At 56.9% G+C, this 282,094-nt stretch overlaps 3 protein-coding genes and 3 long non-coding RNA genes across 14 annotated transcripts; 3 read left to right on the forward strand and 3 right to left on the reverse strand.

The window, feature by feature from the left end:
• Positions 1-27,064: 27,064 nt before the first annotated feature.
• Positions 27,065-35,316, forward strand: LOC101331234 (ficolin-1). Of its 4 annotated transcripts, none has more exons than XM_033858980.2 (9): positions 27,065-27,212; positions 28,566-28,679; positions 30,150-30,212; positions 30,680-30,715; positions 31,491-31,523; positions 31,958-32,085; positions 32,602-32,731; positions 33,563-33,742; positions 34,839-35,316. In XM_033858980.2, the coding sequence occupies exons 1-9, from the start codon at positions 27,110-27,112 to the stop codon at positions 35,084-35,086; spliced, it is 1,035 nt and encodes a 344-aa protein (XP_033714871.1). In that variant the 5' UTR covers positions 27,065-27,109; the 3' UTR covers positions 35,087-35,316. The 4 variants fall into 4 exon arrangements, with proteins under 4 accessions (XP_033714871.1, XP_033714873.1, XP_033714872.1 ...); XM_033858982.2 differs by having other exon boundaries at positions 33,608-33,742; XM_033858981.2 differs by having other exon boundaries at positions 30,150-30,203.
• Positions 35,317-49,177: 13,861 nt separating this feature from the next.
• LOC117312815 (ficolin-1-like) lies at positions 49,178-56,024 on the reverse strand. 2 transcript variants are annotated; one of them, XM_073806764.1, is made up of 9 exons: positions 55,903-56,024; positions 55,304-55,417; positions 53,785-53,838; positions 53,273-53,308; positions 52,464-52,496; positions 51,898-52,025; positions 51,263-51,392; positions 50,252-50,386; positions 49,178-49,691 (listed from the first exon to the last, which is right to left on the reverse strand). In XM_073806764.1, exons 1-9 carry the CDS (start codon positions 55,994-55,996, stop codon positions 49,444-49,446), a joined length of 972 nt encoding a protein of 323 aa, XP_073662865.1. In that variant the 5' UTR covers positions 55,997-56,024; the 3' UTR covers positions 49,178-49,443. The 2 variants fall into 2 exon arrangements, with proteins under 2 accessions (XP_073662865.1, XP_073662864.1); XM_073806763.1 differs by having other exon boundaries at positions 49,182-49,691; positions 53,776-53,838; positions 55,903-56,020.
• On the forward strand, positions 52,022-52,994 carry LOC141279020 (uncharacterized). Its single transcript, XR_012332751.1, has 2 exons — positions 52,022-52,308; positions 52,415-52,994. It is a non-coding gene; the product is annotated as an uncharacterized lncRNA (long non-coding RNA).
• Positions 56,025-69,637: 13,613 nt separating the features above from the next.
• On the reverse strand, positions 69,638-226,173 carry COL5A1 (collagen type V alpha 1 chain). Of its 3 annotated transcripts, none has more exons than XM_033858985.2 (66): positions 225,697-226,173; positions 185,054-185,221; positions 178,813-179,026; positions 177,719-177,881; positions 158,039-158,170; positions 156,710-156,847; positions 155,785-156,036; positions 154,621-154,788; positions 154,435-154,488; positions 149,497-149,538; positions 149,242-149,304; positions 144,602-144,676; positions 143,655-143,747; positions 142,097-142,153; positions 141,206-141,259; positions 140,816-140,869; positions 138,372-138,425; positions 136,936-136,989; positions 135,668-135,721; positions 133,993-134,037; positions 132,553-132,606; positions 131,942-131,986; positions 131,300-131,353; positions 131,031-131,075; positions 130,080-130,133; positions 125,904-125,948; positions 125,513-125,566; positions 122,224-122,268; positions 121,471-121,524; positions 119,196-119,303; positions 118,472-118,525; positions 116,316-116,369; positions 112,018-112,062; positions 111,830-111,883; positions 110,494-110,538; positions 109,922-109,975; positions 108,836-108,889; positions 106,178-106,231; positions 105,301-105,408; positions 103,934-104,023; positions 103,784-103,837; positions 102,406-102,513; positions 100,149-100,256; positions 98,903-98,956; positions 97,787-97,840; positions 97,598-97,705; positions 96,713-96,766; positions 96,505-96,612; positions 95,234-95,287; positions 94,131-94,238; positions 93,471-93,524; positions 93,175-93,228; positions 92,256-92,309; positions 91,658-91,711; positions 90,777-90,884; positions 90,606-90,659; positions 90,461-90,514; positions 90,222-90,329; positions 89,022-89,075; positions 88,166-88,201; positions 87,735-87,788; positions 87,081-87,336; positions 86,060-86,172; positions 82,636-82,704; positions 78,960-79,193; positions 69,638-72,004 (listed from the first exon to the last, which is right to left on the reverse strand). In XM_033858985.2, the coding sequence occupies exons 1-66, from the start codon at positions 225,812-225,814 to the stop codon at positions 71,858-71,860; spliced, it is 5,535 nt and encodes a 1,844-aa protein (XP_033714876.1). In that variant the 5' UTR covers positions 225,815-226,173; the 3' UTR covers positions 69,638-71,857. The 3 variants fall into 3 exon arrangements, with proteins under 3 accessions (XP_033714876.1, XP_033714877.1, XP_033714875.1); XM_033858986.2 differs by lacking the exon at positions 82,636-82,704 and adding an exon at positions 82,766-82,834 and having other exon boundaries at positions 156,719-156,847; positions 225,697-226,172; XM_033858984.2 differs by lacking the exon at positions 82,636-82,704 and adding an exon at positions 82,766-82,834 and having other exon boundaries at positions 225,697-226,172.
• Positions 226,174-255,264: 29,091 nt separating this feature from the next.
• On the reverse strand, positions 255,265-259,147 carry LOC117312789 (uncharacterized). Of its 3 annotated transcripts, none has more exons than XR_004527234.2 (3): positions 257,940-259,143; positions 256,434-257,796; positions 255,265-255,783 (listed from the first exon to the last, which is right to left on the reverse strand). It is a non-coding gene; the product is annotated as an uncharacterized lncRNA (long non-coding RNA). The 3 variants fall into 3 exon arrangements; XR_012332753.1 differs by having other exon boundaries at positions 255,265-255,825; XR_004527235.2 differs by having other exon boundaries at positions 255,265-257,796; positions 257,940-259,147.
• Positions 259,148-265,080: 5,933 nt separating this feature from the next.
• LOC141278911 (uncharacterized) lies at positions 265,081-271,269 on the forward strand. The gene is made up of 3 exons (XR_012332315.1): positions 265,081-266,307; positions 270,306-270,433; positions 270,968-271,269. It is a non-coding gene; the product is annotated as an uncharacterized lncRNA (long non-coding RNA).
• The last annotated feature ends 10,825 nt before the right edge of the window (positions 271,270-282,094 follow it).

The following is a 282,094-nucleotide window of genomic DNA, read 5'->3' on the forward strand; positions in this document are numbered from 1 at the left end:
CTGATCCCCTTTTCTCCATATTCACGGCCTTACGTAACACCCTCTCCTCGAGCGAGGGCTCATGAGTGACTCACTTCCAACGAATGGATAGAATCTGGCAAAAGGGGTGGGTTGTCACTTTTGAGATTCCACTTACAAGAAGATGTGGCCTCCACCATTCTGGCCCCTCAGTCTCTTGGAGCCCTCGCTCCGAGGGATGCAAACTGCCCTTCGGAGAAGCTCATGTGGCAAGGACCTGACCACTCAAGGCAACAGCCATGCAGGTGCGCGTGGGAGCGTCACTGAGCAGGACCCTCTGGGCCCTTCCTGGAACACACCCCCTCCCCTCTATCCTCTGTTGCATCTCCTCTGAAGTACCCAGCCAATAATATCTGAGGCACATTTCCCGAGTTGTTTTACAGACGCTAAAGCCACACCAGATGGAAGAAATTAACGACCAGATGACCATGAGCACGTAGTCCCTACACTTACTGGGGCCTAAGGACTGATGATGTGAGCCCCTTTGACACCACCCTGTGACCTCACCATCAACTAATCGGGACTTGTGCACGAGCTTCTTCAGACACCCTGGGGCCCCCCTCCCTTACCTGTTCTTTAAAAATGCTTTGCTGAAACACTTCTGGGAACTCAGGGCTTTTGAGCACAAGCCACCCACTCTCCTTGTCTGGCACCTTGACGATAAATGCTGCACTTTCCTTTACCACAACCCAGTGTCAGTAGATTGGCTTTACTGCATATGCAGGCGAGTAGGGCCGAGTTTGTTTCGGTAACAGAAGACCCTCCCCCCGTCCAGCCTCCAGAGCAGACAGCACCTGCTGGCCGCTGACTGCAGCTCTGTGGGACCTTGGGTGGAGGCCCACAGCCAAGCCACCCCAGACTCCTGTCCTCAGGGGTATCGATGACGCCTCCAAGTTTCGGGGAATGTGTCACGCAGATATAGGCAAGTAATACACTCAGTGTTTAAGTCACAGGAGACAAAAGGGGCATGTGACTCAGTGGTATGAGGAATGAGCAGCCCCAGAGGGGACGAATGCACCCCTGTACCCACTCTAGGGCGAAGCTTAGTGAGTTTTCAATTTTACAGAGGTCGGTGGCATCACAAGAGATCGTCGGGATGGACCTTGCTGTCTATTCAGGCACTAAGTCTGTTTTGATGAACTTGGTACAGATGCCAGGTTGACAGGGTGGATGGCAGTGGATTTCTGCTGTGTCCCCTGCCTGAGCTGCGTTACTGCCCTTTTCTGCATGGCCATGGGTTGGTTTGATCCCTAAGAGCAGTCATGGCCAGGATCGGAAGGCTTCAGTGGAAGGTCGGCCCCAGGCATAGGCTGTCTGATCTGCTGGTGCACCTCGAGGGCGTGGGCGGTCAATTCAGCACCTGGCAACTCCTCCCCAGGCCCCGACTCCTGGGCCAGGTGTGTGTTCAGCTCCTGAGGAAGACCTCCAGCATCTCCCACAGGGCACCTGGCGTTGAAGCTGGAGGCCATGGCTGTGAGATCACCCTGGAGTTTCCCAGCAGTTTTCCAGGTGTCCTGCTTCTCCATCCAATGTCCATCGCTCCTTCCCAACAGGCTGCCTGCTGACCTCAGGTGCCACCAGTAGACACGGAAGCCAGAGCCCCCCGTAGACTGTGTCACCAGCTCCCACGACTGCATCAGGGCAAATTCTTATAATAAATCCTTTAAATACATCTCCCGGTGGCCCTGCCTCTTTGATCAAAGCCTCACACAGCCCTCATCCCTATACAGTGAAGCCCTATTCTTCTCGTCCCAAAGGAGAAGAAAGGTGCTCTCCGTGGTGTGCAGCCACCACCAGCACGATGGTGACAATGTCTGAGGTCAGCCAGACTTTCTGCTAAAAGAATCGCACGAGGACACCCCATGAAATTAATAGAAATTGGCTCTGACCTTTAGAATGCACAGACTAAGGCCCCTGAGCCAGGGGAGAAGATGCTCTGTGGTCGCTCTGCTCATCAAATCAAGACGGCAAGGGCTGGGCTTGGTGACTAGAGCAGACATGTGTGCAGGCACGCACACACACATGCATGAACACACACAGACGCACACATACAGAGACACACCAAGACACACACGTACATAAAGATAAAAAAGCTAACTGCAACCCCATTTAACCCAATGCCAGGAAAATCGCACCTCGAGGGGATCCCGGTGGACTCCTGTCACTCTTGTTGGTTTTCTGAGACTTCAGGAGGAGAAAAGGATCTCAGAAAATATTATTTCTTGCTGCCATTGACAGACAGTGAAGGTGAGACCAGAATGGGGGAGGTCTTAGTTGGGTGGTGTGTGCCACGTGCTGGAGTGTGGGGTTTCATGGGCACGCTCTTTCCTCCCGGGGCCCACAGCGTGGGCGCACACCTCCGGGGGCCCGTCTGGGTTGCCTTCTCTGCCCCCCAGCTTCCTGCCCAGGACATGGATGGATGCTCTAAACCACAATGGTACAGATGTCCCTGGCTTGGGCCATCACTCCATCCCAGCAGCTCCTTCCAGGGCACAGGCCACATGGAGACAAGGGAGGCTGGCCCAGAAGCATATGGTGGCCCCGTCTGGCTGGGCACGGCTGTCACATTTCAGCGGCCGGCTGGCCCAGGGGGATGGGGAGGTTGCAACACAGCACTGTGGCCGTGGCCATGGAGAGAGCACAAAGCCGGGATCCGGGATGTCCCGGGGTCGCCAGGGGTCATTCTGCAGGTGCCACACCTGTCAGTCAGCCCTGCTTCCCACGTGGGCCCTGGGCACCAGAAACCTCACTTATCAGCGCATCCAGAATCAATTTCACTCATCATTTATCAGCGTGCGTGCGCCTCCATTATCATGCTCCACGTGAAACCCTGCAGTTAGTACAGCATGAATCCGCAGGCTTGTTTAGAGCCCAGATGGACAGAGCAAAATACGTGTCTACAGTTAAGGAACGATGTTTAATCTTCACCTTCTTCTGACACCATCTCTTCCAGGTGACAGAGGCCGGAGCTTGGACCCATGGCTCTCGGCCCTCAGCTCTGGTGTCCACCAGCCTTTGTTCCAGCAAAGACCCCACTCCAGCCCCAGGTCCAGGGTCACGTCAGAGTGTAGATGAGACAGAGCATGGATCCTCCTGCCTTTCTTACTCTGCCAGCTACCCTTCCCAAGGTCAGTGTCCTGGGCACAGTAAGGCACAGGCACATAGCAGGTCCCTAGTAATGCAAGTCCTCTGGCAAACCTGACTCAGCTGGGAGAAGCCAGCCCTGCCTGGCCCAGATGACTAGTAGAGAAGGTGCTGCGTCCTCAGATAACAGGCCCTGACGGGGCCGATGGATGCAAATCTCCCAACCCACGAGGCTTATGTGCCAGAGGCAGGTCTTCTGTCCGTCTCCTTCACTCCTGTTTCCCCAGTGCCTGGCATGGGAGTGGTGTGTAATAGATATTCATTGAACAAATGAACTTGCATGAATTTTAATAAAAACTCTGCCAGAGTCAGTGTTGCTCCCAGATTCCGTTTCTCCTCCTGACACTTGATGGTGGTTCAGTCAGAACACATGCTCCACCATTTTTTCATCCGTCCGTCTAGCAACGCACTCCTGAAGGATTTATACAGCCCCAAGTCCAAAAGGAGGGGCCATCTGAATGCCTATTGTCGGTGTTTGTGTGCTGCTCTTTCGATCCCCCAAGGAGAACCCCAGTTAGTGGACTGGAGGTTCTTCTGCCTTGAGGACGTAGGCACTAAGCACTCAGGTTGGTCCTGAGGTCGTAACTAGCTGAAGGATTGAGAGCAATGTAGGAAGTAACTGGTGGGTTTCGTTTGAAATCTTGAGGAGGCAAGGACAGAGGAGGGTAGTGGGGGAGCGTGGGGAAGCACAGGAAGAACGAGGGGCTCTGGAGACTCGTGGTTGCTGAAAGATTTGTTGACAGAGTGAAGGAAGACTTTGTTTTGGCACCATTTAAAAATAACCACAGTGCCCACCCAGAAGATTATACTTAAAGCAGAAAGACTGGATGCTTTTTGCCTAAAATAAAGAACAAGACAAGGATGTCCACTCTCACCACTTCTATCCAGCATTGCACTGAAGGTTCTAGCCAAAGCGATTAGGTAAGAAAAAGAAATAAAAGTCATCCGGAAAGGAAAGGGAAAAGTAAACGATCTCTATTTGCAGATGACATGATCTTGTACGTAGAAAATCCCAAGGAACCCACTACTACAAAGACTGGTAGAACTAATAAGGAGCTCAGCAATGTGGCAGGATACCAGATCAATATATATCAATGATATTTCCATACACTTGTAATGAGCAATCCACAAGTGAAAATAATTCCATTTATAATAGCAGTAAAAGGGATAAAATACCTAGGGATAAATTTAGGAAAAGAAGTGCAAGACTTGTACCTTGAAAACCTTGTTGATGGAAGTTAAAATTAAATAAATGGAAAGACATTCCATGTTCTTGACATGAAAGACTTACTGTGGTTCAGATGACAGCACTCCTCAAGTTTACCCGCAGAGGCAAGGTAATCCCTATCGAAATCTTAGCTGGCTTTGTGTGTGTGTGTGGAAACAGACAACCTGATCCTAAAATTCATGTGGAAATGCAAGAGATGCGGAATAGCCAAAACAATCTTTAAAAAGAACCAAGTTTCAGGATTCACACATCCTGGTTTGAAAACCTCCCATAAAGCTACAATAAAGAGAGTGTGGTTCAGGCAGAAGGATAGACATATAGGTCAATGGAATAGAATGGAGAGTCTGGAGACAAACCCTCACGTTTGTGGTCAGTTGATTTTCTATCAAGGGTACCAAGGAAATTCAGTGGGAAAGAATAGTCTTTTCAACAAACGGCCCTGGGTATCCACATCTGTGTAAAAAATTATCCACACGTTAAAAATTATCTCAAAATGTACTGAGACCTAAATGTCTATGAAACTCTTGGAGGGAAGCATAGGCATACATCTTTGTCAGCTCAGACCAGGCAATAGTTCCTTTGACAGGACACCAAAAACACAAGGAACAAAAGGAAAAATACATAATTTGGACTTCAAATTAATAACTATTATACGTCAAAGGACCCAAGAAAGTGAAAAGACAACTGACAGAATGGGAGAAAATATTGGCAAATCATATATCTGAAAAGAGGCTTGTATCTAGAATATATAAATAACTCTTACTACCCAATAATAGTAAAAAAAAGAAATAAAAAATCCATTTCTTTTAAAGGGCAAAGGACATTTCTCTAAGGAATATATACAAATGGCCAATAAGCACATGAAAAGACACTCAGGATCGTCAGCTGTCAGGAAAATGCAAGTCAACACCACAGAGTGGTATCATGTGATCCCACAATCCCACCCGACAGATGTAAAAACATGTGTCTGCTGGGTCAGCACAGATGTGAGGGGCCCCAACCAAAGGCCCCAGGTCATGGACTCTGGGGTCACGGTTGGGGGGCTAGGAGTGGAGGGAGGGGTTTTGGTTCAGGGTCAGAGTGGGGCAGGGGGATGTGTTCAGGCTCCCCTTCCCGGATGGGGAAGTCTGGGCAGAGAGGCCTGAAGAGGACACCTGCCCAAGGCCTCAGATGACAGGACTAAAGACTAGGGTGTCAGGCTAGGGGCGCAGGTACGAGTGAGCAGGGTGACTGGGGGTCTGAGCCCCTGACGGCAGCTCCCCAGAGACTGCGGTTCATGGCCGTCACGAACTGTGGGACGGGGGGTGGTTCCCCTGTGGGACCCCCAGGCAGAGCCTCTGTAATCAGCCATGCTTGGGCTCCAAGAATCACACAGGAGGCTTTAAAGCAGGAGCTGAGGCCCTCAGTACAGCAGCAGTGTCCACAATTGCCGAAAAGTGGAAACAACTCAAATTCCATCAACAGACGGATAAACAAATGTGGTAAATGCATACAATGGAATATTATCCTGCAAGAAAAGGAACAAAGTACCGACACACACTGCAGTGATGGACCTTGAAACCTTTATGCTGAGTAGAAGACGCCAATCACAAACTCGCACGTTGTGTGACTCTGTGTATGTGGTGTGTCCAGAACAGGCAAATCTGTGGAGACAGTAAGCAGATGGGCCATTGCCTGGGGCTCGGGAATGATGGCCAAGGGTACAGGATTTCTTTCAGGGGTGATGAAAATGTTCTAAAACTAGATTGTGCTGACGGCCGCACCGCTCTGTGAATATAGAAAAACCATGGAATTGTACACTTTCAATGGGTGAATTTTATGGTATGTGAATTATATCTTAATAAAGCAGTTTTTAAATTTTTTTAATTTTTTTTTAATTTTTTTTATTTTTAGCTGCATTGGGTCTTCGTTGCTGCGCGCGGGCTTTCTCTAGCTGCGGCAAGTGGGGGCTACTCTTTGCTGTGGTGCGCAGGCCCCTCATTGCAGTGGCCTCTCCCGTTACAGAGCACCGGCTCCAGGCGCACGGGCTTCAGTAATTGTGGCACGTGGCCCCAGCAGCCGTGGCCCACAGGCTCCAGAGCACAGGCTACCGAGTCTCCCGTGAGGCTGCGCCCCTCCTCAGCGGGGCCTTTGGCTCCAGGGCTGTCTGCAGAAATGAGATTTTCCTTGTTGCTTCAGCCATCTTCCCATACAGTTTGGTGCAGGGCCTCCAAAAGGCACGCCACACACTGGGTGGATTTCTAGGGAATCCTGTCACCGCAGAACACGGTATCAGCCACAGTGGTAGTGGAGGGGGGAGGTAGGGTGGCCTCTGGTGATATCATTTGCTTCCCTTATTTACAGATGCTCTGAACACGTCGCCCTCACTCAAGGGCAAGGCCAGTGGCAGCTTCACGTGGCCGTGTGGAGTGGTGCGGGGACGCCCCTGGGCACCCACAGACAAAGTCAGACCCTGGTCTCACTCGCCCCACCCGAGCAGCCGCTCCTGGACTCGAGGAAGAAGCTTCCTCCCCAGGTGATGCCCACAGCTCACCCAGCGTTTACCATCCCCCGGGCCCCAGGTGGGGAAGGCCCCACATTCCGAGGTGTTAGAGCCCAGCCTCCAAAATCAGCAGAAGTTTCGGTCACAGCTCGACAGGTGGGACGTGACCTTGGACAAGGTGTCAAGGGTGAGCTCGGGTCTCTGCCCGTACAGAAGTGCTAATGGTCGGCCCTTGCAAGGGTACCCTCGACAACACAGGGGAGGGGTGGCAGGTGCGGGGCCCCGGGCGGCACCAGCTGCGCAGGGAAGCAGCAGGAGACGCAGTCTGTGCCAGAGCCTGGCCAAGGAGGAGAGGCTGGTTGGACGAAGGCTCTGCTCGGATGTTCTAGAACCGAGACAGCATGCTGGCAGCCACCAGGGGAATGAGGCTGGAAGGAGTGTGGGAACACTAACAGTGCTAGTTTCTGGGTAGTTCTAATTGTTTTCTTCGATTTTCCTGCATTTATCCAAACTTCCTATAAGGACCATGCATGGCTTATCGAAACAGAAAACTTTAAGGAAATCTCTGTGATCAAGCCATGGGCTTCAGAGAGGACCCCATCGAGATCTGCCTGGTGCCGGGCTGCTCTGGGTTCTGCATGTGTGACAGTGTCTATCCCTGTGCTCCATCGTACAGGGGAGGCGGGGCTCTGGTCAGGAATGCTGTTCCGTCACGCAGCTGGTCACTATTAACTTTTTTTTTATTTATAAATTTATTTATTTTTGGCCGCGTTAGGTCTTCGTTGCTGCGCGCGGGTTTCTCTAGTTGCAATGAGCAGGGGCTGCTCTTCGTTGCGGTGAGCCGTCTTCTCACTGTGGTGTCTTCTCTTGTGGAGCATGGGCTCTAGGCGCGCAGGCTTCAGTAGTTGTGGCTCACAGGCTCCAGAGCACAGGCTCAGTAGTTGTGGCTCACGGGCTTAGTTGCTCTGTGGCATGTGGGATCTTCCTGGACCAGGGCTCGAACCCGTGTCCCCTGCATTGGCAGGCAGATTCTTAACCACTGCGCCACCAGGGAAACCCCCACCATTAACTTTTAACGTGACCTTGGTGAACTGCACCTGGCTGCTTACAGGACCCCTCGGCCAGGACCGACCCTGTGCGTGGGCCCGAGTAGATTCAGAGGGTGAGCAGGACCCGGCAGGTGGATGCTGCCCTGGGAGATACCCTCCAGGGGGCCTGTCTGCGGTTGGTGATGGGCCCCTTGAGGTCCCAGGGCTCACAATGGGGACACCAAAGCAGGTGATGGAGGCGAGGAAGCCCTGAGGGGGCACTCGGGGCTAACATGTGACCCTCACAGCCACCTTCCTGGGGAGGGCTCAGGCCAGACGCGGCAGACAGGGCAGCCGACTGACCAGAGGCCACGCTGTGACTCCGTGGCCCCTGTCCATGGCCTTTGTGAGTGCCATGCTAGTTTTCCAACAGCTGCCCGAGAATGCAGGTCAGCTGCAGGTGTCAGTGTGGCAGGAAGAGTCTTCCAGCACATTCCAAGAAGTCAAAGCCCCTGCCCTGCTGAGCGTGCCCAGAGACTCCAGGTTCCGGGCGGGTCTCTGGCATCTGAATTGAAAAAATCTGCCGGGGATTCTGACCCATGCAGGCAGCTGACCGGCACTCCAAGCGCTGGCTCTCGGTCTGCGACCCCCAGCCTGCTTCCCCACAGGGCTGTTGGTGGGGGCGGGGGTGCCGCACGTGGTAGATCTTCCTGAAAGCTGCAGGCAGGTGGGTGGTTATCACCACAGGCCGCGCAGTCCACCCGCCCCCAGCGTCCTGGGAGACAGATGGCGGAGCCTGTGCTGAGTGAGGCGGGAGGCTCTCCATCCCGCCTGGAGCCCGGCCTCCGGGGGCCGCTGAGCCTGTGTCCCCACCAGCCACAGGCCGCTCCTGGGCACGTGGCAGTGCTGCGGGAAGGAGCCTGGGTCTGCCCGGCCTGGACAGGAGGCTGCTGCTAGTGCATGGGGCCCGGGCGTGTGGGTGTGTGTGAGCACGTGTGTCTGTGCCTGTGAGTGTGTGCGTGCAAGATGTCCCTCCAAGGAGGGTGGCAGGGTTGGCAGACGTGCACAGCCAGGTGTGAGGGCCCCCCCATCCCTGCTCCAGCCCTCGGGGTGCTGGTGCAGCCTTACCAGCCTTACCAGGGTGAGCTCTCCGAAGGGCCTCTCAGTTCAGGGCCGGAGCCAAGTTCATTTCCCTTTCTCACCCATCAGCACCCAGCACTTGCACTGCTGTTGAACTGGCAAAACCAAACCCAAGAGCTAGAGGCAGGAGTTCCAGACGGTCCTTTCGATCACCAAGGACGAATGCCAAAAACGTGGTGTTAGAACAAAGGGCTGTCTTAGGTCAGGTCAGGAAGGGCCCATCCTGCTGCAGACCTGGAGGAGGGTCCCGAGGACCGGCTGCCATTCGGGGGCCCCCGGGAGACCCTGGGGTGGGACGCGATGGTGACCCCAGCCCGACCCAGTGCTGGTTCCCAAGCCACGGCAGAAGTCAGACACCACAAGTCACCTCCCGCCTGCCCAGCCATGGCCACCAAACAGTGGCTCCTGTCCCCAGAAGTGGTCCAGCCACGCTTCACGGACCCCAGACCATGATGTTTGGGATGACTAAGCAGTGGGACCCCAGAAGTGCCCCCCAGTACCTCCCCTCAGGCCCCCAGCACGCGTCAGCGGCTCTGCCTCTCCCCAGACAGCGGTCCAGGCCGGGGTGGGCGTGAAGTTTTGCGCTGGGGCCTGAGGCAGGCCTGGAGGTCATGCCTCCTGCAGTGGCCTATTTGGGGAGCGGGGGACTCTGAGTGGAGAGAGGCAAGCAGAGGGGAGCCTGCACATGCGCCGGAACCCTCAACAGAGCCACGCCCCCTCCCATCCCACCAGGCGCCCACCTTCCAGCCACGAGGCCACATCTCCTGAACCCGGCTGCTTCTGAGGCATCTGTGACCCGGGCCCCAGGCCAGCCGGGCCTCTTGCAGCCCATGGAGGGGCGCTGGGGCAGAGAGGAGGAGAGGAGCTCCCCCGACCTGCGTCGTGCTCCCTTGGCCCTCGACAGCTTTCCCAGGAGCAGGCTCAGCCCCGCCCCCAGGCGGGGTGAATGGAGGGACTCCTGGCGGAAATCAGGAGCCCCTGCGTCCAGCCAGCTGCGCTGAGTCGATCCCTTTCTCCCCTGTGCCTCGGTTCCCCACTTTGTGGAATGAGGGTTTCCGTGCTCCCTGAGGTCCAGGATCAGATCTTACAAGTACGAGGGCAGGGCCAGGCCACCAGCACCAAAAGCTGGGCCAGGTGTGGCCTCCTTGACCTGCCCGGCTTTCAGGTTCCTCTCCCCCTTCCCAAGCCCCACCTCCCACTGCTGCCCGTGCCCACCCACCGCCTGCACAGCAGGCTCCCAGGCACCCCAGCGCCACCTGCCAGGCCGGGGGCCCGCGACACTCACACTCAGGTGGGGTCTGCCTCCTATGACGGGGGCTGGAAGGGCAGTGCTGGATCAGGGCTGGGGCCTGGCCCCACAGGAGCGTGCTGTGTGCCCACTGATGGCGGACAGGGCAGGGCAGCGAACAGAAGCAGGTGAGCTCGGCCTCGGGCCAGGTGTCCACCGAACATCTCTCAAGACTCTGGGCCTCAGTTTCCTCATCTCGGCCCACAGGGCTGTTGCATTGGGTGAGGTGAACAAGCCCACATATGTGTTCGTGTCTCTGTCCCATCCTTACCTGCGCACGGGGCCTGGGGCTGCGGACCTGGCATCCAGCACATTCCTCCAGAGAGCCGGGCAGAGGGTATGGGGGAACTCTGAAATGAATCCGTGCATCAGTCCCAGAGAGAGGCTGAGCCAGCAGTCCTGGGGACTCACTTCCGAAATCAAAGAGCCAGACGGCTCGTGGGCCTCTGGGCAAAGGCAGCGTGTGTGCCTGGGGGCGGCGGGCGGCCCGGTCCCACGCCAGCCTGCTTGCAGCTCTCCTCCCCTCTTTCCCCGTTCAGTCCCGCTAGCAGGGGAAGCAATGCTGGGGTCAGGCTGGGGCTGGGAGAGGCAGCGGCGGGGGCTGTGTCGGCGGGAGGCCAGGCTGAGCTCGCAGAGACAGGACGGCTCCAAAGGCAGAAGTCCTGCCACACCCTCGGTTTATTCCTTTTGTCAGAGTCCCGTCTCTCCGCATCCCTCCCCAGCGCTGCCACAGAAACAGGGTCTCCATGGGACATCTTATTCCCACCTCCCTCGGGAGGGGCTGTGGGCTGGGAGGGGAGTGGGGAGAGTCACAGCCCCAGGCCCAGCCCCTGGAGCCCCAGAGCCTCAAGTGATGAGAGCTCCGCTTCCCTGGCTCCCGCCCCGGCCTCAGCGAACCACAGAGCCTCACCAGTCCCAGCTCTTTTCTCATTGCGAAGGGTCGTCTGGGAGCCCAGGCCCAGGTAAGATCCCAGCAGGGGTCTCATTCCTTCTGGGTGGCAGGAGGAAGTGAGGACAGGACAGGTCCTCCACTCATCTGGCCATCGCCCCCCTGGGCAAGGCCAGGTCAGAAGACAGAGGCAGGACAGACCTGGGCGTGAGTCCCCTGCCAGCACTGCCCACTCGAAGGCCAAGGTCACTCCTCCCTGGGCCCCAGCTTCTCGATGGCCCCACGGGGACGATTTGGGACCATGACACAAGAAATGTCCCCCCAGGCCTGAGGTGGGGCTGGGCCCTCGACGCTGTCCGTGTCTTAGCTGCCTTCAACAGGTAGTTGTCCACTGGGTCAGCTGCCGCGGGAGCACGGGTGGCCGTCAGGCAGAGCTTCTCCCCCTCTGACGCGGCACACGCCGAGTACCTCGCTTACCTACCCCTGCGCCGCGGGCCTGGTGAGATCCGGCTGCTGTCATCCTCATTTCCAGGCCAGTTCCCACGCAGGGATGTGAGCCGGGCCAGTGGGGTCTGTCTACCCAGGATGCCCATGGCCTCCATTTCCTCCAGGAAGGGCCCGGGACCGCGGTGCTCCCACCTCCCTGAGCCATGCCCAGCACCCCCGGGAGAAACACTGCTTCCCAGGATCTGGGCGAGGCCGCCTGTGGGCTTGTCGGGTCGGATCCTGTGCAGATTGTGGTCGGAAACACTGTATTTGGAAAAGAAACTCCAGAAATCTGCTCTCCACTTCAGTCTCCCCCGTGTAAAAGGACCAGCTTGGGCCAACAACTTCTGAGCTCTGAGGATGAGCTCTTTCCTCTTGGAAGTTGCCCAGAAAAAACATCAACGAGAAGCCCTGATTCAGAGAGGACTTCCCCCCACCTGCACACTCAGAGCGCCCCCCACTCAGCCCAGCACTGGCTCTGGTCTGGTTCCTGTCCCGGCCTCCTCACGGGCCCCTTTCATTCACGGCAGGTGCAGGACCACGGCTTCATGCTCTACGCCAGCTGTGGGCAGGGGTGGGGAGTGTAAGAAATGTTTAATTTCTCCCTCCTTCCAAGAACTGGGGAAAAAAATATACTAATAATTCTGCCTTGAGCACTGAGAGAATAGTATTTACAGCCTCAGACTTTCACAACAGTTTGAATGCAAAGCCGGATGTGCTCTATTTACAGCAGTTTGTCCCAATTGGAAAGGAAGGCACTCGAGAGCAAAACAGTGCTTTCCTTTACACTGCTTGCTACGAAAATGGTAAGGCTGTCAGTGTTCCAAGGGAGGCTGCGAGCTGGAAATGCAGGTACCAGAGGAAAATAAGAACAGAGGCACATGCGAAGAAGCCTCGATGACAGCCGTGCGAGCAGAGCTGGGAGCTGGGTGGCTTTCTTTTTATGTAAAGCCGTGTCTGAATTGATTCCCACAGTCCTGCCCTGAATTGATTCCCACAGTCCTGCCCTGCCCCCAGAGCGTGGCCCCTTAGGGCTATTTCCACTGGGTACCCAGGGGGCGGGGTGGGCACGGCTGACTCAGTTCCCCTGCTCTCGGCAAGAGAACCAGCCTTTCTCTCCCCGGGGCTGAGATGATTAATGAACAGCAGAGGGGTGCTTTGAAGATGAAAAATACCTTCACCTTCCTGGGGATTAATCATCACATAATGCGTGTTCCGTAACTGTGTGGCGACTTAATTACCCGCAGTTGACGAAATGATTTTCCTTGTGTTCTCCTCTCCGGAGGGAAGCCTCCCACCGTGGAGCCTGCGGTACAGGTTCTCGGCAGAGAATCAAAGCTCTCTCTGCAGCCGCAGAAAAGCTCCAGGAGCCTTTTTCTACGATGCAGCCTCAGAGGGAAATGGGCCTCGAAGGCTCCGAGAGGGCAGACGGGGAAGAGGCAGGAATGGCTCTTCGTAGGTGATGAAAACAGGATTGATCCTGCGTCCTCCAGAGCCGGCTGCGGAGTATCCTTGGCCCCTCAGAGAGCCCGTCCCAGATCGGACGGCGGGGGTGTCAGCGTGCACGCCTCCAGATTTGTTCCCCGCGTCGAGTCCTAGTTAAATCCCTCCAGCTAGAAGGGTCCATCCTTCGTGGATATCCTTAACACCTGCTAACACTTCCAGGGACCTCTTTCCCTCTCCAAAGTGCCCTGTCCTCTAGTTTATTGAAAAGAGGCATTTGAACTCGTCTTAAGATCAGATGGGACTTGAGGACTTGAGACCAAGGGAAGCAAGAGGGCCCCGTGAAGGGCAGGTTACATAACCGGGCTCCAGCTCGGGGTCCAGGAGCCTGGCGGAGTCTCCATTTCTGATGGTGATGGGCAAGCAACCTCCCCCGACAGAGCCTCACTTTTGCCACCTGGAAAGTGGGAATAATCACAGGGTCCTCCTGACAGGTGAGCGATGCCCTCTGCAGGGAGCTCCCGAAGCGCCCCTTCTTCCTCCTCACGTGCCTGTGACAAGGCCCAGGGCCCAGTCCCGCCCTCTGTGAGCAGGACGAGGTCCCAAAGCCCTGAGAAGCCGCTGGGGCCTCAGTGGACCCGTGCAGACAGACGTCTGACAGCTGGAGAAGCCCAAGGGCTGGATTTGCAGCCAGGGAGCAGCGCAGGGAGATGCTGAACTGACCGGCATAGGAACCTCAGCTCGTCCCTGTCTGGTTCCCGATCCCACCACATCTGTCACTGTCAACTCCAGGGTAGCACGGTGCAGCCCACACTCCCACTGACAGCAGCCCGCCCTAGCGAGAGCGTGAGACCTCAGAGGGACCACACGCACCCCAAACCGGCTCTCTTTAGCGGAGGGGGCCCGACAACATTCCAGAACCCCAAATGTACCCTGCACACTGCTCTCCTCCAACCTGTGGGGTCGGGGAAGGTAGAAGGGGAGCGAGTATTGGCCTAGGGTCGGGGAGCTGCCCTGATTTAATCAGTTACCTCCCCAATTTGACTGTCTAGTTAGTGGTAGATGTATGCTCAAAGGGGGGGGGGCAACACCTCCCTGTAATGTTCCGCTTATCGTGGACAGCGTGGAGATGATTTTAATCGGGTAATCTTTGGGGTCCTTCCAACTAAGCTAAACCAGAGAGATTTGATTGGAAGCAGAACTAACCTGGAATCTGAGCCTCAAAGGATGCGAGTGACGGCAGGGCAGCAGGGAACAGCAGCTGCGTCCTGGAGAGGGTAAGACTCTTCCTCCGCGCAAAGCCACAGTTCAACGCCATGCAGCGCCCATCCTCTCCACCTCGGCTACCTCTGTGACCTCCACCAGGTTGCCTCTGGCTCCTCACATGTTGAATGCAGAATGAACTCCCCACCCCCTGCCAGGCTACAAAGATAAAGAACCACCATAGGGTCATTGGAGCCCTCCCAGCCAGCACACAACGAATGTCACCTACCATGGTGATGTCATCGTGGCTTTTCTTCACATCAAAGATGGTTGAAACGTGCCCATGGATAGTGCTACCAGCTGTGTGCCATCCACCCTGCAGGGCCCCTCTGTGTCCTCAGTGTGCCCAGGTGACCCGAGGTCCCAGGACCACTCCTGCCATCAGCGAGCTCACAGGGACCAGGGTGGCCCAAATGTCCTCTCCTTGCTGTCTGTGCAGGTCATGCAGTGATCAGGGGGCCACTCAGGCCTTGGTCCTCTCGCTTGAAGGAAACTTAAAATATCTAGATGTCTAGACTGTCCTGGGATCCAGGACCTTCTCCATCAGGAATGGGAGTTGTTATGACCATGTCAGTGACGTTTCTAGGTAGGGATGGAGGAAACTGTTGTGTCTGATACCCAGGTGTGACTGACCCCGAATGTTACCTGAGCAGCTCCAGGTTGGCAACTTTTGAGAGAGGAATCTGCCTCCCTGAGAGGCTGGGGATCAGCAGAGGATCCCAAACTGTGGTTTTGGTTTAACCACGAGATGGCACAGGGACTGACATTCTGCCAAACTAAAAATCGTGAGACCCACACTGACCTGGTTTCAGTTCTCATTTGTTGTCCCTTTTGAAACAATTTGTGGGGAAATTGCTCAAATAGAATGCTTGCAAAACAGGTTACAACACGCTCACAGAACTTGCTAATTGGGTTTGGAAATTTCTAGGTGGATTCCTGAGCTTAGAGTGACCTGTCGTCTGGCTTGCCCAGGACCAAAGTGTTTCTGGGACCTGGAACTTTCACTGCTGAAACTGGGATAGTCCTAGGCAGATGGGACGGGTTAGTCAAGGTTCCCTATGGTGGCCACAGCTGTCTGTGCCCAGAAGCTCCATCGTGATGATTGGTCAATGGCCAGCCAATCAGAGGCTTCCCTGGGATTCTTCGCTTGGAGTTGCTGGGTCATGCTTTCTCTTGCCTCCCTGGTCACAGGCTAGGATGGTGGTGACTTATTTGTGACTGTGGCCATGTTCTCTCTGCCTCTGGAGGAGGAGAGAAAGAGCCCAGGCAGAGACTATGTGGAGGTAGGTGTGCTCGTTTGAGTCTGCAAACCCACCCACCTGCCCACAGCCATCACTGACATGACTAGGATCAGGGATGCTGGGAGGATGTAAGGCAGAGTGGCTTGTCCAGGCCTAAGCCTGGGGCCGTGTGTTCCACTCCAGTGGGCAGAGAACTTGCTACCCGAGGTGACTGCATGGGAAGAGGGAAGCTGAGGAGACGGTGTTTACGTGCAATAAATGTTGAATTGCACCCAGTGCTTCTTCCATGGCAACGTGCATCCAGGATTAATTTCATCCATTTCACCCACATCTCAGTACCCTTCAGCAAGGTTAATCCTGTCCTAATGCAAGTTTAAACATTAAATCCACTGCGATGGACAAATGTCTTGGACAGCCTCATCACATTCTTATATGCAGAGTAAATACGTTTGCACAACGGCTCCGGGAACAGAGCTCCAGAGCAGGTAACGCATGCGCTCAACACGGCTTCAGGCTGCTCTTTTCATGCATTATAGATGACCATCCCCATCCATCTCACCAGCCTTCAAATCAAGAGCTAAGCAGATTGTGTTCTGGTTCCTGGAAACAGGGAGCCATGAAAGGATTTGGGATTTTAAGAATGAGTTTCACTTAGGTGAGAACCGGTCCCCAGAATTTTCTTGTCTTTTCACAAGCTTTAAAAATACCCGCAAGAAGTAAACAACAGCCACAAACAAACAAGACAAAACAACTCCTGCTTCCGGATTTGTTTCCTCTGAGCGTCCGGAAGGTGAAATTGACCTCTATCCCTTGCAGATCAGGAGGAGGATACTGCGAGGTTTGCCTTCCCCACAGTGTCCTCGGGCTTGTAGACTCAGTTAAGATATTAAACCGGACACGGGCGAGCGGGGGTCTCCCGTGGAGCTGCCTCTGCTGGCATCCTCAGCCAGCAGCGCGGTGCACACTCCTCCAATCCCGGGACGCTGAGGGTTCTCAGGGGATGCTCTGCCTTCTGAGATACAAATTCCAATTTACTCTGACATAAGTGATCACCCTGCAAACTCTGGTCATCCATCTTCAGGCTCCGGCGGAGTCTGGCTGGTGTTATTATCTCTGGGAAATTAAAACGCCCGAGGGTGAGGATTACTTCCTGCCAGAGCCTGGGCATCCTGTCTCTCCCGTCCAACCTCCAGGCGCTGGGAGTGGGCAGCTGAGCTCCTCGGGATCCTGGGTCACTGGAGGCGGGGCCCGTGGAAAGCCCAGTGTGGCTGTCAGGCTGGGGGGCAGGCAGAGAAGAGGCTGACGGAGCTGGAAGGGAGACAAGTAGAGAGAAGGGCAGCGGGGGATGGGTGAAGAGGCGCCTGTGCAGAGCAGAAGGCCAGGGTCTCTCCCCAGCCAGCCCCACTGGGCGGAAGGGTCCCCCCACCCCCGTCTAGGTCTTCAGGGCCCATCCCCCATGCTCAGGACCTATGTGCCAGTGTCCCCGCTCCATCCCTCACCTTCCTCCCAGAACTAACCCTTTTTATGTTTTAACAGCTTTATTGAGATCTAATTCACATCCCAAAACATTCACCCTTTTTTTTAAAAAATAAATTTATTTATTTATTTTTGGCTGCCTTGGGTCTTTGCCGCTGTGTGCGGGCTTTTTCTAATTGTGGCGAGTGGGGGCTACTCTTTGTTGCGATGCGTGGGCTTCTCATCGCAGTGGCTTCTCTTGTTGCGAAGCATGGGGTCTAGGCACGTGGGCTTCAGGAATTGTGGCTCGCGGGCTCTAGAGCGCAGGCTCAGTAGTTGCGGCGCCCGGGCTTAGTTGCTCTGCGGCATGCGGGATCTTCCCGGACCAGGGCTCGAACCCGTGTCCCCTGCATTGGCAGGCGGATTCTTAACCACTGCGCCACCAGGGAAGTCCCCATTCACCCATTTTAAGTGCACAATTCAACGCTTTCTGTGTACTTGCAGAGCTGTGCAACCTTCACCACGTTCCAGTTTTAGAATGTGGTGAGTATTCTATAGTCTAGAGTATTCTATAGTCTAGAATATTCTAGAATATTTTCATCACCTGCAGAGAAAACCTGTACCCCTTCGCTGTCTCCCCTCTGTGCCCCCCGCCCCCACCCCTGGCCACCCCTGGCCAGTGTCCACGGACTCGCCTCTTCCAGACACTTTGCATCAGTGGAGTCGGGTAATTTGCGGTTTTGTGACTCGCTTCTCCACTCAGTGTGTTTCGATGGCTCATCTGTGCTGTATCGAGTCAGCACCTCATCCCTCTCTCTGCTCAAATAACGTCCCGTTGCATGGCTAGACCACGACTTGTTTACTCACTTACCAACTGATGGACGTTCGGGCTCTCTCCACCCTTTGGCCATCGTGAGGAGGGCTGCTGTGGACAGCAGGGTCACGTTTTTGTGTGGACGTCCGTTGTCATTTCTCCTGGGACGCACCTGGGAGTGGAATCGCCGGGTCGTGTGGTGGCCCTGAGCTCTGGGAGCTGCGGGCGGTGTCCCCGGCGGCTGCCCCTCTTCCCATCCCGGCCTCCAGACCTTTGTCGTCCCACTTTGTCTCCCACCCTCATGGGGACGAGCCACCTGTGGGCTGGCCCCAATTCCTGCAGAATTTAGGATTTTTACCCCAAGCAGAGTCCACATACAGGAGCTGGGAGACTCCTGCCTGTTCCGTGAGGCTCGAGCAGTGAAAGTATAACTGGGAGAAGGGCTAGACCCAGCTGGAGGCAGTCCGGGGATGCTAGCAGCAGCCGGGGTGGGCCGGGGTGGGGGGCGGGTTCCAGCTTCAGCACAGAAGTGTCAGAAAGCACGTCCAGTCCAAACACCCCCTGGCAAACACGGAAACTGAGGTTCTGAGAGGGCGGGGGTGTCCCTGAGGCTACAGCCCAGCCTGAAGTCTCCTCGTCCTTTCCCGGACCAGGCTGCGTCGGACGCCACGGCCAGCAGGACCTGGGGTGGGAGCGTTCATCTGGCAGAGGGAGACCTGTCCTCCAGAGGCGTTTGCCGTCAGGGTCTTGCCTTTCATACTTGGTAGGTCCCCACCCTCGCCTCCCCAGGAGGAGAAACGAGGTGATGGCCGCTGAGGCTGGAAAAAAGTAAGGCAGAGTTTATTCCTTTGCTACCCTGACTCTTTGAACATGTGCTGCATTTCCCCAGCCAGAGCTGAGCTGCAGGTCAGGAGCCACCACCTGTGCGCCAGCAGGTGCCGCTGACAGAGCACGTGCCCCGGTGCCAAGCAGGACCCAGAGGACTCTGCAGGAGAGAAGAGGGATTGGCCATGTTTGCACGCGTGCCTGCATCTATGTGCACGTGTGTGCATGGGTATACATGTGCATGGTGTGTGTGCATGAGTGCATATGAGCAAGCGTGTGTGCCTGCATGCTTGTGTGCATGGAAGTATGTGTGTGTGTGAGAGAGAATGAGTTCTCATTCTAGAAACAAAGGGAACTGGTTCTTCTCAGCTCCATTTTTAGTGAGTCATTACAGTTCTTCCTCGTTAAATCATCTCTCTAGAAAAAAGCCAATAGAACCAGCAGTCGTATTGGGTATGCCTGCTGGACATACTGAAGCGACAAAAGTCAATAACGTCTATTTTCACCAGTAATGATCAATTAGAAAATATAATTTTTCCAAAGGTGCCATTCATACAATAGGAACAGAAACCATAAAGAATCTAGGAGTTAACCTAACCCAAACGTGAAACTCTGATAGGACCCTAATAAATAGAGAGACGCCGTGCCCTCTGATGGGAAGACCTAATGTTACAAAGATTCCAGCTCTCTCCGAATTCACCTGTAAATCCAATGCAACCCCAACCAAATTTTTTGTTTTTGCAGAACTCAAATGTGATCTAAGATTTATGTGGAGGTATTAAGGCCCACAGATAGCTACTCCAACTTCAAAAAAGAAGGGTAGAGTATGGACTGTCCTGTGAGACAGTAAGGCATCCTGCAAAGATGCAGGAATAAATGCCACGTGGTCTTGGCACAGAGCTGTGGACTGGAACCCAGAGTTCAGGGACACAGCCCACCAGCCGTGTGTGCGATCTTACTTCACCACAAAGGTGGCCCCGCAAATCCAATAGGAAAGGACGGTGGTTTGGTAGAAGGTTCCAGAAACTGGCCCATGAGATGGAGGATAATAATGAATCCCTGTGGGGGGTGGGGTGGGGGGAGGTTACCTAGAGATTAGGAGAACCACAGGGAATTAAGAGCCAGATGGGAGAAACAGGAGAATAAAGTTAGAAAATGAAATGCAGGAGATTATCTTTGGGACTTTTGGGGCGGGAAAGACTTCGTAAACCAAACTTTAAAAGCAAAAACGATAAGCTCGGAAAACTTAACAAGGTCAAAGCTACTTTGATGAGCTTCGCTAAGGGGAGTTGACGGAAAGGGAGCAGATATTTGCAGCGTCTTAAACCAACACGTGATTCATGTCTGGAAAGTACAATGAGAAGGCAGTAACCTCAAGGCTATGGAAGAGCAGGTTATGTAAGAGGAAAGCCTTGAAGGTAAAGCATCAGGACCGCAGGCAACCGTCAGAGCGCTGGGGAGTGCACAGGTGTGGGGATTGGAGTGGCCAGTGTGGCCCCCGCCGGGGGCACGTCCCTTCTGAAGAACGGTCCCGGGCTATGCGGTCGAATTAAGGCTCCACAGACCACAGGGCCTGAAAATCCCACTCTTGCTGTGAGCACAGGACCCTGGGAAATTGCACAGTGGCCTTGGTGGCAGTGGTGGAGGGCGGGCTCAGAGGTCACCTGGGTGATCGCCTTGGGAACGATCAGGCAGGTCCTGATGATGAACACTTGGCAGTTGAAAGCAGTGGACTAAGTGCAGATACATATATCAAGATGCGCGTTCCTGAAACTCGCACAAACACACACACGCACGCACACGCGATGCCCACGCAGCTGACGGGAGAAAGTAGAATTCGGAATGAGCCCCAGTGAATGCCCTTTACCAATGTTAAAAAATACACACACACAAATACGCTTTCCAAGAGCATCGTTTAAACCAAAAGATACCCCTGCTGGTACCTGAGGAGGAGAAGGGGGAAGGGGCGCGCGAAGGTACGCTCCTCGGGGGTTGGCCAAGAAATCAGGTCATCTTTAGGATTGGTGACACTGAAGAGGCGGTGATTCCAAAACTGTGGGGTCTGGGGTGATTCTCCCTCCTGCCCCTGAAGGTATGTTTGGCAGAAATGTCTGCTGACATCTCTAGTTGTAATGACTCAGGGAGGGGATGCTCTTGGCATCTAGCAGGTAAGAGGCCAGGATGCCATGCAAGGATGGTCCCCACGGCAAAACCGGTCTGAGCCAAAATGTCACTAATGCTGAGACTGAGTCAGCCTGCTGTAGGGGCCTTGTTCATGGTGTGGGAGGGGCTGTTTCCGGCCCGTGAGGGGTGGGAAAGAGAAAAACTTCCCTCCGACAGCTGACAGCCTGCCTGCAGTGCCAACTCCTCCCCAGGCCCAGCTTTTCAAGGGTGCTCCAGGAGTGTTCTCGGGAGGATCCCCCCTCTGGGGACCCTGGGCACTTCTGCCTTACCAGGCCCCTTCCTCCATAGAAAATATTAAAAATTATATTTTACAACGATGGAAGTTCAAAGATGAAGATAATCTGGGCCGAATTTTATTCATTTTTTTTTCTTCTGATTTTAAAGGAATTCAGAATCCTTTTCGTGAGCACCTAAAACTGTCAATGGGCTGTAGGCGCTGTGCGCAAACGCCCTCACGGACCAGTGGGGGCCGCGTGTCCACATAGCCCTGCCCACCTGAGGGGCACCGCCCTCCGGTCCTGGGTCTGTGCGCACAGCAGAGCGGGGGCCCCAGGGACACAGCTCCCTACACCCTCGACAGAGCATCCGTGGCCCAGCCCAGCTGCCGGAGGGGCAGGGAGGGAAACTGTGGGTGGGGAATAGAGGTTCCTCCAGCCACCAGCCAGCGGGCTCCACCTCCCAGGTTGTGAAACACCCACCGCAAACTGAGGCCTGGCACAGGCGGGGGCACAGGCGGGGGGTGGGGGGTGGGGTGGGCAGGCCCTGGAGGGCAGCCCTGGAGCAGGCAGAGACGCGGCTGGGAGGGAGTCACGGCCAGCTGCGTGGGGAAATGCAGGCAATGCCCACGCCCCCGGTCACTGACCCCTCGGTCCGTCCCAGACCCCACGCTGCTCACTTATTATCCTCACTCCACAAGGTCCTCAAACCCACCCTGCTATCCTGAGTCACGTGACAAAGAAGACTCAGCGAGGTCAAGTGACTGGCCCAAGGTCACACCACTTGGGTCAGGAGAACCCAGGCCTGTGTGGTACTGCCTGGGGCACAGTTCAAGGCAAGCCCTGCGTTCTCTTCCCCCCAAATAGAAAATCCCCAGGCAGGTCGGGAGGGTCCCTTTCCTGGGCTCTGGGCTGGACTGGGGTCGGCAAGCAGCCTCTCCCCCAGCTGAAGGTCCAGGTGTAGATGGCCCTCACAGCTAAACAAAGGTGCCTCAGGGGGATCTCAGGTGTACTGTGTGCAGGACCCCACCAGGTCCGGCCGGCATGTGGCCCCCTTTCCTGCAGCCCTCCAGACACGAGTCCTTCCAGAAGCAGAAAGGAAGGAGGACCAGCTGAGAGACAGGGGACAGCCCAGCTCGGGGAGCACGCCCTACTCCTGGGAGGGAGGGGCACACCCCGAGGCTGGCTCTGGTGGCCTGGAGTAGCCAGTTCTCTGCAGGGGCGGGGGGCGGTTTACACCTGTTCTCCCAGGTGCCCTGCTATTCCTGGAGACTCTTGCACAGAAAGATGGAACCTGCAAATGCTGTCGTTACTCATTGCATTTCCCCCAAAGACCTATCAACTCATCAATAGAAATCAGCAGTTTGATTGGACCCCCGTTGACTCAAAGTCCTTTCTCTGCTGCATCCACCAGTCCTAAACAATGAGGTGGCACCCCCTGTCCCAGGCCCCACTGGAAGACCCACCCTAAATCAGACCCACCCTTCCCGCTCTGGAGCTCCTGAAGCTCTGGCGGCTGGTGTGGTCCTTTACCCCCGAGCCAGGACCTGGGTGGAGAGAGAGTGTCACCGGGTGGGCTCTGACATCCTTCCTGCATCTGTGGAGTCACGTGCAAAGCCCTCAGGAGAGCTCCACTGTGCAGCCCCTGGTACCGGGATGGAGGGCAGGTGTGCGGGAGTCCCCGGCCCCCTAGGACCACCTCCCCCTAAATGCAGTGTAGCGAGCCACACCTGTGCGGTGACAGCTGGCATCCCAGGAGCTAGGCAGGACAAGGGGGTGCAAATCTCTGTGCTTCCTGGGGACGGCTGCACTGCTGCAGGAAGCAATACAGAATGATTGAGGCCTCTGCATGCTCCATTTCATTTTATTTAAACTTCCTTTCTGAAGTGGAAGATAACACCTCCTCACCAGAGCGCATGAAATGACCCAGATGAAGCCGGAGCCCAGCGCCAGCCTCCGAGCCCCTTCCCAATGCCAAGGCCCCCCTCCCGAGGGGGCTGCCATCCTGACTGGGGGCATACTTGCCCTTCTCTCCACATTCCACTCAGCAGGCACCCCCACTACGGCTGTGCAGAGTTGCCCGCTTTTGAAATTTACTTACAAATGCAATCAAACAATGTTTCTTCCCTTGTGTGGCTTCCTCTGCTCAGTGCCGTGTTCGTGAGTTTCCACGATGGTTCGAAGGAAGCAGAGATTTGTCCCGTTACCCTGTGCAGGTTTCTCCGGCTTGAACACCCCTCAGGCCAGGGGTCCATCCTGCTCTGGGTGGACATTTCGGTTGTTGTAGTTTGGAGTGGGACGTTGTTCTACATGTCTCCTGTGCCTGGACATGCACTGCCGTGGAGGAGGACTGAGCTCCAGGCTGTGGGTCGTCGAGCAGGTACACGCAGGCATTTCTCTGATTTCTAATAAAGTTGAGCACCATTTCACTTTTCTATCAGCCATTGAAATATTCTCTTTTGGAAGTGTCTGTATAAGGCACTTGGCCGCTTTCTGCAGAAGTATTGATTTACAGCAATTCCTTATTTATCCTGGATACAACATGTTGTCACTTCTGCGTGTTGCAAATACCTCCTCCCCCCGCCCCCGGCATGTCTTTTCACTCTCTTGGGGGTATCATTTGAGAGCCCAAAGTTCTTAATTTCAACGTCAATTTTCAGACTTTTCCATTATGTTTAGTGCTTTTCATTCCTACATTCACCAAGGTCATTTGATATCTTACAATGTGGTCTAAAACTATTCCCATTTGGGTCTATAATTCTGCCAACATTGATTTTTTTTTTATGATTAGGGTCAGGTTTCATTTCTGATTTTCCCACGTGAATACCCAGTAGCTCACAGTGTTTATTGAAAGTTTATTCAAGAAGCAGAGGGTTGGAGGAGGGATAGAGTGGGAGGTTGGTGTTAGCAGATGTAAGCTATTATATATAGAATGGATAAACAGCAAGGTTCTACCGTATGGCACAGAGAACCATATTCAATATCCTATGATAACCCTAATAGAAAAGAATTTCTAAAAGTATATATATATATATATATATATATATATATATATATATATATATATATAAAACCATATCACTTTGCTGTACAGCAGAAATTAACACAACATTGTAAATCAACTATATTTCAATTTTAAAAAGTTTATTGTTTCCCCATCGCTCTGCAGAGCCACCACTGTCACGCACCAAGGGTCCGTTTACGCCTGAATTTGTTTCTAGACCCTTTATTCAGTTCTGCTGGTTTAGTCTGGCTCCTGGAGCCGGTACCACACCATCTCAGTGACTATATCTTCGCGACAATTATTGACCTCAAGCAGAGCAAGTCATCCTTCCTTGTTCTAGTTCAAAACATCCTAATTATTGGCCTTTCAACTTTTAAACAAATTTCAAATTCACCCTGTCAAGTTTCCCAATAAAATGGGCATTTAATTGCTAATGCAGTGAATCTGCGTATCAAAGAGAGAGAAACTAAGATTTTTACAATATTGAGCATTTGAATCCATGAACGGAGAATATTCTTCCAATTGTCCTAATCTTTTTAAACATCACTCATTCCCATCTGACGGTTTTCTACTGCCAGATGGAGGACTAGCATGTATTTTGCTGGAATTATTCACAGTTACTTGATTTTGGTGTCACTATTGCAAATGTTTAAAATTTCATTTTGTAATTCTTTCTGGCTAGCTTTTAGGAACATAACTGGTTTTTACTAAGCTTATTCATTCTAAAAATTTTAATTTTAGATTCTCCTTAATTTTCTACCTAAATCATATCTTCTGAAAATAATAACGGCCTTGTACCTGCCTTTCCAATTCTTTTACATCGTATTTGTTTTTTCTGCCTTACTGCACTGCCAGTGACACAATGTTGACCAGAAGTGGTCAATCTCTGAGGATGCTTTTCAATTTTCACCATTAACTATGTTGTCGTTTCAGTATCTGTAGCTTCTGGGGATCTGTTTCTATACTCTGTTGTTTCTATTTGTTCTTGTACATGTTGTCTTTTATCCTCATGAACCTGGTTATCTTTTATTGTGTTCTAACATTTAATTTGGAAAATACATGTATTTGCAGAAATCATTTAAATCCTGGGGTCATACTGTTCTCCTTCTGACAAGATTTGTGTTGGTTTCAGCTCGGAGCAAGTGGATACTAGTGATCTAAGGAAGACCTTATTAGAATTTCAGGAGTTGAGTTTTTTTTCCTGGGACACCTAGATGTCTCAAAACCAGTTTGCAGTCCACATTAGGTCTGCCTATTGATGATTCATCCTTATTTCTAGGAAGAAATGCCTCTGGATCCCACCCCAAATCCACTCCTTTGACAGAACACAGACCCCAAACTTTGACCTTCAATGCTGCAAAATTGTCGAGGTAACTGACCAGCTTCTCAGCTACCTTTGGGGGATTGGCAAAAAGAGACCCCACATGCTGGTTTCCCCTCTCCAGATCTCTGTTGCTCTCAAGAACATAGCAAAGTAACCCATTCCTACGTGGTTCACTTGACTATGCCTTCAGGCAAATCTCTTTTTTAATGTTTTGTCTGTTTGTCTTTATGAGGATAGATGGCCCCAAATACCTAACCTGCCGTTGTCAGAAGTCAAATGACCTTGACTGATCCCGCTTTAAGATATCTGAACTTGGCAGAGTCCTGCATTCTTTTGTGTTCTTAGACCCACATACTCTTAGGAACATTAAAGTGACACCTGAGTGTGCTGGCAACATCTCACCTGCATCCGTTCTATTGGCAACGTGAAAAAGAGGAAGCACCCTAGGATCGGGGTGGGGGGTTGTCACTGGCAGATGGGGTTGAAGGACGAAGACCGGCTGCCTCTCTCCCTGTCCTGACTAAGGCCAGGTGAACAGCCCTGAACGGGCCCCTCTCCAACAGATGACATCCAGGCCCATGCTGGGGACAGGCTGCCCTGTCCAGGAGCTCAGGGAGGCTGAGCGGTGCCTGAGGCAATGCAATGCCTGAGGCAACACGACCTCTTTGTTCCCTCAGTCTCCGTGGACTGGGGCCACCTCACAAAAATTTGCAAAGTCGAGTGTCATTCCAGTGCCCATAGAGGTGGTTGGTAAACCTCTGGTCAGGCCATCCCCGGCTTCTTTCCTAGTTGGTGTGGTTGGGACACCAGCCCACGAACACTGGCCCGGAAAGATATCAAACCACAGAAGAGTTTCACGCTCAGCTCCTCCCCTCTTGTCCTCTTCCTACTCTCCTTAGTGACATTCTACACATCTGCAGAAGCCCTTTACGGAATGCCCACCACATGTCCCGGTCAAGGGCGATCATAGTACAGGATGTGGAGGATGGCCTCTGGGATGTGGGGGGAGATAAGACATAGCCTCGCCTTCCGGTGTAATGACCAGACCCAGTGGTCATTGGAGCATTAGACAGACTTGAGGTAACGTCAGGCTCTTACTGTGTGACTTCAGTTTCTCCACCTGTGACATTTAGATAATAGCGTCTTCCGAATGGGGCTGGCATAAGTAGTATTTGGCACACAAGAAGTGCTCGGAATTTTTTCTCTTCCGCTGTGTTAAGTGCTCAAAGACTGCCTCAGTCATTAGAATATTCTGGAAGTCAGGCGAGGGAAGGAGCATCTCTAGCCAACGCCTCCTTATACCCCAGTCAAGGTCTCAGAGTGTTGTTTGGGTGTAGTTGGGTAATGAGGAAGGAGTCTGGGGGACTGGGCTTTCCTTAAGCCACAAAGAAGGCAGACCCTTTCCAACAGAGGGGTCTTGGGAGCTCTCTCGACTGGGAACAGAGTATCCTGCCAGGGGAAGTGAGCCTGATTCAGCGGGCAGCATGGTGGGGCCCAGCAGGAAGGAAACACCCTTTGCCATCACTGGTACCTCCTGTTGGTGTAACCAAAGAGGCTGCAGGAAGTGGGTGTCCCCCACAGGCTCAGGCAAGGGCTGGCTTCCCCTGCTCACAAGAGCAAGGTCAGAGACCAGAGGACATGGAGCTGAGTGGAGTGGCCGTGGCCCTGGGGCCCGCCGGCCAGCTCCTTTTACTCCTGTGCTTCAGGACCCTGGCCGCCCAGACTGCAGACACCTGTCCAGGTGAGATGGACCTGAATTTCCAGTCCCTGAGAGCTGGTAACTACCCACTCATTGACCACAAATAGTATCTAGGGTTAAACCCTCCGTAGGCATCTTCTTCTGAAGACTCAACAGCTCAACTTCATCAGCAGACTAGGACACCACAGGCCCAAGGTCACACAGGTCAGAGCGGGGGGAGCAGGAATTTAATCCCAGGTCTGTCCAACTCTCAAGCCCGTGATTTTCCCCACAAGCTTCCCGGCCAAGTCTCAACGCTGCCACCTAGGAGGACCATGCCCATCACTTTCTCCGTCTTCTCCTGGACTTTTCAGAAAGATGTTGGAAGATGTTCTAATCCAAGGGCTCCCACGTTTACTTGGGGTTTGCTAGTGCAGATTTCTGGCTTTTACCCCAGAGAGTGCGATTCGGCAGATTTGGGTCTAAGAGGGGGTTGTGGTCTCCCTCCCGATCCCACGCAGGTGGATGGGGCCCACACCTGGCAAGAGGATGCCCCTGAGGACAGACCCGCCTCCCCCTGAGTGGAGGACGTATTTATGGGGGAAGCATAAGGTTGCCCCCGTGAGAGAGTCGCAGCTGGAGACAGACCCCGAAACGACAGTTGCCTGTGTCTCCGGTGAGAGCACAGCTGATTCCCACATCCTCTAAGTTGTCTCTCGTGACGATATTTCAGTTCTGAAATCAACAAAATTAACTATCTTTTTCTGAGAAGGAAATGAATCTCTGGTTCCAGTTCTTACTGGAGTTTGCTCTGTGTCCTTGGATCAAATGTGTCCCCTCTCCAGGGGACCTACACAGACCCCTTCCAGTTCAGGAATTCTATGGTCAAAAGTCCAAGGTCTGGGGGTGAAAACGTTACTTTGACCCAGATTCCCCAAGTCATTTAAATATTTATTGTTGTTACTTAGTGAAAGCACTCACTGTTTATGAGGTTCTTTTAAAATGCCATGAATTATACTAAGAAGTTTAAATTCTGCATTATCTAATCTAATCCTCCCCACAGCCCTATTCCTGTCTCCACTTGGGCACCGAAGGGACAGAGCTCAGAGGGGTTGAGTGACTAGGCCAAGGACACACAGCACTGAGGTTGTGGGGAGGCTGGCTCAGGCAGGGTGGACCACAAGGCCAGGGCTCTGCCCTGCATCACCTCCACACCTGACCAGTGCCCACCAGAAGCGGGAAACTCACTGCCAGGCTGACCCTTCATCTGAGACGGGTGACTCTGGCCACAGCCAAGGGCCCAGGTCAAGGTCGCCGCGTGGCAGATCCCCGTGGCTCGGGTGGCCTGTCGCCGGCTCTGCAGGGCTCTCAGGCCCAGGACGAGCGCCCTGACTGGCGCTCTGTGTCTCTCTGCAGAGGTGAAGCTGGTGGGTCTGGAGGGCTCCGACAAGCTCTCCATCCTCCGAGGCTGCCCGGGGCTGCCTGGACCCGCAGGGCCCAAAGGAGAGGCAGGCGCCAATGGACAGAAGGGTACGTGTTTGCGCTCGGGCGTGGGGGTCACTGAGCACCAGCTCTTCTCAAATTAGACCTCGGGTGAGCACTGCCCCCTGCGGGTCTCAGGTCGGGAGCTTGGGTCACGACCCTGCTCAGAGCTGGCGTCAGGAGCGAGCCCCGAGGCCCGCCGGGATCTGTCATTCCCTGAGGAGGGGGCTGGTCGCAGCTAGTCTATGAGCTCACATCGGGGTCCACTTCCATAGAACACCCGCTTCCCGGTCCTCGATCCAGCCCTGGCTTTACGTGACCGTGGGCCAGAGTTCCAAGCCACGCGTACCCCGGTATTCTCACCTGAAAACTGCGGCCCCAGCGTTTTCTGTCTGTACCGCAGATGAGAAAACTGGGGCTCAGAGCAGTCAGCCATCAGCAGGGAGGGTGGGGCTGGACCTTAACGCAGTAGAAAGGCCCCCGAGCGCTCCATAGCCTTCCCGTCGACGTGGCGGCCCCTTGTGGGGTTTCGGGCCCCGAGCCTGGTATGAAGGGCAGGGGTGCCCGCAGCTCAAGGGGTGAGTGCCCCCGACCTGTGTGTGAGTGGGTGCTCCAAGGGCTGCGGACACAGGGCCAGCTCGGAGGTCCCCAGCCTCTCACGTCCTGGGAGGCATCCAGCTCAGGGGCCGTGGGCACCCAGGGCAGCTCCTGGGGATGGGAGGGCTGCGTGTGCTCACCACGATGGGCTCCAGGCTGGGGGTCCTGCCGGGGGGACACCGGGAGGAGGGGCCGGGCTGGGGCGGCTGCCCACCAGTGGGTGTGGTTGGCCCGCCCCAAGCCGAGCCGCCGCCCCCTCGGACCCACCCCACACACCCACACTCCCTGGGGAGGGCAGCCTGCCGGCAGACGCTCCTGCTGCCTTGACTGAGCCTGGGGCCGCCTCTCCTGACCCTCCCCTCAGCGCTCAGGAGGAGGGGCAGGGCCCTGGGTGGTCCTACCCCCTGCTCACATCAGTAACGCAGACCTGGGAGGCCTCGTGGCGCCCGACCCCTCCTCTCTGGAGGTGGAGAGAGAACCACCCCAGAGGGAGGCATAATTGCGCCCGGCCGCCCCTGCGTCCAGGGCTGAGCACAGGGCAGGGCCCCGCCTCCCTCCCAGAGCCAAGGGGCCGGAGGGGCCTGTGTGACAGGGTCTCTGAGGATGTGCTCTTGGTCCCAGGCCCCCGGGGGGCTCTGTGACGGTGGCCTGGACCTGGGCTGCTACACTGAGCTGGTCGGGAGCCAGATGGCTGGTGGTTCCCTGGAGCCCGAGCTGGGTGCGCCGGCCGGTCGGCCCCAGGGGGCTGTGAGTGATTTGTCCTCGCCGCCTGCTGTCACCCTCTGCTGCGTCCCAGGGCGGTGATCCTGAGGATACCGCAGCTGGGATGGGAGGGTCGGAGCTGTATCCTTAGGGCAGAGACGCTCAAGTAGAATTCTGCAGGTTGCCTTTTCCTCAATGATGTATCTTTGGAATTTACAGGAGAGCGAGGTTCTCCCGGAGTCCCTGGGAAGGCAGGGCCGGCCGGGCCCAAAGGTACCAAAGGTGATGAAGAGCTAGGACCCCTGAGCAGGACCCCGGGGCCTGTCTACAGAGACATGAGAGATGGAGACAGACAGAGAGCGAGAGGGAGGAGGTGGAGAGAGAGATGGGAGAGAGACACAGAGAGGGAGGGGGCCAAGTGAGAGAGGCACCTGTCCTATTTCCTGTTTCCAAAGAGCTTCGAGACAGTGTGTGAACGGGGTCCCGGGTCCGGGGCCCCAGGTCCAGAGCAGCCTCTCATAACCCAGGGAAGAATCCAGGCCTCTGAGGCCCCGCCCCCTGCAACTCCCCCGGCTGAGACCCAGGCATTGGAAAAGTGTGGGCCGCGGAGCATGCGCGTGTGGTGTCCAGAGCCTCAGCCCCGCCCCCCACACCCCAGCTCCCGAGGAAGTGAGCACTTGGGTGGTTTCCAGAGCGGAGGGTCGACGTCCACTGACCAGACGTCCTGTGCATCTCCTGTCTCTCCCCAGGAGACCGAGGGGAAAAGGGCGCAGGCGGAGAGAAAGGTGAGCCCCTCCGCCTCCCTGGGGTCACTGAGCAGGCTTTGCAGGGGACTGGGGCATCCAGAGAGCTCGGTCACGGCTACCACCATCTGGGGGAGGAACTCAGACCACAGCCCTGGCCCTGGCCCTGCAGCGGATGGGTGTGGGAGGAGGGGCCCCTGAGCCCGGCCTGCTTTGTCAGCGGCCGGTGAGCGCTCAAAGCCCAGAGGCTCCGGAGTTGGACCCAGGTGACTGGCGATACCGCTTTGCTACATGATTTTGGACATTTTGCTTATAATGCTCTGATTTATGCTCATTTATTTAAAAATTTGTGAAAGCAAGAAAAGGCAAAACGCCAAGACACAGTCACATGCTCTGGCTACAAATACAAAGTGCGAGGTTGGGGCCCAGACCCACATCCCAAATGCTCCCCAGTACTTTCCACAAGCAGAGGCTGTGCTGGGGACATGGGCTGTGGAAAGCGATAGGCCTGGGGGCGCTGCACCTCCACCGCCGTGAGCCGTGAAGCCCAGGCGAGGTGGCCGGCACGGCGGTCCAGCCAGTGCCCCGTGGGACGGTGCTGGCCGCCAGCCCCCAGGCAGGCCGGATGCAGTGGGGGCCGAGCAAGCCCAGGGATGCTGAGTCTAGGAGCTGATCCGCAGGGCTGGAGGCTGAGAGTCCTGCAAAGAGCTGGATAATGGTTTCCTTTCTCCACGCTGTGTTCACGGAGCAACGGGGCTGAGGGGTGGGGGCGCTGTTTCCAGACGTGTGACGTGCATGTCCTCGCTCCCCACAACAGGAGAGCCGGGAGAGCTTCATTCCTGTGCCACAGGTGACTGCGCACACGCCGACCCCCGGACCTTCGCCTGGACCTGCTCCTGCTGGGGGTGGGGGAGGGGGGGGGTCGACCAGAAGGCCAGCTGCACAGACTCAGGTTCCACCTTCCAAGGACAAAGCCCTCTCTGCGCATATCTTACTCCCCACTTACCCGAGTGATAGGCAGCCATTGCCTGGTTAACTCGAGTATATTCCTGGAGGAGGCCAGGTGCCCAGGAGACTAGGCGGGGGCAGCCCTGGGAGGTGGGGATGGCCAGGTCGTCGGGGCCTGGCCGTCACAGCCGGGTGGCCTTGGGGGCCGCGTCTCTGTCCCAGGACTCAGAGCCCACCTCCCCCAGGCAGGTGTCCCTGCCTCTCCCTCCTGCCCCCTCCCCCCTGCCCTGCCCAGAGCTCCTGTCCTGGCGTCCATTCCCTGGCTTCCCTTCCCAGGACCTCGGACCTGTAAGGAGCTGCTCACCAGGGGACACTTTCTGAGCGGCTGGTACACCATCTACCTGCCCGACTGCCGGCCCCTGACCGTGCTGTGTGACATGGACGTGGACGGCGGGGGGTGGACCGTGAGTGGGGGGGACCCAGCGATGGCCGTGGGGTCACCCAGCGATGGCCGTGGGGTTCCTGGCAGGGGTGGGCGTGCCTGGGAGCCTCACCTGGTGGCAGAGCACTGTTTAGTGGCCTTTGTGAGGCCTTTGTGAGACCGTCCACTCCTTCCAGGCAGAGGCTGCCCCCGTCCTTTCACTGAGGTCGGGAGAATCAGAAATGTCGGGGGAGGGGGCTGTGGACCCACATGGGAAGGAGTCCCGTGGCTCAGGGCTGTGGGTTCAGGCCCAGAGGTGCCCACTCCTCTCCAGCCGTGTGGCGTTGGGCTTGTCGCCTGCCCTCTCTGAGCCTCCGTTTCCTCCTTGGTCCCATGTGGGTGTCCCTGACTGCCCCTGGGCTCTTGGATGAGACCCACGTTCTGGTCCTCAGCCTGTGATGCCTGTGAACTACCAGCGCTGCTCCCGCGTGTGGCCGGGGTGCTCTGTGGGGGGACGGCAGTGGGGCCCCGTCTCCCCAGCCCTCCCCATCGTGTGCAGGTTTTCCAGCGAAGGAGCGACGGCTCTGTGGACTTCTACCGGGACTGGGCCGCGTACAAGCAGGGCTTCGGCAGTCAGCTGGGAGAGTTCTGGCTGGGGAATGAAAACATCCACGCCCTGACCGCCCAGGGTAGGGCCGCGGCCGGGGGCTCTGTGGTGGGGTGCCTGAAATGCACATGCCCCTGACCTCAGCCCTGGGCCATGTGGGCCAGAGGACCCCGCTCCCCCTGGCCCCCGGGGTGGTCACGTGTGACAGCAGGAGGGGTTATTACTCTGAGAACCTAGGACGTGTATCCTCTTACACTGTCTGAGTGTTCAAATCGGAGGAGGTGGATTATTGGAGTGAAGACGGCTTCTGGTCTCGGGACCGATCGTGTCTAGAACCCGAGAGTCGGAAGTGAGGGGGAGGCCATCTGGATCGGGGTGGCCCTTCTCCCACTTCCAACGGTTGGTCCTTCCTTGAAACTGGGATCTTAGGCCCACGGAGCCCCTCCCTTGCCTCTCCCGCTCAGTGCATGTGGCGGTCCCCACGCAGGCCCCCTCACCCCACTTCTCCGTTCCACAGAATCAGCTTCACAGCTGGTCCTGAGTTCATTGGCAAACGTGTAAATCCTTTCTTACTCCTTCCACTCCCTCATGGCAACCTTGACGGTGTCCACTCATGTGCCTGAAATCCTTGCAGAAGAAACCACACATACAAAGGTTTCCTGCCGTGGCATTCACAGCTATTTGCAGGAGAATTTAGGGTTTCCCACTAGAGCAAGGCTTCATTCCGTCCAGGTCCACTGACTGTGGAATTTCAGGCATGGCTGATGGAGCAGCAGGGGAGCTATTTGAAAACAGGGAGGCATCCCTGAGGTCCTCCCACCAGCCCAGCCTCTCACACCTTCCCGGTGAATTGTCCCCGATGCCAACTTCAGACGTCCCCTAAAGCCCACATTCCCACCCCCCGTGCCTGTAGGCAGAGGGTCCCTTCTGCTGGGCCCTGAGCACCCACCTCCAACAGGAGGCAGCGAGCTGCGGGTAGACCTCGTGGACTTTGAGGGCAACCACCAATTTGCCAAGTACCAGTCATTCAAGATGGCGGGTGAGGCAGAGAAGTACAAGCTGGTCCTGGGAGCCTTTGTCGGGGGCAGTGCAGGTGAGAGTCCGCGCGGGGCACAGCAGTGGCCTGGGCTTCAACGCGGGGTTTGGGGAAGCAGAGAGGACCTGCTAGCATCCTGGCTCTGTCTCCCGTGAGTGACCCTGGGCTGGGGCTCCACGCCCTGGGTCCAGGTTCTCCGTCTTTGGATGCAGACACGAAGGTACCTGAGTCTCTTTGTAGCATGGGGACCAGTGACGCCATCAGTTACCGCTCCCAAGGCTGTGTCTGCAGAGCAGTGAGCTGTTCTGAGTGGGGCTTGAGGTCACTGACCCCTTTCCCTGCTAACACCTGGAAGAGGATGGTCATTTCACGTCAGCCCTTAGAGCCATATTCCCAAACTGGGCTCCACGGAACACAAACCCTGTGGGATGTTCTTTGCCAAAAAGACACCCCGGTCACAGGATGTGGGGAGGCATCTCTTATGGGGCACCCTCTTGAGAATTCCCAGTGTGCACTCTTTCAGGAAAGGTGCTAGGAGCCTGTCTGCTTGTGTTGAACCAGAGCTGCAGGGAGCAAGGTCCTCCCGGGGCGTGGGCGGGGGGGAATATTGCTAATGGGAGCCTTCAAGCACCCCTTTGCCACACCTGCCTCCTCTGAGCCTCCAGGGAAGGAGAAGGGCAGGGACCCTCCTCTCCATGCTGCAGGTGGTACAGCTGAGGGTCTGGCAGGGGTGAGAAGGGCAGTGGGGTGCTACAGGAACTGGGGTGAGTTGCACACCCAGGGCTGAAAATGGAGCAGGGAGCCCCGGGATGAGGCCGTGCTGTCCCTCTGGGATGACCACGCAACCCAGGGAGTGGGTATGAAGCCCAGAAAAGCGAGGCAGGCTCGGGGAAGGGAGGGCACCTCAGGGGAGAGGACGGCGCGGGTCCTGGTGGTCTTGGGGGAGCCGGGAGGAAACAGGTGAGGCTGGAGGAGGGAGGCATGCACCCTGGGGCCGAGCTCCTGGGCCAGGTGGCTCCATCTGCCCCAGGGTGAGGCAGGATCTTGACGCCCTGGGCGTCAGCTCACACGTCTCTAGAGGGAGGTGGCGCTGGGCAGGCGGCAGGGCAGGCTCCCTCTAGCCCGAGCAATACCCCCACTCCCTCCTGAGCAGGTGATTCCCTGACGCCCCACAAGGACGAGTTCTTCTCCACCAAAGACCAAGACAACGACAAGAGTTCCTCTAACTGTGCAGTGCAGTTCCAGGGGGCCTGGTGGTACAACAGTTGTCACTCGTCCAACCTGAACGGCCGCTACCTCGGGGGGCCGCACACGAGCTATGCCAACGGTGTCAACTGGAGGTCGTGGAGAGGGTACAACTACAGCTACAAGACAACCACGATGAAGGTGCGGCTCACCTAGGTGGGCGGGGCCCGCAGCCCGACCCCACGCCTCCCCGGGCCCCCTGCCTGCGGCCTCCCAAAACCCCACTCAGTCCCCAGCGAAGGCCAGCACACATGCTCCCCCGCCGCCCCTTTGCTGAACAAGACCTGCTTGCCCAGCCCCTTCTCTCTCATCAAAGTGTCCGAACCCTCGTGCCCCACAGCCTCACCAGAAGGATCACGTGTTAAAGCTGTTTGCTTTCTGGCAGATATCCTCCCAGGTTTCATTTGCGTCTTCGAACATCAGCTGTTCTGAGTATTTTTCCCAGAGCCCATCCACAGCAGGGGCTGTGGTCGAGTCAGGGAGAGTTAGGGAGCCCATTCAGCAGATGTAACCACTGATGTTCCTAGAGGGCAAGTGGCTGTTCCACAGAGCATCAGCCCCCAGCCTTAAGCTCCCACTTCATTTCATCGACGGGTTGGGGGGGATGTCCCCTCCCTCACCCAAAGTCACCTGCTTCTTCCTGATATTGGTCACAGCATCTTCATTCATCTTTAAACAGGTCACTCTGAGACTAGAAAACTCTCATTAAAAAGGGGGGGGAGGAGTTAAATAGGGACCTTCCCGCTTTCAATCAGTGCTCTGGGCCAGCTTCCCTGGAAAGCAGCTGAAACACCAAACACAGATCCACAGGGTGGGCTGCGTCCACCCAGCGGAGCAAGGGCAGCTGGCTGTCCACACACCATACAAAACCCCGAGGGGCCCGCCTCACGCCGCACAACCCTCGGCTTCGGGGCGATTGTAGACCTCAGTGGGCAAAGCGAACAGCCTGACGGGAGATGGTAAAGGAGAGTTTTCTCAGTCTCTCGGGCCGGGGAGAGGTTTCTTAACTGGGACTTCAGAAACACCAGGCATAAAGGAAAAGACTGATGGATTCAACCCCATTCAATCAAAAGCTTCTGTTTATCAAAGGACACCGTAGGAAATAAAAGGAGAGTCACAGAGGGATAGAATGCCTTGGTCACACGTAGGTTATTAGTTTTCTACTGCTGTCTCTACTCATTAACAACAATTTAGTGGCTTAAGAACAAAGGAAACGTGTTATCACAAAGTTCTGCCGGTTAGAAGTCCGACGTGGGTGTGACTGGGCTGGAAGCAAGCTGTCAGCAGTGCTGGTTCCTCCTGGAGGCTCCAGGGGAGGGTCTGTTTTCTGAACTTTTCCAGGTTCTGGAGGTCCCTGGCACATTCCTTGGTTCACGGCCCCTTCTCCATCTTCAAAGTAGCGACAGCACATCACTCCAACCCTGCTTTCATGGTCCCATCTCCCTCTGGGTATAGCCAGAACAGGTTCTCTGAAGGACTCACGTGATGCGACTGGGCCCACCTGGGTATCCCAGGACCATCTCCCCATCACAAGATCCTTCATTTAACCACACCCGCCAAGTCCCTTTTGCCACGTAAGGTGACATGCTCACCAGTTCTGGGGATTAGGGCAGGAAATCTTCAGCAGGGGAAACATTATTCTGCCTACCACAGCCTATTAAAAAATACCATGGTCTCATACCGAGAATATTTAAAGAACTCCTACCAATCAGTAAAAAATTTTAATAGCTCAGTAAGAAGTGGTTAAGAGATTTGAACAGACACTCCACAAAAAATGATATCCATAGGACCAATACATTTATAAAAAGCTTCTGTATTTTGTTGGTTCTCAGCAAAATGCAAATTATAACCAAAACGAGATGCTATGACACACTCATCGGGACGGCTAAAATGTGAAAAACTGACAACACTAAATGTCAGGGATGCTGCAGGGTAAGGGGGGTTTCATATGCTGCTGGTAGCAATGCGAATTGATGCCACTAACTTGGAAAAGTGTTTGACATCAACTGTTAGAGTAGAAGACACGCATTCCCATAACCCGGCAATTCTACTGCCTGACGTGGAAATAACTGTTGTGTGCCCCAGGGGCCCTGCCAAGAATATCTATAGCCAAGCTCTTCACAGCAGCCAAAACCTGTCATCCACCCAAAGGCCCGTCAGGAAGAAGGCAGATAGCAATGCAAAGATAGTCACGCACTAGAAAGCCACGCAGCAGTGCTAACTGGACAGCTACGGCCACACGCAGGACGGACAGAGCACGACGCAGCAGCTGGCGGAGAAAGCTGGATTCACGAGAGTATGTACTGTTGGCTCCACCTTGTACAAAACTGTTTTCTAAGCAAAAATGACCTGCCGTGTTTTGGATGCCTACTTAGGTGGTAAACGTATACCAGGAAAACAAGAAAGTGGTTGCCCTTGGAGTGGAATGGGGTGGTCACTGGGAAGGGACACAGATGGCCTTTGGGGTTCTGGGTGGTGATGACAAGCATGTGGGCCACACGATAATAAAAATACCTAGACTACGCTTTTCATTTTATAGACTTTTGTGTACATGTTCCGTTCACAATTTTATAACTACTTTTAAAGAGAGGGCACGCCCGTGATCCAGGGATGCGGGCAACGAGCACATCTTTTCCTGACGTCCACGGTCATTGACTCAGTAACTGAGGAGAGGTCCCTGCAGCCCACCTGGGATTGACCAGACCCCACCAGGTCCTGGCCACAGTCTCTCAACAGAAGTAAAGTCTGCTAGTTGAAACTGCCCTTTTCTTCCTCAGTAGGTAAGCATCTTATAAACCCAGGAAGATTATAAGTCTAGAAATGATTCATACACTAAAAGCCATAGAATTATGACTTTCTTATAAGAAATCTGGATAGGTTTGGTATCTCATAGTCTCATGATGTTTAAAGAAGTTGGCCTGTTGTAAAGAAAGTCTCATAAATCCAAAGTTAAATATGTCATTAACTCATTGACTTAGTCTTGTAATGTTATCTGGAAAGCCTGGTGCATTTATTCACAGTACTGGAATATGTAAGAAACTCCGGGCTCGTTGCATTTCTAAGTGAAATCATTAGATTTCTAAAAATTAATTAGTACTAAGAAGGTGTTGTCCACTAGGCTTTTGAAATGCCCAAGAAGGAATTGAATATATTACACTTATTATCACCATTCAAAGTTTTGAAAGTTTAATGAATTAGATTTGTCGTATTCAAAGACCCTTAAAAGCGACTGTTCAGATTTGCAGGTCTTGGGCTTCCCTGGTGGCGCAGTGGTTGAGAGTCCGCCTGCCGATGCAGGGGACACAGGTTCGTGCCCCGGTCCGGGAAGATCCCACATGCCACGGAGCGGCTGGGCCCGTGAGCCATGGCCACTGAGCCTGCGCGTCCAGAGCTTTCGCTCCGCAACGGGAGAGGCCACAGCAGTGAGAGGCCCGTGTACCACAAAAAAAAAAAAAAAAGGATTTGCAGGCCTTATGAATAGAAAAACAAGATCTGTATGCCAAACGTAAACTATTAGGCTAAGTTTTTGAATCTGTAGCTTTTGGAAACCAAACCTTAATTTTAAAAAGCAGAGTCTTTCCTAAACACAAATGCCTCTCAAACTCAAATCATCAAAACTCAGTGATGTTTCGAACAGCTCCGTGCTGGTACCTGGGGGAGGATCAAATAAGCGAAATCCCCCAAGTCTGGTTCCCAGCACCCTCTCCTGAGCAGGAGGGGAGGTGGGGCCCCACCAGCAAGGTTTCAGCACATGTGGGGTCATTCCCCCAGCCTTGTTCTCATCACCTTTTCTCTTATTAGTGAATATTTTTATTACCCAAACTTCCCCTCTACCAGCTTACGGTGTGGAGGCTCCTCCCTTACTCTTGTGGAGTCCGTGTTTGAGACGCCCTGTCCACCCCTGCCCTCTTACGGACCAAGACAAACGAGTCCCTCTACCACTGACCTGGAGGGTCTTTCAGCCCCGGTCAGCTCATTGCCCCTCCTGCCTCCTGTGTCACCGTGTCTGGCACACACTTTATCTCTTTATTTAACACCCCACCAGACGTTGCTCTTACAGGGTTGCACAGCCCATATTCCTCTTGACCTATCTGCATTCTCGCTTTTTTTTTTTGATTATATATAAATTTTTAATATTTATTTTTTAACTGAAGTATAGTTGATTTACAATGTTGTGTTAGTTTCAGGTGTACAGCAAGGTGATTCTCATATATATATTCTTTTTCAGATTCTTTTCCCTTATAGGTTATTACAAGATGCTTAGAGTTCCCTATGCTACACAGTGGGCCCTGTTGGTTATCTAGTCTATATATAGTAGTGTGTATCTGTTAATCCCAAACTCCTAAATTATCCCCCCCCCCACCCCCTTTCCCCTTTGGTAGCCATAAGTTTGTTTTCTATGTCTGTGAGTCTGTTTCTGTTTTGTAAATAAGTTCGTTTGTATCATTTTTTTAGGTGCCTCATATAAGCGATTTCATATATTTGTCTTTCTCTGTCTGACTTACTTCACTCAGTATGATAATCTCTAGGTCCGTCCATGTTGCTGCAAATGGCATTATTTCATTCCTTTTTATGGCCGAGTAATATTCCATTGATATATGTACCACATCTTCTTTATCCATTCATCTGTTGATGTACATTTGGGTGGTTTCCACGTCTAGGCCATTGTAAATAGTGCTGCTATAAACATTGGGGTGCATGGATCTTTTCGAATTAGAGTTTTGTCTGGATATATGCTCAGGAATGGGATTGCTGGATCATATGGTAGCTCTATTTTTAGTTTTTTAAGGAACCTCCATGCTCTTCTCCATAGTCACCCATTATGTAGCTCTTACCCCATCTTCCAACTCATTTTCAGTCTTTCTTGCTGTCCAACAAACCCCCTTTCATTTCATATATATATATTTTTTTGACATAGGTCTGCTGGTGATGAATTCTGTCCTTTTTTGTTTTCTGAAAACATCTTATTTTGCCTCACATTCAAAAAGTATTTTCACTGGGTGTAAAACCCTAAGTCGGCAGGTATTTTCTTCCAGCGCTTTAAACATGTATTTCCAGATTCCATTCTTTCTGCTGAAAGTCTGTTGCTCCTCTGAAGGGAACGTGACTTCTTTCCTCTGGCCCTTTACAAGGTTTTCCTTTTTGCCATGATGTGCCTGCGTGGGATTTTCTTTGAATGTGTCCATTCTCTCCACTCTTTCAAAGACTTCAGTTACACACATGAGCCTTTTTTTCCCCCGTGTTCCACGTCTCTCATGCTATTTTCTGTATTTTTATTCTTTTTTTCCCCTCCACATTCAGTCCGTATATCTTCTGTTGACCTCTATTCCAGTTCAATAATAAAACCCTTTCCTCTGCTAAGCTGTCAAAACACCTGCCCAGCCTCCCAGGATTGGCAAATGACCCCAGGCGAAGATACCCGCAAATACAGCCACCCGATTTCTATTTCCGCTAGACTTTATTCTGGGAATCCCTCGCAATTAGCCATCTTTAACGCTTAGGAAGAGTACCTCTGAACTTTGTCCAGCTTTTAATTTATTTTCAGAGGAAGCGTGGTGCTCATTATCTAATCCATCATTACTGGAAGTGAGAGCTGAATGTACAGTTTTATCTCCTGATGTGAGTTATTTTCTCCTGGCCCTAGAGTTTGCTTGTTTAGCATTTTTTAAATCGTCACTGAACATTCATTTGAGGAAATGGTCATCAGTCCTATGGTTGAATACTTCTATTCCAGCTGGTGTTTCGTGGCCACAATGTCGAATGAACACATCTATGTACACAGCTTTCTCTCATCTGTGGGGTTTTCTAGAAGTAAGTTCCTGGTGAGCGTACGGATTCAAAGTGTGTGCACTTTTCTTTAGGACGTGACACTGTATGTGAAAGACTAAGATCATCAACCACTTCACCATAAAATTATCTGTTTGGGCCGTGTTAAAAGTCACTGTAATAACTAGATCTTAATTCAGCATTTTTTGAGCCGTGTTAAAAGTCACTGTAATAACTAGATCTTAATTCAGCATTTTTTTTGGACCCTTGACTTCCCTTTTCATCTGGGTCACTCCTGCCCGTGCTCCGAGGATTGACTGAGAAACTGGGGACACGTGGCTCAAGGAGCCTGGACATGGTTTGGGGACACGCTTGGTTGTCACCTCTGTCCATTTGACATGCTGCCACGCAATTCCTACCATGGCTTATCTTCAGAATCAACAGGAAACCTCAAAAAATACAGGCTCCAGCCATCACCACTGAGATTTTGGTTTTGCAGGTCAGAGATGGGCCTCCTGAATCTGTATTTTTTAAAATTTATTTTATTGAAGTATAGTTGATTTACGATGTTGTATTAATTTCTGCTGTACAGCAAAGTGATTCACACACACACACACACACACACACACACACATACATTGTTTTTATGGTCTTTTCCAATATGGTTTATCACAGGATATTGAATATAGTTCCTTGTGCTGCACAGTGGGACCCTGTTGTTTATCCATTCTATATATAATAGTTTACATCTGCTAACCCCAAACTCCCACTCCATCCCTCCCCCAACCCTTGGCAACCACAAGTCTGTTCTCTATGTTCTGAGTCTGTTTCTGTTTCGTAGATCGGTTCATTTGTGTCATATTTTATTTTATTTATTTTTTTTATTATTATTTTTTTTGCGGTACGCGGGCCTCTCACTGTTGTGGCCTCTCCCGTTGCGGAGCACAGGCTCCGGACGCACAGGCTCAGCGGCCATGGCTCACGGGTCGAGCCGCTCCGCGGCATGTGGGATCTTCCCAGACCGGGGCACGAACCCGTGTCCCCTGCATCGGCAGGCGGACTCTCAACCACTGCGCCACTAGGGAAGCCCTGTGTCATATTTTAGATTCCACATATAAGCGATATATTTGCCTTTGTCTGACTTAACTTCACTTAGTATGACAATCTCTAGGTCCATCCATGTTGCTGCAAACGGCACTATTTCACTTTTTGCTGGCTGAGTAATATTCCATTGTATAAATATACCACACGTTCTTTATCTGTTCACCTGTTGATGGGCCTTGAGGCTGTTTCCATGTGTGAATCTGTATTTTAAGTGCCTCCCCAGGTAGCTCTGAGGGACAGCTGGGCTTAGGACCCACTGATATGCTAGTTTCAGGGCTGAAACTAGATAGTTTCAGGCTGTGCTATTGGATGATTTCAGGGCAAGCAAATGAAAGCCCTGGGCCGTCTGGCCCATCAGAGCAGAGCTTGTGTGAAAGGAGACAGTGGTGCTACAGGGCATCGGAGCTGAGCTAGTTAACAGGAAGACATTTGGGTTAGAATCCCAGGGACACAGGAGTGGTGGAGCCAGACAGGTTATCAGCTGAGCGACCGGGAGACGCCCCGGCCGCTCGCAGCACTCAAGCTTGTCAGACCCAGAAAGTCCTGCTTAGTTACTCGGCCGCTGCACCGAGAGCCTCCCAGCCTGCCGGACAGTCGTGGTTTTTGTTTTGTTTTCTGAAGATGCGCTCTGCCCTTGGTTCCCACGCCTCGGCCACCAGCTGATAAGGCCTTTCTGAGGTGGTGGGGAATCAACTTGGACGTCCTGCTGTCCAGGGCACCCAGCCCCCTCCAAGGAAGGGCTCTACGGAAAAGCAGGGCCAAATCCACAGGAGGAGGTGCTCCCGACGTCGCGACAGCTGCCCCTGGCCTCGCTGCACGAGTCGTCCAAGGCGACGGCAAGCTTCCCACACCCGCAGGTCTTTAGGGCAAGATGGAACGGGCACCCATCGGGGCTGCAGAGGAGCTGGTTCTCGCTCCATGTGAAAGCGTGGACCGGAGCAGCTGCGCCTCGCTTCCAGTGCCAAGATTTGGTGATTTCTATTCCCACCCCAATTCGAATTTAGGACACCCTTCTTGCAGGCACAGGACTCTGGGAGGGCCGTGTTCGCTCCCTTGGGACAGATGGACGTTCCCAGATGGTGCCTGGTTCTCCCAGCTTCCTGACCGGGACTTGTGCCACAGAGTGGGGTGGGCGGGTAGAACTTGCAGCCTCCCGGGAAGCTCCAGGAATCAGATAATTGGCCGCCCCCCACCCATATGGCTCATGAGTCACTGTGACAATGACAACCAAGTTGAGTAGCTCAAGGGTGGCGGAAGAAATGGATAGGAAATTGACGGGAGGCAAAGTCGGCTCAAAGCCCAGAGTGGGATTCAGGACGAGGATGAGATTGCGGGTTCCCCCCTCCCCTCCCTGCACCCCATCCCTCACCTAGGCCACCTCTTCGTAAAGGTAAGTGACAGCTGACTATTTAATACACAACTTCATATCTCAGGGCTGTAATGCAATACAAACTTGTCTTGGTCGCACAGGGTGTGGGGGGGCGGGTCAGCCCTGCAGCGATGCAGACACCCCCAGCCCCGGACTCCAGCTGCTCCTTCCTGAGGCACGTCTCAGGTTGCATTTCTTGCTGCTTCACCTCCACGCCTCCCTGTATCTCTCATCTTAGGGACGCTTGCTCAGAGCTTCCAGGCTTGGGCAGAAAGGCTCTCACTCCCGAGGCTGAGTAGCTCTATTCCAAAAAATATCTATATATACTTCACTGCTCGTTGGAACTCAAGGACTTTCAGAAAGTCCATCTCTTATTGTTTGAGGTCTAGAGCTGTTCGGGGATTTTCCAACTCAGTAATACCCTAAATTCCTGGACACTTTATTTTTTGCTGCTTGCAAATGGCTCGGGTCTTCCCTAAGCTCTTCTTTTTCTTGTAACGCCTCCTCAGACAGCCAACACAGAAACACACGCCGCTGAAATCCCGGATTTGCAGGATCTGTCCCCGGAGCCCCAGAGGACACGCCATGGGACTGCTTTCCAAGTTTTCAGAAGCAGCCCTTGAATCAAACAACGTTTTTCACCCTCGACGCCGCGCGCTGGCTGCCAGGCTACTGCCGCCCACTGAGACGTGGCTGCAGTCGCACTGCTCCTCGGGTGCAAATTCTGTTCAAGACTTCCGGGATGACAGCTGCTGTGACAAGCAGCCGTCACACCACAGTGCAGGGCACACGTGTGCGGGCTGAGGGCCTCGGGCTTCTCGACTGGGAGGCGGCCCGGGGGTCTCTAGGGCTGGTCCAGCAAGAGGCTGCATGACGTCTGTCAGCATTCCATCTGTAGCTGTTATGAATGTGGAAGCCCAGCCGGGCTGGGCAGGCAGTGAGGAGGTGACGGAAGTCTGACTCCTGTAAGGACTCAGAGCTTCAGGCTGGGCCTGGAAGAAAGAAACACAGACGTCCCTCGCGTGTCACCCACCGCCTGAGTCTTTAATTTTTGACGTTTGTAGGATGCCCCCTCTAGACCAGGAGCTCCTTCAGAGAGCAGATGGCCTCACCTGCCCGCCAAAGAGGGCTTTGCGGTCGCAGACGCCTCCTGAGGGATGGCGAGGTGGTGGCTGGATTTTGTCTTTCCTCATTAAGCAATTAGAACTGCTCTAGTGGAGCAAAGAGAAGGCCTTCCCTGGCCTTGAGGGAAGGGGGTCCAGGTTTGGGGGTTTTGCTCTGTTGCTAGTGGCTGGGCTGCAGTTTTAATGGCCACTGAGCCTCCTCTCAGGGTGACCAACCCTCCTGGTTTGTCCAGCTCTGAGGGGTTTCCCAGGATATGGGAAGTTCGGTCACCGGGAAGACCCAGGGTGACCAGGACAAGGTGGTCACCTCACTCTTCCTGATGGGAGGCTACAGGGAGAGGACAGAAGCCATAGGGCAAAGGGCACTTTGGGTGCAGGGGGAGGAAGGGATGGGAGAGGGGCCTGTGAGCCCCAGGGGTCCAGGGCAGTGATATTCCTCTGGGGATGGGGTCACGCTCCCACAATGCACAGCTCTTGCTTGGTGGCAGGCTGTCCTCTTCTCTGCCACTTTCAACCGTTTCTAAGAATGTCGTTCCCAGCTCTTTGATCCCATCCTAGGTGATACCCCCTCCTTGGTTGCTTTAAAGTGCAAAACTCAGACCCCAGGGCACAGGTGTGAACCAACCTGTGCAGGGAGGAGCACGGCTCTCTCCTCCCTGGTTCTAGGCTCTATGCCTTCATTAATGCAGCCCCAAACAACATCCCATCTGTGGTGAGCAGTATCGTGCTCCATCTGGACCCAGCCGAGCCTGAAACTGACCAGATGGCCCCTTCCAGGTCCTTTTCTGGTAAATAGCTCTTAAGGTGTGGGATTGTTGGAAAAACTTGTAACCTCAGGGGAAGGAAAGGCGAAGGGGCCCGAGACCAGTGGATTCCGGTGACCAGGGCAAGAGTGTCAGGCTGGTTTCGGGGTTTGGGGCCAGTCCCAGCTCCCAAAGTTCAGCTCTGCTGGAGGGAGGGGTGACGTTCCTGATGCCAGCAGAGAGGGGGAGGATTCTGATGGCAAAGAAGGTAGACAGCAAGGCTTCAGCTCTGACCCCGCAGAGCACACCCCGCGCGGGTGTGCGCAGAGGCCATACAAGGACAGAGCCTTTGCCAGAACCCCGCCCACCGACGGGCGCCGCCCTCCTGTCCTGGGTCTGTGCGCACAGCAGAGCGGGGGCCCCGGGGACACAGCTCCCGGCACCCTCGACGGAGCAGCTGCCAGCCCAGCTGCCGGAGGGACAGGGAGGGAAACTGTGGTTGGGGGGTGGAGGTTCCACCAGCCACCAGCCAGCGGGCTCCACCTCCCAGGTTGTGAAACACCCACCGCAAACTGAGGCCTGGCACAGGCGGGGGGTGGGGGGGGTGGGTGGGCGTGGTGGAGGGGGGGTGGAGGGTGTGGGGGGGTGGGCAGGCCCTGGAGGGCAGCCCTGGAGCAGGCAGAGACGCGGCTGGGAGGGAGTCACGGCCAGCTGCGTGGGGAAATGCAGGCGATGCCCACGCCCCTGGTCACTGACCCCTCGGTCCGTCCCAGACCCCACGCTGCTCACTTATTATCCTCACTCCACGAGGTCCTCAAACCCACCCTGCTATCCTGAGTCACGTGACAAAGAAGACTCAGAGGGGTCAAGTGACTGGCCCAAGGTCACACCGCCTGGACCTGGCAGAGCCCAGGGAGTCCAGGTCTGTGTGGACACAAAGGCCTTGCCCTTCACCAGCTGAAACAGAAACTTACCAGTTCTTGAGATTGGCCAGGTCCATTCTGGGACCCCTCACCTTGGGAGTCCCGAGCCCCAGAGCCCACAGACAGTACTGGGTGGCCAACACAGGCCCTATAAACCTGTGTTGACAGCTGGCCAGGGCAGGGAGCCCAAGGTGCTGGGTGGTCACCAGTGCCAAGGCCAGGGAGCCCTCAGAGCCCCAGGCTCGGCCCCCCAGCCTGGCCTGGACTGGAGGGGAAACTGGGTGGGGGCCAGACAAGAGCAACAATTGTGTCAAGAGCCCCAAAGCCACTGGGTGTGGGGATGGGGGTTCCTAAGGGTTCCATCCATAGGGCCACCCCCGCTGGACGGGAGAAGGGGCCTTCTTCCCATGGGGAGAGTGTAAGGTAGACAGAACCAGAAATCAGACTGGAGTCTGGGAGGAATTGTCAAGGGACAGAGCAGAAAGGGGAGGGGACAGGGGTGTGTGATGCTCTGGGGAATGGAAATCCAGGGGAGGGGGTGCGCCCTGTCCCGGAGGCGTTATCACTTCAAAGGAGGGGGGCGTCTCTTGGAGATGGAGGCCAGCCTTGCTCGCCTGCATCTGGACGACCGCCTCCCCGCTGCAGCCGGGATTTCTGGGTGGGCTGTCAGGACCTTCCAGATAAATGGTGTCTCGGTGAAGCGCATTTCTCTACCAATCATCAGGGGTCCCTGCCACCAGAGCAAGGCCCCCCCAGGCTGGGCCTGTGCCCTCCCAGACCACAGAGGTCATGGCCACAGTGAAGAATCTGAGGCCTTTGCTCAGGACCCCCCCAGTCCTACGCCTCCCTTTCTGCCAGCACAGACACCAAACCCTTGGAGAAGCAGGAGGGCAGGGCAGGGCCAGTAGACGGATGGGGAGAGCCCAGACCAGGGGACACGCCTGGCCCGAGCCCAGGCTCCAATCTTGCCCCAAACCCCTGCTTCTGGGGGGCAGCCTGCGGCCCTGAGACAGCTCTGGTTGGCCTGCAGGTGCCAGCTCTCACAGGGGGCCAGAGGAAGCAGGACCAGAAGCTTCTCTCCCCAGGGCCACCCAGAGCCGGCTGTCCTACAGCGACCTACGCAGCCTAGTTCCTCAGGTGCCCACCAGCCGGTTACACCTTCCCATGGCCCCACATGTCCAAGCACGCACTGTATACAGGTGGATGCACGTAAAATGCAAGTGAATTATTACATGAGGTCAGTTCCCTAAGCCCCTTGCTCCCCAAATCCCTCGGACCTCATTTTCATAAGTACTTAAAAAAAAAGTCTTAGCAAGTCCCCAAAGCAAGAGTGTTTGCAAATACATTACAGCAACAGTCACATTAAATGTTTCTAAAAATTGTCTTTTTTAACTCTTAGCCCATCTCTCAATTAAGCAGATTTTATACATAACACTTTAAAAAAATTTCTGGTTTGCCAAGCGAAGCCTGTTTCTGTATTTAATAGTTTTATTTTTACCTTCCGCAATAATGACGGGGCACTTAAGAAATTAAGCTTTTTCTCAAGAGGCATTTCTCAAGATTTAATTTCACAACATGAATTATAACTTCAAAGTTAGGACTTCCGGAAGGGAGGGTCCTTTCCAGGAAAATCTTGGTTCTAGGACCGAAAGGCTGAGACACAAGATCAAATTCCTGTCCTGCCTTTTCCAGTGGAGGCAGTGGGCACCTCTCCACTGTTGAAGGCTTAGTCCCTGTGAAACGCAGTTAGTAGGGGCAGGTCAAGGTGGAGGGTGCCTAGGAGAGACCCCAGCACCAGCTCACAATCCTGACCGTGGCTCCTGGGGCATGCGGGTGAGGTCTTTGCTGCTCTCGAAGATTGGGCAGCAAAGCCTGGGGCTGACGTATGAAGAGTTGCATTATGTGCTCCCTGGCAAAGAGACCGCACCCCTCCAGGAACTGTCATCCCGCCAAGACCTCAAGGAACCAGGTCTTCAAGAAAAGAAAGAGATGATTGGGTATCATTTTATAGCAGCGGAAGCCTGCATCTAACACTAACCATTGTGTTTTACGGTTTGACAGCTTCTGTCCTGGGGACCGATCGGGGCCCCTGGCTGAGCGGCTGTGGCCCCGTCCTCGGGCTCGGGGGAAGGAAGGGCCGCCCCCCTCTCCTGAGCCCACTCCCCAGGCTGTCCTGCACTGGCTCGTCTCAGGCCTCTGGGCCAGCGTGAGAAGCAAGAGTGGGGGTGCATTCCAGGAGCAGTGGCCCCTGACCCTCAGGACACGGCACCTTCCGGCAAGGCGAGACCACCATGGGCCCTCTCCCAGAAAAATCCCAGACATGCCACGTTCTATGTGGCCTTGCACGGTTCTTAGACCCTTGGGGGCAAGGACGGTAGTAACCACCTTGCACCTTCCTAGATTCTCTCCGAGTCGATGATGCTGCTGGAACAGACACAAGCGGGCTTATGAGGACCCAAATAGTCAGGCAAGGGTTAGGGAGAGGCCAGCGCCGGGACAGCCTGGCCACCTGAGGATGGGGGGGCTTCTTGGCGTCTGGCGGTGGAGACAGTGGGAGGAGAGAGCGGGACCCTCCTCAGCAGACACAAGTACAGGTGCAGAGGGCACTGGCGTGTCTCTCAGAGACGGCTGCCTGGAGAGCTGGAGTCTCCCCGCCTGCAGGTCTGTGCTGGCGCAGCTGCAGGGCGCTGTGCACTGAGATCACCCTCCCTTCTCCTGCAGCGCTCCGAGCAGCCCCAGCCGCTCCTCTTCCACTTCCTTCTTTGTTGGTGGCGAGGGATTCCCAGGCCGCCATCACCCTTTGTGGATAGTGGGGGCCCAGGAGCCTGGGCGGTGTGGACTAGCTGGGGCCGGGAGGCTGGGACTGCGCAGGCCACTTCACCTCTGAGCCTGGGGTCAGAGGACACTTTCTTGAAGGGCTGAGAGTAAAGACTTGAGGATGTGTGGTCACGTGGCTCGGCCTCTGGCCCTCTACTCAGCCTGAGCTCGAAAACTGCCTGGAGGCAGACAGCGGCCCGGCCGGCAGGGAGGGTGACTTGACTGGTACACAGCCCCACGTGCGGGCCCTGCTCTGTGACTCTGGCCTCAGACCGTCGGAAACACCTTCAGGCCAAAGGGCACCTGCAGAGCCAGGTCACGGGGACAGACGGACAGACAGGGGCACAGGTCAGAGCGTGGAAGTGACGAAGGAGTCCCGCGCCCGCTGTCGGGTAAGCAAGTGTCTTTATTGAGAACATGTACGTCTGGCAAGATCTGGATTAGCATTTTCTCTTATCCTCGTGAGTGGGACAGAAGGGTTGCAAGTCAGTGGAGGCACAGAGAGAGGGCCTCCTGCCCAGGGGACAGGATGCGGCTCTGCTGCTCCCGTGACGACAGTGACACGGAGGTCCGCGTCACCTTCCTGGGGAGGGCTCTGGACCGGCTGCCCCGCCGGGCTGTGTGCAGAGGGAGCTGCTCCCAGAGGCTCTGGCCGGCCAGCCCTGCCCTAGGTGGCCCGCACCTTCATCTCCGACACCTTGTAGCTGTAGTTGTACCCCTTCCCTGACCTCCAGTTGATGCCGTTTGCAAAGCTCTCGTGGGGCCCCCCAAGGTAGCGACCGTTCAGGTTTGACACATGACAATCCTTGTACCACCAGGCCCCCTGGTACTGCACGGCACAATTGGCAGTATTTCTGTCGCTGTCTTGATCTTTGGTGGAGAAGGCGTTGTCGTTGTGGGACGTCAGGGAATCACCTGCTCAGAAGGAAAGGTCGCCTAATTGGCACACAGGGCTAAGAGGTCCCCGACGCTGGTCCAGGTCAAAGCTGCTGTGTCCGGGTGTGCACTGTGCAACTCCAAGGGGTGCCCCTCACATGACCCCAGGGAGCATCCCTCTGCTGATGGAGAGGCCTCGGTATCCCCTCATCTGGTCTGCTCCTGCCAGCTAACAGGCATCCTCTCACTTAGGGCGAGAACTCTTTCACTCCTCAGGGGAGAATTCCAGTCACAAGAGTGGGAATGGAGCCTTCAGGGAAATGGGCTCAATTATCATCCTTCCCCGTTTTTCATCAGAAATGGTAGTTAATAATAATGCCACAGCTTTTTGGACTTTGTCATGGGTCACATCAGCCTTGTGGGTACACTTAGGTGTGCGTAGTATTACCTTACCGTGTGGATAAGAAACTGGTGAGGTTAAGTCCCCAAGAACATCACACACAGAAGAGGCAGAGCCAGGACGCTAAGCAGGTCCTCTCTGCTTCCCCAAACCCCGCGCTGAAGCCCAGGCCACTGCTGTGCCCCGCGCGGACTCTCACCTGCACTGCCCCCGACAAAGGCTCCCAGGACCAGCTTGTACTTCTCTGCCTCACCCGCCATCTTGAATGACTGGTACTTGGCAAATTGGTGGTTGCCCTCAAAGTCCACGAGGTCTACCCGCAGCTCGCTGCTTCCTGTTGGAGGTGGGTGCTCAGGGCCCAGCAGAAGGGACCCTCTGCCTACAGGCACGGGGGGTGGGAATGTGGGCTTTAGGGGACGTCTGAAGTTGGCATTGGGGACAATTCACCGGGAAGGTGTGAGAGGCTGGGCTGGTGGGAGGACCTCAGGGATGCCTCCCTGTTTTCAAATAGCTCCCCTGCTGCTCCATCAGCCATGCCTGAAATTCCACCATCAGTGGACCTGGACGGAATGAAGCCTCGCTCTAGTGGGAAACCCTAAATTCTCCTGCAAATAGCTGTGAATGCCACGGCAGGAAACCTTTGTATGTGTGGTTTCTTCTGCAAGGATTTCAGGCACATGAGTGGACACCGTCAAGGTTGCCATGAGGGAATGGAAGGAGTAAGAAAGGATTTACACGTTTGCGGATGAACTCAGGACCAGCTGTGAAGCTGATTCTGTGGAACGGAGAAGTGGGGTGAGGGGGCCTGCGTGGGGACCGCCACATGCACTGAGCGGGAGAGGCAAGGGAGGGGCTCCGTGGGCCTAAGATCCCAGTTTCAAGGAAGGACCAACCGTTGGAAGTGGGAGAAGGGCCACCCCGATCCAGATGGCCTCCCCCTCACTTCCGACTCTCGGGTTCTAGACACGATCGGTCCCGAGACCAGAAGCCGTCTTCACTCCAATAATCCACCTCCTCCGATTTGAACACTCAGACAGTGTAAGAGGATACACGTCCTAGGTTCTCAGAGTAATAACCCCTCCTGCTGTCACACGTGACCACCCCGGGGGCCAGGGGGAGCGGGGTCCTCTGGCCCACATGGCCCAGGGCTGAGGTCAGGGGCATGTGCATTTCAGGCACCCCACCACAGAGCCCCCGGCCGCGGCCCTACCCTGGGCGGTCAGGGCGTGGATGTTTTCATTCCCCAGCCAGAACTCTCCCAGCTGACTGCCGAAGCCCTGCTTGTACGCGGCCCAGTCCCGGTAGAAGTCCACAGAGCCGTCGCTCCTTCGCTGGAAAACCTGCACACGATGGGGAGGGCTGGGGAGACGGGGCCCCACTGCCGTCCCCCCACAGAGCACCCCGGCCACACGCGGGAGCAGCGCTGGTAGTTCACAGGCATCACAGGCTGAGGACCAGAACGTGGGTCTCATCCAAGAGCCCAGGGGCAGTCAGGGACACCCACATGGGACCAAGGAGGAAACGGAGGCTCAGAGAGGGCAGGCGACAAGCCCAACGCCACACGGCTGCAGAGGGGTGGGCACCTCTGGGCCTGAGCCCACAGCCCTGAGCCACGGGACTCCTTCCCATGTGGGTCCACAGCCCCCTCCCCCGACATTTCTGATTCTCCCGACCTCAGTGAAAGGACGGGGTCAGCCTCTGCCTGGAAGGAGTGGACGGTCACAAAGGCCACTAAACAGTGCTCTGCCACCAGGTGAGGCTCCCAGGCACGCCCACCCCTGCCCAGGAACCCCACGGCCATCGCTGGGTGAACCCCACGGCCATCGCTGGGTCCCCCCCACTCACGGTCCACCCCCCGCCGTCCACGTCCATGTCACACAGCACGGTCAGGGGCCGGCAGTCGGGCAGGTAGATGGTGTGCCAGCCGCTCAGAAAGTGTCCCCTGGTGAGCAGCTCCTTACAGGTCCGAGGTCCTGGGAAGGGAAGCCGGGGAATGGACGCCAGGACAGGAGCTCTGGGCGGGGCAGGGCGGAGGGGGAGGGGGAGGAGGGAGAGGCAGGGACACCTGCCTGGGGGAGGTGGGCTCTGAGTCCTGGGACAGAGACGCGGCCCCCAAGGCCACCCGGCTGTGACGGCCAGGCCCCGACGACCTGGCCATCCCCACCTCCCAGGGCTGCCCCCGCCTAGTCTCCTGGGCACCCGGCCTCCTCCAGGAATATACTCGAGTTATCCAGGCAATGGCTGCCTATCACTCGGGTAAGTGGGGAGTAAGATATGCGCAGAGAGGGCTTTGTCCTTGGAAGGTGGAACCTGAGTCTGTGCAGCTGGCCTTCTGGTCGACCCCCCCCTCCCCCACCCCCAGCAGGAGCAGGTCCAGGCGAAGGTCCGGGGGTCGGCGTGTGCGCAGTCACCTGTGGCACAGGAATGAAGCTGCCCCGGCTCTCCTGTTGCGGGGAGCGAGGACATGCACGTCACACGTCTGGAAACAGCGCCCCCACCCCTCAGCCCCGTTGCTCCGTGACCACAGCGTGGAGAAAGGAAACCATCATCCAGCTCTTTGCAGGACTCTCAGCCTCCAGCCCTGCGGATCAGCTCCTAGACTCAGCATCCCTGGGCTTGCTCGGCCCCCACTGCATCCGGCCTGCCTGGGGGCTGGCGGCCAGCACCGTCCCGCGGGGCAGTGGCTGGACCGCCGTGCCGGCCACCTCGCCTGGGCTTCACGGCTCACGGCGGTGGAGGTGCAGCGCCCCCAGACCTATCGCTTTCCACAGCCCATGTCCCCAGCACAGCCTCTGCTTGTGGAAAGTACTGGGGAGCATTTGGGATGTGGGTCTGGGCCCCAACCTCGCACTTTGTATTTGTAGCCAGAGCATGTGACTGTGTCTTGGCGTTTTGCCTTTTCTTGCTTTCACAAATTTTTAAATAAATGAGCATAAATCAGAGCATTATAAGCAAAATGTCCAAAACCACGTAGCAAAGCGGTATCGCCAGTCACCTGGGTCCAACTCCGGAGCCTCTGGGCTTTGAGCGCTCACCGGCCGCTGACAAAGCAGGCCGGGCTCAGGGGCCCCTCCTCCCGCACCCATCCGCTGCAGGGCCAGGGCCAGGGCTGTGGTCTGAGATCCTCTCCCACGTGGTGCTGGCCGTGACCGAGGCCTCTGGGAACCCCCAGCCCCCTGCAAAGCCTGCTCAGTGACCCCAGGGAGGCGGAGGGGCTCACCTTTCTCTCCGCCTGCGCCCTTTTCCCCTCGGTCTCCTGGGGAGAGACAGGAGATGCACAGGACGTCTGGTCAGTGGACGTCGACCCTCCGCTCTGGAAACCACCCAAGTGCTCACTTCCTCGGGAGCTGGGGCGTGGGGGGCGGGGCTGAGGCTCTGGGCACCACACACGCATGCTCCGCGGCCCACACTTTTCCAATGCCTGGGTCTCAGCCGGGGGAGTTGCGGGGGGCGGGGCTCAGAGGCCTGGATTCTTCCCTGGGTTATGAGAGGCTGCTCTGGACCTGGGGCCCCGGACCCGGGACCCCGTTCACACGCTGTCTCGAAGCTCTTTGGAAACAGGAAATAGGACAGGTGCCTCTGTCACTTGACCCCCCTCCCTCTCTCTGTCTCTCTCCCATCTCTCTCTCCACCTCCTCCCTCTCGCTCTCTGTCTGTCTCCATCTCTCATGTCTCTGTAGACAGGCCCCGGGGTCCTGCTCAGGGGTCCTAGCTCTTCATCACCTTTGGTACCTTTGGGCCCGGCCGGCCCTGCCTTCCCAGGGACTCCGGGAGAACCTCGCTCTCCTGTAAATTCCAAAGATACATCATTGAGGAAAAGGCAACCTGAAGAATTCTACTTGAGCGTCTCTGCCCTAAGGATACAGTTCCGACCCTCCCATCCCGGCTGCGGTATCCTCAGGATCACCGCCCTGGGACTCAGCACGAGGGGACAGCAGGCGGCGAGGACAAAGCGCTCACAGCCCCCCGGTGCCGACCGGCCGGCGCGCCCAGCTCGGGCTCCAGGGAACCAGCAGCGATCTGGCCCCCGACCAGCTCAGTGTAGCAGCCCAGGTCCAGGCCACCGTCACGGAGCCCCCCCGGGGGCCTGGGACCAAGAGCACGTCCTCAGAGACCCTGTCACACAGGCCCCTCCGGCCCCTTGGCTCTGGGAGGGAGGCGGGGCCCTGCCCTGTGCTCAGCCCTGGACGCAGGGGCGGCCGGGCGCAATTATGCCTCCCTCTGGGGTGGTTCTCTCTCCACCTCCAGAGAGGAGGGGTCGGGAGCCACGAGGCCTCCCAGGTCTGCGTTACTGATGTGAGCAGGGGGTAGGACCACCCAGGGCCCTGCCCCTCCTCCTGAGCGCTGAGGGGAGGGTCAGGAGAGGCGGCCCCAGGCTCAGTCAAGGCAGCAGGAGCGTCTGCCGGCAGGCTGCCCTCCCCGGGGAGTGTGGGTGTGTGGGGTGGGTCCGAGGGGGCGGCGGCTCGGCTTGGGGCGGGCCAGCCACACCCACTGGTGGGCAGCTGCCCCAGCCCGGCCCCTCCTCCCGGTGTCCCCCCGGCAGGACCCCCAGCCTGGAGCCCATCGTGGTGGGCACACACAGCCCTCCCATCCCCAGGAGCTGCCCTGGGTGCCCACGGCCCCTGAGCTGGATGCCTCCCAGGACGTGAGAGGCTGGGGACCTCCGAGCTGGCCCTGTGTCCGCAGCCCTTGGAGCACCCACTCACACACAGGTCCGGGGCACTCACCCCTCAGCTGCGTGCACACCTGCCCTTCATACCAGGCTCGGGGCCTGAAACCCCACAAGGGGGCCGCCACGTCGACGGGAGGGCTGTGGAGCGCTCGGGGGCCTTCCTACTGCGTTGAGGTCCAGCCCCACCCTCCCTGCTGATGGCTGACTGCTCTGAGCCCCAGTTTTCTCATCTGCGGTACAGACAGGAAACGCTGGGGCCGCAGTTTTCAGGTGAGAATACCGGGGTACGCGTGGCTTGGAATCTGGCCCACGGCCACGTAAAGCCAGGATCGAGGACCGGGAAGCGGGTGTTCTATGGAAGTGGACCCCGATGTGAGCTCATAGACTAGCTGCGACCAGCCCCCTCCTCAGGGAATGACAGATCCCGGTGGGCCTCAGGGGTCGCTCCTGACGCCAGCTCTGAGCAGGGTCGTGACCCAAGCTCCCGACCTGAGACCCGCAGGGGGCAGTGCCCACCCGGGCTCTAATTTGAGAAGAGCTGGTGCTCAGGCACCCCCACGCCCGAGCGCAAGCACGTACCCTTCTGTCCATTGGCGCCTGCCTCTCCTTTGGGCCCTGCGGGTCCAGGCAGCCCCGGGCAGCCTCGGAGGATGGAGAGCTTGTCGGAGCCCTCCAGACCCACCAGCTTCACCTCTGCAGAGAGACACAGAGCGCCAGTCAGGGAGCTCGTCCTGGGCCTGAGAGCCCTGCAGAGCCGGCGACAGGCCACCCGAGCCACGGGGATCTGCCACGTGGCGACCTCGGCCTGGGCCCTTGGCTGTGGCCCGAGTCACCCGTCTCAGATGAAGGGTCAGCCTGGCAGTGAGTTTCCCGCCTCTGGTGGGCACTGGTCAGGTGTGGAGGTGATGCAGGGCAGAGCCCTGGCCTTGTGGTCCACCCTGCCTGAGCCACCCTCCCCACAGCCTCAGTGCTGGAGGGTCAGCCGGGCAGTGAGGTGTTCAAAAACGTTTAGTCTCCGCTTTTGAGAAGTGATGATTGCAACTCACTGTCACGACGAATAAGGATATTGTCCAGAAGGGCTTAGCTCGGGGCCCAGCCCAGTTGGCTGTTAGCGCACGGGGCCTGCGGCTTTCAGACCCGATTGCTGTCAGGTCCTACTCACCTGGTGTCTGACTCACCTGGACAGGTGTCAGGGGCGGAGGTCATGGTGCACAGGAAGGTGGTGGCCAGCACTGCGGGCCCTATGGCCATGGCCACTCCACGCTGCTCCATCGCTCTGCTGTTGGCCGCCCGAGGAGCCCCGTGCTCTTATAGGGCTGTGGCCACGCACTGTCACCTCTGGCCCTGTTTCTCCTCCCGGTGGGGACAGCCAGTTCCTCCCCCGGCTTGTGGCGCCAGCTGGAGGTGGAAGCAGCCTCAGCTGGTTCTCTTCCAGGGCCCAGATCCTCCTTTCTGAGCATCTGACTTCCGTGCTCCCTGCGGACCAGCCCCACTTCCCCTCGGCAGGGACATTTCCCTCCAGCCACCAGGCCCCCTAGGCCCTGCATAGGGAAGGGCCAGCGCCGCCCCCCCCATCACCCAGCTCAGCCCAGGCCACACCTGAGGCCTTCTCGGGGGGCAGGGTTTGAGGAATTCATTTGCATTTTATGGGCTTCAAGTCTACAGAAATTTAGAAAGTTCTCCTGGGGTCTAGGGTGATTAGAGGGGAGGCGCGAGGAGGGCAGGATGTGTGCGGCAGAGATTTCCCCAGGCCGGTGTGCCGTGGGCTTCCAACTGCAGTGGACATGCAGCAGGAGAGAAGCAGGGGCGGCCAGGCCAGGAGCATCGCAAAGCGTGGCCCTGGGACCTTGACAGAGGCTGGACGTGAACCCGACTGCAGCAGTTGCAGCCTGGGGGGCGTGGAAGCGGGGCCCGGTGTGGGGTGGGGTGGGGGAGGGCATGAAATTGCTTGGGGGGGGGCATTCAGCACCCACCCCAGGAGGGACCAGGCTGCGTGCTTTTCCCACACCTCCCAGGGAAGGGCCACACGCTGAGGCTAGCTGTCACCGGGACTCCCGTTAGAGATGGAGGTGGCAAGTCTGTTCCCCCAACCCCGTCCCAACAGCCCCTGCCCAGGTGGGGTGTTGGGATCCTGACCCCAAGTCAGACAGACTCATGTGAGTATCAAGGGTCCATCGGAGACAATTTCAACGTCCATGGGGTGTGTGGCCTGAGTCTATGACCGCTGCTCAAAGACCTCCACTCTGCAGGGGAGAAAAAGTAACGTTCTCCCCACCCTCTGTGTTCTCAGCTGAGACCCCTGTAATGCAAGACAGAGTAACAAGAGAAAAGCACAGAGAAGGTTCTTAGCACAGGTACTCTGTCCATATGGGAGACACCCCGGGGAATGAGTAATTCCCCGAGGTGGCTTAGAATTCAGGACACAGTACTGTCTCAGTAGGGGAAGGGGGGGTGGGGAAGGCATCTTAGACAAGAGGAAATGGTTTTAGGAAAGGGGCCTGGGCCTTGCAGGGCAGGCGGAGGTCGGCTAGTTTGTGACAGTTTGAGTGTGGTGTCCACCTCTGGTGTCCTCTCCTGTAACGAATCAAGGGTCCATCTTCCTGGTTGATGACGCCCCCGGGAGGGGCTGACAGCGGAGTTTCTTGTGGAGGCTCTGTCTTTAGGCAGAAAGAGGGGGTGCACAGAAAGCTCCCCCTGTATTTGCTGGTTTTCAAGCACCCACAGCTCAAAATAATCAATACAGTGAAGTGTGTCATGCAGCGGATTGACGGGGGTGTGCGCTGCTGCTGGGATGTAAACTTCGCAAGAGCAGGGGATGCCAGACCCCATCCATCGTGGGGACAGACTCGGCCGGCAGAGGTGGGCTCCCTGGGGATGTGCAGACAGAATGCGAGAGAGGCCCCCCCGAGCTGGGGCTGGAACAAAGCCCCTTAGCACCTGTGCTATGTGGGTGAGGGTTGCCCTCCCGGCCGGGGCTGCGCTTCTCACTGAGTGTAGACGGGGCGAGAGGCTGACATTCACAGTGTTCATACTGTAGCGTCAGTAAACTGATGTCCATTTGGCATTTGGGGTGTTGGCTTCATTTAAGAGAACTTGGCCTGTTACAGTAACAGCCTGATAATCCAGTTGCAAGTGCGACCTTGAATGATGGAACGAGTTAGTGATTTTATGCGGAAATCTTGCTGTGCTTATAGTTGATAGTCGAGACCCCTAAATTCATCACGTTCATATGTTTACGTTAGCAGATTTCTAAAAATGAACTTCTACTCAGAAGGTTTTGTTAAAGGCAGACAACTGAAACCTGAAAGCACAAATGTGAATACATTCATTTTGAAAATGCAATTAAAACGTTGAAAGCTGTTAACTTAGTGCATTAATCATAGGCCCCTTAAAGGAAGTGATTCAGATGGGCCTGTTATATAGAGAATAAAGTTTATAAGTCCAACTTAAAAGCTTCAGGTATCACGGGACTTTTGAATTGATAATGTTAATATGTTAATTAATGTTAACATATTATAATGTTAACATAACATAATGTTAATATGTTAATGTTAATTGAACAAATTGCATTTGATTTAATTTAAAAAGACAGAAGCACACCGAGTAATCTTCTCTGTGCCAGAAAGGAAACAAAAGTTAGCGATGAAGCCCCACGGAGGAGAGAGAGCCCCACACGGCAAGCTCAGGCACTGCTCAGCTGCGGTGCCTCTGAGGGCATCTCCTGTTAGAGACGGGACACTGAGACGCAGAAAAGGAAGGATGCTGTCTGGGGACAACACAGCCTGCCAGTGGTGAGGCAAGATTAGAACTCTCTCCCCAGAGGTCCTGGGATGCTATGTCCTGCCCCCACCCCCTCCCATCCTCCTTCCCCGTCCTGACTCCCCAGCACCTGCCTGCCGGTGCACGTCTCCGCCCCCCACAGTGAAGGGTTTAGGAACCTGTGCTCAGGTTACTGGTCCAGGGCACCTTTTCCTGCTCAACCCTCATCTTTAATGGCCCCCGCACAGGAATTAGACATTCCCAGCATCCGTGCAAGGCTCCCTGCTGGAGCTGAAAGGCTGCTCACACGGCAAGTGAAGGATTAATCCAGGACGATCCGAAATGAAAGTCTGGTCATTGGCTGCCTTGCACTTGGGCTATTCCTGCTCCAGAATTTCCGAACTCGGATGCCGCTGGTGCCCCATGAGCATCCCCTGGGCCAGCGCACAGGGATTCGGTTTCCCGTTCAACTGGCCTCACCAGCAAGAGAGAAAGGGATGTTTAGTGAACACCTGCTATGTGCCCCGTGCTCCTCTGGGCCCCGTGACACAGGGGGAAACAGAGCAGACGGCCCCTGCACGCTTGGAGGGGACTGTGTGCTACTGAGGGGAGACAGAAAAGAATCAAAGAGACAAACAATTACATCATACGAATACAGTATGAACTGTGATGTAATTTGAAAGCAACGTGCGCTCCAAGGAAATACATGCAGGGCATCTCGTTAGGGGTTAATCAGACTGAAGCATAAAACCTGAAATCTCTGTGACCTCGCATACAGTGGTCCTAACAGCCCAACGAGTCGGGGGTGACTTCAAGACCCACGTTCCTCCGGCACATGTCTGCCACCTTCCAAAGACGGCTGCTGTCCTGAGGGCCATCATCATCCCAGCCAGCAGGGTGGGAAAGAACATGGAGCGCCCCACGGGGGCAACATCGGGCCTGGGGGGGGGCTCCTCCCTCCCACCTTCCTTCCTTCCGCTGGCTCCGGACCACGGCCCCATCTGGCCACCAGCGTCCTGGGGAAGCAGCCTGGTCGTGTGACCAGGGGGTCTCTTCCGGCGGGTGCTGCCAAGCACACAGGACAATGGACTGAGACTCCGGAGGGTGCATTTTTCAAGGTCACTGTTTGCTTAGTGTGTGTTTTTCATTCATCAGCTTCCGCCCTGCCGTCCCTGTGCGGTGCGTTTCCCGCCAGCAGTGCATCGCGGATTGGATTCTCATCTGCGCTCACGTGATTGACACTTAGCGTGATCGCTGACGTCCCTGTGTTGGGTGTACCCATGTCCTCTTCCATTTACATCCCGTCGTTTTTCCCTTGTGCTTTGCTTCCTTTGTGTTGGTCGAGCATTTTTAGTATTTCATTCCATATCTGCCTTGAATTCGGGGTTCTTCCTCTGTGTTACACTGAGCAGTTGCCCAGGAAATACATTATAAACGAATGCCGTCCCCCTCAAGGGGCTTCACCCATCACGTACCAACCCTTCCACAATCCTTTTTACTACTGTTGTTGTAGAATTTGTTTCTACCTATAGTTTAACCACACCGTGCGTTTTCATTATTTTGGTCTTAGAAATTCAATAGTCTTTTAACAACATTTTTAACTGAAAAAGAGAGTACTTTGCACCTATCCTCGTACTGACTTTCTGTCACCCTTTGCCTCTTCCTAAGAATTTGCTTTTTCAACTGGGATCCTCTCCCATCAGCCTGAAGAACTTGCTTCCTCGTTCCTGGTTACGTAAATCTGCTTGCAACAAATAACCTTTATTTTTTAAAAAATATTTTTTTGAAGTATAGTTGATTTACAATGTTGTATTAGTTTCTGGTGTACAGCAAAGTGATTCAGTTATGCGTAAATATTTTTTTTCTTATTCTTTTCCATTATAGGTTATTATAAGACATTGAATATAGTTCCCTGTGCTATACAGTGGGACCCTGTTGTTCATCTATTTTATATATAATAGTTTGTATCTGCTAATCCCAAACTCCTAATTTATCCCTCTCCCCGCTTCCCCTTTGGTAACCATAAGTTTGTTTTCTGTGTCTGTGAGTCTGTTTCTCTTTTGTAAATAAGTTCATTTGTATCATTTTTTTAGCTTCCACATATAAGTGATATCATGGTATTTGTTTTTCTCTGTCTGACTTACTTCACTTAGTATGATAATCTCTAGGTCCATCCACATTGCTGCAAATGGCATTATTTCATTCTTTTTTATGGCTGAGTAGTATTCCGTTGTATATATGTACCACATCTTCTTTATCCATTCATCTATCGATGGGCAGTTAGGTTGCTTCCATGTCTTGGCCATTGTAAATAGTGCTGCTATGAATATTGGGGTGCATGTATCTTTTCAAATTAGAGTTTTCTATAGATATATGCCCAAGAGTGGGATTGTTGGATCATATGGTAACTCTATTTTTAGTTTTTTGAGGAACCTCCATAGTGTTTTCCATAGTGGCTGCACTAATTTACATTCCCACCAACAGTGCAGGAGGGTTCCCTTCACTCCACACCCTCTCCAGCATTTATTATTTGTAGAGTTTTTGATGATGGCCATTCTGACCAGTGTGAGGTGATACCTCATTGTAGTTTTGATTTGCATTTCTCTAATGATTAGTGATGTTGAGCATCCTTTCATGTGCCTATTGGCCATCTGTATGTCTTCTTGATCCAATGAATTTTTCATTTCATATATTGCAATTTTTAGTTCTAATATTTACAACTGGTTCATTTTTTAGCTTTCTTCTCTCTCTTGAAACCCCCATTTCTTTACTCATTGTATCCATCTTTTCTCATATATTATTGAATATATTTATCCTACTTATTTTGAAGTCCTTTTCTGTAAATTCCAACATTTGAGGCCCCCATTCATTTGTTTCTATTGACTTCTCCCCTCTTGATTATGGGTCATGTTTTCCTTCCTTTGTGTGTCTAGTGAATCTTGATTCTGTGCCAGACATTGTGGATACTGTGTTACAGAGCCTCTGAATTCTGAGCTCCTCCTCAGAAGAGAGATGAACTTGGTGCTGGCAGGCAGGTGGGTGGGATCACTTTGAGCCTGGGGGTCTTGGCTCTAGGCTTGTTATAATGGCTCTATTTTGTCCTTAATCCCAGGGCAGAAACTTCAGCCCTGGGATACTGTCCTTCTACTTAAGGGTTGGGCTCCCTGGGGGAAAGCCTGAGGTGTTTATCAAATCCGTCCAAAAGGATGGGACTGGAACTCAAACTATACCCTGACGCTGGGCAGTGCTGCAATCCCCACTCAGCTGTGCTGGCCCCCCGGCCAGTTCCCCCAGTGCACCATGGGCATCTCACCTCACACGTGTTCAGATCCGCCATCAGCCAAGGACAGGAGAGGGTCTGTAGCAGATTTGGGGGCTTTCCTGACGTGGCTTCCTCTTTTTTAGGATTTCCACCCCACTCCTCACCCGGTAGCCTGGATCTCTTACCCAAGTCCCCCACCCAATGAGACAGCCTCCTCTGCTTGAATGATGCTACCCCTGCATCCCATGGACCGGGAGGGCCCTCAGGAGAAGGTCAGAGTAACTGTCGATCTTACCCCACATCCAGTTTCTATCTGCTTTTAGTCCCTCTCCATTGCCCTCTACTAGTTGTATTTTCATAGATACTCTAGACTTTATTGTTTAATCGGCAGGAGGGTTAATTCAATGTATGCCATCTTCCAGTGATTAGACCCTAGAAGTCTGGAGGGTAAGTTGTTTTAAGCTCTGAGTTCCACAAAGCCTCTCGGAAGAGGTGGCATTTGAGCAGGGAACTGAGACGCATGGGTCGGATATGCAACGTTTCAGGTGAGAGTCTTACAGCAAGAGGAAGAGATCTTGGTGGATTTGAGAAAAAGCAAGAAGGCTGGGGTGTCCGAGACAGTAAAGACGAGATGACTGGTAGGAGATGGCGCAGTAAGACCGACATCACCCCTGCCGCAAGCAGGACATTTGGTGCAGGGCACGGGCATCCCCTCCTTCAGTCACGTTCTTTCCTCCCCACTGCACTGCTGAAGGACCTTCAATCAGGCCTCCCTCCACACTGAAATATCAGGTCCACATCTCTTCCACTCAGCCCTGATCACGTCCATTTCCTGCTCCCCAAACCTTTCCCTGGACGTCCGTCCTTGACTCCAGAACAGACTGTCTGCCCCAGAAAGGGTTCAGAGCCCCCATCACATCTGGGCCAGGCCCGTATCCTTGTCATCTTCGTTATCCTTTTGTCCCCTGGCCAGCCTGGGGATGCTCTCTTCACGACACATGGCACATGTGTCCCTGTCCCATGACTCTTCTCACAGTGACTGCTCAGCTGCAGTGCCCCTTCCTCCCTCCCTCACCTGTAAACCTCTTCTCACTGGGTCATTTCATTCTCTTCCGCCTGAGCCCCATTCATGTCATCCCAGAGGGAACGTGAGGTCAACCCGGGTGGAACAAACACCATGTGCGGCCCTGATGCTCCCCACCCGTGGTCATGTCCACTGGGGTCTCAGGCAGGAGAGAAATACACCCTCGTCCCCTGACAAGCGGTTCAAGAGGTGAAATCGACCCCACACTGATCACCTCCACCCGTCAGAAGCGTCCTGCACCCTTTCCTTTCCTCCTTAAACTCTGTCTTTCTGCACCAAATTCCACTCTGAATCAGGCTGTCAAACTGATTTCTATCGAAGGATCACTGATGAGAAGAAACACCGCTCAAGTCTTTGAGAGACTTGCATTTTAAAGAGATGCACTTTATACAAAACGAACAAATTTCTTTACAGTGGTTTGGTTTTTTTTTTGCGGTACGCAGGCCTCCCACTGTTGTGGCCTCTCCTGTGGCGGAGCACAGGCTCCGGACGCGCAGGCTCAGCGGCCATGGCTCACGGGCCCAGCCGCTCCGCGGCATGTGGGATCTTCCCAGACTGGGGCACGAACCCGCGTCCCCCGCATCGGCAGGCGGACTCTCAGCCGCTGCGCCACGAGGGCAGCCCCACAGTGGAATTTTAGAATCAGGGGAGCCGGGGCTGGAGGGGATCTGGGTATGTGCTCGAGCCTTTGCAAAATCCAGCATGCAGGAGGCGCCTGCCTTTTCTGTGGCCAGACTGGCTTGGGGTCAAGACCGGAAGAGCTGCCGATGATACTAATGCTTGTGTGTTTCCAAGCAGCAGGAGGATACCTGGGAAATTTTGGGAACTACAAGTTCCAAGCACCAACCAGAGCTGCTGAATCACCAGGGGAGGGACGGCCCAGGAACCTAGGTTTTAACAAACCTTCCAGGTGACCTAGATGCGGGCTTCTGCCAGCACTTTCCAGCACCTTCCAGGCCCTGAGCTCTGAGTACACAGGCTTTCTGTGCACGTGACGAGGAAGCACCACCTCCCTCCCATGACAAACCTCTCTTCCTTCATTCTGAGGCTCTCGTATTGCCTGGTCCCAGAAGCCCCAGGCATGGAGCCCTGGATTGACACGGTCTGTGCCACCGGGACCCTGGCTATGGAGCCCTGACGGACAGTCCACTCCACTCCCAGCCAACTGTCACCAGAAGCAAAGCCTGGGCCAAGCTGAACTCTCGCTGATAATATTACCAGCCTCTGCCTCTCAAGAGTGTGCAGCCCGGGGTGATCCCAGCTCACTCACTGTACAGCCTTTGTGACGCGCCAGCCCCCACACTGAGCGATTCCAAGCCCATCGTGGGGGCCGGTGAGTAAGACTGCAGGACCTGACCCAGAGCCCCAGGCTGGGTGGGGGGAGACCTGCCTGGGGGAGCACGTGGTGGGATTCACGTGTTGCCCATGCAGAGATGAAGCGGCAGGATTCAGAGAAGCCTGAGCCCCAGGGCTCCAGGGGTGGAGTGGATGTGGTGGGGGTGAGCTGGGATATTTGCCAGCCACCCCAGCTGGCTCCGTGTACACTCCTCCAGGCCCAGGAAGCCCCTTGGAGGGAGGGTCCCAGCCCAGGCGGGGGCTTCCCCTGAACCGAGCTGGGACAGGCCGGATCACGGGAGTCAGATCTAACCCATCGTCCCGACCTGGCCCGAATCCTCTTCCCCATGAAGTCTCCTGAGGATGGGTGTGCGTGGGGACCCCACCCTTCTCCAGGCCTGGCCCTCTTTCCTCAGCTTGCTGGTGCCTTTCAGGCAGCGCAGCTCACGAGACGAGCAGTGAGCACCTGAGAGCCCCGCTTCCATGTGCACGTGGACCTCCGCCTGCATGGGGGCACCTGAGGTCAGGGCCTGCATCTCCTCCGCAGTCACAGCCCTGTGGCCTTTGCTGTGGGCCAAGGTGGCGGCTGGATCAAGGTGGACTGGCGGTATGCGCCCCAAGCCCCCCACACAGGCTGCTTTGGCTCCAGTGGTGGAAATGGGGTTCCTTCTGCCAAGCCATGGACCCTGCCTCTCTTCACTCTTCTCCCTCATCTTCCGGAATGTCAGCTGCAGAGGATCAGCTCCAGCATCCAGCCTTCAAGTGCAAAGGGCCCTCTCTATCGACAAGCATTCCAACCGTCTTTTGGCAGACAGACAGACAGACAGACATCCCAGAGGTACACACAAGGAATCCCAAAGGAATCTTCCGCACATCTCCAAATTCTACCCACTGTCCGAGGCTCGGTCACACCTCCTGCTCACGCCAGCCCGCTCTCAGCAGACCCACCCCTCAGCCTGTGGATCTGATCACCGCTGGATGTTTCTCCGGAGTGGCGGCCAGGAGTCTGGTGTCTTCAGATGCACTTAGGCTCATGGGAAGCAGGATGTCCTTCTCTTCCCTCGATCTGCTCCCTTGCCAGCCCAGGGCTGCAGGCCCCGCAGGCGCTGGGCACTTAGAGATTGGTCAGTGGTAAACGTCAGAGGCGTGGCGCCCTGTAACCGGAGAGCACTGGGCTTACGCACAGTGAGCGCACAGGTGGGGTGGGTGCTGGGGAAGCAGAGCTGTCACACGGCGTGGACACTGAGGCCCCGGGACAAAGCGCTTCCCGTGCATGGTCACATTTGACTCCACAGCCTGGCGCAGCATTTCACAGGTGAGGGAACCAGGCAGCTGGACACCTCACTTCTGACCTGTCCCCGTGCATCACGGTTTGAAAGATGCCTGAGGCCTCAACGTCGATGAGGAGCACGCCCGGGACGTGCACACACATCTCATGGGATCTTTCCCCGGTTGGGTCTCCAGATGAGACCTTAGTCATATGGTACCTTGCTTGTAGATTTGTTAGAAACCCTGACGTGAGGACCAGACAGCTATGTCCAGGTCCCTGACCCACAGAAACGTCAGACGATGCCTGTGTTTTATTTTCAGCTACGTTTGGGGGTAATTTGTTATGTGGCAATAAACGATACAAATGCTGAAAGTGGTGTCCCTAGTCCGTCTCCCACAATTAGAGTCCTTTAGATCGTCCTAACCATTGAGGTTTCTAGTTTTAAAATGAATTGGGGAAGGTCCCAAGTGAAGCAAAATTCTTGCACCATCAAACACGTCAGCTCCCAACAGAGGCCTGGGAATTGGACTTCTCCCAAACCTACGTGATCTCCACTTGTCAATTTGGAAAAATAAAAATACAAAAAGCAAGCAGGATGTTTTGGGCATGTAGCTTTTGTTGACGTCTTGACTCCTGGGGGATTACTGGGAAGTGGTTCTCTTCCTGGCTGAGGCACCAGCGGAGTCCTGCCTTCCCTTCTCCCTGGACCACTTCTCAGAGGAAATCCAGGCGGACGTGCACCACTTCCACGTGGGCACGCCTTCCTCCTGCATCGTCCCCAGGCGCTGGGTAGGCCTTGCACCCTGAGTCCTGACACAGCATCATCAGGCTCTGTTTCCCCTTGTTCTGTGTTTCCAGGTTACTGTGTTTTCAAGTCAGTATGTCTACACTGTATCCATCTGAGGTCCCTGTCACCCCTCTTTTGGGTACCAGTACCTGGCACAGAGCAGGCACTCAATAAAGCGGCACTGAATGAATGAATGAATGAATGTCTGGTAGCAGAACTTTTGGGGGTGGGAGGGGTAGGTCGGGGCAAGGAAGGCAGGTGGGCTGCACGCTTTCTGCAGGAGTCCTTCCCCGAGGGAAAGCACCGAGAGCTGAGGCTGCCCCTCCTCCCTCCCGCCTTTCCTCTAAGAAGATGTAGGCACTTTAGGCAAGGGGTAAGGAGCCGGCTCTCCCAGACTGATCAGCCGTCAGCCTATCCAGGACCCAGAAATCAGCAGGATCCCAGCCCTCCTAGGCCCCAGCCAGGCAGGTTGGCTGAGACAGACATCTCCACACCCATCTACCACGCAAATGGAGGCGCTGCCCGAGGCAGGCTCAGCTCTCGGAGGCCAAGAGCCTGGGCAGATACGAAAGGACGCGTGCCCCAAGATCCGGAACCCAGGAGCCCCAGCTCTGCAGCAGCAGAAGCCTCTTAGCAAAGCCCCCGCCCCCACGCCAGATGGGTGCGCACACACTCTCCTCCCTCCCTCCATCACTTCCTGCCACTCCAAGGGCACCCTAGGGCATGGGGCAGCAGTGCTAAGATAAGGGGCACTGAGGGCATCTTTTCCAACATGGGAAGCTTGGATTAATTCCAGCTCCAAACGGTGAACGATGGCCTGCTTGCTCCTTTGTGGGGACAGGTGTTTCCCCTCATCCAGCAAGAACTAACGCAGCCCCGTGGGAACGCTAAAGGCCAATGGCCAGCCGTTCCCTAGCTCCTGCGGGCGTTCGAGGCTCTCTCTCTCCAGGGCGCCTGAGACAGATGCTGTGAGCTGCAGATACGCAGCCGCTCTGAAGCCAAGACCCAGGTTGGCAGCCTCGTTTCCACCGAGCTCACCTCTCCCAAGACGGGGAGCAGAGTCCCGGTGTGAGGGCTCCATTCACGTCTCCAGAAGACCCAGCCCAGCTGCGGGTGGCTGCAGGGGCTTGATGAGCTCCTGCGGACCAGTTGCTGGGGCGTGATGGACGGTGCAGGGGCGGGGGGCGGGCCCTGGGGCTGGGAGAGCGGTACCCAAGTGAGTCCAGCTTCACTGCTCCCATCCCCGGGGATGCGCAAGGTGGGATTGCTCGCTGGTTTCTAGGCTCCAGCCATCCCAGCACCTGCAGGCTCTCCTCCTCTGGCCCAGCCTACGGGCAGGTGCCTTCACCTGCAAAGTCTCCAGGATGAGGAAGGAGGTGCAGAGAAATGGGGGCTCTGCAGGGCCTTGCCCCAGATGGGTCTCACTCAGGACGCTACGATCTTAAACGCTAAGCCTCCTCCCCCACCTCCCCGAGGCTCAGCCTGCTCACCTTTGAGCACCCGCCTCCAGTGAGGGGAGGCCGCCCCTGGTCTTCCCCAGGCCCCGTCACCCAGCCCCGCGGGGCACGTGTGGGCCAGCGCGACCCCTGGAGGCCTGCGGGTCACTCTAAGTCTCGGTCATGGACTCCTCAGGCCAGGCTGGCGGCTCTCCCTGCAGGACACCTCTCAACCAGGTCATCAGCTTCCGGCCCGTTGGATCTCACTGGCCTCCAAGGACCGGCGCGCAGGCCCACAGCTCCCACAACCCCCGCCTGCCCCACTCCCTGTGTTGACGTCAGTGCAGCAGCTTCCGACCTGTCTGGCTCTGACGGGAGCGCCACACCGTTTCCTGAGTCACTCATTAGGCGCCGCTGCAACCTAGGCCGAGGTTTCAAACAAGTGTGTTGCTCAGACCCGTGAGGAACGAGCTTTCACTGGTGTTTGTCCCACAGAGTGTTTCTCAGTTTCATCTTCAACCGTCGATGCTGAGAAACGGTTGCCTCTTCCAGCCCCGAAAACCCTCGAGTCTGCGGACTCTGTTTCCTCTCGTGCCAAGTGCAGTCGAGAGCAAGTGGCCTGCGTCACCATCCTCGTTCCGACCTCTTCCCAGGTCACGCGCTACTGCTCGTGATCGGCCTGTGAGCTCGCCCAGGTAGCAAAGAGCGATCTGACCTCACTTTCTGCCCCTGGAGACAGGGAGCCTTCCATCTTCTGACAATAGCTCCGCCTCCACTGTCTGGCAGGGGGACCCGCCGATTCGCATTGGTGTTTGTCAAAGCAATTGCCCACTCCTGGTCTCACTTTCCCATCGGCTCCGTTTTGTCCAGGCTGGTGGATCTCAAACCCGAGCCAACCCTAGAATCACCTGCGGGCCTTGTCAAAACACAGGTGACGGGGCCGCCCCCAATGTGTCTGAGTCAGCAGGTCTGCCGCAGGGCCCAGGAATCTGCATTCCTAACGAGGTGCTGATGCCCGTGCCGATGGTCCGTGGACCACGCTCTGAGAGCCACTGGGTCTAGGTTTTGCTGCAGTAACAACAATCCCTGACATCAGCGTTGGCTGAGAGCAACGTGGTTCTCGCTCATGCTGTAAGCCCACGGAGGGCTGGCCAGGGACTCCCTCCGGGAACCCACTCACTGGGGACGCAGCCACTCTGGGAACGTGGCTGGTGACACGCAAGAGGGAGCCAGTATGTCAGACTGGAAGAGCCACTTGCTACTTCTGCTCAGGGTCATTGGCCAGGACGAGCCAGGGGGCCGGGTACTATCATCCCGCTCTGTAGCTGGACAGCAGAGGGGGAGCCTGGGGACTTGCCACCTCCGCAGGGCGAGAGTGAGGCCCGCACACTGTCGAGGTCGGGATGCCCCAGGATTGTGGAAACTCCCCCAGGAAGCCTGGAGGGCTGGTGCCTGACCACAACCCAAGGGCACCCCAAGGCACAGCTCTGTCTCTGGACGCCCGCTGCCACTTCCTCCGAGGAAGGGCTCCCTTGGCGCATGGCTTGGGCAGTGGCTTCCTTCCACTTTCTGTGACCTTGGCCAGGATTTTGAGAGTTTCTCCTGTCCTGAGACTGGGGTCAAACACTGGTTTAATGCAGGGGAAGGCCCTGGTCACACTTAAGAAGACAGCCGATCACATCTGTTTACGGTGGAAACATTAATCTTGATTTATTGAAAAAGGATTACAATTATTCCTCTGTTACACAGGTTTAAAATACTTTAAAACACCCTTTCCTGGGCATTACAGTTAAAACGTATGAACACGTCTACTGGATTTTTAGGAAATGTACAATGTGTCACTCAACATTCTAGTTTTAAAGGGCCTAATGTCCTAGAATCTTTACCACAGGTTTCCTTTGAACCGTTTTCTTTTGCTTTTCGCCAACATGTGTCCAATTATGTAGATGAGGGGGAAAAAATAAAATTACGCCAGAAGAATTTCTGCAAATATAAGAAGTAATTTTATTGCAATATACCATAGCTAAGTGGTCTGGGGAAAACGGGACACATTTTGACTTCAGTACAAATTACAACAGCTCTGAAGGGTCCAATGGAGGAAAAGATCGACAGAATAAAAGGAGAACTCGGGCAGGATGAGAAATCAAAGTGGAATCACATGACCTAGACAAAACCCACAGGGCGCCCTAGGGCGATGCTCCGACATGGCTTTTCTTTTGACGAGATGAAGGAGAGGGTCGCTGGCAGACGCTGGCATCCTGGGTTCGGAAGAATCTCGAAGCCAGGCTTTTCTTTGGCAACAGCAAGACTCAGTTTCCAGAGGAATCCAGGAAATCCTCGTGGGCGGTGTGTTGTTATTCTTGGGTTGCTCCGCAGTGGTTTCCTCAGCCGGAACCACGGTCCAATGAGGCGGGGTGGGCGGAGAACAGCACCAGAGCTGGGACCTGTCACAGCTCCTCCCGAGGAGGCTGCAAGGGGCCCTGGGGCCTGTCTTGCTTCTCCCATTGTGGAAGGAAAGGGCATTGCACACGGGCAGCTTTTCACAGTAAAGGGATCGCCCTTCCTCGCTGGCCCTGCCAGCCCTCACCCTCGCTCAGGGAGGACCAGTATCAGATGAAGCCCGGCTGGCCCCGAGCGCCCGCGCGGCTGAAACCCGCACCCAGCGCGTTTGCGGATGGAAAAATCCACATCGCTTTCGTGGGGAAAAGGCACCGCTGGCAACCCCGGAGGGACTCCCAGAGTTCATTGCACATGTGTCTGTCTGCTGAGGCTGCAGCAAAGGCGGCCCAGCTGAGGCCACATGCTGCCGCTTCAATTCAGTTCTTGCAACAAACGCAGAAATTAGCACCACAAACGTTCGGCAACAGAATACAATCCGCCATCGTTACACCGTGGACCACGCGGTAAGCGACCATGTGGTGTGTGTGTGTGTGTGTGTGTGTGTGTGTGTGTGTGTGTGTGTTTTCAGATCACAGATGCACGGCCTAAGTTTGGTACCTGGCCTGGGGCGGCTTCACTGCAGTCTGGGAGGAGAACGGGGCCATGGGAGGGAAGGTGACCCGCATTTACCTTAATGTGCTTGGCAAAAACCTGGATGGTGGAGGCAATAGCCAGGATGGAGAAAGATGGGAGAACGAGGCATGGCAGCTACCCCCAGTGTCACCTTCAAGGAGATCTTAACAGATAGCACCACGAAAGAGAAGTGTAAAAATAAGCACCAATTTTCATTTAATTATCATCTACAGAAAATGTGGTTTCCCTGCCCTGGACATCCTCCCATCAGGCTCTGCAGGAAGAAACATGGAAAAAGGAAGCAATTAAAATTAACTTAAGCCTGCGTTTCCATCTAAGTGCATGTGGAGAAGGCAAAGTATAAAACCCTTTTTTTCTTTTTCTCCCTGTTAAAAAGTAAAACCCAGAGCTAATCAAAGACTTGTCTGAAAGGGGCACTGGCGCCTGCTTTGTAAATGGTGGGGTGAATTCTTGCTGCCCTTGGCAAACTTCTAATTTCTCACACGTCCTTGAGCGGGCGGGGGTGTGGACCGCATCCCACGATGGACACCCCACCTGTTTTCTCAATTCTCCCGGTGGGACCAAAGCGGGGTTTACAGGCACGATTGGAAGTCAGGGACACTGTACATTTGTGACAATACAATACAAATATTTACTTAAAACTCACAAAAACAAAAGCACCTTTAATCCATCGGAAAGGCACATGCAGGATGACATTGGGCCTGTGAATGGATCTTGTTAAAAACAGAGGCTCCCGAGGGTGAGGCGACCTTTACAAGGCTTGCCTCGGAACAATTTTTGAAGGTCGGGGGAAGTACACATCTTCAAGTTGAATTTTTTCCAAAAAAACAAAACATGATCTCCAAATACTGCAGCCACACCCGGGCCCCTGTGGACTCTCAGTGAACGAGATCCACGGGCTCGGGGGCGAGACGCGTGGGCCCCGTTCCCTTCCCTGGGGAGTGTGGTGTAGACGGAACGGAACTGGAGCAAAGCAGCGGCTGCGGGGCATCTAGGTCATGTGATTCGTCTCCGGGGCCGGGACTCCGGCTCTTTCCCTTTGCTCTCTCTGGGTGTGGAGTGGGCCCGGCGCGGTGGGGAGGGACGAGGGGCCTTCACCGTCCAGGACACCCGCGGGCGGTGCGCTGAGGTCACGAGGTTGCTCTTGGGGCCAGGCTCGCGCGGCTCCTAGCCCACGAAGCAAGCCGGCCCCACTTCAAAGCCGAATTTCTGTGACGCGTCACCAAAGTCGTTGAACATGATGTCCACGATGGGCACTTGCTCCACCTTGGGGGTGTTGATTTCCAGAACGGTCTTCTGATACCCTTTCTTTGTCTGGGGAAGGGGAGGGAGGGGGATGCGGGTCAGCGGGGGCTCCGAGATGAACCAGCCATCCACGCCCGCCACGGCTCCGAAAACCCACCCTCAGCAGGGCGAGCCGTGGGGAGCAGGCGGCGCACCCCAAGACGTCCGCCTCACCCCCCGTCCGGGAGGGGCACAGGAGCGCGCGTAAGGAGGCCGTGCAAGGGTCCGCAGCCCATTTGGACCCGTGTCCCCTCCCCGCCAGGTGGCACATCCACACCAGGGACTCCTTGTTCGAAGATGAGGAAGTCTGAGAATCCCAAGACCGCGACAGCGGATCGCAGGCCCTCCCTGGGGCCATCAGCGGGCTGGACCGCGCTCGGAAGTGAGAGGGATCCGCGTTCACAAGTTCGAGGACAGGGGCCTTACCCGCCCTCAGAGGAGTACTGGGTAAACTGAGGTATGGAGGGACCGGGCGAGCTTGGGGGAGGAGCATCTACTGGGATGAATCAGGCCCTCCCTTGCTCCGACCACCTGTTCCATCCCTGTGAGCATCTGAGTTCACGCTCAGCACCACCCTGGGGGACGTGAGCCCCACGTTTCCGATTAGGAGAGTGAGCCCCAGGAAAGGGACAGAACTGCTCCAGGAGTGGGGTCACCCCTCTGCCGCCCTCCACATCTCCCAGAATACAGGGGGTGAAGGTGCAGGTCCACCCTGGTCAGACAGCACCCACAGCCAACCCTGAGCATTAGGACACTTGTCAGGGAGGCACTGACCCCGTCCCCCATCAATTCCCCCAAGACGAGGGTCCCGGATCCTCGTAGACACGGTCTGCCCACCTGTCTGGGACCAGCAGCCTTCTCCACCTCGCACTGGACCAGGCACATCCTCAGCTGGATCTGGCCCCGGGGAGGCCCTCCCTCCCGTCTTTTCCCCAGCGAGGCATGTCCAGCTGAGGGAGAAGGCAGTGCCTCCCGGGGCCTTGTTCCCCTCCCGTGGGACAGCGTGGGTCCCTCCCTCTGGGGGAGGCCGTGACCATCACCTGTGTGACCACATAAAGCCCCTGGAGCCCTGCATGACCCTGGGGAGGCGCTCAGTAAGTCCAGCTGCTCTGAGGCGGCCTTCGCTCTCCGGGTGGCAGCTTCCACGACGGCCCCAGCCCCATATCCCCCACGGATCCCTCCCCGGGGGAGCCCACTTGGTGAGGAACAGCCCCTCACGAGGGCACCTTCATGTGACAGCAGCTCCGCAACCTCACGGCACCATTAGGGACAGACTGTGTGTGGCCCCCGGATCCAGGTGGGCGAGCCTTACTGTGACGGAGTTGGGAGGCAGAGCCGTTGGGAGCCAATTAGGTCCGAGTGGAGCCTCATGAATGGGACTCGTGCCCCTTTAAGACACAGCCAGAAAGCTAGCTCTTAACCCCGCGTGAAGGCGGCTGTCTGTAACCCGGGGGAGGGCCCTCACCAGAGCCGTCAGCCGGCGCCCGGCTCAGACATACAGCCTCCAGCACCGTGAGAGACAACTGCTTGTTCTCGACAAGTCCCTGCTCTGCAGTGATTTGTGGCGGCAGCTCACGCAGACGGGAGAGACGCTGGGCCACAGCCACGCAGCTGCGCTGCCCCCGAGTCCTGGCCCTCGGAAACTGAGTCAAATGACAGGTGTTTGTTTTTCTAGGTGCTACCTTTGGGAGGTAATTTGTTACAAGCCATGGATAAGTAATACGCTCTCTGCGGCTCATTTTTCTCCACTGGAACTCCAGGAGGTGACGAGGATGGAAGGAAGCCTCATGGGGGCAGGGCTCCCGGCCAGGCCTCCACGAAGGCGCCGAGCCTGGGAGAGACCTGCTCTGTGAGCTTCTAGACGTCGCCTCCTGAAGGGCCTCCCTGACCCCGCGAACCTGTCCTCCCCACAGCCCTGCCTTAAGGAGAGCGCTCACTCCTACCCGCAGCAGGCCAGGCTGGAAATGCTTTAAAGCCAGGACTCGCACTTACGAGCCGACGTGCGTCCCCTCGGGAGCTCGTTAGCACTACCGGCTCTGGTCCCTCCCAGAGATGGGATTCAGGAGGCCTAGGGTGGATGCAGCGTCTGCCTGGTTTAGACGCAGCTCGGGCAATTCGGACACACGTGGGTCACGGCCATCCCCTGAGCGACACTGTCTGAAGGACCTGCTCTGGCGGCCAGGAGCTCAAGGGCACAGATGCTACGAGCTTCCAACACGGGGTCCCCAGAGAGGATGCCCAGCCACGCCCCTGCAGGATGGAGCCCTGGGAGGAAGCTGAGCCCTCGCCCTCTCTTGGCCAGTCCAGCGAGGAGGGGCCAGAGTCCACCCTGCCTGCCCCAGCTCTACCCCCTCACTGGTCCGACAACCACCCAGCAGGGACTCAAGTGAGACGTCTGGGCTGGCCTCCCGTGAGCCGCTGCTGTCACGGGGAGCTGTGCGGCCTCGGCCACAGGCGGCCTGAGCCTCGGGCACCCGTGAGCTGGGCAGCCCAGCCTTCTCCTTCCCCACGGGGAGTGGGGCAAACAGCCCTTGGCAGGGCCGGCGCCCGTCTCTTCCGCCCACAAGGGACGGTGGCACGCGCTCAGCTGGCAGGGTGACTTCTCTCGGATTGATGGGCCCCAGAGCTCCGACGATCAGAGCGCTTAGCGGGGGCATCTGTAAGCTGTAAGCCGCCGTGCGCACACCGCTCCATTACCCCGTCGTTCCTGAGGCATTAATAACCATTACGGGCTGGCAATGGCCCCCGGGGGTGCGCAGAGCTGCACAGGCAAGGGGATTTATGTGGCATGGCTCCTTGGGCCTCCTGCCCGGTCATCTGTGCTCCTCCACAGGGCCGGCCCTGCTCAGTGGCCCACCCATCAGGCTACAGGGCCGCACCGTGCCAGCGTCCGAATCCCAGTGTCCTTGGCCCTTATTTTTTATTTTTTTTTAAATAGATTTATTTTATTTATTTATTTTTGGCCGCGTTGGGTCTTTGTTGCTGCGCACCGGCTTTTCTCTAGTTGCAGCGAGCAGGGGCTACTCTTCGTTGCGGTGCGCAGACTTCTAATTGCGGTGACTTCTCTTGTGGAGCGCGGGCTCTAGGCGCACAGGCTTCAGTAGTTGCACGTGGGCTCAGTAGTTGTGGCTCGCAGGCTCTAGAGCGTAGGCTCAGTAGTTGTGGCACACAGGCTTAGTTGCTCCGCGGCATGTGGGATCTTCCCGGACCAGGGCTCAAACCCGTGTCCTCTGTATTGGCAGCCGGATTCTTAACCACTGCGCCACCAGGGAAGCCCTGGCCCTTATCACCATGTGAATCAAGCAGGCCCCCCCCCCAACCCCCGCCCCGGGGGAGGCAGCTAGCACGCATTCCTTCAGGCCTCCTGCAGGATTACCTGGGAGGGATGTGACTTTTCAAACTGTGGCTGAACTTCCGGTGGGCAGCGGAGTTGGGTGGGGTGAGCAGGCGCTGACCGTTCCAGGCCGTTCTTCAGAAGTGCCCCTATGCCCCACCTCCATGCTCTGCTGGGCCCAACCCTCCCCGGAATCCTCTCCCCTGCCTGAAGGAACGTGGGCCCATGTCCTCCATCAACAGGATTATTCTGTCTAGAGTCATGATCTCTCCACCTCCTCAAAGGCAACATCTTTTCCAGAAGTAAAAACGTCAAGCGCCAAATCCAGATATTCCCATGATGCTAAGTCTTGCCTCTGCATTGGCGATGCCCAGAGGACCACTACAGAGCTCAGAAATGACTGCCAGGATTCCTGGCGTCGGGGCAGAAAATTGGATCGGTGCTGTTGATTTTCTCAAGGAGAAGCTCACGGTCGGGAGTCCCGTGGATCTCAGCTGCGGAGCTCCTGGGCAGCAGGGCTGACTTCTTTGGGTGGCGGCGAAGGAGCCCGGTCCTTCCAGCCTTCTGAGCGATCCCCAGATCTTTGACTGTCCTTCCTGTAGAACGGCAGTTTTGTTCCCCGGGGCGCATGTGGCCATGTCTGGAGGAACTTCTGGTTGTCACAGCCGAGTGGGTAGAGGATCTAGCTGGTCAAGTCCAGGAATTCTGCTCAATATCCTACAGTGCACAGGACCCTTCTACTCCCCTGCCACACCCACACACAGCAAAGAATCATCCGGCCCCAAAGGCTGAGAAACTCTGGTCTAGAACCAGCTTTTCTCTGCATGCCTTAAGGGAACAGAACAGGAATGACAGGTGGAAATAATGGGCAAACGGGTTCCAGCTCATTTCTCAGAAGAGCTTCCTAACACTGAGACTTCAGAACCGTGGCCTGGGCTGACTCAGGAGGTAGTGAGCTCCCCGTTGATGGAGGCATTCAAGGTGCAGCTATGCCAGGAAGGGACTGTGGTGGGAAGAATGCTGGGGTGGGAATTAGGAGACTCAGCTCTGCCACACCCTGAGGGTCTTGGCAGGTCACTCACAAAATAAAGCGAAGACCCTGATGAGTGGTTCTCACCCAGGAGTGGGGAGTGCTCCTCGTGCCCTGGGTGCATGGATGCTGGTGATGTCCTGAAAGGCCCAAGCAATGGGCAGCTGCCCCAGATGCTGACAGCACACCCACGTCATCAGGAGACGTTGGGCCAGAGGGAGAGGACTTTGGATTGTAGGATTAAGGAAGGTCCGAGCCTGCCCTGTACTGGGAACCTGCAGAGCCGGGAGGTCAGGTTCTGAGTTCGACAGCAGTACTGGAAACTTCTGGGCAGGGAGCTTCGAGAGGAAGAGGCATGGGGCACTTGAATCTTCCCAGGAAGCGCTCAAGAGTGCAGGAGGCTTCTGAGCTGCATTAGGGGGCCAGGGGCCTCTGCCTTTTCACCCCAGTCGGTTCTTCACAAGATACATTCTCCCAGCATCCCTTCCAGGGAACGGTCTCTCTTCCAGAAAACCAGTCTGCACGCTCTACCAGATGACACGTATGGGGCCACCCAGAGTGTTGCCCTTTCTGCCGTGGAAGCCAAGGAGCTCGAAGCCCCGTCCCAGGCTCTGCCTCTGCTCTACGAGAGTCCCTGTTTCTCCTCACACCTCCACCGTGACTGCCTTGTGCCTGTGAGCCCGTGTTGCCTAAAACAATCACAGGAACAGGGATTCTTCTGGGGCTCACGGCAGCTGAGCACGGCTCTGAGGTCGTTTTAGGCACGTTCCCCCTGGAACAGCCCTGTGACGCGGTGCTGTTATAACTTCTGTTTGTAGAAGACAGACGTGAGGGATGACTTCACCCGGTGCCTCATGGCCTTCTGGGAGCAGCTTGGCGTCTGCGTCAGGAACGTGAACACATGCTGGACGGCTGAGGCTTCCGGATGCTTCTGGATCTCTTTCCACAGGGAACTGCATCCCTATCTGACCTTAAACAGGGACCAGTTCTGCGCACTCCATGGGCAGGTCTGAAGGACTGACCGTCACCAGTGCCAGGGGCCAGGGCAGCGTGGAGGGGAGGCCGCCCTTCCGGGCACCCTGGCCTCACGCCTGCCCTGCACTCACCTCTAGCCCCAAGGAATCCCTTGGGGGTTATAACTGGATCCTTTTGTAGAGAGAAGGACTGGAGCTTCCCACAGCTGAAGGGTCCATCCCAGTCGCAGCGGGGCAGCCAGGGAGCAGGCGGGACGTGAACTTGGATCCACCCGAGTCCTGCCCTCAGCGGCTACTAGCGACCCAGTGGGTCAGCACTGCCCTCCCACTTTCCTGCCTTGCAGGGCCATCCAGACACTCTGTCTTGGCCAAGTAGCCAGACCACCTCAGCAGGCCTTAGGGAGAACCCTCAGATCCCACACACACGCCCCGAAAGCACAGGACAGGAACGCCCAGCGGGGAAGATGGACGCACAGGCAGGAGCACTGGCTGCTCACCAGCACGCAGAGGCAGCTCAGTGCCCGGGACACCTGTGACCAGCTCTGATACGTGTCCTGGCCACTCTGTACAACAAGGGTGTCGGAGCCAAGTGGTGAAACCTTCTGGAACCAGGAAGAACCAGAAGGGACTGCACGTGGTTCCCTCAATGTGGAAATCCACGGGAAGGGCCCTGACCGGAACTGGGGCCTGGGAATTAGCGAAGAGCTTTCCCGACCTCGAGACCAGAGGCACAGTGCCTTCCAGAGGAGGGTGTCCACAGGCGCCGGCACCGCGAAACTGGCCCTGGACACTAAGTGTCCCCCAAGGGAGCCAGGCTGGGTGGGGGGCCTCGGGCAGGGTCTCTGGGGAGCAGGTGGTGAGAGGCCGGGGGTCTGATGTCAGATGTGACACTAAGACCCGCAGAGGCGGTGCTTCCTGCTGACACCCCCATCTCCAGTCCTGGAAAGGCCACAGGAGGGACACGACCGAGGGTTTCACCAGGACTGGGCCCCGTGCACGGCCCAGGACAGGAGGATGCAGCTCGGACCCGGGCTGCCCAGGGCAGACGCAGCCCCGGGAGGCACAGTCGAGGGGCTGACCCTGGCAAGCGCAGGGGCCGGGGGCCAAAGAGCGAAGCAACCCCAGGCCTGACTGGCTTCTCGGGCCTGAGCAGAATGTCCTTCCCAGAGGGCGGCACAGGGTCCAGGGAGGTGACCCAGTGAGGGCCGGGGGTGTCACAAGGGCTGACACTGTCAATGCCCTCTGAGTCTGCAGGACACCTCCCAGCACGGCCACACTCCCAGGAGCAAACTCAGACTCAGCTCCGGACATTCCCCAAAAGTGGAGGCGTCTCAACTTCCGCATCGGACCAAGAACGCTCCACGTCACAGCAGGCACGGGATCAGGGACCCCGGTCGGCCTTTGCCATCAGGTCTCAGCGTGGCCTTCCCGACCCCAGCTCCGCGGGAAGGTCCCCACCGCTGGCCTGGGGATTCCACGTCCGCCAGCCACGGTCAGCGGCACCGTGCCTGGGCCCTCGCTGCGCACAGGGCCCGGCCCACGGTAGGTGCCCGGGAAGTTCGTGGTGACCGAATGAACTGCGTGAGGCACCGACGGACGCCGTCGCCCATCCCCCCCCCCCCAGGCAGGGCTGCGGGCGACACTCACAGCGCAGCCGTCCACCAGGGCGTGAATGTAGGGGCTGTTATCGTAGGACATCTCCTCATCGTTGGAGCCCAGGAAGCGCATGGCCTTGTCGTAGCTGCCCGTGGCGGCGTCCTGCCAGGCGACCGACTGGTAGCAGTTGTAGGTGATGTTCTGGTGGGCGGAGGCGCTGAGCAGCCGTAGGAAGGTCATCTGGACCACGCCCACGGGGTTGCCTTCCGTGTCCACGTAGGAGAGCTGCAGGGGCACAAGAAGGGGCGCTCAGCAGGGAGGGCACACAGGCTGCGCAGAGCCCCTCGTCCACACGGCCGGGGCTTCCAGAGCTTCAGCCACTCGCTGTCTCCTCTGGAGCGTGGGCTACGCCCAGAGCCCCGCCTGGAAACCTGCTGCACGCCCGGGCCCCGGGCCCCAGGCCAGCATGCACTGGGCTCTCTGGGGGGTTCCCTGGAACACTGTGAACCACGCCTCATTCCTTTCAGGGACCTAGATAACCCGCCCACTCTACTTTACCTGGTTGGTCCCTACTCAGCCTCCAGGGTTCAGCTCATGTGCCTCTGCCTCCAGGAAGCCTGCCAGGGTTAGGTGCCCTCACCCCCCTTGGCCCGGTTCAGTGTCCATCTTTCCTACTGGCTGTCAGGCCCTCCACACCAGCACTGGACTCCTGTGTCAGAGGCACCTGGGGCCTGGTCTGCAGCCCTCCCTGGACCATGAGTACCCTGAGGGCATGAGCTTGGCATGTACATCCCTGTCACTGTGCCCCGATGCCGGAGAAAAAACGGTGCTCGTTAGATCATGCTAATACATGAAAACCACTGGCTAATCTCTGTGACGTACAAGGACCTGGCTGGGGCCATGAGAATTGGAGACAGGAAGGGCAGGTGGCTTCGGGGAGGAAGGGGTCTGAGGCACGGGGTCTTGGCCAGCAGACAGGAAGGCTGGCCTGTGAGGGGGTCACAGGACATACGGCCAAGAGCCAGAAGCCTGGAGGGACCAGGCACCATCGTGGAGGCACAGGGGAGAGGCCCTTCTTGCCCCTGCCCGGGCATGGAATCCAGTGGAAAGCAGAGTGGGCCGTGCCGTGGCCTGGGGTGGTCAGCCCACACTGAGCGGGCAGCCCGGGGCGCTCTGGCGGCAGGAGCCTCGCTGAAAGCCCCGCTCTCTGCCAGCAAACCCAGGGAAGCACCGGGAGACAGTGTTGGTCCTCCAGTGGCTTCGCAGCATCGCAGGTCGGATGCACGCGGGGCTGAGAGCTCAGCCGGGCGCGGGCCAGTGCCAGGCGTCCGGAGAGACGGATCGGTTTCCGCGTCTTCTAAACTGCAGCTTTCTGAGCTGCTGGACACAGCAGGGGCGGGGGCGGCCCTTAGCCCCTGGGACGAGGCGGCTCTCTCCTCTCCCTGAAGGCCCTCAGCGTGAGAGGCCAGGCTCTCCTCACACACCCAGCAGGGCAGGGTGGCCCATCACGTCTCCCCGTGACGCACAGACGGACGTCAGCACAGACGACGCACAGACGGACGTCAGCATCTGAGACCCGCGTTTCTCTTCCCTGCTCTGTCTCGGACCCTAGCCCCCAGCCTACCCTAAGAGAGCCGTCCTGAACACACGAGCGAGAATTTAAGCCGATATTGTGAACGTATGTATAGAGACGTCTATACAGTTAGAGCTGAAGGCGGTGAGCCAGGCCTGGGGTCCTGCCCTTGCCGCCGGAGCGGGGGGAGCGCAGAGCTGCTGGCCAGCTCCCCACACAGCCACCAGACACCGACTTCCAGCCGGACCTTGAGGAGGGAGAGTGAATACCAACCGCAGTCTGGGCCATTGGCTGTTCCTCCTGGACGGAAGGCGACTGACTGTAGGAAGGACGCATGCGCAGAGAGAGGCGGGCAGTGCTGGACGCAGAAGGACCTGAAGCCCCCAGTGCCGGGCAGGTGGAGGACGACAGGCACGGCCAAGCCCCGCCCCACGATGGAGTCCCAGAGCCCCGTCATGAGGCCCCGCCCTCCCGGCGGGAAGCAGCTCTGCAGTATCACCTTCACGTGGGGCGCCCAGGGCAGCCGGCCCAGAAAAGCACCTCTTTCTTCAGGGAGGGACCTGTATTTATGCCCTGTCCGCTCTGATGGTCACAGGCTGCTAGAAATGATGCAGCAGGAAAATGCCAAAGATGCGGTGATGTTTCCCCTAGACTGTCCCTTCACCTCCATCCTTGGTCAACTGTCTGCGAAACAGGACCCAAGCAGCAGACAGGCTCTGGGCTGGTGGCTGAAAGTGGGTGTTCTCTACCTGCTTCCACAGAGCAACGGGGTGGGTGTGTGGGGCCCTGTCTGGAGAAGGCCACCAGCACGGCTGCAGAAAGGACCACGGCCCCGGCTCCTCCTGACTCCCGCGCCCCCCACCCCCCCACCTCTATCCACCCGGCTCAAGGGCCCCGGGCACTGCCTCCCCGAGTGGGCGTCCACTTCAGGTCCTTCTGCCTGCCAGTGGCTCCTTCCCGAGGATAGCACCGAGGAGGTGAAGGAGAGAAGAAACAGCAGGAGAAAAAGGGGGTGAGGGTGCCGGAGGTCCCCACACAGAGACGAGAGGAAGTCCCCAGACGTGGCAAGGTGAGCGCAAACCTTCAGTATCTGGAAAGAGCCGCAGTGGCTGGGAATCAGGGCTACGGGCCGTGAGATATTAATTGAGCACGAGTACCCCCGGGCCTAGGAACGGGGGGTCCCCAAGTGCAGCGGGCAGAGGCCGCTGGAAGGCCCTACTCTGAGTCCTGGGGGAACGTGGCCCTGGGACCCCCCGGGGAGCCAACTGAGGGCAGAGGGTCGGGCCCGCAAGTCGTGGACCCGAGAGCTGGCTTCTGAGTGAGAAGGACGTCCTTCAAGGATGGCCCAGGTGGGACACTAGCCGAAGAGTGAACGCAGGAAGCAAAGGGGGCTCTCGTGGCACCTGCAACGCGGCCACATCTGGAACCTAGTCCTTGAACTTGCCGGGAAGGGAGCATAGAACTCTGCACTTGATTCCGGAAACGGGCCCAAATCAAAACTCCCGAGATGCTCGGGGAAAACACCCTGCCGCGTGGCAGCAGTCGCCGGCCCCATAGGATCGGGTCCAAATGGCCTCGGCCTCTATACCGGCTAGAAAAGCATCACATCCAGAACTTTACAGGGATGCCAGTTGCCTTTCACCTCCAGGATGGCCTACTTAAGACTGGCTCCCCAGAAGTTAACACAGGGACCAGCACGTCGTGGGCGATGCAGCGGAGAAGCCCAGGGTCCCGTCGGCAACCGGAATGGCCCCTCGGCCCCCAGCCACAGCAGGGGCAGGGCACAAGTAGGACGGATCCTGGAAAGAACTGGATGGTTTAATGGTCCAGGACCCACTTCCTCCAAGCTGCCCGCTAGGACTTAGCAAAATAAACCCTCCACTCCTGGTGTCTCTGGTCTCAACTCCTGGCGGCACCCAGCGGGGGCTCTGAATGCCAGCTTCGTGTCCTCCACCCGAAGAGACAACCGTCCAGCTGCTCCCGGCTACAGTGAACCCTCGTCAGCGTGGCAGGAGGGGCCGGCCCGCGTCTGGCGGTCGTGGCCGTGGAGCAGTTTGGCCAGAGGGCGAGAGCAGGTGCGGCGCTGGGGGCGATTAGTCCCATGCAGAGCCGAGCCAGGCCGTGCCGCAAGCAGACAGCCCCGTGGCCACTTACCAGGGACCCTCGCTTGTACTGACTGTACCAGGTGGAGGGCTGCTCTTTGGGCCAGCGGGCCATTTTACTCTGCAAGATACGAAACGGGTGGGTTTAACGGACACTGCACACGAGTCGAAGGCCGTCTTACCAGTTTGCCACGCTTGAATTCACTGAACCAGGAACCCGGGTTTTCTTTGGGCCAAGAAGTGATTCTGGCCTAAACATCGAGGCGGGAGGTGGGGAGGGAGAGAAACAGAGAGAACGACAGTGTTACTTCTGCCTTCACGAGAAATGCTCCCACGTCCTGCACACACGCCTGCTCCCCGCCCAAGCGGGCCTGCGTCCTGCCCTCACGGAGATGCAAGATGGCCTCCTGGGAGAAGATCCCTTAGGTGCACCTAACTCCCCCAGAGCTGGGCACTCGCTCCAGCATGGACCCCTGACCGCGATGGGGACGGGGGAGCCCTGGTGCCTTCCAGGCGCGAGCACCTGCTTCACGTGCAGGGCCACGAGAGCCTGCATCTGACCCGTTCTGGGTATCCAGCACCTAGGACAGAGCCTGGCACCTCGTGACTGCAGAAAACTGCTCGTGGAGTGAACTAATGAAGGGGTGAACGGGCGGATCCTCACTCGTCTCGCCCAGAGACTATCATCTACTACTGATAGGCTGAGAGCAGACAGGTGGGCGTTCCCTGATTCGATCCCCTGATCTGGGGGCGTGGCTCCATCTCCAAGGCCTCTACCTGCGGACAGAGTGGGCAGGAGACCCTACTGAGGTCCGGCTGGGTGTGAGGCGTGCATGTGTGTTTCTGCATAGGATGTGGGCGTACATGGTGTGTGTGAGCGTGGTGTAAAATGGTGCGTGTGCAGCGTGTGTGCCGGGTGTGTGGTGGGGTTTTCTCTCTGGGGAGAGTGACCACAGGTCCAGCCTGTTCCCAGCTGTCCCTCCGGTGCTCTGCCTGGGCGCCAGGTCCCGTTCCCCATTCCCTGGCTTCTCCTCTGAGCTGGCCTCGTGCAGGGGATCCTGAGAAGTGGCCCCACTGGAGGAAGAGCAAGCCCAGCCTGCCCCCCGCCCCTCGGGACTCTCCCCTCTGGTTCCAAACCTGCTGCTGTCAGCACTGCGCCCGAAAAGCACGAAGGCCGCCTCCTCCCAGAGCAGGACCAGAGGCGTGGGCAGGTTGGCGCCTCGTCCAGACTTCTGCCCTCCATCCCCAGCCCTTCCGCCACCAAGGGGGCCCTGCAACCCGGGAGACTGGGCAGAATGCCTCAACCCGCCCGAGGCTCCCAGCCCGTGGGGCCCTGGCGGTCAGCACTGGTGCAGAGGACAGGCAAGGAGCAGCGGGCGTCACTCAGCGCCCCAAGCCCACCGTCCGCCTGGCTCCACCACCAGCAAGGGCTCCTGGGGGGCGTCCTACTGGCTCTCCAGCAGCGAGGCCGTTTGCAGAGGACAGACAGCAACAAAAGAATGAGCCAGCATTTTTCCACTTGATTTTCCTCCTGGGCCTCTGCCAGATGCAACGGTCCTGAGGTTTGAATTTCCTTGTGAACCACAGGGGTCTTGTTGCCAGGAGTGTGGGTTCCCAGGGATTTAAAATTCCAGGTAGGGAGAGCGTGAACATGAAACAGGGGTCCCCAAGACATCCACGTCAGTGCAGAGCCCCTGTTCCTGCCGGCCCACAGGAGTGCCGGAGCTCCCCTCGGTGACAGTGAGATTTAGGGAGAGGGCACCTCTCCCTCCAGAGGAAGTGGCTCTGGGCGCTGGGGCAGCCGGGAAGCCGAGGACCACAGGTTGCCCGGCTCCTGCCGTGCCCCACCCTGAACCTGCACGGGTACCATGGCTGCGGCTCCAGGAACCCACTGCCCTCGGCGTGCGGCACGGGATGGGGAGCCCTCTGGGAGGGACATTACGGAGGAGGGTCTGTCCAGGCAGATGCAAAGGGCACTGCGGCCAAAGTCTCCACCATCTTCCCAGGTAGAGACCTCGCCCCCCTTCCTCACCTGTCCTGGGCCACAGTGCGCCTGGCCTCCAACGCCTGCTTGAGAGAAAGCAGCACACGCCTGCCACACACGCCTGTCCCTGCACGCCATCCACACGCCACCCACCCGCCACCCACATGCCATCCACACGCCACCCACACGCCATCCACGTGCCATCCACACGCCACCCACGTGCCATCCACCAGCCATCCACACGCCATCCACCAGCCATCCACGTGCCATCCACACGCCACCCACACACCATCCACAAGCCACCCACACGCCATCCACGTGCCATCCACACGCCGCCCACCCACCACCCACGTGCCATCCACACGCCACCCACACGCCATCCACGTGCCATCCACACGCCACCCACGTGCCATCCACCAGCCATCCACGTGCCATCCACACGCCACCCACACACCATCCACAAGCCACCCACACGCCATCCACGTGCCATCCACACGCCACCCACCCGCCACCCACGTGCCATCCACCAACCATCCACGTGCCACCCACACGCAACCCACACACCATCCGCACACCATCCACCCGCCATCCACACACCATCTGCACGCCATCCACACACCATCTGCACGCCATCCACACGCCATCTGCACGCCATCCACCAACCATCCACGTGCCACCCACACGCAACCCACGCACCATCCGCACACCATCCACCCGCCATCCACCAGCCATCCACACGCCATCCACCAGCCATCCACGTGCCACCCACACGCAACCCACGCACCATCCGCACACCATCCACCCACCATCCACACACCATCTGCACGCCATCCACCCGCCATCCACACACCATCTGCACGCCATCCACCAGCCACCCACATGCCACCGCACACCACCTGCACACCCATCCACACACACTGGTTCACACCCTTCCGCACACACAGAGACCCCACCACAGAGGCGAGGACGCTGAAAGACCACAGAGGAGACTCAGATCGACACCCCACAAAACCTCCACGGATCAGAACCTCGCTGAACAGACTGTGAGGGACGCATGGCGCTCAGGAGCGACTACCCAGGAAGCTGACGCTAAGAATTTCAGCAAACGCCAGCTCCTAAAAGACGTATTTGGGTCACTTTCGCTCCCAAAAGTCCTTCCATGGGTTTCAGGTTGCTCTGAGATCAGAACTGTAGGGTCATTTTAGAAAGGATTTGACCAACCAGTGGCGGAAATCCCAGCCCCAGGCGTGGTAGGGGGAAGATAGCCACGAGCCAACCACCCCTTCAACTTCCACAAATGAGGCTGCACTAAGCCCGTCCCATTGCTGGAAATTTCTTCCTAAGGCAGATTCAAGTCTACTTGCGGAGGGACAGCCGTGAGTTTAGATCTGGCCCGTTTCTGGCTTTCATTCTTAAAGCTGCCCGCACGTGAAATGCCTGGAGCCCTGGCCCGGCCCCACCGGGAGAGGAGGCCACGGAGGCGGGTACTCACCCCCTCGGACTTCTTGTCGGGGAAGACGCACGTCGAGCCCCCGGCTGTGAAGTTGCAGTAGACTTTGAAGGAGTCCCTGGAGCAGCCTTGGTTCGGATCCACCCAGTATTCACCTGGATCGCAGGGTTAGGGGTGGGGTTAGGGAGGGAGGCGGGTCGGGAGAGCTGCTCCTTGGACAGTTCCAGAAGCAGCTGCCACATCTCAGTCCAGCAGGGCCAGCACACAGCCCGGGCATGTGCCGCAGCACAGCCCTTTCTGGGCTTTGCCCAATGGCATCCTGCTGGGCCCATGGAGTGACAGGGACAGACGCATCACCAAGAGCACAGCTGGAGCGTGAGGCCCACGGGGCCCAAGCTCTGCCTGCTGGCGGGTGGATGGGAACCCAGAGGTGCTCCAGGGAAACTAGAAGTTCACGTACTTAGGATCAGAGTCAACTGGAACCACAGGCACCCCTTAAATCTTGCAGAAGAGTTCATCCTTCCCAGAGCAAGCCAGTGGGATCTTATTTTCTAGCAGGTAGGTAGTGCTTGGCTAGTAATGGTGAGAATGGGACTGAAGTTCTGGAGTCTAAATAGTACTTTCCCAAGTACAACTTCAAATACCAGCACGAGGACTCCTGCTAACACTGACAGCAGCTGCGGCCAACACCACGTCAGGCCCAAAGCATTTCATACACTGTATACACGTCCTCTGATAGGCACGTGTTTTAATTCCCATTTTGTAGGTAGGGATCATGGGACTCCGGGTAGAGCAGGTTACCTGCCAGACAGTGGCTAAGATTAGACTAGACCCCGGCTCTGCGTGACCTCACAGACTTGACCTCTTTCCCCGGCCTCCCAGGACGGCTTCCCCTCCTACTATGATGCCTCGTCAGGTGACAAGGGGGACCTGCATCCCCACTGCACCAACGGGGACCTGAGGCCGAGCGAGGTGCGTGCCCGCCCAGGCCTGGGTCCCTCCCACCACACCGGCTGCTCAGCCCCGACCCCTCCGTTTGTCCCCGGGTCCACGGTCGCCTTACCGTCGGGGAAGTCAGGGTGGCAGAGCTGAAGGTCTTTGCAGGTGCGCGCGGGGTTCTGCTGCGTGCCCAGGGGTCGCTTCATCTGCTCGATCTCCAGCTTCAGCGAGTTGAGGGAGCCGAAGATCTCCTCCATGCCGTCCGCGTAGTCCATGTAGTTCTCACCCTCCCCTTCGTCCATCAGCTGGCTGGCGTCGATGTTCCGCCGGGTCCTGGACGCCTGGATCGGCAGGGGCTGGATGACTTCGCCTGGGGGGCCCTGGGTGTGGAAGAGGGACAGTGAAGGATGAGAGAGGACGAGGCAGCCCCGCGTGGTGGCCGGGCCGGGACCGCCAGGGCCGCACCTGCAGGGTCCTGGGCCGCAGACGCCGGCCCCTCCTGGTAGTACAGTCCTTTTCCCTCTTCTCTGTCTCTGGAACATTCCACACCCATCCCTCGGGGCCCTGTCTAGGGCTGCCTGCTCCTGCCACACACACGCATGCACGCACACACACGCACACACACGCATGCACGCACATGTGCACACACAGAGGCACCTGGGCACACACACGCACGCACACACACACGTTTTGGGATTGAACCACACAGTTGCTTCCACGATTCCCTCGGTGTTAGGAGAACCCCCATCTGGCTCCCAAGTCCTCAAGGGCTACTCACCGGCAGGCCGGGGGGTCCTGGCTGGCCTGCTTCACCCTTCGGGCCAGTTGGACCCTGGGGAAAAAGGAAAGAGAACCAACCTTGGTCACTGAGGCCTGATGTGACTTGAGTCCCCCTTGAGGTCTAGAATGATCCCCGGAAACACGTGGAGAAGGTGGAGGGACAAACCTAACATGCTGGGGCCCCTTCCCAGTCCCAGGTGTGAGAACTGGACACCTCAAGGAGGGGACTTAGGGGGACAGAGCCCTTTCTGCAAGGCAGGGAGCCTCAGTCTGAGATGACTCAGGGCAGCCCAGCCACAGAGGAGGGGTGTGAACGACCGGCCCCAGGAGTCAAGGGGGAAAGGGGACCCCAGGGCGGTTCTCATCCAAGGGTGATGCACGTCCCCCCCCCCCGGGGGGCATGGGCCGCTCAGGGGCAACACCACTTACTGAGGATCCCTTAGCACCTTTTGGACCAGGAGGGCCCTGCGGAGAGAGGGGCAGAGCGTCAGCTGGTGGGCGGTCCCTTCCCCTCCCGGCACCAGCCTGCTCTTCACGCCCTCCTTGCACCTGTGTCCCCCCTCCAAGAGTCTATGCTTGTACTTGCTTGACAGGGGAGGTGGGCGGGGGCAGGCACGCACCCACACGGAGGCCAGGAGGGTCCCGAGTGCCCCGGGTCAGCCTCCCACCCGCCCCAGCAGGGAAATCACAGCTCAGGCAGCCAGAGGCCCTGACACGGAGCCGCTCCAGCCCTCGCAGCAGCCCACAGCAGGGGCCAGCATCAGACCAGCCGGGGCTAGCTTGGGCCACGTGCACCCGGGCCCAGGTGGGGCTCAGAGGCTGACTAGTTTCGGGTGAGAAGAGACTCAAGGCCGGAGGATGTCTTTGCAGTCCTGGGTCTCCCAGCTGCATGGGGGGGCCCCAGGCTGGTGACTAGAAGACGGGACACCAACTCCTCACACCCGGGCCGGGCTGGCTCTGCTCATGCTGATGGGGAGGGTGGGGGGGCAGCCCCCAAGGTGCCTACCGTGGGCTGTCCACATGCCCTACAATGCCCGGAGACAGAGGCTCCCCACTTCTCCTCCCCAGCCTGAAACCAGAGCCCAGTGACCGCACTTCCTTGCTTCCACTGCTCGGAACGCGCATGTGAATTAACGAGCAGATCAACCCGTGGTGCGGGGCACCAGGTCCACCTGGGCGGTGGCCCAACCCCAGGGGGTCCCATGACTTCCCTGTAACTCTGAGGCCCATCCCCCCACTCTCCCAGGACAACCCGGGGAGCCGCGCGCCCCTCCCAGATACGCACCGGCAAGCCAGGGGGGCCCGGGGGGCCGATCGGGCCCGAAGGACCAGTGATACCCTGAAAGGAGCAGAAACGCAGTCATCGGTGTTCGGATCAGGAGGGAGCCTGTCCTGCAGCCACGCCCCTTGGTTCTCGTTGGCCTCTTCCCCCAACACGGGCTGGCCACGTGCGAGGGGAGCCCTCGCTCCCTGCTGGGCCCGGCAGGGCCTGAACACCTGCTGTGAGGCGGGGCACCCGGCGCTGCTGCCCGCAGGGCGGTGGGGGGGGGCGGCTGAGTGTGAACGCTGCCTTCTAATGTTCTAATGTGAACCGTCCCTGCCTGGTCCCCTCTGGCCGCTTTCCGCTCCCGAAGCAGGGGCCGCGGGGCGGGGGCGGCAAGCGTCCTGGGGTCCTGTCTGCTCTGTCTGTCCATCCAGCCTCCCAGTGGCTTCTCCCACGCTCGGAGTTTGCAGCCTCTGAGCCGACCCTCTCTCCAGGTCTCAGTGCCACAGGGAGACACCATGGACGAGGCCGGGCTGGGGGACGTCACCCCACAAGCTTCCTCCCCGCCTCACGGCTCTGCCGCCTCCAACTCTGTCTCGGGCGTCCTGTCCTCTTCCAGGTCAGGTGCAGGCCAAGGTGGGCAAAGCACGGGGGCACATGTGAGCCTGTCACACCTGGCTTGGGAAGCGGTCATTCACAGGCTGGAGTGCGGCCCTGTGGCCCTGACATGGGGACGGGAAAGACCGGCCTGCCAGGTCCCCCCGCCCCCTGCCTCCACCCGCTTCCCGCCTCTCCTGGCCATGGAATCCACTGCAAGCAGCTCCCAGGCGCAGGACGGGCGAAACCTGCAGGCTAAGGGTTCCCTGGCTGTGGTTTCCTGGGGGCTTCAAACTCCAATTAGCGACGGGTTCCCAGGCAAGTCTAGGGTCAGGGGTGCACACACGGGGTCAAGGTGGGAGCAAGGAGGTGGCTGAGTGTCGCCAGTGACCTCCTGGACAATTAGCTGGGTCGGAGGGTCTCGCACAGACTGGGGGGAAATGACCTTCACTTCTGAGGTCACCAGGACCACGAGGGCTAATGAGGGCCCGGGCTGGGCTCCAGTTCTGCCCCAGGTTGCTGTCACCTGGGCGAGCCCGTGCCCTCAGCTGTTCCCATCTTGATTTGATGGACGTGGGGACGTCCTTCCGGCTCTAACGAACACAGAGCCAGCAGCCCACGCACCTGTTCTCCCTTAGGGCCAGAGGAGCCCTGCGGGCCGGGGAGGCCGCGGTCCCCCTTTTCTCCCTGTTCGCCCGGAGGTCCGATGAGCCCGATCAAGCCCGGATGTCCCTGTGGGAGAATGAAGGGGCGTTGGCGGTGGCGACACCTCCCGTCCAGCCACGCGGGCCAGCTAGACGCGGCAGCGCAGCTGAGTTTCAACCTGAGTTTCAACCACAGAGTCACCTGGAGCCCCATCTCACCTTTTCCCCTTTGGGTCCAGAGTCTCCTTTGAGGCCAGGGAGTCCTGGGGGACCCTGCGGGGGAGGCAGCGGGATCAGAATTCTCGTTCCCAATCCCGCCCTCCGCCACCACCGGGGGCTCCTCGGGAGCATATCCGGGACTCACCATGGGGCCGGGGGGGCCGTCGGGGCCTGGGGCTCCTGGGAGACCTTGCTCACCCTGAAAGACAGTTGACCCTCCATGTGAGTCCCGCCCTGGCCATCCCCGTTCCCGTCCTCACCCCTGCTCCCCTCCCTCTGTAGCCGCGCCCCCCAGGCCTCCCCGGGGGCCACTCACCACAGGGCCAGGGATTCCTCGCAGGCCATCGGGCCCGGGCTTCCCAGGGGCCCCCTGGGGGCCGATGGGGCCAGTCTTCCCAGGAGGGCCTTCCAAGCCGGCTTCTCCCTGCAGGGCACCAAGGAGGACACGGTGGGACCCCAATGCTTGAGGCTCCGGTCACCCCAGCCCAGAATTGCTGCTCAGAAACCCCCAGGAGCCTTGGAGAGAACCCCAGATGCCCCCAGATATCCAGGGGCTGCCCCCGATTCTCCACATTCCTTATCGAGGCCGCCCTGCCCAATCCTCCACCCACCAGTGTCCACAGTCAACTGTGCTCCAGCCTCCCAGCTGTCATGGCCAAAGCGGCAGTTACGGCTGGCGCGGAAGCCCTGGTGGGCACGGCCGCCACGTCCTGGGCAGACGTGGGGCTGGACGAGTTCCATCACTGTCTCAGGCGATGCCGGAGCACCTCCAAGAAGAGGCCCCGCCCAGCACCTCCCGGCGGGGGGGCGGCCTCGAGGGCTCTGGGCACAGGGCTGCACCCTAACCTCACCGCACGGGCACCCCACCGTCTCCTCAGCCCTGACGTGGGCACCGTCACCATCTCTGCTTCACAGGCAAGGCAGCTGAGGCCTGGCCGGGTCAACGCCAGGCCCGAGGGCACCCAGCACTGGCCTCCCCCGCTCAGGCTGGCGGGGCAGACAGAATGCGACAGCAGAGTCGGGGACCCCGGACCCAGAGGCGCAGCCAGCCCCCCTCCCTCTGAGCCCGACCTGCCCCTCTCCGCACGTTCACGCATGTGTCCAGTCCCCAGCCCTGCGGCCACCGTGCCGAGGCGCGCTCCGTAAGGCCTATGCGTGGTCGCGGTCGTGACCACGGCCGGGCTGAAAAGCACTCACCTTAGCTCCTTTCTCTCCCTGCCTGCCTTCGGGACCTATGGGGCCGGGGGGACCCTGGAAGGAGCAAGAGAGCGACACGTGACCAGTGGGTCCGCAGAAGCTCAGTGAGGAGCTGAGGAGGGGCCGTGGAGGTCACTCCCAGGCCCTTAGCACGAGGCCCAGGGCCTCCACGTCCAGAAAAGGCCCCCGGTCGGGCTGCGGAGAGGGCACTCCAGCAGCCTCCCTTCCTGGCTGCACACCAGGGGCCAAGTTTACTGCAGCCCCAGAGAGAGACTGAATCATTCAAGTAGCTTGTTCTGATTTTTCCAAAGGTCTGACCCAGGGGGAAAAGGGGTTTTTTCAGCTCCATGGGTGTTTTTCTCCCACGAAGGCCGTTACTGAGGGCGTCAGCAGTGGGCTCATCCGAAACGGAGCGGAGCATCGACCTAGTGGGTCTGAGATTTGATGATGAGGCAGGAAGCTGAGCAGGGAATGCACTTCAAACAGAAGCGCTTTCCTCCTCGAGCCGCCTAGGGCCCCAGGGTCCAAGCCGGGGCGGGGGAAGGGCACACTTCATTCAGGAGGTTGACGGGCAAGGGCACCTTGCAGCATCACTTACCCTTTTTCCCGGAGGCCCAGACGGACCTGGTTCACCAGTAGGGCCTGGGGATCCCTGGTGTCAGAGAGAGAACAGAGCATTTAGGAATCAGGGACAGTTAAGCTAAGACGTGGCAGGGCTGGGTGGGTCTGAGGCTAAGAAAAACGCAGAGTTTTCAGTCTGATTTGTCCTCGGCCAGCCCTGAAACTGCCTGTCTCTTCTTTTGCAGAATTAGCCCTACGTGGAGGTGGTCCTGGAATCCTCTGCTCTGACCTCTACACTCAGCCCGTGGGCTGCAGCGGCGTAGGGGACCCGCCTGCCACCTGCAGTTCTGCTACATTTGGGGAACGTTCCCACCACGCCTGCCAGCACCCCTTCTGCAGAAGTGGACCCCGAGGCACAGGGAGGGCAGGTGTTGTCCTGGGTCAGCGGCTAGGGAGTGGGAGAACAGCAGACATCTCCCCGGGGGAACTGGCCCCAGAGCCGGTGTCCCGAAGCCTTCAAAACTTGAAGCAACGTTTCAGAACACTTGACATCAGGTGAGAGGCAACGTCTAATGTGAGCTCAGCTCCAGGGGCTGATGTGGAAAGAGCCTTCTGAGGAGAGCATCTGACTCCCATCGGGCAGAAACAGGTCATCCTGACGTTCCGGGGGCGGGGGGGGGGGGGCGGCTTCTGGGGGGGGCGGTCGAGGACGCTGGGCTCTGTGTGCAGAACCACTGTCGGGACTGTGTGTGCGTTTCCCCTTCTGGCAGGAGGGTCCCCAGCTTTCAAGGTTCCTCAGAGGGAGCTCTCGGCCCCCTGTGGTGGTTGAATCACTAGTCTAAGGTAACTGGGTGTAGGTTTTTCTCAGAAATGAACAAAGCAAGTTGTAAACCCCAAGCCCTGACACCTCCCCGAGGAGCTGCGTCAGGGTCCTTAGAGGTCCTGGGCGGACTCACCGTTTGTCCAGATTCACCGTCATCTCCTTTGTCACCAGGGGGACCGTCTTGACCCTGTGGGGCCAAAAGCAAGTTCATTCTGCCTCCTGGACGGCACCCGAGTTCAGGCACCAACATACAACGCGTCCCCGGTCCTCACCCCAAAGTCAAATTCCATCCCAGAGGTGCCGGCGCCTAGGGCGCTCAGAGGTGGGAAAGGAGAGTCCTAACAGACAGAACCGGAAAGGAGAAAACGGGCCAGCGAGGTGGGTCATGGGCTGTGGGGACCCAGGGGCTCTGCCACCTCGAGCACCTACCGCGGGGCCAGGCTCTCCGGGGGGACCGGGATCTCCGGGAAAACCGACCGGGCCCTGAAACAGAGGAAGAGAGGCATTGGGGCCCTCAGCAAGCCGGCCTGGAGCGCGCTGCCCCGCGTGGCTGCGTCCAGACTGCCGCCCTGTGCCGTCCAGCCCCGAGCATCCCACTAGCTCTGACACCTCGGTGCCCTTCACGGCAAGGCCTTTCCAGAACATCCTCTCATGTGAGCCACGCACGCCTGAAAGCGAGCGGCACGGGCCAGCCCCCTCGACCTCTGGAGGCCCTCAAAGGGCAGGCTCTTGCCCACACTTGTTCCTGGAGCCCCCGGCTGACACCGGAAGCTGGACCTTTAACCCCTAGAAGGCGCTGCTCTGCAGACCCTCCTGATGCAAAGCTGGGGCAGGCTACGGGAGGGGAGAGGGCCACACAGAGCCTGCTCCGTCCAGAAAGCTGCCTGGGCCACAGACGTGGCCTCCGAGGTGTCCCCCTCGCCCCACGTCTCCCCTCGCCCACCTCCACTGTTTTGGCTCAGTAGCTGGTGTGGAAGCCTCTACACCTCAGGAAATCACCCCAAGACCAGCGATGGTCAGGCAGCCTCAGCGCACTGCCCGTTGAGCGAGGATGATCTAGGGGCCCCTTGGCATCTCCCAGGTACTCACGGGGCTGCCTTTGGGACCGTCGTCTCCAGGAGGGCCCTTGGGTCCAGGGGGTCCAGCAGCACCAGAAGGGCCCGACTCACCCTTCTCTCCCCTTTCGCCTTTGGGTCCCTGCGGGGGAAAGGCAGGCACCGTGTTCCCAGAGCCAGCCTTGCGGTTGCCTCGAGCAAGAAGCTCCTCACGGGCACCGGGTGGGAAGGGAGCACATGCCTGTGGCCGGGCCTTGGCCCCTGTGGGTGCCAGCGGCTTCCCGAGCTCCGCCAACCCTCAGCAGCTCCCTGCGGGAGTCTGGCTCCCCTGGGGCCGTGAGGGGGTCCGAGTAGCCCACTGGCTTCCCGGGGCCTCTGAGGCCGACACCCGACTTCTAGGTGGGCAGGGTTGACTCCTGACGAGACAGCAGGCAGCGTGGACCCCGAGGGGCTGCAGGGACCCAGGCCGCCCACCCACTCAGTGGTCCTCAGGTGGAGGGAGCCCAGGAGACCTCTGTCCAACAGCCGTCTCCTGGGCCGGAGGGCTGCCTTCAGGGGGGCCTCAAGACACGGCTCATCCGACCTGCGAAGGTCTGCATGTTCCGGGTCTGGGCTGACCAGGTGACAGCGATGGGCCCCACGTTTACGGAAGCCAGTGAGAGGGTCCTGGAGCACGGACGGCTGTCCTGGGCGTCCATCGCTAACGTCTATGCACACACGCGGACACACACATGCACGCACACACGCTCCGGACGGCTGTCCTGGGCGTCCATCACTACCGTCTACGCACACACACGGACACACACATGCACGCACACACGCTCCGGACGGCTGTCCTGGGCGTCCATCGCTAACGTCTACGCACACACGCGGACACATACATGCACGCACACACGCTCCAGACGGCTGTCCTGGGCGTCCATCACTACCGTCTACGCACACACGCGGACACACACGTGCACGCACACACGCTCACTCGCCACGGCACTCCCGCTCTTTTCCAGCAAGACGGCGAGGTAGGCACAAGAGGAGACGTGACTCCCATTTCAGGATGGAGAAACTGAGGCAGAGCAGGAGCCTCCCACCCAGGACCCAACCACACCGCATCCCCTCCTCCCCCAAAGCCCACCCACTCACCGGGGGGCCCCCTTCGCCGGGAAGGCCAGGCTCTCCAGCTTCGCCGGGCTCACCCTAAGGAGGAAACGTGATGTGATTACAGCAGCGATGAGAACAGCGGTTCCAGCGTCCGGCATTTAGCGAGTCGTCCCTGACATTGGGCTGGGTGGGGGAGGTTAGGGGGCCGGGGGTGAGACGCGGTCACTGTCCTCTGACGGTTCCCAGGACTGGAGGAGAGACAGGTGAGGGACCCAGGGATAAAGCGGTGACAGTGACATACACAGGCATGTGACACACACAGAGCGGGCACGGAGGGTACGTGGGGGCATTAAAGATGGCTTTCCCCAGGAAGCGATGCTGCGGGTGAGTTTTGGAGGACGAGTGAGAGAAGCCAGGTGAAAGGAGGAGGGGGACAGCTAGGCAGATCCGTTTGCCGGCAGGTGAGACAGAGCAGGAAGGGCGAGAGTGGTGGTGGCCGAAGCTGGGACGTGCCCTGTGGCGGGTGGGGAGGGCACGGGGAGAGCGTGCTGCTCTGAGCAGAGGTCGCACGCCATTCACTGGTGGTCTCAGCAGGTTATGTTTCTCTGTGACTTTCCTATCGTAAAAAATGAGCAGCGATGGGAGACTTTCAGCTGAATGGCCTGATGTCAGAAAACAAGCTCTGGAACGGCGTGAAAGGAGTGCAAACACAGGGGAGCACACCCATCGCCTTCCTTTCACCCCCAAGGAACTGGGGTAAGCGCTTTAAAAGTAGTGCAAACTCCTGGGCCCAGGTGGAGTCAGACTCTGGCACCGTCTCGCCCGCTGCACACGTGCACGCGAGTAAGGCACGTACACACGTGTGCACGTGCATGTGTCCAATGTGCTCGCGTCATCTCCAGGGCCCAAGCCCTAACACTAACCAGATCAGAGGAAGAGGACCCGGGGCTATGAGAAAACAGGATTTGACAGAAACGGGAGCTGAAAAGGTAGCAACGACACACTTCAAGGAATAGATAACTATGTCTATCAGAGCCAAATCTCAGAGGAGGAGGCGGCGGGGCCTTTCCTGGTGGCTGTTATCGTTTGGAAAATCTCCTGGGTAAGGGCAGGGCTCCCAGGTCCATTGCACACATCTTCTAAGTTTCAAAATGCATCTGACAGGAATGGCCCAGCAGCGCACCTGGACATCTCCGTGTATGCGGTGGACACATACACATGGGTACATGCACGTGTACACACACACACGCGCGCACACACACACACACATGCTCGCACGTCATACACCGGGACAGTGACGGGGCGTGAATCACCTTCTCTCCCACTGCACCAGGATTGCCTATTCCACCTGGGGGGCCTTGCGGCCCGTCAGCACCCGGAGCTCCGGAGGGTCCTCGGGGGCCGGGGGGACCTGGGGGACCCTGGGAGAAGAAGAGCCATTGAGCCCAGAGAAAACACAAACATCTACCAAAACAGCAACCAGCCACCATGGCCGGGTCTCCACGAGCCAGTGCCACTCACCATCTGACCCACATCTCCCGTCTCGCCCTTCTCTCCTGGAGGTCCCGGCAGACCCTGAGAACAGGAATTCATCAGAAACTCGGCACGTGGGCGTGGCTCTATCCCCCCAACACACAACGTGCGCTACCTCCCCAGCAAGGCCCCAAGCCAGGCATTCAAAAGCCCCAGGAATGTGCTTTTCAACGTACAGCCACATATGAGCATGTCCCCCAAATCCCAAAGTTCAGAATTAGCGCAAGGAAAGAATTAGAGAAGTATGCAACGATTTCCTGATAAGGTGCTTATTGAAGGCGTCCCATAAAACAATGAACCCTCATGAGCCGCCAGCAGGGAAATGTTTGAATCAGTTACGTCACCACCATATGCTGGGACACAAGGCAGCGACTGAGAGTCACGTTTTCAAACATAAATAAAAAGTGATGTGTTCCAAGAATGTTTAATGACATTTGACGCGACGTGTCATATAAAAGGAAGTGGGAAAAGCTGGATCCAAACTCCCTATACATGCAGCACGAGTCGCAGTTTGCAAAAACCAAACAGAATTATGCATGTGCGCGTGTGTGTGTGAGCACAGGCGTTTAGGAGGTGTGGAAAGGCACCACCACGTGCTGAGAAGCATTTTTGTTTCCTTCTCTAACAGTTTATCTGTAGTTCCCAACATTTCTACAATGAGCAAATTCACAAATGTCACCGGTTAAGAGAAGTGAATGTGGGTGTGTCTGGAATTCTGAGAATTCACAGCACGTCATGTATGGAGACGCCCCTGAAGCCTTGCCTGAGCTTTCAGAAGACAGGAGGGAGGGGACAGGAGGGCCGGGCAGGGCAGGGGAGGGGAAGGCGTCACAAAGATGCAGGAATCAGCTGAAGTGCAAACTCTGTTGTTACCTGCAGCCCCACGGGTCCCGGGGGACCGGGAAAACCTCTTGGACCTTCATCACCTTTCTGCCCAAAAAGGCCCTGCTGGCCACGAGGACCTGGCTCGCCGTCAGCTCCCTACAGGGAGATCGTTGAGCATGGTGAGGGCCAGGTACGGGGCCACATCAACTCGAGGGATGGGGACTCTCTGATACTCACAGAGGGGCCTGGCTGTCCAATGGGGCCTTGAGGTCCTGTGGGCCCAGGTGGACCCTGTGGGGAAGAGACAGAGAGAGTTGTTTCCTGAGTCACGGCTCAGGCCGAGGGAGAAAGGCCAGCGCGCGCAGCGGCTCTGTAGCCAAGGTCATCGGGGCTGCACCCACGCTTGGCCGTCCTGGGCCCGGCTGCCGGCTCTGGAACGCGTGATGCTCTCTGTCCAACCCTGAGCATGTGCTGTCAGGGGCGGGGGGACAGCCACACCGACGTCCCGCCGGAGGCCACCGTGCATCCTCTCGGCCCCCACCACACCCATGACACAGGCCCCGGAGGCCCCATTTTAAAACGAGGACCGGGATCACGCGGCTCATCCGTGGCCGCGCGAGGGACTGATTCCAAAGTCCACACCTGACAGCACAATGCCTGCCCCCAGGCACATTTCACTGTTGGCACAGGGAGAGCACGAGAGAGGCCAGCATGCTGTCGCTGTCCTGGGAAGCCTGACTGGCCCCAGGTCAACGGGGACGTGGTCACTGTCTGCCTGGGAACAGACACGCCTGGCGAAAAGGTCCGCTGTGCAGGCCTCCTTCCACGGCCACCGGGCGGAGCTGCCAGCCAAGTGACAGGCCGTTTGCAAGAACGCACCAGTATTTCTAAAGCAGAATTTTTTTTTTAAGGGAAAATTAAGAGGCATTTGGTCAGGGTGCTGCCTCTGTTGGAACATCCTGCAGCCCTCAGCATCGGAGGGCAGTGATTATGTCTGTGGGACCGAAAACCTCAAGGACAAAAACGCTGAATCTGCTTTACTTCACAAAACCTGTGCGTGCTTTCTGCCCATCTGTCAACAAGGGATTCTCTTACAGATACATGTTACATGCATACGTGTGCACCTAACACACACCTGTGCGTGCACACACGCATGTAGGCACACGCACACATACAAGATTTCAACAGGGAAGGAAAGCCCAAAGCCCAGCTCTGTCCCATCAGTTACCGGTGTGAATGTTGTTATATTGTAATGGTTGTTCACGTCAGTGATGCGTGTGGGCCACACCGAGCACACAGCCCTGTGCCGTGGCTCCACTGGTGGCCCTGCACGTGGCTCGTGTGGCCCCTTACCTGTTCGCCTTTGTCTCCCTTGCTCCCCTTCTGTCCCGGTTCCCCGATCTCCCCCTGTGGGAACATGTGAAAGGCCCATCAGACGGTCCAATGATCATTTGCACGTTATCTGCTCCCCTTAATTAATTTTTCTTGGAGAGCGAGAATAATCTCTCCAGGGGGCCCTATAACTTTCCTAAGAAGAAACGTTTCCATATATTAATTTGATTTCTTTTTTAATAAGAGAACTAAAAGGGATGAGGCCTTGATCTTACACTTTGCAGGACTGTACCAGATTTGAAAGTGTGATAAAAAATCACAATGGAAATGTTTACTTTGTCAAGTTGGATGACATGACAGTATGATAAAGACAACTCAATTACTACGCTTCCAAAGTTATTAAAATCTCTCCCGTGTTTCTGCCGTGCAGGGCTGTCTCCCACCCTGAGAGGCAAGGCATCATCGCTGCAGAGGTGACGAAGTCGGAAATGTCACCGGAAAGTTCTCATAAACCGAAAGTTAAACCGAAGAGATAAATGTCACTGTCTTCATTAGACGGAAGATAGAATACAAGCTACGGCAGTAACAGCGTCAGGATTATAAAGCACGTTCTTAATGGAAGGGGGCCTTGATCACTGAAGTGGAGACATTTAAAAACAGACATTGAGTAAAACCTCATTAAATCAGGCTCCACAGGTTTAGAATCTGAAATGACTGAGAGCGTTCTCCCGCGCTCTGGCTGCTTCAGCAAACGTCTCCGGCAACACCAAAACTACCCAAGAGAAAAGCAGCGTCGAAGTCCCCTCAAGCATGTCAGAGATCTCATTTATTACCATTATTTGTGAGCTATTCCGAAATCATCCACTAACGCCAAGAATGTCGGATGGCAGTATGGGGTCCCTCTGTCGCCAGAGCCCCTACGTCGCCTGCATCCCTTGGTTGAAAAGGAACCCCCCGCCCCGGGCTTCCCTGGTGGCGCAGTGGTTGAGGGTCCACCTGCCGATGCAGGGGACATGGGTTCGTGCCCCGGTCCGGGAAGATCCCACGTGCCACGGAGCGGCTGGGCCCGTGAGCCATGGCCGCTGAGCCTGCGCGTCCGGAGCCTGTGCTCCGTGGCGGGAGAGGCCACAGCAGTGAGAGGCCCGCGTACCGCAAAAAAAAAAAGAAAAAAAGGAGGAACCCCCCCCCGCCAGCTCTGACCTGCCGGCACTGGCCAAGCTTGGCTGTGCGTGGTCCAGGTTGGGGAACCTCACCGAATTCTTCTTACCTTATCTCCATCTTCTCCAGGGGGACCCACAGGGCCAGCTGGACCAGGGAGCCCCACGGGACCCTGTAGACCGTCTCGGCCAGCTGGGCCTTGTGGACCTTTCTCGCCCTAAAGAGGAGAGGAGATCCTTGTTCAAAGGCAGCTCCATCGTGGGAACATCCTGCCACCAGCTCATCCCCCACAGAGAGGCCCACAGGCAGGAAGTGGGCAGGTCCTGGGCAGGGACCATCACCACGGTCCTAATGGATTTCCCTCGGATACACCGAGGGTGGCTCCGAGTCCGGCCTCGTATCACCCCTTCCCCTGCATCTCTGCACTTAATCCTCGCCCATCCTAGGAAGGGCTACTCTTTTACAGATGGGGAAACTGAGGCTCGTTCATAAGCAGTAGAGCCGGGATTCAAACCTCGCCAACCAGATTCCTGGGTCCGTCCAAGCCAGTGGCCAGGAGGGCCTGAGCTCCGGCCTCGGCCAACTTGCTTATTACTCTCCCGATTCCCTGCAAACACCCTCCCTGCGAGAGCACACGGACCTGCACATACGTGCGCACACACGCACACACACGCTCCGATCTTCCCTTCCTCGTGGTTTTGGTTCATTTTCCTATTTGCCCCCTTGGTCATCTCAAACGATCCTCACTGAGTTCTTGCTTAACTTTACCAGCCACGTTCCACGCTGTGAGTGGCTGGAACTTTCTCACCCAAGCCGGGATTCCCTTCTCCCAGCAGAGGCACAGAACGAGGCGTGGACGTCGGGGAGGGGACACGGGTGGGGAAGTGCACAGTCACACAGTCACCGACTTGGGCCGGCATCCTCTCCTACCCCCTCTTCCCCTCTCCTGCTGCACAGTTCGCTTCCTGCTCCTCGATTTAGTTCGTCCTGATAAAAGTTCTTCCCCAGTGAAGCCAGAAAATGCCCAGGCTGACTGTGGCTCACAGGGAACCTTCCTGCCCGACATGACACCTGACCTTTGTTTGACCTTTTCTTCTCCTGCAGCTACTCTGGAAGCATGACAAGCTTTTCACAGGATGATACAACCCTGAGAGGTTTCTGCTCAGGTATTTACTCTCTTGAAACAATGAACTCAATCGTTTCCAACCGCATCTGCGTGTGCTTTACATGCATCGAGCGCCCGACGAGAGTCAGGGTTCTGGGGCAGAATTCAGCGGGCTCCGTGTCCTGGGAGCCTCACAGGAAGGAGCAGATGCCATCAGAACTGCCGATGACACACTGATCGGATCCTCCTGGTGCCCACGTGTCCAGCGTGGTTCCCATGGGGAGTCCTCGGCCGGGAAGGCAACCAGGGCCCTCTTTCTACCCATGCGCCATGGACAGGGCAACACATAAGGAAAACCGCCCCTTCTAACAGAAATCAATCCACGCAGGTGTCTTAACTCAACGGGACACCATCCTCGTAGCCCGTCACCCCGGAACTCGGGCTCCTATGACATTCAGAATTCGAAAGGGAGGTTTGAGCTGGAATTTGTCTCCACGGCTGATTGAATGCAGGGGCAGGCGAGCGTTTCCAAAATCACGTGGCAGACGTGAAACGTGGCCAGGGTGAGGGTACGTCCAGGCAGGAAGGGGGCGCTCTGGGGAGTCGTTTGGGGAAGGGGCTGGCGGTTGGCTTCCCAGGAGGTGTCTAGACAGGAAGGGTCTCTCTAACCCCCTTCATGGAAAGCAAGACTCCAGACCCCCTGCCCCTGAGCTTTCACAAAGCCTCCAGGTTGGGGCGATCACACTTGGGGTTCACTGGGAGGTCGGCTGTCAGGGGTCTGGGAGGAAGCTGCTTATCTGCCGGTCACGTCTCCCGTCCCTTCCTTTCTCCACGCCTACCCCCAGACCAACAACGCAAGCACCACCCCAAATACCCACCTTTCCCATACACTGACCAGCTGTGGGCCCGGGCCAGGGGGCAGGGGGCTGTGCACACAGGGCACCCAGAGCCCGGACCGGGGCCAACGCCACGTTTGGACACACTGTCTCCACCCCTCCCCGTGCCTGCACGTGCTGGGGCCCAGATGCGTGGGTGTGGCCGGCCGAGCCTGGCCCGGACGCTCCCCGAACACCCCTCCGGCTCAGGCAACTCCGGGAAAGAACCTGGCCGCCACCGTGATCGGCCCTTGGACCTCAATCAAAACAGCTGGGCACACACCACACACTGCCCCCATGTCCCCGATCCCGCGAACCCCCGGGGAAATGCCTGGGGAGGGGACAACACGGGGGCAGGGACAGAGCTCCTTCGAGGCAGTACTTACAGGAGCTCCTTTCTCCCCAGCCGGCCCGGGAGGTCCCTGGGGCCCAGGTCTCCCTGGAATTCCGATGGGCCCAGCAGCACCGGCCGGACCTCTCTCCCCCGGAGATCCCTGCGGCGAGGCAAGAAAGTGGTTTATTTCAAAGGCTCTCCAAATGCATGGGTACAACTTCCTAGAGCACCGCCTGGTCATACCACTCACTCTCTCACTCTAGAGCCCACAGTAGCTCCCCAGGGCCCTTTGCAAACACAAACTGTCTGGTCTAGCATTGGGGGCTGTGTTTCTGACGCCCTCTTCGCTCCCCAACCCATAATTCCAAGTCGCTCTGCAGTGTCTGAGAATACATCCTCCCTCCGTGAGTCCTGGCTTTGAGTGACCTCCTCTGGGACGCTGGCAGCCACTCTGCCCTTTGGGGTCTGCCTGCCACAGAGCGTCCACCTGCTGCCCTGCTCCTCCACGCTGTACGTTTTAAGGCGAGGCTCTGGCCCAGGAGCGGGGCTGACAGGTGGACACCTGGACTAATTCTAGGGGTTCAGCATCGCGAGACCACTGTTGCCTGGGGTGTCATCCTGTTCCTGGCCGTTATCACAAGGAAAGGCAGTATTTGACTTCCCCGTCACTGTCTCTCTCAAATGGCCCATAACTCAGGGGAAGGGGGGGGGTCATTTCATGGTCCACCCGCAAACCCAGCCAGGGGCCAGGGGCAGCTCCTGAAGCCCCACTCTGTAGGTGAGTGAGGGGGCTGTCAGATGGGCTCATTTGAAGGGCAGGGGGAAGTAACGCAGATGTCACATTTCCATAAAAAGGCAAGAGCAGGGGGCCCGTGGGCGTGTCTCTGGAGTGTGGGCACAGCCTCTCGCGGCCCCCAATTCCCCCAGACCACAGCCCAGGGTCTGGAAACTCTGGATCTCCAAGCCTCTTGTAGCTAGACTCAAAGTTGGGGGGGACCACCTAGGTTAACAGACAGCACAGCTCTGGGGGACAGGCCTCCCGCCTGTGCTGGGTCACCTCTGCCTTGGGCAGCCCCAGGCGTGCGGACAGCCCCGCTCTCGAGGCCGTGGAGCTGTGTGTCCGTGCCCGTCCCGGCTGCTCCGGGACCAGACCCACGCGAAGCCTCCTCCACAGGCTGGGGGGCCCATGCAGCCCTCCTGGCTCTCCAGCTGTCCTCATACAACACGCCCCCGCCCCTGGCCCTTCGTCACCGGCTGCCAGCTCGGGCACACCGTCCACGTCCCTCCCAAGCCCAGCTCCACCACCACAGCTTTCCCAGGACCCACGCGGGGCCAGGGCAGGTGTGCGTGCTCCCCGGGCCTCGGGACGCCCGTCTTGCCTGCAGAGCAGAGGGTGGGAAAGAGGCTCTGTGCTGAGCCAGCACACTCACCGCGGGGCCTGGCGGGCCTGGGGGGCCTTCACTGCCTTTCAGTCCAAGCGCCCCCTGCAAAGCAACAACATGTGGGCAGGGCACCGAGGGGAGACGCCCCCCGGGCTGGGCAGCCTCCAGCTCCATCCCCCCGGCTGGCCCCTCACTCACCACTGGACCAGGAAGCCCTCGGTCCCCGGGGAAGCCACGTAGCCCTGGGGGGCCATCTTTTCCAGGAAGGCCGGCGGGGCCTGGGTCACCCTGAAATCAGAGCCATAGGTGAGTTTCCGAGCGATGCCCAAGACCAGGGTGGACAGGGAGCTGGGCGGGGCCTGGTCTTCCAGATCCGCTCGGGACCTGGGTTGGAGGTGGGGCTTCCCCGGGCACTTGGCTTTAAAAGGAACCTCCGCGTCCTGACTTGAATCATTGGTTGGCAGGTCCACGCACTGGAGCGCAGCCCAAGCTCACAGCCGGGGGCCTGTGCGGCGGGCTGGCTCTGCGTGTGGCTTGGGGACGGATTCCGACCGGGACTCCAGTCGTCTCCACGGAGGCCCAGGCCCCCACCCTGTCCTTCGGGGCCACGACGGCTGAGCCGGGGTTGAGGGCCCCACGTCTGCCCTTCTCATGTATCTGGGGATCCTCGAAGACTGGGCTCAGGGGAAGGAGTCCGTGGCCGAAGCACGGGAAGCGTTGCCTGAAGAGGACTTGCCGCTCGAGACACTTGTCTCAAGCCTGAAACCACATATTCTGAAGATTCTCCACCAAAGCATGTACCTTCCCTGAAGTTCACTAAAGCTCTGACATCTTCCAGAACTTTCTCTGGGGTCCAACATGGCAGCATCTCGGTCTTCAAACCAGCATGCCCTTGGCTCCCTTTCCAAACTCAGAGAGCTCCCTTTGTGGCCAGACACCTGGCCCTGTATCATACACACACACACGCGTGTTGTCTTTCAAGCACGTACACGTGTACTCAAGCATGTATGCATGCGTGCCTACATACGTGTGTGTAATTTTTTCACTATCTGATTACTTCTCAAGTTTAATTTCTTGTATGCGTTCACACGAGGGGCTGGAGAGCTTATCCTTCCTGTGTCCCTCACTGAAAAGCTGAAAACGGGAAGGCTGTTCATTTTTATGCTAAAACACAGAAAGTTATAACCACCAGCTTGGGGTACCCAGGGTGGGGATGGGTATTTTTAATATTTATTCTTTCACCTCTTACAGTGGGCAGCGTTTCAAAGGGTCGCTTCTGCTAAATCCCACTTAGACACATGAATTGGCAGGGTTGTATCCATATCCCGGGCGTGGGCAGCCCGGGGAAAAGGTGGTCCCCAGCCTCCGTCACATCCACCCGGGCGGCAGGTGTGCCCAGCTCCCCTTCAAAGCGAGCAGAAGCTGAACTAAGTTCCTGGTTTGGGGGATCGATCGGCACGAGGAGCATCTGCTTGAGAACTACCCACTCTTCAGAAAAAAGCAGACCAAAGGCTGAAATGGTTCCTTGGGAAAGTCTACCTGGCACGGAGGTCCCGGACACTCACCTTCGTCCCTTCTTTTCCGGCCAGGCCCGGGAGCCCTTGTTCACCAGGGGGGCCCGGGGGCCCAGGGTGGCCACGCTCACCCATGGGACCAGTTTCTCCCGTGGGACCCTGTTGGGAAAAGTGTGTCAACCATAAACCGTGTTCGAGGGACACGCAAGGGAGTAACCTTCTCTTCCTACATCTAAGGATGGCCTGGCCACAGAGGCAAAGGGCCACTGCAAGCCCACTAGACCTCCACATTCCTTTGAAAGTCATCTCCCTCCGGTAAAGATCCAGAAAGGTCAAAGCGAACCAGGTGGGTGGTTTTCAACAGCCACTGCCTGGCCCTGTGGTTCTGTGTCTCCTCCCCAGTGAAGCGGGGCAGGGCCTGCGTTTCCCAGGGTGTCACGGGGAAACCAGCAGAGAGGGGGAGCGGGGAGCACACCCGCATTTCCTGGGGCAGTACCTTGGCCACTGCCACGTTAGGTGGGAACTTTCTGAGAAGCAAGGTGACTGCACCCTGTCGTGTGGCTCTGAGCCTGCAAGCCCGTCCTCACACTGATCCACGGGCGGTTAGAACAGCAGCCCTGGGTACTGGATCCAGGGCGGGGAATCAGGCGGCATGGACACCAAGGGGTGGGCTGCCCACGGGCCGGGCGGCCCCCATGGTTCTGCCCGCTCCGTGTACGTCCATGTCAACAGATCACTCCCCTGCTCTCTCCACCTGGTCCCCTGCACGGAGCACGTCTCTAAACAAGCACTACGGGCCTTGTGATGCCCTCTTGGCGGCACCCAGACCTTGAGAACGGTGGGGAACTTCCGTCCCGAGCGTGACTCTCTTTCCTGTGTGGGTGGGGACCCAGGACGACCAGTGACACCAGGGGATGCTGTATCTCACCTGAGGGCCGACCACACCCGGGGGGCCTGGAGGGCCGGTCTTGCCTTGGAAACCCTGTGAAGAGAGAGTTGGCACACTGAGATGTCCAGAGCGACCCAACAGAAGGCTCGCCCCCGCCAGCCCTCACCCCACCCCCAAACAGTGGACGTCCCAGCCCTCATTTCAAAGGGCCATTTCTCTTGTTTCATTTTGCGTGAATGTCAGGAAGGTCGTGAAGCCAGACAGATTAGTTTCACCAGCGGCTTCCCGTCGCCCTGGTTTGTGCTGAGAAATATGTTTTAAAATCGTTCATCTTTCTGATGTCGCTAAGCGTTCATTTTCTGAGCAGACTTGGTGTCCCCTGTCAGGAGCCACCTCTGGGCTGTATCTCGTCAGTGACTCTGTGGAGACTGCCCTGCTGCTGTCACCAAGGCTCCCGGGGCAGGGCAGGTGGTCTCACTACCGCGTCCCTCTGCACCGGCTGAAAGCGGGACGCGGTGGGGACTTGCAGCGCAGCGGCTGGGAGATATTCTTAGCTCGGTTGCACAGGAATCTCTTGCTTCTGCTCTTCACAGCGGCACGGAGACACCCATCTGGCCGCACTGCACACACACCCCTCCAGAGGGGAGGGCTGACGGCCAAGCAACGCGACTCTAATTTCCGGCACGTCTACAGAGCATGGCGCGTGCCGACAAGATGCCATCTGCAGGTGCCACGCGACGCCGGGGAAGATGGCAGATGCTACGCCCGGGAGGATCTTAGCGGAAGCTCTTTAGAGTCTGCAGAGGGAGGTGCCTCGTTGAAAGCCACAGCGAGAGCTGCAGGGTGAGCTGCCCGCGGGGCTGACGAGCGAGCGCCTCTGATTCACTGCACGACGGCCAGCGTGCCGGCGACGGAGGCTTCCCACTCAGCCGCTGGAGCACACAACCCACAGCGGACTCGGCCCCTCGACAGATCCCAGGAGGGCCCCCTTCCTTAGGCCCAGCTGAGTTGCATGCAATGGACTAATACGGCCATGGTCGATGCAGCGTTCCCCGTGGGCAGCCTTTACAGGGTCAGAAACAAGGAATGGTGGACAGGTCGAGAGCACCTCCCGCTCGGCGGGCCGGGCAGCAGTGCCCAAGTGGAGGCAGGAGCCTGGGTGTAAGGCAACCAAGGCCCCCCGCGTGGTCCACCGCGGGGACCGTCCACGGCTGCTGAGGCCGGGATCCGTCTCTAGCCACTCCCGAGAAACGGGCTTTGCGGTTGCACTTAGGTGATGCCATGACCTCTCGTGTTTCCAGCCTCTACAGAAAGCACAAGGCAACACCCCAGGGAAGACCTTTCTGGAGGCGTCTGGACTGGCCCGTGGAGGACATGCCACCCCAGGAGGGTCTGGATGGGGGTGCCCCCGAGTCTACGGGGGCAGCTGGGCGTGGCAGGTGGAGCCGGGAAGAACCTGCCCTACTTTCCCAGCAAAAATAAGCAACTTCGTCACTTTGCCAGCCTCTTCCCAGAACAAGGCAGATGGGGAAAAGCACACACGACGTGAAACCTTCCATCTTGTCTCCTCAGAGAAGCATTAGAGAAAAAGATGCAAAGCTAGGAACGTTTTCATTTTTCTCTATCAACAAAAGAGCAAAGTAACCTCCATTTATCAGCCACGGAGCGCCGTGCGGAACCCGGGATGGTACAATTAGAAGACGTTTCATCGGAACGAGCCGAAGAGGGACAAAGGGATTTTTTTAAGCAGGGTCACCAAGAACATATTAAACATATTAAACGTGCCCGCAAAATGCCCTTTCACGCGGGGATTGCTCTTCCTGGGAGCGCCCGCCAGAGACCTCTGGCCACAAGGACACCGGGTGCAGAGACAAGGGGGCCTCTCGGCCACTCTCCACCAATCTGGTGACAAGGACGTCACCAGGCGCTGTGAGTCCCCAACTGTCCAAAGCCTGGAGCCCCAAGGTCACAGGTTTGCCTATGCCCTTCTGGGGCACAGGCCTGGAGGGGACACAACGTGAAGCTGGGACGAATCCCCAGTGGCTCCCGGGACCAGAACGTCGTCACATTTCCGATAAATGCTTTTCCTAGAACTAAGAAATGCGGGTGTCCTTTAAGTCCAGCTGACAAAGGCTGGAACGGGCATTGCTACAAGTCAGGGCCAGGTCAAGGAGAGCCTGTGACAGCAGAGATGCTGGCCCTGAGCACAGCCAAGGGCCCAAACTCCACCCTGACAGGTCACCTTTCCTCCTTCCTATAAAAGGGGACTCGGAAGGAGCCCTCCAGGCCCCCTGCCGTCAACCCCGAGGCCGGAAGGGCCTGGACAGACAGGGCTGGGGGCGGCATAAAAGAACCAAACGACAAACAGAGAATCTTCCCAACTACTTTTCCAGGTCAGATGCACGTAGAACAAACCGGCCACACTCAGACTGCTGCGGGAGGAAGGAAAGGCGGCTGCGCTAGGTTTTTGTTTGTGTCATGATGGTTTCACGTGTGACCTTGGACCAAACTGGCCAGGATGACTTTGCAGCCAGCGCCTGCCTTTGCACACAGAGTGTCACAGGGTTGCTGCCTGCGCTGGGCTCTCCCCGAGGCCACAGAAGATGGCCCGGCCCTCAGGGGCTTTCCCGAGGCTGACCGCCTCCCATAAGCTGATGGGCAGCGAAGGCCAGGTCCCCCAGCCCTGCCCATACTCACCGTCTCTCCTCTCTGTCCAGGGTGTCCCGGGAGCCCATCCTTGCCCGGGGGCCCCTGAAGAAAGCAAAGGAAGGAAGTTGCATTTTGTTCTGAGACGCACACACCTTCGGGGTTTCGTGCTACACCAGGCAACAAAAGCTGCCACTTCATTTCCAAGGCAACGACGGCAAAGTTACGGTGACAAGTACCACGTGGGACCCAGGGTCTGGGCACCGTCCCCTTGAACGCTCACAACCACCCCGAGGGTCACCGTCGTCTCCCACGGGGAGAAACCAAGGCAGCGAGAGGTCAGCAGCTCCCTGAGGTCCAGCCAGTGGGAGGTGAAGGAGGATCAAGTGTGTCTGGTTCAGAGGCCAAACTCCTCCCTAACCCGTGCCCCCAAGCAAGCGCCATTAGGCACGAACTCCAACCACGAGGGGTTTTTCTTTCTCAGAGGAAACATACTGTGTCTGTTGTGAGTTGAACTGTGTCTCCCCCAAAATAGGCTGAGGTCCTAACCCCTGGAAGCTGTGACCGTGGCCTCATTTGGAAATAGGGTCTTTGCAGATGGGATCAGGTCAAAGTGAGGTCTGAATGGGTTAGGGTGGGGCCTGATCCAGCGACCAGTGGATAGAGATAGAGAATTTGAAGACACAGAGCAACAGAGAGGCCAGGCGAAGACACAGGCAGAGATCCGGGTGAGGACTTGCAACCCAAGGGCGGCCGGCAGGCGCCGGAAGCTGGGAGAGGCCTGGGACGGATTCTCCCCGAGAGCCCTCAGAGGAGGAGCCAGGCCTGCCCACACCTGAATCTTGGACTTCGGCCTCCAGACTGTGAGAGAACACATTCCTGTGGTTTTAAGTGACCGGCTGTGTGGTCATTTGTTGTGGCAGCCCCAGCGCCCTAAGACAGTACCAACTAGAGAATCGTGATGGTCTAAATGAAAGAGGGGTCCGTGCTCCCCAAAAGCAGCTCTCTCCAGCCAGAGCTTCCGGGCAGGTCTCCCTCCCCACCCGCCAGCTGCCAGGAGGCCACCGGAGCCTCGGGGAAGATCCAACATCTCTGGGAAATCCTGGGCCAGCCCCACAGGGAAAACGCAGTACTCACCGGGGGACCCTTTGGTCCAGGGAACCCCGTGGGTCCTTGGGGTCCATTGGGTCCCTGAGGACAGAGAATGGCCGGTATGAGGACAGACATCTTCTCCCCAGCATCTGGGGGGCCCAGCAGCCCTCCCCGTCGGCGCTCTGAGCACAGGCACCAGGCTCGATTTATCACTGCTCCCCATGACCTTCTCTCTATTATTTCCGGCCCTTGCCCTCACCGATGTGAAAAGAAGTCCAGTCAGGGGCCGAGGAGGCCGGGTCACAGAGCAAGGTCCCTCGGGGCAGCACGGGCCCAGGACCCAGTTTCCTGACATCTCAGCCACTGTCCCCCCAAACCCCAAGGCAAGGGCCAAGTGGATGGGCTCTCCATCTCCAACCGACAGAAGACTTTACTCCCAGGGAAGGCTACCTCTGACCCCCTTTCCATTTTAGGAAAACCCTCTCCTTCGGCAGAGTCAAAGGCTAGCCTCCCTCTCCCGTGCCCACTGGGGAAGAAATGCAGGGGGGCTATTTAAGGCAGGCTGCTTTCCTGCACATGTTCCTGGAGATGTTTCTGGGAGGTGTCCAGATGCTTACCCGTTCACCCGGAGGGCCGGCCGGGCCATCACCTCCAGAGTTGCCCTGGGAAGGGAGGGAAAGGTCAAGAAAAGCTTATTATTATTGCTACTCTTACTAGTTTTGAGCAAAGACTCTGGCCTGTAACATCATCAGAAGTTCAGGGTCACATACTGCACGTGTGCCCTCCTGGAGGCTCACCCCACCGGATTCTCAGTAAAGAGCCAGGCCGTGGCTCCCAAAGGCCGCCTGTCCCCTTGCCTCTACAGGCACACCTGACACTGAGCCGGCGTCCCCGCGGCTGTGGCATTCCAGGAGAACACTCTCCCGCTGTGGGACAAAGGCCACGCTTCCACCAGGGGGTGCAGCCCAAACTCATGAGAAGACGGGACACAGGCCCCGTCCCAGGGCCCACCCGGCACCGGGCAACAGCTGAGCGTTAAGTCAGCCTCCGGTGATCGTGGCTCAGAGCTCGTCAGGGAAGGATGTGTGTAGCGCCCGGGCCGTCACCTCTGCCTGGCTCTGCACCTCGGCCAGCAGCGGGCCCATCTCCTTTGCAGGAATGCACTTTGCAAATCACATCCTGGACAGGACGGGACAGGACCAGCCCGCCTGGCCGAGGTTTGTTTCCACACTGACGGTGGCGGGTGGGGGGGTGGGGGACGGGGTGAAATTGGCTTCAAGGCCCCAGGGCAGGAGGAGGGGATCCGGAGGATCTGTCACCAGGGCAGGAAGAACTTGCTTTAGAATCCCAGCAAGGATGTCTCTGCAGCTTCCAAGCCCTTCTCAAGAAAAGAAATGAGACCTCCCCATCAGAACTAGGGTGGCGGGGAGAGGGGGAGTCTGTCCAAAGCCTGGCTGGGCCTCACCTCCTGGAGCTGCGGGGCTTCTGGCTGGAAAGTTCCACGGGGGGATGGCCCCGGGCAGCCTCTGCTGCATGGCTCAACCTGACCTAACTCATCCAAGGGCTGGTGGAGGAGACCAGCTCCGTCTTAAATACCCCCAAGGAAACTTCTTTCTTTCCTTTATTTTTTCAAGTGAGAAAGGCCATGGGGCACCCTCAGGTGCTTGACATTCTGGTGCATCAAACACTTTGGTCCAGGGCTTCCCTGGTGGCGCAGTGGTTGAGAGTCCGCCTGCCGATGCAGGGGACGCGGGTTCGTGCCCCGGCCCGGGAGGATCCCACATGCCGCGGAGCGGCTGGGGCCGTGAGACATGGCCGCTGGGCCTGCGCGTCCGGAGCCTGTGCTCCGCAACGGGAGAGGCCACAACAGTGAGAGGCCCGTGTACCGCAAAAAAACAAAACAAAACAAAACTCTGGTCCATCCCGGGGCCACAGAGGATGCTGAACACATACCTTGGGGCCAGGCTTCCCAGTGATGCCTCGGGGGCCTCTTTCACCCCGTGGACCCTGGCCAAACAGGACACAAGACAGGTCAGCTCCAATCCTCGGCACCCTTGATGCCTCCTTCCCCCCACCCCCCACCGGGCATGCTCCCACAACCCGCTCCCAATCTGGAAGATGGCCCTCACGCCCAGGGTTACCGTTGGGCCTCGCTGCCCCCGTGGTCCCGGCTTCCCAGGTGTGCCCTGGAATCAGAGAAAAAGGGTGTCGGTCAGTCACTTGACACACCTGTCACTGTCTGGGCGGTGGGCCCCCTCCTGGGTGATGGAGAGACCCCGCGAAGTCAGAAGCTAGGAAAGCCCCTCCTCCTTCTCTTTGTTTTAAAGGAAGACTTTTCAGGGTGACAGGACCCACTGCACATCCAATACACACAGCTTTATATTTCTGTACAAGGCCTGCTGAAATCCAATTTTCTCCCTGCTGCCTGATGGATGTTAACCACGCTTATCTGGTTTCCTTCCCTCAAAGCATCTAGCCCTCCCTCCTCCCCCCTCCTCCCCCTTCATCTCTCTCTCCACTCTCTCTCTCTCTCTCAGCAGGGGTGGGGGGAATCATTATTACAAGAAAAGAGAAGGAAGTCAACCCCTTTCCTACATAATTTACTTTTGCTGCAGTTAAGGATATTAGCCATTAAATTTTCAACGGGCGCTGCAAACGAACAAACTTGCAATTTAATACATAAATCATGTATCCAAGAGTCATGTGCTTCTCATCTAATAGAACTGAGACTCCTTCTCTCTCTGTGGTTTTGCATTTTCCAAACCAAGGAAAACAAATGCACGGCGGTTGTTTTTTTCTAAAGCAAATATATAACAGCCGGTAAGTGCAGTTTACCTACAGCACATGGAAGTGACGGATGGACCACGGCTCCTATATCTCCACCACTTCTCCATGCATTTTCCGGGAATTTTTTTTTTTTTTTTTCTGGTTTCTAAAGCCCAAGATGGATCTGTATTGCCAAAGGCCACCTGATACATGTCCTCTCACCATCTTTCATTCGCTGCCAGCATCAAAACTGCTTTCTAGAGCCTCCCGTTTTGAAGTGAGTTTAATAAAACCTTTTATGATAATGAGGTGATTATGATGCCTTTTAACGATGCACTCTGCTCTCGCTGCTTTCATTAGATGACGAGATCTTTCGGCTTCAAATAAACATTTGCCTACGGAAACGAACGAAACATCTGCTTTCTTCAAATGATGGACTTCCACCAGCAGAGACACCGTGACCCAGCCGGGTGCCTCCCTGGCATTTGCGGGTGAGTCCAGCTGGCACGTCATCTCACGCCCAGCCTCCACCCAACACCACGACCCAGGTCGCAGTTCTGATCTCGTCACCTGAAAGGCTCTGGGTTCCGACCTAAACTAACTGTGCCCCGGGCACTGGGAGCAAAACAGAGTCTCAGCCTCGGATTCTGTCAGGCCTCCCGGGTGGTGCCAACGCTCTCCAGGTTTCCTTGTAAACGAACCCAGGGCTTTGCATCCCGGTGACTTACGTCACTGAACAGAAGGTGCCCCGTCCACGGCTTCCTTAACAGAATCTCCCGTGAGCGCCTGTCCTTGTGCCCTTGCGCCCTTGCGGGGGAGGCACGGGCCTTCCCAGAACTAGCCTTGCTCGAGCCAAGATGCCCGACGCAGGCGGCAGAAGCCTCTGGTCGCTGGTGGTGTTCCTAAGGGGTTGGCTCTTCCCAGGCAGGGCCGGCTGGGACCCCTCCTCGGCCCGGGGTGCGGGCCAGTGACAGGGACAGACTGTCGACTGCTCACATGACAGCCGGCTGTACGTGGAATCCACAGCCAGCAGTCCCCCAACCCAGCCAGCCCCTCCGCAGAGGCCAGGATGAGGCGGACAGAAGGGCACCTGCCGGCTCACAAGCAGCTGTCAGACGGGAGGCACACGCGTATCAGCACACACGCCACCCGTCACGCTGAGCATCCTAGCACTTAGAAGCAACCACCGGACCAGAATGTCCAAAAGGAGAGTAAAACGACGTCTCCACAGAAGCACAGCCCGCCGGCTCCCTTCCCACCCGCTCTCCACACCAGAGCGGGGACCAGAGCTACGCTAAAAACCTCCCACGTTGCTCCCCCGATGAAAGCCTGGGTGGATTCCTCCTTCCTTCCGTGGGGAAGGTTCCAGAATAAAGGCGTCTGTCTCTCCGGAGGGGAGGATGGGCAGACGTGCCGTAAGTGCTGAGTCTCGCGACTCCAGGGTCCTCTCCCGGGTGCAGGGACATGCGGAGCCCACGGCTAAACAATGAACGCTCGGGGTCTCAGACCCGGGGGCTTGTCCGTCTGCCAGGACGTGCACTAAAACGGCGGCGCTAACTTGTTCGCCGCGAGCCGGCTGATCTCAGACGGTTCCTGGGGACAGACGTGGCCATTTTCCCCTGGAAAATGTGCCTGGACACATCTCTCCCACAATGAACAGACGTGTGCTCCAGTCATGCCTGAGCACGGCCCAACCTCTCCCTTCGGGAAAAGCTGGCATCTTTGCCATCCCAGCTCTCTCTAAATGCTGGCAGCCACACCCACCCATGTGGCCACGATACAGCCACATGCAACCCGACAATCCCTGTCAATCCCGAAGTAGATCGTTTCCTCGGGGTATCCAGGTTTCAGACCCCAGGAACCACGTCCGAACCTCAGAACAGGAGGAAGTGTCCCGGTCCCAGACCCCCTGCTTTCCAACAACCCGTTTTCAGCGGTGACCCTGGTGATCACGTGCTGACGCACTGGAACAATGGCCCGTGAGGGCCGGGGGGCATCCAGGCATCTGCCCAAACTTCTCGGCTCGGGACTGGGGAGGCCGAGAAGCACAAGGGGCAGAAGAGGGCAGCAGAGCTTGGACCAGAGCGCCACGGCCCCCAGAGCCACGGCCAGGCCTCTGCTGCTCGACGTGACCCCACGGGGCCTGGACCTGCAGTGCAGCTCCTCCACGGAAGGGCCTGTGTCACATCACATGACCCCGTTAACCGTCATGACCCCTCTTGGGGACTCTCACGGCAACGTGGCGCGGAAAGCCCTGTGCCCTCCACAAGCTCAGGGGCTGCCCACCCCGTCACCCCGCGCTTCCCACGCTTTTACCAGACCCTGGACCACTTTTCTCAAATGACAGTCTTTCCCTGAAGACACTAGTCAGACTGTCCCTACCAGGAAGAACTAGACAGACGGGTAGGCAGGTAGATGATGGACACACAGTTACAGACCCAGACACAGACATGAGGTAGACATGACATACATCTAAACATTGCAGATACGGACGTAGGTATAGATACATCTAGACACCGATACAGACAAACAGATAAAGGTCTCCTGGTGGTTATGCCATTGACTTGCACTCAGAAAAGTCCCCGTCTTTCTCTTTTGTGAGCCTGGCAGACACGTTCGTGCACGCGGACTTCGGATGGCTGAAGTCTTCCTCCCTGCTTTCAAGAGATCTCACTGTCTCCGCTCAAACGCAGTAACATTAGTTTGTAGCGAGCACGCTGAGGAGAGGCAGCCCATCCGTCTACGTGGGGAGGACCAGCCTGGGGTGGAGGGGACCGGGCTGGGCCCAGCGTCTTCTCCAGGCCTGCTCTGCACACACCCCACACGCCTGCGGACAAGGCCGCTCCGAGTCCAAAGGCCCAGGCGGACCCTTCCTGTCCTGTTCGGTTGAGTGGCAGCACTCAGGCAGCCTCCCATGATTTCCCTAAGCAGTGTTCAGGGCAGCTCCTGCAGGATGGCCTGGGCCGGCAGGGGGCCGGGAGGGCGGCTCCCCCTGCCTGAGCCCTCGGATCACCTTCCCTCAGGGGGACAACAGAGGGAAGCAAAGCGCGTGGCACCTGGTGGGGTCCCGTGACAGCGGCAGCGTGGGAAGAAGAGGAAGGAGGCGACTTGACCCTGGGAGAGCAGAGTCCGTGAGATACAAGGCAGAACTCCTTTCCTTCCTTTTAAACTTAGCCTGGAGGGAAAGTCACTTGGGCTGAAAGAGGAGAATCTGGGTTTCGCCAGCGACCCAAAAGAGATGGCAGGATGGCGGCTGTGCATGAGAAAGCACTGTTTTCTCAGCGTGCCTTCCCCTCAGGCCTGCTGCCCTTTCTACTGCGGCACTGCCCCGCCCGGGGGGCCAAGAGTCACCAGCGCTCGGTGGACAGGCTTAAGGTCAGCTGTTCCAGAAAGCAGTTTCGGCAGCAAAGTGGGTGAGATGTATTGGAGAATATACCCGCGAAATAAATATATACCCGAGAATAATATATATATATAAAATACATATGTTTTTTATATATATATTATATTATAATATATATATAATACATGTATATAATAATATATATATATATATAAATATATATATACCCGAGAATACACCCGAGAATCAACAGGATGTATTGGAGAATATACCCGCGAAATACCAAGGCAGCAGAAGAAGCCACCTGAGCAGAGGCCAGACCGTCCTTACCCGGCCACCCTTCTCTCCGTTGGCACCAGGAAATCCGGGAAATCCGATAGAACCCTGAAAGAGAGTTAATCAGGGAAGAGGCTTGAGAGCCTGGTCAGGAGGACGAGCGATGCTGCCTGTGCAGCAGAAGAGTCCGTTAGAGTTCATGGTCTCGGACCAAACTCACCCACTACCCACCACCCATCCACCCACCATCCATCCACCTGTCTACCCACCCACCACCCACCTATCTACCCACCATCCATCCACCTGTCTCCCCACCCACTATCCAACTATATACCCACCCACCCACCCACTATCCAACTATATACCCACCCACCCATCCATCCATCCATCCATCCACCATCCGTCTACCCATCCACCCACCATCCACCCATCTACCCACCCACCACCCAACATCCACCCACCATCCGTCTATCCATCCACCAGACCACTCATCCACCCACCCGCCTACTCAGTATTTCCTGAGCATCTCACAGACTCCAAATTTAAAATCCAGAACTGAATCCTAACCAGGCTTCCCCTTTCTCCCTCTCTCCACACTCTCCTCTCACACACCCATCTCTGCAAAACACTGGTGTTTTGGGAGAAAATGGAACACGTGCCGCTCAGATTAACTGGAGATGATGTGTGAATGTCACATTTATGACATTTGTTTTCTGCACCTTGTTGCCATGTTTCATTATCTTCCCAGAACACCTCTAAATAAAGCACAGCAGCTTATAAAGTCAGAAGTGAATGCAAATTTATGCACCGACTGTGGCCTCGCACAGCTCTTTAATTCTAGAACTTTACAAGGTGCACACAGGCAGGGATGCGCTTAAGGGCTTTGATTGGCCGAATATCCAAACACTTACCACGTGAGCTCCCAGTGACACTGTCTACAGCATTTCTCCAGCACGTCTCTACTCTCTGCGTGACTTAAGATCCTGACCCGAGCGTGTGCTTAGACCAGGAAAAGCTGACCGACGTTCAAACCCTGAACTTCTCCCAGGGCGCTGAGCTTTGCCAAGCCACCCACGTGCCCGCCTCCCTGCTCCGAACAGCAGACTGTACCGAGCTTCAGGGCGGGAACACCTGGGACGCAGGCTTCACAGAGCTCGGCGCAGGAGCTGGGTCACCGCCCAAGGACTGTCCAAACCGCCTGAGCAGCTTCAAGGTCCTGCCCTCATCTTCCCAAAAAGCTGCCTGAACTTGATCTATATTCTCCCCCGACTCCCGTCTCTCCCAAACTCCTCCTCTCTCTCCTCTCCTCTCCCAAAAGGACACGCGTTTCAGGAGAGCAAATGGGTCCATCAGCCTCTCTTCCTCCAAATACAGTGGACAGCACTGCAGTCAGCAACGACGTCGCGGCAGACACCACACAAAACTCCTGGTTCACAGCAAACGATCTCCCCTGCGTGGTGGCTGTCGGCTGCTGAGTGGGGGCCTTCGCGTTCCAAGGGAAGGACTGACGTAAGCATTGCCATCAGCAACAAGGAAATACCTAGAGCTGCAGCCCAGCCCACGGGGCCCTTCCTCTGCTAGCAAGCGGGGTGTCCAGAGGTCTGAAGCCCAAGGAGGGCAGGATGCACGGACGCAAACCCCAGAGACCCACGAGTTCTCTTTTGCTGTTAATTATGTCTCTAGTGAAGGCAGCTGGTTATTTTTTAAGGAAGAACCATGAATAATAAAAGGTGAGATTAAAAAAAAATAATGTTTTAAATGATTTGCAAAGCCTCAAGGAGCTGTTACACGTAAAATAAAGCATGATTTCCTATAAGAAAGGTTTCATCTTTCTTTTATATTCAGTTATGAGCAAATAACTTTTGGATCTCCAGGGTGAGTTAAATCTGAGAGAGGAACACGAGTTCTGGGTGTGGAGAAACCAGTGCACGGCGGTCCCCACGAGGCCAGGGGCACTGAGGGTCCCGAGGTGCAGCCCACGCTCAGCTGGGGGGTCCCCTTCTGTGAAAAGGCTCACCTAACTGTCCAGGCCCCTGCCTTCTGACTTAGCCGAATTACCACAGACGGTGGTGAACGGGGCAGAATCGAGACACAGCTACCGTGACCTTCTGCTTTGTCGCAGCAGCTACGCCAGGGAGGGCGAATGGGTGATAGTGTGCGGGGCAGGGAGACGCCAATTGTCAAATCTAACAAGGGGGTTAGTACGTTACCTTTGGCCCTTGTCTTCCTGGGTAGCCGGGCAATCCTGGGACTCCGAGTTTTCCCTGGGGAAATAAAGGAGGTGAATTCCATGGCCAGCTCTGTACTTCTCTGAGCAGAGAGAAAGCCAGCGTGGCTTGGCAGGGGACTGGAGCAGGCTGGAGTCTCCAAAGGCCGAGGACACGGTCATCACGGAACGCGCCCTGCCTGGTTTAAAGCAAAGGGCCCTCAAGCAGGGATGGACGCCACCGCTGAAGCAACAGTGGGTGGAGGCAATCGCTCCAAATAAAGGGAAAAAGGTCTTTATCTACGATATTTTGGTCAATCTTTTTGTAAAAGAGTTCCAGCCTTGGGGCAGGACAGGGCGGGATGATTGGGCCAAGCAGAGCCGGTTCCTGTTCAGGGGTGAAGGTAGGGGGTAGGGGAGCAGGACGAGGGTGGGCGGCCTCCTGCAGGTGTAGGAGCAGCTGTCGGGAGCCCTAACCCCACCACAGAAGATGGTGCACGTGGGTACCAAGCTCAGACCCCAAGCTTTGTGACCAGCGGGAGGAAGGAACTCTTCCAGGAGTGGATTTGGGGACAAGGGTGCTGGGTGGAGTCAAGGGGACAGGAACCACGTCAGGACTCGTGCCAGCTCCCACCTGGGGCTCAGCCCGACCAAGCCACTGCCTGGACGCCCAAGGCCATCGGGAAGAGACTGTCCCTGGGAAGCGGTCAACCTCCTGTGTCACGTACCTTCTCCCCAGGGGGTCCCAGAGGGCCCGGGTCGCCATTCGGACCTCCACGACCCTTGGGACCTTCAGGACCGTCCTCCCCTCTGGGACCAGGTGGGCCGATCTCCCCCTGCAATTCAGAAAGAGAAGGTGAAGGAGACCCCCAGAGTCTCTAGCCCCCCAAAGTCCCCCCCCGCCCACCGTCTGGGAGTGAGGGGCCGGATCCCAGGCCAGGGGGGTAAGAGCCGCTGGGCCCCCTCAAGCAGATGGACCCTTGTCCTCGCACCGAGGAGACCGGGGCTCTGCTGAGCGACCGACGCCCCTCGGGACCCACACTTAAGCCCTCGCTCCCCTATTCCCAATGGCCTTCTCCAAATCAAGCCCCTCTCGGCTAAAATCACTTCGGTGGCCACGGCAGCCCTGAACTGCTACTTCCCCAAAGAGCAGAAGTGCCTTGCACTGGGGCAGCCGCCTTCTTCTCCTGAAGCCCCAGGAGGTATCAAAATGGACCACAGGCCTGGCTGGGCCACGCCTGGGCATCATGGCACACGGGAGACCCACAGGGTGTATCCAGAGATGGAAAAAACGAAATGTCACCTCATCCAACTTCCCCAAGTAACAGGTGGGGAGGCCTGAGCCCATACAAGGAAGAGGGCCTTGGGGCGTGGCCAAGTGCAGCAGCAGGGGCGTGGCCCGGCCTCAGAGTGCCCACCCGGGCCCTCTCTATCGATGTGTTCCCCTCCGATCACTGGTTTCCGGGAGCAGCTGCAGGACAGCTGTGCAAACCCCCAACAGAAGTGTGCGCTGCACGCATAAAGAAAGCTAATGACTCCCTTATTCCCCAGCCCCAGTGTGTCTACAGGTCGAGGACTCTCTGTCCCTAAGAGATGCTTTTCTCGTTCAACAAAAGAATCCTTCCCATGTTTTCTGAGCACTCAGAATATTAGGAAATGCCAAGCACTGGGCAGAAATTCCTCTCTGGGAGAAATCAAGACTGAGGAGCCTCACTGCCCAGCTGAGGAAGTGTCCCCGCCCACCCCACCCCCGTCCATCCTCATCCAATTCCAGCCAGAGGTCCACTCAGGGTACGGCGTGCAACTGCGGAACGTCTTTTGAAAATGCACTCTCCTCGTATGGACCCAAATGTGTGCATCAAGTCATTGGGAAGGAAGATAAAAGGGACTTTCACCAGCCAGACAGAGAGAGGCCATCAGAAGTGGGGAGTCGTCACCGCAGAGAAAGTTCTAGAAAAGCTGTCTTCAGCAGCAATATAACTGGGACAGGACTATGAAATGAACCCCTCTCTTTTATTCCCCTCCCTTCTGACAGAGCCCCGGATCACGTCTGCCTTTTCAGCGTGGGACAAAGCGCCCAGTGTGTGGGCTCTCTGGTCCTGGCAGGTGCTGGTAAGGCATCTGTTTCGTGGAGCACAAGGAGGGCGGCCTGTACGACAGCCCTGTTTCCACGACAGCATCCGTGCAGGCACGTGTGCCGCTGCTGCGACAGCGGGCCCCCGGGGGGTGTGGGCATCCCCTCCCTCCTGCCTGGCCTCCGCGCATTCCGAACTTGTCGGGGAAACTTCCCAGTGTCCCCACGGAAGCAGGCAGCTGGCCTCCTAACCCCACTTCCTGAAGCACCACCTGCATCACCTGCTCATCTGCACGAAAACACCGCCAGTGGCTTCCTGTGGGGCGCCAGCCGCGTGGCACGCGCCATCCCGCCCCAGCACCCACCAGCTTCCCTGGAGCCGAGGCTAATCATTAAGAACCAACTAGGTTGTTGCAACGTCTGACAGCCCAGCAGGAGGTCCCGGAACACAGGGGTCGTCTGGGGATCCGAAGAGCAGCTGAAGAGGTGTTTGGGGGCCAAGTCACTCAGAGCGCTGGTCAGGGTGTGGCCCTGCCAGTGACCGGCCGGTGGCCTTGGTCAGGCTGATACCCTCCCTGGTGAGCTGGGTCGTTTCTGCGACCCCTTCTTCTCTCCCAGACGCCTGTCACCCTTCGTGACCCAAAAGAATTGCTCTGCAAACCAGGGTATCAGCCAGAAAAAAAACAAGTTCCCCCTGACCCACTAATGCAGGGCAAGGACACAGGGCAGAGGGGCCAGGTGACCCTGTAAGCAGGGGTTTAGGACCAGGTGCCAACTGCCATGGCTCCGATCTGGAAGCTGGGGAGGAGCTGGAACTGCCGGCGGCCCAGGAGCCTCCACGGAGGCATCACCTCTGTCCTGAGAAGCTGCCCTGTGGCCCCAGCGGGGCCTCCCGTCCAGCCCACCTTTCCCCGCCCCCAAACACTCACCCGATCTCCCTTGATGCCCATGTCTCCTTTGAAGCCCGGAAAGCCGTCTTCACCCTGCACGGGGGACCGGAGAGAGCCTCGGTCTGTATGAGAAACCCCACCGCCCAGGTCCCCCCACCCAGACCCTCTGGGCCCCAACACCAGCGCCAGACATGCTGGGCAGAGGACTGTCAGTGCCCGGCCCCCTGTCCCTCGCGAGATGCGTTCCTGTCAACCCTTTGCATTCTGCGGTTCTGGCTGGCTTTGCAGCCTGCAGTGGGAGCGCTGCAGCCCTGGTCACCCTGTTTGAGTTTAAAAGCTCTGCACGGCCGGGTGGTGGGCAGCCCAGCACCCAATCTGTCAGCACCCGTTTCTCAGAGCACCTTTGTCTCGTCCAAGCATCACTATAGGCCCAGTAGCGGCGGACGGGCAGACGTTTGAGTACGGGGAGCCAGCCGGAAGAGCCCCCAAAGGGAATGGGACTACTGCTGATGGCCTTACGGGTGGGGGCGGGAAGAGCTCTCTGGAAGGGACAGGCATCGCCTGGAAGGGTCTGGGGGCGTGCGCTGTCCTGCCTGCAGGCTGGGCCAAGGACGAGCAGGTGGCCGGCACCTCTCAGTTACCTAGTCCCGCATTCCACGGGGGAGCTGTACACATCCGTGCTATTCGTGAACTGGGGGATTCAAAATGCCAGTGGCCTATGGTCACTCGAGTTCCCAGGGTGGACCTTCCTGGCTCTTGGCCAAGCCCCTGAGGAAAGGAGGGGACACTCACCTTCTCGCCCTTGGTGCCCTTCAGACCTCGGATGCCGTCTGCCCCCTGCGCAAACAGAGAAGAAAAGTCAGCAGCCACAAGCCCGAGCCCCTACGGACCCCAAAAAACGGCCTGACCCCCAACACCAGGGGAGCTGAGCATCCCGCATGGACCAGTCCCCTCCCACTGCCCCCAGTCTAGGAAGAGAGAGCTCTGTGGGTGTGCGGGGCGTCTTCTAGAAACATCTCGGTCTCTCTCTCGGTCTCTGCTTGGGGAGCAGAGGGGGCGTGAGGCCTGAGCTCGGGCTCTGGAATCAGGCAGACGGGGTCAGGCCCCCCACGTGTGGCCTCTGACGAGGCCCCAGACTTCTGCTCGCTTGGGAAGAGGGGGTGACGACAACCCTCACCCCATCGCTGCTGGGGGGAGGGGAGGGCGCAGGAAGCCCTGGGACGGGGCCCGGCAAACGGCAGGTGCTCAGTGAGGAGAGCTGTGTGCCACCCGGCGATTTTCGTTCTCCATTATTATTAACGTAGAATCGTAGGTTACGATGGTAGCAATGATAATTACCACTTAACGACACCAGCCACTCCCACTGCCCTCATCACATCGGCTCAGGACGTTCTCATCCCCGTGACGAATACGACTGTCGGGGCAGGACCAGCCCCCTCCCTGTCTCCCAGGTAAAACCACTCCATCCCCGGAATGGACTTGACAGCCGTGCCCCCCACCTGCCAGCAGGGTGCAGAGCCCGCCCCCGACCGACTGCCAGAAGCTTCCTCAGGCCACCAGCCCGCGGGGCCCCAGAGACGCCGGGCCTCCCGTTCGGGTCCAGCTGAGGCTGCAGCCGGGTCCCTCGGGCTGCCAGCTGCCCTCTTGTAGCAAGAACCTTGCACAGAATCTTTTCTCTGAGGCCCAGGAGAGCTGAGAAAAGCTGTGGAGGGACAGAGGGACGGGGCCGGACAGACGCAGAGACCTGGGCTTGGCCTGTGCCCATGGCTACATCGGCTTCAGGACAGAGGGGAGGCCGGTCACCCCGAAACCCTGATGTCGGGGGCGGGGGGAGGTGGGCTCTGGCACCAGGTCCCCTCCCCCTTGCCGGGCAGGCCAGCTGGGCTTCCCCTGCCCACGCACTTCCAGAAAGAAGAGGGTAAGACGGCACTGCTCAGATCCCTCCCAGACCTAAAGTTCTACTGTCTCGTGACCCGCCCGAGGCCAGGGCAACGGGGCCAAGGAGACGAGCAGACCAGGGTTTCCCAGCCTCGCGCCATCGCCTTCAGGGTCTGGATAGTTTGTTGTTGCGAGGCTGCCCCGGGCAGTGGAGGGGGTTGGATGGCCTTCCTGACCTCTGCCCTGCCCCTCCAAGCTGAGACGGTCAGAAATGTCTCCAGGCGTCCCTGGGGGAAGACTCTGCCCTGGGGCTAGAGCACCCATCATGGCCCTGGTGGTCCAGCGCTCAGGGAGCGAGGTCAGAGGTCACAGAACAGCCCAGTGGAAGGAGTTGCTGGGCCAGCGGCTGTGAGGGCACAGCGGGGGACAGGGCCTTCCCAAGGCCTCCAGTGAGTGCGTGCGGGGGGACTTCCGCCAGCCCACCCAGCTCCCGTAGGCTCAGGGGGCAACTGATTTGATTTGCCGACAGTCAAGCCCAAACAGAGCCCTGAGGAAGGGGCAAGTCAGAGGGCGGCCCGGGGGATGCTTAAAGGTCAGTGAGATCAAAGAGCTTGGAGGGGCCCCTTTCCCAGGAGGAGGGCAGGGCTGCAGTGGAGGAAAGCTAAGGACCTTGGTCTCTGACGGTGACACCCGGACTTCCCACCCCACCTCCGCTATCAGCGCCCTCATCACGCCACGGGCTCTGCAATCTATTTCTCCAATGAGAAGAGCGTTCAGTCCTGCTTCTCCTTCCACCCTCCGCTTGCCCGTCTAGTGGGATTGCTCATATCACGGATGCATTTAATCAGACCGACAAGATAAGAGCATTCTCCACAAACATCTCAGGGTAGACACCTTCCCGGCTCACGGAATCAGCATGTGGCACAGGCTCCTTGTGCAATGGGAATTTGTAAAACAAACGCGCACAGAGCTCACACAACCAGCACAGTTGCTAAGTCACCGCCCTTATAAACTCACTAGGCAGCATGTGGGGCGAAAGCCTGCTTCAGAGAGAAGCTGCCCATCTAAGGGTCCTGACCTGGGGCATCTCTCTGCCCTTGGCCTTGGAACATCCCAATTCTGGGAAATGGAAGTTGGAGCCCCTTGGGGTCAGGATGGGGTACCTGGTTAGGAATAAGCAAGTCCAGGGTTGAGTTCTGGCTTCTGCATGGATTTACGGGTAATTTGGGGTAAGTTAACTAAAAACTGAAGTCTCGGGTTCTGTGTCCTCCACACAGAACCCTGATGTGGAAAAATGCTTGAAAGTATAAAGGACCGTGAACGACACGGGGAGGGGACTCCGGAGCTTACGGGTGTGTTCCTGCAGATCCCCCAAGATAAACTAGATGTTTTATACACGTTCGTATATATGATACTTCGCATCAAATTACAGTCATTTTGAAAGAAAGACCCACCCTTAGCTTTCCTGTGGGTGGGAAGCCTGAGATTGAAGACACGGCAGCATCTCCACCCCGAGAAAGAAGGGTTCTCCCCACACACACCCCTGGGGGCACATCCCTCTGCGTGTATACATCCAGAAGCAGCATCACTGAGACTGAATTGCACAGCTCAAAGCAAACCCAGTTAGCTCAGGGCAAACAGACAGGGCCCTGTGTTTGGAGTACTGCTCTGGACCTCTGCGCCCACTTGACACGGTGCCAGGAGCCTTTCAACACGCTGTGAATAAATGGACGTCTCCCACGAACGCGTCTCCCAACAACAAGGTCTGCCCAGATGTGATCGGCCTGGAAGAAACAGCTCCAAGCATCCCAGGAAAGGGCGCCCAGCTCGTCACCTGGGCTGAGATCCACTGCCTCTGAGGGGCTCCAGAGCAGCAGGTCACTTGGCAGGTGGTGATAGTAAAAGGATCATGGGGCAGAAGGGTGCCTCCTCGTCCCGGCAGACGGCCACCACCGCGTTGCTCGTGCTGTCCCAGATGCCCCGGGGAGCGTGCCCTGTTCCCCTGCAGCCCCTCCTGGCCCCGCGGGCCCCTCCCTCACCTGCTCCGGCCCACATTCTGGGACCCGACCTCCCAGACCAGGGCCACCCCAGTTTTGGGGCAGGAGGGAGGTTAAAGCACAGGGGAGTCTCTAAAACCGGCCCAGCCGTGCCCCGCAGTCCCGACCTTGACCTCCAGGAAGACCTGAGGCTGTGAGACCCTCACCTTGACTCCACGAGGGCCTGGGTAGCCGATGGGGCCCTGGGGGCCGGGCGGACCCTGGAACCAGAGGGGAAAGCGCGTTAGGCCTATCTCAGGTGGACGGCGCAGGGCTCACTCTGGGCCACCCCCTGCATCCTTCCAGAACAAGCCAGAGAGCTTGCCTGCCCCTAGCACACTGCCCTCTCACTCCAGGCAGAACGGATGGACGTGCCAGGTCGGACCCGCGGGGGTAGGCATGCGGGCACTGCCCAGCCCCACGGGGAAGGCGCGTCCGCAGGGGTGTGTCAGGATGGGTGAGGACAGGGCTGGAAGCCCCTTCTGGACTGGGCGGGGGGGCAGCCCTGCCCATCCCACAGGAGATGCTGGAGGGGCCGAGGGCACAGCCGGTACCCACCTGGCCTCCCTTCTCTCCCGGAGGGCCTTCTTTGCCAGGGTGCCCCTGTCAGGAAAGAGAAGGCTGGCGTTAGTCAGTGGCCTCTGGGAAAGCAGGCCTGGCCATGCTCCAGCTTCCCAAACTGAGGGTCAGAGCCCAGGTCCCTCCCATTTCCTCCCCGCCCCTCCCCACAGCGGCTTGGTCACCCCCAGTCCTTTAGCCCCAACCTCAGCTGCTTCATCTGTAAAATGGGAATGATGCGGGGCCCCGACAACAGCAGAGGGGAATGTGCTTCAAAACCCACAGGTGGGCTCCAGGCCCCACTGTGCACCCGTGTCCCCTGACTGAGCCAGAGCCCGGCCTGCCCCCAAGCGCAGTGGGAGGGGACAGTGACACAAGGGTGTTAGTTCAAGGCCACCCAGCAAAACCTAATCGGTGGCCAAACCAGGACAGTGAAGTGGGACCAGACCTCCCGGGTCCCAACGCACCCTAGGTCTTCAAAGCCACCCCCCAGGTGACACAGAAGCTGAGCGCAGGGGAGAATATACATTCTACCCCACAGACGCGGAGCTGAGGCCCCGCGGAACTGCTCATGGCTCCTTGGTCACTGCCCCCTCCACCCTGGCGCCCATCAATTCTATTCTCAGGAACTTGACCTTCTCTGACTTTCTGACCCAAGCTGGTGACGAGGTTCAATGCCTCTGAGTCCACGAGCCAAACACAGATGATAAAAACAGAAACAGAAGCATTCATTATCTGGAAATACAGTTCCACCCCCAAGGATTCCAGTAAAGAGAGGCCATGTGGTGTGGGGAGAATGCTGGCAGGGCAGGGTAGGGCGGTCTGGTTCTACTCCTGGTAACACCCAACCCGCTGTGTGACCTTAGGTAAGTCACTTGCCCTCTCTGGGCCTCCACTTTCGTGTGTGTAAAATGAGAGGGTGGGTTGGCTGCTCATCCAGCTTGATTGTTCTCAAGTTCTAGGACGCTACTTGTAGAACACAGCAGCACTGCGGAGACCCAGAGCTCATCAACTCAAGCAAATGATATGTGTGTGTTCTTTTCAATGTGTATTAGTCATGAACTGGATCTGATGCCATAGCGAATAGCCTATCATGGTGGCAACGCGACGGGAAGGACGCAGAAGTTCCTTTGCAGGGTGGGGTAGCCCAGGGAGCCCTTGAGGACAGTTAGGCAGCGGTCGGACCACGCCAGCTGCCCGGGCCTGGAAGGGACACGCTGCCCGCCATCCCCCTTCCCAAGACGAGGCTCACGGCACCAGCAACCCAGGCCGGCAGGGCTGCACCCAAGCGGTGCCCAGGAGAAGATCCTGCCCTGGGAGGGCTGGGAGGGAGGAGGGTCCTGCTCCCTTGGCCATGTGGGCTCTTCATGGGCCTTTTTTACAGTTTCCATCAAACCCAGAATTTTTCTGTGAAGGAGCTGAGGTGATGGACAGCTGTGGTGAAAGCCAGGCCCCAGAGACACACACGGGGCAGACCCCACATCTCACTCACGTGGGAAGAGGGCTGACCCCTTCATGTGGCCATGACCTCACTTACATGGTGGCGGTAAGAATAGACCTGATCACAGTGTTTTGGAAGAGATAAAAGAGAGGGACTGATCGCCACCACGATTGCTGTTTGTTTGTTTGTTTTCAGCCGTACCAGGCGGCCTGCGGGATCTTAGTTTCCTAATCAGGGATTGAACCTGTGCCCCCTGCAGTGGAAGCATGGAGTCTTAACCACTGGACCGTCAGGGGAGTCCCTGCCATGATTACTGTTGTTTGAATCAAGGCCAAGCTTCTTAAATGCATTCTAAGTTGTAACTTTCTGGGCATGAGAGTAACTTTCTGGGGGGGGGGGGAGCACAAGGCTCATTTATTTTAAACGTTTGAACAGAAAAAGATGGAGAGGAAATACATCAAAGTCAGAGCAGCCGCTTTCCCGCCGTGAAAGGCCGGGCCGTTTCCACCCTCCTTTCTGGCCTCCTTTGCTGGCCTTGCCCCAGTATTCTATAACCAGCAAGACTCTGTAATGGAAAAGTAATAAAACTTAAATTATGTGTATTTGGTATTTTTCTGATTAAAAAAGCAATATATGTTCGTTGTAGACAAATGGAAAAATAATAAAGCTTAAATTATTTGTATTTGATATATTTCTGATGACTAAAGTAATATACGTTCATTGTGGACAATTAGGCAAGTGGAAAAGAAAATTAAAACCCTTCATAACCTCACCACGCATAGCAACGGTGGCCAAGGGTGTGATATAGCACAGCTAATCTATTTTCTCTGCACATTTGCGTGCAAAATCGGCATCAGAAGATGTATTTTTAATTTACTGTTATATCATGAGCATTTCCTCATGTCACTGAATAGTCATTAGAATTCAATTTTTTCCTGGCTCTGTAATATTCCCATGAGCCCGCATCCTTTCTGTGTGCTGCCCAGAACAGCCTCACGATGTATTCCAGAGCAGCGGGTCTGCCCCGAAAGCCCTCACGCTTCTCAAAGGCTCTGAAATCTCTCTTCCTTTCTTTCTTCAGCCCAAGCCACAGCAAAGCAACACAAAGGGGCAAACGAACAAACCCTCTCTTTCAGCTTGATCAACCATGAGATGCCTCTGTTAAGGAGAGTATTTTTAAATCTTCTGCTGCCTCCCAATTCACCTAAGACAAGGACTCCGCTCCCCTCAGCCTGCAGTGCTGACGTTTTCCCTTTTTATCTTTTGCTTTGAGCACCTTCAGTGTTGACCCAGCACAACCACACTCCCTCGGGTCCTTCACACACTCATAGTTTGAAGTGTGATGGTTGTTTGGGGAAGAGAAATGGAGACGCAGCCCCCTGGCTCCCTAACCCTCTTAAAGGTCCCTCTTTCCCCACAGAATCTGAAAGGAAACGGGTGACCCTTTAGGGACCCTAGTGACTGGAGTTTCAATTCAGAGAGAGGGATTCCAGGGTGTGACCAGGAAGGTCAGGGAGGCAGGGGCCGTGTAGGCACCGCCCCCTTCCTGACATGATGCACTGAGGGAAATGCCCCATGGACACCCAATACTGCAGAAGATGAATAGAAAAAATGACTGGAAGGATGTACATTCACCTGCTATCAGGGTTTGGCCCATAGGAATGGGACCAGAGGTAGTTTCCATTTTGTGATTTTATTTATTTTCCTAATTTTCCAGAAGAAAATATCTTATCATTAGAAAATGCAATTAGGTGTCAATGTAAGTGAAAACACATAAAAGACATATTGCAAAATATTCATCCCTTCATATCCAAACTCAGTCCAGGAGACTGAGTCCCCCAGAGCAGTCCCAGCAGAAATGGGATTGTAATCTGCTGGTTCAGACACAGGTGGGACGATGGGTGACGTGTGATTCACGGGACCAAAGGATTCTCAGCCGTGAAAATGGAAAGACACCGTCGTCCTATGCCAGTCACCCATCACCAATGAACGGCTGACAGACTGAACTTCCTTGCTTCGCTTTTAACGGCGTTATTATTAACGCAACAAAATAACCGTGTCCGAAATACATAATTGCGCTCATCTCATTTTCTGAAATAGGCTCCCTATTCAGCATCAACTGGATATGCTAAAAATAACCGAAAAACAAAAAACCCACTGGCAACTCACACAAGGGGGGTGGGTGCAGATAAGCTCACGCAGATGGGCCCACAGCCAGCGTTTGTCACTTCCCCGCCCCTCCCCCTCACAGCTTGGCCACAGATGGGTTTGTCCCTCGCTCCCTATTTCTAGGCAGCATCTACTTAGCTCCACAGCTGCGTGTTCACACCCCTCTTCTCCGTGCGTGACGGCTAAAAATACAGCCGGCACTGGTGACACACGCGACTGCTCGGAGCCCGGCCCAGCCCTCAGCAGATTTAAAAGTACGAGGCTGGGCTCTGATCACGAGCGTCAAACCCCAATCAATAACGGACGTTCCTACTCATGCAATCACCACCCTCTGATGGAACCACATTATGGAAAGTGTGTCCAAAACCCAGTAAGTAATTCCTGAGCAATGAAGCTCGCCAGCGGAGAGGTCTTCATCGAAGGAGCTGGAAGAGGAGACGGGGGCCACGTGTGCATGGCCGTCTCGAGAGCGAGGGGAGGGGCCGTTTGCCCAGATTCCCAGTGCCCACCCCTGGGTGGACATGGGCAGGTGGGGTGTAAAGGGTGAGGTGGGCAGTGGTACTCACCGGGGGTCCATCAGCGCCGGGCATTCCTGGGAGGCCTGGTTTACCCAGGGGGCCCTGGAACAAACCACAGACTCCATGAGCAGATGCCCCAGGGATCCCCTCAGCTGCCCAGCCTCTCTACAAGCCCCCAAAGTTACTTTTCAACATTTCTGCTCAAAGAGCATTTGTTTAAAAAGGTTGCTCACAGGCACCCGCTCCCACTGGCTACAAAGCTTCCAGCCGCGGGCAGCACCCAAAGGTAGTGGACCCTTTGCTGTTTCCAGAGCCTTCAGTTTTGCTACCGGAAAAAAATCACCCGCCAAGTGAAGTCAGGAGTTCCCCAACAGGGGCGGCCGGGGGCTATGAGGCACTGAGAACCGCCCCTTGGAGGTCACTCTGCCGGTGCCGCCCCAGGTGCTGAGTTCACTGGGCACCTGGGGCTGAGCCACAAGATGTGCAAGGACTCCGGCTCCGGTTCTGTCCCCAGCATGTGGACTCGGGGTGCCGAGGATATATTTAGGGTTGCCAAATTTAGCAAGAAGAAACAAAACAAAACAAACAACAAAACGAGATGCCCAGTTAAATCTGGAATTTCAGACAACACAGTTCAAATTTAACTGAGTGTCCCGTATCTGTTTTTCTTCTCAAATCTAGCAACCTTATACATAGCTAGAGAAAGGAGGGAGGGAGGGAGGGAGGGAAGGAAGGAGGGAAGGGAGGGAGGAAGGAAGGAAGGAAGGAAAGAAGGGAGGGGGAGGGGGGAGAGAGGGAGGGAGGGAAGGAAGGAAGGAAGGAAAGAAGGGAGGGGGGAAGGAAGGAAAGTGGGGAGGAGGGGGGGGGAGAGAGGGGGGAGGGGGGAGAGAGGGAGGGAAGGAAGGACGGAAGGACAAAGGTCCACACCACAAGCTGGTGACCAGTGCTCCTAATGCACCCCACAGGCAAGCACCCCTATGCCCAGCTCAGCCCACCTACCTTTTCTCCTGGAGGTCCAATTGCACCCTGGGGGCCTGGAAGACCCTGGGAGGGGAAAGAGTGAGCAGGAAAGGTCAGGGAACTTTTCGACTGACTCAGAACCCCTCCCTGCCATCTGTCCATCTTCCCCCGACCCGCTCCCTCATCTGGGAGGATCTGGGTCACCTCCAGGCTGCGGGGCCCTCGGGGCTGCACTCAGCGGCCGCTCACGCCCCGGGCACTGCAGACCTGCACCTCCCGCTGCCCACAAGCCCACCCGGCTCACTCACCTGGGCGCCTGGATTACCCTGCTGTCCCGGGGGGCCGGGCTCTCCCTGGGGACCCTACAGGAAACACAAGTGAGGCGCTGAAGGGGGCTCTGGAGGGCGAGCAGGGGGTGCAATCTGCTGTCGTGCCCAGACGGGAAGGCAGGGGGCCAGATCCAGGCCCCCCCGGGCCGGAAGCACGTGCCTGTGTCTGTGCAGGCACGGCAGGCGGCTGGCCAGGAGGGGCAAGAGACAGGACCTACCAGAAAATATCCCACCCGGCTGAAAATTCCCAAATCCTCACGCCAGCTAAATTCTCCCGGGCCCTTAAAAGAGACGCATGAGACCCCTCTCTCTCTCAGTGGGCGCTGTCACAGCACCTGGCCACCACCAGCTTGCCACGCACAGCGAGAAAGAGGCTTCCCTCCACACCTGTGCTGACGCGGTCGGGCTCTGGATGGAGCAAAGCACCGACTCCGGGATCTCACAACGTGCTCTCCTGCTGGAGGCCTGCACCTCGCGGGGCCGGGGCTCAGAGTCTGCGCCCTCCCCGTCACATCCCCATCTGGTTCTGGTGGCACGGATCCCCTCCCCCTGCCCCGAGCAGCTGGGACTGAGCCCAGGGGTCACCGCCATGAGACCGGGGCACGGGACCCCCAGACTTACCACATTGCCTTTCGGGCCCGGTTGGCCATCCATTCCCGTCACACCCTGGGTGAATGACATTGAAACAAAAGAGACTGAAAATTAACAAGGCTCCCCAGGAAAAGTCCACTCAACACAGCTTGGTCCCCGCCCGCAATGTCAGAGGACACCACACCCTCTGAGGGAGGGGAAAGGCTTGATCCCGAATAAACCCCGAGATTGGCGAGGGTTTAGCGGGGCTGCCAGGCCCCAGCATCACGTGGGGCAGCCCTGAGTTCTCGGACAGCTGGGCAGGGGGGCCAGCCCTGGGGAAGCCACCCCCTGGATGAGCCCCGCCAGAACCATGGGCTTCTGTCTCCCTCCAGGAGCTGCCAAGATGCTACTGGAAGTGTTTTCAAGGGCGGGAAATGGGCGTCCCGGTGACAGAGCGAACCCTGCACCTCCACCTGCAAGCCCACACCTGCCGGGGCTGCCCCCCACGGGTGAGCATCAGGGCCCCACGGACACCCAACGCGAACACTGGGCAGCGTGCACAGCTGTCAGTGCGGGCAGCTGCCGGCAGGCCCGAGTGGACCACAAGCTGGGGGCGGGATCTCGAGGGCAGGGATGGGACAGACACACGAAGGACTTACAGGAGGTCCAGGAGGGCCTGGGGGCCCCTTCGGCCCCAGCAGACCACGAGGCCCCTGCGAGAGGAAAGAGTAAGAAAGGTTCAGACTCGGCCAGGAATCCCAGCCCCCTGCCCCGTCCCCAGCCTCCCTCAGCGACCCCTCTTCCCAGAGCCTCTGCTGCGGAGGCGGGTCTCCCAGGGAGTGTGGCCAACTCAACTCCCCCTTCTCCTCTGCTTCAACTCCTCACCGCACCCCAGCTCTCCACCCGGGCTCTCGGAACCAGAGGCAGGGCTGGCTAGAACTGATAGGGGCTCAGAACCCGCTCCCATGTGTGTGTGTCCCATAGGGGCATGTGTGTGGGAACCGCCCCACGCACAGGGGCAGGGGCCACAGAGCGGCCACTACCTGCCAGGGGAAGGACCCACATCCGGACGGCTCCCTCCCTCCCTGTCAGCTGGAGAGCTAGAGCCTTTCAAGGCACCACGATTTCGAGTGCCTTTAATTTTGATAGGACCTTCTCAGATGCACTAGAAGAGAAACGCTTCCCACGTTCATTGCCACTTAAATGTTCCCTTCCTTCTTTTAATACCTAGTCACGTAAATGTTTTTCAGAAGTTGATAACCCAGAAGGCATCGCCTAGACCCGTGTTAAGGGGGGAGCTGCGTTGATGAACCCCCATTGTGGCTAACCAGACACCTAGGGTGTAATTTAGTCCCAAGCGGAGGTGCAGACGCCGACCCCGGGCGGGCTCTCCTCCACGCAGCGCCTGCAATATTTCTCCTCAGTTAACGTCCCCGGATGTGTATGGCCACGTTGACGTGGGTAACAAAAATGAGATGTTTGAAAAGTAACAGTAAGTGAAAAGGAATTAATGTCCTTTTGTCACTGAGGAAATCGCTCTGGTCTTAAACAGAAGTCAGCTTAGGTAAAGAGCTTCTGGAGGCCCGGGTAGGGGCGCCCTCCTGGAGGACTCTTTATTTGGAAAATGTAGCCATCAGGAAGTGTGGCAGGTCAAGCGACTGCCCCTGGACACCTGCCCTGTTGGACCCTGGACACCCAACATGGTGGACCCTGGGCACCCACCATCATAGACACTGGACACCCACCATCATGGGCCCTGGACACCCAACATGGTGGACCCTGGGCACCCACCATCATAGACACTGGACACCCACCATCATGGGTCCTGGACACCCACGATCATGGACCCAGGATACCCACCACGTCTGTACCTGGAGTCCCAACCACGACCCTCGGGGGCCGGGGCTTCCTCCCTGGCAAAGGCTCAGGCTGACTCCTTAACACTGTCCGCCCACCTCACCCGTTCCTTTCCCGGGAGATCCCCAGATTTGTGTGTCTCAAGGCTGAGCCCCTCTCGAATCTATGCTCTGAGTCGATCCCTGATTCTGGCCAGAGCATCAAGGAGGAGACACAGAAGCCCACCCAGTCAGTGGACTTACAGGCTCCCCGGGCAGCCCTCTGGGCCCGACTTCTCCATCGTCACCCTACGGGGGAGAAAAGAGGCAGGATTTTAGGGATAAGCCATAAAACCTGGACACGAGAGAGACAATTTTTCCTTCATCCGCGCAGGATTCTTTGGCCTGGGGCTGCTTCAGCATACGCCAGCTACTAGTCCCTGCGCCAGCAGGCAAAGTGCCGAGTGTCCCCACCCCCAAAGGCTGCAGGTAAAAGGCGGGGTTTGGGGCTCACAGCCCCAGTGAGGGGAAAGCTGGGCAGGAAAAATCAATGGTTACCTGACAGGTAAAGACACGGATGAAAACTAGAATGGCAGAAACTAGGCAGAGATAGATGGCAGACAGGTAGAAAGACAGCAAGATAGAGAGAGATGATGTATAGATAACAGATAAATAGGTAGAGGATCGAGAAATAGTAGGTAGGTAGCTTGATGAATAGATAATAAGTAGATCATAGATAGATGATAGAGATAAATAGATATAGATAGATAATAGATAGACAGGTGAAAGGTAGAGACATGAATGATAGAAACTGGTGTAGGGCAGGATCCTGAGAGAATCACCAGATGCCCTGGGCCAACCCCAAGGGGCCCTAACGTCTTAAACACAGACGGGGAGCAAACCAGGATGAGTCTTTCCTTCTGGCTCTACAAGGAGAGCTGCCTTAGCTTGCCTGGTTCACGACCAGGAGATGCTTGTTCACACCCCGCTTCTCTCCATCAAGGCACTGCCCCCTCCTCCTTCCTTCAGCGCACACACGCACACACCCTGTGCAGGCACGTGCACGCACACACACGCCCGCATGCACACAGACACACTGCAAATGCACGCACACATACCCACTCACAGTGCACAGGTACACACACAGCCCTGCACACGCATGCACACACACACACGCGTGCACGCGCGTGCACCTGCATGCACTTCCTCATTCCAGAAGCACAGACATCTGGGGACCCCTCTCCCCTCTCTCATCTTACAGTGGACCGTGCAGGCTGAGGCCCCAACTGGAGACAGTGCCCTGATGATGCCACAGCCCAGGAGCTGTCAGGACAGGCATGCCCCTCTTTCCCAGGTACTGGGGCTTCTAAACCTGTCCCCCAAATACCCCTAACGCCCGAAGAAACTGTCTAAGTGACTGGGGCGCACGGAGGGAGAGGGGCCGCAGGCTTCTCTGCCACAGGAGGGCTGTGCTTCCATCTAGGGACATCACTTGGTCTGCAGCCCCACCAAGACGCACCTGACAGAACCAGGACGCGGGGCAGAGCCCACCTGAGCGCCCGACCTAGCCCAGGCCCTGACCTTGGATGGCATCACCGCCCCTCGCTCTGTCCACACGCTTCCCTCACCTTGTCCCCACCTCCAGGGCCGAGGAAGGTCATTTTCTGGACTCTCTGCACCTCACTCCTCACCCCAAATCCCAAGCTCTGCCACTCGCTGCCTCTGTCCGCCCCTCACTCAGACACGGAGCTTATCGGCTCCCCCAACATCAAGGTCTGAGATCTGCTTCTACAGGAAGGAAGTCCTGTGTGGCCGTCTGTCCACTCCCATCAACTCCCCTCCCCCCGATGCAGGTGCCGATCACTGCTGCCAGCATCTTGTGCAGTTTTCACCGAGGAGACGGGCAGCAGGTGTGGCCCCCACACAGCAGGATACGTACCCTTTCTCCGTCTTCCCCTGGAGGTCCCGGAGGGCCAGAAGGACCAGGGTCGCCCTGGGAAGCCAAGCAGGGTCAGCGTTAGGCCCGCGGGCAGACACGCACGGCTATCTCAAGCCCCCCATGTCGTCTTTCTCTGCTTCTGAGACTGAAAATCTCAGAAGCAGAGAAAGATCCACACCGCCTCCCAAGACTTTCCCAGAGTCACAGAGGACCCCTTTGGAGACAGGGCCTCCTGGCGTGACGGGCTGCAAAGCTGGCTGGCAGGACTCTCAACCCGGGACCCAGTGTCCTGGAGGAGGGTCGGCTGGACCGGCACCCAGGGACCGGTGGAGACCCCAGGACACCTGGGTCTGAGCTGCACCCTACTGACCTCTCCGTGTGAAGCAGGGGCACACCCCAGCCCCGCACGCCCCCTGAAAGGGCCAGCACTCTGCACTGTGAAGGTCAGCGCTGGTCCACCTGACACCCTGCAGCTTCAGGCCTTGCACACCATCGGCGCTCAGCACGTGCTCCTCTGTCAGTCCCACGGACTGGCCCTTCCCCCCGGTCTCCCCATGAGTGTCGGAGAACGTGGGCGAAGAAGCTCTGGCTAAGGCACACGAGCCACTTCTCAGGGCGGCAGACATGACGGGTGACCCTTATGACAGAATCAACAGCGTGTGTGTGTGTGTGTGTGCGTGTGTGTGTGTGTTCACGTGCACACGTGCGTGTGCCTGCGTGCCCAGGACATGCCAAAACATGAAAGAGGCATCATCTACATCAAAGAAAACAGGTTAAGGGCTGCAAAGAGCATCTCATGGGGACACGTGGGACCGGGCAAGATAACAGGCGGGCCCCCGGCTGCAGCGGGCACCCCGACCCCCACCCACGGGGCGGTCACGTGGGACCAGCCCGCCTCCTGGAGCCGCCCCTTAACGGTGAGAAGGGTCCTCGGGTCCCAAAAGGGCAGCCCCTGGGTTTCCTGAAGGTGTGGAGGGCCCCTTAACAGAGTGGGTTTCCCACGGGAGCTCCACATTCCCTGCCTCACCCACTCGAGGGGGCCACTGGCTCTTTCGCCATCAGCTGCAGGTGCGAAATCGGCTCTCCTTGGGCTGACCTTCCATCCCCAGGGATGTCATGCCCACGTCCAAGTCCACTGCCCCAGCCTCATGAGGCTCACCAGCGACCACTTTGGAATCGAGTGCCCAACCCCCCAGGAAGCCTAAGGCTGCCCAGAAGAGCCTCCCGACAGCACCTCCCCCAGCAGCTCCCAGAGAGGAAACACTCACCCGGTGGCCCTTCTCTCCCGGCAGCCCAGCCAGGCCATCGAAGCCGCGGTCACCCTGCGAGGAGGACAGAGGGCAGCTCAGCCCGTGCCACACGGCCGCTCCACCTGCCTCGGGCCACAGTCTACGCAGCGCCTGTGCACCCGGGGCCCCAGGACCCTGCGGAGGGGCCCCTGGCTGCCGCCCCATCACACATTCCACAGCCTTGGGTCCATCATCCCAATGCTTTTCCCCAAAACACCAACAAAGGCTGCAAACAGAGAGATGACCTCTGTCCCAGAGCCACAGACAGCGGCCCAGAGGGTCCTGAGACCTCAGCGTTTGGGGTGATGGCTGCGAAGTCGGGGTGTGTGTGTGTGCGCACGCGCACCTGCTGTCTGCCTGTGCCTCTTATCTCGACACCCTCGGGGCTCAGAGTGCCGCCCCCACGCAGCAGGTGCGCCTACCCATCTGGCGGATGGCCCAGCTCCGCCCACCCTCGGGCACCCCAGCTCCCCAGCCAGCCCTCCTTCTGCCACCCAGGTGGCCTCCTGGAGTCCAGCTCCCCGCCTCATGGGTGTTGCAAGCCACGTGGGATTGAAGTCAGGAGAAGACTAGTTCAGGCTTGAATACTTTTGTTGGTGAAAGAAGGCCGTAAGCTACCGGGACAGATTCAGGAACCTTCTCCTCCTCCGTCACCGCACGTCCCTGAAAACCAGGGCCGCTCGTTCGCTCGGCGCTCACAGGAGCACCCGAGGGCCAATCCACGCCAGTTACCGGGGGAGCAGGTGCAGTGCCCCGTGGGGGGTTTGGGGACCCCTGAGAACAGCTGCTGTCCCCACTGCGGGCTCCTCGCTGGAGAAAGTCAGCACTTCCTCCAGCACCTTGTACGGGCTTTAGACGAACGCTTCCAGGGCCGAGAAGGAAGGGTCGACCAGGAACAGCGGGAGTTTCATCCCAGATTCGGGGACAGAGGGATGGGCACACCGAACCTCCGAACCCGGGAGGGGTGGGGCTTCCCCGGGCTCCCGCAGCTGCCCCCGGGGCACACGCACACGCCTCAACTCCACGGTCACCCACGCGCAGTCTGCTCACTCCCTGCAGCCGGGAGGGGTGGGGCTTCCCTGGGCTCCCGCGGCTGCCCCCGGGGCACACGCACACGCCTCAGCTCCACGGTCACCCACGCGCAGTCTACTCGCTCCCTGCAGACACCCCAAATCTCGGCAAGAGGACCTCCTGCCCCGTGGACTTGTGAGAGACCCATGAAATTCTCCCCACCAGCCCCTGTCTTCGTGCCAACGTGCCAGAGGAGCTGACCCAAACTGAACCTTCCAACCCCCGAGGTCCTACCCCCGGATGAGAGCAAACGTCCGAGTCATCACGTGTCATCACAACCATACCCGTCACACAGCGCGTGCTGACGCCGTGGTGACGCTGACCGAGGAACGGGCACCACCTACCTTGGGGCCAGTCTGTCCAGGCATGCCTCTTGCTCCGTCGCTGCCCGCTCGGCCCTGGAACGGAGCGGGGCAAACTGTCAGTACGCGGGAGTGGCCGGCTTACCGAGACCTCTGGGCGGAGGCTCCCCGTGACACCAAGCGGAGGCTTGCACAGCCCCGGGGGGCCGGCTGGCCCAGGGGACCCCGTCCGGAGTCCCGGCTGCCGTACGCAGGTTCTGGCCTTCCCGAGCCTCGCCATCCTGAACCTTGGAGCGGGGCTGACGTGCTTGCCCCCGTGTTGGTGAGGACGTGGTATGCACGAGACGGTGTGACGGGGGGCGACCCAGGGGCCGTGTGGGTCCGTGGGACCCGCTTCACAACCCAGGAGAGAGCCCGCCCCTGACATCGGCACATGTCCTGTCCACCAGCTGACATCAAGGGAAAGCCCAGAGAGCCACAGGGCGAGAGAAAGCACCTGGTTAGTGCGATGGAGGGGGAGGAAAGTGAGGCCCAGAGGGGTGGGCTGGCTCTCGAAGGCCATGCAGCCGCCCCCAGGCAGGGTCTGGACGGTGAGCTCGACCCTCCGTACCCGGGGGCCACTCCCATGGCCATTCCTTCCAGCCGGGGCAGCAGGCCCACGGTGCCCACCTGGGGCTGGAGGACAGGGCCCCGACCTACCAGGTCCCCGATAAAGGCCGCAGTCCCCCAGGAGAGCCTGCCAGGCGTGAGGCCACCTAGATGGGGGCGGGGACCACGGCAGACGTCCACTTGCCGATAAGGAACGTCAGGCAGCTGAGCGTACATCCCTGGCCTCGATCAACACCACGTCCTCTCCAGGCCACACGTGCCTGACCCATGAGGCCTCGCCAGGGCCACCGGGGCTGCGCTGACGGGCAGAAAGGCCTCACGGCACGACCAGGACGGGGAGGGCAGCACGAAAGCGGCGAGGGTCTGGGGGGACCACCAGGAGGCGGCCTGCGCACCCCAGGTGAAAGGTTACAAGGAACCGCCAGGGATGAAAAGTCATCTCGGAACGTGCACCCGAGCAACGCAGCTCCAGGCGGAACGCGGACGCGACCCCGTGAACAGAGGGCCCGACCGGGAGCCTCTCCTCAAATTTCCAAACGCTTTCAGAAATCAAGAGAAATCTGTCAGAAGAGCTGACAGGATTTCACTGCAGGACATTGCGGGCAAACGGCCGGACGCTTCTCTCACGCTGACGGGCTCCGCACTGCACAAAGAACTAAAGGGACAGCCCGCCATGCGGCCTTGAGCCCCTCCCGCCGTCCCCTCCTCTCCAGCCTCATTCTTCCAGCACATGCGTAACCACAGCCCTGATGCCGGTGGTCTCTGCCACGAGTCACCCTACAGACCATCGCTGGCATCCTCCCCTTTTCAGTTTTCACCTCTCCCTGACCGAGAAACCGTTTCCACTGAAACTTGACAATAAGTGTTTACAGAGATACAAAAGACCCTCAAAGAAATAAAATGCCTTTCAGAACCAGGTCCAAGATAAGCCACCTCACTGTCTACCAAGAACCCCTGAATTCCGGCATCAGCGGTCCTTCTAGAATCATCCGTGCACCCCTCTGCCTCGTGCCTGGGTCCCCTCCACGATCCGTGAAGCTGCAGCCTTGAGGGGCCGGCATGAGACAGCCGTGCCTGAATGCTGCTCACTCCATCCCCTGCCTTGTAACTACAATTAACTCCCAGGACAGAGGCCCTGTAACCGCTAAGGAATTATGCATTTTTGCCTTGTATACTCTGCAGCTAAAGCAAGAGCTGGCAGCTCAGTGGCGACCCACCATTCCTTGCAGGGGTTCATCTAGGTATAAATACAACACAAGAACGTGTAATTTTTTCATTCGGTAGAAAAGTTCACTTGATGAAAAGATTCACTAGTTAGAGCCTGACGTGGGTAAATGAGGATTTCCCGAGCTCAACTGGATGGTGTTCATCAATTTATATTAGGTTATAAACGCGCGCTCTCCGTCAGTAGCCACGGTCTCATGGAAGCAAAGCAGTTTCGTCCACTAAAATTACAACCCAAACAGAGAATCCAGGAGTCTAGGAGCACAGGTAAGGTGCGGGGGCCCGAGCAGCCGGCCGGCCATTTCCCCCAAACCAAAGCCATTTCTGGAGAAATGAGGCTGCCCCTGAAGAAAGGACCACTGATCATTTTGTCTTTTCCATACTTGCTCCCCAAGAGCCTGGGAAATTGCTTTAATTAAACATGTTTGTTAAACTACGTTCACATGCTCGGGACAGAGGCTGGGGGCAGGGGCGGGGCAGCTCGCTGCCCCCGTGGAACGGGACCCACCCAGCCTTGGACACAGACACGCCCTCTGAAGGGAGGGGAGCAGCTGGGCCAAGCCTAGCCGGCAAGGTGCAGCGTGACCGGGGCAAACGCACCGCAGGCTCCCGCCCCATCCATGGCCCAGCCGCTGTCACTGAGAACTACTCACCCTTCTTCCAGGCTTTCCCGACGGGCCAGGTGGGCCCTGCAAACCCCGGGGACCCTGTCGCGAATCAGAGGACAAAGGTCAGTAGCGTGTCTGTTTCTCAGAGGGAAAAAGCAAAGCCTGGTCCCCGTGCTCGTCCACCTGGCCCGTGGCTACTGTCCCAGCTGCCAGCATGTGGGCAACAGCAGGACAGGGTGCGGGACCCACTGCCCTGAGGGCGGGGACCGAAAACAGCCAGCTCGGTCCCCTGCCGCTGACACCACTGCTGTCCTACATCCAGCTTTGCATCAGGTGATGGCAACTCCCGCTACTTCCTTGACGAAATGCGGCATCGGGGGCACCGCCTTCCGGGGGGCGCCGCTTCAGACAGAGGAAGGTGAGGGGGGTACGTACCTGAGGCCCCATGTCTCCCGGCTCGCCCTTCAGACCTCCGCTCCCGGGAGGGCCCTGGGGAGACACGTCTGGTTAGGGGATGCCCGGCAGGTACAGGCTGTAGGGGTGTCTGGGGAAGGGTCGGGAAGCAGAAGGGACACAGGACTGGCCCGTGGGCAGGACTCCCACAGAGCCCGGCCGGCTGCCTTGGACAGAACCCGAGGGACAAGCAGTCACTTTTCCTCGTGTGCATCTCTTCCCAGGTTTGAGGGAAATCCTGGACAGTGGCGCGCACGAGGGCCACGAGCTCAGAACACGCTCGCTTCTCTCCAGGATGGATCTGACCACGGTCTGTCACAGCCCGTAGCCCAGGGCCGTGTGTGGACGTCCTCGCCCACTGCAGGGCAAGACCCCCAGATGCTGGGAGGGCACCGACGCAGACCTGGGGCCAGGGGCCAAGCGCACCCCACACGGGGAATGGGGATGGGAGCACCGTGCGCTTCAATCCTCCGGCTCCTTGCAAGCTTCAAGGGCCATGCACACCCCCAGGGGCCCCTTCACTGCCCCGAGTGTGTCTGGCTGCCCGAGGCTCGTGCAGCAGGGGCCGGGCAGGGGGCTAGAATCGGGGTCTGCCCCACACTGAGGTGGTCTCGACTATAAAGAGGGATGGCAGCCTCAAAAGAAAGAGGCTTGGAGCCCCCGGGGTCACGAGGTAAAGTCGTAGCCAGTGCAAGTGTGAGGGCTTCCCAGCCCCCAGGGCACCACAGGCCCCGGCCGCCCAGGCCCCTCCTGCCCCAAGGTCCCAGTGACGTAAAGTGTGCTCTGACCTGGATAAGCTGGGAGCCTGATGGGCTGGGGGGGCAGCGGGAAGGGAAGGCACCCCATCCCCCAGGCTCCCCCATGACTACTTACCATGGGGCCGGGTCTCCCAGTAAGACCCATCGGGCCAGCCGGCCCCCTCAACGCCAGCTGAAAGGGAAAACGGGACACGCTGAGAAATGGCTGGTTTACCTGTACTGATAGGTGAGACGTGCCAGGTGGGAAGGGGGGCCGATATCAGAGGCCAAGGACAGGAGCCTCTGGGGGTGGAGGTCACATGGACCCCCAGACCCACTTTCTCCGATCCTCTGGGCTCCCGGCAACAACCACAAACGGAGCGGCAGAGGTGGGGTGGGAGCCAGGTGGGTGCCCACTCCCCGCTTTGGGGATGGGCGCTCCACCCACCTGGCTGCTCAGAGCCTCCTGCTGCCTGCCTCCGTCTCCCCAGCTGGCCTCGCACAGGCAGGGCCTGCCCTCAGCCCTGCACCCCGCAGAGGAAGCGTGAGAAGCAGCCCCACTTCCGGGCTGGGTTAGGGTTCCACGAGAGGCACTTCCAGCGACCGGGGAGGTATCGGGGAGCCCTCCTAGGGTGAACTAAGTCATGCCCAGGAGAGGCAGCCGGGGAGCCTCAGCCACCCAGGGCCCCGCCTAGACACCTGCCCAGGTGGCTCCTCGCCTCCCAGCTGCACCACACAGCTCAGCCTGCTTTCTTAGAGGGCTTCCTCCACGCCACTCTGAGACTGTTTCCCCTGCGTGATGCCATTTTAATTTTGGAAGATTTTGTGTTATAAAATCTTCTTGGGAGCCCATCGCCCACTTGACTTCAGTCAAAACACACACATATTCGAAGGCCAGCCAGGCCGGCCCGTCAGTAAATCCGGGGGCAGGTGATGGGGTTTGCTACCCGCTGATTGTATCACACGACAATGTGTTCCGCAGCAATGACTCAGTACCCGCCGCCCTGTAATGCGTTATCCACACGTTCTGATCGTTAGCATCTATCCGCTGCGCCAGAGCTCCGTAAATGTTACCAAACAAGGGACTACTTAGCAGCTTGTTGCAGTGCCCCATTACGGGCACTCCACTGTCACCCACCCCGCCGGGGGGCATCTGCTCTTATCACAGGCAGTCAGCAACCTGGAGCCTCGTCAACTAGAAACACGATTCGCTCATCAGCTCATCTGTCAAGAGCAGAGCAGTAATGGGGCAAGTGCTCCTCGGACGCCCAGGTGAGCCAGGGGCTCTGGGGCCCACGGGCTCTCTCCCCGGGGCGTCGGGCTCGGCCCAGCCCATCACAGGGAGCCCCTGCCAGGAGTACATGGCGGGGGTCTCTCCATCCCCAGAGCCCAGGGGAGGGCAGCGGACGGCTGAAGCTGGGCGCACGGGGTCAGGAGGTGCCAGAGGGGCTCAGCAGCCGTCCTCATCCAGGAACCCGGCCCCTCGCTGTGGGCGAGGAACCCTAAGAAACCTCGCCCACCTTTCCTGGTGCTCACCCGGGTCCCCCAAATGCACAGGGATGACGATCCCCGCAGGCTCCTGACTCGGACACGCACACCCAAGCTGGCCAGAGGCGCTTCCCCTCCAAGCTGGGCCCCGAGCCCCGTGGGGCCGGGCTCTGCCCCCCAGCCCCCCGGCCCCAGGCCCCACTCACCCGGGCCTGCTGGAGGATGGCTTGAGCTTGGGACTCCTGGGCCGAGACCATGGGTCCTTTGGAGCCCGCATCGCCGCCCCCTCCGAACCGGAACTGTGGGTGTAAGACTGGGGTCACCAAGGGCACACCGACGTGGTGCCCGCTCTGGACCCCAGCGCTGAGGCGGTGCCCGTCGGCCTCCCTGGCAACAGCAGAGCCTTGGAGAGTCCGGATGGGCAGCTTCCAGCCCCAGTCCCCGTCTCGGTCACGCCACCCGACTCTGCCAGCGCAGGGCTGCTCCAGCCCCGCCGGCCAATTTCAGCCCTGGGGCCGCCCGGAGAGCCTCCCTGCAGCGGGAAGCCCCTTCTGGCACCTGCGGCATTTCACCTGAGACCCCACGGCCCGATTTACTTAAAGGAAGAGCCCAGGGCCCAGTGCAAACCCCGCACTGAGGCCCAGCAGGGAGGCGACAGGTCCACGCAGGGTCTCCCGAGCTGCACCCAGCCTCCCGGGCTCACGGAGAAACTGACATGGGCCCAGACCAGCCCTCCATCATGCTCGCCCTCCCGGCCTGGGCTCCCCGTGAGGACCCGCAAAGTCACGAGCAGGCCAAGTTCAAGGAGGGGCCGGCTGGCACGGGGGTCCGAGTGGAGAGGGCAGGTGTGTGGTGACGGAAGCAGACACCACACAGCTTCCCGCAGAGCTGGACTCTGTTCCCTTAGGAGGGGCCAGCCCTGGACGCCGGCAGAGGGGGAGCCCTTGACCCTGGTGTCCACCCTGCCGTGTCAGCAGAACAGCCCCAAGGGGTCCGTATCTACGAGACAGTCGGCCCAGGTTGGAGCTAGTCTTCGGCCCGGTGACTGACCCCCCCTCGGAAACAGCCCAGGGCCCCACTCCTCCGTCGCACCTGGGACCCCGAGCCCACCCACACGGCCGCCACCCCCCAGCCCTCAAGTAAGGACACTCACAGGCAGCATGAGCATGGTTCCAGGAGGGCCGGGCAGCCCGTCAGCCCCAGGAAGGCCTGGGCGTCCAGGGGGACCCTGTGGACAGAAGGGCCAGGAGAATAGGTCAGCACACAGGGCGGAACTGGGCTGGGACGAGGTGACGGGGCGGAGTCAGGAAACGCAGGACCCCGGGAAAGGGATGTGCAGACCCCAAGCCCAGAGGAGGCGGCTTCGCTGTGGACTGAGGACAGGATCCAGAGGAATGAGAGACACAAAGGCTGGAGCCTGCCGTGGGGGCGGGGCATGGAGGGCAGAGGCCACACCGCGGGAGGTGCCGGGGCTTCCACGACCACAGGAGTAACGCCAGGAACGTCCCTGCCAGGTGTCCCACCTGGGGGGCAGCCCAAGGACACCTGCGCTGGCTGCTCAGAGGGCAGCTTGAAAAAATCGTCAGCCGAGCTTTGCCAAGCACTGAGGTCTGTAACTCAAAGACTTTGTCCCCTGAGCCAAAAGATGGGGCTGCATCACAGCCGCCTTCCCACCCTTCAGGACACTGAACGCAGGCTAATGACGGGGCCCACTCTGTCCACGGCCTGTGAGACGCGGGACATGCTCCAGCCACCAGGCTCAAGGCGAAATAAGAAAAGTCACCTGGCCTTTGTGTGTTCTCTGATCAGTGGCCTAAGTTGGCCAAACGGAAATGTTTTAAAGCACTGGCACCGCAGGGCTGGTCACACGTAGACCAGGTAAAGAAACAAGGCTCCCCTTCCACGGTTAACAGAGGGTTTTCCTGAGGCCGTCCTGGCGTCACTCTGGCACGGAGATGAGGGGACAGAGCTCAGACCCTCTGGAAGTGGCTGTAGTCCCAGGCCCCAGGCTGAACGCAGGAGCCCGGGGCTCAGGACCAGCTGCAAAGCCGAGCTGCTTCCCATAATAAAAGCAGCAGGGTCGGGGAGGAGCTGCAAAGACCAGGGGAGTCTTTATGCTGAGATATTTTTGCTTTTGCTCTTAGAAAGACCCAGAAAAGGAGAGGAACACGCACCAATCCTCACGTCCTCAGTATCAGCGGTTTGCTTTTTTTCAGGTCGGCTCCTGTGCAGTTACAGCTTGGGAGAGGCCAGAGAAGCTCTCGGGGGTCAGCGCCTGCTCTGGATCTGAAACCCGGCTACACCTGCGGCCGGGGCCAGAGCCCTGGGGGAAGGGGGCACCATGCACGCTCCCACCCCACCAGGAGCCTCAGCTGGCCCTGCAGCAGGAGGGGGCCGGGAAGTCCCAGCGGAGCTCACTGAGGTCTTCTGAGCCCGGGAAGCCCGACAGGCCTGGAGGGAGGCACTGAGGTGTTCCTATCGATACCTTCAGCCTTGTCCCAGCTCAAAAGGTACCCCCACCCAACGTGCTCCCTAATATGAAAAAGGGTCTTTCTGGCTTCTAGGGGGTTCAAGAGGTTAACAAGACGACTCAGGTGGCCCTGGCTCAATCCTAGTGATGCCTCATTGACAGCACCGGAGGGGGGACGACCAGGCCACAGAGAGGACGTGGCCCCAACACACCCAGGGAAGGCCCATGTTACTGTGGCTTGCGGCCAGGACATCACAGAGATACCTGGCTGTGTGCAACAGGTGAGTAACCAGGTGTCCCAGGTTGGATGGCCCCACAAAAGATGTCCTGGGCACAGAGGGGCACTGGAAGGCGGAGCCGCCTGTCCTGCCCCCAGAAGGCAGGAGATGGTCGGACAACCTCGCCTTGCGGGCATCAGCGGTCACTCACCACAGCCTTTGCGAAGCTAAAAGCTTCCTATGGGCCTCGGTGGACTCTGCCTCTCAGCTAAGTTGCAGGGACCCAGCCTGTGACCATCCCCCTGGCCCTGAGTGTACATCCAGCCAGCCGCGGGGGGAGGCGGTGACACAGCTGGGCATCGTCCCAGCGGGCCCTGGGGATTAATGCAGGCACCTGGGAATCACGCTTTCCGTGGGTGTAATAACGGGGGTTCTTACAAGCCTTTTAAAGGACAGAAAAGACCCTCAAGCAAAATCCCGAAAGGATGCCCAACCCTTGAAACCTAAAGAGGTGGGAGGGAGGGGTTGAGGTCTCAACAACCGGGAGAAGGGGCTGGAGAAGCTGCGCCCATTGCAGCGTCATTACCGGGCTGTGTGGACATGATACAGAGTCACTGACCCTGCTGCTCCCTGGCCCCGAGGCTATCGAGTGCATCCCGATTCTGCAGGGAGGGAGGCACCCCCCGCAGGAAAGGGCCACTCAGACGAGTCTGCATAAACAGACCTTACTGACACAAGCCTTATCTTCCATTAGTTTCCCCCATGTATTTTGCAATCACTTCTCTGTAGTTTATTGCTTTCTGTTAAAATGGTATATAAGTTCCCAAGTCTAACCACTTCTCTGGGTTTCTTCTTCTTTTTCATGAAGCCTCATGTAAAATTAAAAATATGAATAAACTCATTTGCCTTTTCTCCTGTTAATGTCTTTGATCAGCTTAATTTGCAGGTCCCACTGACAAAACCTAAGATGGTAAAGTTCTTTCCTCTCCTACACGGGAATTTCGAGGTCATGCTGCCAGCAAGTGGCACTGCAGGATCCTGACTCTGCATCCAATGTTCTTTCACAGCTAATCAGCAGACAAGCAGGAGATCCGGGCATTGCGAGGACGCTGAGCTGTGAGCAGGGACAGTTCCTGGACAAGCTGGTTAGGCAGGGCCCAGCGGGCGAGCAGTGCTCAGCTCCTGGCATCAGCTCCTCTCCCTGGGAAGAGCCCTGGTAAGGTCAATGGGCCGCAGGTTTCCCCTCCAATTCCAGGGACAGCGGGCTCTAGAGCAGGTGATTCCTCTGCCTCCCTAACCCCAGCCCCTTTCTCCTGGACCCTAACTTGAAGTTAAGGGAGACCAGCTCTAAAAGCACCGGGATTCCACCGGCAGGTGCCGTGGCTCTTCCAACTCTCAGGTCTCAGCACTCAAAGCACCGGCAGGGTCGCTGCCTCTGGCCCTGACCCAGGTTCAGTCCAGAGGCAGGGACCAAGCGGGGAGGAGTGTCCCTCTGGTTCGTGAGCATTTAGACCCTCAGTGCTAGACCAGTGCCCAGCACTGTGGACACTCCGTGAATATCTGTGCTGGACAGACAGACGGACAGACACTTGGAGCAACACTGAGGCTGACGGGAGATGTCAGTCAGTATCTGTGGCCCCTGTGGACGGCGACCTTCCCTACGTCTAAGAGAGAAGACGTCTGCTACGGCAGGCTGTCCTCTCTCACTGACGTCTGGACTCAGTCGCACCCCTGGGTCCATCTGAGGATGGCTCTGTGGGGGGACACGGCTGTCACCCCTCCATCCACTCCCAGACCTTTGGAGTGAGCTGGGTTAGAGACTGCAGCCCCTAGGGCAGAACTTGACTGGTGTGGGTTCAGGGGTGGGGAGAGGACAGGCCCCTCACCTGCTTGTCTGGAATTTCAACAGTGGTAGAGGCAGGAGCGGCATGGGAAGTATGGGAAGGCCAAGCAGGTCACAGGCCAGCCACGGAGCAAGGCCCACCTACTCCGCCCCCAAAGCCACTGGCCACAGGGAAGCAACATGGCGGAGAATCCTGTTTGGTACCCAGTCTGACCCGGCTGCCCTCAGAGGTCATGCAGCCACCTGCTTTGTCTGCGGGCATTTCCTCACATCACCCTGAGCATCACCCCAAAGCCCCCAGCACCTGACAGCCAAACGCCCCCTCGGAAGCAGACCCCAGCTGCCTTTCATCAGGACCAGACCCAGGCACTGTCCACCCCAAAACCGTGAGGTCTTTGCTCTGGGCAGTGTGCCAGGCGCTGGGGATAAAGGTCTGTTAGGATGCACACACGCCCCCAGTGTCTCTCATCTACAACTACACCCAATTATAGCTCTCAGTCTGACTGTGCTCACATCGATATTCATTAGACCAGCAGGAAAAACAAAAAGAAAAAAACATCAAGCTGGTCGAGAACCCACAGGGCAGCAGTACCCCCAAACGCCCACTAGGAGGCGGAACGAAATTGCCGCGAACTGGGCTCAGCCTGCATCTCTCCGGCAGCCACCCAGGGCGACCCGGGGATGGTACCTTTGACCAGGGAGACCACAGGATGTGTCCCTTTGGTCAGGGTGACCCCAGGATGGTCCCTTTGGCTAGGGTGGCCGCAAGATGGTCTCTCTGACCCAGAGCAAGTTTTCTGTGTCTGTTGCTAGATTTCCAACAAGGAAGCTGGAGCGAGGGGGTCTTAAGGCCAATGAAGTCCACGTATTGAGGGAGGATGATTCGGACCCTGTGGGATACCCAGGCAGCACCAGAGCTCTTTGGCCACTGCAGCTGTTGTTACTGCTACCCTAATGCAGGGCCGCCACGATGAGCTGGCCCCTGGAACCCGCCGGGGGACCCACAGCCCAGCTGAGGCTCACTCTTGCAGGGGTCTCCTGCCTCCAGCTCAGGGCCAGGCAACAGTCGGCCCCCTAAACATCTGAAGAGAGTGGGCGCGCTAAGGGGTGGCGTGAGATGCGAGGGGACGGGGCAATCTGGGGAAGGACGTCAGTGTACGGCGGTCACCCACACAGGTGAGGGCAAGGCTGCTCCCCGAGCAGGGAGGACGCCTGGACGAGGCCACAGAGCCCGTGATCCGAGGGGACTGAGCCGCCCTTACCCTTTCTCCAGGGTCACCCACTTGGCCAGTGGGACCCATCGTTCCTGGAGGTCCTGGGAGACCCTAGAATTAAAAGTAAAATCAGGCAGAGTTAAAGATGCAGCCACAGGGCGGTTCCCGCCTTGCCAGGAGAGGGTTCGAGAAAGTGCCGGTCCCAGGGCGTTTACCCCTCTTTTCCATCTGGGAGCTTTAAGGGGTCTCCCTCCACCCCTGAGCGCCTCCCACAAGTCACGGGACATAAAATGGGACACTCACCGCGGGGCCTTCGGGGCCGGGTGGCCCCTCCAGGAGCATGCCCTGGAAGAGACAGGGGGAGCGTCTGAGACCCCAGGATCCCTTCCCTCCATCGCCAGACCCCGAGTGCGCCCGGCCCCTAGCAGACCCCGGTCCTGAGGAAGCCCTCCATGCTGGGTGGACCAGAGGGCCACCGTCTCGGGCCCCTGGGTCTGCACCCTCCGTCCTGGGAGGGGTCCCAAGCAGCAGCCTCTGGAAGGGGGGCCACGGCGACCGTCCTCTGAGTGTTTCCAAGGCAGCCACAAGCCAGACAGCAACCCACAGGTTTCCCTCAAGAACCGCTTCCAGAGGAGAGAGGAGGAACCCGGACGCCCCGGCCACACCTCTGCCTTCCTGTGCCCAGGGGGCAGTGCCCAGGCAGGCCCCGGTGACGGCGGCCTGAGGGAGCAGTGGACCCCAGGGCCAGGGCCCAGGGAGGATGGAGAGACGACCAGCCGGTGGCTTCCGGGAGGACAGGAGGAAAGGGCACCACAGCTGAGGTCCCCGCCTAGAGAACCGTTAGGCCCAACTGCTAGAGCGGCCATGCTGGGGTCTCCAGCCCCCCCCCCTCCCTCCACCTGGGAAACACAGCCAAGTCCACTGGGCACTCAGCTGCCCTCCTCCTCTAGCCCCTCACCCGGCTGAGCCGAGGTTCATGCTGCCTCAGGCCCCCGGGCCTCACTGTCTTTCCCCTCAAATAGGGACAAGGCCTCCTGCCCCCTGTCAGCCTGGGCCGTAGAGTCGGCACGGGCAACGGAGGGGAGAGCAGGCTTCAGGTCTCTGCGGACACAGCTCCCGGCCCGGGGTCTCCTGCTCCCGGGCCTCGGCTTCAGCTACCTTCCCAGCGCGGGCCTCCTCTCTACCCCTGTCCGGTCAACACCAAGGTGAGCGTCCTCTGTGTTCCATGCCCACCGCCCCAGCGTCCTCTGTGTTCCATGCCCACTTCAGGAGTCAGAGGCAACGCATGGCCTTCCAGGGAGGGAAGGACCTCTGGCCCCTGCGAGGGTCTGCATGCTGAGAACACCGTGGTGGATCGTTTCTGGGGGTCCTGGGACCCGGTGGGTTCCGTCCGGCCCGGCTGGGCAGGCTTCAGACTTACGCGGGGCGCCTGGCTGCCGTGGACCCCTCCTCCCAATGAATTCCTGTGACGGCTGAGACAGCGGTGAGAGGGCTGGACATACTTGGCCCCCCGTGGCAGACCTGCCTCCTGTTTCCCCGGAACAAAGCAGGCTCGGGTCGCTTCTCTCTGGGGCTGATCAATGCTATTGTGCCCTGGGCTTTTCTTTGAAAGTGAACAGTTCTCTTGTGACACCTAGAATTGCCTCCTAGGAGTAAGAGGGTGTGCCCAGGACAGGCACCAGGTCAGCAAAGGTGTCAGACACCCCCCAGTGGGGGGCACCCAGGCCAGGGGCTGCAGGTCCCCTCCAAGCCCCTCATCCTCCCGACCAGGGCTCCCCAGTCGCTGGGAGGATGCACCCGGTGTTTACACAGATGTGCACTCAGAGAAATGTTTGTACACGAGATGTACACAGAGAGTTCATCCAAACGGCCTCATCAGTCCCACTTTCCTGTCTCCTCCTCTGACAAAGGCAGCTGAGGAAGCTCAGAACTGAGCTAGGCTTAAGAGAGAAATCCCTGGCTGCCACGGACCCTGCAGGACCGCAGCTGTCTTCCCGGACACACAACCGCTGTTCTCAGGGAGTGGGGGCCACGGTGGGTGGGCTCTCACGGGAGGATCATTGCAGGTCGGCCCGGCAAGGGCCGGAGGCCGCTGGATAGATGAGCCCAGTAGAGGGGTGCCGGCGCTCTCCCAGGTACAGTGAAGGGATGGACCCCTGACCACCGCCCCGAAGAGAAGTGCTCCCAAGACACGGGAAGCCATGGCCTTCCTTCAATGGCCCCGCTCCACACCCCACCGGGGTGGAAGGTCTCAGCCTCAGCTGAGAACTCGAAACCATCCTTAGCGGGGGTCCATTCATCTGCTACACAGCACAGACCGAGGAAACCTCCCTTAAGCCCCAGTGGAAGGCAGACATGCCTGTTACGGGCCTTCGCCAGATGATACAGGGCATTGAATCTGGAGATGCCTGGCTCCCTGAGGTCCCAGGGCAGCCAGGAGCACCAGATCTGACTGGCCTGAATCCGCTCGGCTGAGGGACTCCTGTCCTGTTGAGGAGCCGCTGGTGTCGCTGACCCACGACACAGGGTACCAGGTCTGCCCCTGTGTACCCGGGATGGATGGATGCAAAGAGAAGGAGCTGGTTCCCAGAGCCCCATGGACAGTCAGCCACGCTCCCCAGAAGGAGGTCGCTGGGGCAGGCTGGGGAGAGGAAACGGCCACCCAACCTTCACGGGCCGTGACGCCTGCGCGGCCGAGGCAAGACCACGTCGGCCGTGGTCCGGGACTCGGCCATCTGTTTATAGGGAGCTAAGACTTTGAGGACATCTGGTGATGCTCCGGGTTGAGAAATTCCAACAGTTTCCATCATGTCTCCAGGGAGACCGGCCTCGGTCCCTCGGACACTCCGAACAGGCTGGGGGCTGGGCGGGAGCAAACGCTGGAGCCAGAGGGGAGGGCATCCTTCCCTAACTTTATCCAGATGACTCATTTCTCCCCGAACAAAGATGAAATGCATTTGCTGGAGACATGCTATCTGTGTTGGGCCGCTTCTATTTGCTCAGCCTGTTCCCCCGGCCCACCCTCGCCGGTGGAGCCTGGTGGATCCTGGCCACTGGACGCCCCGGCCCACCCTCGCCGGTGGAGCCTGGTAGAACCTGGCCACTGGACGCCTCATCCACTCTCACCCGCCTCCACCTGGACCTGGGACGCTATGGCTCTCACACAGGGGCAGCCCGGTCTGAGGGACATGTGAAAAGGAAGCTTGTCCTGACCGAGATGCCGGCCAGGCCTTCCCAGAGCCAGGACCAAACCCAGGACTCCACAGAGCCTGGCCCCCGCCTGCCCGAGGGTTCTCCTCTTCCCAGGCAAGATGCCCCTTTCACCAAAGCGATGGGGACACCACGGAAGGCACCCGAGTCGGCGGCAAGTCCACCGGGGACCAAAGCCATCTGGACCGTGGTCTGCACACAGCTGGACCACAGGGAAGTCACACTGGGTGTGGTCCACCTTCTGGCACAGCCCCTCAAGGGCTGGCGCGGGTCCCCGGCAGCCCGTGTCTTGAGGCGGCACCACTGGCCGCACTGCTCTTCCCTGAGGGTCGCCTTCCTCCGAGTCTGGACTTGGTGTGAGGGGTTTACATGTCGCCGAGCAAGGAGCCGCCTGGTGCTGGTGTCCCCCTTCGGCCCCTCTGCCCACTTCCTCTGCATCCCCATCTTCCGGCCCCAGACAAGCCCTGACTCCCTTGGACCCTTGGGGAGCACCGGGAAAGGAATGTTCTCAGCCCGAGAACAGATGTGTGTGCCCAGCGGCCACAGCCCAGTGGGAGCGGAGGCGCCCATCCCTGGGACATGCCCTGGGGGGCGGGGCAGGAGGCACAGAGCAGGACAGTCATCTAGTCCCCCCGTCCTGATGCCCCAGCCACGGGCTTCAGGTGCCTCTAAGGGGGATGAGGTTCCAAAAGAACCTTCCCAGTCCCACGGGAGGATGGGGGTCACCTCAGTCCTCCGTCCCGGAAGTCCCACGGGAGGATGGGGGCCCCTCAGTCCTCCGTCCCCACGGGAGGATGGGGGTCACCTCAGTCCTCCGTCCCGGAAGTCCCACGGGAGGATGGGGGTCCCTCAGTCCTCCGTCCCGGAAGTCCCACGGGAGGATGGGGGTCCCTCAGTCCTCCATCCCGGAAGTCCCACGGGAGGATGGGGGTCCCTCAGTCCTCCGTCCCGGAAGTCCCACGGGAGGATGGGGGTCCCTCAGTCCTCCGTCCCGGAAGTCCCAAGATCGGAAGCGTCCTGGCGCCTCCACGTGGGGCAACCGAGTCCTGGCAGTAGAGGAAGCTGGAGCCTGGCCCCAGCCTCGTGAGCCGTCGAGTGCAGGACGCTGGCCTCCTCCCTCTGGCTCTTGGAGGACGTGGCAGGGGTGGACCTTGGCAGCCAGCCCCTCCCCACTCTTAGAGCTGCTTCCCAGCCCATGATGCCACACCCACCACGTGCAGCTGCGGGGCACCCCTCCCCCACCCGGCTGATCACCTGGCACCTCGCCTGCCCCGACTCAGCGCCTGGACCTCGGCAGCCCAAAGGCCACAGGGTGGACCCTGGTGCTCCCCGGCCAGGCACGGCTCCCTGAGGGCAGAGGACATGCCAACGCAGAGTGGGGCCCCTGCCGACACCCACCGCCCCACGAGGTGCACGTGGGACCCTCTTCCCTCTGATCCCAAGGTTAAGACGTTCTCAACAGTCATTTTGTTTAACTCGCCCCCAGCCCAGCACAGTGAAGTTTCACTCAGTGGGAGTTTCAGGGCAGAGCTGTTTTATTAAATCCCCTCGGCGTGGCTGACGGCCAGGCTTCCCTGTTCCACCAGCTGCAGCCACATGGCTGCACAGCCCGCGTGGAGAGCTGGGTCCGTGGCTAACTCTCCCTGCTCCAGACCGGCCGCCACACTCAGCCTGCTAACCCCCTCTGCCCTCCAGGGGAGCTCCCTCCTTCCCAGAAGCCGAGTCTTTTAACAAGGAGAAATCGACACACAGTGGTGTGCCCGGATCCTAAGCGTGCGGCACAAAGGGTCCCGACCCATTCGAATCCCAGGCGGCCGCCACCTCATTCGAGGTCCAGAACCTTACCCCCGCCCAGGCGCTTTTCCAAGCAGCGTGTGGCATCCACGAGGTCACGCAGCTCCTCGTGGTAGCCCCAGGCATAGAGGCGCAGGGGTCCCACAGGCCCAGCCACATCCTACTTAACCCACCACGTGCCCCCAGCTTCGACCCACCACCCCGCCGTTTCGGGGCGACAATAAGAAAGTGTCTTACTGGCTCGACGATGGCAGGTTCTCCCTTTTGACCCTTCTCGCCCCGTGGTCCGATCTGAGGTTTGTAAGATGCAGAGAGAGGAGAGGGAGGACAGAAAGAAGGTACAGATGACACCAAATCCATACGGCTGGTGAAGCAGGGGGTCCCCCGCAAGGGCCCGGGGAGGCACCCTCCCTAGCCACTCACCCCTTCGTAGATGGTGTCCTGGTTGGCGGGCATGCCCGGCCCGATCTCCGACGGGGAGATGGTGGGGTCGTAGTAAGGGTCGTAGTAGTTCTCGTCCAGGTTCCTGATGGTTTCTTCTGTGAACTCTCCGTCCAAGTCGTCCATCCCCTCCTCCGGAGGCGGATCCGGCTGAGAGGGAAGGCGGCAGGGTCACCCAGAGGAACGGACACGCACAGGCCCCCAGCCCCCGGACTCCAAGCACCGTGGCATTCCGAGGTCACAGAACACAGGTAGCCTGGGGTTTCACTTGTTGGGAGTCATCGTCTCCCTCTCACGACGGGGAGACTCACCCCAAAGCCCCCGAGACCCCGTGGCAAATCAGGGCTGCAGAAGGACGGGCACGTGGCCCCAGGCTGCACCGTGTACTTGGGGAACCTGGGGCCGCCAGGGGCTCGACCCAAGGCCCAGGGTCTCGGGGTAACAAGCTCCTAATCCCATGCCCGCTGCCAGAGGGGTCTGGACCCATCAGAACCCCGTGTGTCTGCTCTGTGGCCATCAAGGATTCAGCATCACATGATGGTTGTGTTTAAGCACTCCCTATGGACCATGGGCTGAGCTCAACTCCTCTCCAGTCTGAAGACGTGGCAACAGCCCCAAGAGGCAGGGAACACTGGTGCCAGGTTGTAAATGAGATCACTGATTTTGAGAGAGGGGATATCACTTTCCAAGGCCACTGGCAGAGACTTCAAGTCAGGTCGGCCTGATGGGAAAGCCCGTGGTCCTACCGGGCCTCATGTCTGGTCTGCTTGTCCAGACCCCCAGCTCATGTACCTGTCTGGCCTGCCCTCACCCGGGCCCCAGACAGGAACACTGTCTGTGAACACGCATGTCCTCATCCGTCACCGCCGAACCCCAAGAGACCCGGAGGGCGGGGCTCATTCCACCCATTCTGCTGATGAAAAACTGACAACACTGAGATGCACCCAGCAAGGCAGTGACGGCAAACTCACCGGGCATCCTCGGCCATCACTTAGAACGGCCTGGCTGCAAAGGGCTGCAGGGCCAGTTGTGGTGGGCAGGGGGAGGGCAGCTGCCCCAGGACAGCGAAGTGAGGAGTAGAGAAGGAAGAGCCCGGGCTCCAGCCCCCTCCCCTGGACCAAGCCCACTCGCTGGGAAGGCAATTACGTTAGAGGCATTGGAGGTGAGGACCGTGCTGGTGGGAACTTCGGCCCGGGCGCCCTGGTCGGGGGACCGGTCGGGGCTCTCGTCGGGGCTCTCGATGCCTTCGCCGTAGCTGAAGTCCTCGTAAGGGGGTGGGGTGTAGTAGTCCTCGCTGGGCACGTACTCGTAGTCCCCGATGCCGGGGTCCTCCTCCTTCCCGGCCCCCTCGCTGGTGTCGGGCACCGGAGGGGCTTCCGTGGGGGGCTGGGTCAGCTCCTGGGAGCCGGGCAGAGACGCGCAGGGTTAGGGGTGCGGCCGGCGCAGCGAGGACCGGGTCGGGGCTTTCCTCTGCGGCTTGAGAGGGAGGCTGGCCCATCAACCAACCGGGCCCTGTGGATCGGGGCGCAGGGGTCCCCTCAGGCCGGGGGAGACAGCCCAGCCCGCGGAAGTACTGTGCACGAATAAACCCCGCGGTCATGCACTTGGCCAGGGTGAACTGTATCTCAAATTTTTTTTAAGAAGAGAACAGAGAATTCCCTGGTGGTCCAGTGGTTAGGACTCTGCGTTCTCACTGCCAAGGGCCTGGGTTCAACCCCTGGTTGGGGAACTAAGATCCCGCAAGCCACATGGTGACCAAAGAAAAAAAAAGTAAGAGAACATTCCAGACTCTTAGAGCCTTATGGGCCAGTGTCCCGGCCACCCGTTGGGGAGGGGTCTGGATTCCATCACAGCCATGTCCCCTGGTGTCCCCCGCACCACGGAAGGTCCTCTGCCCTACACTCCCCGTGAGGAGAAAGCACATACGGTCCCTGGTCCCCCGTTTCCCTGCCAAGCTCCCGCCCACCGCCCCTGCTCGCCACGCATCTCCAACGGCCCCCATGTTCGCCACGGCGCCCCCGGCCCCCCTGCCAACCACGGCCTCCAGGGACCAGCAGCCACCCGGCCAGACCTCGGCCACCTCTGTGGTCTCTCGAGCAGCTTCCACTGGTGTCTTGGTGGGGGTGGGCTCCTTGCCCACGTCGTCCGTGTCCTCATAGTAGGGGTACTCGTAGTAATAGGTGTCTCCTTCACCCTCTCCTTCCGGGTACTGAGAGCAAACAGGGCCACGTGAGGAGGGTGCGGGCCCCCCACCCCGAGATGCCAGCCCGCCATCTCCCTCCCTCGTGGGCTCAACTGGGAAGATCGGACCCCCAAAAGTCGTGCCCAGCTCCAGGCACCAACCCCGTGGGCCCTGAAAGGAGTCTTCCCCCTCCATCCCCTGGGGGAGCAGAGCTAGCCCCACGAGGAGTCCAGGGAAGGAAACGGGGACCCCCGGTGGCCTTCAAAGAGAGATGAGCCCTAAAAGGTCCAAACGTTCTGACCCTTTGGCACCCACCCAAACCGAGGGCCCCCCCGACCTTCACCGAAGGCCCAGGCCTCACGGGAGGGACTTCACAGCGACAGAGACGGTCTCACCCTCAGACCCATTTCTGTGTCGGGCATGGGGAGGGTGAGGCGTGGCCAGGAGGCCTCGGCTGCAGCAAGCCAGCTGGGGGCACTGCCAACCCTGTTCTCGGGGTGGGAAAGACATGCCTAGCCCAGGACTCCACAGCTTCATGGGGTCCCCCCCTCCTTCTCTTCCGACTGCTCGTGAAAGAAGGGAAGCTCACAGAAAAAATAGAGAGCAGGACTGAATTTTACTTAAAAGAAACAGGAGTCCACCCTGCGCAGGGGATGGGAGAGGATTCTCATTTGGAAACGGTACAAAGAACTGCAAATCCAACTAACGGAGGTGCTGCTGGGGCGTGAGGGCGGGTGGATGGGAAAGGCTGACCCACTGACACGCGGGTCACGGCCAGAGGACAGTGGTGTTGGACACGCTCCTGAAACTCTCGGGCCGAGGCTGCCCCTCAGAGTAGCTGCCGCCCTAGGGGTCAGAGGGGACCATCATCCGCTCCGACAGCCCTGAGCCCCTCCTGCCTGGCCAGCTCCAGACGGCCCGCCGGGGGCACCTGTGGCGTTTCCGCTCACGGCACCCCACCCAGGTGTTGGTCCAGGGGGCGCATGGCTCTCTTCCCCCAGAAACTTGGGTGAAAGATTCTTTACCAACGTCCTTTTTGACTCCATTGCTTTGGGAGCACAGAACCCTTCGTAAAGTGAGTCAGGAGTCCACCTTGCCCCGGGGATCAATTATAGTCTCACCCAGTGCGTTTGCTTCAAACGGGAGTCCCACAGCTTCTGTGTCCCTCCACGCCCAGCACCCCGAGACGGTCTGCCCACGGCTCCCACCAGGACTCACATATTCATCGGGATTGGGGTCCTGAGACTGGGGCTTGTCGGGGACCGCAGTGTCACAGTCAGGGCTGTAGTGCTCGCAGTAGTCGTAAGCTGCCCGGTGGTCCGAGACGAAGAGCAGCTGCTGGATGTCTCCCTGGAAGAGGACGAAAAGCCTGAACAGGCAGCACAGAGGGCACCCACGTGGGGACCCAGGAGAACTGCCTGATGCCTGAGAGCTTGTCCTCGGGGCCAGGCCTCCTCTGGGGGAGCTGCTACCTCCAAGAGCCATCCAACCGACCCGGCCATCCAGGCATTACTGATCCATCCACCCACCCACCCATCCACCCAGGCACCCATCCATCCAGTCATCTACCCACCCATCCATCCACCTACCCACCCATCCAGCCAGCCACCCATCCATCCACCCATCCATCCACCCACCCACCCATCCACCTATCCACCCATCCATACACCTATCTACCCATCCATCTGCCCATGAATCCATCCATCCACCCACCCATCCATCCATCCACCCACCCATCCATCCACCCAGCCACCCATCCATCCAGTCATCTACCCACCCATCCATCCACCTACCCACCCACCCATCCATCCACCCATCCATCCACCCATCCATCCATCCACCCACCCATCCATCTACCCATCCATGCACCCATCCACCCACCCGCCCACCCACCCATCCATCCATCCATCCATCCACCTATCCATGCACCTATCCATGCACCTATCCACCGACCCACACATCCATCCACCCATCCCCCACCCATCCATCCATCCATCCACACATCCATCCATCCACCATCCACCACCCATCCATCCACCCGCCCATCTACCCACCCACCCATCGGTGCACGGACCATCCATCCTCTCCGTCCATCCATCCACTCATTCAATAGTCATTACTGAGCACCTACTAAGTGCAAGCTACTGCACCACACGTGGCGGATGCACGCACGGCCCAGAACCACTGCCTAGGTGTGCCCACACCCTGCCTAACACCTCGGGCTTGCCCTGTGCCCCACGGGTAAGATCCCATCACACCCGGACCGTGTATTCATCAGATTTCCATCGATTCCTGTGCCAGTCCCACTGCCCCCTTCTGACCAGAAGCCTGAGGCTGCCCCTGCTGCTGAGCCTCTGCTCTGCCAGGATCCAGCCAAAGGCTCGCAGCACTCCTGAAGGGCGGGGCCACGGGCGGAGCAAGAACGCGGTGCCCATCCGCACACGTCAGAACCACAGGCCCAGGCAAGGAAGCCGCACCCTCCGGGCCGGTCATTTGGAGAAGGTGCGTGAGGCCCTTCTCTGTGCCAGACCCCAGGAAGAGAGAGAGGCGGGCCCCCAGGCAGGGGCCAGATGTGGCCTCTCATCGCTGGACCATGGCAGGGCGGGGGTGATGTGTCACCCAAAGTCACTAAGCGTGGGTCCACGGATGGCCTCTGGGATCTGTGAAGCAAGGTGCCGGCCGTGTGCACAGCTCTGGGGACAGGACCCTCGCCCTCCGTGGCTTCCCAAAGGCTCTATGGGTAACCTGACCTAGAGACGGGGTGACAGTCCTGGAGTCCAGCAAAGGCCCATTCCTACCCGATCCCTGAGGCACAGTTCCAAATACATAGCCTCCCAACCCGGGTTTGAAACCGCCCCCTGACGAGCGAGGGCTCAGAACTACCCCCAGCAGCCCGTCTCCACGCAGGGGGCTCGGAGGGGTGGAGCGTGGCCCCCCCACCCCGACGTCCAGCACTGTCTCCGGAACACAGACGGACCCTCACCGTCAGCGTCACCGACCACAGCCTGGCCGCAGGCCCCGGGGCTCAGTCTGCAGCCCCTCTGCCTTCCTGCCAGTGGGAGGAGTGGGCATGCAGGGTGAGCAGCCCGTGGGGCTGTCACGGGGGCAGAGCAGGAGAGGGGCGCCCCCCGCCCGGCGCCCACCCCCTCGCTCAGCCACCCCTTCTCTCTCCCTTTGGATGTCAGAGGCTCCCGGCCCACGTTTTAAACTCTCCAGCACACAGGAACCATACGACAGGCCCAGTGAATCAAAACCACACGTTTTTATTGAACAACATGACTTCTAGTTCAAATTTCATCCAATTCAAATAAAGTATTTCTCCCTACGGACTGGCAGCTTGACATCTGAATATACGCTCTCCAAATGCGGTTACCGGAAAAAAGAACAGGCTCGGGGCATTTGGGGGGCAGCTGTGACCCCGGGCAGGGGGTGCGGCCCTCGAAGGAGCCGCCAGCACACTCATCACAGTGGCCCGGCGGAGGGCCTGCCTCCCCGGAAAGCCCAGGTCCCCGGGTGGCGGCCGCGGCTGGTGCATCTCTGTGTCCCTGTATCACAAGGTGTCCGGCCCAGTGCCAGGCCTCGCAGGCCCCGCACGGGGCGATGAGCAAAGCCAAGGGCACGGCATCCACTCCCACAAACAGGCCCAGCCGGAGCGGAGGTGCTTCCCAGCACTCAGCCCAGGCTCCGGAATGTGCCTGCCGACCCGGCCCTCAGCCAGGCCTGCTTCCCCGCCTGCCCACCCGTGCCCCGGGCTGCAGCAGTGACCACGTGGTCCGTCGAGGGCCCTGCCGGCAGAAGGCCCCCTTCATCTCCAGCACCCACCCTCCCCTGCAAGTGCCCACACGTGTTGAAAATCATTCTTCCCGCCAAATCCTCAAGTGGGTTTTCACACCAAAAAAACATGCCTGTTTGTTCTGTGGGCGTGTCCCTCAGAGGGCAGGGGTCTACTGTCCCCCACCCACTATGGAGAAGGGGAAACTGAGGCATGGCTGCGAAGCCCCCCAGAAGCTCTGCACCCGGATCCTCACCCAGAGCTCCCTCCAGCCCTCCCCCTACCTCTTCCCACACACAGGGAGGGGCTCACATCCCCGGGCACCCCATCGGGGCCAGGAGCTTTGGGGCAGGACCCTGGGGTGACAGATGTGGCACTGGCTCTCCCTCTAGGCTCCCAGACGGAGCAGGTGGCTCCCCTGCTCCCAAACCACCCAGGGGCGTCACCTCCCGAGGGCAGGGCAGGGTGGGGGTGGGGCTTCAGGACGCTGCCCCCAGCCCCCAGCAGCAGACCCCACTGAGGGCTGGGAGGCAAAGCTGGGGCTCAGGGAACAGCGGTCAAACCCACCTTACACAAGCCAAGGAGACACCTCCCCGGCCTCACGGGAAACACCAGGGCTGCGCGAAGCGAGGGAGGACCTCGGCCTCCCTCGGGGGTTCTGATCACTCTCACCCGGGGCGGTCGGTCAACGGTTCTGACCAGAGGTAGGATGGTTCCTGGACCCCAAAGCACTGATGGGGTACTGGGGGCACAGGGGGACGCTGGGCGGCCCTGGATGAGGTGTCCTGGGGGAACCACACTCAAGCACGCCCTGAAAGCCATAACCTTGACACCCCATGAATACCCTGAGGCCTCCAGGGCAGAGGGAAGTCCTGTCTCCCCCGCCCCACACCCAGCGGGGGCTCCCGAGGAAGCCGGGCCCCTCAGACACTCTGCCCTGAAGGGCTCGGGGGCAGGGCCTGGGGTTGGGGATCCCCAAGGCTCTGGTCATTGTGGGGGCAGCCAGGCCCTAGAGCGGCCCCTTAAGTCTTCAGACAAGCTCTGATCTTACATTCGGGCCAAAGGCAGCCGCCGCTCCGCACCCCGAGGGCACCCCTCCTTCCGTCCCCCGCGAGGCCTCAGGAACTCCTCTGCCCCTTCTGCAGCATCCGATCAGAGCCAACCAATTTCTCTCTGCAGCAAGGGGGCATGTGGGCGACTGTCCTGGTGGCCGGCGACCCCAGACAGGACGCAGCCCCTGGGCTCCCCATTTAGCCAAAGGAAACCTGGGGCTCCCCTGCCCTCCTCCACCCTCGGGTGGTCCAGGAGGAGGGCTCTGCCAGAAGTCTGGAAAATCAAAATAGAGCCTCTGCCGTCGAGGGAGGCTGGGAGCCGGAACTGGAATTATTCGAGTCTGCGTTTCAGGTTGGGGACACGGAACACCTCGCGTGCCCCTCCCAGAGACCCCGTCTCCCGCTGTGCTTTGTCTCATTGAGACCAGAGGCAATTCAGAATCCTTCTCAACACAGGGCTTCCGGCAGCACCACCCGGCGACTTGGAGACGTCGTGCCCCCCGGCTGCCCTAAGGGGTGCATGTTGCCCTTCAAACGTGCCACGAGCGATCACAGCTTTATGACTGTGTCCTGAGAGCATTTTCACGATGCCTCGGGGGATGGGAAACCAAGCTCCAAACTCCAGACCCGGAGGCCCGTCACGGAGCCCCTGCCCTGGTGCGGCCTTCACAGCGACTGCTGGTGGGAGATGCCGGAGCCCAGCTGCAGCCCCTCGGAGCCCAGGGAGCACCAGCGGGATGGTCCCCACTCGCCGAGCCGGCCCTCGCTGACCTCCCGGGACGTCCTGCCTCCCGCCTCCGGCCCCCGCAGGTCCCTCGGGACGTGGGGACCTGGAGCTTGGCCTGGCCAGGGCTTCTCAAAAAGGGTTCCGTGGAGGGGCCTGGGGTCCTAGTAGGTTTTCCACATCAGGCTGCCCCAGAGGAATGTCAGTTAGGAAAGGGTTTACGGGTTTCCTTAGAAAGTCAAAATCCTTGATATAGTAAAACCGTCTCATTTTACAGACGGAATCTGAGGTCAGCAGGGGTGGGTCCTGCCAGCCTCAACAGCAGCTCAGCCCCAAGGGCTCCGAGTCCGGGGAACTGTGACGCCGTGACGGGGGTCCAAAGTCTGCCTGGCCACTGCTGGGTGGCCCCCACAAATCTCTCCTGAGCCTCACTGCAACCGCCACTTTACAGATGGGGAAACGGAGGCCGTGGGGTGGAAGAACTTTCCAGAACCAGGAAGGTCCCACTGTGTATCTCCTCACCCCGCAGTATCCGTGCTGTCTTACACTTGACCAGGGCCTTGGTCCCCTCACCCATGATGCAGCGAGCGCTCACCGAGGGTCCCCACTGTGCTATCTCTGCTCCCCGAAATCCCCACCGTGATACGGGTGAGGCCGTGACCCCCCTGCACGGTCGCCCTTCTCCCCCCGCTTTCGCCCCACCCTGCCCGGAGCCTTGCCCTCTGAGCCCCGCAGAGCCTGGAGCAGTGGGTGTGCACCCTGCATGGGGAGCTGCTGACCGACTGCCACCCACCCTGCCCCTCCCACAGCCTACAAGCCCCCCGACAGCAGCATTTCTCGCTGCGACCCGCAGGGGCACGTGCCCCGCTCCAGCCCCTGATGGCGGGCCTCCTGGCTCCCACGGACGACAGGACCCACGAGTCACATACGGCCCAGCCCAGAGCGGGCAGCAGACCTACGGAGGGCGCCGGGGGGGGCACCAGGCGGCTGGGGCTCCGTCTCCTCCTTCAGCAGCAGCCCAGGGCCCGGGGCTGCACGCGCCCACCCCGCCCCACCTGCCACCCGACGGGATGGCTTTCCGGGCACCCACTGCCCGCCGCAAGCCTCTGCCTTTCCCCATTCCAGCCCACCACCCCCCGGCCCCTCCAAGAGGAAGCTGGACCTCGTTTCCTCCCTCTCATCCCCATGTCACAGATGCACCCACTAGGCTCGGGGCGGGGGTCACTCTCGCGAGGGCACGGAATGGGGGCTCCCTGGAGCCGACTTCTATGTCCCGCACACACATCTACCAGAGCTTCCAGCTCCCATAAACGACACCGTCACCTCGTCCAGGCAGCCCTCTGTGGGGCACGTCCCCGCCCCACCCGCCCCACCCGCCCCGTGGGTGCTCCTGACACCAGACTCCACATCTCCAACGCAGGCCACGCCCTGTAGTCGCTCAGGTTACCTCTAAAAGCCGAGCCCCAGACGCGGCGCCCCGCGCAGCCTGCCCTGCGGTGGCCCACGTCACCTGCCCAGAGAAGCAGGCGCACTGCTTTCACTGCATCCCTCGCTCCGACGATGCCCAGGGCGTTCTCGATTGACGTGCCTTATCTCTGCCTCCACCAGGTCAGTAAAGCTCTACAGACCCCCTAGAAGCTTCTGCACCAGCCCGGCGGTCACCACGGCCATCCCACTCCCCACACAGCCCCGACGCCCGGGTGGCCAGCGGCTGTCCCTCTTCCTGCAGAGGACAGGCTGGGCGGCCCGCGAGGCGCCAGCCATCGGGACACACAGGACACAGGTGTCCCTGGCTGAGCCGGGCCTTCTGCTGAGGGAACCAGTCCTGCCTTTTCCCATAATGAGATTTTACCCAAGCTGCGCTCCTGCTGAGGAAACTGCAAAGTGTTCGTTGGAGAGCTTTGCAACCCTAAGGGCTGTGGACTCAGAGAACATCTTTGCCCAGATGAGGGAGGCCCTCGCCCCTGCTTCCCGGCCTGGAGCGTCTGTGCCGCTGCTCTCTCCAGTGACGCGCCCGGCTTTTCACTTCCTCTCTCCAGTGCTATTTAATCTTGCATCCCTCCTTTCAACAAACAGCCATGGGTCCCCCGGGGAAGCCAGCCCTGCAGGGACTGCCCCGCACCACGGGCCCCTCCCTGTCCAACCCGAACCAGCCCCGAGGGGCTCCCACTGCGCACTTGGCTCTTCCCGTGGTTTTAGCCAGAGCGCTTCACCCTCGTAAATGGAGACACACGGTCCTTTGAGAGGACGGACGGACGGATACTTCTTGTCCCAGGCTGGGGTAGGAGCGCGCAGTCTACGGAGCAAAAACAAGAAGGAAGCATCGACCTTCGGCTGCCAGGGGTCTGGTCACAAATCTGCCCCCGGTGAGGACAGCCCCGTCTGAGTCCACTTGCCAGCAAGTGACACAGAGCAGGCACACGTGTGCACAGACCACCAGGGACACGCAGGCACACGTGGTCACTTGTCCACCCTGCAAAGCTTTCCTTCCCCGGGGGAGCCTGCTGGGTCTGACACTGGGACCAGCCTGGCGGACACAGGGCAGGGGGCTTCCATGAGGCACCTTCCTGATGTCCCAGGAGAGTTCGCACGTGAAAGCCCTCCCGAGTCCCCCTTCCTGTTCAAGCTCTCACGGCCCAAACGGGTCACACTTCACATCTTGTTGTGACATTTTTCATCAAAAGTCACACAATGGGGCTTCCCTGGTGGCGCAGGGGTTGAGAGTCAGCCTGCCGATGCAGGGGACACGGGTTCGTGCCCCGGTCCGGGAGGATCCCACATGCCGCGGAGCGGCTGGGCCCGTGAGCCATGGCCGCTGAGCCTGCGCGTCCGGAGCCTGTGCTCCGCAACGGGAGAGGCCACAGCAGTGAGAGGTCTGCATACCGCAAAAAAAAAAAAAAAAAAAAAAAGTCACACAATGGAAAGGGAGGGGCCCAAGCCGGGGCGGCTAAGGCACTGTTTCTATGATGTTTCCAGCACCCACGGCGTGAGAAAGAGTCAAGCACCATTCAGGTGAGCGAGCGAGCGAGCGAGCGAGCGTTAAAGGAAGATCTCCACGCGGGTGGAAGCCACTTCCTGCTGCCCCCCGGGTCCCGCCTCCACGGTCCATGTCTGTGGCCTTCCCCCCACTATGTGGCCACCACTGGTCCCAGCCCAATTCTCACCTGCGCCACCCACCCCTGGTGTCTCCTCACACCTGCACTGGTGCAGGCGGTGTGCACCACACCTGAGTCTCCACCAAGGGGCCAGGGGCAGGGATGCTGGGGGGATGGTCACGTCCCAGCCTCATCAGACCTGAAACTAGCCACAGTGACTAAAGGGTCACCTTAGTGAACTCAGAGAGTGGACACCTCATCCCCAGACCAAGGGACAGGGCAGCAGAGCCAGCGGCAGGGACCAGGCTGGCTCACGGGCCCACCGGACTCTATAAAGGGCATGGGTCTCACATCCTTTCCCCACTGGCTACGCGGCCCTAGATATTTCACTCCAGACATTTAGGTGAGCAGCCCAGCCTAGGCAGCACGTGAGGGAAGCTGTCCCGTCCTTCCCCCACCCCAGACTTTCAGAGCAGCAAGCCTGTAGGCACTGGACTGACCACGCAGCACAGGGACACATCTGTCGTGATAAGCTCCACAGAGGAAGGAGCACGACTCTGGGCACCACCTCAGGAAGGGGTGAGGCAGTGACACAGGTGGCCTGGGTGCAGGATTCCGCCCCTTGCAGGCTGTGGGGCCTTAAGCACATCACTGAATCTTCCCAGGCCTCTGAGTGTGCATTTGCAAAGGAGAACGAGATCTACCTCACTAAGGACTAAGCGTGACAGTATACACAGCATGCCCGGTGGGCCTGGCACCCGGTGAGGCCCAGACAAAGTGGCAACTGCCATCCCTGCCATCACCACCACCATCACCACCACCATCACCATCATCACCACCTTCACCATCAACATCATCATAATCACCCACCATCACCACCATCACCACCACCATCACCACCATCACCACCATCTTCATCATCATTACCATCCTATCACCACCACCACCACCATCTTCATCATTACCATCCTATCACCACCATCACCATCATCATCACCATCATCACCACCACAACCACCACCACCATCACCACCTTCACTACCATCACCAACACCATCATCACCATCACCACCACCATCACCATCACCACCATCACCATCATCATAATCACCACCATCACCATCACCACCACCATCACCGCCACCACCACCATCACCATCACCACCATTATCGCCACCACCATCACCATCACCACCGTCATCACCATCACAAACATCACCACCACCACCATCATCATCATCACCACCATCACCACTATTACCACCATCACTCCCACCCCCATCATTAACATCACTACCATCACCATCACTATCATTGTCATCATCATGACCACCACCATCACCACCAGCATCACCATCACTATTATCATCACCATCATCACCACCACCATCACCATCATCACCACCATCACCATCAACATCATAATCACCACCATCACCATCATCACACCATTACCACCACCACCATCACCACCATCACCATCACCACCACCATCACCACCATCACCATCAACATCACCACCACCAACATCAACATCATCAAAATCACCACCATCACCATCACCACACCATCACCACCACCATCACCACCATCATCACCACCATCTTCATCATCATTACCATCCTATCACCACCACCATCACCACCATCATCACCATCATCATCACCACCATCACCACTATTACCACCATCACTCCCATCCCCATCATCAACATCACTACCATCACCACCACCATCATCACCATCATTACTATTATCATCACCATCACCACGAGGACCACCACTGACCACCATCACCAACACTAACATCACCAACATTATCATCACCACCACCACCATAACCACCATTACCATTCCCACTCCCATCCCCATCGTTAACATCACTACCTTCAGCACCACTACCATTGCCGTCATCATCACCAACATCACCATCATCATTATCATCACCACCAACACCACCACCTCCACCACGACCACCATGACCGCCATCACCACCATCACCATCAGCCCTGGATCCCTGACAAAGGCTCACTGCCCTCTCCCTCTGAAGGCAGTCAGCTCTGACTATTCATTCTTTCACCCTTTCAACCAGCATTTTTAGCACCCCTATGATAAGCTTATTGACACCAAGACAAATAAATCAGTGCCCTTGACTGCAAGTCCCAAGCTCTCACTGGTTCCTCAGGAGGCGCCCAGGTGACCTCCTCTGGCTGGCAAGGTCAAGGAAGGCATCCTGAGGCAGTGGCCTCAGAGCTGGGCCCTGGTGGAGGAGGTGGATGCTGCAGGTTCATACGTGTGAACGCCCTGTTCCGTGGTCCTCACTTGGCCACTGCCTCACCCCACACCCCTGGACGAGACGCTCTACCTCAGGCACCAGCGCCGTCTCCATCCTGCCGCCCCACTCTAGGCGCAGACCTCAGGTCTTAGTTCAGCCTCCGCTGCGCACGTCCAGCCCCTCGATCATCCCACCCTCTGTTCCGAACGCATCACACCCATGGTCGCTAATGGGCTTGCCACGCACAGACCCCTGCACCTCCTCCACGGGAGTGTCCTACACCCGCATCTCCCCATCCCGCACCTGCCAGCTGCTTGTTTTGAACCCAAGTGCAGAAATTCACAGTCACCTTCACTGAATTTCACTTCCTTGGTTCTAGAACACGGTCCCAACCTGAAAGACCTTTCTGCGGCATCTTATTCTGTCAACCAACGAGAGAAACTTGGCATTGTTTGTGACAGACCCCACGCAGGTGTTTCTGCAGGTCCACAGCCGTGAGAAGGACTCACACTGCATGCAGAACACGCACTTCCCTGCAGGGGGCCAGGCAGGGGAGTGGTGGGGAGGAGTTGATTTTAGAGGCCCAGGCTGCCCCACACGCTCCAGGCCAGCACCCCCGCTCTGAGCAGACTCTGTGCCGTAATCCAGCCTCACTTCAAGCACTGAGGCCATGCGGCACAACGCCGGCCAAGGTCCCAGGCTCTGCCCCAGACCCGGCAACCTCGACTGCAAACACACACTGCTGGACGTGGGAAGGATGGGGTGACACAGTGTGGCTGACTCATGGGGACAATCTCACGACCCAACCCCTGAGAAGTAGCCTCAAACACAGCATCCCGGGAGCATTAACTGCAAGCAGTGGGGCTGGGCTCTGGAGAAGGTGGTGTGTGCTCAGGGAAATTAACTTGTAGAATTATTTATATTAATCGATCTGTAGAATTCCAGGCCTCCACGAGGGTCAAGAGTCACTGCAGTGCCCTCAAGTACCGGCTGCCGCCTGGTCACTCCCTGGACCTTTTGGAAAGACCTGCTTGTGGACAGACTCTGGACCGGCCGCAGCTGGATAGACGTCGCCTGGAGGGGCCTGGAAAATGCAGCTCAGACTAGAGAAAACGGCGATTCCGGGTTGAAAGTGAGCAGGGCCAGGCCTGGGGGGGAGGGGGCTCACTTTGAGTGGAGACACGCATAGTCCTTGGAGTTCAGGAAGGACTGAGAACCAGGGGCCGGCTGGAGGGTCACCCCCGAGAGGGGAGTGAGCAAACAGGGGCTCCATCAGGCTGGAGGGTGAGCCCCCCAAAGGGACAGGGACAGAAGTCTGACACTGGGGACCCAGCAGCCCCCATCTGACCCAGGGAATGCTCCAGACCTGGGCCCCAAATCCAGCCCTGCACTTCCCTGCTGTGTGACCTTGAGCAGGTGGCTTTACGTCTCTGGGCTCCAGGTTCCCCACGGGTGCTACGGAGCCAACACAATGCACAACCCCTGGGCTCCGTGAAGACTCATCAGGTGAAGGAGACCAAAGAGCACAGCCCGCACACACACCTGAGCTTCCCGGAGCTGAGAGCTTCCGGGAAAATCCACGGCGGCAGAGTCAGAAACGAGCTGAGATGGATTTTCCGTGTCCTCGGAGATCGAGACCATCAGAGACCTCTGACGGATGCTCTGCACAACTGTTATCGTGTCCCGCGCCACCGGCCCCCTCCAACCCCAGAGCACCCTCGAGAAGGGGGCACCCAGCAACCTCGTGCGCTGACCCCCATCTCGGAGGCTCTTTTCCCGGAGGCGGTGGAAGGGGTCACAAGGGTTCCAGGCCTGGAGGCACGGCGCTGGGGGCCAGCCCCTCCGCGCCTTCCCCTCTGCCCCTCAGGAGGGTCTCACTGCACCCCCAGAGCCGCCCGGCTATGGCCCACGCCCAAGGTTTGCAGGTGAGGATCGAATCCCCGCTGCTCTCCCAGCAGCTGAGCCTGCAGACCGTCAGGCCCCCCTCCCGTCTCGGAATCCGCCCGCCTACAGCACAGCGCGCTAACAACAGCAACGGCAACCCAAACCATCTTGAGAAGAAAACTCCCTCCCCGAGAATTCACGCGACGCCTGTGTCCCCCCCGCCCGCCAGGGGCCCTCCGCCAGCATCACCGACAGCAGCGGGACGCCCAGTGCTGGCTGGCGGGCTGCGGACTTGGTCAGGCACTGTGGCCGTCCATCGTCACCGCAAGCACGGCAGTCCCACCTTCAGGGTGAGCGGGCCGAGTCCCGGGACTGCCCAAGGCCCTGCGGACGGTAAGTGAGGCCGGGGCTGCCCTCAGCGGCTGGCTGCGGCAGAGAAGGAGGCCACGCACCGGCAGGACCCCCTCACCCTGCAGCCGTCCACAACGGCAGCTCCCTGGCTCGAGTGGGTGGGCTCCCCTCGGCCACTCCCCTCACCTCCCCATCCCACCCACTGCCACTGCCGGCGGGACCGCGGGACTTAGCACCCACAAGCTTCGGCAGCAACGCCTGACCCTCGTCCGGCACGACCCGGTCCGTCCCCAGCGTCCTCCTCTAGAGCCGCTGCGGCCTGCGGGTCACCGGGCACCACCCTCCCTGGGGACCCACAGATCAGAGAGTCCACTGTAAGCTGCGTGACGCCACAGGGCCGGCCTCCAGCACCGCGTCAGCCTGTCGGGTTGGGACGTGGGCCTGTTGCTCACAGTTTCCATGGAACAAACCTGCAGCCCTCTCGGGCCAGGCAGCAGAAGGAGCCAGGTCCCGAAGCACGTGGGCCAAGCAGGGCCTGCCTGATGCTCTGGGGTCTCTCTGGAACCCTCCTTGCCGGGCCCAGGTAGAGAGGTCCCCCACCCACTGCTGGGCTCAACGCAGATCACGAACACCCGGCACGACCCAGGAGAGCACCCCAGCCCCTGAAAATCACTGCCCACCCGAGGAGCAATTCCAGGCGAAAGCCCTTGGCGGAGACCTGAACGTGAGATCATGCGATTCCTTCACCGTCACCCTGCTCCCACCAGCCTCTGCTAAGGGGTCACACCCTCCCCAGCCCACAGGCTGCCAGCCACCTGCCCCAGGAGGAGTCCTGGCCCCGGCCTGCCCACAGCCCAGCCTCTCCTGCACCCAAACTGGAGACAAAAACGCACTTCAAACTCCCTGCCCACCGCCTTCACTGGTCAGTCAGCTGCCCATTCAAGCCGGGAGCTGTGCACAGGGCTGGCCCCCTAGCCCCTCCAGCCGGCAAGAGCTTACCCCCCAGCCTCCTTGCGCACACACAACTCAGCAGCCCGAGACAAACCTCGATTTGAAAACAAGCAAATATGCATGCCCAGAGGCCCGCTTTTAATTCCCCACACGTGCCCCGCAGGCATTACTGGGGAGCAGTCCCTCCCCACACTGGCCTGGGCAGTGGGCTGGGTACGGACCCCCACCCCAGGGCCAAATCCTCACCCCTGGAACCTGGGAATGTGGCCTTACTCGGAAACAGGGTCTTCACGGGTGTAGGTAAGTGACGGGTCTCAAGAAGAGAATCAGCCTGGATTAAGACAGACCCCGAACCCAATGACTTGTGACCTTACAAGAGGCAGACAGAACAGAGACGCAGGGAGGAGAGGAGAGGCCAGGTGAGCACAGAGCAGGGACGGGAGTGATGCGGCCACAGCCAGGGACACCTGGGCTTGTGCTTCCCCAGGAGCACCTCCCTGCCCTGCCAGGCCACCCGAGGCAGCACAGCTCCAGATTACTCCACCTGCTGCTGGGCCTGGCCACGCCCACTGCCCTCCAAGCGGGAAGAGGGGGGAAGGACCCTCCCCTGGAGCCCCTGCTGGGAGCTCTGCCCCACCCATTTCAGGCTGCAGAGTTCCAGCTTCCAGAACCAGGAAGTAATAAACTCCTGTCTTTTCAAGAGACCAAAGTGGAGACGTGTGTTTCTGGGGTCCCAGGAAACACACGGAGCCTGCAACATCCCTGTTCTTGCCAGGAATCGGGGAAGGTCCCTGTGAAGTGGGCAGAGCTGAAGCAGAGGGGCCTCTGACCTTGACTCATTCACGCCCCTCTGCTTCCCTGGGGTCTGCCTCGCTGGGCGCAGGGCTGCCGCCTCACGTGGCCTGACGCAGGACAGTGCTCCCGGGCGATGCACAGATGGACGCGAAGGAGAGGGCCGGGACCGGGGTGGACACGGTCCTCAGCCAGGCCCTGCCCAGGACGTGCGGTTTGCGGTAGGAAAGGCCGGGTCTGAGCTGCCCCCTCGGGGACTTGGACCCAAGACTTAGCCCTGGGAGCTTCCACACCACCGACTAAGGTCCGAGTGCACGGCCTCGACTGTGAGAGCTGCCGTGCAGACACTGGGCCCTCCACGGCGGCTCTGCGTGCCAGGGCAGAGCATGCGTTAGGGGTCTTTGATGGTTCGCTCTGAGTCTTGATCTCTGAGAACATGGGGGGCTGTGTGCGCAGCAGGCCGACCTCAGCATCAATCTTGAACGCACTGGCCCGTTTTCCAGATGGAGCCGCGCTTCCCACCCGGTCCGGCTCCAGAGCCCAGCTCCTCCTATGCCCAGCACCGGTCTACCCAGCAACGCCAACTGGAAAAACACCCGTGGACCCAGGGAGGGGCACCTGGCCTGTGAACACTGTCAACCAGTGGGGATGGAAGCGCAGAGACACCCCGAGACAAGCCTGCAGAGCTGCTCGCTGCCCACAGATGCCCTCTGGCCGTATCCCCATCGTACCCACCTGTGTCTGAATGGACACGAAAGTGAACCCAGAGTGGCCCCACTGGCCCTGCAAATGCACCACCTTCCAAGGAAGGGAAAAGCGCACTCTGGAAGTGTCTGCAGCCCCTCTCCAGAGAGACGTTGGGGTCAAACTGACAAAGCCGTGGGAAGGCAGACAGAAAGGGAGTAAAGTGCAAATGAGGGTCACGCTCCGACACAGCCAACACCAGACTCATCGCCACCGGCAGGACGAGTGCTTTCTCCAGCGGCGTCCCCGGGTGGGACAGGACACAGGAGGCCTCGTGCTACCCAGCCCTGCAGCTCGCCCATCACCACACCCGTCGCCCAGGTGCACGCCTGTCTGCTCTGTGGCCTCTAGACCCACCAGTGTCCTGCACCCCAGGGGGCTCTGGGCAAGTGATCAGTGACAGGATGTTCCCAGAGTCAAGGGTCACAGGTCACAGCCTTGGCCTCTGACACAAACTCACTGCTCCCTCTCCTTCGAGACCCTGACGCCAGGCACCCCTCACATCAAGGAGGGTGAGTCTGTGCTCGACAGGCATCCCGGGCCGGCTCCGTGGATCGCTGGGAAAGCGCCTCCCCCGCCGTGGCCCCGTTCCCGCCCCGGGAAAGCTGAATTCCAAGGAAGACCATGTCAGTGGAAAAGACAGGCCCCTGGAAAAAGGGAATCAGGGATTAAGTAAACCACTGGGTCTCTCCAAACGGCCGAGGAGAGCAGACAGACGGCAGGACCGTGACTTGAACGCAATGCCGTTCTCTCCCTGCCGGCACCCGGGGATCCCGCGGAGAAAAGCTGCAGTTTGCAGTTTGCTTGGTCTTGCTGCCCCTTGAAACATTCAACAGCTTAAAAGCAGACTTGGCTCCTGGCCCAGGACTCACCGGCTCCCCGTCCCCCAGGGCAGGTCTCCTCTTCCGTGATCCCCTCCATTTGAGGACCCAAGAGGAGGGCCCTTCCCCTGCAGAACCCAGAGCAGATGCTCTGGCTTGCCCCCCAGTCCCACCCTCCGGACCCCTCCATCTGGAACACCGGCCGGCTCCAGGACCGCAGGTGAGCCCAGGGCGGGTGCGGGGCCCACCAGTTCAGTCCCACGTTTGAGAGCCTGGCCCGGGGGAGGGTGCCGTGCACCAGTCACGCAGGGGAGGATATAGCTCTGGCAGCCACCGCCCCTGCTAGCAGCTCGTGCTGGCTCTTCCTGGAAGGGTCCAGGGCTTCAGACCCCACAGGCCAGGGGACTCCGGTGTCCCCGGGGCCTGTGCAGGACGATGGGAACCGAGCAGCCTGGAGCAAGGCCAGGCACCCACCGGTACGTCGGGACCACCAGGGATGCGCCTGGTTTCCTTGGTCAGGTGGATAGAGAGATGCAGGGGCTGCCGTGACTGTCACACCCGCCACGACATCAGGACAGGCCATCGGCTCTCAGCAACAACAGACCAACCCCGCTGCGCTGCAGTTTTGCTGGGTGACCTTCGGTAGGTTACTCAACGTCTCTGGTGCGGGGAGGGCAGAGCACACAGGCGGCGTGTTGTCACAGGGCCCTGTTGGTGGCCCTGCCTGGCTTCCCACCCAGGTTTGCCACTGAAGAAATATAGCCACTTCCCCCTCCTGCCAGACACACTCGCTCTCCTGGCAGTCTTGTCTGTTTCCGAAAACACAAAGCTTGTCCTAAGCCCGGGGTGAAAACAACACTTTCTCCTGCACAGGGAGGCCCGCAGGACCCCACTTCACAGGGGTCCGAAGAATACCCTCCACGTCCCCCGACGGCGGGCCCTTGGGGCGTGGGACGAAGCCCCGGGACCCCCAGCTGCTCACTGGTCCCAGGGCACGGGTACACCCCAGGAGAAGGGACAGGACACAGGACACACAGCTCCCCAGGAACATCACTGCGGACGCCCCCCGCAGGCAGGTCCTCAGGCAGCCCTGTAGTGCACACGCTCCACCTGGAAGCAGGCGGGCAAGGACGGGGGCTTGGCCCGGTCAGCGAGGTGGGCGGCAAAGCCGTGACCAGGGAGCCAGCTCGAGCCCCTTCCACAGCACACCACGGCGCCCTGAGGGACAGTCCCCGCCTGGGGGCCCTGGCCGGGAGCATGCACCCTGGCCAGGGCAGCACGACCCACAGCCAGTCCCTTCCCCTTTGGGTTTCTGGGCACAGGAATGGGGGGCCCCCGTGAGCCCAGGCGGCTCCACCCCCTGCACGGCTCAGGGCCCTCATCTCTAAGGTGGAGGTCCAGCACCTAACTCGCACGGTGAGATAAGGGACAGCTCGTGACCCTGTGCCACCACAGAGGGAGCGGACCTTGGTCACAGCCGCCGCCACGGTTGACAGGTAAATGCAGGGGGATGCTGACGGTGGCCGCCCGCTCTGACTGCCAGGGGTCTGGTCGGTGTGGTTCGCGATGGTCCTCACAGGTGCAGGCATCTTACAGAGACTCCCTCGGGCCACCCCACGACCCCTAGCACTGGCCCCGTCGCGCCCATCTTCCAGATGAGGACGTTGGGTTCGGACAGGTTCAGTGTGGGCTCCAGGCCATCAGCCGGAGAGGAAGAGCACGAGAGCCTGGGGGCCCTTGCTACGCACCCCACTTCCTCCCTGGCCCGCGCACACCCCAGGAAAAACCCCAGTGGTCCCAACAGACTCTCTAGAGTTCAGCAAAGCCCTGTTTGGAAACAGCACACATCACAAAACCCAGCGTGTGCCAGCAGCGACTTGGCCCTCCACCAAAGTACCCAGAATCCTTCCGGCTCCCCCAGAGCCTCCAAGAGCTTCGGCGCAAATTGGCTTTTAATGAGGGGAAGTCATCCTTCCCGGGGAAGAACGCGGCTGCCGGGGAATCGGTTTCAATGGTGCTGGCCCCGCCTTTTAAAGACACTTCTCCAGAAACCAAAGCGGTGACAAATGCCAAGTGTCGTTATCTGGAGTCTTCTGGAAAGCCACGAGTTAAATCACTTTTATTTATAAAAATTCTGTTTCACTCGCCGCGAGACGAAGCGGGGCTGGGGATACGAGGCCAACCCACCCAACTTTATCCTTGCTCTCTGAATAAAACAGCAAAAAATGATGCTCTGGGGCCCCTGAGGGCATCACCACCTCTAGCTCGCTGCTCTTCATTAGGAAAGACAGGTCACATTTTCCGACGTGGACACATCCAACAGCCGGGGATGTCCAAGGCTACGGAATCACCTCCTTCAGAACGCGAACGGCTTGTGGTCAACAAGAATCTCTGGTGCCTGGCGGACACGCTCCCTCAAATCGAAAGCCACGACCAGGAAGAAGGGCTCCCCAGAACGCTGTACGTATTTTTGAGCTACGGATTCCATCAAAATGGAATGAGAGCCTGCATGCTCTCAGCCGCACAGCAAGACCTACCCAGCTTGCTGGGAGGCTAAACAGAGGAGGAAACCAGAGTTACCCGATGTGAGATCCGTTTCTTTTTTTTAATTTTTGATTTGGATTTTATCTTATTTATTTATTTTTATACAGCAGGTTCTTGTTAGTTATCTATTTTATACACATTAGTGTATACATGTCAATCCCAATCTCCCAATTCATCCCGCCACCCCCCACCCCACGTTCCCCCCTTGGTGTCCATATGTCTGTTCTCTACATCTGTGTCTCTGTTTCTGCCCTGCAAACCGGTTCATCTGTACCGTTTTTCTAGATTCCACGTATATGGTTAATATACGATACTTGTTCTTCTCTTCCATTTCTTTTTGGTAATTATAAATTGTTTTCCTTCTCTAATCATAAACGTGGGTAACAGCTACGGAACGCTGGCCGTGGGCCACGCGTATGCCTCGGTGGTCCTTAAACACACCTCCCCCACACAAGCATTTCAGAGAGGCGAGGCAGTCACCCAGGATCTCACAGCATGTAAACAGTGCAGCTGGGGCTTGAACCCAGCCCTGACGTCCCCAGTGCTTTCCCTACAGCACCGGAGTCTTAGCAGACCTGTGCTCATGGGAAAACTGGCTCAGAAAATCAAGGAAGCAGGATTCGGTTTAGGATCCTTATTTTTTTAAAAGACAGATAAAGCTGCTTCCTGAGTCGTTACAATAAAAGACACACCATCGGCGCACAAAAGGCACTAGAAATCGGGAAGATGTGGCAACAGCGCGGAAAAGCTACCACGCGGTACATGAATTCAAACCCCAGCCTCGGCACACGGACCCACCTCCGCATTCAGACCTCGAGCAAGGGTGGCGGCAGCGACCCAGGCTCCCGGGCGCTTCTCGGATGAGCCCAGGTGAGCCCCCGGCACCTCTCGAGGCAACACTACCAGTACCACGTTTTACAAATAAGTCCTGAAGCTCACCAAAGCCACCTGCTTTACCTGGACCCTCCCACCAGCAAGAGGTCTACGCCGGCAAAAACTTAATCCCAGTCGGGGCGACCCCCAAGCCTTTGACAGTAGCTCCCCGGGAGGACCCCAAAGCCGCCCAGCCGCCTGCAGTTCATCCCGGGTCTCTGGGCAACTGTGGCCGGAGTCGTGCTCGGAGGGGGTGTCGCCATTACTCGCAAAATTCGGCAGTGCCTGCAGAATCCAGGCGCCCAGCCCACCCCGCTGCCCACAGGCTGCGGCCGTCCTGGACTCCTGCTGTGCTGAGGGGCTGCCAACTTCGGCAGGATCCACGGACCCACCTTCACACGCTGGTTCGCCCATCCCCCAACCCCCGCCTCCACGCAGACGTGGCTGTTCTGATCTTTCCTTGCTCAGCCACATCTGACCAACTGGGCTCTGTCCATCTTTCCACCTGCCCCGACGCGGGGTTGCTATCAAGGCTGACACACGTCAAGCGCTTGCTATGAGGAGGCCGTGGTGCTTTACGCATTCAGCCCCACGTAATTCTTGCCACGTTCTGTGAAGGAGCTGCATGCGTGATCCCATTTTACAGATGGAGAGACTGAGGCTCAGAAACGTCAGCGCAACCTGCCCAAGGCCTGGAATCAGCAAACGAGACAGTGGAGAGTCCGGCCCCGCGGGCCTGCACCGAGGCCAGCTCCCCCGCCCCCGAACCTCTCATAGTTACACACGTGTCCCCAGTAGGACCCCCGAGAGAGGTGAGACTCAAACCTCATCCTCCCCACCGGCGCAAAGCCCGAGGGCCCGTTCGAACGCCTGCTCGTCTCCACCGGCAGACATCACTCCTGCCGTTACCAGAAGCAGGACAATCAGTAGGTGTTCCCTCCCCCCAACCCACGCCCCCAGCAGAGCGCCAAGATCCAGGCAACACGGCGTCGGCTTGGCTGGCCCCAGGCCCCCTGCTTACCTCAAACACCTCCTCATCCAGAATTCGGGTGCCAAACACGATGATGCCGTTAACGTCTATCACGGGGTGATTGCTGCGGTCCAGGGATGTCGTCACCTTCTTCTTACAGTCCAGGATCAAGGTGACATTCTTCCTGTGGATGCTAAGAGCAATTCTGTGCCACCTGCAAAGAAACAGACAGCCAGGCAGGTGAAGGGGGGCCGGTGTCACGAAGTAACCGCAAGTCCCTGGGGACGCAGGAGGACATCTCTCTCCTGCAGTGTCACGGGGCTGAGCAGTTCAGAGCCGAGCCTCTGTGGGCAGACAGCCGTGGGCACAGGTCCACACCGCGTGCCACGTGAGACCCACTGGACTCAAAACTCAGGTCTCTCGTCTCCGGGATGAGACCAGCTGTGCAGCCCGGAGCACAGCCCTGAACCCTGGAGTGGGCTGGTCAGTGGGTCAAGGGCGGGGAGACCTGACAGTACTTCCCTGTGTACCATCTCAACCCCCAACAGCACATGCAGGCTGCCGGAGAAACCGAGTCTGACAGGAAACGGTGGGACTGAGGGATCTACGTGAAACTCTCAATTAGAAATGCAGAAATCACGGCCTGAGGTCTTCAAGGATCACAGCACGTGGCCTCAGACGTGTCAGCCAATTAATTTCAAACTACCGGGGTTTAGGGATGCATCCAACAGAGAATTCTGGAAAGACCTGACTCCTTTTTCTTTTTTTTTAAAAATCATTCACTCTCACATCTGTGTCTGTGTCCTTGAGGATGTCTTAAATCCTTTCTGGAAGAAGCTGGGTATAACTACACAGTCTCCCGCGTCCCTTCGGACACTAAGAGGCTAGCATTTGATACAGCTCAGTGCATTTTACAAAGGGGACACGGAGGCCCAGGGAGAAGAAGGCCTCCCCAGAGCCACAGAGGATGCGCCCAGACCAAGACCCAGCTCCCAGGACTCCAAGCCCGGTGCTCCCTCCGACCTGCGGGCGTGCCGGCACCATCCTGCTATATAAAGCACATTCTGCTATAAGGTCCCCGGTTCGGCCGGGGGCCCCGACCCTCCAGCAGGAGAAGGAGTGGGTTGCTGAGTGGTGCCACTTACTTGCCATCTGACAGGTTGATGCCTCTGAAGAGGGGGTAGTCCTCCGGCCCCGGTTTCCCTGTGTGGTCCTCATAGAGGAAGACCGGAGAGCGGCCCATCTCCAGGCCGATCTGCTGGATGCCCTGCTCATTGTAGATGGAGACCAGGAAGGCCTGGCTGCCCTTCTTGGCTTTCACAGTGGTTAGAATGGAGAAGTCCTCGGGAAATGCAGATGCTGGAACAGAGGACAGAGACAAGGCAGTCGGGAAGCCCCCAACCGTGCCCAGCCACAGCTCTCTGCAAACAAACCAGCTCAGGGACCTGGCAACATTTGCTGGATATGGTGGTGCATTTGCTGCACATCTGCCCCTTGATCAAACTGTTCCTGCAGCCTTCCCCTAACACCACATGGTCAAACCTACCCCCTCCGAGGCTCAGTCCAAATGCAAACCTGATTGGTCCTTCCAACTGTGAGCCTTCACTGCTATCTTTTTCAGTTCCCACACCTCAATATATCTATGTATAAATCCTTCTTAGAACTTTCTAGAATGTGAGCTTCCTCTGGGCAGGCGCTGTTTCAGACGCGTCTTTTACCCTCCGCAGTGCCTAGAGCTGTGCCTGGCAGAGTGTGTCTCATTTTGCGCCCTCTGGAGGGAGGGAGGAGAGAGAGAAGAGGGGAAGGAAGGCAAGAGGCAGGGAATCATGACGAGAATTGCACTTCTTGACATTTCCTGGTTGACATGCAAATCAGAGAAAAAGTAAAATAAATCAGAAGACTTCAAATTTAAAAGGGAAACCCAAACCCTGGTATGTTGGCGGGAGGGAGGGTTCCTTACGACACAGGCCGGAAACAATTTGAAGCCATTAAAAGCCAGACCCACGCTGGCCCTGCCGAGGGCACAAGGCTGCTCCAGAATCCTCCACACGCACGCCCTCCACGCCCTGCCTCACGGACGGGAGAGGAAATCGCAGCCCCGTCCTTCCATCCATCCTGGTTCTCTCTGTGTGCAATTTGCAATTCCCCCGAGAGCGAGGGCCCGGGGCTGACAAGGGAGCTGGGCTATCGAGGCACAGCCAGGAAGGCTCAACCCAAGTCAGTGTGCTTCTCAGAACCAGGCCGAAGAAGCGAGCCCGAGGGGTGTCAACGGGGACACCCGACAGAGGAAGGACAAGGCCCTGCGGCGGAAGCTACCTCGCTGCAGAGCGCTGAAGCCCAGCCCGCGGTCCTTGGCAAGGACAGAGCCCATCATCAGACCCACTCCTTCTTTAGAACTGTAACAAGGTCAACCAGATGGCCCGCGTGGCAGAGCGGGGGGTCAGAACAGCTTTTAGTGGGGATGCTATCCTTGGGCGCCCTCTGCTGGCGGAACTGCTGCACGGCGGGGCAGCTGGGCTCTGCTTCTGGTCCCTGTGAGCGCTGCTGATGCCCTGCTGAGGGGAGGGGGGATGCCACGAAAAGAACTGCCCCTGCAGCCCCTGGAGGACCCAGGGTAGACACACGGTCTCTCTAGCGTGAGGACAAGAGGGGCCACGGCAGCTTCAGGCAGAGAAACCAAACCCCAAAAGCCAACAGAGTTGTGTGAGTTTTCAAGGCCGTGATGGAGAGCAGGTGGAGAAATCCATCCCACGGCCCCCAAAGCTCTGGCTAAGGTGCGGATCTGGAAAGGCCCAAGGCTCACAGCCCGGGCAGAATCTGGTCCCACGTTAAGGAGCTAGAAGTTGGGGTCTGTTTGCTGTGCTCAGCACCGTGGCCCAGCCCATCCCCCGGGGCAGGAACCAGCTGGATGCCTCCGCTCCCGGAGAGGGGGTAGGTTTGGCCATGTGCTGTTAGGGAAAGGCTGCAGGAACAGTCTGATCAAGGGGCAGATGTGCAGCAAATGTCTGAGCGCCACCATATCCAGCAAAGTTTGCCAGGTCTAGGTGGAGGGTGAGGAGGTCAGTGTGGTCATCTGTCTGAGGGACCAACTCAGGCTGCCCTTCCACGGACAGGAAGCCATTTGGAAAGAGGCCCGTGGAGGCCACTACCATCACAGCTGTCCCTCCACGCCGCCCTCCAATCGTGGGATGTGAGAGGGAATCAGAGATCCCAGCCCGAGTGAACGGCCGTGGTAGGGGAGGGGGTTTGCGTGCAGGCCCCAGGGGGAGACCCCAGCCAGGCCAGTGGCAGGACCTCGGTGGTGGCCCTTTGGTCCCTGGGGGCGAGCGGGCACTAAGGGGCCCAGGGTGGTGTCTGACCCCAAGCATCTCAGAGGTCCCTGCTCCCGTCCAGGGTAGACTTCAATCACCATGTGAGCCCGTGAGCCCCTCACTCTCATCTCAAAGGGTCGCCTGCCTCCCGTCCCCACCCCGTGATGACTCCACGCCTCTTACAGTCACCCCCCTGCCTCAGATAACGAGAAGAGCGGACATGGGAGTGCCCCTCCCCCTCCCTGCAGCGTGACGCGCCACCCAGGCCCACGAACGCCCCTGCTCCCGACTCATTCAGACGCTGCCGCCCAATTTCTAAATCGCTACAGTAACACACGCTCTCGGCTCAGAGAAGCTGAAAGGAGAAGTTACGTGTAATATTCATCTCCCTCCTGGCAAAATAACAAAGGATTTGCTGTCACTGTAGAGACCGTTCATTCTCGTCTGGACGTGAGCCGGACGCTGACACGCTTATCTACACTGTCTGGGAGAAACTCGTCTGCTATCCAACGCTTCATGTTTTGTTTCTCAGAGAGACGTCAAAACTGAGGGGTGAGCTGAGCAAGAGGCCCAGTTACTTCCTTAGACCATTTCCTTTCCACCCGGGCTGAAGCCCAAAGACACGGAGCAGTTTAGGTGTACAGTAGGCGTTTAATAAGTGCATCTGCTACTAAACTGAACCCTACTAAGCCAACAGTTACAGGTTCTGCTGGACAGAGGCTGATTCTGGAGGTCCCGCCCCACGGTGCAGGGCAGGCCTGGAGCGAAGGCAGAAGAGTGAGCGGGGGCCAGAGCTATGCCCAGGCCCCGTCTCAGATCCTGAGCAGGAAGGGAGTCTCAGCGGCCCCGAAGTGACCAGAGGGAGTGCGAAATGGGGAGAGGACCCCAATCCTAGGCACGGGAGCAGAGGAGGGGGCCGCGTGACCACGGGGAGGCTGGCTTGCCTGGATGTCTTCGGAGGGGATGGCTGGACCTCGGTGATGGCCGCAGGCCCGTGGTGCCGGGACACAGGGGCACAGCCCCAGGGGCCGGGGCAGCCTCATGGGACACGCCTGCCTCCTGCATTCAGGGAGGGCCCAGGACGGCTTCTTCTAGGGTCTCAGGGCCAGCCTTACGCTGACGTGCTGCCCCCCACGCCCGCAGGCAGAGGCCCAGGAAACGCCCCGCTCCAGGCAAGCTGTGCAACCCTCTCTGGTTTGTTTGTGGCCTCCACTTCCCCCAAAGCGTCACCGTCCCGGGTTCCGCTTTAGTCCTTACGGCCTGGTCTACCCAGTGTCAGGACCACCCAGCGCCAACCGTCAAGGTCAGTAACCTGGAGTTGCACTCCTGGCCCTGGTGATTCAGAACCCGGATTACAGGCTCTAAGCAAGACTAGAAAATCCCCTTAGGATCGGGCAGGAACAGTAGGCCCCGTCTTGCCGGCAAGTGCAGAGAACACCAAACTGCTTCTCTTCACCTGCTGGGAAGGGGGCGAGTCCTCTGAAGAACCCCAGCCCAAGGAACCTTGATTCCCCAAAAGAAACGGCCTGGATCGCAGGCGATCTGTACAAAGTGGGAGAATCAATGACTGGGTGAGGCCGGCGTCCGGGCTGGGGAAGGGGGACAGGTCCTGCAAAGGCTCCCAGATCCCTGCTCAGTTTTGGCCCCCAAGCCCGCATCCACGACCCAGACCCACCCGGCCTGCACAGGGGCGCCTGCATCCCCGGAGAATCCAGGTGGCCTCTCGGGAGAATGATGGGGGTTTCCTCGTTACGGAGACGTCACGCGGACCCGGACCTCCTTTGCACTGAGACGTTTAAAACGTCTATGCTCAACTCAGGCCACCACAGCCTCGGCCCGGCTGGGGCCACCTGACCACACCACCCCTTCCCTCTGCAGCTGCCCAGCAGACACAGCATCTAAAACGCAGCCAAACGCCACGGCTCCCAGGAGGCCAAGCAAAAAGCAAGACAGGTGGGTGCCCCTTCCGAGGTTTCCAAGAGAGGAAAGGCCAGAGCGGCTGTGTGGTTTCATCAACCCTGGGGCCTGCAGAAAAGACCCCCCAGAAGTTCCCACTTAAATCATCCCCAAAGACCTCCAGTTCTATTTGGCATTAATGAGACAATCATTATATATGGACCCATTGTACCCCATAAGCTAATGATGGCTAGAAGGCCCTGTAACAGCCTTTTAAACTCTTTGAGGATCTAATCAATATCCTAATTTGACAGGTTAGGAAAAATGTGGGCTTAAAAAAAAAGATCCCTGGGCTTCCCTGGTGGCGCAGTGGTTGAGAGTCCGCCTGCCGATGCAGGGGACGCGGGTTCGTGCCCCGGTCCGGGAGGATCCCACATGCCGCGGAGCGGCTGGGCCCGTGAGCCATGGCCGCTGAGCCTGCGCGTCCAGAGCCTGTGCTCCGCAGCGGGAGAGGCCACAGCAGTGAGAGGCCCGCGTACCGCAAAAAAAAAAAAAAAAAAAAAATAGATCCCTGTCTGCTGTTGACGAATTCATACCAGATCTCCAATAACTGGCCTGTATTCTGAGACCCTCTGACATTTCTCACCCCAAGATAACCGGGGTCCGGGGGGTGGGCAGGGATACTAACTCCGATGAATTGGTTGTGACCCTGAACTGGGTGGCAGGGATCAGATTTAACTAATTTTCAGCAAAGCAACTACAGATGACCTCGAGGCAGGACACCTAATTCCACAGGACGGCCTTGGAAGGTGACCACGTCACACACACGTCAGGCAGTGGGTGTCTGTCCCAAAGTGCAGTCACCACTGTCTGGGGCCGTCAGCTCTCACAAGCCTCCCCTGCCCCTCGGTCCCCCTAGGACAGGAATTCTAAACTGGGGACTCGGGGCAGGCGAGCAGACAACTTCTGGGTGATTCCAAAAGATACGCTGGCCCCAAGCAAGGATAAGAAACACTCCTCTGGCCGTGAGGGAAAGTGAAATCCCCGCGGTTCTTTGTGGCGAGTGACCCAGGAGCCCTGGCAGTGACCCCTGTCTTCAAGGATGGTCAAACGCTCTGGAAGGGGGATGTCTGGCTCCCGAAGGCGGTAAAGCGGGGGGGCTCTTTAAGATAGTAATGGGGCTCAGGGCCCCGGACAGATCTCACCGACCCCAAATGACATTCCTGGAAAGAGCAGACCCAGCCCCTCTCGCAGAGACAAACCCTTAAAAGTCGCCACTGGATTTAAAGGAAAGCTGGGAAAACAGCTGGGGTGAAGCAGAGTTATGAGTGAAAGGGTTAGAGGGAGCCCAATGCAGCCCCTGAGGGAGTGTGTCCTTCCGGGCCCCGGGGGGGACGTGACGAAACAGAGACGCCATTACTTGTCAAAAGGTTGCCCGATACAGGGCTCAACGTCCAGGGTGCATAACGCAGTCACCAAAACGATGTCGTATGTCTTCTAATGACTGCAAGACACCTCCTGAGGTGAGTCCATCTGCCCAAGGCCCCCTGGGCCCTTTCTGATGTGAGTCAGGAAGAAGAAGTCCTTTGAGGTGGAGGGAGAGGTAATCAAACCTGGGCCTAGTCAGCCGGTCCAGGCCCCGAGGGTGTGAGGGGGGCAGTCAGGGACCACCTGGATGCTGCATCCGAGCAGCAAGCGTCACTTCCCGCTCTGGGTACGTAACTAAGAGCAGCGACGTGACACGGGGCAACGGATTCTCATTAAGAGCCTGCACTCTCTTGCTGGGAGCCGTGACGTCTGATTCACGTGTCTCTTAACGTCCTCGCCCCCAGTTAAGCTTCTGTCTGGAAGTGTTTCCTTTCCCGTGACCCCAGGGTTTCTCTTAACCCCGTCACCCGGGAACCATCCATCTCCTTTTTGCCTTTGGAGTCCTGACAGCCTGTCCACAGCTGGAGAGACACCTGCTTGGAGAAGCAGTGTCAACAGATGTGGCCCCGCTGTCCCTTTGGTGGTGGACGGTGAGGGGTGCCGGGTTGTGTTTTCACTATCCTGACATCAAACCAGGCTCATTTGCGGAAAACCAAGCACGTTTCTCCACCCCACCGGCTCCCGGCTCTGCTCCCTGGCTGGGGGCGGGAGACGGAGCCGCACCCCACCAGGCACACACGCCGCCTCTTACCAGGGTACAGCTGCTTGGTGGGCGCGCTGAGTTGGGCATCTTTTGTGACCCTGTAAGCGACATCCGGGCCTTTGGAAGATCGCCGCGCTGCACAAAAGCCTGTGGTCTTGGTTATTCCGTCAGGCAGGTTGTGAAAATCTAGAACCTTCAGGAGATCTGCTGGCTGAGCTGAAAGGACAAAGAGGAGGTGTAGGTTAGCCACGGGCAGGAAGGGAGTGCCTACGGGGCAGGCCCACTCTCTGGTGAGCCCCCGGAGGGTTCAGATGAGCTGGAAACCAACCTTCACCACCTCCCGTCACCCACACCTCAATCTCTGACACTCAGGAGATAGATACCAAGGGATCAGCTCAGAAACCGGGTGCTCTTGGGGGCAGGACACCCCACTTTGTAGAAATGCACACGGCCAGGAATTTTCCCGACCTGGTCCCTGCAAGCAGCCACCCCCCAGGAGCAAAGCCTCCCGGATTTTGCACTCACGTTGCTCTGTTTCCCCAAGTGCCGAACAAGCCCCGGGCTCCCGGACACCTCTCCTCATTCGTGCCACAGAAGACCCACCCCAAACACAAGCTGAAAGGCGGTGTTAGATCCCACGGCTGATGGAAGCAGCTTTATAAAGGCTGGTCCCACGAAACGGGAGTGACTGACAGCTCACGAAATCTGTTATGTAACTGCTGGAGCGCGTGCCCCTCCTGGGTGCCACTGAGAACAGCGGGCATGCCCCCGGCACATTTTATCCCCCATCCTCATCCAATTAAAACGTAATTTCCCCATAACAGTTTACACGAACAGTCAGATTCTATCTGCCCCCAGAAGACCGGCGCATACAGGGCAAGACAGCGCAGAACCAAGAGCAAGAGAGGGGCGGGTGTCTGCATCACTTCTGGAAAGTTCCTGACCTCCCTCCAGGGCCCCGCAGAGAAGGGAGCAGCCCCTGATGGCAGGGGAGAAGCTGGCATCCTGGTGAGCTCAACCGTCCCCCACAAATGCAAAACATAGCCTCCACGTGCCTGCACATGCCCCAGCCACGCCAGAAGGACCCCAGACCTCCAGGCGGCGAGGACCGCAAGCTGGCGAGCCACACGCCCCCCTGCCCTAAACAAAGCCAGTTTCGTATGCAAAGTTCAGCTCACGCTACTACAAACAAGAGTCCTGGGAGTCCAGGCAGAGAAAGTAAACTTGAACTTGGAGTCAGTGTGACAGGACATCTGTGCAGCTGGGCTTTTGGGGAACCCAGTGGCCAGCACCCGCCTATCCATGTGGGTGTGGGTGGGGCTGCCACACCCCCTCCACTGGAGCATGTGGGCCTCTCTGGCCAACCAGAGCACAGCACCACCCTGTCCCTGGGGCTTGGTCCAGGGCTGGGCATGTGACTGGCCCAGGCCCAGGAAGCTCCATCCTGGGGCTCTTTCCTCTCTGCTCTGCTGCCTTCACTCACGGATGAGGACCCTGCAGCTGCAGGTGGCTGTCTTCTGGGGGTTGGGGGAGCGCCTGTCTGAGGATGCGGACAGACAGACTCCGGCCACACAGCTTGGGCTCCTGGATCAAGCCGTGCCTGAAGAAAACTCATCTACACAAACCAACAGGTTGTCATCACGCTTCTGCCAATTCGGGTTAGATGCTGATACTTGCTACTAAAAGTCCACATGCACTGCTGGGTGCAACAGCGGGCTGACACAAGCTCGCCCCTGGGGTCTCCGGGCTCCGTAACCATTCAGTTCCCCGGCCCACTGGCCTTCCTCCCCAGAGGGTCGTTACATGCCTGGGACTCGCTCAAGAGGAAAGTTCCACCTTCTTAACAAGGGTGATAGCTTTGGAGGTGAGAAAGGACCACCAGGGCCGCTTTCCCCTTGGCCGGGTTCTGAGCAATCCTGCAGCCAAGCTGCTGCACGTGGAACCCAGCACAGCCGTCGGGGGTGGGTGGCCATGCAGCCCCGCTGCGTGTCCAGGTAAGTCCTTAGCAAGAGAATCACCCAGATGGAAGCCTGGAAGGGGAGCAGGTGCCGGGCGGGGCATTTAGGGCAGGCATGGTGGACGGTGCCAGAGGAAGGGGGGGACGGTGCCCTGTAGGCCATTCCCACCATGAGGAGCTGGGCATGAGGGGAGGACGGCAGGTTGGGCCAGGCTCTGAGGGGGACCAGGGTGGAAGCGAATTGAAGCTGCTCTCCATCACTAAACACACACCAAGCCCCAGCCCCGCCCACAGTTCCCTGCAAGGCACCGTAATGCCCAGATTCCAGGGTTCTGAGGTCCCCTGTTCCAGCGGGGTCACTTCTACAACTCGGCTTTGCTGCACACCTCTGTCACTTTAATCAAGGGACCAGAAACCTGGGGGATGAGGATTTCCCACCTCTGCAGAGGGAGGGGCACGGTAGGGACCCAGGACACCCTTGGTCCAGGCTGGCGTCCACCACGAATAGAGTTGCTGCTTCTCAGGGCCTCTCTGATTCTCCTGGGGGGCTTCAAGCTCCTGCCCAGAGCCCTCCCCCCACACAGGGGGGCCAGCCCCTTGCGCGTGGGTGGCACCTCCGAAGCGCTTGGCACCAGTGACCCCTCCCACCCCGCGCCCCCACCCCCCCACCAGAAGCTTGTCCACTTGACATCAGAAGCAGAGCCAGACGCAGGTGCCTGGCACAGCCCAGGGCCTCGACTTGGCCTATGGGGAGAGATGGCCATGCCAGCCGCTGGCTCACCTGCCCCGTGACACAGCCAAGCTCTGGCTCATCTCTGAGATGGTCGGCTCCAAGGTCGGCTGTGGCCAGGAGAGGCATCAAAGATCCGGGCTGGGTGTCTGGGACTCACATCCCAACAGACGTGATGCTCTTCCCAGATGCGCAGGCTTGCGGACCTGCTTCTTCCATGGCCAGCAGAGAGAGCTGTTTCCCAGAAGCTCTCCAGGCCATGTTTATGGACCTCTGTTGCAACAAGCTGAAAAGGCCGCCGACATTTCCAGGCCCAATGCCACCCCTCCTGCTAGTGCCAGAGCTAAAACAGTATTTTTTCTATTTTATAAAAAGTGTGGTAACGGCTTCCATGGTCTCTCCTCCCTGGGGACGCCGGAGACCCCCTCTCTGAACTGGGAGCCTTGGTTCCTCTATCAGCGCAAGAATTCCGCTGGGAGACAGCACCAGCTTTGGGGACAAGTGGGCGGGGGCTTGAGCCCAGCATCACCCCCCAGGGAGAACATCTCAGGGCCACTTCCTCTGGGAAACAGCCCAGCACAGTTCCTGGGACACCAGAGCCTTCTCCTGGCTCCTCCCTCCGAGCAGAGAACGTCCCGGGGCTCCCTGGGGAATCACCGTGGTCCACTGGTTCAGGGAAGACAGAAAAGGAACTGACCGTGCAGCCCGTGCACCCTACCGGGGGCCCCTCCCCACCTGAGAACCACAGGTGACGTGAGCAAGGCAGCTCCAAGGGCTTCGTGGAAACAGAGCCTGGTGGCTTCCACGTAAACCTGGTCGTGACGGGGATCGCCCCCGCGCTGGGAGCCCCCAGGAGCGGCGGGCGCCAGGCCTGGGCTCACTCAGGCTGTTCCAGTGTCTTCCTGTTCCGCGGAGCCTGGGCGGCTGAAAACTACATTTCCCAGACTCCTCTGCGGGGAGGGCTCGGGATGAAAATTATGTTCCACACTCAGAGGGGAGCTGGAACGGGAGAGAAAGAAACCCTCTTCTTGCAGGGTCTGGGACCAGGTCACGGGGTCCATTGACATTTGCAGACTCCTTGAAGTCTGGGTGCCCTCCCGCTCTGGTGGTGTGACCATGAGTGGGGGGGGGGTCTGGTGACCCCACCACTCCTGCTCTGCCAGTGGCTGTGTAAGCCCCCGATTCCTGCACTGTCTCCTTCCCCTACAGTAGCCTGCTGCTCCCTTTCTGCTTGTGCACTGAACCTGCCTGAGACCGCGTAGATGTAACCAGGTATTACACCCCCAGACCCATAAAGGAATGGACGCCGGAGAGGTCAGTTTTAAGGCAGAAAGGGGGCAGCTGAGAAAGGATTTGGAAACGTAGAGTTGAGTTCCAGTTGCCCTATGCCAGAAGGGCAGCATGAAGGCCCTGAAAAGCAATGGCACAAAGGAGGGGCTCAAATATAGAAGTGTACGCTGTACACCTGAAACTAACACAGCATTGTAAAACAACTAGACTTCAATAAAGATATATATATATAGAAGTGCAGGATTGATGGATGGATAGACAAACAGATGGACAGACGGACGGATGGATGGATGGATGGAAAAATGGATGGACGGATGGATGGATGGATGGACGGGTGGATCGATGGATGGATGGACGGGTGAATGGACAGATGGATAGACGGATGGATGGATGAAAGGAAAGATGGACGGATGGATGGACAGACAGATGGACGGACGGAAGGAAGGATGGATAGATGGATGGATGGAAAGATGGATGGATAGATGGACAGATAGATGGAAAGACGGACAGATGGACAGGTGGATGGATGGATAGATGGATGGATGGAAAGATGGATGGACAGATGGACAGACAGATGGAAAGACGGACGGATGGACAGATGGATGGACGGATGGATAGATGGATGGATGGATGGATGGATGGATGGATGGATGGATGGGCAGATGGATGGAAGGACGGATGGACAAGCAATACACATATGAATGGTGCAGATCAGGAGGTAGATGTCCCAGAGACAAATTTTACAACTGGCCTGCTAAGCAGTCAAACATTTCAACTGCCAATGGCAGCGTCTCCACCAACCACACAAAGATGACCTCTCTGCCTCCCCCAAAAGGCACTTCCACAATCATCCCTACAAGTCAGCTGCCCTGTGCTCCTCCGGACACAGCATAACGGAATAAGGGAGCTCCACGTCACCCAGGGTCCTGCCGGCCCTCAGTTCACAGCTGCAGGACACGAGATGCCAAAGCAGCCGTGCAGAATGACTGCAGCACGCTGCACGCCCAGGACACCCATGACCTGGACCACCAGTGGGTCACTCCGGCCGGGCATGTGGAACCAGCGATGGCAGGACCAAAACCACACTGGTGAGGCTGGAGGACACGGCACACAGCCCCGCCGAGAAGAGTCAAGCTCCAGTGGCCAGCTGGCTGGTGACACAGCCGGGGACGCATCACTGCGCCTGCCCAACGCTCCGCTCCCCTGCCCAGAACTAGCGGAGCTGCCGGGGGGTTGGCGAGGGCATCCAGCACCTAGGAGAGCAGACGGAATCAGGTGACTGCTTTTAGCAGGAATTTAAATTGGTTTCTGGCAGTCAGCTGGCTTCTGGACACCCCTCCACTGTGCTCAGAGCAAGGAAGGGGCCACTGAGGCCAGGGCGCCAGCCTGCCCAGGCTTGAGGGTCCATCTCAGGCTCAGCAGCTCCTCTTTTGCGAGGGGAGCCCCTCATGGAAGAATGTTTCTCTGCCAACAATGCCAAGTCACAGCCCGCTTTCAGGAACGGGCGGAGGAGGGAAAGTAGGGAGAGGACTTAGGGTCACCACCCTGAGCTACAAAGGACGCGCCCTCAGAGTGGTATCAGAATGTTCCAGCCGGGCGCTGCCGACCAGTGCCACCTGTCTTCTGCCAGCCCCAGGGCACAAGAACACCGGGGTTGGGGGCTCCTCACCAAGTGCTGACATCAGCACCTCATCCCCCCAAGCCTTCCTCAGCCCTCAGAGCTTGATGTGGGAGGTGGGGTTCAGAACAAAAGTGACTCAGCCAGAAAGACCCACCTGAGCCCAGAGGCCCAGGGAGAGGGAGCCATTTCCACGGTTTAATGATTCACCCAATTTAATGTCCCCAGGTGTCAGCGGGGACACCAGTGCGGATGGAGCTTAGTCACCAGCCATGCAGAAGCTGCTGCACACACCGGGCACTCAGCCACGTTTGTTGAATGACTAAGTGAGCAAACCCACAGCTCTTACATATGACAGGCAGAGAGGGGGGACGTGACAACTTGAACACTGCCGCTACCTCACCGTGCCGCGCTGTCACCGTATCACGTTGGACTTAACTCTCGGAGTGACACTGAGCTGCAAGCAGGGGACACACTACCGTTCCACGTGCTGGGAAGGAGCTGGGCCGAGGTCCTGAGAGTCAGGCCTCCTGAACGAGGCTTGCCAGGGTCTGCACTGGCTCGAACTCCACTCCTGTTTCTGCTTTTCCCCCAATAAGCTATGAATATTCTTCAGCACATGCTGTCGGTAAAGACTGCCTTTGAAGCCCATGCCAGACAGTGTGTTCGGTCACCATCCCCCTCCATCCTAGAGGCTCAGGCAGGAGTCTGTGACGTATCAGAACTGCTTGCGGTGCGCCTTGAGATTCCACCAGGTAACCCATGACCGAGTCCCATGCGGAGGCAACCTCGTCCTCAGCCCCCCGTGTCCCGCTCACCGTCTGCACAGCCCCCATCCCATACCTGCCTTCGCTGGTCTGGGAAGGCCACGGCCCTGGTGGCGCGTGCACAGGACACTCCAGACCCCGGCTCCCAGGCAGGGCTGCTGGGTAAAGTGAAGCCAGCTTGAGTCCCGGGCACCCCAGGGGGCGTGATGCTGTTCCGGCCTCTCCGGCCCTGGAGCTCCGTGGCCTGTCCTCCCAAGCACACAGCCCGACACCTGCCAGGCCGAGCCCTCGACCCCGAGCCTGAGGCCCGGTCCTGCCAGCGTCTGGGGGCCGCTGTAGAAGAGCAAGCCGGACGTGCATGACGGGGGTGCCGGCAGAGGGGCGGGGGTGAAGGGGCTTTTGCTCACTCCAAGGTCAACGCCATCCCGTCTTCAAAATTCTCTGAACTGTCTAATTTCAGAGCTAGAAGGGGTCATAAATAACACCCAGGCTGATGACCTTTCTTCTGAAAGAGGAGCTATGTGGAGAAGGGGTGTGGCCATCTCGAGTTCACACAGCAGGCAGGTACAGAGCCGCCCGCAGCTTCTGATCCACCCCAGTCCTGAACTCCCTTCCACACGGCACCAGCAGATGAAAGACGGAGCTGGTGACGGGCCCCGAAACCGCAGCCCCACTGCCCTCACTGCCCTCGCCGCCCTGGTGTGTCTCTCGTTCCCTAAGTATAAATACACCTAATTCCCTGCGTGAGGTGGGTCTGCCTTCCTGGGCTGCGAGCCTCAGGGGGGCAGGGGCCCGGCCTGGCGTGTCCCTGCTGAAGCCCTGTCACCCGGCCGGCTCTCACGGTACCTGCCACCGAAGGCAGCATCTGTTCTGCATTTGCGGGGCGCCCAGCAGGCTCACCCGCGAAACACACCTGCCCTTCCCGCTGTCCCTGCTAGATCCCATCTTACGCTTCCCGGAAGCAAAAAAGAGTCATGGCTCTTACAGGACCGAGGGACGGCCAGTGAGTGGGGTGGGGAGAGCCGAGGGCCCCCTCACCCCGGGCCAGGGCCCCTCCCCACCAGCCCTCCCCGCGGGCCCCGGCACAAAGCACGTGGCCCTGTCGGGAAGGTCAGCCCAGCAGGTTGGAAAACAAACAGGCTGCCTTGGAGGCTCCGAACGAAATTCTTCTTCAATGACCCCACTGCGGGAACGAAGCGAAGGGGAGGGCCGGGGGCAGGTGAGGCAGGACACTGGGTGGCCATCCCCTGCTGGACCTTCCCCGGCTGCCACTCACCCAGGGATGTCACAGGGGCAGAGACCTGAGCCCAGCGCAGGGGAACTCGGGCCGTGGCCACAGGTTGACAGGCTCCTGCGCTGACAAAGACCACCGCCCTCAGCTCTCCTCGGCGGGTCCCCTAGAACCTCCCTCTCCTCCACCCGGCCTCGAGGGCGCTCAGCCCTCTGACCCCAGCCCTTCCCAGGGGCCCACACTCCTCACCCAGGCCACACGTTACACGGTGCCCATGAGCAGCATCCCGGGGGGTGCAGTGCCCAGCGCCCGCCCTGCTCAGGCGGGGGGGCCGCCTGAGGGCCTCTGAGGCTCGGCAGAGCAGAGAGTGGGGATTGGAGGGCGGAAGGGCCAGGCTCGAGCCCAGCTCTGCCCGCCCTGTGCCAGGGTGCCCAGCGGGAATGGACGTCAGGGGCCTGCCCGCCGGGCAGGGGAGCCCCTCCATCCCCTGCTTAAACCCCGCCTGCCTCACACCAGCTCTGACCTCCTGTCCATCTCTGTCACTTCCTGGGGACAAGGAACGGCCGCCAATGAGCCCAGCTCGGGCCCACGGGGGCCGGTGACAGTGCGCTTGCCCCTTGCCTCTGGTCCATTTTGAGGACCCACCAGCAGGGCTTCTGGGAGGATTTTTACCGAAGGAGACAGCGCCATTGTGTGTCATCATCCCTGCAGACCCGCCTGACTTGGCCTCCCCCGCACCCCCAGGGGTGACACAGAACACCCGGGTTAGGGTGCAGTGGACGTGACGCTGACCCAACCCCCTTGTGGGCCACGTGGCCCTGGTGACAGGGAGGGGTCACTTGGCAAGGAGGCAGCACCAGGACAATGGCTGCAGGGGTCTGGGGCAGGGCTGATGGGCGGTGGCACCCAGCCTGGGGGAGGGGCAGCTGGGCCCTGAGCTCTCCGCTCCCTTAGTCATCAAGACAGCTCACCAAGTAGGCACCTGCCTCTGCAGATGAGGAATCTCAGGCTGGGAGACGTCAGGTGAGTCATCCCAGGTCCTACTGGGATGCAAACAGCTGTCTGGCGGCAAAGTCTCCCGTCTCCCCCGACACTTCGGGGAGGAGAGAGGGCAGGTGCTCCCGTGACACCTCCAGAGAAACCACTGCCGAGCTCACTCTCCTTCCAGGGAGGGAACAGCAGACAGCACGGCAGCAGTGACGGGGTGGAGCAAGGTCGCTCCAAGGCAGCGAGAACCTGCTCCTTCTAGAGGTTCAGGACCCTGGGAAAGCCTGGGATGGAGAGAAGATCCTCAACCTCCCCCATCAAGGGATGGCGGAGAAGCTCAAACCCCGGGCTAAGAGAAGAATGACAGGTCAGAGGATGCCTCTCCTGTTTTACTTTCTACCTCATCAAAATACTGGTCGGAACATCAACTGAGAAAGCATCTCAGAGACACAGTCCTCTCCTTTGTCTCTTCAAAGTGCCACATGGGATGCTCAGTAAACCCTCACTGAAGGATGGACACATGGGCACAGGGATGAAGTGAATGGAAGGATGGAGGATGGATGGATGGAAGGATGGAAGGATGGATGGAAGGATGATGGATGGATGGAAGGATGGAAGGATGGATGATGGATGGAAGGATGGAAGGATGGATGGAAGGATGGATGGAAGGATGGACACATGGGCACAGGGATGAAGTGAATGGAAGGATGGAGGATGGATGGATGGAAGGATGGATGGATGGAAGGATGGATGGATGGAAGGATGGATGGAAGGATGGAAGGATGGATGGATGGAAGGATGGAAGGATGGATGGATGGATGGATGGATGGATGGATGGAAGGATGGATGGATGGAAGGATGGATGGAAGAATGGATGGAAGGATGGAGGATGGATGATGGATGGAAGGATGGATGGATGATGGATGGAAGGAAGGATGGATGGAAGGATGGAAGGATGGATGGATGGATGATGGATGGATGGACGGACAGATGGAAGAAAGGATAGAAGGACAGATGATTAATGGAAAGATGACAAAAAGGAAGGATGGATGAAGCATGACTTCACAGATGACTGAGCAGACGGATGGATGCATGGATAAATGGATGGATGAGTGAGTGAAGGAAGGAAGGAATGCCGTCATCTTGAAGATTCAGCTGATAAACTTTCACTTCTCAAAGATTTTAGCTACCAGCCATTCACCTGGCCACTCCCTGCCCTAGTGGCCTCACTCTCCCTCTGGGCCGGAGGTGAAGTCCCGTGTTATGTGGGTATCTTATTCCGTGGCAACCTCCTCCCCGAGCAGAGGCAAAGGCTGCACCCTGGCTCAGCACCCTTGAGAAGGGCCTGCCTGGGGGTAACGTGTGGTATGTGCTCAGGGCTCTAGGTCCTCCAGGGAGTGAGGCAGTGCAGAACGGACCACAGAGAGGACTTGCCGCCCAGCCCCCATCACCAGCAGGGGCCTGGCGTAAGGTGCCAGACCTGGCAATTGGAGCACGTTGTTGATCACCCAGCTCCTGGCCCTCTCCCAGCTCCACGGCTCTCCTCTCCTGGCCAGAAACTCAAGAGCTCTGAGAAGCTTTTGACAGGTGGTTGGGAGACTTTATGGTGAAATGTCAGCTGGCGAGGGCATCGCCCTGCTTATAAACACAATGTTACCAGGGGGCGGCCACAGTGGGGAGGCAACTCCCCCATCCCCGCGTTCAGAGATGGGACGCGTCTGAAACTTGCTTCCCCCGGGGTGTGATGGCCGCCTTCCACTTCTCGTGGAGGCTGACCCGAGTGTCTGGACACCTGGCACCTCCACATCATCCCACACTAAGCCCAGATGCTGGCGGTGCCTCTGCAGGCTTCTAAAGGATGCAGGTGCCACCACCCAGCCTGAGGGCACCCACAGTCCAGCCTGGCCACCCTCAGCATACACGCGGCTACTCAGAAGTCAGTCATGTTGCCCACGAGGACTCACTCGAGCGCCAGGTGACCTGCAGAGCCCTTGGGAAGGAGTCCTGCAGCAGGAGGAGAGAGGAAGACGGGGCTGCCGGGAGCCGGCAGGGGCCTCTCGGCTAGTCTGCGGCCACGCGAGGAATGTTCCAGGCTCAGATGCTCCCTCACCCAGCAGGGCAGCATGGGGACATCCAGGCAGGACGGAGCCGGGCCACACAGAGCAGGCTCGTTCCCACCGTCCTGACGGCCGCGGGTGCTGCAGCCAGACTTAGACCCCACTGCGAACTGGGAGGAAACGTCACAGCCGAGGGGCAGAGCCCTGAGAAGCACGGGCATGTCCAGCTTCTCCCTACGTTTACTCCGCACCTCTTCCTCTCATCGGTCATCCCTGCTTTTCACCTGCCTTTATAAAAACATGTGAGCATATACGTTCCTCTCCCCTGTCAACCCTCAAAGGTTATGAACAGAACAGACACGGCCACGGACATCAATCCTGCATCTGACTGCCAACTGCCATCTGACTGATGGTGCAAGGCAGAGAGGGCCGGCGCTGCCAGCAGGGGCTGGTCCAGGAGCGGAGCCCACAGGCGTGATGCAGAAGCAGACGATTAATCTCAGCTTCCTCAGAGGTAATTTATCTCCTTGTTCTGGAGGAAAGGGGTGCAGATGGCGCCCAGCGCCAGATTCCACACGCCGGGGTTGGCCGGGTTTGCTCGGGCAGGCTCTGCACAGCCCCACCTGCTTCCAGGAGGCCCAGAGGGAGGGCTGGCTGCCATCGGGCCAGCTGGGGTCACACTGGCAGAGGCCCCTCTGCATCCAGGGCCTCGCCCAGGCGGGGCACCCGGGGAGCCGTGCTAAGGAGGGACACGGGTACGGGCCAATTACAGAACCGCACCAGCTGTGGACCAGACCACCCACCCCGGACAGCATCTTGAAAGGGACCAGCAGGACCTGTCCCTGAGGCTGGCCTGAGCTGCCACGCGGGCTTCGTTCACTCAGCGATGCTCTGTGAGCATCTGCGCTTTGGCATGTGGGCAAGGTCCAGGCCGTTTCTGGACTCGCCCTCCCATCGCCGCAGAGGCCAGCCGGGCCCTGGCTGTGCTGACCTGTGCCTTTGCTGCCAGCGGGTCCCCAGGAGGGGACTGGGCTTCCTGCACGTGTTAGGGGAGTCCTCAGGACCCGGGACTAGAGGCAGTGACACCCACGATGGGACAAGTGCTAGCGCACCCCAACCAACAGCGGCTCCATCACCCCCCCCCCCGGGCCTCCTGCCTCCCTTGGGAAGCCGTGAAAGGCCGCTGGAATTAACAGCACCGGAAACGCTGGATCTCCAGACTCCTTCCCTCCCTCGAGAGTTACAATGACAAGTCAAAGTGGTGGCCACAGGAGACCCCTTTGCTTCATGAAGACCCAGGAGAACAAGAGGCCACCGTACACCGGGGCGGGCCTCTGCCTCCTCCGTGTCACCCCAGCTCCCCACCACAGTCTGCCCCGGACGGCAGCAGGTGTTCCTGCAGCCCTACCACTTCCCCACCTGTGAGCTCCCTGAGAGAAGCGACAGTGGCATCCTTCATCACAGCGGAGGAGAGAACTTAGCCCGGGGCAGACGCTCAGCATACCGAATGAAGGAACGCCCAACCAGCCGGCCATCAGGAAACCAACCAACGTCCAAAGGTGCCTTCTGGGGACCCAAGATAAACGCCAGTGGGAGAGAAACCTTTTGGGCGGGGTAGCAATTATGCAGCATTCCAATTAGGCTGTACGCATAGATGGACCTGGAATCCCCCCCTTTGAGGGGAAATCCTGCACAAAGGCCTGTATACATGCAAGGACATCCAAGGCGGTGTCGTCTGTCATAGAACTGGAAACAAGGTAAATGCCCATCAGTCAGGAGGCTCATCTGTGAACTACTCTGCAGAGGCCGCAGGAGGGGGGTGATCTAGATGGCCCGACACAGAGAGACAGCCGAGACGTGTCATGACGGGAAAAGAGCGCGTCACCGAACACTCCCAGAGCACCACATCCCTCGGATGTTAAAATAAGAGGCGTCTGTTGTAACCTGAAAACACACCAGGTAAATGCACACACGAAAATGCCCAGAACGGTACCAGCCAAACAGTGAAGGGCGTACACCTGGGAAGGGGCTGAGAACGGGTAGAACGGGGAATGGGAGGGTCCTCTCCCTGTGCCTCTCCTCCCGAAAAATGTTGTACGTCTACATCCACCTAAAATGTGCACCATTCCATTAACAACAACAAAAAAAAAACGCTAAAGCGTATGTTTTAAGTGTGGCAGTTTAAAAATGGCCACAAAGTCTTTAGCACAAGTGCCCGTGAAGAGGTGGTATCTGTGCCGCCCCCTTTAACGAAGGGGGGCTCCGTGACTATGGGACCCACAGGATGTGGTGGAAGTGAGGCGTGCTTGCTAGCGTATGGACTGAGGCTTTAAGAAACTGACACTCTCTACTTCCTGTGTCTGGAATACTCTTCTTTAGAACCAGACACCATGCTGTGAGGAAGCCCAAGCAGCCCCTTGGAGGCTCCCATAGGAAGAGAAACCCAGGCCCCCAGCCAACAGCCCCAGCCAAGCTCCCAGCCAACAACCAGGGCCGACTCGCCAGCCGTGTGGGAAAATCATCTTAGAAATGGACCATCCGGCCCCAGCCCAGGCCCTCTACCTGACGTCATGGGAGCAGACAAACCGTCTCTGCCAGGTTCTGCCCCAGGTGCAGACTCACAAGCAAACTAAGATTGCTGTCGACTTTAGACACTACATTTTGGGGTGGCTGTTATGCAGGAACAGGTAACCACAACAATGGCAAGCAACAAAGAAGAGGAGACACTTGGAACAGAAATACAATTTATGTATGTATGAAACTCCTGTGGCTAAAAGAAAGACGGGGCAAACAAATAAATAATATTCAATGTCACTAGAAGTTAAATAAATCTAAATCAATCAAGACTCCTCTGTCTCCCATCCAACTAGCCAGGGGGTGGGGAGAGGAACATGGGAGACTTTTCGAGGTAAGGGAAATGTTCTGTATCCCGACTACGGTGGTGGCTACCGGACTATACATCTGTCAAAACTTACGTCCTTCTTTTCACCCGCTGGCCACTGGCAACCACCAATTTTTTTCTGTTTCTATAGTTTTGCCTTTCTCCAGTGTCATATAAATAGTATCATGGCCTGTACAGTCTTCTGTGCCTGCTTCTTTGACTTGACATAATGCTTCTGTCTCCGTATTGTCTCATGCATTCATTTTGCTTACAGCCCAGTAGTATTCCATCGTATGGACGTGCCACAATTTGTTTGTCCACCTACCAGTGGGTGGACGCATGGGTAATCCCCAGTTTGGGGTGATAAATGGCATATGAACATTCACATACATGTCTTTGTATGGACATATGTCTTCACTTCTCTTGGGTAAATACCTAGGAGTGGAATTGCTGGGTCCCTCTGGCAGGTGTACCACTAACTTTATAAAAACCTGCCAGAGGGCTTCCCTGGTGGCGCAGTGGTTGAGAGTCCGCCTGCCGATGCAGGGGACGCGGGTTCGTGCCCAGGGCCGGGTAGATCCCACCTGCCGCGGAGCGGCTGGGCCCGTGAGCCACGGCCGATGAGCCTGCGCGTCCGGAGCCTGTGCTCCGCAACGGGAGAGGCCACAACAGGGAGAGGCCCGCGTACCGCAAAAAAAAAAAAAAACCTGCTAGACTGTTTCCCAAAGGGGCTGTACCGGTTTGCATTCCCACCAGTAATGTATGAAAGTTTCTAAAATCACATAGCATGAGTCCCCCAGTATTCGTCTTTTTCAAAACTGTTTTGGTTATTTTAGGTCCTTTGCATTTCCATATAAATTTCAGAATCATCTCGTCAATATCCATTTTAAAAATGCTTGCTGGGATTTTAATTGGCATTACACTGACTCTGTGGATCAATTTCAGGGGAAAATGATACCTTGACAATATTAAGTGTTTTTGTCCATAAGAATGGTATATCTACCCAATGCTTCAGATCTCGTTTAGTATCTCTAAGTGATGTTTTATAATTTTCAGGTATTTTATCATATATATCTCTAAGTATTTCATATTTTTGATGCCACTGTTTAAGTTTCTATTTCTAAGTGTTCGTTTCTACTATCTAGACACAGGATTGCTTTTGGTGTACTGATTTTGATTCCTGCGACCATGCTAAACTTACTCATTAACCGTAGAGGCTTTTGGGTAAATTCCTTAGAATTTTTAACACAGACAATCACGTGGTCTTCAAATAAAGACAGTTTTAGTTCTTCCTTTACAATCTACATGCCTTTTATTTCCTTTTCTTGCCTTATTGCACTGGCTAGGATTGCCATATAATATTGAATAGGTGTGCTGAGAGCAGACATCCTTGCTTCTTTCCTGATCTTAGTGGGGAAAGCATTCAGTATGTGGATTTGACATGAATATCCTTTATCAGATGGAAGAAGTTCCCTTTTACTCCCCATTTACACAGACCTACTCATCATATTTTTCATTTAAAACTATTACAAAGGAGTATGTACTCCCAGTTTTGTAAAAGCGGGTGTAGAAAAAATACTGGAAAATAAATACGTCAAAATGTTCAATTGGTAATTTATTTGGCTGCACTTAACAGAAACGACCATGGCGTCAGCATCATGAGCACCACGGTTTAAACAAGTAAGGGATGATGAGGATGGATTTTTATCTTAATTCTATGATGGACGTGTATTGGTATAACAAATTAATGGCATCCTAAATGCCAATCGATGTCCAGCAGGAAATGGCATTAGATGATTAAATAACTGTCCACTCTCCATGTCTACCTAAAAATGCAAGATAGTCACAGATCTCTTGTTCTTTGCCTTGATAATGGACAACGTCTGGTCTTTATAAGACAGAACCGCGTTTGCACTTCTCTGGACTGTCTATGCTTCCCAGAGTCTGACATTTGAAGTGGGCCACCCCACACCAGGAGTCCTCACAGGGCCCCCTTCGTCAGGCCTGGCCAGCTCGCCCCTGCCCTTCTGCACTAATGTGTGGACAAGAGGCAAGCGCGTCTGTTGGGCTCCTTCACTGTCCTTCACTGGCATCAGCTGGGCTTTGCCTTGAAATTCTCATTGGAAAAGCCAGCTTTGGAAATAGAAGATGGTCTAACACCTATTAAATGTAGCAATATTTCCTGCTCCAGATTGAAGCCACTGTCTGGACCATCAACGCCTTCACACGCTCGTCCAAGTGTGCGGTTCCTCACACAGCCCCAGACGGAGCTGCTTTCAGAGCACACGCTGCAGAACCATCCTGGTGTCTAGGCGGTTCTATGTATTCAGCGCTGAAATGACTTTATTCAATTACGCGATTCAAGGAAAAGAACATTGCACTGGGTCACTCTGACCTTTCGAGAAATATGTCACAGTGCTTCCCCCGGGACCAGAAGGCATCTTTCAATCACTAGAGCTACGAAAGCCTTCAAAACACTCTAACTAGGCCTCAAAACCAGCCACGTGGACACAAAATGAACTGCGCATGGACTCCATCAACTCCCCTGGGAGGCACCACATACAGGGAGCGGGACCGAGCCCTGACTTCCACAGTCACTACCCACGAGTCCGTACCACCAGTCCCGGCTGAATTTCCTGAGCCCCACACTCAGTGGGGTGACGAAGCCAGATTTCAGGGTCCCCCCCTCCCCTCCACCGGGTGGACAGCTGCAGGCTCTCCAGGAGTCACGGTCACCGTCTCAGAAGCTCCATCCACCTTCCGGAAGTGGGTGAAGGGCACGAGTGCTGAGCTACACGGAGCCCGTTTCCACTCCTGGAAGATCCATGGACAGGAACACATCCTCTGCCCCAGACCAGGTGAGGAGACGCTGCCCTTTCCTCCACACCTGCCCCACCCCAGCCCAGGCCAGCCCAATCTTGCACCCATCTCTGTAGCACCCCCAGATGCGAGCCCCACCCTAGCCCACTCTTCCCTCGTCCTCCAGTGTAGACGCCAAGCACACTCATTCGATGTGACCTCCTTGGTGGGGAGAAGATCCTACCAAGCTGGACCCCGATATCACTGTTCACTCAACCAGCCACAGCAGGCACTCAGCAGATGCACAGAGGGCCCAAGAGAGGGAGAGAAGGGGAGGGGAGACAATTAGCATCTATTGACTGTCTAGTAGGTTCTAGAAGATGCCCTTAGGTTTTCTGACTACATGAGAGGAGGTGCCTAAAGCTAGGCACGTACATGAATTATAACTGTTATTAATCATCCAACTTCTACCAACGACCCCGTAGAGTAGGAAGTGCTACTCCATTCTCCAGACGAGGAAACCGTAGTGCCCGGAGGCCCAAGCGACCTGGATGAGCCACAGGCCCAGCAACGGTCACACCAGGCCCCAGGCATTAAACGACAGCTTCCTGCTGCTTCCCAGGAGGAGAAACGGGGGACTGACTGGTTACATGGGGGTGTGGGTAACCCCAGTTCTATCACATGGGGTCCACCTGGGTTCAGCATCTGAGGATTAACAGTGCTCAGGGCACAGTAGGTGGGGCAGTAACTGCCCACCCTTGGCTGGAATGTAATTCTGCAATAAAAGGGCTTTACAACATTCTTGTGCTCAGATGCAGTGAGTCAATGTCTAGGAATCCCCCCTAAGGAAATAATCAGAGAGGATTCACCAGAAGATGTTCATCCAAGTGTTATTTATAACACAAACAACGAACGACCCAAATCCAACATGAGAGGCACAGTTAAGTGAACTCCAAGGCAAGCCTCTGATGGAATGTTGGAAGCCATGAAGATACTTAGAAAGAGTCTGTAATGAATGACACGGGAAGCGTCCACGAGGAAGGCACACACAACACTGTTTCTATACATGAGCTCAGCCATGAAAAGGGGAAAATGTGAGGAAAGTCTGTGTCCCCCCCAAAATCCAGAGAGTGAAATCCTGACCCCCAAAGACGACGGCTCCAGAGAACTCCCTTGCCCCTTCCCCCATGGAAGGACACAGTGAGGAGGCACCAGCTATGAACCAGGAAGAGGGTCCTCCCCCCGACCATGCTGGCATCTTGATCTTGGACTTCCCAGCCTCCAGAACTATGAGAAATAAATTTCTGTTGTTCATAAGCCACCCAGGTTGTGGTATTTTATTATAGCAGCCCAAACAGACTAAGACAGAAAGGAAAGAAAAAGGCGTTTTTATAGTTTCCTATTTCCCAAATTTGCTAATAAGTGTGCTTTATTGTTATAGTCAAGAAAAGTTAACAGAGGTGTTTTGGAGAATTAGTAGAATCTCTGAATGGACAACCAAATATCCTGAAACGTGAACACTCCACCTCCGGGTTCCCAGGACGGAGTTTATCTTACGTTACTGCCAACTGGAAGGCTTCCCGTGCTGCTCTCCACCTGTCCACGCCCCATCTCTGCTGAGAGCTCCAGGTCACCTCCCACATCCCCAGCTGCTCCAGAGCCACAGGCTTCCCTTCTCTCCTAAACTCCTAAAAAGCTGCCAGCACCTCACTGCTATCCTGACTGCACTGCCCTCTGCTGCTGCAACTGTACTTATCCTGTCTCTGAGTTCAGGCCAACAAACGTGAGGAGAATCTCGTGGTGCCTGGTACTCCGCTCGGCACTGCAGAAGCTGAAGGGAGTCAGCCATTCCTGGCCCTCAAGGAGCCCTAGGTGGAGGGTGGGAGTCTGGGGTGGGCATATACACCCTGATGCAAAAAGGAAAAGTGGTTTGGTGGAGGGGGCAACCCAGAAGTGTGATGGAAGAATGGACGGATCAGTGGGTGGGCAGATTTGATCTGGATCAGTGGGTGGGTTTAAGGTCTGGGTCATGGGTGGGTGGGTGAATGGATGGATGGATCAGTGAACGGATGCTTGGTTGGATGGATGGATGGATGGGTGGGTGGATGGATGGGTGGATGGATAGATGGATGGGTGGATGGATGGGTGGATGGATGGATGGGTGGATGGGTGGATGGATGGATGGGTGGATGGATGGGTGGATGGATGGATGGGTGGATGGATGGATGGGTGGATGGATGGATGGATGGATGGGTGGGTGGATGGATGGATGGGTGGATGGATGGATGGGTGGATGGATGGGTGGATGGATGGATGGGTGGATGGATGGACAGATGGATGGATGGATGGTTGGATGGATGGGTGGGTGGGTGGATGGGTGGATGGATGGGTGGGTAGATGGATGGATGGGTGGGTGGGTGGATGGACGGATGGAAGGATGGATGGATGGGTGGATGGATGGATGGATGGGTGGATGGATGGGTGGATGGATGGATGGACGGATGGATGGATGGACGGATGGATGGACAGATGGATGGATGGATGGTTGGATGGATGGGTGGATGGTTGGATGATGGATGGTTGGATGGATGGATGGGTGGATGGGTGGATGGATGGATGGGTGGATGGGTGGATGGATGGATGGGTGGATGGGTGGATGGATGGATGGGTGGGTGGATGGATGGGTGGGTGGATGGATGGGTGGATGGATGGATGGATAGATGGATGGGTGGATGGATGGATGGACGGATGGATGGATGGATGGATGGATGGACAGATGGATGGATGGATGGTTGGATGGATGGGTGGGTGGGTGGATGGACGGATGGAAGGATGGATGGATGGATGGATGTACGAAGACAGCAATACACCTTCACCAGTTTAAACTGAATTTAGGGACCCAAAGCCTCATCTCTTATAAAGCCCCACCCTCCGCCACCATCCTACTCACGCTATGCTCTAGTCAAGCGAAAGCCTGCATTCAAAGACCAGGATCACAGAGTGTCAAGGCCCTTGCACATTTCATTCCCAGCACTTGGAATCCTGTTCCCCTGCCCTCTACGCCTGGTGAATCCTTTCACCTTGAAGGCCTCAGCTCAGGCATTACTGCCTCCGGGAAGGACTTCCCCAAGCCCCCCTGCTGGATCAGTGGTCGTCCTCAGTGCCCGCCCTCATGGAATGAGATTGAACCATGTAAGATGACCATGTGACTATTTCAGCCCTTAAAGTGGCAACTCCACGTGATTCAACCAGACACACCCATCACCAGGCTAAGGCTGTCCATCCCACCAGAACGTGAGAGTCGAGGGCAGGGAGCCTGTCCATCCTTTAGTTACCAGCTCTGGTGTCATGATCTACCCAACGCACCTGGCACACCCATGGCCCCATCAGATGAACGGGTGAACCAAGGGCTCTCAGCCCCTCCCCCACCCCCACAGCTCTGTGTTCCAACAGGACAGAGCAGCACCCTGGTGGGAATAATAGTGACTGAAACTGGGGGAGAGCTCAGGGAAAGACGACATGGAGGGCCCTGGGAAACAAGTGGGGACTTCAGTCTCCATCGTCCCGTGACCCCACAAAGCCCCCTCCCCTGACGGTCAACACCTGAGGTCCTCCAGGTGCGGGACCCCCAAGGCCTCTCGTCTGGGCTGGCTTTCCAGGAGGCAGGGCACCTCTCAGCTGGCAAGGGAGGCTGGAAGGATCCCGTGCCTCGCAACCGTGGAAAGGGACAAGCCTCATGACAGCTGGTGAGGGAGTGCAGGGCCATGATGCAGGGTCATGAGGGTGGTGCTCACAGGGTCAGAGGTCACAGGGCCACATCCACCACCCGCTACCACATGCTGAGCTGGGCCCCAGCCTCCCGGCACAGAACCTGTCCCACGAAAAGCTGTCATGTCTACGACGCTCTCAGGCTTTGCCACTGACACCCCGAGGGCCCCGGCTGCAAACGTTTCTGTGGCCCCTGGTCCTGGGAGTGCCTGGTACCTGAGAGGCTGTTACCTGAGCAGAAAGTACAGTGCGTGAGTGTTCAGTCCACAGGTGGGCGCCAGGTACCGGGCAGGGTGCCGCCCTCAGAGTGTGCAGTGCTGGGGAAATCATGCAGACTGGGCTGAACCTGAGACCCACTCCCTGCCCTGCGGTTCTGGGCAACATCCTTCATGTCCCTTTTTATAAAGTAAACACATGATCAGAACCTACTTCTGAGGGTTAAAACAGACGAAGTCTGCAGGCCTCTGCCCCCTGTCTGCTATGCGACACCAGGAGATGTGTGTACCAGCCTCAGTCTCCCACCTACAGAAGGCGTGGATGGGGGGTGACAAGGACAAATTCAGTTCTGCAAATTGACAGGTGCACGTTCCTATTTTCAAAGGATCACTGCATGACGCGTGCTCAATCAGTCCAGTCCATCCCTTCCTGAATTGGTCTATTGGTCTTATTTCTTTTCTTTACTTGTTTTTTGACCATAAACTTTTTTTTAAATTAATTTATTTATTTTTGCTGTGTTGGGTCTTTGTTTCTGTGCGAGGGCTTTCTCTAGTTGTGGCAAGCGGGGGCCACTCTTCATCCCAGTGCACGGGCCTCTCACTATCGCGGCCTATCTTGTTGCGTAGCACAGGCTCCAGATGCATAGGCTCAGTAGTTGTGGCTCACGGGCCTAGTTGCTCCGCGGCATGTGGGATCCTCCCAGACCAGGGCTCGAACCCATGTCCCCTACATTAGCAGGCAGATTCTCAACACTGTACCACCAGGGAAGCCCCTGACCATAAACTTTTTTAACTGACCAAGTCATTCCAGCCAAGCACATCTGCCTGTCAGCAGGAAAGGCACACAGCTCCCAAAGCAGCCAGCCCACACTCCCCTGTCTCGTGTCTCTGTTACCTACACACCTGCCCACCTTCCAACCAGCCCACCCGTTTTAACAACACATTCACCCAATTCAAAAGACGCAGAGACTTTGTGACCGCCTGGAGGGGTGGGATAGGGAGGGGGGGAGGGAGGGAGACGCAAGAGGGAAGAGATACGGGAATATACGTATAACTGATTCACTTTGTTATAAAGCAGAAACTAACACACCATTGTAAAGCAATTATACCCCAATAAAGATGTTAAAAAAAAAAAGACGCCGAGAGAACTGCACCCAGATGTCCCCTCTAGAGAAAACCATGGGTCCCAATTTTTGTGTGTCCTTCCTTGACATCTACGCATATGCAAGCCTAGATATCTGTGAGGTTTTTTACTAGAGATGGATTCATACCAAGAGGAGAATTCTTTACCTTGCTTTTCTTTACTTACATACCTTGGAGACTGATCCATTGCAGGAAATGTAAAAGCCTGTAGACCCCACGCCCGCAGCTGCTTCACTGACTCCCCCACAACTGCTCAGTGACTTATCTAAACTGGTTGTTTCGACCCTCTGCTCTTGCAGATGGTGCTACCTGCCTGTTGTCATCACAGGTGTCTATACACACGTGCGCACGTATCCACAGGAGACATTCCAAGAAGCAGAGTCATCAGCTCCAAGAGTATGTGCATTTTAATACTTCGACAGATGTCACAAAAGCCTTTCCTGGGAGAACAATCTGTGAGCACACCCACTTCCCTCGCCGGAGCCAACAGTGCCTGTTCTCAGGGTTCTTTGTCTACCTGGCCAGGTGAGAAGCTGTGTCTCCCTGGGGTTCACCTGCATTCCCTTCTTGTAAGGTCAAACATCTTCCCACCCGTGTAAAGGCTACCGGTGTTTTCTTTTCTAAGAATTATTCATGTCTTTTGTCCATTTTTTTGGCTTGATTCTTGGCCCTTTCTTATTGATTAGTAGGAGTTCTTTGCATATTATAGCATATCAATCCCTTTTTTTAGACTATAGCTGCTTTACAATATTGTGTTAGTTTCTACTGTACAGCAAAATGAATCAGCAATACGTATACACGTATCCCCTCATTTTGGATTTCCTTCCCATTTAGGTCACCACAGAACACTGAGTAGAGTTCCCTGTGCTACACAGCAGGTTCTCATTAGTTATCTATTTTATACACAACATCTATTAGTTATCTATTTTATGTACAATAGTGTATATATGTCAGTCCCAATCTCCCCATTCATCCCACCCCCCTTCCCCCCTTGGTATCCATACATTTGTTCTCTACGTCTGTGTCTCTATTTCTGCTTTGTAAATAAGATCGTCTGGACCAGTTTCTTCAGATTCCACATATATGCGTTAATATGCGATATTTGTTTTTCTCTTTCTGACTTACTTCACTGTGTGTGACAGTCTCTAGGTCCATCCACGTCTCTACAAATGACCCAATTTTGTTCCTTTTTACGGCTAATATTCCACTGTATGTATGTGCCACATCTTCTTTATCCATTCCTCTGTTGATGGACACTTAGGTTGCTTCCACGTCCTGGCTATTGTAAATAGTGCTGCAGTGAACATTGGGGTGCATGTGTCTTTTTGAATGATGGTTTTCTCTGGGTATATGCCCAGTAGTGGGATTGCTGGGTCATAGGGTAGTTCTATTTTTAGTTTTTAAGGAACCTCCATACTGTTCTCCACAGTGGCTGTATCAATTTACATTCCCACCAACAGCGCAAGAGGGTTCCCTTTTCTCCACACCCCCTCCAGCATTTATTGTTTGTAGATATTGTTGATGATGGCCATTCTGACCCGTGTGAGGTGATACCTCATTGTAGTTGTGACTTGCATTTCTCTAATGATTAGTGATGCTGAGCGTCTTTTCATGTGTTTGTTGGGAATCTGTATGCTTTCTTTGGAGAAATGTCTACTTAGGTCTTCTACCCGTTTTTTGACTGGGTTGTTTGTTTTTTTGATATCGAGCTGCATGAGCTGCTTGTATATTTTGGAGATCAATCCTTTGTCAGTTGCTTCATTTGCAAATATTTTCTCCCACTCTGAGGGTTGTCTTTTCGTCTTGTTTATGGTTTCCTAAGCTGTGCAAATGCTTTTAAGTTTAATTAGGTCCCATTTGTTTATTTTTGTTTTTATTAAAGGAAGAGGACTCAAATCAATAAAATTAGAAATGAAAAAGAAGTTACAACTGACACCACAGAAACACAAAGGATCATAAGAGACTACTACAAACAACTCTATGCCAATAAAATGGACAGCCTGGAAGAAATGGACAAATTCTTAGAAAAGTACAACCTTCCAAGACTGAACCAGGAAGAAACAGAAAATATGAACAGACCAATCACAAGTGATGAAATCGAAACTGTGATTAAAAATCTTCCAACAGGGCTTCCCTGGCGGCGCAGTGGTTGAGAGTCCTCCTGCCCATGCAGGGGACACGGGTTCGTGCCCCAGTCCAGAAGAAAAAAAAAAAAAAATCTTCCAACAAACAAAAGTCCAGGACCAGATGGCTTCACAGGCAAATTCTATCAAACATTTAGAGAAGAGCTAACACCCATCCTTCTCAAACTCTTCCCAAAAAATTGCAGAGGGAGGAACACTCCCAAACTCATTCTACGAGGCCACCGTCACCCTGATACCAAAACCAGGCAAAGATATCACAAAAGAAGAAAATTACAGGCCAATAGCACTGATGAACATAGACACAAAAATCCTCAACAAAATACTAGCAAACCGAATCCAACAACACATTATAAAGGTCAATCCCTTTTCTGTGATACACGTATTTTCATATTCTTTTTTTATAGTGATGGGCTGTCTGGGGGGTTTGTTTTGGCCAGCGAGAAAATCTTGACTTTTATGGGGTCAATTTTTTTTCTTTCATAACTTCTAGGATTTCTCTGTCATACAGAGAAAGGCCTTCTCATCCCAAGATCATAAAACCCAGTCTCCCGTATTTTCTTCTAGTAGTTTTATGGTTTCGTTTTTCAAGTTCACATCACTGGTCCATCTGGAATGCATTTTGGGGCAGGACTGAGGCAGGATCCAAGTTCTTTTTCCCAGATGGCTTCTTCCCTAACCCAGCCCATTTCAATGACTAATCAATCCTTCCTTTCCCAGCCAACTTGAAAGGCTGCCTTTATCAAACCCTAAATTCCTGCGGGTGCCAGGCCTTAAAAGCCACAGAGCGATGCCTACGCACCCCCTTCATGCCCCACATGGAGGGGAGGTTCTGCTCCTCAGCCAGACCCGCCCCCCCCCCAGGATGCTCTCCTCCCCCAAGTGCAGCCCAAGAGGGTAAGCGTGAGCCTCCACAGCGGATGCGGCTCAGGGCAAATCCAAGTCAGCCTGCTTCACTGACACACAGATACTGACAATGTCCGAAAAGTGGGAAACAGCCCAACACCCAACACAAGGAGACTCTTCAAGTAAATTAGGCTTTTTACAGGCCGTCATGGACGTGAACAGAACGCCTTCCTTTCCAAGTGAAATGAGAACGTCCAAGCCAACTGTGCTGGGGTCGGAGGCCTTCCCCTTCGGGGGGGGAGTGCCCCGCGGGGGACAAGGCCCCTGAGTAGGACCGCCCCCCACCCGCGCCAAGAATTTCCAGATCAGCCACCATGAGGTATTTCCTTCCGTTCCTTATTGTTTGTACTCAGACCCAGTGGAGTTCGAGCCTGGGGGTTATGGGTGATTTTTATTTTCTTCTTTATGCTTTCTCTTATTTTCCAAAATGCCTATAATGAACATGTATCGTTTTTAATTTTAAAAAAACATATATAACTAAAGAGGGAAGAGAAGTAGGGGGAAAACACTCCAGGAGAGGGACACAGCTGGACAGTCAGGGGCCGGCCTTGCCCTGGCTCCACCCACGCCATCAGCACGTGTCTTCAACTGACCTCTGACCCCCAGGGTCCAGAAATGCTCTCCCTCCTTCGGGGTACTGTTGTAAGAACGGGGCAGCACAAGGAAAGTGACACTTGCTTGGACCGGGAAAAGCCAGGGGCCCTGATTCCAGGACGGGGAGCCCCAGTTTCCAAGGCCTCAGGGTCAGCCCATGTCGGGCAGGGGCTTCCCCCTGCACCCCCCAGGGCCAGGCTGTGAGCCCCTCACACAGGGCTGCATCCGGCTGCCCTGGCACAGCAGTGTGCAGACCGTAGGTGCCCCTTAAATGCTGAACTGCATTTCAGGAAAGCGGTCTCTTCAACCAGCCCCTTGGCACAGCCACGCACACCTCCCACGCTGTGGGCGCCCACAAAGACACTGGGCAGGTTTAATCCAGAAGCAGTGTTTCTAGAGAGCTCCCCACCATGCGCCTAACTGGCAGCAGGGCACACGGAGATGCGCAGACACAGGTTCCCCAGGCAACGATTCCTCCCATGGCCAACAGCTCCGGAGTTTCGGGTTACAGGCTTGGGCCCAGACACGATGAACACCAGACCCAGGGCACTGTCTCCCAGGCCAAGAGAGCGCCCCAGCCAGGCCGCCCTGCCCCACGCTCCGTCAGGGAGGCTGGGACAGCCGCGACAGAAAGCGCTGCACACCTGGCCAGCATCAGGCCGGATCTGGCCCCTTGGCACCGGCTGGGTGACAACACCAGCACGGAGCTTCCCAGGGCACTGGGAAGTCAAAGTGGAAGGAAGAATCTGGGCTGCGAGAGGAGAGAAAGCAGTGAGTCGTCAGAGAAAAAATGCGCCAAGCGTGCAGCTGACGAACCCCAGAGATGGGTGGGTGCTCAGAACAGCACAGATGTCAGGGCTTCTCCTGGGGGCAGATTTTCATGGCTGCTTCCACTACGACAGACATCAGACCAGAAAACACTTTAATAAGTGACTAGAAAGAGACCAGACTACCCCTCTTCAGAGGAGTTTTTTTTTTTTTTTTTTTTGGCCAAGATATTGACCAGGCATCAAAGTTTATGGGGAAAGGCACATGCCTGGAGCCCAGCGCTTTTATTGGGGCTTAAATTCAGCACAGGAGGGCAGATCATGGAAACCCAGAGGCAGCCCAGGCTTGGCAAGAGCAGCCGTCCCGGGGAGGGCAGCTTTGAGCACGTCATGCTCGGAATCCATGCTGGGGGGGCGGGGCGCAGGAGGCGGCGTCCTGGGACAACGTGAGCGACCCCGCCACCTGCCCAGAAGTCCTGGAGGACAGAAGCAGGTCAGGGTCAGGGCTCGGAAGCGAAGAAGGGCAGGCAGAAGCTGACCGTATTTAAAGAATTCCAAATCACAGCCGAAAGGGTTTCTGGACATTATTTATAGGGTAAGATCATTGATTCTGGAACGAAAGGGGCCTGAGGCGGAAGGGCCTGGACGGATTAAAGACAAGAAGCAGGGTGACAGCTGGGGAAATGAGCCAGAAGACGGAGGAGTGGGTCTTCGCAGAGGAGGTAGCCTGGGGTCCCGCAGGAACCGCGTTCTAATCCCCGGTCTCTTCCCTGTTGGCTGACCCGCCCGGACAAATCCTCACACGACTGACCTCACGGGTTTGCTGGGTGGAGTAAGAAATCGTGAGTTTAGTAAGGCACCAGGACACAGCGCATCTGTGCTCACGGGGCAGGGGACACCGGGAGGACGGTGCTCACGCCTGCTTAGGTGCACATGACGTGCACGAGCACAGGCACACACACACACCACACACACTCACACACACACACCCTGCTGCACACGGGTCATTTGCTTGGGGATCCCGTGAAAGACCTGGGGTGGCTCAGATGGCTCTGTGAAGCGTGCTGGGCACTGTCAGTGTGTGACAATCCAGCACAGCCCTGAGCCCACAGATTCCATCATGCGCACTCCCTGGGCTGTGCTCCCACAGTCGCCTGACTGAACTCCAGAGGGACCCTGGCAGATCTCCTGCTTCCTCTCTCCTCTGGCCTCTCCAGGGGCATCAGGCCCAGAGTACCCGCCTCTGCCCGGCTGAGGGGCCCCCACCCTCCGCCCGGAACAGCCCAGGCCCCCTCACGTCCGCCCACCCCGCTTTGGAGAGCCTGCTCAAAGCACGTCGGCCGACACCCTCCAGGCTCCCCAAGCATCTTCAGCTCCACCCCACAGCTCCTGCAGACACGGTGGGATGTGACACACCCAGAGACCCTGTGTGTGTGGCGATCCAAACTGCGCCTCCTTGAACTCTCTACGAGGAAGACATCCCCAGCTCTATTCTGCACGTGAAGAAACAAGAGACATGGAGGAGACATGACGTTTCTGAGGTCACAGCTCAAGAACGAGGCAGCCCCAGCCCCCCAGCCTCGCCCGGGTTTCCACGGCAGGTAGAGCTGGGCTGCAGTACCTCCCTTGGCCTCTAGGTGACCACGCCCACACCTGGTCTTGAGGCTTGGATGTCATGACGGTGAACTGGGGACTCGCTTCCCCCACTGTCTACCGTGACTTCTGCCCAATGACGTGACCTTCATCTAGAAACGCCTGGGGCCACATGTGCAGGATGAGTGTATTCCCGTGGTTTCAAATAAGCTGCAACTCCCTAACTTTTCCCAGTAGAACCTGCCTGGCCCAGTCAGTGGGGTAGGTGGGCCACCCAAGGAGCAAAATTTCGGAGGGCTCTGACAATTCTCTAGGACTCATGATCCATCCTCAGGGAAAACCAAGAGCAGAATTCTTTTTTTTTTTTTTTTTTTTTGCGGTACACGGGCCTCTCACTGTTGTGGCCTCTCCCGTTGCGGAGCACAGGCTCAGTGGCCATGGCTCACGGGCCCAGCCGCTCCACGGCCTGTGGGATCTTCCCGGACCGGGGCACGAACCCGCGTCCCCTGCATCGGCAGGCGGACTCTCAACCACTGCGCCACCAGGGAAGCCCCAAGAGCAGAATTCTTGAGCCCAGTCCTTGGCAAGCCTGTTGACTCTCCTGAGATAAAGGGCGGGCTCAGAGATCAGACCTCTGGGCATTGCTTCTCTCAGGGTTTTTACTTTTCTTTTCTGAAATGCTGATGGTTTAAAGAGTCTGCCCTGACCCAGCAGCGGTGACGGCTTAGCTGCGCCGGCTTCACTCCTGGAACATGTCATGGGTGGCTCAGTCCCCACCTCGCCTTCAGAGGGGCAGCGGCTTGAAGCGTGCCCTACCGTCATCCTGTGCAACATGTGGCTTGTGGGCACCGAGCCCCACGTGTCTCTCTCAGCGTGTGTGAACCGATATTAAACAGGCAGGACCTCCCTGGCTATAATCCTCTCCTATCACTCCTTCCTCCCCACTAAAATGGAAAAAATGACTCATCCAGGGCAGCTCACCCCTGTATACAAACACAGCTGAACGCCGGGCTCAAGATCTAATCCTGCAGATCTGATCCAAGAAGCATGAGGAGGACCCAGAGCAGCCCAGGACTCAAGGGGGCTTTGGAAAGTGGGTGCTGCATACAGCACTGCTTCCTCCTGACACCAGGCAGGCGCCCACCCCCAGCCTGAGCCCCGGAGACAGGGGGAGGGCAGCCACCAGGTTTCACCCACCTCCCCCTCTCTGCCGGGATGAAGACCCCAGAGAAAAAGATGGGGCTGAAACCCCACCTCACAGTGATATCTGCTCTCGGAAGGCCCTGTTCCCAGGAGGCTGGACGAAACCCAATTTCCACAACTCAAAGGCTATTTTAAAGGTTCCAAAAAAAAAAAAAAAGGCTCCAAATCTGCCACCTACTGGCTGTGGGGCTCCTGCGAGCCTCAGTTTTCTTGCCTGTAAAATGGGGATACCTCTTACCTAGGAAAGATGTCACCAGGACATCTTTCCTGATGACAGGAAACAACGTGTGAAAGCACTTAGGATAAGAAAGGAAGGGAGGGACGGAGGGAGAGAGAAGGAGGGAGGGAGAGAGAAGGAGGGAGGGAGAGAGAAGGAGGGAGGGAGGGAGAAGGAGGGAGGGAGAGAGAAGGAGGGAGGGAGGGAGACATCTCTCTGACTCTTCACCTTCCGAGAAAATTCTCAAGCAGACACTCCTCTTTCTTGTATCATATGCTCTTTGAACATAATTCACATTTCAGTTGCTGGGTTAAGGAAAGGCCCTGAAGGGGCGGTGACCCCAGGGCCAGATGGGACCAGCTGTCCCTCATCCTCCAGGCCCAGAGGCTGACCAGCCCTCAGCTGATCCCCACTGGCTCACAGAGGGGTGGGAGGCAGCTCTCTAAGGAGCGGACCCCCTCCCATGCCTCCCAGCCCTCGACAACAGCCCTGCCCCGGGTTCGTAAGTCCTGCTTGCGGGCCAGGCAGCTGTTTGTAATCGGACAGGCCCTGGCCAGGAAGGGGAGGTGGGAGCCTGTCCACACCGAGGGGCCCAAGGCGCTGCAGGGTGTGTGAGGACAGGCTGCCTCCTGGCGGGAATACCACAGCGGGGAAGGCGTGAAATGAAAGAAGAGTGAGCGTCTGCACTTGGGAGCAGCTTTTGTTTTAGTTCTGCGAGCAAGGAAGCTTCAAGAGGCTCACAAGCCCCAGGTCTGGTGACATAAAGGTTGAAACCATGGGCTCTGGAGGCCAGGCTCAGGCACATTCCGTCTGGGTACCATCTGCCTGCACGGGGTGAGCTCCCCGACGGGGACGCCTGGCAAACAATCGTCATCAGGTCTGCCCTAGACAGAAGCGACCCTGGGACTGGACGCCTGAGTTCCCTTGCAGCCTCGGAATCTCAGAACAAGTCTTCGAGGCTCAGACACCGTCCCCTGATGGCAGAGCTCCGAGACCACCGGGTTCCCCCAGCCTCGGGAGCTGAGCACGGCCCACCAGTGGGTGACGGAGCCAGACGCTGGGGCCTGCTCCCCCTGCCGCCCTGCTTTCAGCAGCCTGTGACCCTGGAGACCCCCAAGTCCTCTAGGTCTGAGTTTATTCGTCTGCAAAACGACCCCAAGGCCAGAGGCCGGATCACTGACTCTGTGAGCCCTCCCGGTAAAACAGCCAACTCCTTCCCGGGGGGCTGGGCCCGTGCACCATCAGAGCCCCACACTCCTGGCAAAGGAAACGAGCCGGAGGTAGCTCCCACATTAAATGCAGTGGAAGGGACTTCCCTGGTGGTGTGGTGGTTAAGAATCCCCCTGCCAATGCAGGGGACACGGGTTCGAGCCCTGGTCCGGGAAGATCCCATATGCCACGGAGCAACTGAGCCCGCGAGCCACAACTACTGAGCGCACGTGCCACAACTACTGAAGCCTGGGCGCCTACAGCCCGTGCTCTGCAACAAGAGAAGCCACCGCAATGAGAAGCCCGCGCACCACAACCAAGAGTAGCCCCTGCTCACCGCAACTAAAGAAAGCCCGCACGCAGCAACGAAGACCCAACGCAGCCAAAAATAAATAAATAAATAAGTAAATAAATTTATAAAAATAAATAAATAAATAAACGCAGCGGAAGGTTCCACAGAGCCCCCACCCCAAGTATTAACTGCAAACTGCACCCCCTGCCCCACCTGGACTCACTCCCCGCCCGGGGCCCTAACTGGGCCCTTTGCACTGACAGTTCAGCCTCCTCTGAGGCCCAGCTGTAGCCCCAAACCTGTGAGTGGCAGCTTTATTCCTACTTTGAAGCACTTTATAGAAACTTTATACAATTACTGCCTCTGTGAGCTCCACTAGTCATAATAACAATACAAAATAACAACGATATAGAATAATTAACAAAGGCAGTTACTGTTATCAGTATGATCTAGCATTTGCTGTCCTGCATTGAAAACGGGATGCAGGACACCCCAGGAAGGGCCCTATGTCCACACGCAGGTCACCTCCTTCCAGGTGGTGCCAGTACCTCTGGTTTGGAGATGAGCTAACTTGAATCAGAGAGGTTAAGCATTCGAGGTCACACAGCCGGGGGTCCTATTCTCCGTGCACTGATGCATCACTGCTTCCCAGCCTCATCTCCTGAACCTTCCTCTCGAAAGTCAGAGGAGAGGCTGACTGTCAGCTGGCCACAGAGGCTGGACCCACACAGGGAGAGGGAGGGCCAGGAGGAGGTTCAGACCTTCCCATCTGGCACACCCCACATTTCCCAAAGTGCCCTCGACTGGTCACTGGCATCAGAACTCGAGCGGCAGGCCCCAGGCTCCACCCCAGACCCTTGGAGCCCGGAGCTGTGAGGCGGGGCCCCATGGCTGCGGAAGCTCTGGTCTCACCGGACCCCTTGCTGAAGCCCGTCAAAGCCCACCTCGCAGGAAACTGGACCTCCTCACCAGCCTCCTGTGCTCCCAGGCAACCCCAAGCCGGCGCCCCACGCCCAGAGGACTCCACCCTCTGCAAAATACCAGCGAAGCTGCTGTCTGGGGCCCAGGCCTCCGGCTGGAACATTCCTGGGGGTTCCGAATGCTGACGTCGTGGCTTTAACACGTGGCAACATAATGACAAGAGCCTTTAGTCCTCCCAGCAGGCCTCTGAGACAGGTACTAGTTTATGCCCATTTCACAGATGAGGTACTGAGGCTCAGAGAGGCTTTCCCAGGTGCCGCAGCTCCTGTGCTGAGCCCAGGCACGCCGGGACAGGCAGGAAGCAAGGGGCCTGCCCACTCAGCTCACCAGGGAGCTGAGAGCCCGGGGGTCGGCGGCGCCCACCCTCCCACTTAGGGCACTGCACCTGGCTGAGCTCCTTCTCTGTGTCCCTCGGGTGGGGATGCCCACCGTCCCTCACCCACTGAGACGGAAGTACTCACTCTTGATGTGCGGTGAACACAGAGGAATAGTTGCGCGAGACCTGACGTCAGGGATTGGCTTCAAAGTAACTGGGTAGACGGGAGTGGGTGGCGGCTGGACCACGAGAGTGTCCTGGGGCTGATCATCGAGCCCAGGAGGATCTCGATCTGCTGTGGTGTGTTTGAAACCTCCCCGAACAACAACGACGGCAATAATAATGACAACACTCTCAGAGCTGAGCCCGAGTAAACCTTCCCACTTGAGGCTCCGTACTGCGCTCTTGCAGAATAAGAGTCTTTCCTTAGGAGAAGAGCAAGCTTGCCCCCAGGCAGGGAAGGAGAGCAAAGCATCACTGCTCCTTCCAGAAAGTGGGGCCACCGTGAAGAAAGCGGGGAGGACACGGGGGGTGGGGAGCATCTGCCTCCTCCTCTCTTCCTTCCTGGCACGCCTCCCCTCGGAGGTGCCCACCCCCATCATGTATGCTGACACCTGCAGTCCCCCTGTTTCAGGTGAGGGAGGAGGTCCTGAGAGACCACTGGCCGCCCACCCATGCCCCCTCCTCTCGGTCGGCTCCAACTCCTCCCCCGGAGATCCTGGCATCGCTGGGCAGAGCCGCCCCACCGCCCTGCCCGGGTGTGAGCCCTGCATCCCCACCCCAGGCCCTCTCGAGCGCCAGAGTCATCACACCGAGGACCCCAGGGTGCTCCCCGGGATACCAGAGTTAAGTGACATGTAGCCATCGCCCAAGCAGTGCTTTCTGAGCTAAACGGCCACAACTGAAACTATGAACCTAAATAACATTAGTAATAATTCCCTGGAAAAGAATTACATTCAGAAGCCCTGTTCCCTGCACTTCTATCCAAGAATGAGCTATTTGCCCTGCCTTCTCGATGTGAACATTTTCTGGTCTAAAATGTATGGAAGGCGCAGCGCCCCTTCCTCCCCCACTGCTCAAAACCAACCGGGACCGTCTCTCCCTAGAAGAGCAAGGTCTACACAGGACACTGACGCCAGAGGCTGTCTACTCCACCTGCATCCCAGGAGAACACAGAACTGCCTCGAAGGAGGAAGCCAGAGCTGCCCGTCAGCATTTCAGATTCTCCCCAAAGAAAAAAAGCACAAAAGAAGAGAAGTAACGGTAAGGCGGGTCCCAGAGACTTCACCCCAGCGGACATGAGGACACTATCTCCCCAGGCAGGGCCCTTGCAAACTAAACCTGGGGGCCCAGGGCCAGAAATGGCCCATCTTTCCTTCTCAGCTGCACCCTCCCCTGTGCAGGGCTCTGGGCCCCGGCCAGCTCTCCCCTCACCTGCCACCCAACAGGGTCCCCTAACGGACCCCCGTGAGCCAGGGCCCCAGGTCCCACTGGTGCACAGCTGCCCACTATCCCCCCAAAGAAGAAGACCTTGACATTTAGCAAGACAGGACTGTACGCACACCCAGTTTTATGCATCAGAAATGAAGGAGGAATTGAGGCCGAGGTGCAGAGGCTACTCACAGTTGGTGGAGGCCGTGGACCTCTTCCGGAAGCACAAGGACCCGGCCACCAAGGGACTGTCCCACGGCAAAGAAGAGCTGGAAGCTGCTGGAGCCCCCCTCACCTGGCACCTAGTATCAGTTTATATGCCGGTAATGACCTACACCAAGGCGGGGTGTGATTTTCACTGGGATACAGAGGGCAACCATCACTCCTTTGTGCCAGCTGGGCCCACAGGGCCTCCCCTTGCACATCTGCAGGATGGGGCCAACCCCACCTGGTCCAGGTAACACCCCAGAGCAGGGTTTGGTTAAATATGAACCGGAGTCAGAGGACAGACACACATGGGAAAGTGCCACTTGCCTCCACCAAGGGACTCCTCCCTTCAAACTCATCGGGTGGGACCCCAAAAGCCGCAGGCCCTGGCAAAACGGGCTGGTCTCTGATTGGCCAGCGCCCCACTGGGGCTGGCAGGTACCTCCCTCTGATTGGCCAGTGGCCCACTGAGGCTGGCAGGTACCTCTCTCTGAGTGGCCAGAGCCCCACTGGGGCTGGCAGCTACCTCCCTCTGATTGGCCAGTGACCCAGGGGCTGGCAGGTGCCTCCCTCTGATTGGCCAGTGGCCCAGGGGCTGGCGGGTGCCTCCCTTTGACTGGCCAGTGGCCCAGGGGCTGGCAAGTGCCTCCCTTTGATTGGCCAGAGCCCCACTGGGACTGGCAGGTACCTCCCTCTGATTGGCCAGTGGCCTAAGGGCTGGCGGGTGCCTCCCCCGATTGTCCGGTGGCACCACTCTACTAGCTGATGAATGTTTCACTACCTCCCACTTTGCACTTCACTGGATACAATCGCCTCTTCACAGGTCTGATTCCTTCACTGCACCGGAAACTCCTGCAGGGCTGGGATGCTCACCTACCTACCGCTCACCTGTGCACCTGCTGCCTGGTGCCCGGCACAGGTCTGCCTCCCATTAGAGGTCTGCAAATGCTTCAAGCACAGCCACTGTCACTCCGGAGTTTCTCCACAAAGGACCGGCCTCTCCTGCATTTCCTCTGCACCCACACAGGAAAGGATTCCACTAAAGCCTCACCCACGGCGCTCTGGGTTACCCTGCCAGCAGAGTGGAAGACAATGGCTTCCCACCTGCCATTCAGATTAAAATGCTCACTCTTTTTCACTGTTAGGTCACTAGTCTTCCAATGCAAGAGTCAGAGTTTTTAGTTAAATCACTCCCGTCACACACGCACATTTTGATGTCATTTTATAGCATTTATTAAAAAATTAATAAAGAGACCAATAAAATCCCTATTGCCAAGGTGCTGGCAGAAAAGAACAGGACAGAAGAGTGAATTTCCCCCAAAAGAACACAGGTCTAGGAGACAGGAAATAAAGGAATCCCCCATTTCATGCACAGAGACATCGCAGGAAACGGGCCCCTGGAGCTCTGTGTAATGAGACGTGGAGAAAAGTGGGTCAGACTGTGGTACCATTTCTTAGGTCTGAGTCACCAAAGAGTGGCGACATTTACTCCTACTGTGGGTTATGACATAGGTTGGGAACCTGCCAGAAAAACTAGCGGGTGAGTCTAAGCTGATGGGATGACGGCTCAGACAGCATGACATGTAACACAGAGCGACCCCCCCATCACCCCACCACGAATCCCCACGCATCCAACGGAGCATTCACTCATTCATTCTACGGGCTTTGCCCCAGACGCTGGGGCCGCGCGGGTGCAGGAACAACGTCTGAGTTAGCAAAACCCCCAACGTACCCGCCCCAGATGTCCTTCCAGATCACCAGCCATCACCCACCGTCATGTCTCTGGGGCAGAAGACTAGAGTCTTTGAGGCGGGACATGGGCAGGTCCATTCCCATCCCTGAGGCCCCCATTCCTCCTTGTACAGTGGGGGTGGCCTGAGGAAGAAGGGGAGGGGCGTGCTGCACGTGACCCGCCCCACGACTGCTCCGGGATGCAGGCGCCTCCATGCTGGGGCACAGACCGCAAAAGTGGCAGCGAGGGCTCCAGTAAGCTCACCGGGGGCTGTGTAACCCCTTTTCATGCTCACTCGCGAGGGGGCACCAGGGTGACGGTTCCCAGGACAGAGGGGGTGACTCATACAGCCAGCCAGTGAGCAGAGCCAAGAACTCACCCTGGACCCCGGACCTGCTGCTGCCTGGGGGCCCAGGGAGGACGTAATAGTGACAACGGTGACAGGGGCTTGCTCTGTGCTTTGGACACGCGATGCGCTGAACCCTCTCGAAAATCCTGCGGGAGTCACAGCCATCACCCCTTCCTGCAGATAGGGAAACTGAGGCAAAGTGCACCACTGGCGGGGGTGGGGCGGGACGTGGGCCCAGGCCGCCGGCCCCGAGCCGTCCCCCACACCGGGTCTCCATGCCGTGTCCCGTGGCAGGGGCGGCTCTGCCTGGGAGAAGGGCCAACGCAGGCTCCACCTTCAGGACCTCAATGTCTCCACGAGCCAGGCCAGAAAGCTTAAAACTAACATTTGGCCAAGGGCTGACACCAGATGAGTCGATTACAAGGGAGAAATAAACAGAGGGAGAAGCAGAAGCTATAATATAACATCGCCCTCCTGTGAGCAAAAGGAGACTCAGATTATCAGACCCAGCTGGACTGAGTCTGTGCCGGGGCTGGACCCAACGCCTCGTGGCTGCCCAGGGGGCTCCGTGGCCACGGGTCATCTCCTCGTCTCCAATCCCGCAGGGCTGGGGCACGATAAGGAGAGAGACGCGGCCTTGCCGTGAGCACCTCAAACACACCAGGCCCCGCCTGAGCAGACCCTGAAAACACATGGACCTGTGCGTGGCTGTGGGCGTGCATACTCGTGGACACCCACAGACACACACGGACACGTCACACACATGCATCCAAAGGAACGCTCACATCACATGCACACACACGCTTGGACACATACACACAAACGCGCACACGGGCGTACAACCCTCCAATGGGCTTGTAACGCATTTTCACATACGCTGCCTGGGGTGACCTTTACCGCAACCCCACGAGGTGTCGTGGGAAATGGACCCACGGAGCATATGGGGGTGCTGAGGAGAGCGAGGGGGGGCCCGGGCTGAGTCACTTGTGGATGGCAGAGGACTGGGGGTCTCACCAGCTCCCAGAGCCTCCTTGGACAGACATGCCTCCCTCAGCTGGGCTCCCGCTGGAACACTCGCATTTAGAGAGGATCGTGGCAACCCTGCGCTTTTTCCTTCTGCAGAAACACCACCCAAAACAGTAGCTATAATAAGACCCTCCGCTCATCAGGGGCTTCCTGTGCCTCGACATTCCACACGCGGTCTCTGTAGATCGCCTCAGTCTCCGTAACCACTCTCAAAGCGAGAAAGCCGTTTCTCCCCGTTTCCCAGAGAGGAAAGCTGAGGCACGGTGGCTGGCCCCCGCCCAGCCAACCCCTTAGAGGCAGAGGAACCGTCCACGCTGCCCTGGGTTCAACAATCTGACTGCCAAGGACTGTCCCCCCACGCCCCTGCCTCCCCAAACAGGGGACCCAAAGTGCGCAGGACCCGCCCAGGCCAGGGCAGGCGGCATCCCTCAGATCATCTCTTAACCCAGAGAGGGTTAAGGAAGGCCCCGGCCTCCCTCCTGTCCCCTCAGAGGCCCCCTCTATCTCACAGCGGCCACTTCTGCTGGCACAGCACTGCCGGGGCAGGCGGTGCTGGAGGCGCCCTGCCAACCAAGTTAATGAGGGGCTTTCCAGCCAAGGGAAGCAGCTCCGGGAGAACAGTGAAGCGGCGGGGTGGGATGTCTGCGGGGAAGAGGCACGGAGGAGACAAAAGCCAGAGGTGGAGGAGGGCACCTGCGAAGGAGGCCCTTCGGAACAAAAGGAAGGGGAAGAAAGGAAAGGTCAAGTTTAGCATCACCTCCTCCAGGAAGCTGCCCCAGATCTCCCCAAGGGGCCAACCCTCCAGACACGCTCGGCAGGAGAATGAACAGTACAACCAACGGTGTCCACATGCGTGCCTCGCGGCAGCCTGTGGGCCCTGGAGCCGGGCGCTCTGTCACCTCAGCCTTCCCACAAGCAGGCCCGGCGCAGGCAAAGCCTCCAGGGGTCATCGGGTCACGCCAGTGAGTGAAGGGCCTGGTGAAAGCGGAGTGGAGACTGCAGGCCCCAGGTGCCCCCTGATAGCATTCGGATAAAAAGCAGGGGTGTAGGGGGCAGGAAGGAACCGAAACAGTCTGCTGGGGCCCAATGGAACCCCTCCCTGGTCCCAGGGCCGTGTCTGGGCTGAGCCCCAGGCTGACAGCAGCTCCAGGCACTGGGCTTCCCCCGTGGAGAAGCTCACTCAGCGCCCAAGTGCAGAGACCAGACTGACCCAGAGCGTGCAGTCCCAGCCCCCTGTTCCCTGGGCCTCTCAGAGTGCCAGCACCCCCCCCTCACCTTGCAGGCCGGGATGTGAGGGTCCAAGGAGATGATGTGGGCACAGGGCTAAGAGCAGACCAGGCAAATGCCAGCAAATTCGTTCCAATCGGTACCACGGGTGCGGGCGTCCCAGGGGCCAGCGACCCTGCCCTGCTCCGCGCTGCAAATCCCAGGCTCCACCGTGGGCACAGCAACGGGGCCTCGGGGTGCGCGTGACTCATCCTCGACCCTCGGGGGCTCGGAGCGAGTCCGCGCTCACTGTCACCGTTATGCAGTGAGGGGCAGGGGGCAGTGGGTGTCGGTTCCCCACACCCCTCTGCTCCACCCAACAATGTCCGTGGCCCAGGGAACAGGCAGGAGTGGGAGACGCGGGCCAGACAGCCAGAGGGCAGGGGCGGGGCAGGCGGGCATCAGCTGTGCTCGGCTAAGGGCGTGGCTGCGGGAGAGTCCAGAGATATCTGAAGGGTGGGGTAACGGGGCAGGCTCTGGCCAGCACCCCAGGAACAGCCATGGAGCGATATCACGGGCCAAGGGAACTTTGTGCTTCCTCCCAAGGAAGAAACTCCTGCCCGTGGCCACTGCCGGGTGGTCACAGCGCTGGGCAGCGACCCGAGCTCCAAGCCCTGCAGCCACTAAAATCTGGACCAGAGGAGATAGAGGGCTTCGGGGAATCAGCTTGGCTTCTGAACTCCTCCCACTGACTGCTCTTTTATGGGGAGGAGGGGGAAGGGGAGGGGAAGATGGAAAAGGCTGTCTTTTCAGCCAACTTGATTGAGTCAGAGGAAATTTAACCATTCGATGTCTGTCAAGTCCCACAAAATTTGGACAACTCTTCCCACCAAATTATTGCCAACAGCGATCACGTGACTGGCGTCAACCAATGATGTGCCGAGGAGATGACCTCAATTTCCAAATATTGGGGTCATGTTTCATTTCACTTACTCTCCTTTGCCCGTTACAATGTTAAACGGCCCCAAATGCAATCTGACTTTTCATTCCTTCACACGCTTGGCCAAGAAGAAGGTAGGAAAAAGAGCCATGTTCAGAGGGAACTCAAAAAACATCTGGTGGATCTCAAAATGGAGAAGAGAAGAGCTGCCTGCGGACGGCCTCTCCTGCCCCCCCCCGCCCCCGCATGTCAGTGGACAGCCGTTCCCGCTGGCCACGCACTGACGATGACTTCCAAAAGGGTCCCACCCTCGTGGCGGTGAGGGGAGGTCTGTGAAACCCACCCACAGAGGTGGCTTCTTCACAGGCTCTCAGCGTCTCTTCGACAAGAGCAAAATGTCCAGCTCTACAGCCACGGTCCAGGCATCCACCTCACGCCACACTCAGTTAGGAAGGGAAACCGGAGACGGGCGGGGGGGCAGAGATGGGGAGTGGTACAGACAGCCGACCCCAAACCCAGGCGAACGCATGCTCTGTGTGCTCCCCAGCCAGTGCCCAGCCCCGGCTTTTGGGGGTGGCGACTCCCCTGAAGGATTCCCACCTGACTTCCTAGAGGAAAGCCCGGCAGAGGAGCTGGGACAGGGCTATGGCCCTGGGCCTACAGGGGTCCCATGACCACATCCCCACCCTGCTCCGTGCCACTTTTCTGGAGGCCGCCACTGTCCCCCATCTCCAGTGACCCCGGGGGCAACACAAAGCCAGTTAGCCTGGGATCCAGGGCACGTAGGTGGTAGCCCAGGGCTGAGACCCCAGGTCCCCAGAGCCAGGCCAGGCTCCCCTCCGCTCCCCCAGCCCCTGACTGGCTGGACACCCTGATTCCTGCTCGCCCCCTCTGGCCCACCAAGCACTCACTGTACCAGGAAAAAGGGACAGAACGTCTTAACTGGCAAGTGGAACACGGAAGTGATTCTTCCCACATGTCTTCAAATGACAAAGCGGAGGAGAGAAGAGCGAAGGCAGTAAAGCGGTGTCTTCTCACCGGGGACCCCGGCTGGTCCTGCTGTCCACTGAGCCACTGCCCCATCCCTCTGCCCCCACTTCCCTTGACCCTGCAATAGCGGCTCTGAACCTCGTCTCCGCATTTGTTAATGGGGCCCCAGAGGACTTTCGGGGCCTCGGGCTCCGACGACCGAGGCTTGTGAGGTCCCATCCCACAGGTAACCACAAAAGGTGATGCTTAGAAAAACCACTGTCCTGTCAGGAAGCTGTGTGGGAGAGAGCTGGAGCTGCAGGCATCTAGGCAGGCACACTGTCAGTGCTGGCCTGGCAGACGCCATCCACTGGAGACAGCTCCTTCTAAGGGCAGACCTCTGGCAGAAGGAGTCCCACATCTGTGTGTCATCTGAACCCCTCACAGCCAACACTCCGAGAGCATCTCTCGCCTTTGCTCCAAGAATCCCGTCTCTGGGCAGCTAACCCAAGAAAAACTGCCTTCCAGGAGGTCGAGAGGTGGGATTAGAGCAGGGCTTCTCCACCACCCCTCCCCGGGGCTCCCCAGTAGCACTCACTGAGTACTTAGATGGTGGGGACCACAGGAAGCTCTGTTCCCTGGGAAAGGGAGAGGCAGCCGGGTCCGGAGGCAGAGGAAGAGGGTGCTTGGAGAAGTCCTGGGCTGGGGGGCTCAGCTGCTGGGATTCTCCCCAGCAGCCCCCCCATCCCAGGAGGCCCGGCCGGAACTGGCCCGCTGCGACTCTAGGGGGCGACCCTTCCCGGGTTTCAGGAAAGGAAGTTCTGCAGCGGGGCTGTGTGGGCCAGAGCTTCGCGCTTGTGATGTGGGACAGAGAACGCAAAGTTTCGGGACAAAAGTTTGCCTGCCTGGTGGACAAGCCCTCCGGCTGATCCAACGCAGAGCCCTTCCTCGGCTCCCCGACAGCCCCACCCGCCGGCCCGTTTGACGTGGGGAGTATTGTGCCGGCGCGTTTCCCTCTCCGGGGCCCCCGACGAATGGCATTCGGAGTCCCGGCCCGTGCATTCCACAGCCCAGTGGGGGAAGGTCGTGCACGCGCGGAAGAGGCCGGGCGTCCGGGGATGACAGCCGCGCCGGCCCCGGCCCCCCGCGCCCGAGCGCCCAGCCCTTACCTGCGCGGCTCGGAGGCGGCGCCCACAGCAGCAGCAGCAGCAGCAGCAACGGCGGGGACAGCAGCGGGGCGCCCGGGAGGAGCGGGCTGCGCGCTTTCCAGCGGGTGTGGACGTCCATGCCGGCGGGGCGCGGGTTGGGCGCGCGGGGACGCACGGGGCGCGGGGCACAACTCAGCGGGGCCGGCACAACTTTAGGGAATCATGGGAGCAGCCGCCGACCCGTTCTCTTTGTGGCGGTGGCTCTCTGGAGGGTCGGCTGGCGCGCTCGCCCACGGGCGGGAGGGCTCGACCTTGGCCCGCGGGGCGGCCGGGACCCCCGCTCGGCTCGCTCGCCCTGACCTCCCCCGCCTCCTCCGACTCCTTCTGGCCTCCTCCTCGCCGCCGCCGCCGCCGCCGCCGCCGCCCCACGACTCGCTCCCCGTGGGCGCTGCGCTCGAGTGAGGTCCTGCGCCGGCCGCGGGGACGAACGAGGAGTGCGGACCTCGCCTCGGGCGCCGAGCACTTTTCCCCCTTTCCCTCCCCCCCTCTCTCGGGGACGGCACCCGAGGAGGCCGTGGCTCCCCCGCGCCCGCAGCAAATCAGAGCCGGCGCTCGGCTCGGCCGGGCCGGCCCCCGCCTCCCACTGGGCGCAGCGGGCGAGGGGGTGGGGCCAGCGGGCGAGCGGCAGCGAGGAAGGGGCTGGCCCGGGGCGGGCGGGGACTCGGCGAGGGCCCGGCGCCCCCAGCTCTGCCGGCGAGCGCGGGCGGACGGGGCCCGGCGGCCCACGCTGCACCCCGCTTTCCACCCCCCCAGGTGCCCGCACCTGGCCAAGCCCCAGAACCAGTGTGGAGGGGCCCCGAGTTCGATCATTTGGGGTTTAAAAAGGACGTTGCAGCTCACCCCGCCTTTTTCGTTTACTTGGAGTTCAGAGCTCCTCTTCTGGGTGGAGACTGAACTTCCAATCCAGCCAGATCGGGGCGCCCAAGACTGTGGCAGACATGTCCACCCCGAGAGAGACGACCCGCCCTCCACCTTCCCCCACTGCAGATTGGGCATCCGTGCCCAGGCTGGGGTCGAGGCTCCCAAGAGTTCTCCGAGGGAGCTCGTATGCCACACATCCTGGATATTAATCAGGCGAACTTGGCCAGCACCCGCTCTCCACTCACTCCCTCCTACTGCGTGGAGACCCCTCTGCCACAAAAAGGAAAGCAAAGAAGACACCCCTTGGGGAGGTGACAGCAGGCAGAGGGGTGAGGGGTTGGGGCGCTGCTGCCCTGGCACTGCCACTGGGCACTGCCTCTCTCCCTCCGCTTCTTTAAGCCTTGGTGAGGTCTCCCTGGAGCAGGACGCGCCGTCCAGGCCCCGCTGGCCGGTAGCAGCCCCTCCCACCTGGCTCCCCACATAACCTGCTGAAACCCACTCACACCCCTTCCTCGAAGAGCAACAGAGCTGGTTTTTAAAGAGGAGGGAAGGTGAGTCGGGGCTTTTCAAACCCTAAGCCATCCGCATCCCCTTTGAACAGTTCAGCAGTGATGCTCCAGTTACATCTCCAGACTGGGCGTGAAACTCCCCAGATGCCCTTTAATTCCCATCATTCTGGAAACAGGAAGGGAGGGGAGGTGGGTAGAGGTTAGGTTTGCTGGGATGGCCACATACTGCCTCTTGAGCCAGGTGGTGGTTCACTGGTGCTACCCTGATGGTCCACATCTGCCCCACGTACCCTTCGCGGCGGCACTAAATGTTGCTCGGGAAAAGGAGGAGACTCGCAAAGTAAAGCTAAACTTTTTTCTGGTTTTTTACAGTCCTTTGTTGTTGTTTTACAACCTGTATAAATCACATATATGATCGGGGAAATGTGTGTGTGCGTGTGTGTCTGTGTGTGTAAGTTGTGTGTGTTGGTTCCGTTGGAGCTGGTCCTTTGTGTGCCTTAATGAGAGAGAAATTCCATCAGACACTCCCTGAGCCCCCAGCTCCACCTGGCCCCTGGAACGACCCCCCCACCAGGGGAAGGCCAGCTTCTCCCAAAGCCTTGGGATGCTACCATAGGTCAGTGGTCTAGTTATCAGAAGGTAGTGCAGACTCAGGGCTCCAGTTTCCCCCAAGGACACAGGGTGCTCCTTCTGTGACGGTTACAGGTGCCTCTGTGCTGGCCAGCCAGCCTTCCCAACACCTGGAACTCAGGGCGGGCATCTGGTCCCTCAAGAGCTGATAGTCAAGGGACACCCAGCGTCCCCCAGAGAGCTGAGCTCACAGTAAAGAGAAAGCTTGAGACAAAGGTGGGCTCATCCACACCTAGACTTGGGTGAGGAGGTAAGTTTCTATCCCACCGGAAAACTCGAAAAAAATCCCCAAACTGAGCAGCCTGGCCTGTCTGCCCAGGACTGTAGGAGAGTAACCGTGACGCCTGGTCACGATTGTTATTCCAGTGGGAACAGCAGAAGTACCAGCCAGCCACATGTGTTTCCCACTTTAAAGCCACTCTTGCATCAGGTCACACACAGCAGTAGGGAATACTGTCATTTCTCCCCTCTACAGACAAGGAAATTGGGGATCAGAGAGGGTAAAGGACTTACCCAAAGTACCAGCCCATCCATCCGTGGCCGAGCCTGAATTTGAAACCAGATTTACCTTCGGGCGGGAAAGATGCAGATCGCCTCGCCCAAATCCTTGCAACAATGCCCGGTGGTGGTTGACCCCAAGCGGCATCCCTTGGCCCTCCCATAACTGATTAAATTGGAGAGTCCTCTGAAAACTGTTTCTTTCACTCTGGGCTCTAGGATGTCTGCAGTGAGCAAAGGCACCCAGCCCCCTGGCCAGCCCCCAACCCAGTCTCTTCCCCTCAACTCCGGTACGGTGAGCAGAACCTGCTTGCCTGTGTGCCTCCCTCCCCTCCTGAAATTACTGCCACGTTCCCACCCGGTCCCTCCCTGTGCGTGGACTTCTACTCATGGTACTCCAGCATGGGAGGGACTCACCGCCATCCAGGGCTCTGCACACCCCTGGTCGCCCATGGCTGTGTATCTCCCACAGTGCCTGGCAGGCCGGGTGTGCCCCCAGCTTTGCACCTGGGACCTGCTGCCCACCTTCTCCTTCCCCTGCTGTAAGTTCTTCTCAATGATCTTTTTTCTTTTCTCTTTTCTTTTTTTCTTGGCTGTGTCGGGTCTTAGTTGTGGCACGCGGGATCTTTTCATTGCGGCGTGGGGGCTCTTTCTTGGGGCGCATGGGCTTCTCTCTAGTTGTGGCTCATGGGCTCCAGAGCACATGGGCTCTGTAGCTGTGGCGCGCAGGCTTAGTTGCCCTGCGGCGTTTGGGATCTTAGTTCCCAGACCAGGGATCGAACCCGAGTCCCCTGCACCGGAAGGAGATTCTTAACCACTGGACCGCCAGAGAAGTCCCCCCTCATTGATTTTTCTCAAGCGGCAGAGTTGTGGTTCTCAGCGTCCACGACAAGCCCCAAGTGTTACCCTCTTGTGGGTTGTTTCATCTCCCACCCTCCCACCTTAAGGGGCCACCCAGCCTCCCGGGGTCATCGCCTGGCTTGGGAAAGCCTGGGGAAGCCCTCCGGGACAACTGGGCTCCTTCTCTCCTTCCCCCTCTCACAGGCGGATGCTCACAGACCCACAGAGCAGGTGGAGGAACCCGGTGACCTGCTTGCCCTACAAGAGGTCATGGCCCACTGGGCCCAGGAGGGACTGGGGAGCTGCTGCCTGGTGGACTGAGGGGCTAGAGCTGCCCCCAGTTACTCACAGCAGTGGAAGTGGCCTCGAGGTTCCCCCAGGCTGCCCGAGGAGGATGCTCCAAACCTGCACCCCGCACCCGTGGCCGTAGCTGCATCCTGCAGGGGGGTGTCTGGGGCCAGGCCAACTCCAGAGTTCCCGACTCAGCTGCAACTCCAGCATCAGGAACCGCCGGCCGGGGGCCTTGGGCCAGTGAGTCCTCACCTCTGCTCCCCAGTGCTGCTTCCTGGGAAGTGGGGTGAGAAGCCGGCCTCCGGGGATCCCTGTGGAGCTTGGAGGAGAAGCCAGGCAGGAAGGCCTAAAAAGCCCTGCTGGGCATTGGGAGGCCCCGGTGCCCCCTCCTTCCCCCTGCATCCTGCAGCTGGGGGGTCTTCCTGCGACCCCTCTGAGCCTCCTGCTGGAGCCTTCGCCCCATTCACCTGCACCACTGGCTCAATAGAGTAAAATCGCTCCCTTGGGCGCAGGAGGACGCGGAGACCTGCCCCAGATGCAAAAGTAGGGGGAGGGGTGGCCAAGCCTGAGCCCAGAGCTCCTGCCGGGGCCCCCAACCCTGTGTGAGCCTGCTCTCCAGGACGAGGGGGGCTGTCGGTCAGAGGGCCGCTGGGCTGGCTCCAGGGTCCCCCTCCTCTGCTTGCGCTGCCCCCGACTGACCTTCCAGCCCTGGGCCCTGCCCACTGTGCCCTGCAGTGCTGGGGCTTCAGCACACCAGGGGCTGCTGCCCCGCCCACCCAGTCAGCAGGGCTCTCCCTCCATGCTGGGGTGGGGTGGCTGTTAATCCCAGGGGACTCTCCACAGCTACTAGGGGAAATCCACCACTTTAAGGCCTCCACTTTGACACAGTGGAGGAGCCGGGGAGAGAGCCTAGCCAGGCCGGCCAACGGCCAAGGGCAGCTCCCAAGATGCCAGGCTTCTCAGGGGATCAGTTTCCTAGGGCCACTATTGTGTTGTGGCTTGAACAACAGAAATGTACTGTCTCATCCCAGAGGCTGGAGGTCGAGCTCAGGGCGTGGACAGGGCTGGTTCTCCTGAGGCAGCTCCTGGGCTTGAAGACGACCCTCTTCTCCCCGCACCTTCCCTCTGGGCAGACTTGTCCTCATCTCTTCTATAAGGACAACCAGTCACATTGGACGAGTTCCCCTTAGAATGAAGATGGCTTCATATTACCTCTGTCTCTTCTTTAAAGGCCCTTTCACCGAAGACAGTCACATCCTGAGGTGCTGGGGGTCAGGGTTCAATAGGTGAATCTGGAAGGGGGGCACATAATTCAGCCCACAGCACCTTGGTAACCCTAGTCTGTGGGCCTTTTGGAGACACCCAGGGATGGCGGCTCTCTGTTCTCCAGAACAACAGGGACATTCTGATGCCCGTGAGGGTGGGGGCAGGACCCTGCCCAGCGGGAGGGACCTGGATGGCGGCTCACCCTGGCTGTTGGTCCAGGCCTGCCGACAATCTCGCCCCTTCTGCACGTGGAGCTAAGTGTCTTATCTGTGATGCTGTCCACACCGAGCAAGGGAGTGCGGCGGCGGGTGGCGTGAGGAGGCAGAATGCGGCTAAGACAGAGCCACCTCCTGCAGAGGCTCCGTGCCGGGGTCTCCTCTGTCCATCCCTAACCACAGCACCTTGCCCTTCCCGAGGAGAGGCCCAGGGCTGCAGGGAAATGCACCACAGTCCCCGTGACAAGTGTGGGCAGATGCAGCCCAGTACCATGGGTGGAGCCGGGCCTCAGAAGGCCACGTGGTCATGCCACGTGGTCCCTCCCTCCAGGGACCTGATCTCGGTCAGCATCCCGGGCCGGCCCCCAGCCTGTGCTGCATTTGCTGGGTGAACCAGGGAGCGAGTGGGGCTGAGCTGGAAAGAGTTGGCACAGGGAATCAGGAGCCTGTGCTCTGGTCCTGGCTGTCACACTGCACTCCAGGGCCCCGTGATTGCACCTAAAATTCTATGGGTTTTCTCTAATGGTTTACCCATGAAGCCCCCCTCCACTGCGTCAAAATTTCCACACAGCTCCAAGAAGTGAAGGCCTCTTCACCCAGCCAACCCAGAGTCCAGCAAAGGAGCTATTTCCCTCCCAGAGCTCACGTCCAGGACCAGCAGCCCTGTACAAGCAAACCACTCAACGCTCAGCTGGTGGCATCACGCAGACCCGACACTCAGGTCCACCTGAGGCTGGAGTTCTTCGTGGCTGCACAGCGCCAGCCCAAGGCCAGGCAGCATGGTTCTCAACGGCCAGGGAGCCGCCCCCCATCGAGGGCAGGGACAGGACAGCATGACTGCTGGAGCCGCCCACAACAGGCGCGCCCAGGACCGGCTGAGACGTGATGGGTGAATCAGGCCTGTCGGCCCCTCACTGCACGGCCCTCTCCCTGCTCCGTGCGGCACGGCTGTTTCCATGTCATGCCCTCGATGTTTCTATCGGGGGCCAAGTAAACTTCACAAAATAATGGCATTTCCAGACAAAACGGCCCGTGATGGGCCCCAGTCGGACTTTGGACGCATAGAGCGAGTTTACGATCGTTCAGACAACAGGATGTGGACCTACCTCTCCCGGCCTCAGACTCCTGGGCAGGTTACCCTCCTGGAGAGGTTTCCTAGACAAATGCTGAGCTTGCAGCCCAGAAAAACGTCAGTTGGAAAAATCCCTGTGGACTCTCGGTAAGAGCAGTCTGTGTAAGTGAGAGCTGCCCAGAGGTAAAGGGCTCCATTCCACAGACGTAAAGGGCGTTTCTAGACTGCCCAGGACAGCGTCTGCTGAACATGGGGATCTCATCCCATCTTCCCCGCCGGCCCACACGGGACCCCACCTTGGGAGGGGAAGGCACAGGTGTCCACGGAGCCTGCAGCAAATGGCCCTCTGTGTGCACGGAGCTGACTCGGACCCCAGCTTCCTGGTCTGGCAAATGGGCCAGGAGAGACCCCTTTGCAGGCTGTGTGATTGCTTTGGGGGGATGAGGCAGGGACTGTTCCAGGCACAGAGCACGTGCTCATGATCAGGGAACAGAACCTCAGAGGGGTTAAGGCACTGACCGGTGAGTGGAGGCGAGGGGGGCCCAGCCCCACGTCCGAGCTCTGGCCACTCCCTGGCCGCAGTGCTCTGTTTGCCTCTCGGGTCTGTGGGCTCAGGCAGAGGTGCTTTGCACACCGTGAGAGGTTCCCGCTCTCAGCTGCCGCAGGGGCCGAGGTGCCCTCAGAGGTCCGCCCTCCTGTGGCCCTGCAGGGAGTGGCGGCTGCCTAGGCCCTAGCTGAGGCCCCCGAGCCCCTCCCTGCGGGGTTAGCTCACTCCCACGCCTGGTTGGTGGGTGGGCTCCCGGCCCTTTTGCCTTGCGTGGATTCAAAGCAGCTCAGAAGGGCCTTTGCCATAGCTGCGTGGACCCCTGCCTGGGCCTGCCGCCCTCGCCCTCCCTGTAAGGCCCTGTGTGCGGGCCCCGGGCTCAGAGCCAGGAGCCTGGTCAGACACCATCTCCGAGGCAGTTCTCGCCGCTGGCAGCAGGAGCTCAGAGCCTGGGGCTCGGGGGCTCAGGGCAGGGCAGGTGCCCTGGTGGGGAAAGCAGAGACGGCTGTGTGCTAGCATCCGAGGGCCCCGACCTCTGGGGGGCTGGGGGCTCCCCGAGGAGGTGACCCTGGCTCAGACCCCAAAGTCGCAGAGGAGTCGCTCAGGGCCTGGTGCCACCTCTCAGGGATGTCCTCCCTGGATGGTCCCCACCAGCAGAGGGAACACACGCACCCAGGCCCAGCGGAAGACTCTTGGGGCTGCACTTCGGGCCGTGATGGAGCAGAGAGTGGAGGAGGCCGGGAGCCGGGGGGCCTCCGCTGGCCCAGGCAGGGGGTGTGGACTCTTGCCAAGGAGAACGGGGCCGCGGAGAGGGTTTTAAGAGGAAAAGGCTACATCAGAGTTGTGTTCTGGAAAGTTCTCTGACTGCAGGGTGGAGAATTGCTCAGAGAGGCAAGAGCAGGTGTGGGGAACGAAGAGGCCAGAATGGGGATGGAGGTGGGAATGGGGAGGCAGGGGCTGGGGTCAGCCTGGACTTGCCAGGAGCCCAGGGCCCAGCCAGGAAGCCGACCCGCCCGTTATGCACCCTCGTCACGGACGCTGTCCACTGCACGATGTGAGTCCGGGGCCCGGCACCTCGCAGGGCCCCCAGCAGCCAGGGGGGGAAGTGCTGTCTCCCCTCCTGTCCACAGATGGGGGAGCGAGGTTCCCCACCGCGGGGGGCCCTCGACCCACCCAGGGTGGGTCTATATTCTGTTCTCCACACAAGCACCCCCTTCTCACATCCTCCTACACAGCCACCTCCTGGTCCCCATTTGCCTGGCCCTTGGCATTTCATCAGCTGTGTCCTGTGAGGAGTCAAAGGCCTGTGCCCCCGTTTCACAGGTGAGAGCACCAAGGCCCTGAGAGGGGAGCGCAGACCCCTGCATCTCCCTACAGAGTCTCTCCCGACTGGTCCTCCCCGCACGGCACCCACCACCACTAAGGGATCAGATGCGAACACACTCTGCCTCCGATAAGCAGGGCTCCTGCTCTTTCAAAGGTCCTGGCCACGGGACACGTCCACATGGCCCCATCCTCTCACCCACGCCACACACAGAAACTGAGGGTGACACCAGGAGGATGTGGTGCGTGGGGACTGGAACCTGGGTGGTCCTAAACCCCTCTCCGCCTGGCCCCGAGGACAGCTGCACGTGGAGGACCACAAAAATCTGCCGCTTAACAAATAAACAGGAAGATAAATCAACTATACTTCAATTTATAAGAAGGAAGTCACAGAAGAATTCACGAAGTGAAAACAAAAATCTGTCACTAATTATAGGGAATGTGTCTTAGCCTTGTGAATAAATACATGAATTAATCTCTTAAAAAATAAAACTAAAAAATAAATAAATGAGAAGAACTTAACAGCAGTGGAAGGAGAAGGTGGGCCCTAAATTCGCACAGGCTTCGTGGTGGGATGCCTATTTTTATGCTTATTAGTATTCCTGAAAAGTAAACCAGATGCTATTTTAGGGCAAAAACCTTCAGCTCTGTTTTCTTCACCTCTCAGAGCAGTGGCGTGGGTCTGGGTGGGACAGCATCCAAGCAGGGCCCTGTTCCTTGAGACAGCCATGCTTAATTTTTATTCATTTATTTTTTGCGGTACATGGGCCTCTCACTGTTGCGGCCTCTCCTGTTGCGGAGCACAGGCTCCGGACGCGCAGGCTCAGCAGCCATGGCTCACGGGCCCAGCCGCTCCACGGCATGTGGGGTTTTCCCTGACCGGAGCATGAACCCGTGTCCCCTGCATCGGCAGGCGGACTCTCAACCACTGCGCCACCAGGGAAGCCCAACCGTGCTTAATTTTTAAGAAGCTCCTGTCCTGTGGTCATCATCTTCACCCTGGTCCTCATATTAGTGTCCCAGGGCTGCTGTAACAAATGACCACAAACCGGGTGATTAAAACAACAGAAGTGTATTCTCTGAAAGCCAGGTGCCAGAGCTGCCCTCCCTCTGGAGGCTCCAGGGAAGGGTCTCCTGCTGGCCTCTTCCAGCATCTCGGGGCTTCCAGCATTCCTTGGCTTGTGGCCACATCACTCCAGTTTTGGCCGTCATCTTCACGTGGCTCCTCCTGTGTGTCTGTTCTTTAATCTCCCTCAGCCTCCCTCTCTTATAAGGATCCCCGTGATGGCGTTTAGGTCCCATCTGGGTAATCCAGAATGCTCTCCTGCTCTCAAGATTCTTAACTTCATTACATCTGCAAAGACTTTTTTTTGCAAGTAAGGTCACATTCACAGGGGCCACCATTCCACCCTCCGCCGTCCCGAACACAATAAAAGAGGCCTCCGTGCCTGGAGTTTCAGGTACTCCCCAGCTCGGAGACTGAGAAGACACTGCAGTCAGCATGGGTTGGAATGCCGGGCCAGTGGTGCAAGAGCAGAGAACCCACTACATTCCCTGCGTCCCGAGGGTAAGGTCCCCAACGGCAGGGGACAAGGCCAGGGACAAGGCAGCTGGTGAGAGGACATGCATCTCGGTGGAGCCGTGCCTGCGGCGGCACGGTGCCCAGGGGTGCCAAACACCGCCTGGGGTTGTTGTTTTTTCCAGTAGGGGTTAGTTTTATTTGTTTTCATTTTTAGTATGAAACCAATATTTTGAATGGAAATAGCTCCCAGATTAGATTTTCTTCCATAAGAGGAAATAGAAGAGAATATAGAATTTAAAATGAGTGTCCCAAAGTGGAGTTCAACCCAGACACCGAGTTCATTCATTCCTCCAAATCTTTGAGCTCAGTCCCTGAGCTGAGCAGCTGTGGAGCTGCAAGTGACTCCGGGTTCCTGCAGAGGGGGAGGAGGACGAGGATGGCAATGTTGGCTGGAAGGGACATGGCAGCTGCGTGACCTTTAACCCTCACTCCTGCCATGACACAAAGAGCATCTGCGATTCGCAGGTAAGGATTCAGACTCAGAGCATTTAGAAATGGGGGCCAGCGCTGTCAAGTCTCCAAGTGGAGAAGCCAGGATCCCACCCATCCACCCCAGGGCACACGCCCTTTCCCTGCTGCCCTCCAGCAGAAACAGTGCCAAGCAGACCCACACTGACTCTTAGGGCCCGATGCGGGGACCAGGGCACCGAGAAGGAGGGTGTGCAGAGCTGACACTGGGGACCCCGGACAGGTCTGGCTGTGGGATACTGACAATGGCTCCCAAAGACACGCCCACACTCTGATCCCCAGAACCTGCAACTGTGACCTTATTTGGGAAAAGAATCTGTGCAGATGTGCTTAAGTTAAGGACCTTGAGATAAGGAGATCATCTTGGTTTACCCCTAAAGCCCATTGAAATTGTCCTTAGAAGAGGAAGACAGAGGGAGGTTAAAAACAGACGCACAGAAGAGGAGAGATGGGAAGACGAGGCTGGGTCTGGAGTGACCCACCAGAGCTGGAAGGGACAAGGGAGGTCCCTCCCCTGGAACCTCCAGGAGGAGCGCGGCCCTGCAGACCCCGTGGTCCTGGACTTCTGGGCTCCAGAACAGGGAGAGGGTGAAGCTCTGTGTGTTAGCCACCTGGCTTGTGGTCATTTGCTCTAAGAGCCACCGAACACTAATACGCTGTTCTTCTGAGACCTCCAGAGGGTGGGGCACCTGGAGGGGGACCCGGAGGGAGGTGGGACGTATCAGGAGACAGGTCCGCCTTGAGCCCAGGCCCCTTAGCTGACATGGCCCAGTGGCACCTGTCCCCTCGCTGGGCCAAGGGGGTGGTTCTGGGAAAAGGCGTCGGGCCTGGGGCAGCCCTAGATGGGCTGAGGGGGCTGCCGCTCCGGGCTGGGTTCCGAGAGGCGGGGGTGGGCCTAACTCCAGTGACAAGCGTCCTTATAAGAGATGCAAGGAGGGGAGACACGAGGAGAAGAGGAGAGGCCACGTGACCACAGACGCAGAGACAAGGGCGATGTGGCCACCAGCCCGGGGCCGCCTGGAGCCACCAGTAACTGGAAGAGGCAGGAAGCCCCCTCCCCTAGAGACTCCTGCCCCTGCCACACCTTGGTTTCAGACTTCTGACCTCCAGAACCGGGAGACGATGAAGTTCTGTATTTCGAAGCTCCCCTCCACGTCCCCTGCCTCTGGTGCCTTGTTACAGCAGCTGCAAGAAGCGAATAAACTGGGCAAGCCAGGCTCCCCATATGTCCTCGTCAGAGACCCAACGCTCAAAGATGCGGGAGACCAGCTGGTTCCCACCCAACCCGGGGGCTGTGGGGCCCCCCCGCCCGGGTGCGCGGCCCATCGGTGGTACCTCCGTCTCACCAAGCTGCCCGAGCTCGGAAAACGCTGGCTCTGCAGCTGAGCTTGCCAGCAGCATCCGCTCTGCACTCACGTCCCACCTCGCAGCCCAGGAAAATGCAGACATGGTGCCAAGGAAAATGAGACAGAATGTGTCGGGCGCTAATGAGCCCCTGGGCTTGGACATCTCCGGGCCGCGCCCCCCCGTGGGGCACTTCCATTCTCCAGCGCACCCCGCCAAGGCCCCTGCCCGCTTTGGAATTTCCCCTTTGAAGCCCGTGGGCCTGTGCCAGTTGGGAACTCGGGATCCAGCTTCTTGTGGGAGAGCAAACGCGGCACGCCGACGGCAAATACTGGCGTCGACTGAGTTCTTTTTATTTTTGTCAACAAGGAGATTTGTTTTAATGGGATCCAGGAGCACCGAAGCTGCAGATTTTCCACTCCTGCAGGTCTGAACAGCAGTGGCCTGGCTTCCCACCCCAGGCAGGACAGCTGCGAATTCTGTGGGCAGAGGGGGAGGGGGAGGACGGCATCCTGGAGAGAAGGGACCTCAGCTCCACTCTGTCCCTCGCTCCCTGCGGCGGGCTCCCAATGCCACCCCCAGGCTGCTGCCCCCTCACTGCACTGACCACAGGGACAGATGCTGACTTTTGTCCCCGGCTCGTGACAGGGAGGCACCAGGAACAGACGTGCTCCGAGCGAGCGGACCGCACGTCTTGGTCAAGATACCCAGCCTCTCTGTGCTTCAGTTTCCTCATCTGTACAATGGGAACCTCACAGGCTTTCATGAGGATTCAGCGGGATGAGACACGCCCTCCTGGCCAGGCGGCAGAAGTGCTTGGTCCACGTCTACTAATGTCAATCAGACTTTGGTCTGGATTGGGGAGAGTCAAACTGGCGAGACCTTGGTGGTACATATGTTTCTAAACTGGCCAGCGTGCAAACTTCAGACACTCCAAGGTGTAGACATTAGAATAATTCCCGGGATGGTAGGAGCCTCTGCCCCACCGTCCCGGGGACCAGGCTGCACAGACTGCCCCTCTCCTTTACCTCTGCAGACCCTGGAAGATCTCATCTTCACCCTGACTGTTTCCCCTGAGGCCTGTCCACTTGTCAGATGTTAGCAGAGGTCCAGAGGTGGGCCTGGAGCTGGCTGGTACCAGCTCACAACAGCCAGTCGTGTACTTCTTAAAATCAGCCATGGTGGGACTATTTACACCGCAGAAATTGGCAAACGCTACAAAGCTAGGCCTTTTCCTTAAAGACTCGGTCATTAAACGTTTACCAGCACCCCACTGGTTTCACCCTAAGTGGCCCTCTGACCCTGATCTACTTCCTGGAGTCCCGGGTGGGGGCCAGCATCTTCCCCTGAACCCTTTCGGTGGTGTCTCAGGGCTTCAGGGGAGAATGGGAAGGCGGATCTTCCCCTCTTCCATTTGTAAATCTCAGATTTCCTGTGGGGTAGCCACCTGCTTTCCTAAGAAGCTGTCTTTTCTAAACAGCTGTCCTCAGATATTTGAAGGGCTGTCATGTGGAAAAGGAGTCATTCCATATGGGCCCTGAGGACAGCAGAAACACCACAGAGCAGATACTTGGGAGAATGGTTTTCCTTTCGCTCCAGATGTACCTTAGAGCCACAGGGAGCCTTCCCAGGGTTTATCTTGTCTGAGGGCCCCTCAAAACTCAGCTCATTTCCAGAGCGAGGAGATGCTTTCATTGTAAATGAATCCCTCCCATGCCCACTTAGTAGGTGTACCTAACTCCCCCCGTTGGTACGACCTGGATGTCTTCCCAGGAAATGGTGACACACACACAGCTTTTTGCACAGGCCTGGCCTGTAGCAAGAATTCACTGCATGGTGACCAAGAGGCCCCTTATTTGCATCAAATCACGGAACGTCAAAGCTGGGTGGGCTCTCGGAGGTGGGCTAAGTGCCAACACTGTCATTCCGCAAACACCCGAGGAGGACAATGTCTCCATCATAGACCCTGAAGCAGGTGCCCTGGAACAATGAGTTCCCGGTCCCCCGCCCTGGTGAGGGCTGGGGCTGCATCTCCCAGCAGCTGAATGGCTGGCTTTCTTTCAGACCATCAGCTGGACACCCCAGATACAAAGTATGTTGTCTTGTTTTGTTTCCTTTTTAAACAAATATAATTGATCACAATAGATTTTTATGTTTTTTTTTTATATTTATTCCTTCTTTTTTTTTTTTTTTTGGCCATGCCATGCGGCATATGCAGGATCTTCGTTCCCCGACCAGAGATCGAACCTGTGCCCCCCGCAGTGGAAGTGCGGAGTCTTAACCGTGGGACCCCCAGGGAAGTCCCCACAGTAGATTTAAAATTGGGTTGACTAATGGTCTTTGGGGGGCCGGGAAGGGAGTGATTGCATTTTCCTCACATCAATCTTCAGTTAGTGTCACGGGAAAAGGATGGGTATTATCCAATGAATGATAAGTATTTCCTTCCATTTGCTTGTCGTTTACACTTTAGGCCATGCTTTCAAACACATCCTTTCTTTTGTCCCCCACGAGAAGCTCACGAGAAGCTCACAAGAAGTATAAGGAAACTGTGGAAGCCAAGTCTTGCCCCAAATCATAGCACTGTGTGTGGCAAAGCCCAGGTGAGAGCTCTGGGCCCCTGGCCACCGGTTCAGTCTTTGTTCCCATGTGGAATGGCTACATCCAAGGTACAAAAATGACAGCGTTGTCCAAAGAATAGGTCCCAAGAACTGAGTGCCTGGTGCCTGACAGGCACTCTGGGGGTACCTGAGACACAAAACCATATTTTATCCTTGCAGCAAATCCCAGAACACGGATGCCGTACCTTTGCTTCGTAGATGAAACCTGAGGCTTAGAGAAGGGAAAGGAACATCCGGGCTGGAATTTGGGCCGAGTCTCTCCAGCGCCACAGCTGTGCTTCGAGGCTCCGTCCTCACACCCCAATGCCCTCATCGCTTAGGACCCCACTAGTTCCCTCCTCTGCTGAGATGACTTGTTGGCCTGAGCCGGGGCCAGGGGAAACCGTGCTGCTTGATCAGAAGGAAGATGTAGGCTTCTGTGCCCATGCCCACGGCAGTGTGTGAGAGGCTGCTGGGTCTGTCTGAGAAAGTGTTGGCTTTAAAGGCAGGAGGGTCTGTGGGGTTGACCCACTGCCTGATCTAAATAGCTGGGCTGCTCTTCATCCTCTTCTCTGGGATGAGCCTCACGGCTCCAGAAAGACTGAACCACCCACCGCAGCACACAGGCCAAGTGAGTCCATTGGCAGGAAGGCGTCAGTCACCCTCAGTGATGAGCAGTTGTGCTGGGGTGGGAGAGGATGTGTGGGTGGGGAGGTGGTGTTGGAGGCACCGAGACGGCACCCATCCTCTGCAGAGTATGGGGACGTCCACAGACACGTCTCACGCCCCAGCCCCATGGGCAGGCCAGCTGGTGACTAACGAGCTCGGGGTCATGCAGATCGTAAGGTAGGTGGACCCTGAGCTGGGAGAGCCTGGTTCAGGGTACTGTAGGATACAGGATACAGAGTCAAGTTGAGCAGAAGGCCAGAAGGTAAGCCTGGCGTTGGCCTTTCTGAGCCCATGTAGTGGTTGCAATAGGGCTTCTGGAATACCATGGAGGCTTCTGGGAAGTTCACAGTTCCTTTGTGCATAGATGCTGCACGAGGTAGACCAGATGTCCCGATGATGCTTCGGTTTCATTCTTTCCCATGGGGTTTAGAGATCCCTTTTCTTTTCTTTTTTCTTTTGTTCTTTTTTCCCCCCAAAGTTCTGAAGGCTCTCTCTGAGAGAATTGGAAGGCCCAAACGTAAAAGAGCTGACTCTTTTATTCCTACATCACAGTGAAAATCTTCAAACGGTTTGAGAGACAGACTGACAAACTCCTGCCTGGAAATCCTGGCCAGTCTCACACCGCTGAGCGATTTACTGGCCCCTCTGAACTAAGCTTCTGCCTCCTGGGTTCTGGTGATGAAAAGGGATAATGTACACGATAAGCTCCTCTGCTGCTACCGAGCACAGAGCATGCTCTCTGCAGGTCTCGGCTGTAAAATTCATACCTGACCTTTGTCTGGTGCTGCATGGCTGTGGGCCTGACCAGCTCGACGGTTCCAGAACCGTGCTGTACATCGTCCTAGCCGCTAGCCACACAGGACCATTTAAATATCAACTTAAAATCCATTAACATCGAATAAAATGTAAGAGTCAGCTCCTCAGTGGCACTAGACACATCGCAAGCGTCCGACGGCCACAGGTAACTCACGGTCCCAAATTGCAGATATAGAACGTTCCCATCAGGGCACCGAATCCTTTTGGACTTCGGACAGCGCTGGTCCAGAACCTCAACAGGCCCACCATCAGCCAGGACATGGGTTGAAAACTCTGATCTACTCCACGCCTGGAGAAGCTGCTCAGAGGAGCCCAGGATTTGCACGTGTAAGAAGCTGTCGGGTGATTCTGCTAGGCACCCTACTAAACTAGGAGCATCCCTTCGTACCCACGAGGCCGCTGAGGCCCAGCATCTTGACCAAACCCCATAGCTAGCGGAAGGGCTACCCATCCTTGGGCTTTTGCTCCAGGGGCTCTCTCATGTGTGTCCCTCATCAGCTGAGTGGCCCCGTTGGCCCCAAAGCCTCAGTCCAACCTCCATCTGCATCTCCAAGGCCTCCATGTCTGCGGGTGAAAGGGACTCACACCCTCGGCTCCCTTGGCCTCTCCAGATTGTGGTCTGCCACGCTCCGGGCACACAGTGATAGAACTACTCATCTCATCATTAAAACCAGTGGCTCAAAAACACTATAATTGTCGTAGAGCTCGTGTGTGAACCCAATCCACTGAAAAAGTATCGTCCACCCTCCAGAATGTTTTAATGGAAACAGCTTTCCAAAGGAGAGAGAACAGGCCAGCAAGCCGAGAACTAGTTTCTTGAAAATGATTCATACGGTGCTGGCCTGAGCCCGGCCCTTGGTCTCCCCACAACCGATGCTGATTTCTGTCTCTTCAGAGTTAGTAAACTCTGCTCTGGATTCATTCGCGTTCTGGGAAATTCATCAGCGTGACCCAGAGGAGGGTTCTGAATGTCCATTGCTGCCCCTGCAGCCGGGGCAGCCCTGCCCTTCCTCCCCTCCACCTTCTGCCAGCCGTCACCAAGGAACTGTCCTCCGTTACCTGGAGCCCCCGGAGGCCTCTCGTCCAAAGCCAGCCTCTCTCATGTGACTGCTGGCTGATTCCATGTGATGTCAGATGGCTCCGGGCCCTCATTCCGTCATCAGAGAGCTGAGGCTCGGCGGCCTGGGGCGGGTTTGGCTTGAAGCCCTGACTACAAAGTGGGACAGACCGAGCACAGGCCCTGCCTGTAGGGGCTCCGTCAGCACCTCCCTACGGCGCACCCCAAGAGCTCCATGTTAGAAGCTTGTACAAAGTGGTGTGTAAGCGCGGAGTGTGTGTGATTCTGGGTGGGAAGGAAGACGGAGGGAGGGCGGCTTCCAGAAGGTTCCAGTTGCAGGCGAAGCACAGAGGGCCTTCCAGGGACTCCCGTGAGGCGAGGATGGAGAGGGTGCGGGGCTGTGAACCACAAAAGGCCTTGTCTGCCATCAGTGATGTGGTTTCTGTCCCCCACCTTCAGTGAGATGAACCAAAAGCACAAGCCCGCTTTCTTTTGCACCCCATTCCTCAGCACGGAGTACGGGGCTGACACACGGGTGCGGAGAGCCACCGTGGAAGGCTCAGGGCTGCCCGACCAAAGCAGAGGGCCCGGCGGGTGCAGCCCATCACATCCCACCCTGAGCGCTCCTGACTCAGCGAGCGGGGTCAGACTCCTGCTCTGCTGGGTTTTCTCAGTTTCTGCCTCTTCCAGTCCCATCTGACCCCTCCCCACTGATGCAGGCCTGGCCCGATGACGCACACAGCGGCTGGAATCAGGCTTCTTTACGGCAGAGTTCACAGCTTCAGCCCTGTCAACATTTGGGGCCAGATAATTCTCTGTTGTAGCCATCCTATGCGCTGCAGGAGTTTAGCATGATGCCTGGCCTCAACTCGCAAATGCCAGTAGCATCCCCCCATCTGCAGTGAAAACAGCATCTCCAGGCCTTGTCGTATGTCCCCTGGGGGCAAAACGGCCCTGGTTGAGAACCACTGATATCCATGGATTTGGGGGTCGTTGGCTGGCATACCGGACAAGCCACAACCCCCCTCAAGCTGCATGCACAGGTTATCTCACGCACCCAGCTGCTCTTGTGGGGAGAGTAGCCATTACTCTCAGCATATGCTCGTAGGGCCCCCAGCCTTTGGTTGTGCAGAGCACCAGGAACTTTTCCTGCAAAGGGTTAGACAATGAATATTTTTGGCTTTGCAGGCTAGAGGGTGTATGTTGCAGCTACGCAGCTCATGCTTGTAGGGTGAAAGCAACCACAGATAATTATAATTAATGACGGGTGCAGCTGTGTCCCAATGAAGCTTTATTTATGGACCCTGAAGTTCGAATTTTATATAATTTTTACATGACAGAAAAGAGTCTTTTTCCTTCTTTTTTATACCAACCATTGAAATGTGGAAAAACTGTCATTAACCCGTGGGCGGTACAAGCACAGGTGTCCAGTTCTGAAGCCAGAGCGGCATCCCTGATCTTATGACCACGGCCCGCACTTGGCTCATAGGCCCGATCCCAGGAGGGGGCTCAGCCCAGTCGGCCTCTCTCCGGGGACACACTTGAAGCCGGAGAAACCGTTCTCTTCCTGGAAAGAAAGGGAGCGTCTGGTGGTGGGTGGAAAGGGATTGACATTAACAGGAAATTAACCCGTGAGAAAAGTCACCTGCAGTCTCAGGAAAGCCTGTGGGCACTTGGCTTACCAGAGCCCAGAGCCGCTCTGCGGGTCTGGCTCGAGGAATGAGAGTTCCATCCCGGGGACAAGCGCGTCCACCAGGGCCTGTCTCAACGGCTGCGCTGTGCTGCCGTAAAGCACAGCGCTGGTCTGAAACACCCTCACCCGGAAGGAGTCTGCCCGCCGAGGACAGGCTGCCCTATTTATAGCCCTCCTGGGCCTTCTCAGGACGGCAATTTCACGCCCATCCATAAATCTCTCCTTCCAAACTGGTACTTGAAGGTCAGCAGAGGGAGGACCGAGAACCACAACTGCCAGCCTCCCCATCTAGGGATAGGGAGGACCCCTGGTGGGCAGCGGCCAGGCTTCATCCGAGGGCAGGACACGTCGGCTGTGGGCGAGCGCGGAGCCCGGGAGGCCGTGTGGGCGACCATCCTCAGAGAGGCCGCCCAGGCAGCCGTGAGTGAGCTCTGCCGGCCAAACCCCGGGGGGATCGCAGGGACCCAGGATGCCCTGACCGAGCCCCGCTGTGTGTGCCGTGCTGGGCGAGGTGCAGGCTGTGTCCCCAGCAGGACACAGAGATATCCAGAGCGACCCCAGCCCGCAGGGTCCACCGGGGCCCTGCTTACGGCTCACGGTGTCCGAGTGCCCACCCTGGACGCTCCATGGACAGGACACTCACCAGGCCTCTTGTCGAGGCTCTGCGTAAGGATGAAGGGCTGGACGCGTCGTAAGACACCTGCAACTCCCCCGGATGCTTGCCTCACGGAGAAGCCTGGGGGCCCGGGAACCCACGTGAGGGGGGCGCCAAGCGCAGAAGGGCACCAGGCGTCAGCTCAGCCTGAACGGAAGTCAGGCCTGGTCCTGTGCCAGCTGCCAGCTGGCTGGGAACCTCGGGCACGCAGGTGAGCTGCTCTGGGCCCTCTTTCTTTCAACTCTAAAAGGGGCGACTGGATGAGATGTGGCTGTGGTTCACTTACGATATTGCCGCAGGTCCAGGTCCTGCCTCCTGGTGAGCCTGTGCCTGAGGGTCTCCCCAGTGCCCAGAGCCACCCGCTGAGCTGGCACCGGGCTCCTCTGTCCTCCTCCAGGCAGGCTCAGCCCTGGGTCTGGTCTTCACGAAGCAGCGCTTTTCCTAACCCCGCAAGCGTCAAGGGTGATTCTTGACAAGATCTGGGGACAGCCCACAGCTGATAGCGTATCTTTCCATATGGCGTGTTCCCTCCAGCCACACCCACCAGAGGCGCAGCCAGGAGGCTGCTGGTCTCACCGGAGCGGACCCGCATCCGGGCGACGTGGAGGAGAACGTCCTCAGACCCCACACGGATGCTGCCGTGTCCTGTCCAAGCCGATTGCCTCAGTGAGGAACAGAAAAGTCACCACAAACACTGTCACCTCTGCATCCCTGGGTGTCCCCCCACCCCAGACCCGCCCTGCAGGACAAAACCCTCGCTCCCCAGCCTGGCGCTCCCGTCCTCTGCCATCCTGACCCAGCGTGGTCTCCAAGGCAGTTACTGAGCTCCTGGGATTTCCAGACATTGCCATTCACCCCCCGGAGCTTCCCAGGGGACAGAGTACAGCCCCACCCGCAAGGAGCCCTGTCTGGCTGAGGAGAGACACGGAGACAGATCATTAGCGTCCACCTTGGGGAAGGCGGAAGGGGCCAGCGGGGCGCCCCAGAGACCTGGGTGAACCCCGGCTCTGCCGTAGACTGCAGTCTGATGGCCAAGTCCCATCTCTACATCCTCAGAACGCGGTAGAGACAGCAGCGACTCCACAGGGTCGGACCCGAGAATAGCAGACTGGCCGGGGAGCATGCTCGCACCCTGGGCCAGGGAAAGGCCAACACGCAGTGGGGACGCTGGCAGTGGCAGGACGGCAGAGCGGACCCCGGCGGCCTCCCCACCCCAAGGGTCTCCTCCGCAGCACAGCTTTCGCGTGTTTTCCTTCCCCAGGCCCTTCTCTGGGAAGATGGTCCGTCCTTCCTGGACCCAGAACCCTCCCCCACACAGCATGACGGACCCCCTCTTCCCTCTGCAAAGGAACCAGGGCCCCTCAGGTACCTCGAGCTGCCCGATGGGCCCAAGCTGCCATGCCGGGCAAGGTGGGCGAGGGGCTTGGTCTCTGCGTGGGAATCACGTGGCCTCCACGTCCACCCTGGTCCCCGGGTTGGGAGGCGGGGGCGGCCAGGAAGGCTGGGCACATCTGTGAGTCCCAGGAGGGGAAATGAAGGAGCCTTGGGACAAACAAATGCTGATGAACTGGAGGAAATGGAAAACATCAAATCTGCTCTCTGGCAGGAGAAGCAAGAGAAGTGCTGAAGGGAGACAGGGAGGGTTCCGGCCCGGCCGTCAGGCTGCGGAGCAGCTGGTCTGAGCATCAGGACGGGGGTCCAGCGCTTGGCATTCCAGGTGGAGAAAACCCACGTGTGCGGACCTGCAGGAAGCTCATAAAAAAGTCACTGTTCTGAGTCGGAGAGAGGAGCAGGAAACAGCCTGAGGGATGCGGGGGCGCTGGAGAGAGGGCTTTGCGGGCAGCCTACAGCACGGCCTTTCCCAGCACACCCGGTCTGGGGACGCCAGTGACCGCAGGGGCAGGGAATGGGGTCTGTTCTCTTCTTTGTCTCCCGAGATCCAGCTCCGTGAACTAGAGATGAGCTCTCTGGGGCAAAGGAGCCTGGACGTGCAGGCCGTTGACAGGGACCTGGAATTCAGAAGGCAGTGAAGCTGGCAGAAGGAAGGGGTAGGAGGGGATGTTGAGTCTGCCCAGAGGTCGGTGTGAAGGAGCACAGGCCTTAGTAAGAAGGAGGCTTCGTCTGCAGCCCCAGAATGCGAGCTAAGAGGTCCAGGAGTCGGGGAGATGAGGTCTTGGGAGAGAAAGACGCGCCAAGGTGATGCCGCCGAGGGCTGGTTAAGTCGGCAGCTCAGGGGCACCTCCGAGGCCTGGGCCCTTCCCATCTTTCCATGCAGCCACGCTCGGCCTCAGGCAACCCCCGGCATCTTCACACACCAGTCTCTCAGAGAACTGTTTTAAGAGCTAAGAACTTCTCTCAGGATTACCCCTCCACCCTCACTCTGGCAGAATTCCCCTCCCGGCCCTTCCCACCTCTGTTTCAAGCAGAGAATCACTGTGATTAGCTGAACGTAGAGACGCGTCCCCTCGCTGGGGCCGGGGATCGGGCCACGGTATGGCACAAGGCTCTGGCACCCCCTGAAGCCCCTTTTGTCCTCCCCTGTCTGCTGGCCCAGTCATCACCGAGGGGCCAGCTCTCTGTGGGCCTTGAGCCAGGCCAGCGTGGCCTTGTCACTCTTCACACCCAGCCTGGGTACCTGCTGTCTCCCACCTGAGGCCTCCCATCCAAGGGGACCTCGCTCCTGAGTGTTCTGTGTCTCTTCCTATGGCTTCCGTAGAGCTTTACCTTTCATTCTTCAACCCCTATGTGCCTCAGCACGCATGCTTTGAAATTTACATGAATGCAATCTCACTGTCCTGTGGTTTTTTGCCAACATTTTTTCTCTGAGATTCGCCTCTTTTGTTGAAGGCAGCCTTGGTTCATCCGTCTTTGCTCTTGTACCCTCCACTGTATAAATGTGACACCATTTCTGCACCCATCCCACTGTCGACGGAGATTGGGGGGATTTTTCATAATTTGCCATGGTCAACACCATTCCGTGAATACACACGAGGATACAGCCTGAAACAACCCCGCCAGCCCACCCTTGGGCGCACACCTGGCACGGACGGCTGGGCCATATGGTAGCATCTATTCAACTTGACCTGATAACGCTGAATTTTGTTCCGAAGCAATTGTACGAGCAGTTTATATTACAAGGAACAATGGGAAGGATGCCTGCTGTTTCACATCCTTGCCAAACATGTTATTTTTATAATTTTTGATTTTTACCAATATGGTAAATGTGAAAGCTTATAACATTTTGGGTTTAATTTGCATTTCCCCATTACTGATAACGTTGAGTATCTTTTTCTATGTTTATTGACCTTTCAAGCATCCTGTTTTGAAAGTACTTATTTCAAGTCTTTTGACCATGTTTCTACATTTTAGGGTCTTCTATTGATATATAAAAAGCCTTTGTAAATGTCGAACACTAATACTGTTTTTGGTTAGGTGGGTTACAAATATAGTTCTTCACGTTGTGTTCTGTTTAATGAACAAAAGTTCTGAATTTAAATACAGGCAGTGAAATCCAGATTTACCCTTTTGGTATTGGCTGCTTTGGTAGGGTTTGTGAAATCCTTTCCTATCCTGAAGTCGTAAATATATCACCCTATATCATTTTCTAACAGTTGTACAATTTTCCTTTTTTGTTTTGTTTTGTTTGTTTCTGTTCGTTTTTGTTTTTTGGGTTTTTTTGTGGTACGCAGGCCTCTCACTGTTGTGGCCTCTCCCGTTGCGGAGCACAGGTTCCGGACGCGTAGGCTCCGGACGCTCAGGCTCAGCGGCCATGGCTCACGGGCCCAGCCACTCCGCGGCATGCAGGATCTTCCCGGACCGGGGCACGAACCCGTGTCCCCTGCATCGGCAGGCAGACTCTCAACCACTGCGCCACCAGGGAAGCCCCCAATTTTGCCTTTTAATTAGGATCTTTAATTAACTTTTCAGCATACTGTGAGATGGCCGGAGTCCAGTTTATTTTATTTATTTATTTGTCTGTGGACAGCAAACCACCCTTTAACAATTCATTTGAAAGTCCATTTTTTCCTCTCTTGATCTGCAGTGCTGTCTTCTCCACAAATCCAGGTTCCAGATAAGTCTGTTTATGAGATCTCTGTTCTGTGCCATTGGTCTTTTTGTTTGTTCCTGCAGTGTTTTAAGGCCTAATTACTTTAGTTTTGTAATAATCCTTGAGATCTAGAAGGCTAAATTCTCCCACAATGTTTTCTTTCAGGAACATCTCTATTACCTATGTTTCCTTAATCTTCTGTATAAATATTCAAATATGAAATTTTTTAAGTTGCACTCACATACTCATGTACACACACACACACACATGCATACGTTAAGAGTTTTATTAGAATTGCATTATCAATAGATGAATTTGGGAAGAATTGACGTGATACTCTATCATTCCCAAACATAACAGCTCTCCATTTATTTAGATTTTCTTCCAAGTCTCTTACTACAGTTTGTAATTTTCTCCACAATAAAAGTATTGCACACAGTTTATTAGATTCATTTCCAAGTATTTTCTATCTTAAGTGTTATTATTAATGGTACATTTTACCAGTATTTTATTAAAGTATAGTTAAATAGGGTAAAATGCAAAAATCTTTAGTGTACCTCTCAATAAATTGTACATGTTTGCACCCACATGACCACTACCCAGATCAAATATGTGACTTTTCCATCACTGCGGAAGGTTCTGTCCTGACTTTTCAGTCAACACCCACCCCCAGAGGTAACTACTATTATCAGTTTGGTCACTGAAGATTAGCCTTGCCTCTTCGTGAATTTCAAATAAATGAGATTATGCAGTATTTGTCCTTTTGTGTCTCGGGATAATTTTGAAACCCATCCTTGTTGCTGTGTGTATCAGTAGTTTGGTTTTTCTCTTTTTACTCCTGAAAAGTATTCCACTTGTCCACATACCCCAGTGTGTTCATCCCTCCCCTTTGGTGGGTATTTGAGTTGTTTCCAGTTTGGGGCTACTAGGGAAACAGCTCCTATAAAATTTTTGTGCCATGTTATTATTACCTTGTTTGAAGTAGTTCTCTACGAGTGATGGCTGGGTTCTCTTCAGTTTAGATCAGAATGGTGTGTGTGTGTTTGCATCTCATTATAGCTTCACACGTGCACTTCTCTGGTGACTGATGATGGTGAATATCTTTTCATGTTATTAGCTATGCAGTAACTTTTATTAGGAAGTTTTGTTAATTATTTTGTCAATTTTTAAACTTGGGATACCTACCTGTTTATTAATGGGCTGTACTGTTCTTTATATATCCTGGTCCAAACTCTTTGCAGATGTGTATAACACAGACATTTTCTCCCTATCTGCCCACTGTCTTTTTAATTTCTTAGCAGTATTTTTTGAACATGGGAGGTTTAAATTTTTGATTAAATCCGATAGGTCAATTATTAGTTTGATGCTTAATGACTTTCGTATCTTGTTTAAGGGATCTTTACTTACACCCAGGTCGTAAAGATGTTCCCTGATGTTACCTTTCAGAGACTTTATAGTTCTAGCTTTCACATTAGCTTTGTGATTCACCTCAAAATAATTTTGTTCACGTGGTGCACTAAGAGTCAAGGTTGTTTTTTATTGTATCCGTAGCCATTTACCTCAACACCATTTACTGAGAAAAATCTCATTGTCCCAACTCAATTCATTTGGTGTCTCTGTGAGTCTATTTCTAGAGTCTCTATGTTCTATTCTTTTTTTTTTTTTTTTTTGCGTTACGCAGGCCTCTCACTGTTGTGGCCTCTCCCATTGTGGAGCACAGGCTCCGGATGCGCAGGCTCAGCGGCCATGGCTCACGGGCCCAGCCGCTCCGCGGCATGTGGGATCTTCCCGGACCGGGGCATGAACCTGTGTCCCCTGCATCGGCAGGCGGACTCTCAACCACTGCGCCACCAGGGAAGCCCTATTCTTTTTTTTTAATATACATTTATTTATTTATGGCTGTGTTGGGTCTTTTTTGCTGCGTGTGGGCTCTCTCTAGTTACGGCGAGCGGGGGCTACTCTCTGTTGCAGTGCACGGGCTTCTCATTGCGGTGGCTTCTCTTGTTGTGGAGCATGGGCTCTAGGCACACGAGCTCAGTAGTTGTGGCTCACGGGCTCTAGAGTGCAGACTCAGTAGTTGTGGTGCACGGGCTTAGTTTCTCTGCGGCATGTGGGATCTTCCCAGACCAGGGCTCAAACCCGTGTTCCCTGCATTGACAGGCAGATTCTTAACCACTGCACCACCAGGGAAGCCCAGGAGTCTCTATGTTATATTCTTGGGCCAAAATCACAGTGTCCTGAGGACTGTTAACTTTATAAAGAGTCTTGAAATTTGAGAGTGTAAATTCTTCAAAATTTTCTTCTTCTCAACAATTATTTTGGTCATTTATTCTAGGCCCTTTTCATTTCCACTTAAATGTTTAAAAAAGATGAAACCTTTTTGTTAGCCCATGCTCATCCTGTATCAGCTTTTCAGTTAAATGTTTACTTTAGAAACTACAATGTGTATTATTGATTAATTATAGTCATTGAAACATATCACAGTCTAAATGCTAAAAAATCAAAACAAAATCTTAAAAATAGCCTGTGGGTGGTGGTGGGGAAAAGGTAGGAGGCATTTTATCTTCAAAGGAGCAACAGCAAGCATGCTGGCTGACTTTTCCACAAAACTATGGAAACCAAAAGACAATGGAATGACGTCTTTTAAGCACTTAAAGAAAAAAGTGCCAATAAAGAATTCTATAGCCAGTGAAAATATCTTCACAATTTGAGATGAGATAAAGATGTTTCCATACAATAAAAAAGAAAGCTAGTATTCCAGATGGACTATAGTTCCAGGTGGAATCACAGAACTACAGGAAGGAATGAAGACAGCCCCAAAAGGTAACATGTGGATAATTAGCAGCAAATATTTATTTAAGACAAGACTAATAGTAATGTCTTCTTGGTATTATAACGCTGGGAAAAGCAAAATATTTGGCAACAGTAGCACAAAAGGCATGGAGGTGTAAGTGGGGTTAAACTGATGGAAAGTTCTTGCATTTGCAGTGAGGAAGGGAGTTATCCTAGTGAAGTTTTTTTGCCTTAAAGTCAATTTATCAGATATTAATATAACTCTTTCTTTTCTGTTACTGGGTACTTGGTCTCCTAACTTTCACTCTTTCAACCTCTCTGTATCCTCATGCTACAGGTATGTTTCTTTTAAACAGCTTATAATTGGATTTTTTAAAAAATACACTTTGGCCATTTTTATCTTTAATGGAGGTTTTAGACTATTTACATTCATTTTAATTAGTGATATATGGTTTTATTTTCATCATTTATTTTGTATTTTTTATCTTGCCTTTTTTGTTTCTTTTTCTTCTCTCTTCTATTTGATTGAATATTTAATTCTAATTTTCCCTTTATAGTTATACACACTCTTTATTTTATAATTGGCTACCTTAGACCTTTTAACATATATGTTGAACTTATCAAAATTCAAGGTCAATCCATATATTTACCCTACTCCCAAACAATAAAGATTCAAAACTCTTTGACTCAGACTGTTCCTTCCTGACTTTTCTATTCTATTATGGTAATTTTTTTAACCCAATAAAGTATTTTTATTGCTCTTCACAGTCAATGTCTAATTACCTTTGCTGCATATGTACTTTGGTCACCATTTCTCCTTGCACCTAATCTCCCACCTGAGATTGCTTTCATTTTGCCTGACATGCATCCTCTAGAATTTCTTCGAGGGGAGATTTATTAATAGAGACACTTTTATTTTTCCTGCATTCTTGAAAGATATTTCCTTTGGGTATACATATTCAAGGTAAATAATCACATTTTTGCCATGGAATAATGATTCCATTTTCTTCTGGTGACCACTGTTGATACTGATGAAGTAGATGTCAGTCCAATTGCCATTCCTTTGTGGAATATTTGTCTTTTCTCTTTGATACTTTTATTTTTTTTTAATTAATTAATTAATTTATTTTTGGCTGCATTAGGTCTTCATTGCTGCTCGCAGGCTTTCTCTAGTTGCGACGAGCAGGGGCTACTCTTCATTGTGGTGCATGGGCTTCTAGGCACACAGGCTTCAGTGGTTGTGGCACATGGGCTCAGTAGTTGTGGCTCGCAGGCTCTAGAGCGCAGGCTCAGTAGTTGTGGCGCACAGGCTTAGTTGCTCTGCGGCATGTGGATCTTCCTGGACCAGGGATCGAACCCTTGTCCCCTGCAGTGGCAGATGGATTCTCAACCATGGTGCCACCAGGGAAGTCCCTCTTTGGTCCTTTTAATATATTCTCTTATACTTTAGGGCTCTGCACTTTCACTCACATGTCTTTGAATATTGAGAGGTTTTTATATGTCCTGTTTGGATTTGATGGGCTTGATGAACATGAAGATTGGTATCTTTTTATCAGTTCTTGGAATTCTTGGCCATTATTTCACCAAATATTGTGTCTACTCTGTATGATTAGAATTGAGTTAAACCTTCTCACTCTATTCCCATAATTCTTATCTCTCATTTATAGCTTCTGCTCCTTTTCTCTCGGTGCTACTTTCAGGGTAATTTCTACAACTCTATCTCCCCGTTTATTGATTCTCTCTTTAACTGTGTCTAATCTGTGGTTAAACCCATCCATTGAGTTTTTAATTTCAGTTGAAATTATTTTCATTTACAGTGATTATATTTGGCTTCTTTTCCAAATTTGCTTGGTCATTTCTTTAAATACTCTCCTGCTCCTTACCCATATTTCAGTCTCCTCTTTATTTCTTTAAACATGTTAAGCATACTTATATTCTTTTCAATACTTCCTATATGTGAGGTCCAGTGTGTCTGATTCTCACAGTTGCTGCATTTTGCTTTTTGTTTTTCATTTGGGTCTTATTCATGGGGCCCTGTTTCCTTGTGTGTAATGTGATTCTGATTGTGAACTCAAGCCCCTTGTAGTGGGTTTATTTGGGGGATTTTTTGGAGGCCTGATTTCAAGGTGAGTTTCCCCAGACAGGGTTTATATTCCCTTCCTTCAAGTACATCACAGTGCTGCCCACCCACAACCACTCATCCCATGACCACTCTAAACTAAATTTTCAGGTTGAGACTCTTTGGATCATCCAGGTAGTGTGAACTTGGGCTGAAAAGCATGTGTGGACTGGCTTATGGTTATAAATTCTCAGGGAGAATTTTTTCTCCACTCAATGCCAAATTCTTTATAGACAGTTTTCCTGGCTTCGCCGGGGGGACCTTGGGGGTATGTTTAATAATGCAGATGTGAGTCCCTTGGAGTTTTAGCAATAGACTCCGTTAGAATCACCTCAATAGACAGGCTGTGGCCTTTCAGCGTCCACTGCCTCCTGGAAGGCCATGAACCCAGAAGCTGGTGTTCACCTAAGGTCCTCATGGTGAAGGCCCATTTTGGTGCATAGGTGCCCACTTGTACTGAGTTATTTTGCCACAGAGAATCCCTTCATTCCTGCCAGGAGGGCATTTTGACAAAGTGATTCTAAAATTAACCTCGAATAAATGAATGAGAATAGTAGCCAAGGCCTTTGGGGAAAAATCATAGTGTCATGATACACGCTGTCCCGCATTTTGATAGTTAATTGTATGTGTCAACTTGATAATTGTATGTGTCTAAGGGATGCCCAGATAGTTATTAAAATATTATTTATGGGAGTGTCTGGTGTTTCTGGAAGACATTAACATTTACATTTGTAGACTGAGTAAAGAAGATGGCCCTCCCCAATGCACGGAGACATCATCCAATCCATCAGGGGCCTGAATAGAACAAAAAGGTGGAGGAAGGGAGAATTTGCCCTCTGCTTGACTTGGGACATCCATCGTCTCCTGTCCTCAGACATTAGCATTCCTGGGTCTTGGGTCTTGAGACTCAGACTGGGTTTTACACCATTCTCCCCTCCCCCACCCCAGTTCTCAGGCCTTTGAGCTCAGACTGAATTACACCATCAGCTTTCCTGGTTCTCCAGCTTGAAGGCAGATCCTGGAACTTCTCAGCCTCTATATAGTGTGACCCAATTACTATAATAAAGTTGTGTGTATACACATACATATATCCTCGGTGATTTTAAATGTATGACACCAGCTCATGTCACAGCTAGTAAGAATCAGTAAGAATGCACAAAAGGTCTAGGAACAGACTGTGTAAGAGGAGGTTTTCAAATAAGTGGAACTAGAAAAGATTCTTCACCAAAGAGCCAAGAGCTGGATAACCAGTTAGTCATTTAGGAAAACGGCCAACTAGAGTTCCATCTTACGCCAAAACAGAGTCCAGATGAATCAGAGCAGAATGTAAAAAGTGAAGACATGAAACAACATTAAAAGTAGAGGACAATCGTTACACAAGCTCCAGGTAAGAAAGACATTTGTAAGCATAAAAAGCAAAGGGAAAAAGCATTAAAAATATATTTAAACCTCCATCAGTAACAACAACAAAAAAAGAACATGATGAATCACAGTGAAGGGCCAAGGCAAGCTGGAGAAACCTCTGGAAACGACACGAGAGAAATGTTCATGTTCCTGGCCTTTAAGGAACTATTACCAATTCATAAAGCAAAGGTGTCAAATGACATGAACGGAAAATTAACACCGAAAGTGCTCAAGAAACTTTTGAAATAAACATCCAAGTTCACTAGTAATCAAAGGAGGGTACATGGAAAGAGCATAGCTTCCAGACTCATCAAGATTTTGTCACTGATAGTCCTCAGCATTGGTGAGCTTTCGGGTGGATGAACGTTGCCTATCCTGATGGCAAACTGCATTGCCATTTCTGAGGACAATGTGTCCAGGGCTCCAAAAGGATTCCAACACTTTTGACTCAGCAAGCCCCTAGGTAAATCCATGACAGTACGACAGTTACCAGCGAAATGATACAAAACAGACAATCAATACCCAAAATAGAAACTGGATAAATATATTATGGTATGTCCAAAGGATATGACACATGATGAGCCAAGTATGAAAAATAAGGCTTTGGGCTTCCCTGGTGGCGCAGTGGTTGGGAGTCCGCCTGACGATGCAGGGGACACGGGTTCGTGCCCCGGTCCGGGAGGATCCCGCGTGCCGTGGAGTGGCTGGGCCCGTGAGCCATGACCACTGAGCTTGTGCGTCCAGAGCCTGTCCTCTGCAACGGGAGAGGCCGCAGCAGTGAGAGGCCTGTGTACCACTAAATAAATAAATAAGGCTTTGGATAAAGGCAACACAATGGACAAAGATAGTCTTTCAACAAATGGTGCTGGAACAACTGAACAGCCACGTGCAAAAAAGAAAAAAAAAAAAGAATTTAAACACAGACCATCATGGAAACTATGTCAAAATGGATTACAGACTTAAATGTAAAATGCAAAATTATAAAACCCCTAGAAGATAACACAGGAGAAAATCTAGATGACCTGGGGTACAGTGATGACCTTTTATATAAAACACCAAATCATAATCCATGCAAGAAAGAATTGATAAGCTGGACTTTATTAAAATTAAAAACCTGCTCTGCAAAAAAGAATGTGACGAGAACGAGAAGACAGGTCACAGACAGGGAGAAAATATTTGCAGAGACGCATCTGATGAAGGACTGTTACCCAAAATATACAAAGGACTCTTAAAACTCAGCCATCAGAAAAGGAACAACCTGATTGAAAATGGGGAAAAGACATGAACAGAAACCTCACCAAAGAAGGTAAACGGATGACAGATAAGCATAAAAGATGCCCCGCCTCCTACGTCACGAGGGAAACGCAAATCAAAACAATTATGCCATGAGATACCTCTACGTACCTGTGAGAATGGCCAAAATCACAAACACTGACGACACCAAATGCTGGGGAGGCTGTGGAGCGGCAGGAACTCACTCACGGCTGATGCGTGCAAGGCAAAACGATACAGCCGCTTTGGAAGACGATTTGGAGTTTTCTTTCAGAGCCAAACACACTCTGACAGTATCATCCAGCAATCACGCTCCTTGATATTTATCCAAATGAACTGGAAACATATCCACACAGAAACTGGCACGCAGATGTTTATAGCACATTTATTCATAATTGCCAAAACTTGGAAGCAACCAAGATGTCCTTCAGAAGGTGAATGGATAAATCAACGGTGGTCCATCCAGACCATGGAATAATATTCAGCACTAAAAAGAAATTAGCTATCAAGTCATAAAAAGACATGCAGGAGGCTTAAATGCACGTTAGTAAGTGAAAGAAGTCGATCTGAAAAGGCTTCAGACTATGTGATTCCAGCTATATGACGTCCTGGAAAAGACAAAACTATGGAGACGGTAAAAACATCAGTGGTTGCCAGGGGGTGGAGGGGGATGAATAGATGGGGGAGTTTCAGGACAGTGAAATTACTCCATACGAAACAGTAATGATGGACAGGTGTCATCGTATATCTGCCCAAATCCATGAATGGCCACCACCAAGAGTGACCTCGGTGTAAACTATGGGCTTTCGGTGATAATGACAGGTCCACATAGGTCCATCCGTTGTAACCAGCTACCACTCTGGTGGGAGATGGTGAGAGTGGAGGAGGGTTGTAAGTAGAGTGTGGGGGGAGGAGGGATACGGCTGATCTCTGTACTTCCTACTCCGTTTTGCAGTGCACCTAACACTGCTTTGAAAAATAAAGCTTATTAACGCAAAAATTTAAAAATAAAGGGGAAGAATCAGGGTCTATCTAGCCGCAGGGAAACTGCCCATGACGCCCCTTAGCACATACCCCACAGTAGGTCCCAGTTTTGCAAGAGTTCCCACGGGGAAGCTGCTCCCCGTCACCTCCTCTGGTGGGTCCCTCTCCTGTGATCCTTCGTGGGCCGCACAGTGGCTGCATCGTTGCTCCCCCGATGGCTCAGAGACCCGCAGAGACCGCCGCTTCTCTGTGGCCTTTATCTCTCATCGCTCTGCTGTGGAGCAGGGGTGATACCCCACTCCAGATAAAAGCTCAGTAGAAAACGACCGGTTTTCACTGGCATGAGGAAATCAAACAGCCACTAACCAGACAGGGGTTATTCATCTCTTTACCAGCACTGCTAGCACGTGGAGTCCTCCCGGGGGACCGCCTTGCTGGGGGATGGCAATGTGTCCTCGGCTAGCACAAGGGATGGACCACCCACCTCCACTCTGGCCAGTATTTTCTTTCTCTAAGAAGAAAAGCGACAGCAATGGGAAGAAGAGCTAATCCACGGTCTTTGTCAGCAAACGGCAATATTATGGACCGTCAGCGGTCCTGCGGGGTCAGATAACTACTGGGCTTGTCAAATAAAATCAGTCTAAACGGATTTACCAAGAGCCGTCTGAGACGCCGGGAGTCATCCAGGCTCTTAGCCATGTCCTCCTCCCCGATGCGGACGGTGCTTCATGCAGGAAGAATGCGGTGCGTGTTTTCCCAGCTTCCTTCTCGGGCTGCCACCAAAGGTGGGAGTAGGGCAGCCTCTGGGAAGCACAGACTCCTCAGCTTTCAGAAATTCCACAAGTCGATCTGGGACGTGAATCACGCTTCAGGTTTGGAAAAAGTTGCAGAACCAAAGCCGACGGAGGTTCAGGGCCACCCCACCGTGGTGGCAGGCCATGGGGGTGGGCGGGGGCGGTTCTGGAGGCTGGTTGGGCTGAGTCCCTATCTGTTCCATCTGGGGGTTGCAGTGGGGGCTGTCAAGCTATAGACAGCATTTAGTCACAGGTCAGCTTTTCCCCAAACTGGATTCATCCCGTTAACTCCCTCAAACCACAAACATGGCCGTTGAGTCCTGGTTCTACAATTCTCTGAGGAGCCTCAAATGATTTCTTGGGGCGTCCTGGAATTCCATGAATAAAACCATTCCTTAAGCAAGCACACAGAAACCCTGGAGTGAATTGTCACTGAAAACTTCTGGAATGTTGGTGAGAGACCAGGACGGGGGATGGGAGAGTCTCCCTACCCAATAGTCAACGGTGTCCCAGTAATCTAGCTGAGGAGTGAAGTAGCCCTTGCAAGGTGAAAGGTCACGTTTTCCTTTTATAAACAGAAAAACTGAGGCCCAAACAGGGCATAGGAACCCCCCCACACCCAGGTCTCAGAGTATCATACAACACAAACCACTCACATGCATCTAGTCCAGAAATGTTCACTCTTCCATTTACTCCCTAAAGACCTTCCAAACACATGTATGCATTTTTCAACTTTATAACCAAAATGCACAAGGATTCGCATGGAACGAATGTGTCACTGCCACCCCCCACCTCGTGACCTCCCCTCAGCGAGTGTCCCCATCTGGCTCTCTTGAAGGGCTGGAGCGCACCCTTCAGGAATATCTTTGGAGAAGGACACGTTGCCTATAGGAGGATGACTTCCTGTTGCCACCTCGCAAGGTTAACGGGCATGGACGGGCATGGAATTTAGGGTCAGGACCTTTATCTTTCAAGTTCACTAGGATGTTGGTCCAGTCGGCGTTTTGTACTGCAGAGAAATCTTGAAATCAACTTGGCTTCTGCTCCTTTGTACAGAAACATTTTTCCCCATCCTGCGAGGATGGAATCATAAGAAGGGGCCTCGGGTCATTCCCAGGGAAAAAAAGGAGCAAATCAGCCCAGATTCCCCCCCACCCCAATCTCCCAGGGTCCTGCTTTGGGTCAAAGGCCAGCCTTGGGTCAGATAACCTTGACTTTGTTCTGCCGCTAGTTGGGTCCATGACCTTGAGAAGTCATGTTACCTTTCTAAGGACACTTCACTCCTTTTTAGTAAGGGGGGAATATTTCCTTCCTGTATCTGTTAGCACAGGCTAGGTTATTCTGAGTAACAAACATCCCCCAATTTCTTCATAGTTTAAAACAACAAGGGAGTGTTTCTCCCTCAGGCTACATGTACCTCCTGACACTTGCACACAGTGACCAGACACTGGCCCATCACCTGTTCCATGGCAGGAGAAATGACCAGCCTTCTCTCTGCCCAGGCATGGAGGGGGCTGGACACTGGTGAGTAGTGGGAATGACTGCCACACCTGTCCAGACATGGTGTGCAAGCAGGCCCTCGGCACCCAGGTTACCAGACGGCAGCCAAGATTCCCTGGCAGAGGCTAGTGGGAAGCTGGAAAAGCCCAGATGACGGGGGGTGGTGCCTGAGTGCATCCAGGGAGCAGGGGCATTTCCAGAGGTACACCTTGGGAGGGCAGAACGCAGACAGCGAGGCTGGACCAGCCCAGCAGCGGGTCTTCTGGTGACTACCTGACTGCCAGAGTGAACTCCATCCACACGTCTCCCTTCAGCCCACGTGGTCAGGGACCCTGCTCTGCTCAGGGGTCACAAGCAGGCACAACTCTACAAAGGAAGAATGTGCCAACCTGGCAAAAACGCGATCATCTAATTTTCTAAATCCCTGGTTCCTCTTGATCTTTAAAAACCAGCTTTTTTTAATCTGAAGCTCAGGATGTGGCAGAACTCAGGTTGGAGACTTTGGTTTCCAGTGAAAACTCCAGAATGGAATGTGCATTTCAGCCGACATGCTGGGGCTGCCGACCCTTCAGGCTCCTGTTCCCTCTCTCTGTCTCTCTCTGCTTGTCTCTCTGTCTCTGTCTCTCATTCTGTGTCTCTGTCTCTGACTCTGTATCTCTCTGTCTCTGTGTCTCTCAGTCTGTCTCTGTATCTATCTCTGTCTCTGTGTGTCTCTGTGCATCTGTCTCTCTCTCTGTATCTCTGGGTCTCTCTCTGTACCTCTGGGTCTCCCTCTCTGTCTCTGTGTCTCCTTCCCTCCCCCGTCTCTCGCTCTGCATCTCTCCCTCTGCCTCCCCACCCCCTCTCAAGCCAGACAACAACAGATGATGTAACTTGGATCCCAGGCAGCCAGCTAGTTGTATCTGAAGAATCCACGTGTTTTAGGTGTTTCAGAATTACACCCTCTTTCTCATGGGAACACATCTGGGGGCTCCCCCTCCCCCTGGAACAGAGCACCCAGACCCTGACACGACCAGCCAGGTGCCCCAGGATCTGCACCCCCTGGAGCCCAGAGACCTCCTTGCTCCTGGAAAACAAGTCTCTTTCCGTCCAACAGCCCTGCTAACAAGCAGGTCATGGCCGCTGGCAACAGCACCTTAATGACAATCGCAGACTCGGCCAGAGCGGCCAGCCTGGCGCAGACGGACAGAACAACCTCCCCCTTCCAGGTCATCATATTCAAGCACTGCACTCCAGGTGGGCCTGGTGGGGACACGCGGGCCACTCACCCCCCGCATGGGCCATGACTCCGAGCGGTGGTGCCTGGACCCGTGAGCACGCAGTGGCCATCCCTGTCCACCAGGAGCGCCTTTGGCACAGGAGAAAAGAAAAGCCTACGTGTCCTTATGCAGTGTGAATGCAAGTTTCTGGCCCTGAATGCGACTTTTTCTAACCAGCGATGCGTCAGAGCCCCACTGGGGCTGTCAGGAACCACCAGCACTTGGGTGTGTGTGGCGTGTTCCCTCGTTAAGAAAGGGTGGGCGCATGGAGGCTGAGATCAAATGGGATTAAAGGCTAGAAAAGCATCTATACTGTTTGATCTCAGTTTTGTTTGAATAGGTTTTCAATGCAGAAAAGTCTGAAGGTGGAGGGGAGAAAAGAGGGAAAATCGTTCCAGATTTTTACCTTTACAGAGGCACAAATAAATTGCAGGCGAGATAAGGAAAGGGGGAGAAAGGAGAAGACTCAGTGCTCCGAAGACAGCCTGGGTCCTCGCAGGGCGTGGGCAGGAAGGAGCGTGTTCTGGGGCTGCCTCCACCCCTACCCCCCGAGAGAGACCAGCGTGCGTGGCTGAGGGGCAGGGATGTCCTGGAAGATGCAGAACGTCAGGACCCATGCTGTGCTGTGTGCAAGTTAGAGGCTGTCTCCCAACAACTCCTCCAAGATTACAGATGGAGTTTAGCACCAGTAGAGACCATGGATGAGAATCTAGGCTTCCTTTACAGATGGGGAAACCAAGGCAATCATGGGGAGTGACTGGTACCTGGCCCCGGTTCTGTCCCGTTTCCTCATTCTTTGTCTACAACTTTCCCTTTAAATCTCAGCCGTCTGGGGAAAGGAAAAAGGCTGTGGAACAAGTGTGCAGTTTCTTTCAGCCACTGAGGTTGAGGCAAGGAGTGGGCAGCACGATGGTCATTCATAACCATCTTATTAGTCAGCTCGGCTGCTGTAACAAAAACCATTGCCTGGGTGGCTTCAAAAACAGACATTTGTTTCTCCTGAGTCAGGAGGCTGGACATCTGGCATCAAGATGCCTGAAGCCTTGTCTCCTGTGAGGACTCTCCTCCTGGCTTGCGGATGGCCACCTTCTCCCCGTGTCACTTCTCACTCAAATGGCAGAGAGGGTGAACTCTGGTCTCTCTTCCTCTTCCTATAAGGAAGCCAATCTCAGTCTGGGGGCCCCACTCCCATGACCTCAGCTAAATCTCATCACCTTCCAAAGACCCCACCCCCAAATACTATCACCTTGGGGGTTAGGGCTTCAACCTGTGAAATTGGAGGGACACAAACATTCAGTCCATAAGCCTGGTGCACCTGGATAGATATGGCCACTGCACAACTCTAGGGGGCACAGGTCACATCCTGGTCTGTGGACAGATCCCCGAGGTTGTGCAGTGCACAACTTGTACACCCATCCACAGTGAACCTGAGCCTGGCATCCACCAGTCACTTTGAGCTAGCCTGCATTTGGGGTCCTCTCCCTGCTAGTGGGGCCTCCTTTAACAAACAGGTGATGCATTAGAATGTTAAAGCAGTGAAGAGGCTACAACCCAGGTGCAGGAGCCCAGGAGCCCTGGAGAAGACAAACCTGTCCCAGGAACATGGGCCTGGGACAACTTCACCCCGCCTTGGGTCCGTTATCCGATTTTGTCCTCTCCTCAAGGCCATCAGGTAGGCATTGCTGTCCTCGAGTTACAGGTGGGTAGCACTGGGGCTGTGAGGCCAGACCATGGTTAGACCCTTGAATCCCAAACTCCAGCCGTAGCTGGCTCCAAAGCCAGAAAGTGGCCCTGGGTCCTGCAGCCTCTGTCGACTGAGAGGGGCCCAGGAAGCAAAAGCACTTCACAGTCGAGCGATGGGCCACCGGGTGACCACACATGCGCCAATGTCACCCTGTGAGGCCCCTGAGCGCCATACCATCTGCCTCATGCGACGCAAACCTGGTAAGTCACAGGGGCTGGCTCTCAGCTCGTGTCTTCCATGGGCGGGGACAGAGCTGGACATTTTATGCCCATCAGCTCATATCGGCAAGCGTCAGGCAGAGACCCAGACAAGCAGGAGATGCGGACGGATTGACCACGTGTCGGCTCGTGGGCCTGGGGCGCTGGCAGGGCAAGTGGGAGACCCACAGGGCAGGCTGCTGGGGGGCGGGCTGGATGCTCTGGGACAGGGTCCTGGCCCCTCAGGGAAGCCTCCACTCTGCTCCGGTTGAGTCCTGCCCTCCCCTCCTGGATTATTGAGGAGGGTCGCCCTCATCCAAGTCAACACACCCACCAAACACCTAGGCTGCCGTGTGACTGACTCACTGGGCTCCAGCGCCTCCTCAAGGGGACTCAGGAATCGTGGTCCCGATGTTACCTGCAGTTGACGGATGGTGGCACGGAGACCCAGAGAGGACGTGCAGCCCGGCCAAGGTCACGTGGCCAGCCCGTGGCCACAGGGGAATGGGAGGCTGGGCGCCACCTCCCCTGCAGCTCTCGGGAGGCCTCACTGAGGTCCAGGTCCCCAGGAGTCCCCACACTGTGCCCTCCAGGGGGGACAGACCACTCACCAGGTCCTCCGCACAGAGGCAGCCGAGACAGATACATGCCAGTCCTCAGGATGCTCTGTGCTGGGCACCCGGCGGGCTCTGGACAGATCATTCATTCACCGGCAGGAGGTGAGGTGCCCCGGGATGCATGACAACAGGGACCCGACTGGCGGCGCTGAGGAAAGGCTTCTCGGAAAGTGACATTTAAGCTGATTTCAGGATGACAAGAAACAGTGAAACAGGCTACCAGTGCCCGCTCTCACCACGGAGCCTGCAGTGTTCCGGCAGGAGCACGGCCTCCCATGTATGAGTGTATGTTACTAGACCGGGGGACAGTGGGTCTTCAGACATGAGTCCTGGGCAGCATTCAGTGGCCGAGGGCAGAGCATCGATGAATCGATCCATCGGACCCGTCCTTCCTGGGCGCGTTGGCTGGGGGGAGGGGGGAACCCTCGTAGGGAGACAGGGGGGTGATGGCTCCTGGGGTCCTGCACGGAGCACCCGCTGAGATGGGCCTTGCCCGTGTTCCCCCTGACTGCCCACGCCATGTCCACGGCAGGCGCTCCTCGTGACTCCCTGGGGCCATGCTGGGCTACCGGAGGATGAAAACCAGGTCTGGAGCTCCTCCGGCTTCCTGCATGCCCTGCCATCCCTCCAGACCTTGCAGGGGACCCCCGTGATCTAGCAGATGAGGTCTCTGTGGCCACCACCTGGCTGGACTAGGCGGGTGACACCTTCAAGCCTCCTGTGGAGGAGGAAATGTTGCTCTGTGTCCAGTCCTGCATGGGGAGTGTCCTTTTTAAGTGCTGCCCAGGGATGGGGCATGGTACAGCCTCACAGCACAGTCCCACACACGTGCAGGCACCTACCCAGGCTCCAGCAGCAGAGGATGCCCCGGATCAAGGGTCCTCACACCTAACACCTGCCCCGACCACGGAATTATCCCAACATGGGCATTTGGCCTGGAGGATGGCCCCAGAGAGCAGCACGCACGGCAGACCCTGCTGCGTGGACCCATGTGGGCTCCCCACCCTTACCCGCCCTCCAGGGGGAGACCTGGGGGCGCCCTGAGGCACTGGAGAGGGGCCCAGCCGGCTGGACCCCGAGCACAGCACACGTGAGCCTGGCGCTCCGGAGACGCTTCTTATATATTTGCTGAAGGCAAGACTGAGTCCTCACAGGGGCTCCTGCCAGGCCTCTTCACTGAGCCAGTCGTTCTACACGTGTTGATGGAGCACATTTTATGTGTTAAATTATGCTGAGCCCTAGGGAAACCAGCCTAAAAAGAGAGAGATGGATGGACAGAGGAAGGAAGGAACGAAGGAAGGAAGGAAGGAAGGAAGGACGGAAGGAAGGAAGGAAGGAAAGAGGCAGGGAGGGAGGGAGGAGGGAGGAGGGAGGGAGGAGGGAGGGAGGAGGGAGGGAGGGAGGAGGGAGGGAGGGAGGGAGGAGGGGGAGAGAGGGAGAGAAGAGGGAGGGAGGGAGGGAGGAGGGAGGGAGGGAAGGAGGAGGGGGGAGGGAGGGAGGAGGAGGGAGGGAGGAGGGAGGAGGGAGGAGGGAGGGAGGAGGGAGAGTCCCTGCCCAAGATGCCCGCTCACCCGAGAGTTGAGACTGGAGGACAAGAGGGTGTGGGAGATGCCTGCAGGCTATCACAGTGGGGTCTGCCCGAGTTATTCATCCAACAGTGACCCGCGGCCAGCTGTGCTCCCGGCGTGCCTGGAGGGTGGGGCCTGAGCTTGGCAGTGGACGGGCAGAAGGCAAGCAGTGATCACAGTGCTGACGCGGCTTAGCACAGAGGAAGAGCAGGACTGCAGGGTGAGGGTCTCGGAGGGTGATGCCCAGTGAGAAGGGGCCGCCAGGTGGAGGGGGGAGGGGGCACAGGTCCAGGGGGCTGTTCGGAGCCTGAAGACAAGGCGGCTTGACTTCGACGTGGACGTTCACCCACAGCCAGGCCTTTCCCGGCCCTGAGAGCAGACAGAAAGTGACCCATTGCTTTCCTGAGAAGGCCAGCCCCCGGCAGAGGTGGCCCCAGGTGAACTTCAGACTGTCGGGAGAGGCTTCCAGAACCAGGCGGCCCGCTGGCCCGGTGCCTCACCCAGCACTGTCCACCTGGGGGGGGGGCAGTGTCCCCCATCAGAGAACCCTGAGGCCCGGGCCTGGGAACCCAAGGGGCCTGGTGGTCGGGCGGGAGGGGGACGGCAAGGCCGGAGGGCAGAGGATGTTTGCACAGCGAGTCAGAGCAGATTTGGGGCTCTCATTGCACACGGGTCCACGGAGGCTGGAGTCGAGGCCTCACGACGGCCGACGCCTCTGCTACCTCCCGCCGGAGGGGCCCTGGATGGGGGCAGGGAGGCGGCCACAGACAAAGGCGGGGACGCACAGCCCGTGGCCAAGGGCCAGTTTAAATTAGTGAACATCTGAAACGAAGGAAGTTTTGTTTTGTTCTAAGAACCCAAGTGTGTTGGAACAGTCGGCCCCAGATTAGCAGCCGGGGAACACCGCCAGCCCGGCGTCTTACGGGGCCTGATTGAGGAACAGATATAAATACCTCACTTTCAGATCCTGGATCATTCAGTGGGTGAAGGGACACAATTACAGGGACCCGAACGCAGCCCCCCTTGGGTCAGCTCCCTGCCACTCAGGGTCCCCAGCGGCTCTGCGGTGGCTGCAAGCCCAGGGCGCATTATCCCGTGGGCACACGTGCCACGGAGCGGGCTCTGCTGAGGGCTCAGGATGAAGAATCTAGAGCATCAGGAACCTCACCAGTGACCCGCCCGCCGCTTGCCTCCACATTGGAAAAAAACCCGCTCAGAAATTCTCCTGCGGCTAACTCATTCCAGAAACCACCAGACCGAATATCGCTACTGTAAATACATTTCTTCATTATCCTGGGGCATCTTTTGGCCAAAAGACTAAGGAAAAAACCAGGAAAGACTCAGTAAGTGTCTGGGCCCCCGGCAGGGGTGGAGGAAGGGGGCAGAGGGAGGTTGGAAAGACAGCATGTTCTCGCCGAGGATGTAATCTGTGCCGTTTATGAAAGCGCTCGCTCGGCTAGAGGCTGTGGGCTGTGCATCTGTGAGAACCAAGGCGGGAAGAGGCACAGCTTAACCACCCGGGAGGGGTACAGTGGGCGGCGTTTCACCATGGTACCCGGGATTTAATTTATAGAGGTAACCAAGGGAGGACACGGGTGAACAATGGCATCGAAGAAGAGTTTACCACTTAGAGTTTTCAAGGGGAGGAGCCATGCCGGGCCACGCAGGGCCACACGGGGAAGCACCAGGGTGGGCCGTAGCCTAGGAGGGAGGGGGAGCTTGGCCCAGAAGCTCCACTGTGGTTTCTGAGGTTAGGGCCTGGCGAGGCAGGCTCAGCACTGGTGGGCTTGAGTCACTCCAGTGGGCCCTGGGCCATTGGGCACCTCTGGCTCTCAACTACCTGGCTGGAGATTCAAGGCTGGGGATCCTGGCTTGTGTAGGAGTTAGAGAGGCAGGTGGTCGCGGTGGGCTCTGGACTGTTGGTCTGCATGTGAAAGGCCTGTTTGCAGGGAATGGCTTGCTGTCTCCAGGAATTTGCTCCCCTCTGGTGAGGGACAGTCTCACCGAAAAGCCCCCAAAACGTCAAAGCATCATAAGATCCAGAAATGTTTAAACGTGACTGATACAAGCAGATGGACGCTCCTCCGTCCTGGGGTTTGCACTCTTTTCCAGAGCACTCAACGCAGCTGGCCACTCCCGGGCCTCGGGACGGCCTCCCCTGGAGCTCCAGGACTCCTTCTGCTCCTGGAGTCTCCTTGGACACCCTCAGGGCCCGGTCTTGGGTGGTCTTCTGCCTTTACCACCACCCCGTGACCTCCAGGGGGCACGCACAGGTGCTGGGTTCCCATCTCCACCTGCTTCGAGCCCCTCTCCTGAGCTCCGCACCTGCAGATCCACCTGCCCCACCTTTCACTGACCTTGGCCAGGCCCCAAATCTTTTCTCCCACGTTGTGTTCTCCTGCGGGCTCTACCTCCGTGAACGGACCCTCTGTCTTCGTCACCCAGGCCAAAGTCCAGGCTCCTCACTGTGCTGTTCATTGTGTCTGCTAATCCGTCTCCTACCCCTAACACCCAGAAACTTAGGGAGTGCCTGGTACCCCCAAAGTGGGCAAAAACCAGCTGGTAGACAAGACAGGGGCAACTCCAAGGCCCTTGGGGCCTGTCCCGGGTTGGCGTGTCTTCCCCAGGAAGGCCCACCCTGGCAGCTCAGCTCTCTCCCTCCCCCTTGGAACCACAGCACTCAGAGAGAGCAGATTGTCTGAGCCCCCATTTTACAGAGCGGAAAACCGAGGTCCAAAAAGAGGAGGCCGTTTGGGAAGAGCTGGTTAATGGGCGGAGGGACCAGGCCTGGGACTCAGCCCTAAGCGTCCTGCTGTGGTGTTTTCTCGACCCACTGCTGGGCCCAGCGAGGCCCCAGGCATAGCAGCAAGGCCAGTGTGGCCAGAGCAGCCTGCAGACCGGGTATAGGGTCAGAGGTCGGGGCAGGGTCACAGCCAGTACCTTCGCCGGGGTTTCCTTCTCAGGAAAGGGTGGTGACCAAGAAGAGGGAAGTTTCTCGGGCACCCGCTATGCGTACTCGTTTGCTCCGACCGAAGCAGAGTGCAGCCTCGGGGCGGGGATGAGGGAGTGGGCTCAGGGGTCCCACAGCACCACTGGAGTCCTGGGGACAGTGCCCCTGAATGTCTGCACAGTGCAGGACCGCTCGGGGACGGGTGGCCATCAGGCCTGGCTCTGGGTGGCAATAGTAGGCCAGGAGGGACACAGCACCCTCTTGGGGGCTGATGCCTGGGCCCGCCCACCCTGGGCGCGGGCACTGTCCCGGGTCTCTGTGTGGGGTGACGCCGTCAAGAGGCGTTCTCTGCTTTGCGATGCCAAAGGGCATCCGAGGTCGGGAGGAAACGTGCCCACCCTACAGGGCCAGCTGCGGAATCTGCAGGGCTCAGCGCAAGCGCAAAATGGGGGCCCGTGTTCCGCAAGTGGGAACGATTTCAAGGCGGCAACAGCAGAGAAGAGCCAAGGGCAGGGCCGTCTCAGCTCAGCCCGGGGAGCAGCCCGGGGCCGTCTCGGGAGAGGGGGCTTTCACCAGGAAGTGGGAGCAGGACAGGGGGTCCCAGCCGAGGGGCCAGAAGGAGGTGGGCTCTGCCCCAGGCCCAGCGTGCACAGGTGAGGGGTGTGCAGAAAGAGGGACAGAGGCCGGAGCCTGGTGGGACCCCTGGGTGGTTTTTAAGCAGGGAATGGAAAACACTAGAGTCTTGTTTGGGGGAGAATAGGCCAGCGAGGTGGGGGGCAGGGTCTTCGTGGCTCCCCATCCCCTGGGCTACGCCATCCAAGTGAACCCCACCTCCCGCCCGCCTCACTGGCTCCAGGGACCCCATTCTCGATTGCATTAGCTTGGTGGGGAGGACCTGCAGCTCAGTGTACCCGTAAAAGAGGGGGGGCACCAAAACCGGGGGTCCTGACCTGATGGTAAGCGTTTGGGACCAACCCCCAGAGAAATGCCATGGGCATCCATGTGCCCACACCATGCGGCTCTCAGGCCCGCTTGAAGCCCACCCTGCACCCTGTGACCCCACGTGCCGCTCCTGGCCAACGCATCAGCTTCAGGGCCCAACAGGTGGCGTGTGGCCTGGCGTCCTGACCCCCTGGCCCCTCAGTTCCCAGAGGAGCTGCACATTCCAGGGGGCCCACATGGGAAGCAGGGCCACGGCCGCTCAGAAGTCACCCCATGCGGCCTCTCGGGTTCTCAGTGAAGTGAGGCTCCCACATCTAGCTCTAGCCCAGGTCAGTCCCTCCACGGCAGGCCCCTCACAGCCGCTTCTCCCTAGCGGTGACCTGGTGCTTGGATGGTCGCGTTCACCCAGGGCCAGGCCAGGTGGCACGCCCCTGCCCCCAGGCCCCGCTCGGCTCACTGTCTATCCGCTCCAGCCCCATCACCCTCTTCCCAGAGGCCAGGAAGACAGGTCGGAGGTGGATGGCGCCTCTAGGGCCAAGCGTAGCCATGGTCCAGAAGCAGGTTTTGGAGTCCTCAGGGCAGCACCAGCCAGGGTTCCAGCTGCATGTGGAACCTGTCTGCCTTTGCTGCCTGGGACAAGGCCAGCCGTGCGCCCCCGGCAACAGGAGAGGCCCCAAGTGGCAACAGGGGTCCACAGGCGGCAGACTCAGGGTGGTCTCGGGCTCGAAGTGGGGAGGATACCACTGAGACCCACCGGCCAGGCAGGCCCCACCCCACCGCTCCAGAGCTCCGGTCCCAGCCACACGCCCTCTCCCAGTGCCCTGTCCTCTCCTGGTCATGGGAAACTGAGGACACCACCTCAGAGGGTAATTGTGGGGTTAAAAGATAAGGCCTGTGGAACCTCCCAACCAGTGGGAGCCTTTAGTTGGTGTTTAGAAGAGATCTAGTGCTTTCTACAGCTTCTGTGCTCCCTTGTACTGTCTGCTTGAAAACAGTTATCACACCTGTTGTCATTGTTTGCCCAGCTGTCTCCCCACCAGACATTCAGCTTCAGAGAATAGGGTCGTACAGTTTCATATGTATTTCCCCAGTGCCTGATAAGGTCTGAGTGCGTCCTAGTCACTCTGACGGTATTCACTGAACAAACGAATGAGTCAAATGGAAGGGAACCAGTTCTGTGCCGAGCACTCAATTTCCTCTCCCTAACGGCTGTCCCGTAATGGTTTCCTGGCTCCCGCTGGTCCTACTACATAAGACATCATGTGGGTCTCAGCAGTCCTCCCCCCATCCCCCAACACTGTTCCCCGGCCCCCACCAAGGGTGACCGCTGCCCTACCTTCAAAGGCAGTGGGATAAAATGTGCTTGTTTTGAACTACGGATAAACGGAATCGCACAAGTGTTTGTTTTTATTTCTGCCTAAAGTTCTTTCCCTCTGCGTTCTACTTCAGAGTTTCGACCGAATGGGTCCACGTGGCAATCGTTGTTCACCCGCGTCGCTGCACAGTATTCTCTTATGGAATGTGGCCATCCGCTGACCTATCCTATTTTGATGGACGTGGGTTTTTCTAGCTTGGAGGTATTACAAAACAGCTAGGATGGACATCCTGGCGCACGTGTTTGCTTGCGCCTGCGTACGCATTTCTGCTGGGCATGGACCAAGGAGCAGAATTGCTAAGTCGCCAGGGTTGCATGTTTTCACGCGTGCGCGTTCCAGTTGCTCCACGTTCTCACTGACACGTGGTTTGTCGGTTGTCTTTAACTTGAGCCATTTAGGCAGGTATGTGATTGTGGTTTTTAAAAAAGTAATTTATTGAGTGAAATGCACACACCATAAAATTAACCACTTTACAGTGAGCGGCTCCATGGCACGTAGTACATCCACGAGGTCGTGCTACCACCACCTCTGTCTAGTTCCCAAACATCTCCATCACTCCAAAGTAAAACCCCTCAACTCTTAAGCCATTTCTTCCCATCCTCCCTCCCCACTGGCACCCAGCCATCTGCATTCTGTCCCTAGAGATGATCTATTCTAGAGAGTTCATAGAAACAGAATCGCATAATGTGTGACCTGTGGTGTCTGGCTCCTTTCAATCAACATAATGTTTTTCAGATTCACCCCTGTGGTCGCGTGTATTGGTACTTCATTCCTTTCTTATGGCTGAATAATATTGCATCGGACGGATGGACCACAGTGATTTTCACTGTGATTTTAACCGGCATCTTCCTGATTACTCGTGAGGTGAAGCACCTTTTCAGAGGTTTATCAGCTCTCTGAAGAACCTCTTTTCTGAAGTTCCTGTTGAAGTCTCTTGCCCACTTTTCAGTTGGGATTTGGGTCTTTTTCTTACAGATTTGCTTTTCTATATTCTGAATTCAAGTCCTGTATCAATTTTCCGTGCTGTAAATATCTTCTTGCGCCTTGGGGTTTGCATTTAATTCATTCACCTGTTCCTCACCCATTCTTTCTGCTTCAAGACCATGACTGTAGTGTTCAGGCTCAGAGCTGGCTATGGGCTGTCAGATCAGTCATGACCACACCCCTGCCCCGGATTCTATGCAGAGTCTTAGAGAAGAGGCTCACCCCCGGCTTCCCTGCCCCACTGGTCGTCTGGAGGGGCGTCCCAGAGACGCTTCTCTAGAGCTCATCTCCTTGACTTCCTGCAACTACCTGACCACAGACACCCCCAAACCCCAAGCCCACTGCCAGGGGGAGAGCCCAGGGGACCCCATCAATTCAATGCCATCGAACAAATCTTTTATCCGCACCTGCTCTGTGTCAAGGATGAAAGTCAACCCCAAGTCTGCACAGATGGCTCAGGACCTGCTGGTGAGGTGCACTGGGATGAGATGCTGCTGAAACATGGAGAGGGGGGCACACAGCCAGGCTCAGGGTGTCCTGGGCCATCCCCCTCTCCTCCCACCCCCCAGCATTAGCTGGGAGCATCCCAGTGGACGCACCTGTGAAAGAGAGAGCCAGCACACAGGGAAGGACGCGGGGCCCCCAGGGCCTTGCCTTTGGCCAGCAGCTCACGCAGGGGTGTGGAAGGGCAGAGGGAGATGCTGCGTCCACCCCACCCATCCTGGGAACCTCCGGGAGGACGGGAACCACGTGGGTGGATGCGGTCGGCTGATAATGGCCCCAGATATCCCACGTCCTAGCGGCTAGAACCTGTGAAAGTCACCTGATACTGCCAAAGGAATGCTGCAGACCTGATTAGGGATGTTGAGATGGGAGAGTACTCAGATTGTCCGGCTGGTCCCAGTGTCATCACAAGAGTCATTGTGAGAGGGAGGCAGGAGGCCAGAGGAGAAGATGCAGGCCAGAAGCAGAGGTGGGAGGGCTGTGTTTAAAGATGTAGGAGGGGCCATGAGCCAAACAAGGCGGAAAAGGCAAGGGAACAATTGTCCCCGGAGCCTCCAGAAGGAACCAGCCCTCGGGAGCATCTTGATCGTAGCTCAGTGACACTGATTTTCTACCTCTGGCCCCCAGGGCCATGAGCAGGTCAACGTGTGTTATTTTAAGCTCCTCGGGTTGTCATCTGTTACAGCAGCCGCGGGGGGGAAATGAGACGGGACTGGAGTTCAGGGGCTGTGGGGAAGATACTCAGGAGAGCGTCCGGGTTTAGACACCCGGATGTAGGAGGGGCCTCTTAATGGGCTCCCCGGACCACATGCGAGAGAGCCCAGCTAGACACTGGGGCAGATAGCAGAAACGATGCTCTCGCCTAGACTCTCGGGGATTCTTTGACCGTGATCCCTAGTAGCATGAGGTCTAAAATCATTCCCCTGCCAGTCACATCACAGGGCTTGGAATCTAGGTAAACAGAGGCTCAGGAACCCCAGCACCTCATGAACTGCCACCCGCTCGTGCAGAAAAGGATAATCCCACCAGCAGCACCTGAAACAACACCTCCCGCTCCCTGGGCACCGGGTGCAGTTACAAGCAGCGTGTGGGCTCCTGGCAACCCCTCTCACAGGCCTTGCTGCCCCGTCTCACAGGTGAGCCCCAACGTCACTTAGAGGATGTACTTCTTTTTTTTTTAATTTTGTTGGAGTATAATTGATTTACAATGTTGTGTTAATTTCTGCTGTACCGCAAAGTGACTCAGTTATACGTATATATATATACTTTTTCATATTCTTTTCCATGATGGTTTATCACAGGATATTGAATATAGTTCCCTGTGCTCTGCAGTAGGACCTTGTTGTTTATCCATCCTATATATACTAGCTTTTTCATCTGTTGATCCCAAACTCCCAATCCTTCCTTCCTGAGGATGTATTTCTCATTCCAAAGCCATTGCCTTTAACTCTGATGCCTTACGGTCGTTCTACTGCCCCAGAGCCTCTATGCTTTTAAGTAAAACAAAACCACAAACACTAATTTGGGCGACACTAATTCTGCTTTTGCAAACCTTGGGCCTTTTCTTAACAAACCATTTCCTCATGGGCGATTCATGTCCTCGGCACCACCGCCAACCAGCCTTTGGAAAGTCTAAGAAAACCTGGACACTCTCTCACAGCCTCTCTTGACTCTTTGCACAGGAGCAAACAGTCCTTTGCTGTTCTGCCACCTGGTCCTTTAAGGATTTCCAGGAGACGATTTCCAATAACCGACACACACCTTTCCAAAGCCCGCAACGTGCGCTCCAAGCCAGGAGAGTGCGTTTACACTAGCCCATTTATGCAGACGTCTCCCAAAGCCAGACTGGCCCATCTAATTAATTCAGGGGAGTGGTGCTCATCCAACCACCGGTACCCACCGGCCTCCACCCCTCCAGCCAGCCTCTCAGTGCTGGCCTCCATCCTAAGTGTTGTGGAGGCCGAGGCCACAGAGCTCGTCCACTGCACAGAAAGCGGCCAGGAGGAGACCGGTCCATGAGGCAGGCATGGCCCAGGGGTGGCCCCCACCTGCTAAGTGTGGTGACTGCCCCGGAGGGATAAGCACCACAGCCTGAACACTAAAACCTTCCAGGGCTCCTGGGCCCCGCTCACCAGGTCAGAATGAGGTGTCAGGGAGGACCCAGGGTCGCCCCGGGACACACCCGGCGCCCTAGCTCTCTGCTCTGCGTCCTCTTGTCCCTGGAGCGTCCCTGCCCCTTCCGCAGCCTCACGGCGCTCACGTTCAGCTTAGCGACTGCCAGGTTTGGGAATGCTATCAACAGGTAAAGTTTTTTTAAAAATCAGAACCTAGCAGTAGCCAACTTTTAAGCACGATTTAATGTCACCTCTATCTCATGACAGTAGAATAAAGGACACTGCTGAACGTGGAGTGAACAGAGTTTTATGCAAAAAAGCTGTCCTTGTTTAGTTTCCCCACCGTGGACCTGTGGAGATGTCACCCACATTTGGGGCACACGGGCTGGGAGGCTCTAAGCTCCTGACAGCTCCTGACACTCTTAAGTTGCCGGAAATCCAGGTCAGGCTGATTTCACCGACAGGTGTCCTTGTCCATCTTCTCGACCTGCAGAAGCTCTTGGAGGACCACGCTATGGTATCCTGTCATTCTGAGCACCCCTTCTCACTGCTAAAGGCGATTTGTTGCCTAAACACGCACATGCACAGGCTCTGGGCAGGATGCCGAGTGCCGCCGGCACCGGCCGTCGTCCTGACTGAAGAGCTCCTTCATCCCTCTTGCCTCTTTCATTAATTGTCTACTTCTATTTTTCTTTTCGTCTTTTGGAAAATGTGATTTGTCACTTTCAGGGAGGCCTTTATTTACAGACTCTCGTTTCACTTTTGGTGAGCGTCTTCCCTGTTTGTCACTCACCTTTCCTTCTAAAAACACGGGTATCTCGGTCACCTTGATGTGCACCTAGACAGTGACACTGTGACAGTCACCCGAGTGATGCCTCTGTCCCTCAATCATCTTTGCCTTTCCTCCTGTATTTTCTTTGAATGAATAATGTCCTCCAGACTGTTGTTGGTTCACTTTGTTTTGTCTTTTGCCAAAATGCTTTATGAATTTCCTACATCCTAACATTTCAAAAGTAAACTTCTTTCTTGAAAAGCGTGCAATCCTTTGTTAAGCCTTCAAGCAATCGACAACCTCCGTGTCTGTGTCAGAATCCGGCACGGAATCAACAGATGTATTACAGCACATTAGCGTGGTGACAATTGACTCTGTTACTTTAGGGCAGCTGTTTAAAATATCAACCTCCTCTGATCAGAGTCAGCTTTGGTTTCTAAATGTGACCTTTAGTTAGGGTTCCACCAAAGAAAATAGCCATAGATTGAATATTTGGACTCAGTAGCTACAAACAAGACTTTTGGAGTGTGTGTGTGTGTGTGTGTGTGTGTGTGTGTGTGTGTGTGTGTGTGTGTTCCCGTTTATTTATTTAAATATCAATCGAGCAGACAAAACCCACTCCTTGGGCTTAGGGTTGGCTGGGCTGACCCCGTGCTCTAGGGAGCGAATAATGTCACAAAATTTAAGGAAATACCTGATTCTGGAAACAGTCTGTCCAGGGCCACCAAGACCTTGGTACTTGTCCCATCCTCACTCAATTCCTTGACATGAAGTAGAGGTGGATTAGTGCCGACCCCATATCAATCCCAACACAAGGGTTCTGCAACCCAGCCCCCCAGATATCTGGAGGTAAACAGAGAAGAAGGGTATCTCTGAGGGCCAGGAAGCCTAGCTCAGGCACCACGTAGCTCCCAAGACCACAGCTGTGGCCTGTGGGAGCTGTCAGGGCTGACCCCTCAGTCCTCTGGCCAGATCCTTCATGAGTCTCAGGACACCAAGGCCCAGGAGGGGGCTCTGGTTGACGTTACATGGTGATGTTGAGGTCACACTGCCTGGGCCACAGCTCTGACCCCTGCCCAGAGCTGTTTCCTCCGCACCATAGACATTTGACTCAAGGGGCTGCTTAGGGTGTGTGGGACGCAGTGTAATCATTTAAGGGCCTGACCCAACTGGGGCGGGGGCACTCAGAGCTGCCCTGCCTGGACAGGAGGTGGAAACCACTTCTGAAGCCACATTCCAGGCAAGCAGACCCACAGGGACGTGTTGGTGGTAAGGAGGACAGGTGTGGAAGGAGGGAAGTCAGTGCAAAACCTGCTAATGGAGACAAAAAGGAAGTGTGAGGGGCACCTGAACTTACCAACTCCCCCAGCTGGGACCCAACCCAGGTCAGTCCAGATCTGCCATGGGTTGAGACTCACAAAGATGCCACAGTTCAGACAGCTTCATTCGTGATGACTACAAAATACTTGACCTTGTAAGTTGTGCTAGTGTTTCCTTTGATGCTTTTTAGTAGAACCCAACAGGAGGTTCCTGAAAATCTATTCTTTTAAATCTTTTGATAGAGGGGATGGGGAGAGGGAGGAAAGAGGGAAGGAAGGAAGGAAGGAAGGAAGGAAGGAAGGAAGGAAGGAAGGGAGGGAGGGAGGGAGGGAGGGAGGGAGGGAGGGAGGAAAGGAGGAAGGGGAGATAAATAAAGACTATTACTCCATCTCCATCTCACTGGCCAATAACCAGGAGGCCACGTGCATCTAGCTGGAAGTGACAGATTATCTTTTCCAAAGGTGGAGACAGCCACACCTTCTTTCCCACACACTCTTTTACAATGGGACCTTACTACTGTCTATCAAGAGATGTGGTCTACATCCCTTCCCCATGGACTTGTCACTGCTTTGAGCAACAGAGTATGGTGAGTGAGGCAAGTGACACAGAAGGCTGGGTCACAGGGCCCTGCACCTTCTGCTCTTCTGCTGAGGCACTGACTACTGGAGCCCTGAGCTCCCAGGTGAGACATCCGACCACTCTGAGGTGGCTGTGCTCTGAGGAAGCCCAGGGCATGGGACCTGCTCCATGGAGGTTAGGAGGTCTATGTGGATGGGGAGGGGTACCCCTCAGACCAGGATCTACAGCCATTGCCCATGACTTTTAAACTCTGTGTGCAAACCCGGGTATTACCTTAAACTTTTTTTTAATGATATGTATTTTTAAATGTTTTAAATACACTCACAAGTCCTAAGTGCACGGATCGATGAAATTACTCAAACTGAACACAGTTCTGTTTGTGGCACCTGTGTCAACAAAGAGATATTGTCAGACCCCAGAGACACCCCCATTGGTTCCTTCCCTGTTACTACACCTAGGATAACCACTGCTGTGATGATATAAACTTAGATGATATAAAACACAAAAGTAGTGAAAGTAAAGAAAACAATAGTGTGTTTACTTTTTTTGTATTAGATTTTTTTCATTTCTCACGTTGTTTGTGAATTTAAAGTTGCATAAATTTGTATATCGTTCATTGGCATTGCTGTACTGGATTTCACTTTATGAATATCAAAGAGTGTTACCAAAGAGTGATTCTAGAGAAATGGAATTTAAGGAAGAGTTTTAGTTTGGTTCTTGGGCCAATCCATTTTGCATGTGAAAAAGAAACAACTTGGGGTTCAGAGGTCTGAGAGTTATGAGCTGAACTGCATCCCAAATCATTATTAGTGTATTAGTGTATAGAAATGCAACAGTTTGCGTGTCTTAATTTTGTATCCTGCAACTCTACTGAATTCAGTTGTTAGTTACAATGTAGTTCCAAGGCATCTTTAGGACTCTATGTAGAGTATCGTGATGTCTGCAAACAGCTACAGTTTTACTTCTTCCTTTCCAGGTTGGAGGCCTTTCATTTTCTTTTCTTGTCTGATTGCTGTGGCTATGACATCAATGCTAATTTGAATAAAATTGGTGAAAGTGGACATCCTAGTCTTATTCCTGATCATAGAGAAATGCTTTCATCTTTTCATCATTGACTATAATGTTAGTGTGGTCTTACCATATGTGGCTTTTATTATGTTCAGATATATTCCCTCATTACCCACTCTGTTGAAAGCTTTTACCATGAATCCATGTTAAATTTTTTCAAAAGCTTTTTCTTCAATGTTTGCAACTTTTTACTCACTGAGTTTCACCACCTAAGACTTCCCCATTGAGTGGATTCCACATTTGTTTATTTATCCACTTTCCTGGTGATGTGCCTGCAGCCTGTTTTCTTTAAAAAAAGAACAAACATCTGGGACTTCTCTTGCGGTCCAGTGGTTGAGACTTCACCCTTCCACTGCAGGGGGTTCGGGTTCTATCCCTGGCCAGGGAACTAAGACCCTACATGCCTCACTGCATGGCCAAAATATAATAATAATAAAAGATAAAAATCTTCATTGAGGTATAATTCACATACCATACAAATCACTCATTTAAAATGTTCAGTTCAATGGTTTTTAGTGTAGTAAAAGATGTCTGCAACCATCACCACAGTCCATATCATACTGTTTTCATCACCTCAAAAAGAAGCCCTCTACCCTTTAGCGATCATCCCCAGTACCACAGCCCCCCTGCCCTAAGCAACTACTAACCTACTTTCTGTCTCTATGGATTTCCCCTTTCTGGACGTTCTCATAAATGGAATCATATAATATATGACTTTTGTGGTCAGCTGCTTTCCCTCAGCATGTCTTCCAGGATCATCCAGGTCATAGTGTGTGTCAGTGTCTTCATTCCTTTTTATGGCCACATAATATTCCATCGTATGGAAACAGCACATTTTATTCACACATTCATCAATTGATGGGTATTTGGGTTGTTCCTCCAGTCTGTCTGTTACAGATAATTCAGAACACTCGTGTGTCTTCATTTCAGGAATTGGAATCGCTGGGTCACATGGTAGCTCTGCATTTAATCGTTTGAGGAGCTGCCAGACTGTTTCCCACAGCAGCTGCCCCATTTCACCTCCTCTCAGAAGTACAGGAGAATTGGATATACGCATCTTTAACTCCACAAGATACCACCAAATTGTTCCCAAGGTCCCTGTGGCAACCCAAGTTGAGCCCCGCTGACGGGGCAGAGTATGAAAGTGTCACATTCTCACCAGGAAGTGGCATCACCAGACATGAACGTCTGATGACCACGTGGGTATGCAGTGGTCACTCACCAAGTTGGAGCTTAGACTTCCCTGATTACCAGGACAGAACCATGGGAAAGCACCAATATTCTGTCGTGCTGACCTACTGAGAATATTATTTCACAGGGCTCAACCTCATAGTAGGATCGAGCTTCCTTTAAGGAATGAATGAATCATTTCTTTCTTTATTTACTCGTCCACATTGATTTCCTCTGCTGTGAGTTTCGTATGCATATATTTTGCCGATTTCCCTGCTTTTTTAAGGAAAGGGGTCTTTTTCCTTTTGATATATGGATATAGGGATATAATTTATGCATTCGGGATATTAAGCCATTATTGCACGTATGATGAAAATATCTTCTACTGCTCTGAGGCTTGCCTTTTCACTCTGCCCATGGTGTTGTTTCACGATAAGAGGTTTTTCATCTTAAAACAGATGAACTTATAAACCGTTTTGGGGTCTGTGCATCCTCTTTGCTGCCTCCTTTAAGAAATCTTTCCCCACCTTGAGATGATTCAAGATAGCTTCCTTCTTTCTCTTTTAGTAATGCTGACATGCTCATCACACCAGGTCCTTAAACCATCTGGAATATATAATTTGTGAGTGATGTGATGTCACAACCTGATTTTCTCTCTTTTCCACCCTGATAACAATGATCTCCACATCATTTGTTGTCTGGGCTCCCCTGAGGATCACTTGTCCCTCTGCCACTTGGTGAGTTTCCCTGTGGGAGCGGACCTGTCCCCGGGCTCCCGGCTCTGACCCACTGGGCCCCTTTTCTCTCCCCGCTACACCAATCTCCCTTTTTTTTGCCATCACTTTATAAGACTTAATAGTTGAAAATGCAGATAACACCACCTCCTTCTTCAAACTTGTCTTGCTTATATTCCCGCCCTGGTCCTTGCTCAGCAATGCTTGTGGTAGAATCAGTTTTTCAAGTGTCGTTAAAACAAACACAGGCCTCCTTGAGATTGCGCTGGCATTCCAACGGATGAAAGCATGAAGTGAGGACGGATGACATCTGTAGGACGCTGAGGATCCCACCCATGAGCCTGGGGCCACTGCCTCATTCTTTTTTCCCAGCTGTTTTCCCAGGATTTCATCTGGGGCTGCATCAAAAGTTATGTAAGCAATTCTTCCCTGGTGAGCGCTCAGCTAGGGTTGAGGGTTTTCTACTGTAAACACTGCTGCAGTGAGCGTCTCCTTGCGCGGGTCTTGGAATCCGTGTGAGAGGGTGGGGTTAGGATGCATCCCTAGACGTGGGCTCGCTGGGCCGTAGAGCATGAATGCTCAGAGTGCGGGAAGGTGTGCCACGTTTCCTCCTGGAAAGATTATACCAGTTTACGCGGCGAGGGGCCAGACCTCACGGGTGAGCAGTGGGCTCAAGGCAGTGGGATTCGCTTCGTTCTGATCCCACTCACAGGCTGGCAAAGGTGGAGGTGTCCTGCCGTGAGTCCATAATCGCAGCAAGACGCGACCACCCCCCATACCCACCCCACCACTGTGGTCCCTCTGCTGGTCTCACTGACCAGGCTCGGGGGTCAGTGGCTGGAGGTGTGTCTCCTCCTTCAGCTTCGCCCCCAGACCTGGGGTGAGGTCCCACGCCAGCCAGGGTCTGTGGAGCTCCTTTGAGCTCTTCTATGGGTGTAACCTCTGCAAGGGAAGGAGTGGAAGCCAGCCCTTCACGCTGCATCCCCAGGGCTGTGGCCGCACCCAGGCACAGAGCCCGCCCTCGGGATACACTTGGAAACTAATTAGATTAAGGACTGTCCCAGCTGTGACCGGAGTCTCAGGCTGCACACCTGGCAGAAACGTCCCTGTTCCTGTTAACAAGACACACCCTGATCGGGTCCTATGTGTACCTTCTCCAGACTCCCAGAGGCACCTGAAGACACCTGGCACCCCATGAACCAGGGAGCCACGTCTCCTGGGAGCTGGCTTTGCGACCGCAGGGATAACCTGCCCTCCCAGGAAGCTGCCCCTGAGCCTGACCTTCAGCCAGATGCAGAAGCTCTTGGGCACAATCTCCGCCATGTTTCCTCAGTCAGTGTGCACACAGGGCCAGCCCCGATGCAGGGGAGGGAAAACGAGCTCCACCTCTCAACAGGGAAGTGGGAACAATGTACCGAAGCAAGTGATGGTGGCCACCTGGACCCTGGTCATAATGTCAGCATCACCCATAATGGAGGTCATCTGCCAGGGTTGATTCTGGGCCAGGCATTGGGCACCTACCCTTCTGGGTACATATTTTTGTTCCCATTTCATGGATTGGTGAACTGAGGTTCCTGGGGGCCTTATATCTAACCAGTAGCAGCACCAGGGTTCAAACCCTCTTCCGTCTTGTTCTCAAGATCTTACTCTTTCTACTACACCAGGAGGCTTTGTGACAAGAGCCACCAGGGGCCTCCTTTAATTGTTTTCTAGGATATCTTTCCAAGGACACTCAAATTGCTTCAGCTCTCCCATATAGCTTAATGTTTTAAATTATCCTAATTTTGAAGATATATAAGAATATATACATTATTATAAAGCAAACAGCCACGGATCCACCACCAAGGTCGAGACAGACAGCTGCCACCAGCCAGATGCCTCCGCCCTGACCTTCCCGAGCACGGCCCCCCTCAGCCCTCCAGAGGTAACTACCACCCTGACTTTTATGGTAACTGCTCCCTTCTTTTTCTTTTTAGCTTTACTATCTAATTATGCAGCCCTAACAATACAGTTTAGTTTTGTCTGTGTTTTAACGTTATATAAATGGAATCATACCGTAAGCGTTCTTTCATGTCTGGGCTTTTTCTCCCCCTCAACATTATGTTTTTAGGTTTATCCGTGTTGTTTTGTGGAGCTCAGTTTACGCGCGTGTGGATGTGTGTGGGGTTTGTGGGTCCCGGTTTTTGTTGTCACTGGCTCCTCGTGCCGTGTGCAATTTCTTTGCATGAATACGCCACACTTCACCATTTCTCTCTCGACGGGCATTTGCACGCACGAGCCCAGGCTCCATCGGAATGCTTTTCCAGGGGTGGGACCTCTAGCTCAAGGGCAGGCACACTTCCAGCTCTGCCAGGTCGTACCCACCCATTGCCCCACGTCCACTCCGACTGGCAGAGGTTAGGCATCCCAAAGCTTTACATTCTTGCCAACACGTGATATTGACAGATATTTTCATTTTCCTCCACCTGGCTAGACATTATGATACCTCGCTGTGACTTTACGTTCCACAGCATTTTAAAGCCCATTTCCACGGCACGATCGATGAGTAAACAGCGCTGAAGAACGACGCCCTCTCGCATCTAGAAGCACAGTGGGGCTCCGGGGCTCCTTCCCCAGC

The sequence above is a fragment of the Tursiops truncatus genome, chromosome 6 (assembly GCF_011762595.2).
Source record: "Tursiops truncatus isolate mTurTru1 chromosome 6, mTurTru1.mat.Y, whole genome shotgun sequence".
NCBI classification, from domain to species: Eukaryota; Metazoa; Chordata; class Mammalia; order Artiodactyla; family Delphinidae; genus Tursiops; species Tursiops truncatus.

Bases quoted from the DNA above. Each gene is read 5' to 3' on its own strand.
- LOC101331234 (XM_033858980.2), top strand. From the start codon at position 27,110: ATGGAGCTGAGTGGAGTGGCCGTGGCCCTGGGGCCCGCCGGCCAGCTC. The intron at 31,524-31,957 runs GTGACTGCGCAC...TTCCCTTCCCAG, and splicing joins GCTTCATTCCTGTGCCACAG to GACCTCGGACCTGTAAGGAG. The intron at 32,732-33,562 runs GTAGGGCCGCGG...CCGTGCCTGTAG, and splicing joins CCACGCCCTGACCGCCCAGG to GCAGAGGGTCCCTTCTGCTG.
- LOC117312815 (XM_073806763.1), bottom strand. From the start codon at position 55,996: ATGGAGCAGCGTGGAGTGGCCATGGCCATAGGGCCCGCAGTGCTGGCC. The intron at 53,309-53,775 runs GTGATGAAGAGC...GTCTCTCCCCAG, and splicing joins CGGGCCCAAAGGTACCAAAG to GAGACCGAGGGGAAAAGGGC. The intron at 50,387-51,262 runs GTAGGGCCGCGG...CACCTCCAACAG, and splicing joins CCACGCCCTGACCGCCCAGG to GAAGCAGCGAGCTGCGGGTA.
- COL5A1 (XM_033858985.2), bottom strand. From the start codon at position 225,814: ATGGACGTCCACACCCGCTGGAAAGCGCGCAGCCCGCTCCTCCCGGGC. The intron at 134,038-135,667 runs GTACGTATCCTG...TCTCCCCCGTAG, and splicing joins CAGGGGAAGACGGAGAAAGG to GGTGACGATGGAGAAGTCGG. The intron at 106,232-108,835 runs GTGAGTATGGGC...CTCTCTTCACAG, and splicing joins CTGGACAGAGAGGAGAGACG to GGTTTCCAAGGCAAGACCGG.